The 288358-nt window shown below is 42.8% G+C and overlaps 1 protein-coding gene across 1 annotated transcript; it reads right to left on the bottom strand.

Moving 5' to 3' along the window:
* Positions 1 to 130951: 130951 nt before the first annotated feature.
* LOC124787978 (knirps-related protein-like) lies at positions 130952 to 241954 on the bottom strand. The gene is made up of 3 exons (XM_047254994.1): positions 241520 to 241954; positions 150251 to 150328; positions 130952 to 134130 (listed from the first exon to the last, which is right to left on the bottom strand). Exons 2-3 carry the CDS (start codon positions 150326 to 150328, stop codon positions 132832 to 132834), a joined length of 1377 nt encoding a protein of 458 aa, XP_047110950.1. The 5' UTR covers positions 241520 to 241954; the 3' UTR covers positions 130952 to 132831.
* Positions 241955 to 288358: the final 46404 nt, after the last annotated feature.

Consider the following 288358-nt stretch of genomic DNA (forward strand, 5'->3'; position numbering starts at 1 on the left):
AATAATCAACAAAAGCCAAATCATGGAAAAATGTTAGTCCTGCAATTGATGAAATCAGCGAGTTCGCTGACGAAGAAGACTCGTTATCATTAAATTTAGTTGCTGTTTTGAAAATTACTCAAAGGTGCGAAACTGTTGACAAAACAATGAGATGTTGAGTGAGAGTGCTGTTGCTCAGCGAGTGCAAGGGAAATTCGAGGAGATGAACGACAGTGACGAAAAAGACAACAGTCCTCTAATTCCAGAAACAGTAATCAGTCATGCATGAGCACCTCAATGGGCTTGCTGACAAATTGGTGTTGGTTCGTAATGTGATACGTAAAAGACAAGCTACCTCACTGAGACAGAAATCAATTCAAGACTATTTTGTTTCAAAGTATTGTACTGTAATGTGAAATTGGGTTGCACTTTATTCTCCGTAAGTACTGTATTCTTATAGATGATACGATGGATAAAATCATATTTATTATAAACATTAGTTAAATGATTTAATTACATTTATTTTAATTCTTGGTATTTGTTCTTAAGGGACATGTCCAAAAGAACAGACAGCAGGCATTCAATAACTAATTCGCCTAGAAGGGCAATAGATCCACCTTCTTCAGTGCGAATGCACAAACACCTCCGACCCCTTGCGGGAATCTCAGAGCAGCGAGCGTGGGGGAAATGGTCAGGGACTGCTGATAGATGGCGCTCGGTGGGAATTTGGTTCGCCCGTGAGGCGTACCGAGATAGTCGGTGCAGATGCACTATCACTGTGTCGCTTATGACGCGTTGATTAACGCATCTGCCTTGTATGCAGGAGCTGCCGGGTTCCAGTCCAGATCAAGTACGTATTTTCACTCGTCACCGCCGATTCTGCGTAATGTCCCGATGCAACTGGCATCAGTTATCCCTTCCCCTTCCGTTTTCTTTCCCTCTCCCCCCCCCCCTCCCCTCCACCTTTAGTTTACATATAATTATGGCACTTTAAATAATTTTTGTTTTTGAACAACTCTAATACGTTACCGTGTATTTTAATTGGGCGTTATCCGCGGAATTCGATTACCCGCAGCTTTCAAGTCCCCAATTACCGCGGATTATCGAGAGCACACTGTAGGAGCAATCCGCTAAATTACAAACCCATATCACTAACGTTGTCTTGCAGTAGGATTTTGGCACGTGTACAGTGTTCAATCACTATGAGTTATCTCGAAGAAAACGATTTATAGACAGATAGCTAACAGGGATTCATAAAATATCGTTATAGTGAAATACAACTAGCTCTTTATTCTCACCAATAATGAGTGCTACTGGCGGTGGATGTCAAATTGATTCCATATTTTTAGAAGGCTTTCCACACCGTTCCTCACAAGCGACTTCTGATCAAATTGCATGCCTATGGACTATCGTCTCAGTTGTGCGACTGGATACGTGAATTCCTGTCAGAAAAGTCACAGTTCGAGCAATTGACGGAGAGTCATCGTGTAAAACAGAAGTAATATCTGGCATTCCCCAAGGAAGTGTGATAGACCCTCTGCTGTTCCTCATCTACATAGCGATGTAGGACACCACCTGAGCAGCCCTCTTAGACTGTTTGCTGATGCTGCTCTCATTTAAGATCATGTAAAGTCATCAGATGACCAATGATAATTACAAAACGATTTAGACGAGAAATCTCTATGGGCGAAAACAGCCAAGTACCAAAAGTGATCCCCTAAATTTTACCCGATAAATCACACAAATCTAAAGGCTGCAAATTCATCTAAATACTTAGGTATTGAAATTACGAAAAAATTAAGTTGGAACGATTGCATAGATTTACCCACAGGTAAATCAACTTATTTGCAGAACACCGAGAAAATGCAACAGGTCTACTGACGAGACTGCCTACATTGCACTTTTACGACCTCTTCTGGAGTGTTGTTGAGCGGTGTGGGATCCACATCAGATGGGATTGACGGAGGACACTGAAAAAGTTCGAAGATGGCAGCTCTGTTTATTCTATCGTGAAATAGGGGAGAGAGCACCAACAATGTGATACGTGAATTGGGGTGGCAATCGTTAAAACAAAGGCGTTTTTCATTATGGTAGTGTCTCCTTATGAAATTTCAATCACAAACTTTCCCTTCAGAGTGTGAAAATATTTTGTTGGCGTTCACCTGCAAAGGGAGGAATGATCATCATTATAAAATAAGAGAAATCACAGCTCGCATAGAAAAATTTGAGTGTTCGTTTTCCCACGCGCTGTTCGATAGTGGATCGGTAGAGAAATGGCTTGAAGGTGGTTCGATGAACACTCTGTCAGGCACTTAATTGTGAATTGTAGAGTAATCATATATATGTAGAGGCGGATGGTGTGATAAATCTGCTAAAAAGGAAGAAAAATATTTGTTCTGTATTCATCCCATTTCTCGAAATAGTGTTCTTTCAGGGACATACACCCAGTACAGCGATCCTCCAGCTTTTTCAACTCATCACAAAAATATATTCTGTCAAACTCTGCAAAATACTTCGTTCACTGCAACTATCAGTTCCTCGTTTGATGAAAATATTTTTCTAACAAGCCAAAGTTTCAAGTTAAGAAACAGGAAGAATTCAGATGGTGCTAGGTCTGGTGAACATCGTGGATGGGGAACTAATTCAAAGGCCAATTCATGGCCTTTCACCACTGTTATCTCTGATGTGTGGGACATGCATTATCCTGCTGAAAGATCACTTTTTTGAATGCCGTCGTTGTCTTTTTTCAAGCAGCCAAGTTTCATATTATCCAACAATTAAGCGTAATAAACTCCAGTTATGGTTCTGCCTCTTTCCAAGTAGTCTGTAAGGACTGTTCCTCGGGGATTCTAAGAAACAATGTCCACACCTTACCACCTGAGAAAATAGTCTCTACCTTCTTTGATGCACTTTCACCAACATTTGTCGATTGTCTTGATTACTGGTTTGATTATGGCGTATAATGATGGATACATAAACATCAACAGACACAAATTAGTACAAAAAAGAGTTGCGAACTGCGATTAAACTTCGCTGGTCATTGTGTTGAAATGTTGTACCCACAAAACAATATTTTAAATTAAAATACTTAAGCAGTTTATACAAAGAAATACTCACTCCTGGTCGACTGTGAACACCTACCTCAGATACAGTTTCTCCATAGCCATTTCCTCGTGCACGATGTTATACAGTCGCCCAGTAGAGATGTCTACAGTCTTGGCAATCTCACAAATTTTTATTCGGCGACCTTGCATTTCCATATCATGGATTTTGTCCGTGGCGCCTGTCCGACCACGTTTAAATTCATTAATCCAAACGTAAATGGCCTACAATGATAGTTTATAGTCCGCGTGAAGTTCCTGTTCTGTTTGCATTTGTGTGGCAGTCCAACCCTTCATATGAAAATGTTTAATAACAACACGAAATACGATTTTCTTTATTTTCAATCGCAGTCGGCATCCTGACCATTTCAGACTATTGCCAACACTGGACTATACTTAGTACATTGTTGAAATTCCATATTCCATTCTTGGAACAGTCAAGCTTACCAATCATCTAGGCGCAACAAAAATGTAGCAGTCCTTCGTGGAAATTTTCCAGTTTGTCAAACCATCCTCGTACAACACTAGCGACCCACTCCGGCTTCTCTCGGGTAGCGCTAGGTATCTACGGCAGCACGACTCGTCGGGCGTAGCGATAATTTTGTTTACAGCCACTGCTTAGAGCGACGATTAAAATTCAGAGGGCATCTCTAGGTAACTGAATATTAACTTCAAATTCTAGTACAACTGAAACGACTGAAGCAGTACATGCCAGGAAAGACCTCAGAAAGCACAACTTAATCGATAGCCAACCGGTGTGTCCGAGCGGTTCTAGGCGCTTCAGTCTGGAACCGCGCGACCGCTATGGTCGCAGGTTCGAATCCTGTGATGTCCTTAGGCTAGTTAGGTTTAAGTAGTTCTAAGTTCTAGGGGACTGATGACCTAAGATGTTAAGACCCATAGTGCTCAGAGCCATTTGAACCATTTGAACTTAAATGACAACATCGCAATAGTTCAACCAATCTGCACAAAACATCTATTAATTATACTCACAAACCTTCTTCGTGCATACAGTAATTCCTCGAAAACTCTAACACATTTCCTATTCTGTTTGCATTTGTGTGGCAGTCCAGCCCTTCATATGAAAATGTTTAATAACAACAGGAAATACGATTGTCTTCATTTTCAACCGCAGTAGGCATCCTGACCAATTCAGACTATTGCCAACAATGGACTATATTTTGTACGTTGTTGAAATTCCTTATTCCATTCTTAGAACAGTCAAGTTTACCAATCATTTAGACGCAACGAAAATGTCACAGCCCTTCGTGGAAATTTACCAGCTTGTCAAACCATCTTCATACACAGTGAAAACTGTAACACAGCACTGCAATAATTTCTTTGCGTACTGAGAGAAAACGTGGAGGGGGATTTTAAGTTATCGTATGTAGTAATGTATAAGAGACAAGAGGGAAAAATAAGAATGAAAGACCAAGAACGAAGCTCTCGGAGTAGAAAGGGTATAATAAAGAGATGTAGTCTTTGACTCCTACTGTTCACTCTATACATCGAAGGACGGAAATAAACGAAAGCATCAACTAGAGGGATTAAAATTCGTGGTGAAATGATATCAGCCATAAGATTCGCTGATGGCACTGCCATCGTTAATGAAAGTGAGGAAGAACTGCAGAACCTGTTGATATTATGATACTTTGGAAGCAACATAACACAAATTGGACGAAGCAATCAGGAACTCAAAAAGAGATTAGTGCAGGGAAAGAAGCCGTTACTGGTTAAAACAAGTCACCCAGTATCAAACAATGGCTTTAATTTGGGGAAAAATTACTGAAAATTTATGTTTGAAGCACACAGTTGTATGCAAGTTCATCATCCACTGTATGAAAACCGCAAAAGGAAATAATATAAGCGTAGGAGATGTGCTGCTAAAGACGGACGTTGAAAATTAGGTGGAGCGATAAGATGAGAAACAAGGAAGTTCTCGGCCGAATATGAGATGAGGGCCATGTCTTAAACATTGACCAGAAGAAGGTATCGGATGACAGGATATATGTCAAGACATCAAGGAATAACTTCCACGGTACTCGAGGGAGCTGCAGAGAGAAAAAAAAATGCAAGGGAAGGTCGGGATTAGAATATACTCAACAAGTAATTGAGGACGTAGAGTGCAAGTACTACCGTTGAAATGAGGCTGACACCGGAGTGGAGTTCGTGGCAGGCCGAGGACTGATGATCTTCTCCACAAAATAAGAATCCAAATATACAGGCTGATTCAAAAGTCCGTTAACACTTGAAAATTCAATACTTCACGGAATAATGGAATTAGAGAGGTAAAAACTTGACACACATGCTTGTAATTACGTGAAACCAAAAGGAAGTGCACAAAATGAACAACAGATAGCGCTTCATATGACACAAAAGCAATAATTAGCATAACAGTTTATTTTTAGCAAAGACGATGTTCTTTGTAACATACGCTCAACATGTCGTCCATCATTCATCAACAGTATCTGCAGTCGAGGGACAATGTTGTGGTCAGCTCTGTACAGCATATGCACTGAGGTGACAAAAGTGGTCCTTCTTTGGCCCGGTTATAGTGCAGTAACTCGACGTTGCGTGAACTCCACAAGTCGTTAGAAGTCCCTTGCAGAAATATTGAGCGATGCTGTCTCTGTAACCGCCCATAATTGCAAAATATTGTGCACGAACTCACCTCTCGATTATGTCACATAAATGTTCGTTGGGATTCATGTCTGGCGATCTGGACGACGGACGATCGCGGTACACTTGCGACTGGAGATAACTCCACAATAGATATGACACGGATTGTGTTGTACGGACTTTGGAAGCGAAGTATGATGGACGTGGCGGTTCAAAATGCGACCATCGTTAAACCATGTTTCACACGTTTAGTAATAAGTGTTGAAATTCCATCCTGCATAAAAGTCGTACCTTCCAGTAGGTATTTAGCAACCAGGCTAGGGACGATCTGTCTCCCTTTTCAACACAGCTCATTTTATACACGATTTTCGTGCGGCGACACTGACATATTGCTGTCTAGCACCATCTGTTGGCCAGTTTTTGCACTCGTTTTTGGGTTCGATACAACCCCGTGTCATTTTAGCCATTTGTGTCAATTTTTGCCTGTCTATCTACATTATGCAGAGAATTAGTGCATTTTCAAATGATAACGGAGTTTTGGGTCACCCTATACTCCGCATATAAGGAAAGATTACGCAGAGAGTTTCCCATTCAGATATCACTTTTGAATGTTGGTTGTTTGTGACAAGATCGCCTTTTGCCCCGTCTGAGAGGGAGAAACGTCTGCCACCATTTGTTGGAATCTGACAGCTGAAGGATCGTGACCTGTCGAGACTCCTGTTTATTGTGCCGCAGTATTTCTAGTCACGTTGGTCGGGATCCCACTACTGCGAATGTGGATTAGATGGCTTCATTAGGGTCGTACGCAAAGTCTTGCAGGATCTTAAGGGTCCCACGCGACTAGCGCCAGAGAGAGCACACATGTTGCTCATTTGTGCTGTCGGTGCTGAACAGCGTGGTTGCCAGTGGAGTCCTTGAATAATGTCACAGTCGGTATCCCACCTCATCCTTGTCATTCCTAGCTAGTGTTCCATCTTTCATTGACGTCTTTTTTAAGGACCTGAACTTTGGTTTTCCTTCTAGCAATAGGTTTTCTGTTTGAGGATATCACTTATCAAAAGAAAATAACCCTGAGGCATTTACGGAATACCCGAACAAACCACGTTTCTATTATGTGGATTTTAGGAATGATATAACCGTCATAAATGATCATTTCATTAGAGGGTGCTCCTTCATTCACGGTCTTCGCAATGCAATATGAACTCCTAGCTGCAACTAACGTGGTGAAGCTCATGCACGTTTACCGTTAGTTATGTGTTGATGTTGAAATTCTTATTAGTTTGGGACCGTGAATTTGCGGCACAGAACTTTTGCGTATTTCGTTAGAGAAACCATAAGAACAATAGACTACGTGGAGAGGCTTGGAAAGGAAAGTTTAAGGAGAAGAAATAAAAACTATGAGATACGCCGATGATGTAAGTCTGCCAGGGACTTGGAAGACCATTTGAACAGAATGGATAGTGTCTTGAAAAGAGGTTGTAAGATGAGTGGTAACAAATGAATGGGATGTAATCGAATTAAATCAGGTGATGCTGACAGAGATAGGAAATAAGACTCTAAAATTGTGGAGTGTCACAAAGATTGTGATAACTTCACATGTGGCAAATTCTTTTTGCTGATGTACAAATTACATAAGTGCTGGATATATTTTGGAACATTCGAAAAATACAATCCTGCAACTTCGCAACAAAATCGTGCGGAGTTTTCGACGGCAACAACACACCAAAAATACTTTGCCACAGTGGAAGAATAAAATAGAAAACGGACGATAATGTAAAGTGTATCTTGAAAATCATGTGAACAGCCGTCTGATGATGAACTGCCAGTTCGAAACCGGTAACGGCGCTATTTAACTAAATAAACAGCAGTATTAATAGTGGCTGGTTGCTGTCTTCTTCTTTGTAAGAATTAACCTACACTAATTGTACACAGTCACGGTCTCACCATGTCAGTTTTAGACAAAATAGCAAACTTGTACTACTTTGTGGCTGTGGGCTTCGTGTCTATCTTGGCTACAATAATGCGTTATCTATGCTGTTCACAGTATCTTATACGCATTCCTATTTTTTTACTCATTATTAAACCTACTCCCGCATTACCCCTATTTTATTTTGAATTTCTAACCCTGTATTCACCTGACCAGAAGTCCTCTTCATCCTGTCACCGAACTTCACTAATTTACACTATAACTGACTTTAACCTATCCATTTCTCTTTTTCAATTTTATAACCCATCTGCCCTATTAAGCGATATGACATTCCACGCTCCGATCCGTAGTGCACCAGTTTTGTATCTCCTGCTAACTACGTCCACCTGAGTAGTACCCGCCTGGAGATCCGAATAGGGGACTATTTTACCTTCGGGATATTTCACCGAAAAGGATGCCATTATCATTTAACCATACAGTAGAGTTGCATGCCCTCGGGAAAAATTACGGCTGTAGTTTCCCAATGCTTTCAGCCGTTCGCAGTATCAGCACAGCAAGGCCGTTTTGGTTTTTGTTACAAGGCCAGATGAGTCAATCATCCAGATTGTTGCCCCTGCAGCTACTGAAAAGACTGCTGCCCTTCTTCAGGAACCACACATTCTTCTGGTCTCTCAACATGTATCCCTCCATTGTGGTTGCATCTACGGTACGGCTGTCTGTATCGCTGAGGCATGCTAGCCTCCCCATCAACGCCACGGCCCATGGTTCATGGATGGGGAGGGTGGGGGAAGGGGAAGTGGTACATATGCACACAATGACATTAAGAGGTCGTATCATTCGAACTAAGTAAAATATACAAATGGTTTTTTATCTGTACTAAAAATCCATCTATACCATAAATCTACGCAAAAACAAATCGTGTGTATAATTGGTACATACACACAAAATTTGCTTCTGAGGTGATTTATAGTATAGATCAAAACCATTCGTATATGTTATTTGGTTCAAATGATATTGCATCCTTATGTTGTAAAGTGATTTTTCAGACTATCCGTGTTTTTCTTAGGGTGCATTAGTTTTTGTCAATCCTAGCTTTCAATAATAGTCAATAAAACGTTGAAAGATAAACGGTGTAATGGAAGAAACAGTTCTCGTGTTTATCACGCAATTTGAGCCAAACAATATTGCGACTTTAGGAGATGGTGTGCAAGGGTAAAGTAATAAATTAACGCGCAATTTACGACGACACCAAGTTATAGTGAAAATTTTAGATTATAGTTTGTCTCGAGGAACGCCAAGTCTCTATGAAAAATTGTCAGTGTGAATACGAGCTCACAGCGTGGAACGTTCTTAACTTCCTACGAAAACCTGAGTTTCGTGATAAAAACACAAATGAAAAATTGATGCCTCAGAATGATACTGTAGTAGTTAATGACGCATACTTTGAAAACATATTGTGATCACTTACCCGATACAGCATACAAGCATCTATTTCTGAAATATTGCACTTTGTTCCAGATCGCTCAGTAACCAAAGTTACCGGATAAAATGAATAGTAGCGTGTTTCGTCACTTCACACTATAACAATTCTTGCCACCCAAATCAGCTTTCAGAATGATAAACAGCAAGAAATGTTTAAAAGAAGACGTTAACAGATGTTACTTCGCTGACTTAAAGCGTACATTGCTCCGCAGGACAGTATTCAAGAACAAGAGGAATAAATATTTTAGGCGCGTTCGAAAGGACTCCTACAACACATCGCACTCTTCCTTTTTGTCTTACCCGCAACAGAATCTACGTGTTCGTTCCACCTGACGTCTTTTTAGCACGTGACTCCCAAGTACTTAATCGGTATCTCAGTCGTTCTCTTATGCAGCGAAGGTGTTCTAAGCTGCAGCTACACTTGTTATGCTGTCGTTAATTCGTGCAGAGATTCCATATTGTTCTTACCATTTGTTGCCAGATCACATACGCAGTACTTCTCTTTGGCTGTGTGACGCTGATGCAGACAATATTAAAATATAGATACTGATACATCGTTTCAATTAATGTATTTATACTCAGCCGAGTCGGAACGAAAAATTTTTGGAAGGAATTTAAATTACATAAAAGCTGACTTACCACTTGATTTAATAAAACATGAGGGATTAAACTGAGCCAGTGGGACAATTACCTAACAAATTTTAAGGATTAACTGAAAATACATACAAACCACGTGATTCTCTTAGATCAACAAATAAGGATAAGCCTCAGTCAGCAGAACACAGAGCACATCCAAAATAACTGTTTCTTTGGGAAGTGTGGAAGGGTGAAAGTATGTGACTAACAGCTTAAGCACGTTCCTAACCAAATAATCAATCTGCCTCTAGGATCTTCATAAAAATCAATCTTATATATAATAAAAAAAATGAATGGGCATGCATTTATGCAAAGGAAAACGGCGTATTCTGTACTCTAGGAAACATGTACATACATATGTAGGATAATTTACTATAAATCAGGCTGAAACTCAATTAAAATTAGACAACACATATTAATTCCAAAATATGTAAGGTGGTCATTTCATTGCTGCAACTTATTTTTACTACTAAACAAGATTTCGTCTCGTAGTGGCACAGTCTTTGCCTCTGCGCAGTCTGATATACTCCTAGTTGAAGTGTGGTAGGTGGTGGACGTATTCAGTATTCAGTAGAGCTGTGTTGACTTGTGATTGTATCTGTTAGATGAAGAAAGATTGATTGTAAAGGACAGCAAAGACGAATAAGACATAGATGTGTTAGAAATCGAAGAGAATACATATTTTGAATGACATTATTTTTTAAGAGAAGAAATTTGAGGTAAAACTGCAGTACTGCACAGCTAGAAATGATTACGGTCAGCTAGTTAACTTGCTCAAAGCTGAGGAAAACACCACCCCACTTCCCTGAGTCATGCATTAACATATTAACTGATTAAGCTGTTTGATTTTGATAGAAATTCTCTGTTAACATTGTACGCTCTTTAAATCATTTTTCACTTTGTTAAGCATAGTATTGTTTAGACCTATGTTATGTATGAAGATCACGCAACGTATTACTCTGCTTTTTTTTTAAAATATATACTTCATTCTAACAGTAGGAATGGCTGCACTCTCCATCCTCCTCTTTGTCATTGTGTAATTACCACACTATGCAACAGTTCGAATATGTATTTAGAAATAGAAATACAGCTTAGCCGCTGCCTGTTTGACTTCTTAAGTAATAGAACCCAGTACGTTGTCCTCGATGGTGAGTGTTTATCGGAGGTGAGGGTATCATCTGGAGTGCCCCAGGGAAGTGTGGTAGGTCCGCTGTTGTTTTCTATCTACATAAATGATCTTTTGTATAGGGTGGATAGCAATGTGCGGCTGTTTGCTGATGATGCTGTGGTGTACGGGAAGGTGTCGTCATTGAGTGACTGTAGGAGGATACAAGATGACTTGGACAGGATTTGTGATTGGTGTAAAGAATGGCAGCTAACTCTAAATATAGATAAATGTAAATTAATGCAGATGAATAGGAAAAAGAATCCTGCAATGTTTGAATACTCCATTAGTAGTGTAGCACTTGACACAGTCACGTCGATTAAATATTTGGGTGTAACATTGCAGAGCGATATGACGTGGGGCAAGCATGTAATGGCAGTTGTGGGGAAGGCGGATAGTCGTCTTCCGTTCATTGGTAGAATTTTGGGAAGATGTGGTTCATCTGTAAAGGAGTCCGCTTATAAAACACTAATACGACCTATTCTTGAGTACTGCTCGAGCGTTTGGGATCTCTATCAGGTCGGATTGAGGGAGGACATAGAAGCAATTCAGAGGCAGGCTGCTAGATTTGTTACTGGTAGGTTTGATCATCACGCGAGTGTTACGGAAATGCTTCAGGAACTCGGGTGGGAGTCTCTAGAGGAAAGGAGGCGTTCTTTTCATGAATCGCTACTGAGGAAATTTAGAGAACCAGCATTTGAGGTTGGCCTGCAGTACAATTTTACTGCTGCCAACTTACATTTCGCGGAAAGACCACAAAGATAAGATAAGAGAGATTAGGGCTCGTACAGAGGCATATAGGTAGTCATCTTACCCTCGTTCTGTTTGGGAGTGGAACAGGGAGAGAAGATGCTGGTTGTGGTACGAAGTACCCTCCGCCACGCACCGTATGGTGGATTGGGGAGTATGTATGTAGATGTAGATGTAGATGTTTGCTGTTGTGCTTTCCAGAAATCTGCATAAATGTTGTCATTATGCGAGGTAACTGGAAATTTTGATTAGGGACAGATAATTGTTTTACTTCAGTCACGCACTTAATATAAAGAGAAGTTGCATTCAGATCAGTTACAGTTCAGTTCAAATTATATTCCGTTTAGTCAAAGGTTAGTATACGAGTTTAAGTTGAATAACAGTCTGTGAGGACATAGTTTTGGCAATCCGTAGACTTTTAATGAGTGGGAGATAAAGTTGGACTAAATTTCATGCAGAAACAAATATAGTGGGGAGGTCACAAATTTCAAAGAAAAAGCACGGAACATTTACATTAGAACATAATGGATTACTAGCCCCTGAAATACTAAGCAAGTGAGTACAGAAGTTAACAAAATACTTTGCCTCTTTGGACTCAAAAGCAAATGTAACTTGTAAAATATGGATAGTTTGACAGTCATGTACCATAAACGCACTTCCACGTTCACACTAGTACCACACAGAGAAAAGAAAAAAAATGAGAAGAGTTAAAACACACACCATAATCACATGTAATCGGAAAAAAGGTATGTCCCCACCGGCCCACTGGATCAGTAATGAACAAAAGCAAGGATTCATCCGAACGCCCAAAAAAGAATCACGTGATCGAATATGTTCACATGCAGAATAAACCGCGAAATTCTACATTTCCGGAAGTAAGAGAAAGAACAGACAAGAAATTGCAAACGTGAAAGAACACTGCAATACTGAAATAACGACAACCTCAACCATGGACACAAAGCAATGACACAAGAAAAAGGATCACGTAATGTTGCAAATGGACAGAAATGTAAATAAGAAATAATACACATCTGAATTGAATTTAATTTTCAGCCAACCGGTAACGAAAGGAACTGAAAGATGAGGAGATGAGGGCTCATTCATTTTTCAAGCATTTGGCCCAAGTTACACAAGGCAAGACCATGAGAAAACATGAAAATCTTGAAAAATTGATTATTCCGCAGAGATATTCATCCACACATCACTGCAAAGTAAGTAGGAAAGAAACCAGAGTCAGATAACTGAAGACTCTCTAAGCCATACACGAACGCGTGGAATAGAGAAGACAAAGGGACACGTACAAAACAGATAGAAATTGCAGAATAAAATGAAACTAATGAGAAAGGAAAAATTATAGCGCAAGTAATACAAACACACGCACATTCACAGTGAGAAAACCAGGGAATTAGGCGAACCAGCATAGTTCGCCCACAACGCTTCCACATTCCTAAGTTATGCCTGAAGAATGCAGTTAACTACAAAAATTGAATAACAACAAAAATCCTAGCCTTCGTTACATTGAATAAAACATACAACAGTATTACCAAGACTTAATACTGTAAAAGAGGTAGATTAATACTTCATTAATCTGGAATTCAGACAACTCAATACCATACTAAAGGAACTGTAGACGAGCTCTCAAGAGCAAACTAACTCATCAACATCCTAGTGACGAGTGCGAGTGCCTAGCACGGTAACAAAATCGGGCTCTACTCGAGTAGCGGAAGTGGCCAGAGAAACCCTTTCTGCACAGTGTCAATTTAAACAAAACAGCATTAGGTCTGAACAAGAGTTGGCAGCAGCAGGCGGAAACTACACCCACAGCCAAACAATGCGGCACACGAACACATTCACTCACTCTTGTCATTCAAAGAGGGGAGGGATGGCAAAGAAACAAAGGACTACAAATTAAAACATCCTAAACAATGGTGTGAAAGGTAGAGGAAACACAGACACTTAATGAACCTGCATAATATTGGTATAAGCCAGTTACAAAGAGACATAGTTGCAGAAAATGTGTAAATCTGTGGCCAATGAAGACATACAGTTGATCATTTCTTATTCCGGCATGATTTTCTAAATGCACCGGAAGTGTGAGGGGCTAATAATTTGGAAAAATAGTTTGACTTTAGTGAAACATTATGAAACGGCTCATATAGCGACTTCGTAATATCATATACAAAGATTTACGGTTCTGTCCTCTGAAATGATTCACTACAAATTGATTCCTTCTAGTAGGTGATTTCTTTACCAAAGTTCGTGGTGCTCTGACCGCCGTTATTAACAGCGTCGAAGGCAATGTAAATGATGACGCTTCTAGTCACATCTGTACTATTTCTGCCTCAATCAGAACAGAATTTTGGACAGAGGGAGGGATGTTAAGAAACAAAAGGAGGTAGATATGTATATATGTGTATAGATTGCGCAAGCCAGTAGGTAGAGGGTTCTCTCTTGCTAATAGAAGACACTCTTACTTATTCCGTTCGCACATGTTGCGAAAGATAATGGCCGGACTCCCTATCGTTACTAATCTCTCTTAAATCTTTCTCATAATACCTAGGTGACACATACGAATGAAGCAGTAAAATTGATGGACTTTATACCGAGAATAAAAGTTCCCTAGATCACCCACCGGGACGTCGCAAGAGGAATGTCGTCCCTCGTACAAAGAGAACTTGCACTGTCTGATAAACTGTTTACGTATATTGAAAATATTAGGAGTCTGATTATACTTTCTTGGGCAACACCCGATGTTAACTTCACCTCTGTTAAACACTCACGTGTCCAGAGAAATGTATGCATTCCTAACAGAATAAATTCTTTGAGCCAATCACAGCTTTTCGAAGACAATATAATCGTAGAAAACGTTTCTGAAAGTATTTGTATGGAGTGTAGCCATGTATGGGGGTGAAACGTGGAAGATAAATACACTCCTGGAAATAGAAAAAAGAACACATTGACACCGGTGTGTCAGACCCACCATACTTGCTCCGGACACTGCGAGAGGGCTGTACAAGCAATGATCACACGCACGGCACAGTGGACACACCAGGAACCGCGGTGTTGGCCGTCGAATGGCGCTAGCTGCGCAGCATTTGTGCACCGCCGCCGTCAGTGTCAGCCAGTTTGCCGTGGCATACGGAGCTCCATCGCAGTCTTTAACACTGGTAGCATGCCGCGACAGCGTGGACGTGAACCGTATGTGCAGTTGACGGACTTTGAGCGAGGGCGTATAGTGGGCATGCGGGAGGCCGGGTGGACGTACCGCCGAATTGCTCAACACGTGGGGCGTGAGGTCTCCACAGTACATCGATGTTGTCGCCAGTGGTCGGCGGAAGGTGCACGTGCCCGTCGACCTGGGACCGGACCGCAGCGACGCACGGATGCACGCCAAGACCGTAGGATCCTACGCAGTGCCGTAGGGGACCGCACCGCCACTTCCCAGCAAATTAGGGACACTGTTGCTCCTGGGGTATCGGCGAGGACCATTCGCAACCGTCTCCATGATGCTGGGCTACGGTCCCGCACACCGTTAGGCCGTCTTCCGCTCACGCCCCAACATCGTGCAGCCCGCCTCCAGTGGTGTCGCGACAGGCGTGAATGGAGGGACGAATGGAGACGTGTCGTCTTCAGCGATGAGAGTCGCTTCTGCCTTGGTGCCAATGATGGTCGTAAGCGTGTTTGGCGCCGTGCAGGTGAGCGCCACAATCAGGACTGCATACGACCGAGGCACACAGGGCCAACACCCGGCATCATGGTGTGGGGAGCGATCTCCTACACTGGCCGTACACCATTGGTGATCGTCGAGGGGACACTGAATAGTGCACGGTACATCCAAACCGTCATCGAACCCATCGTTCTACCATTCCTAGACCGGCAAGGGAACTTGCTGTTCCAACAGGACAATGCACGTCCGCATGTATCCCGTGTCACCCAACGTGCTCTAGAAGGTGTAAGTCAACTACCCTGGCCAGCAAGATCTCCGGATCTGTCCCCCATTGAGCATGTTTGGGACTGGATGAAGCGTCGTCTCACGCGGTCTGCACGTCCAGCACGAACGCTGGTCCAACTGAGGCGCCAGGTGGAAATGGCATGGCAAGCCGTTCCACAGGACTACATCTAGCATCTCTACGATCGTCTCCATGGGAGAATAGCAGCCTGCATTGCTGCGAAAGGTGGATATACACTGTACTAGTGCCGACATTGTGCATGCTCTGTTGCCTGTGTCTATGTGCCTGTCGTTCTGTCAGTGTGATCATGTGATGTATCTGACCCCAGGAATGTGTCAATAAAGTTTCCCCTTCCTGGGACAATGAATTCACGGTGTTCTTATTTCAATTTCCAGGAGTGTAGTTTAGACAAGAAGAGAATAGAAGCTTTCGAAATGTGGTGCTACAGAAGAATGCTGAAGATCAGATGGGTAGATCACGTAACTAATGAGGAAGTATTGAATAGGATTGGGGAGAAGAGAAGTTTGTGGCACAACTTGACTAGAAGAAGGGATCGGTTGGTAGGACATGTTCTGAGGCATCAAGGGGTCACCAATTTAGTATTGGAGGGCAGCGTGGAGGGTAAAAATCGTAGAGGGAGACCAAGAGATGAATACACTAAGCAGATTCAGAAGGATGTAGGCTGCAGTAGGTACTGGGAGGTGAAGAAGCTTGTACAGGATAGAGTAGCATGGAGAGCTGCATCAAACCAGTCTCAGGACTGAAGACCACAACGACAACATAATCGTAGAAAATAAATAAAAAACGAACAATCAGAAAGACGTAGGACTTGCTAAGAAAGCAGAGATCAGATAAAAGAAAAAGTCTGTCTACTGCTATTTCGTCTTTCTGTAGATCTTGGTTACAAACTCATGCCAAAAGATGTATATGATGAATTTCGTTTGTAATTAGTTTATCTACACCCTTTTTGATGCAAATTAATAGAACCGTAGAATAGGACGGAAGAGAAAGAGAAACTATGTTCGCTACACCTATAAACCTCTGTACTACGGAACATGTGTTCTTGTGAGTTTTAGCACTAATTTTTATTTATATCCCGGGTGAACCAGAGCAACCGATGTGACGATTCACCTAAGGGACATTTTAAGAGTGTCTAACAACGACTCGGAGACAAATGAGCGATTTGGATTGTCATCAATCTTTTCTCCCTCCCATCGTAATCAGCCTTTACTTCCCCATCGCTGTATTCGTGAGTGCAACAAGAAGGGAAATGACTGATGGTGGTACAACGTACCCTCTGCCAAGCACCGTACGGTGCCTTGCGGAGTACGTATGTACATGCAGATATTCCACAATAAGCTAGCATAAACTGCCTGTATTAGTTTGTAGATTCTATTACTGTTTACATAAACTGGAACATCTTCATGTGAGTAGTGTAGTGGATTCGAATTTTTCCTCGTGATATAGATTGTATTAAAATTCTTCACCTCTACCGCCGAAAGTTCGAGACCTCTCTCGGGCATGGGTATGTGTGTTGTTCTTAGCATATGTTCGTTTAAGTAGTGTGTAAGTCTAGGGACCGATGACCTCAGGAGTTTGGTCCCTTACGAATCCACACTCAATTAACCATTTTCAAAATTCTTCAGCTGAATCAGATACTAACTAAATAAGTAACCAAGCACGCAAGGAGGAATTCTTAAAATGAGTCTCCAGTTTGTGGGTGCTTGTTGTGGAATATCTGCATCTGCATACGTACTCCGCAAGTCACCGTACGGTGCGTGGCGGTGGGTACGTTGTACCAATATTAGTCATTTCCCTTCCTGTTCCACTCACAAATAGAGCGAGGGGGAAACCACTGTCTATACGCTTCTATGCGAGCCCTAATCTCTCTTATCTTATTTTCAGGCTCCTCACCTGAAATGTACATTGGCAGCAGTTGGTTCGTTCTGCAATCAGGTTCAAATGCCGGTTCACCAAATTTTATCAGTAGGATTCCTCGAAAAAACTTCGCCTTCCCTCCGGGGATTTCTATTTGAGTTCCGGAAACATTTCCGTAACACTTGAACCTACAGGTAACAAATCTAGCAGACCGACTCTGAATTGTTTCGATGTCATCCTTTAATTCGACCTGTTGGGGATCCCAAATACTCGAACAGTGCTCAAGAAAGGGTTACAATAGTAGTCTACATGCGGTCTCCTTTATAGATGAATCACACTTTCCTAAAACTCTCTTAAATAAAGCGAAGTCGACCATATGCCTTCCGTTCTAGCAATCAGACGTGCTCATTCCATTTCATATCGCTTTGCGACGTTACGCCGAGCTATTAAATGAGCCTCACTGCGTCTATTAGCACACTACTAATGCTGTAGCCGAACATTACGGGATTGGTCTTCCTACTCATCCACACTAACTTCCTTGACATACAATATCTTGACTTACATTGTCTAAGTCATCATGTATCATTTTCAATGCGATAGGGCCCGCAGTTTCGATGAAATGTTTGAAAGATTTCTTGATGGCTTCAGCTGCCATTCTCTTTATTTTATGTACGATTGTACAATTTCTGCCTTAGGCCATTTTCAAGTATTTCATGGATGATTTTTTAGTAGTAGATTATGTCATGTACGCCGTTGCTCCTAAGACATCATGTTATGCTCATAAAATAAATCAGAAATGTTCACGCTATTTTAAGAGCACATTACTTACGAGCAGTTGTTGCAAAGCTGTTATAATGTTGGTCAGATTTTCAACCTTCTGGAAGAATCTGAAGTTACTCAGCATGTGGTATTTATTTTCACTGCATGTATTTAAATCTTTTTCTTGTATGAGCCTATGTATCTTCTTTTTACGTCTTAGTTGAATGTTTGAATCCACATACCTTATAAATTTATCAATTTCTGATAAAATGTGATTTGTTTGTAGGGCTAATGGGACACTAGCAAGATCTAAATGATCTAAATATAGTTTAACATTTAAATTATTCTTACGTTTAAATTCATCAAGGATTTCAATGGTCATCCAATGGTATCCTCGTACAGTCACTCAACGACAGCAGCTCCCCGTGCACCAAAGCTTCATCAGCAAACAATCGCAGGTGCTGCCTACCCTATTCGTCAGATCATTTACGCATATACACAATAAGAGTGTTCCTATCACACTTTCCTGTGGCACTGCTGACGATACCCTCATCTCTGGCGAACACTCGTACTCGATGACGACGAACATGGTCTTATTACGTAAGGAGTCTTCAAGCCCCTCACATATCTGGGAAGTTATTCCGTATACTCGTACATTCGTTGACAACCTGCAGTGGGCGCCGTGTCAAACGCTTTTCGGAAATCTAGGAATAATGAGTCTGCCTGTTGCCATGCAATCATCGTTCGCCAGGTATCATGGGAGAAAAGGGCAAGTTTCGCACGACCAGTGCCTTCAAAAACTTTGCTGATTTGTGGGTAATGGCATTTCCAACTCAAGGAAATTTATTTTATTCTTAATATTAGACTGATTAACATCAGTCAAATCGAATGTTCGTTAACGCCAAGAAAAAAATCGACGTATGCCATCACAGAAGATACACTGGACTGTAAGAGCTACGTGTAGCCGACTAGTATCCTGCTGGAATATCCAGCCAGGTCAGATTCACAGATACCTCCCAGTACAACGCCGACAGTTCATTGTTGAGCGTAGCGGGATCCATCCGTGCGTGTCAGGAGAAATTACGAATGGGACCCGAGTCACGAGACTTGGCATCATGTCAGTTTGACCTTAATGAAAGCTCCCTGCGGTTCATTCAGCACTTAAGAGCTGAATAAGTATGCGACCGTCATAGTTCGACAAGATAAACAGTGATTCTTCGTAAAAGCAGGTTTGTTAGCATTTTCTCATGGCGTTGTCTACATTAGCGACTATACTACGGTTCTCGAAGCTCGAATAGTTCATAGCGTGCCAGGTTGATTTCGTTATTTTTACCACATCACACCTCTACTACAACCACTCTCTTTCACACATCGCGAGGTCTGATGTTCTGTACAACTAGAACAACCAATCTCTCCATTTCGGAATCCTTTTTGCGAAGGATTTCTTTTCACCTAGTGGCAGTTTTTCAGTTGACAAAAAAAGAAGGTGATATTTCGTCTAAGTTGGAACTCAATGAGGAGAGCTTACTTTGTTATTAGTTTTGGCCGCCGTGGAATAGTTGTCACTTTGTCACCATTTATAAAGGGACTTGGTCCCGTTTCCACACTACTTTCTCCATGCTGAGCGCCAGATTTTTATTTGCGGCGGCTTTTATCCCTATTAAGACCTGTTCAAACTCTCTTCGCCGGCCGAAGTGGCCGTGCGGTTAAGGCGCTGCAGCCTGGAACCGCAACACCGCTACGGTCGCAGGTTCGAATCCTGCCTCGGGCATGGATGTTTGTGATGTCCTTAGGTTAGTTAGGTTTAACTAGTTCTAAGTTCTAGGGGACTAATGACTTCAGCTGTTGAGTCCCATAGTGCTCAGAGCCATTTGAACCAAACTCTCTTCGTCTATCTCAGGTCGACTAAACATCCACTCTGATCACACCATCTTTACCAGAAAGCAACCTGTGTTCTACCAATAGTTACCACGATGTGTGATGTAGCGCTTTACGTTAGTCTGTCTAGTAGATGTTTCACTGTAATTTGTTTGCTAATGGAAGCCTAGCAAAATCTGCGATTGTAAAAGGTCGTATTGCTCGCATTTTGGCAGTTGAGCGCCAGCTTGTTCCTATTTATGACTGTGAACAATCCTGAAAGGCAGTCCTGTTCGTCTGAGAGCAATAGAGGTGTATCTTCACGTGTACTGCGTATAACAATGGATATTTCACTCTCTTCATTTGGAAGCTCCATTAGTTCTGTGAGACCGCTTATTGAACATTTTACCTCCGCCAGTGATAGCAAATTTCTGTTGGGAATGCACCTAACACACAGTCCCCCCTCGTGTGTGTGTGTGTGTGTGTGTGTGTGTGTGTGTGTGTGTGTGTGTGTTGTCATTAGCGTAAGTTAGTTTAAGTTAGATTAAGTAGGTGTAAGCCTAGGGGACCGATTACCTCAGCAGTTTGGTCCCATAGGAACTTACTAAAATTTCCAAAAAAATTGCACCTAACAGTTTCAGGGCGGATACTTTCCCATGAGAAGCCACGTCCTCCTTGAGTGCTCACAGTACTCGAATCCTTTAGAGTACTCACTGAAAGTGTCATTCAGAATTTGAGGCTGTCTGAGGCCATCGTGTGACATCATATAACAAATTAGTAATTTTATTGTTATCCATATATTTTAAATTCAGGATTTTTTGGGCCTGTACATGTCTACCATTCCGTAAATGTAATTGCCCAATTCCTTGGATTACTCCTGCAAATAACCACGGCGGAATATTTGTTTATGCAGAGCCTACGTCATTCAGTTTTCGCTTATGGGGAAGGTGCAATGGATGGAGATTCTATGCATTAAAAATAAGTGCATTTTAATGGAAAATAACGTCGTCAACTCAGGTGTGTTTGTGGGGTTCTCAGGTTGTCATGCATTTATTAGTGGTAGTTGTGTATCCCCAATGTTCTCTTCCTGAGAAGAACTTCTACTGGTAACTGGTGTGTTGGTACGTCCACAGCCTGTGCCCTCTTGCGTCTTACCCAGAAATACAGCACGCAAAAACCTGGTAGAAACACGTCACAACAGGTGGCCGATACGCTCGCCACTAATACTTTGTGCTCCTGTTCTTCCCGGAAACGACGTACCTGTTGCACATTTGTTCCATCGAAATTCCTCCTTGCTGGGACTCTATCAATGTGTTCAACGTCTGCAACAGCTCTGGACTGGGTGTGTCATTTATTAAACTTTGAACGTGTAATACCCTCAAATATCCTTCTGGCCAATACAACGTATTCCGGGACAATGTCATAACAGCGGAGTCTATAAGTGCAGCCGGAAGATGAAAATCCGTCCCGAATACTTCCCAAGTCGTGCCATTAATGATCATTCCGCTTTTACGAGGCTCGGGTTTTTTCAACTCCACCGGTCTGCCTCCTTCGTAGCAATTCAACCGTATAGTGAAAACGGAGTATAATCAGCGTGTACCCATCCTCGGAAGTACGTTTGAGCTGTCGGAAGGTCCTTCCCACGACTCGTCCTATTTACTTCCTCCAGAAACAAACTCGCTTCACATGTCCGCATATCAGTCCGTTCTTGGCCACCCGGATAAATCACAACCTACAATCGCACGCACAATCCACAGAGAAACAATATCAGAAGTAACGATACGAAAAACTAACAACTCCGCAAAAAAAAAAAAAAAAAAACAAATATCGCTAGGGCAATAAAAATACATATTTCCTGATATATTAAATATAAGAATGTCAACAAATGACAAATATACTGTACAACTTACTTACGTGACCTTAATCTATACAGCACATCACGCACCTCACGTTTCTCACCAACGGCAGGCTCCCGCTTTTTACCCTTTGTAACTTTCATCTCCAGTTTAGTTTCCGATAACTGTGGTATCCCCTCTACCATTCCTTGAAACGGTTTTACGTGACTGACATGTGTAACAGACGTTTTTGTGAGGAACTGTCTCTTCACGTTGGCCGATGAGATCATTTCCATGATCTGGTATGGCCTCTGGAATTTTGTTAAAAATTTCTTCGTTTTCTATTTTGACTTACAGGGACTAGTGACCATTACTCACTGCCCCATTCCGTATTGCGGTAATGTACCCATTCGTCTGTTCGGTTCTTCCTGGCGTAGTACGGCCTTCGTGTTTGCCTTTTGCACATTCCTCCAAACTTATCTAATGGTTCTGGCAAACTTCCTCACCAGCTCACTATCTGGTTGTAATAGATGAGTCTAAATGTAAAAGGGAGATGGCATTTTCCTTCCTTACACAACCTCAAACGGCGACAAAACTGTTGCAGTATGAGCCTTTGAGTTATAGGCACGCTGTAAATAAGGTAAATAGGAGTCCCAATCGTCGTCTCTGGAACCTACGTAATTGCTCAACATCTTAGCAACAGTCTTGTGCACATGTTTCGTTCTCCCATTGGTCTGCAGGTGAAGCGTACTCGTCCATAACATACACATACGCAACATGCGGCGTAGTTGTTTCATTAAATCTGAGACAAAATTCGTACCCTGGTCCGTAATTATGGTCTCAGGCACTCCAACTTTAATATCCAGTTGTGTACTAACATCTGTGCTACAGTAATAGCTTGCTGGTCCGGCGTCGGTACCATCGTCAGAAATCGATAAAAATTATCGACGGTTCTTCTTCTTCCGTGTCCGGATGCACCAATTATATCTTCCCTTCCCAGAAAATAGCAACGTAGATTGCTTTGTCATTGACTTTCAAAATATCATCTTTAGTGCATGTCATAGACATATCTGGGCAGATCAGTAGGTGGTCCAAGTCCTGTATTGCTCCGCATTCACACCTGTCGCCATCACTGTAACCCCATTTAAATAGGTTTGATTTGCACCCAGTTACTCCAGTGCGCAGCCGGTTTAATGACCTCCAAGTTGTAAAAGGTAGTTGAAATCCTGCAGATCCCTCCTCAAGTAGATCCATTGTGGAGTGTGGCACCATTTCTTCCCAAAGAGATAGCCGCCTTGCGGCGGGTTTGGTGACGAGCTCTTCAGTAGTTTCAATGAAACTCCTGCGGGATTTCAGCCGGACACGTTGTTTTCGGTGCATATGCAACGGGTGTCGAGGATCATTCTTTTGTTTTGATCTTTCGATCTCGGCGGCTACTTGTCTGCGGATAGTGGGTGGTGCTATGCCTATGATGGGGTAAATGATGTCTGTGGGAGTTGGTTTGAGGCATCCTGTGGCAATACGTACAGTTTCGTTTACGGCGACGTCAACTTGCTTAGTGTGAGCAGAGTTCCTCCAAACTGGCGCCGCATATTCCGCTGCTGAGATACTCAGCACCAGACCCGTGGTGCGCAAAACATGTGGTTGAGCTCCCCACGATGAACCTGTTAGCTTCCGCAGTATGTTGTTCCTGGCACAGACCTTTTTTTTAGTGTTGTGACAGTGCTGCTTAAAAGTAAGTGCTCTGTCCAATGTTACTCCCAGGTATTTTGGGCTGTTTGTATGTTTCAGCTCTTCCCCTTGCCACATGACTCGGAGTTTCCGTTTGGCTTGTTTGTTCCTAAGATGGAAGGCGGATACTTGAGATTTACTAGGGTTTGGTTTGAGATTATTGCCGTCGTAATAGGTAGCAAGTTCTGTTAAGGCTCCTGTGAGATTCTCCTTCACTTGTTCAAAGGTTTTATCCTGTGTGGCCACTGCTGCATCATCAGCATATATGAACATTCGTGTCTGGCGGCTGATGGGAAGATCATTGGTATAGATGTTAAATAATATTGGAGCCAAGACACTACCCTGTGCAAGTCCATTTTTCTGTGTCCTCCAACGGCTGTTTTTAGATTGTAAGGTTACATAGTAGCGTCTGTTTTGTAGCAGACATTGCGCGAACATAGAAAGGGTGTAGTCCTTAGTGACATTATACACTTTCTGGGTAAGCAACTTATGGTTAACTGTGTCATATGCAGCACTGAGATCCAGGAATGCGACCCCAGTTACTTCTCCTCTCTGATAGCCGTCTTCGATGTACTGTGTGAGATTAAGAATTTGGCCACAGCATGATTTTCCTGGTCGGAATCCAGCTTGTTCGTTAATGAGGGCTTTGTCCACATAATCAGCTATGCGTTTGAGGACCATTCGCTCCAGCACTTTAAATAAATGACAAAGCAGTGATACAGGCCGGAAATTTTTAGCTTCAGCTGGGTCTTTCCCTGGTTTTAGTAATGCAATAACCCGAGCTTTCCTCCACAGTTTAGGAATTTGCATTGTTGTAATACAGTTATTCATTAGCTCTAGGATCCATGCTTGTACTCCCGGTCCAAAATGTTTAATTTGCTCAGATCTCAGATCGTCGAGGCCAGCGGCCTTATTGTTTTTCAAATCATTGATGGCATCTTGTAGCTCCTGAATGAAGAACGGGCGAGCTAGGAAGCTAATCTCCTCGTTCAATTTTCTTTTAATTTTGCCATTCCTGATCTTCCTTTTAGTTTTTCCGTTCATGAGTAGTTGGTGAGCTATCTGATCGGGTGTAACTTCACTGTAATTTGGTTGTGGTTCTGTTGGGTCGTTGTTGAGACTTTTGACCAGTTTCCATGCCTTCCTACTGCTGTGCTTCATGTCCGTCTCTTGTAGGAGGTTGCACCACTTTTCCTTTCTCGCTTCGGAGATACCAGACATCAGTGCCTCACCTGCCTGGATCGTTTCCTCTGAGAAGGGGTCCTTATTGTATAGTTCTTCATACTTTTTCAGAGCTTCCTTGCTGCTACCATTTAGTCCAGCGATATACTGGGTGCGGCACCCTCTAGGTATGCGCCGTCGAGAGATTTTCTTGACGAGGTCTATGAAAGTTTCATATGATTGTATCTCTGGTTTAATTTTCAAGATCTCCTTATCAAGGTCCTCTGTAAAAAGTTCCCAATGAGCTTTTTTGAAATTGAAGCGTCTCTTAAAGGGCATTACATCTGATTTGATTACTGCAGTAATGCAGCAAGTTATTGCTCTGTGTTGCGATCTTGGAATTGGGTCCTCGATTTGCTTTACAGTTTGCAGGGATACCTTTTCGGAGACAAAGATGTTATCTGGATTAAATCCTCGTTTCCATCTTCCGCTGTTAAATGATGCAGGCAACTTTGGGTCATGTATCAATTTCAGTTTAGCCTGGTCTGCCCAGGTCTCCAGCATTTCGCCATCGTCATTTGTCTCTTTATAACCCCATGCGAGACCGTGACAGTTAAAATCTCCTAGTACAACTTTAATGTTTTTTGAATGGAAATTTCCAGGCTCCGTAAATTTAAACCTCGCACTGGGTGGTTTGTACACGGATGTTACAGTACATGAATGTAGCTCAATAGTTAAAATTTCTATATTTTTTTCGCAGGTCAGAGCACAGGAGCGTACGTCTAAGTTCGGTTTCACAAATATAGCACTTCCGTACCTTTCGTGTGGTCTCTCGAGAACTAATTTCATGCCCTGTATTTTTGGTCTATGGCTAGTTGGTGCTCTGTGTGTTTCTTGTAACACTAAAACGTCACAGTTATTTCGTTTGCACAAGTCAGATAATAAAATTTCTTTATTTACAGATAAGCCTTCAATATTGCAGGAAGTTGTCACTAGTGATGGTCTTGATAAAGGCCTTTTTTGAGTCTCTTCGGAGAGTTTTGTCATCTTTGGTTTTGGTGCTCCGGTGTTTGCAGGATTGGCCGACTAGGTCGTTTCCAGGGGACGCCCGATTGCTTGTTGTTCGAGTGGTGAACGCAATCTTCGTGGAGGCTCCTGCAGTGTCCCCCATTATCGGGGGATACAGGTACGTTCTCATTATCGACGGTCATGAGAACGTACCTGTATCCCGCAGGTATTTTATTAAATTTCTCTAGGACATTCAACCCTAACTTAGAAAATGGACTGGACGCCTCTGGTAACTTTTATAACAGCATTTTTTGATGCCCCCCTGTGCGCATGGCACACAGACCTTAACGTACTGCTTCACACACGCTTCCCTTTCCTCCAGCAAAACTGCTGTGCCACATGACTGTCCGTCGCACGTACCCACCATGACCTGACAACATATGGTCGTGAGCTTGCTGCAGAACTTCCTTCCGAAAACGTTCTGGAACCTCCGCCCGTGGTCCACATCTCGTCGTTCTACACAACAAACGCTCGTGCATAACGAAATGTGGCTGCGACTTAAATGCCTGGCACACCTTATCCCTTGCCTGTGCACATTGCCACGCTTCAGTTCCCTTCCCTGGCGTACTTAACATCGTCACACCGTGGCTTAACGAATCTGCCTTTGCGTGTGATCTCCCTGGCTTATAGATTATATCATACTCGAATTAACTAAACTAAAGTGCCCACCAGATTAATCTACTAAACGGATCTTTCAAACCAAGCAACCATTTCAGTGAGGCATGATCTGTCATCATCTTAAACTTCGTACCACACAGCTAACACCGAAAATGCGTAATACCATATAAGACAGCCAACATCTCTTTCTCCGCTGTTAGGTGGTTATGCTCCGCCTTGTTTAACTGCCTTGAAGTGTGAGCTACCGGATGTTCCTGGAGATCTGCCACCCGTCCCAAAACACAACCGACTGCCCCATTTGAAGCATCACACGAAAGGATATACTCTTTTTCGAAATCCACAAAAACCAATACTAAATGTGAAACTAATATTTCTTTCAATTTTTTAAAAATGCCTCCTAACATTCCTCCGACCTACGGAATTTCGTCCATTTCTTCAGTAGCTCGTTGAAGGGTCCGTCTACTTTCGCAAAGTGCTTCACGAATCATCTAATAATTACAGAGGCCATTGAACGACTGTATCTGCGTAGTTGTTTGTGGTATTGGATAATTTTGAACTGCGACTGTAGGACAAGGATCAGTCTGGATGCCATGCTCCCTAATCACATTCCCCAGATAGTTTACCTGAGTTTGCACAAAATGGCACTTGGCCATACTTAATGTCAAACGCGCCAATCGTAGTCTACTAAAGACATCCTCCACACGTCTCATACGCTCCGGTAAATTCTTTGAATAGACAATTATGTCATGGAGATAGACCATTTAATCCTCTCAGTACTCCACCTAACAATCGCCAGAAAGTTTCCGGTGCTTTCTTTAGTCCAAATGGCATGCGTTTGTAATGGAAATGTCCTGCTGGAACTGTAAACGCTGTTTTAGTCCTATCTTCAGGCGCTACCAGCAATTGATAGTATCCACTCCTGAGGTCCATAGTTGTAAATAACTTACACTGACCCAGATAATCCAAAGATTCTGTGATGTCTGGAATTGGATAAGCATCTAAACTGGTTCGCACATTCAGATATCTGTAGTCACAGCAAAATCTGTATTTTTGTGCCCCGTCCGCCGACTTCTTTGACACGACAATCTTTGTACTCCAGGGAAAATCATTCAGTTCTATGATCCCATCCTGTAGTTGTTGTTCAATAACTACTTCTACCAGTAGTTTCAGCTGTTTTGCTATGAAGTATGGATTCCTATAAATAGGTGTGGTATCCCCTAACGGTATTTGATGTTGCATCAGCGGGGTTGCCGGTAACCCTCCGTTAGCACAAAATACATCGCTAAACCTCAACAACAAGTTCTCCATAGCCATTTGATCACTGCCCTTCAAATGACCAGCTTTCCCTTGTAACACTTCGGTATCGACAGTTTGCTTGTGGCTTCTCTCTGGGCTCGACGTACAGAGGTCTTTCAAGACTTCCAGAGCGGCTATTATTGCACCCTCCGATCAGTCACCTCTCTTCCGCCAGAGTTATTCAAACTAACCAGAGACTCCTGCAAATGAAAGAATGCGAACTATCAAATGCTTCATTGCTTAAGAGCAGTTCAACCACATATAATGTTTCCCTTGCGAAATCGGTATCCACTGGAACACACACAATCTTTCCCGTTCCTGCTGGTATTTATCCTGCTAATCGATTTTCACTGAAAACGCACGCAGTTTGGTTGGCCTCATCCCATGAGAGGTGAACCTTGCGTCAATTTCTCAGTTGCAACTGTTTCCCCCAGTTCCACTGTGCGTTGCAAAAGATCAGTCTTAGCGTGATTTTTGCCGAGAAAGTGTAGCCCGAGAATCGCTGAATATCCTCGCCTACGCTTGGCAACACCTCCATGCGTTCGCTAAACTTAGATTTCTCGACCGAAAACTCCAGTAGTGCCGTACTCAAGAATGCCACCCTATTATTGCCAACCCCTCGTAACCTATACTGTGATGGCCCAGCCTTTTCCTTCACAAGAGGTCTAGACTTATAACGGATACATTTTACACCTGTGTCTACCAAGTCCACAGAACCACATTCCGTCTGTGCACTAACTTGTGCCCTGCTACGGTCTGCTGGGACTGCCTTTCGACGGTTGAAGCAACCCCGTTTGCGTTTAATGGCTGCTTCCGTTGCCTGCGTTTTCCACCCTTCCTAACCCTACACTCAATTGCCCAGTGGCTCATTGTGCCACATGCATAGCACTCTGGTTGCTTACACTGCTTCCTTACATTTCCCTCCCGACCACATCTACACTCCTGGAAATTGAAATAAGAACACCGTGAATTCATTGTCCCAGGAAGGGGAAACTTTATTGACACATTCCTGGGGTCAGATACATCACATGATCACACTGACAGAACCACAGGCACATAGACACAGGCGACAGAGTATGCACAATGTCGGCACTAGTACAGTGTATATCCGCCTTTCGCAGCAATGCAGGCTGCTATTCTCCCATGGAGACGATCGTAGAGATGCTGGATGTAGTCCTGTGGAACGGCTTGCCATGCCATTTCCACCTGGCGCCTCAGTTGAACCAGCGTTCGTGCTGGACGTGCAGACCGCGTGAGACGACGCTTCATCCAGTCCCAAACATGCTCAATGGGGGACAGATCCGGAGATCTTGCTGGCCAGGGTAGTTGACTTACACCTTCTAGAGCACGTTGGGTGGCACGGGATACATGCGGACGTGCATTGTCCTGTTGGAACAGCAAGTTCCCTTGCCGGTCTAGGAATGGTAGAACGATGGGTTCGATGACGGTTTGGATGTACCGTGCACTATTCAGTGTCCCCTCGACGATCACCAGTGGTGTACGGCCAGTGTAGGAGATCGCTCCCCACACCATGATGCCGGGTGTTGGCCCTGTGTGCCTCGGTCGTATGCAGTCCTGATTGTGGCGCTCACCTGCACGGCGCCAAACACGCATACGACCATCATTGGCACCAAGGCAGAAGCGACTCTCATCGCTGAAGACGACACGTCTCCATTCGTCCCTCCATTCACGCCTGTCGCGACACCACTGGAGGCGGGCTGCACAATGTTGGGGCGTGAGCGGAAGACGGCCTAACGGTGTGCGGGACCGTAGCCCAGCTTCATGGAGACGGTTGCGAATGGTCCTCGCCGATACCCCAGGAGCAACAGTGTCCCTAATTTGCTGGGAAGTGGCGGTGCGGTCCCCTACGGCAATGCGTAGGATCCTACGGTCTTGGCGTGCATCCGTGCGTCGCTGCGGTCCGGTCCCAGGTCGACGGGCATGTGCACCTTCCGCCGACCACTGGCGACAACATCGATGTACTGTGGAGACCTCACGCCCCACGTGTTGACCAATTCGGCGCTACGTCCACCCGGCCTCCCGCATGCCCACTACACGCCCTCGCTCAAAGTCCGTCAACTGCACATACGGTTCACGTCCACGCTGTCGCGGCATGCTACCAGTGTTAAAGACTGCGATGGAGCTCCGTATTCCACGGCAAACTGGCTGACACTGACGGCGGCGGTGCACAAATGCTGCGCAGCTAGCGCCATTCGACGGCCAACACCGCGGTTCCTGGTGTGTGCGCTGTGCCGTGCGTGTGATCATTGCTTGTACAGCCCTCTCGCAGTGTCCGGAGCAAGTATGGTGGGTCTGACACACCGGTGTCAATGTGTTCTTTTTTCCATTTCCAGGAGTGTATAACACTTGACTTCAGAAGCGAACACATGGTGGTCCACTCTCTGCTTTGTGGCAGTATCCACCTCTTCTGTAAGTGTTGCGATTCTAAGAGCCGACTCCAAGTTCTCTAGGTTCTCCATCCGCACCCTCCGTGACGTTTCAGCGGGTATACCACGAAAAAAACATCCACCACTCTATTTTCTGCCTCCTGTAGAAGTACCCTGCTAGCTTCTGCCTGCTGGATCTGTACATATGTATTTGTATTTGGCTTACGGATTCTATGTGAGAACGCTTCCACAAACTCGTTGCGGTGCAACGACAACGTACTTAATTTCTCCCGAAAAAATAGCGCACAGTTATGCTTTTGGTACCGCAGGCACAGTCAAGAGGCCCACTCCTGGAACGCATGTGCTTTATTCAATGTCTCGTGGTAGACAATGAATGCTTTGGTGACCCCGCCAAACGCATATTAGCAACATGCAGGGTTACTTAATCTGACCACCCATGTGCTTCCGCAGCGTACAATACCTTTCACGAGAATTTTCATGTTCTTCGTTGCCTTGCCCGAGAAGAGAATAATCACTTCGGCCACTGCCATGTCATACGGAACAGAAGGCACTCTCAATCCAGATTTACTCTCCATGATTCTGATTGCGAGTGATTGTGACTCTTTTTACGACCTTGTAACTCACTATTACGCTCGAAATTTCACTGTTGCATATTCTCAAACTTCTCTGTCACACATGTACTTGCTGAATTAAAGTAACAAATGCATCTGAGGTAGTAGCACATGTTTCCACCATTTTTAGTACTATATTTCCAACTTAATTCATGTGCAGCACAAAAACTCCCATTTAACCCTACAAAAAATGTAAACACAATTTAATTCCTCTGGTGAATCATCGCCCATTTACACTCAGTACAACTTCTAGACAGGTGACCAGTACGCTTACATACGGAACAAACAGCTGCTACACTTGTGGTACGCCGTCCGTGGTGGCCGAGCGGTTCTAGGCGCTTCAGTCCGGAACCGCGCGACTGCTACGGTTGCAGGTCCGAATCCTGCCTCGGGCATGTATGTGTGTGATGTCCTTAGGTTAGGTATGTTTAAGTAGTTCTAAGTTCTATGGAACTGATGGCCTCAGATGTTAAGTCCCATAGTGCTCAGAGCCATTTGAAGCTGTGGTACGCGGCAAGTCGTGCCCAAACAAATTGGCAAAATGAACCTCTCACTGGCACTAAATTATCACGTTCACCATTACCTCTGAACACACGTGTTCCTGTGGCTTGACAAAAGTAACTCTAAACATCGTGTTCCCTAACTCACACCACTATTTTGACAATGACAGCAAACATCAAAAATAATGTAAATAAAACTTAGACTCACCGTAACAGACTTTGCTGAGCTAGTACCACCCAACCTACTTTAAATGCTACTGCCTCACTCACCAAAACCGTCTCTCTTATCAAAACGTAGCGTTTTGACGTGGACGAACACTTTCCGACACGACGTATTGTGTTAGAAACCGAAACGACCACTTCATGACACCAAAGTACTACAGCCATCCGAACACAGTGGTTTCCGTGTGTGGGTGTGGGTGTGAGTTCCTAAGGGACCATACTACTGAGGTCATCGGTCCCGAGACTACTTACACTACCTTAAGCTAACTTATACTAACAACAACACACACACCCATGCCTGAGGGAGGACTCGAACCTCCGGCGGGAGGGGCCGCGCAGTCCGTGACATGGCACCTCCAACCGCGCGGCCCTTCCGCGCGGCAGTGGGTTGTAATATCTCAAAACGACCAAGAGTTATGGTTTGGGAGAGAGGGGTGAGTCACTTCAAAGCGGGCAGAGAAATACCGGCAAGTGTGTCATTGACTTTACTGCATCGAAGATACACAGCTAGCCTTTCGCAAATCCCAGCAAAGGCACCGCGCTGCGCGCGTGCTTGGGTCCACCAATACCAGTGCTGAAATCTGCTGCGTCTGCGTATGGTTGCCCAGCCTTGTAGTCGTAGCGCTCCAACTCGCGCCACCGCTAAGTGGCTGCCACGTGTGTTGACTGCGCCGGTAGCCCTCGAAATGGCTGACTGATCCCTCAGGCACAATTCTTGGACTCATGTAGAGCGCCGAAGGCAAACAGCCAACAGCCGTCGTTGAAATGTGCCTTAGCAGCTCCGGCCGTTCACTCAGGGCAGCTCGATCTACGACTGCAGACGTCAACATTAACAAAGACTGTATTACTGTAACTGTCTTCTCAAGAGCTATCGAATGCAGCTAATAATACTCGTATACATAAGAGTTGGCTGTGGTAGTTAGCGCTGTGTATTGATGGAGATTTCCTTTCTGGCTTCTCACTAAATGAAGTGAGGAGGAAAAAGTAATTTTCCATCACAAAAAAAAGAGAAAAAGTACTTGCTTCAATATCTTCTTTGACACCGGAGCTAAACACATGAACCAAACAAAAAAATACGTTCCCCTTGACGCTCTAAAATTTTACGAAACCATGTGTTGATATGTGTAAATGTTTACATCTTATGTGATTCAACCTGTAGATGCATTTTGGATACTACCATGTATGGTAGACACGAGGCCCCGATAGGAAGCTGCCATGACAACGCTCGCAGGTTGCATCTTGTTGAAGTACCCAGCAGCACAGAAGAATACAGCCAGTCTTAAAAAACGACCTAAATATACTTATCATATGTCTCTAATTGCCAAAAATATATCCAGAAACAAAATATTATCGCTATTCCAGGTTCTAGCAAATCTCTCCTGAACAGAAAACATTTTGCTGAAGTCGACTGTAGTAGAAAAACCCCATCCAGCCGAGAGACTCTTGTGATACAACAGTTATTGTCTGACAGAACATTGGATGACGAACAAAAAGATTTTACACAGACTTTTGTTACACTGGTCCAAAAACATTCTATTTCGATATTCCTTTTAATTGGTTGTATCATAACCTCTGGGAAGGTGGAGCTGATGTCAGCCATAGTTTCCAGTGAATCACTGCAAATAAACATATTTCTCAGTCTTGGATCAATCAGCTACATAACAAAGATCTGCCACCAGTAAGTTGGCTGACCAAGGATACAAATGCTCGTTAAATATAATTCCACACATTTAAAAATAAAACTTGGCAACAAACCTTAAGAGTTAGTGTTGGTAAACCAACATATTGGCTCTATCCCAGATTTTCCTGCTGTGAAAATGTGCAGACACCATGCTTCTGGCTATGCTCTATACTGTGAATGTCTAGCATGATAAAATTAGCAAATAGAACCCCTCTTTTCCATAAGCACCAAAATAACCCACAGTAATGGGAACCACACAGTAGCCATGTACACCCTACATGCGTATAATACCTCTATGTGTGAAACATTGTGTTGCATCCAGTACATAGCTCTCCTCCTGTGCTTCTAAGATACACAAAATGTCAGCACCCACCCAAAGTAATTTACAGGCCCATGGGTGCCTTTCTGAATTTTCCTAGAATTGTCCTCTATGTAGAATGAACCCTGTGTATGTATGGCTGCTATGTAATACCTACGTCATTTGTGAACAATCTCCTCTTCCTAGGTTTATCTAAAGTCATCAGTCTGTGTGTATGTGTGTGTGTGTGTGTGTGTGTGTGTGTGTGTGTGTGTGTGTGTGTCTGTGTGCATACACTCATGTATATGTGTTAGTGTACATAAGGGTTGCCTTTGATTGTTACCAATGTGCACTGATGGAGGGTTTTTTTCTGGGTTCTCATTAAATGCAACCAGGAGTGATGGTCTGAGGCGCCATTTCATTTCATTTCATAGCAGAACCCTTTTGGTTGTCATCCGTGGCAACCTTACAGCATAGTGATCGTTGACGATACTTTACATCCCGTATTTTTTTGCCTTCATTACATGCCATACTGGGATCACATTTTAGCGAGGTAATGCCTCCCCCCAACACGGCGTTGGTTTCTACTGTTTGTTTTCGTACTTGCCAAACCCAAACTTGGCCAGCATGGACGACTGATCTCTCCCAAACCGAGAACGTTTGGAGCATTATGGGCAGAGCACTCCAACCAGCACGGGATTTTGACGATCTAATGCACCAATTGGACAGAATTTGGGACGATATCCATCATAAGGACATTTAACTACTCTATAAATCAATCCCAAGCCGAATGACTACTTGCATAAGGGCCATACGTTTACCAATTACTGACTTGCTCAATTTGTGAAACTCTTTCTCTTGAATAAATCATCCAATTGTTGTGAATTGTAAGCATTTGTTTGTCTGTACATGTACATTACATTATCGATTTCTGTCCCATTTGGATAATTCCTTTGTGGTCCGTGGTTTTTTTTCTTGTGTTTATATTCTTACATAACAGACTGCATAAGGTTAGGTGACTCAGAGAGTGGAGTGGCCAACGTTGACCTCTACCCAGCCCTGTAATATGTAATGATAATTGCAGTCATCTGAAAGTTATATCACAGTACCCCACAATAGAGAACTGCATAAGCACGAACGTGGGAATCGACATCCTTTAAATTCATCGATATGCAGTTGATATTAACAAACTATTTTATGTATAATTGAAGTAAAAAACTTTACCGTGAAGGATAAACAACGAATCATTGCCAATGTTTAATCAAGGCTTAGAAATTACATTAAAACACATGTACTATCCCACTGCCTACACCTTTGGGTAATTAACTAAGGTCGGTATAGATGCCTAATGAAGACTGTAAACTATCATTTTCTGTGAAAGGAGTTTTTAACGTTGAATTATGGCCCTACAGACATCATATGGATGATGGAATAGTGACACTGTAATTTAATTCTGTGACCAGATGAGCTAAAGTTACCATATGTGGTATTAATTATTATAAATCCTCATACAAGAAGAGTGAAATAGTTGCACTGAAGTATAACACGAATACGTTCAGTAACATACTTATCACTGACAAATTATCACAAGAACAGGAAACAGTCAGAAGTAACTAAGTTTGGCGGAGATTCAAGGCAGGGAACTGATAGATTACTACATTATTAGCACACTGATCCGTTTCCCCGATCTGACGACACTGATTGCCAAAATTTGAGTTCGTAAAATTACGCATGTCAGAAGGGCGTCTGCTTCCTACTCATTAATACTCTAGCGTTTACTGGGAACACGTGCTGAAGCCAATTGTAGATATTACCATTTTTTCAACAGTGCCATTGTGTTGGCTTCCAGTGCTGCTGTCGGCAGCCACTGTGTCGGACAATACACGTGAATCTCGAAAAGCTACCAAACGCAAACTTTACATCATGCTCCAATTAGAGCTGTGTTGGCCGCCTAATGACTATTTCCCACACCGAATTCTTCGAGCAGAATTACGTGATTCTCTCACTTGCAGTGGGCGAAGATCCACGTTAGTTCCCCTGTCTTCCCTCGAAACATTTGCCCCATCTTCGAGACCCAGTCCTAGCCTCTTTGAGCAGTCATCCAATGACAAGTGTCAGTTCTCCTGGAGCGTCCTCCTACTTCTCAAAAATTTTCCAAAAGTACTACGTCAGCCCAGGCTGAGCAACGAAATTCCCGCATTTTCGCGTCCAGGGGCCTACAGCTAAAGAAAGTAATGTGTTTTTGATATGCCCTGTCGGCACCTCAAAGGAGTACATTAGCATATTGTTTCCTACAACCGTCCTAATATTCCTATTTGTTTTATACGTATGAGGGTCCAGCTACAGGTGTTTTTGGGATGAGAAATTTTCAGTCGCACACGTATAGAATCCTCACACGTTGCCTGTCGTGTTCTGCCGAGAGCATAGAGCCATAAATAGCTGTAGTTTTCAAGGAGACTGCATGGTGTCCACCGGTATATAGCTCTCCTATCATCAGACTGGTGCCGATTTCTTTGGGTTCTCCACTAAAGGCTCATTGGTGTGCATCTTCTGGGATCTTTGCTGTATTGTGCAATGTCCTCACTGCAGAAAGGCACTTTAGGAACGTGGGAGCGGCGGTCATCCCTTGCAGGATTTCAACAACTCTTGTGTGGCTGTCTGGAAGGCCGTGCCGTACCCGCCGTCCTCAGTGTGTTGACTCGCGATGGACGTCCTTTTATCCTAGCCAACGAACGCTGCCCTGCCTAACACTGACGTTACCTTTTACAACCTACGTTAAGTTAAAGATGCCCTTTGGCCCGCTTCGATCTGCTGTCTGTCTGTGAAATTGCCAGCCAGCCAAACATAATTCTCAAAAAATAAAACGCCTGCAAGTACTTCATGTATTGGCAGTCGCTGTTGGATAATCTTTAAAAGAATATGCTACACTGAAGAGCCAAAGAAATAGGTACACCTGCCTAATGCCGTGTAGGGGCCCCGAGAGCAAGCAGAAGTGCCGCGGCACGACGTGGCATGGACTCGACTAACGTCTGAAGTAGTGCTGGAGGGAACTGACACCATGAATCCTGCAGAGCTGTCCATAAATCCGTAAGAGTACGAGGGGATGGATATCTCTTCTGAACAGCACGTTGCAAGGCATCCCAGATATGCTCAATAATGTCCATGTATGGGGAGTTTGGTGGCTAGCGGAAGTGTTTAAACTCAGGAGAGTGTTCCTGGAGCCACTCTGTAGCAATTCTGGACGTGTGGCGTGTCGCATTGTCCTGTTGGAATTGACCAAGTCTGTTGGAATGCACAATGGACATAAATGGATGCAGGTGATCAGACAAGATGCTTACGTACGTGTCACCTGTCAGAGTAGTATCCACACGTATCAGGGGACCATATCACTCCAACTGCACACGCTCCACACTGTTACAGAGCCTCACCAGCTTGAACAGGCCCCTGCTGACAAGCAGGGCCCATGGATTCATGAGGTTTTCTCCATACCCTCACACGTACATCCTCTTGATACAATTTGAACGAGACTCGGCCGACCCGGCAACATGTTTTCAGTCATCAACAGTCAATGTCGATATTGACGGGTCTAGGCGAGGCATAAAGTTTTGTGTCGTGCCCTCATGAGGGGTACACGAGTGCAAGTAGGTCTTCGGCTCCGAAAGCCCATATCAATGATGTTTTGTTGAAAGGTTCGCACACTGTCTCTTGTTGATGGCCCAGCATTGAAATCTGCAGCAGTCTGTGAAAGGGGCACTTCCGTTACATTGAACGATTTTCGTCAGTCGTCATTGGTCACGTTCTTGCAGGATCTTTTTCCCGGCCGCTGCGATGTCGGAGATTTGATGTTTTACCGATTGCTGATATTCACGGTACGCTCGTAAAATGGTCGAACGTGAAAAATCCTCCCTTCATCGTTACCTCGGAGATGCCTGTCCCATCGCTCGTGCGCTGACCATAACACGAAGTTCAAACTCACTTGTTGTTGTTGTTGTGGTCTTCAGTCCTGAGACTGATTTGATGCAGCTCTCCATGCCACCCTATCCTGTGCAAGCTTCTTCATCTCCCAGTACTTACTGCAACCCACATCCTTCTGAATCTGCTTAGTGTATTCATCTCTTGGTCTCCCTCTACGATTTTTACCCTCCACGCTGCCCTCCAATGCTAAATTTGTGATCCCTTGATGCCTCAGAACATGTCCTATTAACCGGTCCCTTCTTTTTGTCAAGTTGGGCCACATACTCCTCTTCTCCCCAATTCTATTCAATACTTCATCATTAGTTATGTGATCTACCCATCTAATCTTCAGCATTCTTCTGTAGCACCACATTTCGAAAGCTTCTATTCTCTTCTTGTCCAAACTATTTGTCGTCCATGTTTCACTTCCATACATGGTTATACTCCATACAAATACTTTCAAAAACGGCTTCCTGACACTTAAATCTATACTTGATGTTAACAAATTTCTCTTCTTCAGAAACCCTTTCCTTGCCATTGCCAATCTACATTTTATATCTTCTCTACTTCGACCATCATCAGTTACTTTGCTCCCTAAATAGCAAAACTTCTTTACTACTTTAAGTGTCTCATTTCCTAATCTAATTCCCTCAGCATCACCCGACTTAATTCGACCACATTCCATTATCCTCGCTTTGCTTTTGTTGATGTTCATCTTATATCCTCCTTTCAAGACACTGTCCATTCCATTCAACTGCTCTTCCAAGTCCTTTGCTGTCTCTGATAGAATTACAATGTCATCGGCGAACCTTAAAGTTTTTATTTCTTCTCCATGGATTTTAATACTTACTCCGATTTTTTCTTTTGTTTCCTTTACTGCTTGCTCAATATACAGATTGAATAACATCTGGGAGAGGCTACAACCATGTCTCACTCCCTTCCCAACCACTGCTTCACTTTCATGTCCCTCGACTCTTATAACTGCCACCTTCTTTCTGTACAAATTGTAAATAGCCTTTCGCTCCCTGTATTTTACCCCTGCCACCTTCAGAATTTGAAAGAGAGTGTTCCAGTCAACATTATCAAAAGCTAAGTCTACAAATGCTTAATCTTTCTTCTAAGATAAGTCGTAGGGTCAGTATTGCCTCACGTGTTCCAACATTTCTACGGAATCCAAACTGATCTCCCCCGAAGTCGGCTTCTACCAGTTATTCCATTCGTCCGTAAAGAATTCGCGTTGGTATTTTGCAGCTGTGACTTATTAAACTGATAGTTCGGTAATTTTCACATCTGTCAACACCTGCTTTCTTTGGGATTGGAATTACTATATTCTTCTTGAAGTCTGAGAGTATTTCGCCTGTCTCATACATCTTGCTCACCAGATGGTAAGTTTTGTCAGGACTGGCTCTCCCAACATCGTCAGTAGTTCTAATGGAATGTTGTCTACTCCCGGGGCTTTGTTTCGACTCAGGTCTTTCAGTGCACTGCCAAACTCATCACGCAGTGTCTTATCTCCCATTTCATCTTCACCTATATCCTCTTCCATTTCCATAATATTGTCCTCAAGTACATCGCCCTTGTATAGACCCTCTATATACTCCTTCCACCTTTCTGCTTTCCCTTCTTTGCTTAGAACTGGGTTTCCATCTGAGCTCTTGATATTCATACAAGTGGTTCTCCTTTCTCCAAAGGTCTCTTTAATTTTCCTGTAGGCAGTATCTATCTTACCGCTAGTGAGATAAGCCTCTACATCCTTACATTTGTCCTCTAGCCATCCCTGCTTAGCCGTTTTGCACTTCCTGTCGATCTCATTTTTGAGACGTCTGTATTCCTTTTTGCCTGCTTCATTTACTGCATTTTTATATTTTCTCCTTTCATCAATTAAGTTCAATATTTCTTCTGTTACCCAAGGATTTCTACTAGCCCTCGTCTTTTTATCTACTTGATCCTCTGCTGCCTTCATTACTTCATCCCTCAAAGCTACCCATTCGTCTTCTACTGTACTTCTTTCCCTCATTCCTGTCAGTTGTTCCCTTATGCTCTCCCTGAAACTCTGTACAACCTCTAGTTTAGTCAGTTTATCCAGGTCCCATCTCCTTAAATTCCCAACTTTTTGCAGTTTCTTCAGTTTTAATGTACAGTTCATAACCAATAGATTGTGGTCAGAGTCCACATCTGCCCCTGGAAATGTCTTACAATTTAAAACCTGGTTCCTAAATCTCTGTCTTACATTATATAATCTATCTGATACCTTATAGTATCTCCAGGATTTTTCCATGTATACAACCTTCTTTCTTCTCTTAAATCTTGATAATATGCCATTGTAGCGACAGTAACATATATAACAACTGCGAGAGACGATTGAATTATATACTCGTTGCCGACCGCAGCGCCGATTCTGCCTGTTTACATATCCCTGTATTCTTTGGCTCTTCAGCGTACATATCAATAATGTGAAAGTCGACAAAACCGTCAGTTTCGCTGTCTTTCACACAGTAAGCAGAAAATAGAAGAATCTGGATACGAATGGGAATATAGGTTACTTGGATTGACTGGAAATGGGGGTGAACCTACAGATAGTGTTTACAATAAAATACAGAAATAATGTTAAGCTGCTCACCTCTACAGCTAGGAACCATCCTGACTACTGATGAAGATTGAAATTTTATCACGATGATCAGTGACAGCATTTCTTAAATTAGCAGGCAGGTTCCTGGGAGATGGCGTGATTTAACATCTTAGATGTTTCCTAGCTGCTGAGAGAGACTGGAATGTGATGCCGGCTGCTACACAGGCAATACGAGGGAGTGGTCAGTTTTACAAATTGGTGAAGTGGCTGTGTGTTGCTCCAGCCAGGTGCTGGTGCTAGCAGAGTGCGTTATTCCAACATGTAGTAGTATCAGAAGTGGTGCACCATGCAGTGTGTCACATGTTTGTATCTCGTGAATGTGGCAGTTATCGAAAGCAGTGTACCTTGTGGTGCGCCAAATTCAGCTGCGGCTTCCTGAAAACTTCTCAATCTCTGTGCCGACCGGGTTTCACGCTAACGCGTGGCAGCTTCCTCAGATTTGTCAGCTTAATATTATATGCTTATTACACACTAATGTCTTTTTTTATACCTACGTCGACTTCCAACCAGATAGCTCAAGGGCACAGCTAAGCAGTGGTGGCGAAATACTACACTACTGGCCATTAAAATTGCTACACCACGAAGATGACATGCTACAGACGCGAAATTTAACCGACAGGAAGAAGATGCTGTGATATGCAAATGATTAGCTTTTCAGAGCATTCACACAAGGTTGGCGCCGGTGGCGACACCTTCAACGTGCTGACATGAGGAAAGTTTCCAACCGATTTCTCATACACAAACAGCAGTTGACCGGCGTTGCCTGGTGAAACTTTGTTGTGATGCCTCGTGTAAGGAGGAGAAATGCGTACCATCACGTTTCCCACTTTGATAAAGGTCGGATTGTAGCCTATCGCGATTGCGGTTTATCGTATCCCGACATTGCTGCTCACGTTGGTCGAGATCCACTGAGTGTTAGCAGAATATGGAATCGGTGGGTTCAGAATGGTAATACGGAACGCCGTGCTGGATCCCAACGGCCTCGTATCACTAGCAGTCGAGATGACAGGCATCTTATCCGCATGGCTGCAACGGTTCGTGCAGCCATGTCTCGATCCCTGAGTCAACAGATGGGGACGTTTGCAAGACAACAACCATCTACACGAACATTTCGACGGAGTTTGCAGCAGCATGGACTATCAGCTCGGAGACCATGGCTGCGGTTACCCTTGACGCTGCATCACAGACAAGAGCGCCTGCGATGGTGTACTCAACGACGAACATGGGTGCACGAATGGCAAAACGTCACTTTTTCGGATGAATCCAGGTTCTGTTTACAGCATCATGATGGCCGCATCCGTGTTTGGCGACATCGCGGTGAACGCACATTGGAAACGTGTATTCGTCATCGCCATACTGGCGTATCACCCGGCGTGATGGTATGGGGTGCCATTGGTTACACATCTCGGTCACCTCTTGTTCGCATTGACGGCACTTTGAAACGTGGACGTTACACTTCAGATGTGTCACGACCCTGGCTCTACCCTTCATTCGATCCCTGTGAAACCCTACATTTCAGCAGGATAATGCACGACCGCATGTTGGAGGTCCTGTACGGGTCTTTCTGGATACAGAAAATGTTCGACTGCTGCCCTGGCCAACACGTTCTGCAGATCTGTCACCAATTGAAAACGTCTGGTCAATGGTGGCGGAGCAACTGGCTCGTCACAATACGCCAGCCACTACTCTTGATGAACTGTGGTATTGTGTTGAAGCTGCATGGGCAGCTGTACCTGTACACGCCGTCCAAGCTCTGTTTGACTCAATGCCCAGGCGTATCAAGGTCGTTATTACGGCCAGAGGTGGTGGTTCTGGGTACTGATTTCTCAGGATCTATGCACCCAAATTGGGTGAAAATGTAATCACATGTCAGTTCTAGTATAATATATTTGTCCAATGAATACCCGTTTATCATCTGGATTTCTTCTTGGTGTAGCAATTTTAATGGCCAGTAGTGTATATGTTTTCACACATTGGTTTTACACCGACTATGCACAAGCTGCGTCCAGACATGCAGGCAGTTGCACAGTCATCATCATTATACTAAGCAGTAACCTTCGGTTAATCTATACATATTATAAAAATGGATGCATGAATGTGTGTATGGAGGATACACATATACTCGCAAACCGCTGAACTGATTTCACCTAAACTTGGTGCATGTATCTCTTACTGTTAGACAACAATTGCTGTGTGGTTAAGAACCACGTACCTATCATACTTCAGGAGATATGACGCCATAAACACTGAGTTGAGTGAAAAAAATACCGCACCTTGCATGATGTTTTAATACATGTATTCTTTACTACTATGACATTCCCATAGTGAAACCGACCTTAGGAAGTCCCTGACACCAGGCAGAGCTTTCGAGAGCTTTCAACTGTTAAGTACGCTGTACGTTGTACGCAAAAACATTAGCTGTTGTACAGTTATCAAGAGACGTTGCCGTAGAAACCTTTAGAAATTCGCGTTGTAAACACCCAAAGCATCACTCAGCGTAGAGATACTGTCCGTGATCGTCTCACACCGAGTCACTGCAGAAGTACATGTAACGTTTCGTTTGTAATAGAAAATTGAGAAAATAAATACCCAGGCAACGCTGGGCTTGTCTGTTAGTTTTGGTATATAATGTTGGAACTAACAGATACCTTCAGCAATATGGTGGTATGCACTGCGTAGGAGCGTAGAACATCTGCTACAGAGGAAGACGAAATGTGAGTATACAGAATCATTTCAAGTGCAGTTGAACACTAGCATTACAATTACAGAATATAATTTTATACTTCAAGACAGGAATCCGTCTTTAAAGAAATTTTCCCTCTTGGCAGTGGGACCAGCCGTCATAAACCTGTCATAAGGCTTTCAGAGCTACCAGTAAACAAGAAGTTTCAGGTCATCAAAGCTAAAACAATAACCACATCATATGTCCTTGTAATACTTGTGGAACTGATGGCAAAGTGTTTCTGCCCTCACACTTTTCCAGGATGAATGAGAAGGAACTACTGTTCTGGAATAGGGGGCTATGTCACGGTTTTATAGCGGCAGAGTAAGCTGTATGGACACTGGGTTTTACCACCGAGTATTAAATCTTTTTGTATCGTGAAAAAATTTTAAATATATATTTATTGTTAACTTTTTTATTTCTCTCTGTATTCTAATTTTCCGCATTACCTCTGTCTCTCTTACTAATACTGTCATGATCACGTGATCTAACGTAACGCAGTGCTGAATCTTCAGAGTACACTATACACAGGTTGTCTCTTCTAAGAGTCGTCAGGCGCATTTTCTCTGGTGTTTCAGCCGATATTTGCAATTTCGTTTTTCAGTTTGTAGCTGGAGTCAGTACAAATGAATACAGTAGCAGTCATCACGTCTTATATGTGACGCTCAGTGTCGATGGAAAGCGTCAGATTGTTTTCCATCTCAAACAAAATCATTTTTAAAGTGACATTTTTAGGTGCTCATTCGATAGTGCGGTCCCAATTTAGTCTGCTGCGATGTTCGTTCTGTTCAATATGTGTTCACACGAACAGTGGAGGACGAAGAATAACCAATACTTCAATAGCGACGGCACCACTTCGGCCTACACTGACTGCTACCGCCATGCATCAGCGCTGCTTAGTTGCTCCTAAAGTAGTGGTTAGTCTTCGTATTTTAATATCTTTGTTAATGCATATCAGTAAGACAAATATCGCAGTAGACAAATTTGGGAGCCTCTATCGAACGAGCACCCAAAATTACGTTTTATAAATCATTTTGTGCGTAACGAGAAACAAACTGACCGTTACCACTGACACTAGGCGTCACATGAAATAAGTGATAAATAGTATTTGCTTCGGACGTCTGCAGCTACACATTGCAGAAACTAAACTGCAAATATCTGTTAAAACAACAGAGAGAATTCACCTGGCGATTGTTAGGTGACACACCCTGCCTGTATACAAGTTTTAGAGGCAACTATCTTCCTAATATAGTAGATCTCTGAGATATTTGAGAGGTACATCCGTGTTGAATGATATATTGTAGCTTGTACACAATGAAAAAAACACCTAAATTTGTCTCATGAATTACCATCATCGTGCAGTTCGATGCATGATGTGCAATACACTGGATCCGCTCACCTTAAATATAGAACATATGATGGGAGGCTAGCTTCCTTCGATGGCTGCTCGTTCATTATGAATAGCTATGTTAAAGCATGTTGTTCTACTAGCGGATGTGAATGATGTGATGTTTAACGATAGGTTTATGCAAGAGCCTGTATGAGAGCAACAGTGATGAGTAGATCTATTCGTTTGTTAGATATTAAAAATCATTAAGCAGTTATACAGTATGTGTGTTGTGTTATTGCACATACGTCTACAGCTACATGGTTACTCTGCAGTTCACACTCAAGTGCCTGGCAGAGGGTTCATCGAACCATTTTCATACTACTTCTCTACCATTCCACCCTCGAATAGCGCGTGGTAAAAAGGAACACCTAAATCTTTCCATTAGAGCTCTGATTTATTTTATTATGATGATCATTTCTCCCTACGTAGGTGGGTGTCAACAAAATATTTTCGCATTCGGAAGACAAAGTTAGTGATTGAAATTTCGTAAATAGATCTCGCCGCAAAGAAAACCGTCTTTGTTTCAGTGACTGCCACCCCAACTCGCGTATCATATCAGTGACACTCTCACCCCTATTGCGCGATAACACGAAAGGAGCTGCCCTTCTTTGCACTTTTTCGATGTCCTCCGTCGATCCTACCTAGTAAGAATCCTATACCGCGCAGCAATATTCCAGCAGAGGAAGGACAAGTGTAATGTAGGCTGCCTCTTTAGTGGATTTGTCGCATCTTGTAAGTGTTCTGCCAGCAAAGCACAGTCTTTGCTTCGCCTTCCCCACAATATTATCTATGTGGTCTTTCCAATTTAAGTTGCTCGTAATTGTAATTCCTAGGTATTTAGTCGAATTAACAGCCCTTAGATTTGTGCGATTTATCGTATACCCAAAATTTATCGGATTTCTTTTAGTACCCATGTGAATGACCTCGCACTTTTCTTTGTTTAGTGCTAATTGCCACTTTTCGCACCATACAGAAATTCGCTCTAGATCATTTTGTAATTGGAATTGATCGTCTGACGATTTTATTAGACGGTAAATTACAGCGTCATCTGCAAACAATATAAGGGGGCTGCTCAGATTATCACCTACATCATTTATATAAATCAAGAACAGCAGAGGGCCTATGACACTACCTTGCGGAACGCCAGATATCACTTCTGTTCTACTCGATGATTTACCGTCTATCACTACGAACTGTGACCTCTCTGAGAGGAAATCACGAGTCCAGTCACACAACTGAGACGATACTCCATATGCATGCAATTTGATTAATAGTCTTTTGTGAGGAACGGTATCAAAAGCCTTCTGGAAATCTAGGAATACGGAATCGATCTGAGATCTCTTGTCGACAACACTCATTACCACTCACTTTATTGAATATAATCCATGTTTAATTCAGTTAGTATTCTGTGGTGTATAATGATGCTAATACTACCATGTGTGTTAAGTTGCATATATCCCCAAGGACACATAATGATAATAAGTATTAGCAATAAACACATATTGCAACTTGTGAATAATATCAATTTATTACAATTGTGTCTCATGTACAAAATTCTCTGACACAGTGACAACACTGATCATACATGCTACAACTTTAAAAACATAGTCATTCTTCTTCTTCTTCATTTCCCATCAGCTCCATTCCCCATGAAACAGTATTATAAAAATAATTGTTTTTGTACACTTTGAATTCCGAATGTATTGTATCAAACATACTGTGGTAGGTGGATGATCTTTAACATAACTTTGATACAAGCATTTATATAACTACCTGACTCACATCATCATCATCCACTTTATGTTCCAATATATACTTTACAGTAAAGTCAAAAAGGGTTTTAGCGTGGAATAGCCACTGACTTGGTCTGTCCACTGCAATGCATATCGCATCCTGCAAACCACATGTGTTCACAACACTTTGACAGTTTATATATATGCTCTTCGACGGCTTGCGGTACGTTAATTTTAACATAGCATTACCAAACACAACGACAAACGATGCATTGAAAATTTTGTTACCAATGTCAGTAAGACAGGTATTTGGTATTCAACTGATTCTCAGTATATGTCAGAGCGCTGCGCAGCTACTCTTACTCTGATTGAATAAGTCTCACGTTCGCACCCTGATGTACAATCTCAGTATCTACTACAACTTCGAAGTCAGTGTCAGGAGCTATCCTGACACTCCAAACCACAGGGGGCCAAGTGATATGTATTGGTAAACAGCAACAGTGCTCTGAAAGCTAACAGGATGACTAGTGGGTTTATATACCTCTTCACCTGTTTCTGTCTATCATGCACAATAGCTCCTTGGGTGGGTGGGGGGGGGGGGCGAGAGAGGGGGGGGGGCAATGTCTGTCAGTCCAGGGTAGGGTTCCAGGTATAGAGCCTTTCACAGGAGAAACATAGAAGTGAGTGGATAGAGTTGGATGGTGGCAGTGCTGCGTAAATAGTGAAGTAGGCACGATTCACTACTTATCATTCATGTAAAGAAAGGATAAAATTTTTAAATCATAGTACATGCAGAGGTTGGAAGCAGTTATCTATAAAATAGTAGTGCCTGTAGACTGTAGCGTATTGCAGGGAGGTGAGGGATTAACACTGGATGTAGCATACATGAGGAAAGAAATGCAGTACTGTTCTACTACTACACTGCTGCTGCATATAGTGGTTACCGTAAAATACATGGAAACAGCCCCAAGGACACTCTTCATAGAGGACAGGAAGATAGATGACACACTATCCGAAATCCGAGTCCAAAGTCCTAAGTAGTGCATGAAAATAAGTGTGGTACCACGGCATGGAAAGATGTGGTTGTACTGTACTAAGCAGTATATACTTTAGCAATCAGCCTACCACAGCTACTGCTGCTGCGCCTTGGCGAACCTGCTGTATGAGCTATTGTGGATGGAATTACACACAATGAGAGTGTTGCTGCTGCAGACACCTACACAATTATATAGTTAGGTTCACAGCTTGTAAAAGTTGCTGTTATGGAGAGTTATTTTAATCATCCTGGATTGAGAAAAAAGAAAACCATTTAAACAGTGAAAAAAGGAAAAAAAACCTATTTCAGCATTACCTAATACTGTGTTGTTAGTAGAAACAACCTCATTTATTCACAGTGCACACACACACACACACACACACACACACACACACACACACACACACACACATACTCAAACACACACAAAGAAAACACACAGACTGATGACTTTAGATGTCTTAAAAACAGTTTTATGTCTACCGATTCTTATAAGAAACTCACTACATGACTGCCTAACAACGACGCATGTGAGACACAACTATAGTTCAGCAACTTTGTCTTCTAGAATGAAATTTTCACTCTACAGCGGAGTGTGCGCTGATATGAAACTTCCTGGCAGATTAAAACTGTGTGCCGGACCGAGACTCGAACTCGGAACCTTTGCCTTTCGCGGGCAAGTGCTCTACCAACTGAGCTACCCAAGCACGACTCACGCCCCGTCCTCTTCTGTGGGAATTATCTTCTGCTTAGAGCACATTTTTTTAAATCTTACAGCTTTACACTAGGATTAGGAGGAAATTATTAACAAAGATGATCTTGATATTATGGAGAACTCTCAGATATGTATCCAGGGTTCGTCTGACGTAGAGGATGCTCCTAGGAAAACTCACTGAGGCTCGCAAGGCACCCGTAAATTACTTTGGGTGGGCATGGGAACAATATTACCCGCTGACATGTAGTTAAGAAGTACAAGAGGTGAACTGTTTATTAGATGCATCACGATACTTCATACTTAGAGATATTGTACATATACAGGACACAGGTAATTAGAGAGTGGTTCCCATTAATGTGCGTTATTTTTGTGCTTATGGAGTGGAAGTGGTTAGCTGCTAAGTTAACCATGATAGACTCCGAGTGTGGAGCATAGCCACAAGCAAGGTATCAGCATATGTCTCACAGTGGGAAAACGTGGACAGAGCTAATACGTTGGTTAATTGGCAATCACTCTTTAGGTTCGTTGCTCAGAGTCTTTTAAACCTGTAGAATTATTATTATTATTACCACTATTTTCTTTTCGCACACGTTTAGTGCCCTCTGCAGCTATCTTTCCTTGGGGATAGAGCCTGTACATTTGTGCAGTTGACTTCTGGTATTTGTCAAATTGTATTCTATTGTACACAACTCAACTTTCACATTGACAAGAGCCTTATGTTAATAGCCCACTGAATTTGGTATTTGATCCGCACATCTGTAATACTATAGTGCTGCAGTCCTGAGACACGGCTTGTGATTATTTGTGCTCTTAAGATGGATATGTTACATGACAACAGCTGTTTAGCTTCATTCAGTGCACTTCATCAGCACGTAATGTAACAAGTGTGTACCCTTGTCACACAATATTTCGGCTCAGTTGTTACTTTGTTCTGTTCAAAATATTTTTACAACCAGTAATGGAAAATTTAGGATTCTTCGCACCCTCCGAACAAGACAATCTTAAAATTGACGAAACCTTAGTCAAGGATACCAATAAAAATTTATTAGCACCTGGTTGGCTGCTGTGTTACAGCCATGCTTAAGATTATTAGGAATTATTACATTTAACAGACACTTGTGTTTTTGACCATCCAGCTTACTGGGGTGGGACCCCTGCTGTGTAGCCGATTCACACAAGACTGAGCAAGATGTTTATATGCGGTGAGGTATTGGAAACTATGGCTGACATCTGATCCACCTTCACAGAGAGTTTTGTTACTATTAAAACGGATATCGAACTATTTTGAGAACACTGTATCTAATGACTACGTAAAATCATTTTGTTCATAATCAAACACTGTCAGACGTAGTACTTGCCACATCACAATTTGGTAGGAAGCGGTCAAGACGTGTGAGATGGAGTTTGCTGGCTGGACGGAATTTATCTACTATAGACGACTTAAACAGGATATTTATTGCATAGGAGGACTTTGCTAGAATGCATAACGGTAATGAAACTTTATTCCTGGATATATTCTTTGTAATTAGTAACATTTGATAAAAATATTTAGATCGTTTTTCTAAGGCTGTCTGCATTCTCATGTGCTGTTGGTGCTTCAACAAGATGCAACCTGCTAGCGTTATAATGGCACCTTCCTGTCGGTTGTCCGCACCTACCAAGCATGGTCATCTTCAGAATGCATCTGCGTCGTTTCTCGGGCAGAGGCATGGAGGGAAGAATCCATTCGTTAGCCAGAGCAGTACACAGATCGGTAATTCCCCACCTGAAATCGTTAGCATCTCATACGCGGCAGTCGGTAGCTTGTGAACACTATCGACCTATTGAGAGATGACTCTCAAATGCTGCAGTTTTCCTCGGTTGTGCACTGTAGGACATATATATACACATCAAAAAATGTTTTGCACCACCTCGGTTCCAAGAGCTCCGGAACCTGTACAGAAAATTGGGATAGAGATCAACATATACATCATTTCCGCCCTTTTTGTTGCTCATGTAAACCACACATTGCATGTTGTAGCACTATACAGCGAGACCTTCAGAGGTGGTGGTCAAGAGTGCTGTACACACCGGTACCTCTAATACCCAGTAGCACGTCCTCTTGCATTGATGCATGCCTATATTCGACGTGGCATACTATCCACAAGTTCAGCAAGGCACTGTTGGTCCAGATTGTCCCACTCCTCAACGGCGATTCGGCGTGGATCCCTCGGAGTGGTCGGTGGGTCACGCTGCCCATAAACAGCCCTTTTAAATCTATCCCAGGCATGTTAGATAGGGTTTATATCTGGAGAACATGCTGGCCACTCTAGTCGAGTGATGTCGTTATCCTGAAGGAAGTCATTCACAAGATGCGCACGTTGAGGGCGCGAATTGTCGTCCATGAAGACGAATGCCTCGCCAATATACTGCCGATATGGTTGCACTATCGGTCGGAGGATGGCATTCACGTATCGTACAGCCGTTACGGCGCCTTCCATGAGCACCAGCGGCGTACGTCGGACCCACATAATGCCACCCCAAAACAGCAGGGAACCTCCACCTTGCTGCACTCGCTGGACAGTGTGTCTAAGGCGTTCAACCTGACCAGTTTGCCTCCAAACACGTCTCCGACAATTGTATGGTTGAAGGCATATGCGACGATCACCGGTGACGAGAACGTGATGCCAATCCTGAGCGGTCCATTCGGCATGTTGTTGGGCCCACCCATCTGTACCGCACTCCATGGTGTCATGGTTGCAAAGATGGACCTCGCCATGGACGTCGGGAGTCAAGTTGCGCATCATGAAGCCTATTGTGCACAGTTTGATTCGTAACACAAAGCCCTGTGGCTGCATGAAAAGTATTATTCAACATGGTGGCGCTGCTTTCAAGGTTTCTTCGAGCCACAATCCGTAGGTAGCGGTCATCCACTGCAGTAGTAGCCCTTGGGCAGTCTGAGCGAGGCATGTCATCGACAGTTCCTGTCTCTCTGTATCTCCTTTATGCCCGAACAACATCGCGTCGTTTCACTACGAGACGTCTGGACACTTCCCTTGTTGAGAGCCCTTCTTGGCACAAAGTAACAATGCGGACGCGATCGAACCGCAGTATTGGCTGTCTAAGCCAGACAACACTACAACAACACGAGCCGAGTACCTCCTTCCTGGTGGAACGACTGGAACTGATTGGCTGTCGGACCCCATCCGTCTAACAGGCGTTGCTGATGCATGGTTGTTCACATCTTCTGGCGGGTTTAGTGACATCTCTGAATAGTCAAAGGTACTGTGTCTGTGTTACAATATCCACAGTCAACGTCTATATTCAAGAGTTCTGGGAACCGGGGTGAGGCAAAACTTTTTTGATGTGTGTATATGCGAGACAGCGACAGCCAGCATCTGCTTGGGTTGTGAGTGGAGGACACCTCCAGATAGCTACCAGTTAAGTCTGGCGAGGACTGTTACGTGTAGTTCCTCATCATCTTCCCTTTTCTAATTTGTTTTAAATAAAGTGCTTGTCTCTTGTTTTCCCATCCTATGCTGGTAGGGGTAATTGTTTTTACAGCATCAATTTTGTGATGAGTTGTGACTGGATTTTGCTCCATCATTTATTTATGAGTTTACGCCACACAGATAATGTAGAGATAATGTGTACCTGGTATGTACTTGTTGCAGTGTGTTTTTTGTTTAACATGGGGTAGTAGTGAATTTGTTGGCATCCTTTTCGCTCAAAATTCCTTGTAAATAGTAGTTAACCATGTTTACCGCCATTTGCCAGCAATGCACCTCCATACTCGACCAGAATTATAGAGGCTGGAAGGGAGCGTCCAGACCGATGACAGCCACTGTTTCTCAAATGTTAGAAACCGCGGGTTATGTAATATAAGCTGTTCACGTGATAATGATGTCACTTCCGGTTATGAGTGCTAAAATTAGAGTACATAATTACATAACTGATAAAAATCGCATTACTTTCTTGGAGAATATTACGCTGTCACATACAGTTCACCTAGAGGACAACTTTCTTCCGAAATTTTAGGAATATTTCACAATATTGTGTTTACTTATATATCTTAGAATGTAAGAGCGGGTATTTGGGTGCAAATCGGTCTAAAAATATAAACAGCGATTCGAGGTTGAGTGCTTATGCCACTGTTTTTAACAATACGACGTGGTTACCGGTTTCTTCGAAACTTATGCCGCCATCATCAGATCTTAGGTCCTAAGATCCGATGATGGCGGCTTTAGTTTTTCTGAAACTGGTAATCATGGAATACAAAGAATTCCTGCGATATTGGCTACCAGTTTATTGTTTTGCAAGTATCTAGATAGCTCCCACATGAGGACAATGTGCTCCATACAAAATGCGACGTGGTATCATCGTCACTGCAGACACCGAACCAAAGTTTCTGTAGAACCAAATTCAGAAACAATTTCTTGCTTTTTGATGACTGTGTTGGAGTTTTGCACGTTATTGGACAATTATTTCACAGTTTTCCATTGTTTTCCAGAATGTGCCGTGATGTCAGCAGTTCATTCACGCTGTAACGTCAAAATATCGATTGGATCAGTGAACATATCTCATATTAATGTGCACACTGTTTTGATCATATATAGTTTATGCAGTGTGCATATTGCTGATATGGAAGCAGGATGTCGAACAGTTTTTTTCTAATTTCACTGGTGGATAGTGTGGAGAATATTTACTTTAGGGAATTGACCTATCCTACCAATTTGTCATTTTTACGACCTGTCCTATCAGTATGCCATTTTTACGGCCTATCACGCCAGCTTGTCAGTTTTATGGCCTATCATATTCATTTCTAGCCATTTTTACGTCCTTTTCTATCGGTTTGTCATTTTATGACCTATCCTATCAATTTGCCAAATTTTCGGACTATCCTACCAATTTTATGGCTTGTTCTGTCAATTTGGCAATTTTACGGCCTATCCTACAGAATTCTGGATTTGCTTTCACACAATCGGCCGTAGTAATGATGATCGTCTCACTACAGAGTACAGACAGCAAATGATTCGGAAAATTTTGTATTCTGGGCATCCACAGCTGTAGAATTAAAGATGATGAATAAGACTATTCTAGCTGCATGATAAATCTTTATTTCCGATCCAGCTAGTCACATCTACATGGACACACATTTATTTCCTAATTTATTCCAAACAATAAGCAGCAGATGACCCAATATTCTGTGTCCAGTTGTGATAAAACTGGTTAACCGTCAAAAGATTGGTTGTCCAATTCAAAATAGATCAGAATGCAGGGAATATCATACCGATACAAGAAAACTAAGGCTTAAAATTGTTGTGACAACATGAGGTCTCCAGTGACCTCCTAGATGAAGCACTCTACCCACCTTCTGACCATTAAACAGTTTCATCGCAACTGGACAAAGAATGTTGAATCATCTATTGCGTATGGGGTTTGGAATGAATTATGAAATAAATGTGTATCCCTGAAGATATAGGTTTAATGCTGAGAACTAGTTGAATCAGAAATAAAGTTTTATCATACATCTGAAGCATCATGTCTATCAAGGCTTGAATGATTGATATTGGCTGAGAGCAAACTGTCCAAGAACAGCGGGGCCCCTCAGTTACTGGTACAACAGTGCATAATGACATCCATGTGCAATAGGCTGAGAGATAAGCTGGAGAGGGATGGTGAAGAAAAGAGGAGGGGAGGGGTATGACGTTGAAAGTAACAAGAACAATTGCCTCAGCTGTTACCTGACATTGATGGTGTAACCTGATACCGAAGGTCAAGGTCATCTACGACAAGTCTCTAATTGTACTTGGCATTTCTGACAGCACGTCATGACATGACACCAAAAGATTGTGAAGCTGCTCGCTCTCTTCACTCGACTTAAGGTGTCATAATTTCTCTCTTGTTTCTCTATTCAAACCAGACCGCTTATTGCTTGCATTGTAACTCACATATTGTGTTCCTAACTCATAATCCTTTAAATACAGTTTGAATGACTCATTCTCAGTACCTGCAACAGCCAGTCTCATAACAAAATACATTGTCACATTATAATGATCTATAAAATGCAGCCTTAGGGTAGCATCTACTGTAAGGGTGGATCAATCACAAAGTTCTCGCATGTAGCTCCTGATTGGCGCACGAACTCAATCCATGCCTGTCTGTTGACTGCTACGGCCTGAATCATTAATGCTGCTCTATCATTTGTCCTCTACAATGGCAATTCACATCATGCCTTCTCCTGCAGAAAATTGTAATAAACACTATTACTCGTCATGGACACATGACGGCCAGTGTTGAGGTTACAATGTTTATAGCATTATCCAGGTAAATTCCTCCAGTCAGTTCCTTACACTACTGGTCTCATTGGCACTCGGTCCATTATTTCCCAGATTGACTGCCCTCAGTTGTACAGCTTCTTGTGGAACATCATAACTCTCTTCTCTCTCAAATCTCCCAACATGACGCCAATCACAATAATGATTTTTTTGGAGATTAGTGACCTCTCCTGGGACTACAGTTCCACCTGTTTCGATTCCTGTTCTATCAGTAGTGGGGCATCCAGCCTCTCTATTCCTCATAACTGCGGTCCGAAGTCAATTTTTTTCTAACTTACCATACTAGCGCTCATGCTCCGTTGCCATGGTCGCAGCCCAGCACTTGTAAGCAACACTGGAATGTGTTTACATTCTTCATGCATCTCCTGAATATAACTACTCCGTAGTGCAGATGATGAAGCAGCTTGGTCAAAAATATCCTCACTAACTCTTCTGGATCATATGGCATGCCGAGATATTGGTTTCTTTTTATTATTTCCTTGGAATACTGTACTGGAGTACTGTAGTGTGACTCCCTCTACGCCTCCATCACCAGAATACTCACCTGGTCTTGAGTACTCTTAGACCAGAATTCTGATAAAAATGTGTTCCTGAAATCTTGGTACATCTTACAATCTCCTATAACTAAGCAGATTCGTGTGGGCACCATTCCAAGTGGCTACAGATGAAATTCATTTTTAACATAGGGCAAGACCCCCTAATGTTTCTTAAGCCATATATGTGGGTTAGTTGTCGGGTCAGAGAACAAGGTATACCTCTGAATCAAAACGAAATGACGATGGGTCTCGTTCTCCTCTAAATCGAACAACAGCTCCAATTCGTTCGGTCTAACGTGCCTGTGCGTCCTTTGAAGTTGACAATCTTTCATCTAAACCCATTAGTTTTGCTGACTATGTATGCAAACACTCACCTGCTCTGCTGATTCCAGCCTTCATACCATTGCTTCCGGTATTTCGATTGCAGTCTGCGATCTGCTGACGCTCATGCAATGCTTTTCCATTCCTTATAAGCATCTCAGTTTTATTCTGATTATATTGCAACAGCGACTGGATTTATGCTCTGTCACCTACTGCAACAGGACAAGTGTGATGGCAGTCCTCATCTGTGCAGAGAGAAAGTTGCTCCATAGCAATGGTTAGTGGCTTCAGCCTATCTGAAACTTTTACGACTTCCTCTTCTCGTTACTTTAATGCTTCATCATGTTGCAGAACTTGCTAAAACACATTCTGCAGGAATTCAGTCTCGCACGTCCTTCATAATCGAACTCGAGGTGCAGCTAACCACATTTTATTGCACTTGAACATGATTTTTAGAGAGAGTTTGCTTCCTTTCTCCTTTTTGGTACGTCGGATTCGAATGTTTTTCGAAGAAGTGGCCTAGTGAGGGTGTAGGTAAGTGCGATGAGGGGTAAAAAAAATAATTATGTAGCATACATGTGATAAGATATAAATATAGCGAAATGTGTAAAAATATGTAATGATAAAATGTTATACGTCAATATTGGCTACGAATTCGTGACCATTTACACTTTCCAAGAGCGCTGAAATAAAAGATAAGAATACGTAATTTTTTAAAAAATGCAGCGTCTGCTCATTAGTGTATGACTTATGATCTCTTCTATTCGTATTTGATGTATCTTAAAATCACTCTATGGCCACTACACGCGCGGGACTGTCAATGACAGATTTCATTGCAATCCTTTTAATTCTGTGGTAGTGCGAATTTTGATACTTTTCAAGTCCTTCTTGTATAAACTTTCACCGAATATTAATTCTGTATGTTGGCTAAATATTCACGACGTATTCCACATCACTTTCATGCATCGACAGTATTCCATGAATCGACTTGGCGGACTCTGTTCCATCACAACCACGTGCTTCGCCCTATAAACCCACATTCCGTGCCGACATTATGTATGTGCGATGTTAGTAAGTCATTAATACTCATTTTAGTTTCATTCTAAACATCGACGTCTGGTAATAATTGCTCAAAACATCGACATTAATCACTGGATACATAGAATACCTTAAAAAACAACATTCATACATTCTAATATAATATTAATCAATAATACGGAATTAATTAACATCATATATCCCAAAACCTTTTGTCCATAAACTGTAAAAATAATTTTGAGAAGAGTTTCCCGTTCACCTAAATTTGAGAACAGTTATTCAGAAGCAGTGACTGTGGGTAGTTGGTAACGATGACGTAATTTCATACTTCGAATGGATATTTTTAAAGATCTAAAAGACGAATTTTCAGTTAATGACTGAACTGCGGTGCAGTAGCGCGCCGTGGGAGGGGGGGGGGGGCGGGGGGGTTGGAGGAGTGGGATGATGCATGAAGATTAGTAAGACGCGATTTTTATCATAAAGAATACGATATTTGAGCGCTAGCATATAGTCTGCCCCATAATAGGTGTCCTATGTTAATGTTTTTTCAACAGTTATATTTTACATGTTCGGTCGCGGGAGTGGGGTTCGTTCCCGCTCTCGAAAAGGCGGATCGTGAGATCTCCGATTGCTTGTAGAGGTTCGCTTTCGTTCGTGGAGCATGCGCAAAACAAGTGCTCTCTTTTGCTTCATGACACAATTGTTGCGCTTCTTACCGGAAATAAGTGTTCTACCATCAGGACTGAAAGGACGTCAGAAAAGAGTAGCCTTTAGATACGACACACAGGTAAATTATATTTTTAAATTATACGATGATGTATAAAAAAGTTTATTTATCGATATATTTGATGTTGAATTGTGGGAATGCAGATTTCTTTTATTGCCAATACTGAAGCACCTTAACCAAGTTTTTTGTTCATAATTTATTAAGTTTTGCAATTAATAGACTATATTTTTTCATATTTGTTCACTGAAACGTTTGTTAAGAGACGATTTTTTTGTAATTTAATGGAGACCAGAAAAATAAATAATCTAAAGAAATAAGCATGAATACCACACCCAGTGTTCTTCGTAACAGTGATTTCCAAGTAGCTACAGGACTTATTCTGCACGTTATGTCCTGTTTTCCGTTCCTCTTCACACTTATCCATACGCACCGCCACCTACTGTTGCCTTGGTTTCCTTCTTGGTCTCAGTAATGCCACTACGTCGACTAAAAAGTTTCTGACAAGTTCCTATTAGGTGCGTTTATTTACTAGTTGTTTATATGCAATTTTAAAGTTATTTAATATTTTTCAGAATTTATCTCACCCAATGCAGGAAAAGACAGAAAACAGAGCAGGAACAGCTCGCTAAACTAGCAGGGAGTCTTGACTGATTTATTGTGTAAATTACTGATAACACCAGCTCTGTAAGAACACCAGCATTTATGTGTCATGTAATCAGGGTCCGTAAGCTGTTCACTCTCTATAGTCGCAGCAGAGACAAATGTGTCTGAAAATGCTTCAATATCTGCGCAGAAAATCATTCTCTCAGAACTGATTGATTTGGAAGTTTTCACTGATTTTGGTTGCTGGCCAGAAAATGTAAGCGAGACTTTGAAAAATTAATCTGTTAAGAGAGAGACGTGTGAACAACAGAATAAAAATGTATTTTTGCAACAGAGAATACTTGCTGATCATTTTCTGGGGTTTGGTTAGAAAATCTCGAGAGAGTTGTTTTAAGGGCTTAGTAGTTGTATTCTCGTGTGAAATGTGCTGTATATCACTTTACCCGCATGCTGAATAAATATGGGGACAAGTTCTTTTTCACAGCCACGTGGTTTTAAAACATGGAAAAGATAAGGCCCGAAGTATTAAATAATGTAAAAAGTGGTCAGCATGTTGAAGCATTTGAAAACTGGAAACAGCTTGAAATGGGACTATAGAACTATGATGCTGTTCAATTTGAAAAACATACATCATTTGAGAAATGGAAATTTGTATTAAAAAGAATTCTTGATTGTGTATTTTATTGTGCAAGACAATCCTTACTATTGTGTGGTCAATCAGATGTTTGTGGAAGTGTAACTGTGAAACTTCCTTGAAACGTTCAAGTTACTTGCCACTTATTATTCAGTTCCAAATCATCATCTTCATAAAGTTCAGCAAACAGATGGCTACGTTAAGTCCTATCTTTCTCCACGGATCCAAAGTGAATTCATCAAACTACTTGGTTATCATGTGAGAATAGAGACATTTAGAAAATTTCTAAGGCTAAGTATCTTTCCATTATGTTTAATAGTGAATCAAATATATAGCATACCGTCCAAATGACTTTATTATATTACATGGGAAATCAGCTAATGAAATTACAGCACGGTATTTGTGCTATGTAACAATCATTCACTTAATCTTTCTGTGGCTTGGCGTACATGCAGCTATAGTTACAAAAAATCGCTGACCTTTTTTGCACTGTGCAAAATGTGTACATATTTTCCTCAACTTCTACAGATAAATGGGATGTTCATAAAGAACATGCTCCAAGTAATGTGAAGCGATATTGTGACACAAGAGGGAATTCAAAGCACATGGAAAGCATAATAGAAGCATGAAGGATGGATCAGAAGAAACACCAGAAACCAATGTAGACAGTTTGTTGGTTTGCATTATGACTTATCCTTTTCTTGGGTTCCTTTATTTTTTGAGCCCAGTTCTTACTGAAGTAAATGATGCTCAGACATGCTTGCAACAAAGAGGACCTGGATCAATGTGCTCGTAAGCTAAAAGCACTGAGGAAAAGCTTGATTCTCTATTCACAAAGCAGCTGAGAGTGCCATGAAGATATGTACTATATTTGATACAAGAATAAAAAATGCTCCTATTATAGCACAAAAATGCAAATATGTCCAGGGCAGAATCAGGAATGTAAAAGAAGAGAACTAGCTTTTCGACATATCTGTCAGCTTCAAAGACATTTAAATCAAAACTTCTTGAATTATTCGCGGTTTTTTACTTGTTAGTATTGGTACCCATGTCATGTGCTGAATATAATGCACCGTGTCAAGTAAAGTAACATGATACACGATGTTATGTTCATATAACACGACACGTGCCATCATTTCATCCACAAACCGTTTTGTCATGTCGTACAATATGACACAATGCTTCGTTAAAGTTTAAGATGCATGCATCCCCTTCTGTGGTATTTCCTATTATAGATGCTCTCCCACTCTCGGATGATTCCTATTGTAGATGCTTCCCAGTCCCTAGGAGCAAATCAAATAGTGTCTAATTGTTCTTACACCCCTCACCATACATGTAACAGGGGATGGGTTTGGTGGGGAAATGGTCCCCTTAGAGAAAAAAATCAACTCCCCCCACCAAGAAAACAAAGAAACAGTTTATCGCCCTCCCCCCTCGCATGAACAAATCCACCCCCAGAAATTGTATCCCCCCAGAAAATCTTTTCTAGTTATTGCATGTATCCTCTTCAGCCATATGATGTTATATATTGGTTACTATACTGAAGAATCTTCTAGATTTTGGATACAGGATCAAGGGCTTTAGCCTATACATTGCAAGATGCAGGTGTGCCAAAATACTGCTGCTAAGATAGCTCACTGCGCTGGGCAAGTTGGATTAACTTGTAAAAAAAGCGTGAATATGTCACGATGTTTTGATTAAAATGTCTTTGTAACTGCCAGATATAACGAAAAAGCTAGTTTTATTCTGTTACAGCCCTAACTCTGCCTACATTTCCCTCTTTTCGTACTATGACAGGAGCGTTTTTCATTCTGGTTCCTAACATTTACTCTACCATAATTTTGACATCGGTTTCACCTTAGCTTGGCAATCGATATAGATTCTTGTTGACTTGGGTGACAACTGATGCAGTATAGGTTTTTTTATTGTCTTTCGTATGATGTTACTTAATTTGGGCGTCGTTAGTCTGGCTCCTCTATAATTACCCGTCTGATAAAGGTTAAACCTGTCTAGTGATCTCAGATCACATAAGCCTCACCATCACGTCAAGGCCGCATGTCCGCAGGAGGTTTTTGTTCAATTTTTTATTTTTTATTTTTTATTTTTATTTTTATTATTTTGTTTTATATTTTTTAATTTTTATGTTTTTTGATTTTGTTGGTTCACAGTTAAACGCGTTTGATTAAAAAATGCAGGAGACTGTTTACGCAAACGTATGAAAAACAAATATATATACTTAACAAAGTGCACAAAAAACAGCAAACATTACTACAACACTGCACGAAATATTAAATGCGGTGCGGACTTTGTGATAATAATGTATGTAAATAGTCTATGCTATGAAGATGAACTTACGACACGATCATATTACGTAGATAAACTTACTTAAAAGCTTACTATATGGGGCAACAAATAATAAACTATTGAAAAGCATTCGTCTTGTTACTATCCCCTATCTTAAAGTTCTTGTAATTGTTTATTTTAAGCATGCAATGATAAAAATTGAAATTAAGAAATCGGCGCTAGAGAATCTCAAATGGTTCGCATGGCTCTGAGCCCTATGGGACCTAACTTCTGAGGTCATCAGTCCCCTAGTACTTAGAACTACTTAAACCTAACTAACCTAAGGACATGACACACATCCATGCCCGAGGGAGGATTCGAACCTGCGACCGTAGCGGTTTTGAATAGATTTGGCCTCAAAATATTGCGAAAACTGTCCTAATTATGCATGACTGGCTAAAATAAGAATTCTGTCCTGTAAGAACATTGAAGAACTTCAGCTTGTTTTGTCCAAAAATAAATTTTCAACAAGAGAGCATACTAATGTTCGAAGGAAACGCAGCAAAACATCTTCTGTTGGTTAGGTATACACTGACCTTATTTCTGACAGTTATTTTATAGTAATTTTTGGGTTAATTTCATTGATAAAGCTTTAAATGTGCAATCAAACAGTATATCACTTTATACCGGGTATGCATAATTCTGGATTGGTAGAGTCGTGCTCAAAAGTATTCGAACGACCTGAATTGCATTTCGCCTGATTCGCATGCAACCGGCATAACGCAGCTGTCTAGCAGGTCCTCTAATCGCTCCTTGGTACAGTCGTTTGACTATTGAAAATGGTTCCAACAAGTCACTACTAGAAAACACTGCTCTGTATCGCAATAACCCAAGATGTAAAGTAATACCACGATACTACATATATCAGGGAACACCTTGTCACAGATAAGACTGTCCTTAAGGCTTGTAATCTCAAATTTATTACAATAAATGACATACCTGAAACTTCACCACTCTCATTATTGCGTCAGATAGGTAATGCACGTAGTAAGTTTCTTCGTATTCATGATTTACTCTTGGAAGTAACATACCGTACTTGTTATTTAACACAAAATGACATTAAAAATTTAAGTTATTCACGAGCAGCTAGTTGAGAATACGTATGAACTTCAAATGACACGACGAACCGCCTCGTTCTGGATATGGGTTCAAACCCAGGTCATGCAGACTAAGCAAAGATCTCGTGAATGACGGAAACTAACAGTCATTCCTGATTAGGCATACAGAGAGTGATATACCTCGATTTTAGACAGTATCAGTTAACAAATATCAACTTTAAATTACACAACCCAGACATTTTTAACGGACGCGAATTCCTACCCAGCATCTACTGTCGCTGTTAACGAACTACGAGAGATGTTAAATATTGCTTCTTCACAAGTAACTTACTGGAAATGCCGTTAGGTAAAGCTTTGTGTTGGACAGGGATTCGAACCCATAACCTAATCGGATTGATATCGAAGCACAATCAACTGTGACATATCGGATTTTCTCGGCAGTAGCTAGATGTTTTAACTGAAATGACGAGACGAAACATTAATTTTTTCCTTCCCAGGACTCCAACCTGGCACCTATCGCTGTAATATTCTAGAGAAAACGAACGTTAAATATGGGTTTGTTGCAACAGCAGCGACATGTAAGCATGTTTGAACTAGAAGTAATATGTCGAAGAGTTCAGTGCTGACTGGGAATAGAGCCCCACACATATCGTTGTTGACTACACACAAAGAGACGTCAGCTACCGAATTTTTCTCCACCAGCAGCTCGGAATAACATCACGCAAATAGGTCTGTGTCTCACTGGGAGTCAGAAACGTCAAATACCGTTAGTGTTGACAACGAATGAAAACACATTAAACATCAAAATTATTATCCACCAGCAGATAGGTGTTCTCATGCTAGAGCTTGATAATACATAATGAAAGCTTTAGTGCCGGACCAGGATTCGAACCCATTCAGGCGCAACATGTGGAGATGTTGAGGAACCTGAAGTTTTGAACAAAAAACAAATTTCAGCCGAGCTGTAATGTCATGAAGGGATCAAATTCCGCGTTAAGGGCGGTCTGAATTGCATTCCCAGTTCAGAACCAATTTTATCGACATACAGAAGCTCAAATAAAAGATGGAATAAGTGTCCTGTGACCCTACATAACGTTTGTTTCGTCATTAGAAATAAATAACTAGTATAAGAAAGGTTACTGGTGATAGAGTTTCTCCATGTCGCCACTCCAGACTTTATTGTGGTTCAAACTAACGTCTACTTGGTAGAGAAGGAATATCATCTTTAATGTGAATTTTCAGACCACAGTGGCATTATATCTTCTTCACTTGATGTAGCCAGAAGAGAATGGAATCAGTCTCTCCCTATCTAAAATCGTTGACAGAAGTGGGAATCGAACCCAGACGATAAGCATAACAACCTACCATCCGTCCAACAGACCACGAAATCCTCTTCTCTGCGACTCATTTTTCTATCGTAACTCCGTTGCGCCACACTGGATGAGAATTCTGACACACAGGCTTCCTGTAGTAATTTGGAGCATGTTCAGTAAATTCATTTACTTGGTTGACCGAATCACCATGAACTAGCTGCCTCGGCTACCCAGTGCATACATTCGACCCTATTTGGTAATCACCGAAATAAAATCACGTAAGTGCCACCTTCACAGAACAGCCAACGGTGTAGGATGCAGAAATTTAAATAGAAGTGTTTTTTTCCACTTGAGCTACTGTACTGCGCTTTCTGTTTGTTGCAAACGTGTGCAGTGCAAAAGAAAAGCTGCAACTCTTTGTCTCTCAGAAGTCTAGATCCGGCCATATGCATTATCTCACAGTGCAGTGGAATGCAGAAGTTCTGGAGGAATTGTTGAGTTCATGGTAAGTGTCGCGAGTTCGAGTACATTCACTTCTACATTTTTTAAAACGCAATTCAGCTGTCTGCTAAAGTTATCAATCTAATGGAGCTTTGAAGATAATTCCCTTCACTTCTTAACCCAAAATAGTCACATGTCAAAAAAGAGCTAGCTTCTGCGACATTTTGTTCTTTTCAGGTTTAATAGACAGCCAGGCAGCAGATGCATCTCGAAGCTTTTCTATTATGTATGGGGAGAGCGCATCGTGCCAAAATACGTCAGAGAAGTATTTTCTACCTTAGCTGTCGTGTGGTAGTGGCATTTTGTTCTTCTTCAAGCTTTAACTCAGAACAAGTTTTCTACATCATGTAAGAATTCTCATCCAGTGTGGCGCAACGGCGTTATGATAGAATTATGAGCCACAGAGAAGAGGATTTGGTGGTCTGTTGGACTCATGATAGGTTCATATACCTACGGTCTGGGTTCGAATCCAACTCCTGTCAACGATTTTAGATAGGGAGAGACAGATTCCTGTCTCTTCTGGCTACACCAAGTGAAGAAGATATAATGCCACTGTGGCCTGAAATTCACATTAAAAATGATATTCCTTCTCTACCAAGTAGACGTTAGTTTGAACCACAATAAAGTCTGGAGTGGCGACATGTAGAAACTCTATCACCAGTAACCTTTCTTATACTAGTTATTTATTTCTAGTGACGAAACAAACGTTATGCAGGGTCACAGGACACTTATTCCATCTTTTATTTGAGCTTCTGTATGTCGATAAAATTGGTTCTGAACTGGGAATGCAATTCAGACCGCCCTTAACGCGGAATTTGGCCCCTTCATGACAATACAGCTCGGCTGAAATTTGTTGTTTGTTCAAAACTTCAGATTCCTCAACATCTCCACATGTTGCGCCTGAATGGGTTCGAATCCTGGTCCGGCACTAAAGCTTTCATTATGTATTATCAAGCTCTAGCATGAGAACACCTATCTGCTGGTGGATAACAATTTTGATGTTTAATGTGTTTTCATTCGTTGTCAACACTAACGGTATTTGACGTTTCTGACTCCCAGTGAGACACAGACCTATTTGCGTGATGTTATTCCGAGCTGCTGGTGGAGAAAAATTCGGTAGCTGACGTCTCTTTGTGTGTAGTCAACAACGATATGTGTGGGGCTCTATTCCCAGTCAGCACTGAACTCTTCGACATATTACTTCTAGTTCAAACATGCTTACATGTCGCTGCTGTTGCAACAAACCCATATTTAACGTTCGTTTTCTCTAGAATATTACAGCGATAGGTGCCAGGTTGGAGTCCTGGGAAGGAAAAAATTAATGTTTCGTCTCGTCATTTCAGTTAAAACATCTAGCTACTGCCGAGAAAATCCGATATGTCACAGTTGATTGTGCTTCGATATCAATCCGATTAGGTTATGGGTTCGAATCCCTGTCCAACACAAAGCTTTACCTAACGGCATTTCCATTAAGTTACATGTGAAGAAGCAATATTTAACATCTCTCGTAGTTCGTTAACAGGGACAGTAGATGCTGGGTAGGAATTCGCGTCCGTTAAAAATGTCTGGGTTGTGTAATTTAAAGTTGATATTTGTTAACTGATACTGTCTAAAATCGAGGTATATCACTCTCTGTATGCCTAATCAGGAATGACTGTTAGTTTCCGTCATTCACGAGATCTTTGCTTAGTCTGCATGACCTGGGTTTGAACCCATATCCAGAACGAGGCGGTTCGTCGTGTCATTTGAAGTTCATACATGTTCTCAACTAGCTGCTTGTGAATAACTTAAATTTTTAATGTCATTTTGTGTTAAATAACAAGTACGGTATGTTACTTCCAAGAGTAAATCATGAATACGAAGAAACTTAGTACGTGCATTACCTATCTGACGCAATAATGAGAGTGGTGAAGTTTCAGGTATGTCATTTATTGTAATAAATTTGAGATTACAAGCCTTAAGGACAGTCTTATCTGTGACAAGGTGTTCCCTGATATATGTAGTATCGTGGTATTACTTTACATCTTGGGTTATTGCGATACAGAGCAGTGTTTTCTAGTAGTGACTTGTTGGAACCATTTTCAATAGTCAAACGACTGTACCAAGGAGCGATTAGAGGACCTGCTAGACAGCTGCGTTATGCAGGTTGCATGCGAATCAGGCGAAATGCAATTCAGGTCGTTCGGATACTTTTGAGCACGTCTGTACATGCATTATTTTGCACGTGCAAAGATTTTTCGGTGATTTTAAGCCACTAGTGAGTAAAATCTTCAAAGAATGGACGACGAAACGATATGAAAATGTAATAACCAGCTTTCTTTAAATTATATCCAAATCCAGAGTTTGAAATGCAACATATTTCGACGAAACACAGTTTCATTTGCAAAAGCCGGACTTTTTGCACGTAAAACCTGGACGATAATAGATTTTTGTAAACGCTGCTTATAAATGCCGTAAGAATGTACGAGTATTTTTTATCATCATCTTTATGACTTTAAATCGTTTCAGCATGTGCGATTCGCGTAAAACCGGGTTTTACGTGCATTTTATGTACAACTTCAGACCGCAATATGATGGCAACGAACGAAGGTTTTACAAAACAACAGCACGGTCATGAATTACATACATTTTTTTACCTTTTTACCAAATCTGAAGTATTTTGCAACAGTCTGACACATAGAAGTGGCGCACGTAAAAACAAAACAAAAAATCTTTTTTTTTCACTAAAACCCGAAAGAAGCTAGATTTTTGAAAGCACTGTTACCGTAACAATGAATTTCTTATTTACCTGATTGACTTTAGCCGTTTCCACGCATTCAGTCCATGTAAGAACGAATTTTACTTGCTATCCTTAGCTCGACTTTAAATCATTGTGTGTCGACAGTGGATAAAGAATAGTGGACAAAAAGTCGTTTTGACTTTATCCATATATCTGCCTTCCTGCTAAGTTTGAAGTATGGAAGTGGTGTGCTTCAAACACCTCCCAGGAAAACTCGTCTTTTTTATTTAAAATCCAGACTTGTCTTAGACCAAGCTTCGATACACCAGTCGACCAAATATGAACCATCAGTCTTGCTCCAGTCCATAGTTGCGTAAGAGTGACTGTTTTTGCACGTAAAAGCCGGATGATGTTGACTGTTTTTGAACGTAAAGGCTGAACGGTGCACTAACTGAGCTTTAATTTCAGCCCAATTAAAATCTGTTGCAAAGGAATTAATCGATTCGTACCATTTGTCTGCGCGGCATCTGCGGTTCATCGTTCAAAGCTTGTCTGATATACTGTACCATAGCAGCATTCAGAATGGCTATGCAAGTGGCCGCTGGTCCGGGCTAACCCTCCCACCCCCCTTCTTCCATCTTCAAATCGCGATTCTGTGCGCGGTCTTATCATGCCCTTTTCTTTTTCTGTTTTACAATGTACATCCTATAAATCAAATTTGGTTTTTCTGTGATTCTGTAGTTCGTCGGTCTGTTGCCCACCCTCGCTGACAGTCGATTCAGCAGCTGCGTTGATCGTTTTGTTTGCCTCTGAACATGCTAAAGCATCTTGAAAGTGTTAAGTACTTGAATATACGGCCGAGCAACATTGATAAGACTAATGTTAAAATGTTTAGCTGGCAATAATCTCTTTTTGATTTGTATTATGATGATAGTTTGGAGTGAAGTACGAATGTTTCTTTGTTCACCACCATCTCATGACCGCCAAATTTTTAAGGATACCCAGAACTTGAGATTTTGTTTGAAAGCCTGAATGGGAAACAGAAGGAACAAACAACGATGCTTTCTTATTACCTGTTGACAGCTCAGGTAATGTTTCAGGTATAAATTGATTTAACGTAGCATGCAACACTATGTTTGTTGTGCCTTTCGTAACAAGGTAAATATTAAAAAATTAGAAAATAATGTATCAACAAAACACACCCACCGCTCGTCGGCGAATACGACGTTCGTACACTGCCGTACTCCTCTTTAATGTTAACACAGATCACGTGAAAATACGAGAGTTTTGGAAGTGTTTAATATTCGTAACAATTACCTTTCAGAATAACAAACGAAAAGAGTAAAATTACTCGTGAACTGACGCAACACATCTGAAGAACCTTAGTTTTAAATGTGTTGGTTTCCTTAGTATCTTTGAAACTCGCCTTATATCAACTTTTTTTTCGGAAGAGCTTGAAGTGTTACTTCAAATAACTATTTACTTCTATGTCACAAACACACACCACAACGAACAAATGTTAGAGAGCAAGCATGAGTTACGATGCCGACAGCGGCAAAGATAATCCTTTTACACTATCAAGAGAATACTATTCACTTGTTGTAGTGCATCATCTGATTAATGTCGTCACATGGCGAAGATAATCCTTTTACACTTCAAAGAGAACACTATTCACTTGTTGTGGTGCATCGTCCGATTAATGTCGCCACATCAGCACCCACCCCACCACTTTTTTTTTCAACCATGCGCTCCCAGTATGTGAGGGAACTTGCACTTTACTTGACGGCTAGTCCTCATGCGAACAGTGGGTGCAGGCTTAGGTTGCTCCTTTCTGTTGGCTGAAGCGTCGGGTTCGTTGTCTGTTGTTGCCTGTACAGTGAAATTGTCGTCGGTTGTTAGTTTTCTCCCCAGCAGGTGATGTCCAGGGATAAGTAAGAACGCTACCCTGATGGTTTGAGCCTCTCGATGGAAACAGTTTCTTGTTTTTCGTCTTTATGGATTTTAACTGTGTGGCTTCCCTCTCTATCACTTTGTAAGGACAACCATATGGCGAAATAAGTGGGGAACGAACTTCATCATCCCAAAGTCACAACTTGATAATCCCGAAGCCACACGTGAGACGTTGTTTCTAAGTTTTCCTGCGCGAATACCTTCCGTTTGTCATGCCTTGTGTGGTTGGTTGGTTGCATGTTCCTCATTCGACTACTGAGCTGTTGTGAAAACTGAGTACAGTAAAAAAATGGTTCAAATGGCTCTGAGCACTATGGGACTTAACATCTGAGATCATCAGTCCCCTACAATTTAGAACTACTTAAACCTAGTTAACCTAAGAACATCACACACATACATGCCCGAGGCAGGATTCTAACCTGCGACCGTAGCGGTTGCCCGGTTCCAAACTGAAGCGCCTATAGCCGCTCGGCCACACCGGCCGGATGAGTACAGTACTATGGCTCCATTTGCTGTGTGGAGCCTGACAAGATTATATCTCCTGGATCCCACAATTGTTCGCCATAAACTAATTGTACTGGAGAGCATCGAATATCCTCCTTTACTGCTGTGCGTAAACCCAATAAGACGAGATAGAGTGCTTCTGCCCACTCTGTCGCGCTACACATAAGCGACGTCTTGAGTCTGCGATGGAGATGCCATTACTGGCGGGATGGCAGCTCATCGTGCGCAGATGGATGCAGCCACATAATAACATAAGCTCGCTGAATAGTTGGCTCTCGAATTACCTTCACTGATCTTTGGTAATGTCATGTGGTAGAACGAACATGGAGAACCACGTGTGTACCAGTTCTTTCGCCACTAAACTTGCCGATATATCTTTAATTATTGCGACTTCCGACCTCCTTAGAAAACGAACGATGATCGTTAAAAAGTACCGTTGTCTGGTAGACCTCTGCAACGGACCGACGATGTCCACAAGAAGATGCAAAAACGTGCCTGCACGTGTCGGGAAGTGAGCAGTCGATGCGAGCGTTATGTCTTCCAATTTCGTTTCGCTGACATGATGAACATGTGCGTGCACTCACCCGACAATCTCTTTGTATTCCGGACCATACCACTTTGGCTGCGACCATCTGAGCTGTAACTCGCCCGTCTGGCTCTGTTAGATTGTGCGGCGCTTCGAAAACTTACTGGCGACGTGATTCTGGAGTGTAGGACAGTTGTTCACTTATTGCCAAGTTACACCAAATTCCTTGTGATACCTTTGGAAATGGTACTTGTGTGAGTCGTAATCGCACGCATCTTTCTTGGAGAAGACTGCGTAGAAAAGGATCGACATGGTACTCTGTCGCTAACTCATCCCGATGATTAGATCGTAGACGGGTACAGCTGCTTGACAGACAATTTGCGACCGTTTTCTCGATTCCTGCTATATGCCACATGTCTGCAGCCAACTCAGTTATATAATCAATGTGTGTGTACTGATGTGGCGACTTATCTCCGCGCTTCATTGGAAAATAGCAACTAGTGGCTTGTGGTACGTGAAGACTGTAAAATGTCGACCTGCCAGGTACATTGCAAGCAGTTCACGATCGGCGGCTCTCCATTGTTGTTGTTGTTATTGTTGTTTTTGTTACGTCAAATTCTTAGAGAAGAATGCAACCGGCTGCCACTTCCCACCTGACTTTTGTTACAACGGTGTACCTATCTCTGTCTGGCTTGCACCAACATAACGAATCAAGAATGCCAGATTTAGGATGTTTTAGCAGCACTGCCGTTGAAAGGTGTTCCTTGAGGTCCCAGAACATAGTTTCGGCCTCAGAAGTCAACAGAATCTTTTGGTTGTCTGTAGTGTTCATTCCAGTGAGCAACGTTATGAGTGGCTCCTAGGCTACCGCTTTCCAGGCAGACGGCATCTACAATAATTTAGCATGGCCAAAAATCTGCAAAGGCCTTTGTACGCACTGGGAAGAGGCATTTGCTGTACCGCTTTGACCCTCTTACATAATGATGCTAATCCTACAGCTGAAAGTAAGTATCCCAGGAAACGAATTTCGCTCTTTCCCAAGACATACTTCGCTTCATTAATAATGATGCCATAATCTTGCAGCCAGCACAAAAGCTGCCGCTGATGATCTGCATGCTGACCTACGAAATCAGAGAATATTAAAATGTAATCTAAGTAACAAAACACAAATGGCAACTCTCATACCACTTTGTGCATGAACCTCTACCAAGTCTATGCAGTGTTTCTGAGACTGAATAGCATGAAATTCTATTCGAAAAGTCTGAAGTGCATGGTCACTGGCATTTTTTTAATATCCACCTGAACCATGGGAATTTGAGAATAGACTTTCGTACAATATGTCACAGTAAATATTGTTGTGCAACTAATGGTACTGTTGAAGCCCATCAAGGTAGGAATGGAGTACCGATCCAGGAATTGTCCGTGCGTTAATTGTTCTGTAATCGCCACATATCCTCCAGGATTCAGAATAATGTGAACTGGTGATGCCCATGCACTGTTACATCTAGTTACAATACCTATTTTTAGCAGCTGTTCGAACTCTGCCTGCACTGCGAGCAGACATCTTCATGTAGCAGGCAACGGGCACCTCGCACTGAATGGATTCCGACTCGGAAGACATTACAGATAACATTTCTCGTGTTTGAACTGACACCAACCGACAGTTGACTAAATCCGGGATGAGTCAATGACTCCACAGAAAATCTGCACCTGTGATAGACTCAGATACATCTGCAGTTGTAAAAGTCCACGACGGGCGAAAATTTTGGTTTAGTAGCAATTCCAACATTCTCTCGCCATACGTCAAAATTCTCGAATTGTTGGCTGCTGTCAATACGTGTTGTGTTGTTGCCTTCGTTGTGTCAGTAGACTCTTTTGAGAAAGACACTGATTTCTGACCCTGTGTTCACCGGAAATTTCTCATCCGAAGCATAATCTTGAACAAAAAAATCATTGGAAAATACTGCTTGAGATCAACGCTGCGTTTGTATTTACGCCTATTTTATACTGTTCCTGGCGCGTATGAGGTTGCTGACGAACGTTTGAGCCCTGTAACGCCCGTCTTTGGAGTCTGGATAACTGCAGGGTTGAGTGCATTGGTGAAGGAAGTTCCCATACGTTTGTGATGCCAGCACCATTCTGCCAGCTGTGACTATGTATCTGTTGCTGATGGGCAACTACTTGCGTATTAAGCTTGGCCACTTATGCTACCAGTTGCCACACAGTGTATCCTGTCGACGCGCGTTGCAAGTGTGAATCCGTGTTTGTTGCGGAGCTCGTAATATTCTCTTCTGTCCCTATGTCTGCCTCAGGCACCTCCTGTCGCCTAGCGTTGACTGTTGCACACGTAGAGGCCTGCCCTAAACTGTTTGCGACGATGTCTAACGTCTGAGGTAAGTCCTGTTACGGCGTATTTGTCTGAGCCGGTACGACGAAACGGATATTGGCCGGACGTTTTCGTGGTCATAGCATCCGTAAAGATTGTTCATGAAGAACATCCGGTCCCGCCAAAGTGCGAAGGATTTTGAGTGTCTGCGATAGGCTCTCGTCCCTCATACCATCTTCTGCAAAAAATTTGATTAGACGTAGCTCCGGTGATAAGGTACACCTCTAGATGAGTGCCCCCTGGTATCTCTATGTGAGTGCCTCCTTGAGCGTGTGGTAGTTCTGTTGTCCCAAAGCGTCCTCTTTCTATTCCAGATTCAAGAGTGCGACCACTATATGGATTTTATCAGTGTTTGCGAACACTTCGCGTAGCTGGAAGATACATTCAGCCTGCGTGAACCAAAGCTCGTGACGACGGAAACGATCCCGCTTCGAACATTTGGTTCCCCTCCTCGACATTAGTCTTCATTATTTCTGTTGGTGGCAAACTAACCGCCGAAAATCCTGGGTCCGGTGAAAAACTCTATTCCATCTTATTTCTCGCCGCCGATATTTGGATCGGTGAATCTCTTTCTTCCGACGTGACAGAGCGAGGTGGCACAGTGGTTAGTACGCTAAACTCACATTCTGGAGGATGACAGTTCAAATCTGCGTTTGACCATCCCGACTTAGGTTTTCTGTGAATTTCCTACATCACTTCAGGGCATAGCCGATTCCCTTACCCATCCTTCCCTACTTAGCCTATGTAGACGACTTCTGTGTACTCTCTAGGTCTGAAGAGGAGCTGGAGCAAATGACCAGAGCTCTAAAGGAGACTGCCAGCAAATTTGGGCTAAACATAAACGAAGCCTAGACAGAGTACCTCGTTATGACGCGTGGTCAAAGTCAGACTGCTGGTCATCTACAATCACTGCAGGTGGGAGACCAGTCCTACAACAGAGTGCATGAATTTAAATACTTAGGGGCACTTTTCACTCAGAACTCGTCATGTGAATCAGAGATCAATGCCAGAATACAAGCAGAAAACCGATCTTACCACGGCCTCGCACAACTGCTTTGGTCCAGATATCTCTCCAGACAGTTCAAGATTCGATTATACAGAACCCTGATCCAGCCTGTTGTTCCATATGACTGTGATACATGGAGATCCGGAAAGAGGACTTCCATAAGATCCTCGTTTTTGAGAGAAAAGTGTTTCGGAAGATCTTCGATCCGGTTCTGGATGCAGACACAGGGGAATGAAGGATCAGACACAACGAAGAGCTTGTGGAACTATACCAGCAGCCCAACATAGCAGGAACTGTCAAAGCCAAACGAATGCAGTGGGCCGGCCATGTGGCCTCGGGCCGGCCGGAGTGGCCGTGCTGTTCTAGGCGCTACAGTCTGGAACCGCGAGACCGCTACGGTCGCAGGTTCGAATCCTGCCTCGGGCATGGATGTGTGTGATGTCCTTAGGTTAGTTAGGTTTAATTAGTTCTAAGTTCTAGGGGACTGATGACCTGAGAAGTTAAGTTCCATAGTGCTCAGAGCCATCTGAACTATGTGGCCTCGAAAGCTCCTGGATTTCACACCTACAGCAAAGAGATCTCCAGGAAGACCCAAGAAGCGTTGGAGTGATGACCTCCATGAAGATGGATGTGGACGGATGGCGTATAGCAACAATAGACAGAATACAATGGAGGAGGAGATTTGTAGCAGCGTGCGGTCAACTGGGCCTGATGACGTAGAAGAAGAAGAAGAAGAAGATCCTTCCCTATTCCGAGCTTGTGCTCCGTCTCTAATGACCTCGTTGTCGACAGTACGTTAAACAATAATCTCCACCTCCTCGACCTCTTCCGATAATATGTGTGTCTCCGTTTCCTTCTTCTCGCGGCTACCACTTCGGGAACTCATAATACATGTATTTGTTGCGGAAGAATATGAAGGGTTGCTTCAAATAACTACCGGTACTTATTTCTATCTCACAAGCACACACTACAAAGAACAGATGTCAGAGAGTAAACATGAGTTACTGTGCCGACAGCAGCAAAGATTATCCTCTTCCACCCCAAAGAGAACACTATCCATTTGTGCATCGTCTGACTGATGTCGCCATACTGAAATTCCTTGTATTTATGTCGAACAAATGTGATTTTACTATCATAAAGAGAAATTGTATTTACATAACTCGAAGTATCACTTTTAGTAATTAAAAAACCGTTACAGACACTACGGATAGGCACTATCTGACACCATGAAAACATGAAATGAATGAACAATTCACACGATTAGTTGTAACAATAGCCATTGTTCTTGTCTTAGTTTATTCAAAATGTTACTTCCCCGCCCTACGTCCCATCTCCCTCGCACATGGCTACCATGTGACAAGTCGCAAATGTATTGCACTGCTGTCGTTATGATACAACAAGCAGTCTAGTTGTTTGTCAGCGTCGAAGGTCGACGATGACGATCAGTGAGTGTTTCAGGAGACCAAACAGCTAAGGTCATTAATCTCCTATTCACCCCCCCCCCCCCCCCCCCCCCCCAGGACAGAAGCAATGTAACCAGTCTGCCTGCGTAAAGGGTAACTCTGCGTGTAAGTGTGAAAGTGTGAGAAAGTCGTACAAAACGTTTGCTTAGCTTGTACCTGAGGCGGAACACCGAACCAGCCCGATATTCATCTAGCTCAGTGATTCCCAATCTTCCTGAGACCATAACCCCTGAGTGCAATTAGATTTCAGCTAGTACCCCGTCCCCCTAGCTATCATCAGCATTAACCTTGGTGCCATCAGATGCTAGTACCCACCCGCCCTTTCATCCTCTCGTCCCCTTCACCAACATGAGCGCCAAACTAAACACAATGGGAAAGAATTTTCCTTGAACTTTTTTATTTTTGTAATAATATAAGATGAGCGACAGCTGTTTTATTATACCATGAACTAATTAGTCAGTGAGACAACAGTTACTGCTAATTTCTAACAGCTTTTTTCGTAGAACGGTGAAGTAATTATACGCACATCACGAGTGTTACCTACCACTCCTTCTGAGAAAAGAAAGTCAACTATTCACGTTTAGGGTAGATACTCTTCACAAATTTTGCTTCCTCTGCATCACTCCCCTCCCTAGCGACACTCGATTCGCCCACACCCTGCACCTCCATTTGAAATCAACCAAATTAAAATATGTACACTATACTTACTGTTTGGGAGTCGATTGCTGGACCTGTTACTTCTAAAATGGCAGAAATTGGATGATTTCAGGCTGCCAAAACTTTGTATCTGACCACTGCCACTCGTAATAATAATACTGTGTAGGCTCTACAGCAGTGTCCTGGCGGTCAGCATGTTTGTTGTTGCGAAGTGAGTAGTAAAGCGATTAGTGATCTGTTGCGGGAACTTCCTACAACTCACACTCATGAGATATTTAAGCATACGTCATAATACATACGTCTGAGTGTCATTGTCAGAATGAGGAAGATACTAACTCATTTGTTTCACAAGCTGTAGCCCCCGCCATATTCTTTACTTGTTGATGCTAGTATTTGAAAAAAAGTAACTATTTGCAATTTATGTAATTAGTATTACCGTCCACATCACATTGTGTCACACGTTAATGCTAGTAATTAATTAATATTAAAATCTTGATAACAATAATAATAATAATAATAATAATAGTGATATTTTTTTAAAAAATTTGTTTCGTGGCCGAAATACAATTGAACACTTTTGTTTTTACCTCTCATAAAATATCTGTTTACCTCTCAGGGATAGTTACCCATTGGTGGGGAATCACTCACCTAGTGAGATGTGAGAAACTGCCTAAAAACCGCATTCAGCTAGGCCGGACGGCACACCTGCTAGGGATGGCGGCTATAGCTGAAACAATCTGTTTTCGGTTATTTTTTTATCGCCAGTTTAACCTGACACTCAAAACCACTGAAAATAACTGGTTTCTGATATAACCGACTTTCTACGTTTTATTCAATTTCGACTTTTTATTTCTATTATTTCCTGTAATAGACGTAGAAATTGAATAAAGATTGGAGAATTTTAGCTCTGTGTCAAAATCAAGATGTTAGATTAAATAGGAGCAAACTGTTAAATTAAGTAAGCAAATAAAAGAAAACAATCAATCCACTGTTCACTGATAATCTCGAAAAGCGGTAATTGTTGAATACCACAAAAATACCAGTATTCTCCAACTGCTTCTAATTTTTTGAAACTCTGCTCAAAAATCATGTTGTAACCGAGGATCAGACCACTATTTGTGTATTACGATTAGTCAATGCTAAAGGCTGAAAACTGAGGTTGAAGAACCGTATTTTTGTGCTAATTTGTCCATTTTCAAGGTCTATAAGAGGATAAAGCCACATTATATAGACACAGGAAGCAGATCAGGTACTTGCTATTTTTATCGTAACCTGTAAATAAACTGTTAAGTTTTAAGTTTCCTCGTTATAGATTCGATTGGATTAGATCTACTTTCATTCCAACTGAGCCCTAATGAGGAGGTCCTCCACGATGTTGAACATGTCAGAAAAACAATAATACATGTCAAATATTTACGACTAAAACAAATAAGCTAAGGTCTCTTCCACAGTTTTTTTTAATGAACGCTATATGAAAGGATCATTTTACAACACTCATTTACGAAGATCGCATTAATGCACTGAATTTAAAATTTAAAAACATGTTTTTTATTTATTAGGTAATAAATATATAATAGAACTACTACAATACTTATTTACAATGAACACATTACTGCACTGAAATGGTGCAGAAGTTTTTTTATCGTAAACTGTGAATGAACTGTTAAGTTTTAAATTTCCTCGTTATAGATTAGACTGGATTAGATTTACTTTCATTCCAATTGATCCCTAATGAGGAGGTCCTCCACGATGTTGAACATGTCAGAAAAACAATAATACATGTCAAATATTTACAACTAAAACAAATAAGCTAAGGTCTCTTCCACAGTTTTTTTTAATGAACGCTATATGAAAGGATCATTTTACAACACTCATTTACGAAGATCGCATTAATGCACTGAATTTAAAATTTAAAAACATGTTTTTTATTTATAAGGTAATAAATATATAATAGAACTACTACAATACTTATTTACAATGAACACATTACTGCACTGAAATGGTGCAGAAGTTTTTTTATCGTAAACTGTGAATGAACTGTTAAGTTTTAAATTTCCTCGTTATAGATTAGACTGGATTAGATTTACTTTCATTCCAATTGATCCGTAGTGAGGAGGTCCTCCAGGATGTAGAACATGTCAGAAAAACAATAATACATGACAACTATTTACAACTAAAACAAATAATCCATAGATATATATCACATCTGTACCATTTCAGTGCAGTAATGTGTTCATTAACTATTTCTACACCATTTACGAAATAACTCCAACATTGTTGGATTTATTGCATCAGTTGTAAGAACAATTAAATTTGAATTTACAGCTCGATATAGACTTCTTGTGAATATTTCTGGCTGCAATATTTAGAAGGAAAGGAAGGAAGAAAGGTTCTATCTTAACCTCGATGCAATAATTAGAGCGCACAAGCACCGATAAAAGAAGAAACGGATTCGAATACATTTTCTTCGGAATATACAATTGGAGAAATATTTTTGTTCTTATTTTACAACAAGGAAGTATTCTTTGTTGGACATCATCGATGTCATGAGATAGCTTCAGAGGCAAGAGAATGGCATAGTAATGTGTTGGAACAGAAGACTTATGTGAAAAAAATGAGATTTAAGGAAAGGAATAATGAAGTTTTGCAAATCGAAACGTGTGCGATGTACTTTCTAATATTGGAGATCTTTGCAAGGTGCCGACCTTTTCCGGTGTGATATCCATGTTAAATCGCTACAAAGGCAAGATACTGCCGTCTACGCGGATACACTAAATCAGATTCCTTTCGAATTTTCTTCTCCACCGTCCAGAGCCGGAGAAAATACGACGATGGACGGTTCCCTTCCGACCGTACACAATGGATTACGCGTGCACCTCACTTAACCGCAGATAGGACTGGCCGGAGCAGCTTTTGTTTTTCCGTGGAGGCAGATGTTTGCCACGAAATTCGTTCACAGACAGGTTATTCTTTATGCACGAGATCTCTCCTAACAACCTTAGCTGGAAATAATCGATCAAATTAGCACCAGATAAACAGGGCCGCTGCACAACAATGCATAGCTCTCGGCCTGGGTGCGAGATAAGGCGCAGGCGGCCCACAAGATATAATTTAATTCCATCAGTACTGGAGCGCGCGGGAGAGTCAGCCGATCTTTTGTTTCACGTGGATTGACTTGTGACCTCATTGTTCCGCCGCCGTACACACATGAAGTATAGAGGCGGCCCGGGCGCGCGCGCTGCGAGAGCAAAAAGGCGGTGCGCACGAAAGTCTAATTCATCGCAACCTCAAATTGGTGCTGTAAGCGGGCTCGGTAGGGGAGAGAGGGGCGGGGGTGGAGGGGCGGGGGTGGCCCCGGACGTGCCCCGCCGACAATGGCGTCGATGATTTATCGGCACGTGATAGCGCGCCGCGCACACGCACGCGAGAGGTGCGAACCGTGGCACAGCCGCCGATCCGGGAAATCCCCGGCCGACCGCGTCATCAACAGGGAGATTCGTCCCGCTCCAGCTGAGATTAGGATGCTCGCAGCTATTTCTAATCCAACACGCTGCTTTGCTCACGCCCCCTGTAGGTGTACCGCGCAAACTCACACTTTGTCGGGATTGTTTACATCATATCGCGCAGTTGTTTGTCCCTTAGCTGCCGCACGGCTAGCGACGGTTAGGGCATTGTCGACTAGGCATGTGCAATGATCACCGATATCTACAAAATATCGATGATTCATTATCGATGTCGAAGTCATTAAAACATCGTAACATTATGAAACTTCCTGGCAGATTAAAACTGTGTGCCCGACCGAGACTCGAACCCGGGACCTTTGCCTTTCGCGGGCAAGTGCTCTACCATCTGAGCTACCGAAGCACGACTCACGGCCGGTCCTCACAGCTTTACTTCTGCCAGTATCTCGTCTCCTACCTTCCAAACTTTACAGAAGCTCTCCTGCGAACCTTGCAAAACTAGCACTCCTGAAAGAAAGGATACTGCGGAGACATGGCTTAGCCACAGCCTGGGGAGTGGTTCCAGAATGATTTTCACTCTACAGCGGAGTGTGCGCTGATCGTAACTTTATGTTGAAGTGAAAATATCAGGCTTCGACCCACCCTGGTAGACACGCGTGTTATCGCGACCGCTTACGGAACATGGAGCTATTTCAGCCGCGGATCGAATCCGCCAGGCAGATCATCGACGAGGGGCTGTGTTATGAAAGAGAAAAACCAACCGATACCTGTCTTTTAGTTCTGAATAACGTTACTTTTCGATATTTGTTTGGCCTCAATTATATCGTTAATTTTATTTATTACCAATAACTGGGTAAAAAACGAAATCTCACTTAGCCATAGCAGCAGTGCTAAAACTTCTTTAAAAAGTAAACGTGGTTTAAAAACGAGCAATTGTTACTCACAAAATTAACAATACTTCCAAATATTGTATTGTAATAGGAAGTGGACAGGTAATCAGTGCTATTTTAATAACAATGCTGGCAGAAACCAGCAGCAAACAAGTGGCATAAGAACCGGTACAGCACTTCTGAGACCGTAATGTAGCTGTTACAGTGTGTTGTGGTCTATCAAATGGTAGGCGTGCACATGCATTGTGTAAGATGTTCAAAAAATGGTTCAAATGGTTCTGAGCACTATGGGACTTAACTTCTGAGGTCATCAGTCCCCTAGAACTTAAAACTACTTAAACCTAACTAACCTAAGGACATCACACACATCCATGCCCGAGGCAGGATTCGAACCTGCGACCGTAGCGGTCGTGCGGCTCCGGACTGAGCGCCTAGAACCGCTAGACCACCGCGGCCGGCGTGAGATGTTCAAATGTGCGTGAAATCTTATGGGACTTAACTGCTAAGGTCATCAGTCCCTAAGCTTACACACTACTTAACCTAAATTATCCTAAGGACAAATACACACACCCATGCCCGAGGGAGGACTCGAACCTCCGCCGGAACCAGTCCATGACTGCAGCGCCTTACACCGCTCGGCTAATCCCGGGCGGTAATTTGCAAGATTTGTCCCGTCTGGTCTACTAGCGATTTCTCACTGTCGTCGTCGGACATTAGTTGCATTGCAGAATGGCACCGTCCTTAGTCTGGCAGTATATTGCGACGTTCAGTATCATTGAAGTATAATGGTACGTTTGCTTTTAAAGATTAAACACGGGAGGAGTCACAACAAACTTGCGATATCATATACTACAGGCAGTTCAGAACTTGTAAGGGGTGTCCCACGAGTATATGCCTAACATATGATGACAAACAGGTAGAAGAATTTGACAGTGTTAAATTCTTGGGATTACAGCTTGACAATAAATTCACCTGGGAGCAGCACACCACAGAACTGCTGAAGCGTCTAAACAAATCTCTATTTGCAATTCGAATTCTGTCAGACATAAAGAATATAAAAATGAAAAAGCTGGCGTACTACCCTTACTTTCATTGCATAATGTCATACGGGATTATTTTTTGGAATAATTCATCAAGGCAAGCTAAAGTTTTCCGGGCACAAAAACGTGCAATAAGAGTTATATGTGGTGTGAACTCAAGAACATCCAGCAGAGGTCTGTTTAGGGAACTAGGGATACTAACTACAGCTACCCAATATATTTATTCCTTAATGAAATTTGTCATCAAAAATATATCACTTTTTCAAACCAACAGCTCAGTTCATGGAATCACTACTAGAAATAAGAATAATATTCACAAGGATTTAAAGAAGTCACTTACTCTTGTCCAAAAAGGTGTGCATTATTCAGGAACACACATTTTCAGTAACTTGTCAGCAGCCAAAAAAAGCTTAACAACCAATGACATTCCCTTTAAGAGAAGCCTAAAGAATAGCCGCGCGGGGTAGTCGTGCAGTTTAACACACTGTGCAACGGTTGGCGCGGCTCATCCCGGTCGGAGCTTCGAGTCCACCCTTGGGCATGGGTGTGTGTGTGTTGTCCTTAGTGTACGTTAGTTTAAGTAGTGTGTAAGCCTAGGGACCGACGACTTTAGCAGTTTGGTCCCATAGTACTTACTACAAATTTCCAATTTATATAGATACGAATTGTATTATTAAAGGTTATATATATATATATATATATATATATAGGGTGTCCCAGCTATCTTGTCCACCCAAAATATCTCTGGAACCCCATGCTGCCCGTAATCGCTATGTGATTGACATGCGTAATCACACTTCCATACTTATCAAGAGGTCCGAAACGAATAATACGGTTTGCTGCCATCCTGTAGCATGGGGTTCACGCCTGAGCCTCAGGACGTGCGCTAGCAGCGCATGTCGGGCGTTTCAAGCGTCAACTTCGCGTCTCAATATCTCGGGATGTAATGGGAATATTGCAATGCAATCAACGCCATTGTGTATGTGGTTTGTCATGGTATGGATTGCTGAAGAAAAAATATAGGAGGTCCATTTAAAAAAACAGAAGTTTGTGTAAAAAAACACATATACTTTCGTTTTTAGAATGTTTACAAATATGTACATTCATGGGCCCCAGCCCTACATTGATACCGGTGAAAGTCGTTTTCCAATAGCTGTTATTGTTCCAGAGATATTTTAGGTGGACGAGATAGCTGGGACACCCTGTGTGTATGTATATATATATTATGACAGTAAGCAACACCTACAGATGAGCCTATATGGTTCTTTTTATTATAATTCTGCAAAATTCGTAGCGACAGTCATGGATGTAAACATTCTCACGATATAAATACACTATGTGATCAAAAGTATCCGAACACCTGGCTCAAAATGACTTACAAGTTCGTGGCGCATTCCATCGATAACGCTGGAATTCAATATGGTGTTGGCCTTGATGACAGCTTGCATTCTCGCAGGCATACTTTCAAGCAGTTGTTGGAAGGTTTCTTGGGGAAAGGCAGCCCTTTTCTTTATGGAGTGCTGCACTGAGGAGAAGTATCGATGTCGGTCGGTGAGGCCTGACACGAAGTCGGCGTTCCAAAACCTCCCAAAGGTGTTCTATAGGATTCAGGTCAGGACTCTGTGCACACCAGTCCATTACATGGATGTTATTGGTTTGTAACCACTCCACCACAGGCAGGTGCTCGATCGTGTTGAAAGATACAATCGCCATCCCCGAACTGTTCTTCAACAGTGGGAAGCAATATTGTGCTTAAAACATCAGTGTCGGCTTGTGCTGTGATAGTGCCATGCAAAACAACAAGGGGTGCAAGCCCTCTCCATAAAAAACACGACCACACCGTACCACCACCGCCTCAGAATTTTACTGTTGGCAGTACACACGCTGGCAGATGACGTTCACCGAGCATTCGCCATACCCACACCCTGCCATCGGGTCGCCTCATCGTGTACCGTGATTCGTCACTACACACAACGTTTTACCACTGTTAAATCGTCCAGTGTTTACGCTCCAAGCGAGGCGTCGTTTGGCTTTTACCGGTGTGGTGTGTGAACAGCCACTCGACCATGAAATCCAAGTTTTCTCATTTCTTCCTAACTGTCATAGTACTTGCGGTGGACCCTGATGCAGTTTGGAATCCCTGTGTGGTTGTCTGGATAGATGTCTACCTATTACACGTTACGACCCTCTTCAACCGTCAGCAGTCTCGGTCAGTCAACAGACGAGGTCGGATTATATGCTTTTGTGCTGTACGTGTCCCTTCACGTTTCCACTTCACTCTCACATCGGAAACAGTGGACCTAGGGATGTTTAGGAGTGTGGAAATCTCGTGTACAGACGTATGAAACAAGTCACACGCAGTCACCTGATCACGTTCGATGTCCGTGAGTTCCGCGGAGCGCCCCATTCTGCCCTCTCACGATGTCTTAATGGTTACTGAGGTCGGTGATATGGATTACCTGGCAGTGGATGGCAGCACAATGCAACTAATATGAAAAACGAATGTTTTTGGGGGCGTCCGGATACTTTTGATCATATAGTGTAAGGAAACAGTCTAATTGTTTTTCTGATGGCTGTATTTCGTTCCCTGATAACGACACCAAACTCGATACATGGCAGCTGCGGTAACACTCGAGTGCTATAAACGTTTGTGAGATTAAAGCAACAGTCCTTTGTCAGACACGGATATACTGTTCTACTCGTCCCTCATGAATGACCACTATCTACTAACTGACCAACCACGAAGAGGAACTGTGCAGTCATTCCTCGTTTTCATATTGGTTCGATGCTTCTAATTCAATGACAAATCATTGTACATTCCATGGAATTCGTCTTCTAGTCGGAATCGAGCCACCGAGAGAAATCTTATAGAATCCCTAAGCAAATAAAGATACAGAACAATTTTCTATCACACAAATCGCTTACGTACTTAAAAATATAACGAGAAAACTGTAGCAAACATCATAACATATAAAAACATTGTAACTGACATTAATTAACATGTTGCATGTTTTAAAACTTTTTACGCCAGTTATATTTATATTAAGGAGATATTGCTGTGGCGGATGTAAATAGCCTTTTATTTCTTTATTTTCATATCTGAGAAGAACATTGTGAAGCGTTCTTCTATACAAATGCTAACACAGAATAATTATCTGTGCAACCTATAAATAACATCTCTCCTCTCTATATTTCCTGGAAGTACGAACATCTGCAGTGTAAAGCATACATTCTACATCGCATTATGAAGAGGACAATTAGAAAAAATAACTACACCACATCTCACTCGCACAGAGATGTCTACAAGCGTCCTCTATGAGCGCCGTATCTGTGGGGTTCTATTGTAAGGACTCTGTAGCAATGCGAGAGGTGTCAATGCTTAATTTGTGTCTGGCTCTTCTAACACATATTAAATTAGGTGAAGAGCATGAACAAATAGAATAAAGAAGTTTCAGATTTTCGGGCGGTGTTCTGTATGAAGAAAAGAGTTGCAGAGGCGCGAATGGTTTGGTTTTGCAGAGCAATACGTAGTGCTGCTGATTTCAACAGCACATTAGAATGCCACAGAAATTGTTGAGAAATTGATACATTATCTTGTAGCCAGAAACATGGGGCAGTTTTTGGAATTTAATCGGAAGTCGTGAATTGTTGGTGGATTTTCTCGTGAAACCAAGCGGAATAATTAGTTGACGGGATTCCTCAGTAACCTTCTCTGCATATTTTCGGGAAGCATCTTTGATATGTAGCTTCGGATGTCTGCAGTACGAAGCATGCAATTAACATCGGTGTATGAAGAGTACAATTAGGAACCTTTTGATCGGGTCACGGACTCCCGAAGAGTTGGTAACCGCTAGGTCAGTGAATTGGCGTAAGCGAAGCTGAAATTTTCTGATTTTATGCAACCGAATATTGGTAATGAGCATGACAATACTCATTGGTAGGCTGTTTGTTTACAGGAGAAGAAGAATCGTTAAGAACTCTTTCGCGAAGCCACAGACCTGTGTGAAACATCTTCGTAGCAGTAGAAATGACATGAATTCCAGTCTAAAAGGGAATGATGAATTACTCATTTGTGTAAGCCATAATATGAAACTATACAATCACAGATGCCCGTTTGCACACCATATGACAAACTGTGTACAATGTCTCATTCGAGAGTCGCAATTACACATTTTACTAGAAACTGAAAGCCTTCGTCAAAGTAAAAGGAATTGAAATACGGGAAAGACTGATGAAACAACTGGCCTGTCCTTCAAAATAGATATGTAAATCGAAGAGCAGGTAAAGAATTCGTGCAGTGATTAAAATGAATGAGTGCTAATAATTCTAGATTGTGACTGTAATACGCACAAAAAAATGGACTTACACTTGCACATACTGTAGGCTTTCATATCATTTGTCCGGGGCGTATTGTTACAGAATTAAATTCAAAATAGAATCAAATTTTCCAGAATTAAATTTTCACTCTGCAGCGGAGTCTGAGCTGAATGAAACTTCCTGGCGGATTGAAACTGTGTGTCGGAAACATACCCCAGGCTGTGGCAAAGCCATGTCTCTGCAAAATCCTTTCTCCCAGGAGAGCTAGTTCTGCAAGGTTTGCAGGAGAGCTTATGTGACGTTTGGAAGGTAGGAGACGAGGTACTGGCGGAATTAAAGCTGTGTGGAGGTGTCGTGAGTCATGCCTGGGTAGCTCAGTCGGTAGAGCACTTGCCCACGAATTGCACAGGCCTCGTGTTCGAGTCTCCGTACGGCACACAGTTTCAATCTGCCAGGAAGTTTCAAATTCAAAATAGTTCCCATCCCCCGGCGCGGACCAAGGTTTTTGGGAGGTTTCCGTTTTTTGTAGGGCAAATCCTGTACCAGGAAAAATTAGTAGCCTAGCAAATATTTCCAGTTGGGATTTTTTTTATTTTATTTACTTATTTATTTATTTTTGGCGTCAGTCTAATGACTGGTTTGATACAGCCTGCCGCCAACTCCTCGCCTACGCCATACACTTCACGTCAAAGTAAAACTTGCACCCTAGGTTCTTAATTTTTTCCTTCTGTGTATTTGGATCTCCTTCATTCTCTGCAGTTTTGACTCTCTGCAGCTCCCTCTAGTACCATGGAAGTTATCCCATAATGTCTCTACAAATGTTGAATCATCACGTATTTTCTTACGGTCAGAGTTTCACGTATATTTATTTATTTCCCGATTCTGTGAAGAATCTCCTCATATCTTATCAATCCAGAATAAGAATCTGAAATCTACACTATAGTTGCTGTGAAAATGCAACTATGAATAAAAATCACTTACCAGTCCATCTAATTTTCAACAGTCTTCTGCAACACCACATTTCAAACGTTTCGATTCTCTTCTGGTTTTACCGATTTCCATGATTCACTGTCATACAATGCTGTGCTCCAAATGTCCGTTCTACGAAATTTCTTCCTTAAATTAAGACCTATGTTTGATACTAGTAGACTTCTCTTGCCCAGGAATGTCCTTTTTTGCCTGTGCTAATCTGCTTTTTATGTTCTCCTTGCTCCGGCTATCATGGGTTATTTTGCTGCGTAAATACTACCAGAATTCCTTAACTTCGTCATCTTCGTGACTACCAGTTCTGATGGTAAGTATCTCGCTGTTCTCCTTTCTGCTACTTTTCACTACTTTCATCTTTCTTTGATTTACTCTCAGTCCATATTCTGTATAAATTAGCCACTTCATTTCATTCAACAAATGCTGTAAATCTTCTTCAATTTCACTCAGGATACCAATGCCGTCAGCAGATATTATCACTGATATCCTTTCAGCCTTAATTTTAGTCCCACTCTTGAACCTTTCTTTTTTTTCCCTCATTGCTTCTTCGATGTATGGACTAAATAGTACAATCTTCTGTTAGTTCGTCTCCTCCTTCCCCTTCTCTCTATCGATCACCTTCTTCGCCTCTCTGTTCGTCTTCTCCACCCCCTCCCTTTGTCCATTTTCTCCACCCTCACTCTCCGTCGATCGTCGATCTCCTTCTGCCCCTCTCTCTGTCGAACTCTTCCTCCACTCTCTCTGTCCAACTCCTCCTCTCCCCTCTCCTCTCCTTCTGCCCGCTCTCGCTGTTCGTCTCCTTTTCTCTCCTCTCTCTGTCCATCTTCTCCTCTTTCCTGTCTCAGACCATGTCCTCTTCTTCCCTCTCCCTGTCCATCTTCTCCTCTTCCCTTTCTCCATCCATTATCTCCTCCCCTCTCTTGTCCATCTTTCTTCTCCCTTCTGTCTGTCCATCTCCTCCTCTCCCCTTCCCCCACCACCCCATAATCCCTACTCCAATGAGGGGCTGGTAGCTCTTATCCCCATAGCATTTGATTCCAGATCGTAAGTAATATGTATACCAAATTTGATTTAAATCGTTCCAGGGGTTTAGGATGAGCATTTAACCCGTGGTTTTGCCCAAGTACGCAAATGTAAAAGATATTTCACACGTATTTAACATATTTTACACGCATGAATACACATATTTCACATGTATCTGTAGTGAATTTCGCCCTGAGGTTTCATTTTCATGCAGCTTAATGTTTATGCCGTTGTATCTCCTGAGTTATGTGTTGTACAATAATATAATTTTGCTCTGACTACTGTCTGAAAAATGTGTTGCGAATGCATTTAATTGTAAAGAAGTGTCAATTAAGACTTCGTGCTTCATGCCATAGTTTTACTGCATGAACAGCGAAAATGTGGTAAGCGGTAAACTCTTCTCCCTTCATCAGTTTGTGGGGTACGTCAGCGAGAAAAAGTTTCGTAAATATTTGGTATTATGTGTAGTTTGCTGAAAGTCACTAAATGCTCTCATTCTCAAATAATGTGTGAATAAAGTACGAGTATTAGCGCGTCGTTGGCTGTATCTGTTTTTGACCCCAACCTCTTAGATAGGTAGGTATATATAAGGTAACCTATATGTTATTTTAGTGTATAAGCATTCTGCATTACGAATTTCACCCAAATATGCCCAGCCATTTCAGCGAAAAGGAGTAACAAAGGTTCTCTCTCTCTCTCTCTCTCTCTCTCTCTCTCTCTCTCTCTCTCTCTCACACACACACACACACACACACACACACACACACACACACACACACACACATAAAATTACGCCGGTCAGACCACCGAAGTTAAGCACTGTCGGGGTGGGCTAGCACTTGGATGGCTGACCGTTTGGTCTGCCGAGCGCTGTTGGCAAGCGGGGTGCACTCAGCCCTTGTGAGGCAAACTGAGGAGCTACTCGATTGAGAAGTGGGGGCTCCGTCTCAGAACCTGACATACGGCCGGGAGAGGGGTGTGCTGACCACATATCCTTCCATATCCACAGCCATTGACGCCTATGGGCTGACGATGACACGGCAGCCGGTCGGTACCGTTGGGCCTTCATAGCCTGCTCAGGAGGAGTTTCTTATATAAGAACTGACAGAATGCAGAAAAGTCAAAACAACCTTCGGTGAAATTGAAAGCAAGGGTGGTGATATTAAGAGTGCAATGGAAATTCCACGGTTAAATGAAGAGGAGAAAGCAAATAGGTGGAAAGAGTACATTGAAGGCCTCTATAAGGGGGAATACTTGCCTGATGACGTGAACGAAGAAGAAAAAACAGGAATCAATATAGAGGGGATAGGGGATTCTCTACTATAATCAGGACTTAAATGAGCTTTGCAAGACTTAATATCTAATAAGGCGGAAGGGATAGGTAACATTCCATCGCCGGCCGGAGTGGCCGTACGGTTCTAGGCGCTACAGTCTGGAGCCGAGCGACTGCTACGGTCGCAGGTTCGAACCCTGCCTCGGGCATGGATGTGTGTGATGTTCTTAGGTTAGTTAGGTTAAATTAGTTCTACGATCTAGGCGACTGATGACCTCAGAAGTTAAATCGCATAGTACTCAGAGCCATTTGGACCAACATTCCATCATAATTTTTAAAATCATTGGGGGAAGTTGCAACAAAACGACTATCCACTTTGGATTAGAATGTGTGAGTGTATCGCTCCATTAGTAAACAGAGACAATGCACTACTACTCTGGTGGACAGCAGTTGCCTACAACTGAAGAGCGTAATACGGCCTCCACTAGTTTAAATAACCCTCATAGGAAACAATGGCATTAGGGAAAAATATTTGTTTTGATGTCCCCTACAACCTCCCAGAGTTTGTTGGTTTAAATACTTTTCACCCTGTATACCGTCTGACTTTCGGAAAAACATCATCCACACAACTACGAAGATTCCAAAAACCGACAAGTGCGAGAACCGTCGCACAATCAGCTTAACAACTCATGCATCCGAGTTGTTCACAAGAATAATATACAAAATAATCGAAAAGAAAATTGAACATTTGTTAGATGACGATCAGTTTGGCTTTAGGAAAGGTAAAGACACCAGAGAGGCAATTCTGACGCAGCAGTCTATAATGGAAACGAGACTGAAGAAAAATAAATACACTTTCATAGGATTTGTCGGTTTGGAAAAGCGTTTGACAGTGTCAAATGGTTCAAGATGTTCGAAATTATTTGAAAAATGGGGGTATTATACAAGAGTGTGTGGGGCGGCGGATAGAAAAATATGTCAATTTTATGTTGTTTATATAAATTGTTTGAATGTAGAAACACTTCATTTCCCGGCCGATTAACCATATGTGCGGCGGCGGGTGGAATTATTGTTGTTAAAAATTTTCCTATTATTTAGAATGTTATTTATGCTGTCTTTCGCCGTCCTCAACACTGGCTCTCTAACTACAATATTGGCAACCAGAAAGTGATTAGTAAAACGTGGAGCCTGTAATTAGAATTCCTAGTGCCCACTTCATCTGAGAATACACTTATAGTTACAGCTTATAGCTCTGAGGAATTGGGAGATTGTCCGAGATTTATAATCAAAAACGATTTTCTAAAATAGTTGAGTATATTCTGAAAATCACAGATTAAAAACGAAAGAATCCACACAACCTAACTAACAGAGCAGTTCAGAGTCTAATGCGCTGATGCAACTATAATTGTCCAAATTGAATATTTAAATGAATGCTCACCATAATTTGATGATTAGTTTCATCAAACGCCACGCAAAATAAAAGTAGAATGTTTGTCCCGCGACGGCACGTGAGAATACAATACGCAAACTGAAGATCGATAATTAAAGTCAACCCAGAATTAACACTTCACTCGCAAATGATTTCATGGTTACGCGTATCTCGAGTAACTTAATACGGCATCCGAGGCTGTTTGTAACAATGATACCGACGCGACGCGACTCCCGACACAGATGACGTGCTATTCAGCGTCTGGAGAGAACTGGGGCCTTGCTTCCTCGCGCAGCGTTCTTATATATAAAGCCGCGGTGCGGACGGCTAAGGGAACGCCTTATCAAATCGGCTCTCCCGACTAGCCGCTGGGCTAGTAATGCACCCATTAAGTTACCGAATAAATCATAGCTTCTTTTGCTGATGGCCGATGATGCTCTCAATTTAAATGTGCATTCAGCACACAGGTAAGTAATCATAATAAAATTTTGATGCGGCTAAGTTAAATATTTTGGGCGAGAGAATTAATTTAATTACACTGCACGCAGTAGACGAGCTCTGAACTGGCCCTTTGGAGATACGCTATCGCTATAGTTTTATAAGTATTCAAATTAAACTTCTCACATCCTTATGGTGATAGCGGATCTCCATTCTACTTAAATATAAACATCCTAGCCTTATTTATTAGCCTACTTAATCTGCTTCCTTACGTTTTAAGACAAAAACCAGAAAATATTGAATTTCAACTAAAATCTTAAATTGTGAAATCCAGAAGACTGTTTTTATTAAATAATTATGAAAAATGAATCTAATTATAAATTTTTATTTCTCTAGCTCTTTTCTGTTGCGCCAATGATTTTTACAGAAAAACATCCAAATTTCGAAACTGGCTAAAGTTATCGAACTGATATTCAACACACATTAATTTAGTATTACTCCTGACATGCTAGAAATGTTTTAGGTTATTTGCTTGATTTTTAAAGTATTGCGCAACATTTATGACGTCAGAGCTAGTTACAACGGACTGGCTGGCACACAATGGAAAGACTGCTGTGAATTTACTACGGCGTGAGTAGGCTGCTTCCCTACAAGTGGATGACTAAGAACAAAGTGGTCGAATCAAAAAGGGTGTAAGACACGGATGTAGTCTTTCGCTCCTACTGCTCAATCTATACATCGAAGAAGTGATAATGAAAGTAAGAGAAACGTTCAAGAGTGGAAAAAAATTCAAGGTGAAATGATACCAATGATAAGATTCTCTGATGACATTGCTACCCTCAGTGAAAGAGAAGAAGAATTACATGATCTGCTGAATGGAATTAACAGTCTAGTGGATATAGAATTTGGACTGAAAGTAAATCGAAAAAAAGATGAAAGTAATGAGAAATATCAGAAAAGAGAACAACGAGAAGCTTAACATCAGGACTGGTGATGATGAAGTAGATGAAGTTAAGGAATTCTGGTACTTATGAAGAAAAATAACGCGTGATGGACGGTACATGAAGGACACGAAAATCAGACTAGCACTGGCAAAAAGGCCATTCCTGTCCAAGAGAAGTCTTCTAATATCAAACATTGGCCTTAACGTGATGAAGAAATATTTGTGAATGTACGTTTGGAGCACAGCATTGTATGTTAGTGAACCACGGACGGTGACAAAACCGAAAAAGAAGATAACTGAAGCATTTGAGATCTGATGCTAGAAAAGACTGTTGAAAATTAGGTAGACTGATAAGGTACGGAATGAGTAGGTTCTCCAGAGAATCGACAAGGAAAGGAATATATGGAAAACACTGACAGGAAGGAGAGGCAGGATGGTAGGATATTTGTTAAAACACTGCGGAATAACTCCCATGGTACTAGATGGAGCTGTAGAGGGTCAAAGCTGCAGGAGAAGAAAGAGATTGGAAAACTGGAATTTTTGTGGTAAGGTCTTGTGGGACCAAACTGCAGAGGTCATCGTTCCCTAAGCCTACACACTACCTAATCTAACTTCAACTAACTTACGCTATGGACAACATACGCACCCATGCCCGAGGAAGGACGCGCACCTTCTACGGGGGGAGCCGCACGGACCGCGACAAGGCGCCCAGATCACGCGGCTACCCCGCGCGGCTTAAAGGGATTGGAATAGATCCAGCAAATAGTTGCAAGTGTTACGCTGAGATGAAGATGTTGGCACAGGAGAGAAATTCGTGGCGGGCCGCATCAAACCACTCAAAAGTGTGATGCCTAATATATATACACTACTGACCATTAAAATCGCTACACCAAGAAGAAATGCAGATGATAAACGGGTATTCATTGGACAAATGTATTATACTAGAACAGACATGTGATTACATTTTCACGCAATTTGGGTGCATAGATCCTGATAAATCAGTACCCAGAACAACCACCTCTGGCTGTAATAACGGCCTTGATACGCCTGGGTATTGAGGCAAACAGAGCTTGGATGGCGTGTACAGGTACAGCTGCCCATGCAGCTTCAACACGATACCACAGTTCATCAAGAGTAGTGACTGGCGTATTGTAACGAGCCAGTTGCTCGGCCACCATTGACCAGACGTTTTAAATTGGTGAGAGATCTGTAGAATGTGCTGGTCAGGGCAGCAGTCGAATATTTTCTGTATCCAGAAAGGCCCGTACAGGACCTGCAACACGCGGTCGTGCATTATCCTGCTGAAATGTAGTGTATCGCAGGGATCAAATGAAGGGTAGAGCCACGGGTCGTAACACATCTGAAATGGAACGTCCACTGTTCAAAGCACCGTCAATGCGAACAAGAGGTGACCGACACGTGTAACCATCACGCCGGGTGGTACGCCAGTATGGCGATGACGAATAAACGCTTCCAATGTGCGTTCACCGCATGTCTATAAACACGGATGCGACCATCATGATGCTGTAAACAGAAATTGGATTCATCCGAAAAAATGACATTTTGCCATTCGTGCACACAGGTTCGTCATCGAGTACACCATCGCAGGCGCTCCTGTCTGTGATGCAGCGTCAAAGGTAACCGCAGCCATGGTCTCCGAGCTTATAGTCCATGCTGCTGCACACGTCGTCGAGCTGTTCGTGCAGATGGTTGTTGTCTTGCAAACGTCCGTATCTGTTGACTCAGGGAGCGAGACGTGGTTGCACGATCCGTTACAGCCATGCGGATAAGATGCCTGTCATCTCGACTGCTAGTGATACGAGGCCGTTGGGATCCAGCACGGCGTTCCGCATTACCCTCCTGTACCCACTGATTCCATATTCTGCTAATAATCATTGGATCTCGACCAACGCAAACAGCGATGTCGCGAAACGATAAACCGCAATCGCGATAGGCTACAATCCGATCTTTATCAAAGTCGGAAACGTGATGGTACGCATTTCTCCTCCTTACACGAGGCATCACAACAACGTTTTACCAGGCAACGCCGGTCAACTGCTGTTTGTGTATGTGTAATCCGTTGGAAACTTTCCTCATGTCAGCACGTTGCAGGTGTCGCCACAGGCGCCAACCTCGAGTGAATGCTCTGAAAAGCTAATCATTTGCATATCACAGCATCTTCTTCCTGTCGGTTAAATTTCTCGTCTGTAGCACGTCATCTTCGTAGTGTAGCAATTTTAATGGCCAGTAGTGTATATAAGATTACTCATCTACCCCTACAGCTTACTCGTATTTTTCTCACAATTTCAAACGTCTTGCAGCATTTTGCATTATCGAACGCTTTCTCCAGGTCGACAAATCCTATATAGGTGTCTCGATTTTCATTTTTCTTCAGCGCATCTATCTATCAATGGGAACGGTTGTTCGAAACGCGCACTTTGCCACGGACTTAGGTCGGTAGGGACAGTATTATGCCCTTAGGAGACTTTCACCTGCCTAACCGAAGGTATCATGAGCTGTGGACTAACAAGGGGAGGCCGCCAATTGTGAAATTCAGATTCGATTCATACTGCGCATAATAAAAGCTCATGGCCAGAGGTGTAATGTGGCAAAGCACCAAGATGCACTTCTCAGCCGTTGTCGAGAAAATCGACAGTTAAAAGAAACCGTTGCCATGAAATACTCTCTACGATTAATAATTTTGTACAGCGTAGTGGTGAAGCGGTAAGCGCTCGGGTTCGTAATCCGAAGGTCGCCGGATCGAATCTCGCGCCATGCAAACTTTTTTTTTTAGTAATTTATATATATATATATATATATATATATATATATATATATATATAATTCCCGGCAATCAGTTGCAACAATTATGCCTATAATAAGTTGTTGAAAGTCGTTTGTCGTTGAAAAACTGGCGACTTCGAACATCATTATGTTTTCCGCAAACAAAGTTGTATTTCACAAATGTTATTAATTGTCTTCATAATGTTAACCACGTATAGTTAACGGAAGACGTAGAAACGATTTTCCGAAACGAATACGTATAACGTAAGTCAAACGTTCGAATTAGAATAGAAACCCCACGAACACAAATTTGCTGTGGCAGGTATGAAATATAAACTCCGTTACTCGCTCGTTACACTTGAAGGACAGATGTCGAATGGGCCGAAACGCGCCGCCGCATAACAGCGTAGTTACCTGCTAACTTCGAAAGAAGGTAGATGCGGTCCCTAGCGCAACTTATAACATCATCGAAAATCAGTGCGGACGTGAGCTTTGGTGCACCCTGTTAAACAAACGGAAAAATGGAGGCGGTACAATTGGAGAGCGATCCGCCTTCACCAACATGCATAAACAATTAATATATATATATATATATATATATATATATATATATTTGAATTACAAAAAACTGTTGTTGTTGTTGTGGTCTTCAGTCCTGTGACTGGTTTGATGCAGCTCTCCATGCTACTCTATCCTGTGCAAGCTTCTTCATCTCCCAGTACCTACTGCAACCTACATCCTTCTGAATCTGCTTAGTGTATTCATCTCTTGGTCTCCCTCTACGATTTTTACCCTCCATGCTGCCCTCCAATGCTAAATTTGTGAGCCCTTGATGCCTCAAAACATGTCCTACCAACCGATCCCTTCTTCTAGTCAAACTGTGCCACAGACTTCTCTTCTCCCCAATCCTATTCAATACCTCCTCATTAGTTACGTGATCTACCCACCTTATCTTCAGCATTCTTCTGTAGCACCACATTCCGAAACCTTCTATTCTCTTCTTGTCCAAACTAGTTATCGTCCATGTTTCACTTCCATACATGGCTACACTCCATACAAATACTTTCAGAAACGACTTCCTGACACTTAAATCTATACTCGATGTTAACAAATTTCTCTTCTTCAGAAACGATTTCCTTGCCATTGCCAGTCTACATTTTATATCCTCTCTACTTCGACCATCATCAGTTATTTTACTCCCTAAATAGCAAAACTCCTTTACTACTTTAAGTGTCTCATTTCCTAATCTAATTTCCTCAGCATCACCCGATTTAATTTGACTACATTCCATTATCCTCGTTTTGTTTTTGTTGATGTTCATCTTATATCCTCCTTTCAAGACACTGTCCATTCCGTTAACTGCTCTTCCAAGTCCTTTGCTGTCTCTGACAGAATTACAATGTCATCGGCGAACCTCAAAGTTTTTATTTCTTCTCCATGGATTTTAATACCTACTCCAAATTTTTCTTTTGTTTCCTTTACTGCTTGCTCAATATACAGATTGAATAACATCGGGGAGAGGCTACAACCCTGTCTCACTCCTTTCCCAACCACTGCTTCCCTTTCATGCCCCTCGACTCTTATAACTGCCATCTGATTTCTGTACAAATTGTAAATAGCCTTTCGCTCCCTGTATTTTATACCTGCCACCTTCAGAATTTGAAAGAGAGTATTCCAGTTAACATTGTCAAAAGCTTTCTCTAAGTCTACAAATGCTAGAAACGTAGGTTTGCCTTTTCTTAATCTTTCTTCTAAGATAAGTCGTAAGGTTAGTATTGCCTCACGTGTTCCAAAAACTAATAATAAAAAAAAAGTTTCATGGCGCGGGATTCGATCCGGCGATTTTCAGGTTACGAACCCGAGCGCTTACCGCTGCGCCAGCACGCTCTTGAAAATTATTAATCGTAGAGAGTATTTGACCGCAACAGTTTTTTTTACCGTCGATTTTCTCGACAACGGCTGAGAAGTGCATCTTGGTGCTTTGCCACATTACACCTCTGGCCATGAGCTTTTATTATGCGCAGTATGAATCGAATCTGAATTTCACAATTGGCGGCCTCCCCTTGTAAGTGATGATTTGCGACCACCTGCATCCCTTTACGCTTTGTGTCTACACCAGTGGTGAGTGACATCTTCCAGCTGGATAACTGTCCGTTTCACTAGACCAGAATCGAGATATGGTAGTTTGAGGAGCATGATAGCTCAGCCTGATGTTTTGGCTACCAAATTCGCTTGATTAGAACCCGGCGGAACACATCTGCGACGCAATCCGGCGCCACCTCCGTGCCCACAAACCATCTACTCGCAGTTTACGAGTATGTGTGACCTGTGTGTAGGCATCTGATGACACATAACTACAGGAATCGACAAATCGACAAATAACTTGTCGAACCCATGCCAGGCAGAAGGCTCCTGTATTTCGTTCCGAGCTGGAGGAATACGCTATTAAGCAGGTGGTTTCAATATTTCATCTCACCAGTGTCTATTCCGCCTAGTTAAGTAAATGTATGTGTAAGTCTCGTTTTAAAAGAAATGGGGAATTTCAAGTAATCGTGTACTGCAGTCGGAAGTGTATGTTATTTTACTTTACAACCAATTTTTAATATGCGTAAGTAGTTAACCGCTCAATCAATCTTTCCCTACTCATCGATATTTGCGACCTGAGAGCGGCGTATCCTTGAGTACTATGCCTTGTATTAACGCTTCCTGATGTAGCGTTTGTTTTCAGTTCCCATCTGAAGTGGGAATCGAAAATCTTTCGCGTTCTTGGTATGCAGATTGCAAGAAATCAAATCGGCCATAACAGTAGCGAGTATAACAAACGCGGCCATCGCTGTAGAACAGTTTGACACCATACTCGCCCGGAGTCATCGCATGTTCTCACTCAGCAAGTGAGAGACGCCATTCATATCTCCATTGCAGATGGAGGCCCTCTCTTTTCTAGCTGATGGAAGACAACGCAGTGGTATGCGAGTTACCAGCCCATCCCATAACGGCAGACGTCGAAAATTCAGAAAGACGGATTCACGCGTGTTTCAGAGATCTAAATGTCTCCCACGATTTTGTGATGAATAACATGGCGGTCATCCCGATCGGCCGTACCATTATTTGGACCTGTAACCCGTCATCGCCGTGAGAGACAATTTCCATCCAATGGTTCCCCTCACGCGTTACATGCACTGCACTGCACTGGCTGCTTTGAACTACTGTGCCAAACTCGTCTCCCTTTTAGACAAAATTATATACGTGTATTGCGCTTTTTGACATCGACGGGGAGAACCTACCTCTCTCACGTTTCCGCGTAGTTTCAAGGCGCTTCATTGTCCGAGTTCGTACTAAAATTGATCTTTCCTGTGTGACTTAATGCAGCCGGGAACACGTGTACGAAAAGTAATAATAATTTTGTGAATGAGAACATACACGGCACTGGTGTAATATTCTACAGTATTTGTTTCACAAACAGGTTTTCGGCTGTTACACCATTATCAGGTACAAAGATAAATATGTGGCGCATTGAAATTTTTGTAGGTGCGAAGTTTTCAAACTAGTGCATCTATAGAGTTCCTCAGTTTCCAAAGAGAAAATTGTTAACGTTATATTTAGGAATAAAAGAGAGGAATTATTTCAACAAAAATGTGATGTAAGATTATTTAACTAAGATGAAATATGTGAAACGTTAACTAATCAACTACACAACAAATTACAACAATTGTTCTTAGAAGAAAATAAATTGAATTATAAACTTTTGGCGAAATGTTTCAAGGGTGTAACTGAACAACATATTCTTGTCCTTTACAGGCTCTAAATTACAAACAGATAAGATATGTTAGTGAGATCGAGCACGCAAGTGAACCAGCTGTGATTGTATAAAGTAAATATTTAAAGGGACAAGAGAAATTATAGTTAATGAAACAAAGGTAAATATGGAGCATGTGAGTAAGCGGGGTATTTTCCAACATGGCCTAGATGGGATTATGATTAGTATCTGCTGTTAGAAGTGGAGAATAAGGAAACTGTGTATGGTCATTCACCACTAAGCTTGGGCAGATGGATATATACTTATTAATTTCCATTACTTCGAGGTAGTTCATCTTTGTTCCTTCATGAATGCGCTGTAATAACTTTATGTTGCATCTTGTAGCTATGACCTTCTTTAAGGAGGTGGTCTGCTAAAGGAGAGTCTCCTTTTCTAAGCTTCTAACTTCTATGGTGCTGCTTCAAGCGGGTGCATATTGCCCTGCCAAACTTCCTATACAGAATCTGCCACAATTACAAGTGATTTTGTATATTTCACTCTTTCCCAAATTTGAAGTGCTGTCTTTACCCACGGGGCAAAAAGTGTCCAACAGTGTTGTGCACTTAAAATTATGTTTTGATGTTCTTCGAGTTCAGCATTTTGCGTACATTTAGTGAGACTTTTCGTAAGTGTCCAACAGCGTTCTGCACATAAAGTGATGTTTTAAAGTTTTTCGGGTTCAGCTTTTTGCGTATATTTAGTGAGACTTTTCCTAAATATGGATCTGTGCACCATTTATTTCGTTCTTGAGGTGTGGGTCGAGAACACGGTAAAGAAGAGAGTCCACCTGTTGTTTATGCTCTTTGTACGTTATGGAGTCCATCGGGGCAGGAGGGTAGGCATTGTTTGATGTTATTGCTTTGACTGCATTTAACTGCATTTGGAGGTTGTTTCCACTCTGCATTTGGAAGTTGTCTTCACTCGTGGGGATTGATATTAAACGGTGTATCACTGAATGAAAGACTGCATGTTCTCAGCACCCAGTAATTTTAAACAAATCAACACCATTCGTGCCTTGCTATAATAGGCAACCTGAGATTTACGTCCCGAAACTGGTTATATACAGGTATCTCCGTGCGATTATGGGGCACCTGCAACATCTTCGTGCCTTCAGAATGTTCCATCGCAGCCGTTCGGCGCTTCAGCCGTTAATCGTTAATGGGTTCACCCTGGCTGCTTGTTACTACCGGCTGGAACGTATTCGTTCCTTCGGTAACAGCTAACGTGGATGGATTGCCGTGTGTAGAGCAGTTTGACTGTGCAAGCAGTCCCGACGTTCCACAGTTCACTGCTCTGAGAGTTTTGTGCGTTCGTAACTCCAGTCTTGTGCCCGCGTATTATGCAAATTGGATATTCTGCGGAAAAATAAAGTATTTTACATTCCATTTTGTGTGTAGTAGCGTGTGGTTCTCAATAATAGTGCCCTATATTTTTTATTCGGTGACCCATCCTCTCTTTCCAAGATCTATTCCGTAACGTAACACAGTGTACTTTTTGCGTAAATATGATGTTATTAAGAACGTTAGAGAAAAGTGCAGGTACTCGAAGTAACGTAACGTTTCCACTTACTGGAGTTAATGCTAAACGAATGGGATTAGTGAGATCCATGGGAAAACTAATAAAAGATATAGGAAAAAGGTGCGATACCCTCAGACTTCAAGAGAATAAATCCACACCTAAAAAAATAGTTGTTGACACGTATGAATACTACATGACTGTCAGTTTAATGGCTCACGTTGTAAAACGCTGACACAAAATATTTTAATATGATTGGAAAACTCCTTGAAGCTACCCTCAGGTGAAACCATTTTGCGTTACAGAGAATTGTAGGAATATGTGTGGGAATATTGACACTGCAAGTTGTCTTAGAAGACAGATTGAGAAAAGCTAAACCTAAGTTTTTAGCAGTTGTGCATTTAAAGAAAACTTTCTTCAATGACTTTCTTGAAAATACCGAACGTAGCAAGGATAAAGTACAGGGAGCGCTGGGCTGTCTACAACTTGTAAAAAAAATTAGACTGCTGTTACAGTAGTCGAAAGACATGGAAACGAAGCAGTACTGGAGACGGGACATGAGATAGGGTAACAGCCTATCCTCGATGTTATTCAATCTGTGCATTGAACAAGCAGTAAAAGAAACCAAGAAAAAATTTGCAACTGGAGTTAAAGTTGATGGAGAAGAAATAAAAGCTTTGTTGTTTTCCGATGACACTGCACGTCTGTCAGACATTTAAAAGACCAGGAAGATCATATCAGTGGAATGTATAATTTCTTGGCTGGAGGTTGTAAGAGGAACAACAAAAATGTAAAGCAAGAAGTATGGAATGTATTTGGATTAAATCACGCGATACTATGGAAATTTGATTAGAAAATGAAACAGTAAAAATGGCCGAAGTAAAGAAGTTATAAAAACGACAAGAAAAGAGTTTCTGAAAAATGCAAATCGAATGTTTCTTTATTGAATATGTTCGCGTGGAGTGTAGACTAGTGCAGTGACATGTGCTCGTAAACAGTTCAGCCAAGGAGGTAACAGGGGCTCTTGAAATGTGGTGTTGCAGAAGAAAGTGGAAGATGAGATGGATAGGTCGGTTTACTACCCAGGAGGCAATGCATCATACTGAAGAGAAAAGAAGTTTATGGCAAGATTCAAGGAAGGGGATGGTTGGTAGGATGCCAACCAGGATAGTGAGTCATCAAAGAATAATTAATTTGGTAATGGAGCCACGCATGAACAGAAAAGCTTGTGGAGGGGACCAAGACTTTACTATAGCAAGCACGTTCAGATGGATTTAGGCAGCAGTAATCATGAGCGGATGAGAAGGCTTGCACAGGATTACACTGAGGTGACAAAAATCATGGGATACCTCCTAACATCGTGTCGGCTCTTCTGTTGCCCAGCGTAGTGCAGCAGATCCACATGGCATGGACGCAACAAGTCGTTCGAAGTCCCCTGCAGAAATACTGAACCATGCTGCCTCTATAACCGTCCAATAATTGCGAAAGTGTTCCGGTGTAGGATTTTGTGCACGAACTGACATCTTGATTATGTTCCATGTACGTTCGACGGGATTTATGTCGGGTGATCTGCCGGCCGGAGTGGCCGAGAGTTTCTAGGCGCTTCAGTCTGGAACCGCGCGACCGCTACGCTCGCAGGTTCGAATCCTGCCTCGGATATGGATGTGTGTGATGTCCTTTGGTTAGTTAGGTTTAAGTAGTTCTAAGTTCTAGGGTACTGATAACCTCAGATGTTAAGTCCCATAGTGCTCAGAGCCATTTGAACCATTTGTCGGGCGATCTGGGTAGCCAAATCATTCGCTCGAATTGTCCAGAATGTTCTTAAAAACCAACCATGAACAATTGTGGCCCCGTGACAAGGTGCATTGTCATCCTTAAAAGTTCCTTCTTTGTCTCGTTGTAAATGGTCTCCAAGTAACCGGACGTCACTATTTCCAGCCAATGAACAGTTCAATTGGACCAGAGGACCCAGACTATTCCATGTAAACACAGTCCATATCGTTATGGAGTTACCATTAGCTTGTACAGTGTCAGGTTGTCTCCTGAGTCCATGTCCTCGTTGGGTATGCGCTATACTCGAACACTACCATCAGCTCTTACCAACTGAAATAATGACAAACCTGACCATATCACTGTTTCCAGTCGTCTAGGGTCCAACCGATATGGTCCTGACCCAGGAGAGGTGCTGCTGGCGATGTTTTACTGTTAGCAAAAGTACTGACTTTGGTCGTCTGTCGCTATAACCCATTAACGCCAAATTTCGCCGCTCTGTCCTAACGGATGCGTTTATCGTACGTCCCACATCGATTTCCGCGGTTATTTCACGCAGTGTTGCTTCTCTGTTATCAGGCCGCTGCATTGTCCCTGGTGATTCGTAATGCCTGATATTTGGTATTCTCGGCACACTCTTGACGCTGTAACTGTCGGAATATTAAACTCCCTAATGATTTCCGAAATGTAATGTCTCATGCGCCTAGCTCCAAGTACCATTCCGCGTTCAAGGTCCGTGATTCCCGTCACCCACGTTCAAAGTCCGTTAATTCACGTCATCACGTCGGAAAGCCTTTTATGTGAGTTACCTGAGCACAAATGACAGATCCGCGAATTAACTGCCCTTTCACACCTTGTGTACGCGATATTACTGGCGTCTGTAAATATGCATATCACTATCCCAAGACTTATCAGCCCGATATATTGGCGCAGACCCCAACAACCGGTGACTAAAGAGGTTGCCAAATAGATGTGAGTTCAGTTTGTCATCGTAGTTAACTTTATCATTAAATTTGATAGATGGTCAAAGATATTGTAACGGAATGCCTCACCACTTTCTGTGCCACACTAAGGCTGAGAGATGGACAGTGAAACTTATTTCTATGTGTAACATTACATTTACGAATAGTACCGTTGGTTTCGAACTGACAGGGAGACCAAACGCCAATCGGATTTTTGTAACTGTTTGTATTTATGGCATGTGAAATTCAGAACTCAAATAAGAATATGCCAAAGAATGTCAATGAAATTCTCAAAAATTCTCGAGCAAATCGACTCTGAAGTTTTCCAAGCACCATTAAATTGCTAAATTTAAGGTGATTTTTTGATGGATCATTTGGCTCTGTGGTTTAATAATCTCATGCCATGTGAGAAGCATCGATTCAAGTCCCAGCTGATACAAATTTTTAAACGATGATACATGTTCTATGAGCATTTCCGTGAAGTGTAAAAGACATAAAAATAATAAAAAAGAACAGTTGAGACTGGTAATCGCTGAATCGTGTCTGGCTCCAGTCACAACTTTTTTCTTATTGTCTTTTCGAATTCAGTCGAATTTTTACGTCACTTAGCTATAAGATTTATCAAATATGCGCTAATTAACCAATAGGCTATTGTCATTGTTATGAAAAATGTACATCTTCTTAATTCTAATTGCAGGGTGGTAATAATAAAACTTTCGCTAACTAAGACGGCTCCCATGACAAACGAGTGATCGTATGACAATGTTGTTGTTGTAGTTGTTGTGGTCTTCAGTCCTGAGACTGGTTTGATGCAGCTCTCCATGCTACTCTATCCTGTGCAAGCTTCTTCATCTCCCAGTACCTACTGCAACCTACATCCTTCTGAATCTGCTTAGTGTACTGATCTCTTCGTCTCCCTCTACGATTTTTACCCTCCACACCGCCCTCCAATGCTAAATTTGTGATCCCTTGATGCCTCAAATCATGTCCTATCAACCGATCCCTTCTTCTAGTCAAGTTGTGCCACAAACTTCTCTTCTCCCCAATCCTGTTCAATACCTCCTCATTAGTTACGTGATCTACCCACCTTATCTTCAGCATTCTTCTGTAGCACCACATTTCGAAAGCTTCTATTCTCTTCTTGTCCAAACTGGTTATCGTCCATGTTTCACTTCCATACATGGCTACACTCCATACAAATACTTTCAGAAACGACTTCCTGACACTTAAATCTATACTCGATGTTAACAAATTTCTCTTCTTCAGAAACGATTTCCTTGCCATTGCCAGTCTACATTTTATATCCTCTCTACTTCGACCATCATCAGTTATTTTACTCCCTAAATAGCAAAACTCCTTTACTGCTTTAAGTGTCTCATTTCCTAATCTAATCCCCTCAGCATCACCCGATTTAATTTGACTACATTCCATTATCCTCGCTTTGCTTTTGTTGGTGTTCATCTTATATCCTCCTTTCAAGACACTGTCCATTCCGTTCAACTGCTCTTCCAAGTCCTTTGCTGTTTCTGACAGAATTACAATGTCATCGGCGAACCTCAAAGTTTTCACATCTTCTCCATGAATTTTAATACCTACTCCGAATTTTTCTTTTGTTTCCTTTACTGCTTGCTCAATATACAGATTGAATAACATCGGGGAGAGGCTACAACCCTGTCTCACTCCCTTCCCAACTACTGCTTCCCTTTCATGCCCCTCGACTCTTATAACTGCCATCTGGTTTCTGTACAAATTGTAAATAGCCTTTCGCTCCCTGTATTTTACCGCTGCCACCTTCAGAATTTGAAAGAGAGTAATCCAGTTAACGTTGTCAAAAGCTTTCTCTAAGTCTACAAATGCTAGAAACGTAGGTTTGCCTTTTCTTAATCTTTCTTCTAAGATAAGTCGTAAGGTTAGTATTGCCTCACGTGTTCCAACATTTCTACGGAATCCAAACTGATCTTCCCCGAGGTCCGCTTCTACCAGTTTTTCCATTCGTCTGTAAAGAATTCGCGTTAGTATTTTGCAGCTGTGACTTATTAAACTGATAGTTCGGTAATTTTCACATCTGTCAACACCTGCTTTCTTTGGTATTGGAATTATTATATTCTTCTTGAAGTCTGTGGGTATTTCGCCTGTCTCATACATCTTGCTCACCAGATGGTAGAGTTTTGTCATGACTGGCTCTCCCAAGGCCATCAGTAGTTCTAATGGAATGTTGTCTACTCCCGGGGCCTTGTTTCGACTCAGGTCTTTCAGTGCTCTGTCAAACTCTTCACGCAGTATCTTATCTCCCATTTCATCTTCATCTACATCCTCTTCCATTTCCATAATACTGTCCTCAAGTACATCGCCCTTGTATAAACCCTCTATATACTCCTTCCACCTTTCTGCCTTCCCTTCTTTGCTTAGAACTGGGTTGCCATCTGAGCTCTTGATATTCATACAAGTGGTTCTCTTCTCTCCAAAGGTCTCTTTAATTTTCCTGTAGGCAGTATCTATCTTACCCCTAGTGAGACAAGCCTCTGCATCCTTACATTCGTCTTCTAGCCATCCCTGCTTAGCCATTTTGCACTTTCTGTCGATCTCATTTTTGAGACGTTTGTATTCCCTTTTACCTGCTTCATTTACTGCATTTTTATATTTTCTCCTTTCATCAATTAAATTCAATATTTCTTCTGTTACCCAAGGATTTCTATTAGCCCTCGTCTTTTTACCTACTTGATCCTCTGCCGCCTTCACTACTTCATCCCTCAGAGCTACCCATTCTTCTTCTACTGTATTTCTTTCCCCCATTCCTGTCAATTGTTCCCTTATGCTCTCCCTGACAATGCGGGAGACAAATAACGAAAAAAGTAGTGAAAGAATCACATCTCATTTTCCACATGAGAGGAAAACATTCGCTGTTTGTGTAAGGACATGCGGTAGACAAATAACGAAAAAAGTAGTGAAAGAATCACATCTCATTTTCCACATGAAAGGAAAACATTCGTTGTTTGTGTAAGGACATGCGGGAGACAAATAACGAAAAAAGTAGTGAAAGAATCACATCTCATTTTCCACATGAGAGGAAAACATTCGTTGTTTGTGTTCCATGTTTACGTACCATATCAATGTGACAACCATTTGCGTATACTACATCCTCGAACCACACTAGACGTTGCTCTGCTACTGGCAGGACCACCAGTGGACTACGGAATGTTCAGCTGTCGTCGCACAGCCCGAGCAGTGCCTGAAGATCACACATTACGTCGAGCTTTCCCAGCCATTTCAACAGTAACTACTTCAACAATCTGTGGCACAGTTGACCGTCGGCCTCTCCCAGGAACAATTTCGAAATCGTCAGTTAATTCAAACTTCCGAATCACGTTCTTCGACCCAAGTGTGGATAGACGACCCTCCATATTCCTTTAACGCGTCGATATTCGTGAAGACCATCAGCATTATTACTGTTGTTCTGGTAAAATAGCTTTACAAGTAAAGCCTTGCTCACCCTGTCCAAATCCATGCTGACCGTCCCGAACCATAATGCACACTGATGCTTGTTTCAACCCTACGCTGCCGTACCGATACTGGCGCCAAACGGCAAGTCATCACACTAATGCTGAAAGTTTAGTGTTAATACTGAAACACGTGGTTGTAAGTGTTAAGTTGGTATCTGACGATATCGAAATACGTAAACTTCGGTGCAGGGTAACACAACTATGTGAAAATTTAATTCCGACTGGAAATACTTAGGGCGCGCGCTATACGATGCGAAATCCACACTAGCTGATACATCAAACAATTCGCCTGCGAAAAAGCAGTCCGTTTTCAATGAAACTTACATATCCTATCTGACAGCAATACAAACGAGTCAAATTAAAATGTTGACTCTGAATATTGCTGATCTTTACATTTAGTCTTGAAAATGATTATTGCATCAGAGTTGTTATTGTAATTACGCAGCAAATGAATATAAAAATTAATGCATTTGACTGCCTGCTAAAACTGCTTGAAAATCCACAACTTAGCACTTTACTTAAATTTGATACTGGTATTAAATATCTGAAATGATATTAATATTAATTTCACAAATACATTCAGAAAATGTATTACCTTACAGTAGATTATGAGCTTCGATGATAATTAAATTTATTGGCCTACCTGTGTGCAAGAAACGCTCGTCTGCTCTGCAACCTGTTACTACTGGGACAATAATGAAACTGTCAAAAATCAAATTTCATTTGTCGTACTTGCATGTGCAATGAAAGACGGCATCTTACCAATTTTCATGAAATGCTTGTCAGTACACAACTTACGATGTGTATGCGAGAGCACAAACGGAATCATGAAAGTAAAAATGAAAATGAGGAACTGATCTTAACGGCTGATAAATCAGAATATAGAATCCAAGTTTAACTATGCTTTATTAAACTATAACACCAACACACTTTTTCATAAAGTTCTCACACCTAGACAAGTTAGCAAACTATTTATTAATAGCTCTCCTGTGTAAAATTGCCTTCTTTGACACGTGTTTCAATTATAAGACAAGACCAAATGTTGTTGTTTTTTATTTTTTTTATTTACTCGTCAAGTTCCGTAGGGCCAAATTGAGGAGCAAATCTCCAAGCTCACGGAACGTGTCAGTGCATGAAATTACAACATAAACGTAATAACAGATAAAAATAAATGTTCATGAACCTTACAAAGTCAGTCCATAAATTTAAGTAAACGCTATCAGCAATACAATAAAAGTCAGCTTAATTTTTCAAGGAACTCCTCGACAGAATAGGAGTGGCCCATGAGGTAACTCTTCAGTTTCGATTTGAAAGCCCGTGGATTACTGCTAAGATTTTTGAATTCGAGTGGCAGCTTATTGAAAATGGATGCAGAAGTATACTGTACACCGTTTTTGCACGAGAGGTAAGGAAGTCCGATGCAAATGCAGGTTTGATTTCTGCCGAGTATTAACCGAGTGAAAGCTGCTTATTCTTGGGAATGAACTAATATTGGCAACAAGAAACGACAATAACGAATATACGTATTGAGAGGCCAATGTCAAAATACCCAGACTCGTGAACAGAGGTTGACAAGACGTTCGTGAACTAACACCACTTATTGCCCGAACCGCCCGTTTCTGAGCCAAAAATATCCTTTTATAATGGGAAGAGTTACCCCAAAATATAATACCATACGACCAAAGCGAATGAAAATAAGCAAAGTAGACTAATTCTCTTGTCGGACGATCACTCACTTCTGATACCGTTCGAATAGTAAAAATGGCAGTATTAAGTCTTTGAACAAGATCCTGAACGTGAGTTTTCCATGACAGTTTACTACCTATCTGAACACCTAGAAATTTGAACTGTTCAGTTTCACTAATCATATTGCCCATTCTGTGAAATTAAAACGTCAGGTTTTGTTGAATTGTTTGTTAGAAACTGTAAAAACTGAGTCTTACTGGGATTTAGCGTTAGATTATTTTCTACATGCCATGAACTGAGGTCATGTACTGCACTATTTGAAACCGAGCCAATATTGCACGCAACATCCTTTACTACCAGGCTAGTGTCATCAGCAAACAGAAATATTTGCTGCCTGTTGCTAAAGTAAGAGGTGAACCAATTGTGAGCTACTCCCCGTATTCCGTAATGGTCCAACTTCTGGAGCAGTATTTTATGATCAACACAATCAAATGCCTAAGTTAAATCAAAAAATATGCCAAGAGTTCGAAACATTTTGTTTAGCCCATCCAGTACCTCACCGAGAAAAGAGAATATATCATTTTCAATTGTTAAACGACTTCTAAAGCCGAACTGTACATTTGATAGCAAATCGTGTGATATAAAATGATCAATTATCCTTACATACATAGCCTTTTCAATAACTTTTGCAAACACTGATGGCACAGAAATAGGTCTAAAATTATTTACATTATCCCTTTCTCCCTTTTTATAAAGCGGTTTTACTACTGAGTGCTTTAATCGCTCAGGAAACTGACCATTCCTAAAGGGAAAATTACAAATATGGCTAAATACAGGGCTAACATGTGCAGCAAAGTACTTTAATATTCTGCTAGACACTCCATCATAACCATGAGAGTCCTTAGTCTTCAGTGATTTAATTATTGACTCAATCTCCCTCTTGTCTGTATCACAGAGGAGTTTTTCAGACATCAATCTCGGAAAGACATTTGCCAAGATATTTACATGATTTCCTGTAGAAACTTATTTTTTACTTAATTCACCAGCAATGCTCAGAAAATGATTGTTATATACTGTACATATTTCTGATTTATCAGTAACAGAAATATTTTTACTGAGAACTGACTTTATATCGTCGACCTTGTGCTGCTGACCAGACACTTCCTTCACAACTGACCATATGATTTTAATTTTATCCGATGAATTAGCTGCCCTATTCGCATACCACATACTCTTTGCCTTCCTGATAACATTTTTAAGCACCTTACAATACTGTTTGTAATGGGCTGCTGTAGCTTGATTGTGGCTACTTCTAACATTTTGGTATAATTCCCGCTTTGTTCTACATGATATCCTTATCCCACTAGTCATCCACCTGGGCTGCCCGTTACTGCTAGTACCCCGTTTAGTATGTTCTAATGGAAAGCAACTCTCAAAGAGCATGAGAAATATGTTAAGGAAAGCATTGTATTTATCATCTATGTTATCGGCAGCATAAACATCCTGCCACTCTTGTTCCTTGACAAGGTTTACAAAACTCTCTATTGCTGTTGGATTAACTTTCCTAAATACTTTGTAATTAAATATGACATTGGTTTGAGTACAAAAGCCTTTTAGTATTAAAATTTGCGCATCATGGTCTGAAAGGCCATTCATACTTTTACTAGCAGAATGCCCATCTAGTAATGAAAAATGAATAAAAATATTGTCTATGGCTGTGCTACTGTTCCCCTGCACCCTAGTTGGAAAAAACACAGTTTGCATCAGATCATATGAATTTACGAGATCTACCAACATCCTTTTTCTTGCACCATCATATACAAAATTCATATTGAAGTCACCACATATAACTAGTTTCTGGTACTTCCTACAAAGTGAATCAAGAACCCGCTCTAGCTTGAGCAGAAATGCCCTGAAGTCGGAGTTAGGGGACCTATAAACAACAACAATTAGAAGTTTAGTTTCACTAAATTCAACTAATGCTGCACAGCATTCAAATATCTGCTCAGCGCAGTGTCGTGATATGTCTATGGACTCAAATGGAATACTGTTTTTTACGTACAGAGCCACTCCCCCACCCCGCAAGGAACTCCTTGAGAAACAGCCAGCTAATCTGTAGCCTGGTAAAGGAAGCCTCTGAATGGTCAAATTATTTAAGTGGTGCTCTGATATACCAATAATATGGTAGACAACATCTATAAGCAGTCCACTAACTTTATCTCTAATACCTCTTATATTTTGATGAAATATGCAAATTCCTTCTCTACTTGAAAACATTACATCCTCTGGAGGTGAGACCTTAGTTGGAGGGACTTCTTTTAAGCAGGTATACCTATCAGCTGACTTCAGTCTAAAAAAGGTGCAGCTCTAACACAAACTACTACAGGAATTTTTCCAAGTGTAACACCACCACCACCCACTACACTGTCACCTATAAGCTTAGCCAGTATCCCCTTCCCATACCTATTGATAGACCTACTGATAGACCCAACTGGCACCACTGAAATGTGTCCAATGCCCTTTGTCATCAGCACCCTCCCCAGCCCCACGTTAACGCGCCTAACAGCCACATCAAACATGACGCTGAAACAGTTGCACGAAATGCACATTAGTGCCACCAGTTTGATTTGCTATCTTAACCAAGTCACCACCTACATCATATTGTTGTGGTCTTCAGCCTAAAGACTGGTTTCATGCAACTTCCATGCTACTCTATCCTTTACAAGCTTCTTCACCTCCGAGTAACTACATCAACCTGCATCATTCTGAGTTTGCTTAGTGTATTCACCTCTTGATCTCCCTCTACGATTTTTACCCTCCACGGTTTCCTCCAGTACTGAATTGTTGATTTGTTGAAGCCTCAGAACATGTTCTACCAATCTATCCCTTCTTCTAGTCAAGCTGTGTCACAAATTCCTCTTCTTCTTGCTTACGTGACCTACCCATCTAATCTTCAGCATTCTTCTGTAGCACCACATTTCGCAAGCTTCTATTCTTTTCTTGTCCAGACTATTTATCGTCCATGTTTCACTTCCATACATGGCTGCACTCCTCACAAATACTTTCAGAAAAGACTAACTGACACTTAAATCTATATTGAATGTTAAAACATTTCAATTATTCAGAATCGCTTTCCTTGCCATCGTCAGCCTATGTTTTATATCGATCTGCTTCGACCATCATCAGTTATTTTGCTGCCCAAATAGCAAACCTCATCTACCACTTTAAGTGTCTCATTTTCTAATCTAATTCCCTCAGCATCACCTGATTTAATTCGACTACATTCCATTATCCTCGTTTTGCTTTTGTTGATGTTCATCTTATATCCTCCTTTCAAGACACTGTCTATTTCGTTCAACTGCTCTTCCAGGTCCTTTGCTGTCTCTGAGAGAATTACAGTGTAATCGGCAGACTTAATTGTTTTTATTTCTTGTCCATGAATTTTAATTCTTCATTCAAATTTTTCTTTAGCTTCCTTTACTGCTTGTTCAATGTACAGACTGAATAACATCGGGGGTAGGCTACAACCCTGTCTCACTCCCTTCTCAACCACTGCTTCCCTTTCGTGGCCCCAGATTCTTCTAACTGCCATCTGGTTTCTGTACAGATTGTAAATAGCACTTCGCTCCTTGTATTTTATCCATGCCACCTTTAGAATTTGAAACAGTATATTCCAGTCAACATTGTCAAAAGGTTTCTATAAGTCTACAAATGCTGGAAACGTAGGTTTACGTTTCCTTAACCTAGTTTCTAAGATAGTAGAAGGGTCAGTGTTACCTCACGTGTTCCAAAATTTCTACGGAATCCAAACTGATCTTCTCCGAGGTCGGCATCACCCAGTTTTTCCATTCGTCTTTAAAGAATTCGTGTTGGTATTTTGCAACAGTAACTTATCGAACTGATAGTTCGGTAACTTCCACACCTGTCACCACCTGCTTTCTAAGGAAATGGAATTATTATATTCTTCTTGAAGTCTGAGGGTATTTCGCTGTCTCATACATCTTGCTCACCAGGATAGTGTTTTGTCAGAGCTGTCTCTCCCTAGGCTATCAATAGTTCTAATGGACTGTTGTCTACTCTTGCGGCCTTGTTTCTACTTAGGTCTTTCAGTGCTCAGCAAATTCTTCATGCAGTATCATACCTCCCATTTCATCTACATGTACGTCCTCTTCCATTTCCATAATACTGCCCTCAAGTTTGTCGCCCTTGTATAGAGCCTCTGTATACTCCTTCCACCTTTCTGCTTTGCCTTCTTTGTTTAGGACTGGTTTCGAATCTGCGCTCTTGATATTCATACAAGTTGTTCTCTTTTCTCAAAAGGTCTCTTTAATTTTCCTGTAGGCAGTGTCTATCTTACCCCTAGTGATATATGCCTCTATGTCCTTGCATCTGTGCTCTAGTAATCCCTGCTTAGCCATTTTACACTTCCTGTCGATCTCATTTTTGAGACGTTTGTATTCCTTTTCGCCTGCTTCATTTACTGTATTTTTACATTTTCTCCTTAAATTCAATATCTCCTCTGTTACCGAAGGACTGCTGCTAGCCCTTGTCTTTTTACCTACTTGATCCTCTGCTGCCTTCACTATTTCCTCTCTCAAATCTACCCATTCTTCTTCTACTGTACTTCTCTCCCCCGTTCTTGTCAATCGTCAATCGTTCCTAATGCTCTCTCTGATACCCTCTACAACTTCTATTTCTTTCAGTTTATCAAGGAACGATATCCTTAAGTTCCTATCTTTTTGCAGTTTCTTCAGTTTTAATCTACATTTCATAATCAATAAATTGTGGTCGAAGTCCACATCTGCCTCTGGAAATGTCTTACAATTTAAAACCTGTTTTCTAAATCTCTGCCTAACCATTATATAATCAACCTGAAACTTCTGGTGTCCCCAGGTCTCTTCCACGGGTACAATAAAACGTTAAATTATAAAATTTCTACTGTAAACTTCAACTAAACAATAAAAAATTGAACAGTTGAAAATATAAAGGAAAATTTGATTAATTTGAAAGTTGGCTTTTGTCACTGTCCATTAATATCATCCGATTTGACGAGTATCTTTCTACTAAACTCCGTCCGAACAGGCCTTGTTAGGTCCAACGGTACCGACCGACCGCTGTGTCAGCCTCAGACCACAGGCGCCACTGGATGCAGAGATGGAAGGACATGTGGTCAGCACACCGCTGTCCCGGGCGTATGTCAGTTTACGAAACCAGAGACGCTGCCTCTCAATAAAGTAGCTCCTCAGTTTGCCTCACAAGGGCTGAGTGCCTCCCGCTTGCCAACAGTGCTCGGCAGACCGTATGGTCACGCATCCAACTGCTAGCCCAGCCCGACAGCGCTGAACTTCGGTGCTCTGTCGGGAACCGGTGTTACCACTGCGGCAAGGCTGCTGGCATGATTATCTTTCATCAAACATATTATTATAAAATCATTTTTAAATAACGTGGCCTACATTACACGGCAGATCAGGTTCCATCCTTTTCAAAGTGAATACATTCCCAGACTGTCTAACACACACTGTTACTCTCTTCAAAAAATAACCTCCCTGACCAACATCTGTGGTCTGAACAACAGACTTACAAAGGATATGGTTATATCAATACTACAGAGATTGAGTACATTTATCAAATTCGCAACTCCATTCACATTTGTGGGCAAAACTTCTTGAAAATCGTCTTGGCATATAAGAGTGTCCCCTTTCAGCACTAATAACAACGAAAATGCTGAATCGCACAGTCTGAACGTCATACCTACACACTGAGATGGTAAAAGTAATGAGATATCTTCTAATATCGTGTCGGACCTTATTTTTCCCGGCATAGTGCAGCACCTCGACGTGGGTTGGGCTCAACAAGTCGTTGGAAGCTCCTGCAGAAATATTGTACCATGCTGCTTCTACAGCCGTCCATAATGGTGAAAATGTTGCCGGTGCAGTATTTTGTGCACGAACTGACCTTGTTATGTCCCACAAATGTTCGATTGGATTCTGGATGGCCAAATAATTCAATCGAACTGTCCAGAATGTTCCCCAAAACAGCCGCGGACAACTGTGGCCCAGTCACATGGCGCATCATCCATAAAGGAATCCATCGTTGTTCGGTAACGTGAGGTCCATGAATGGACGCATATGGTCTCCCAGTAGCCCAACGTAACCATCTCCAGTCAATGATCGATTCAATTCCATACAAACACAATCCACAGCATTATGGAGCCATCACCAGCTTGCACAGTGCCCTGTTGACAACTTTGTGGGGTCTTAGAACCCTACCATCAGTTACTACTAATTGAAATCGGGGCTCATTGACCAGGCCACGGTTTTCCAGTCGGCTAGGATCCATCCGATATGGTCACGATACTAGGAGAGGCACCGTACGCGATGTCGTGCTGGTAGCAGAGGCACTCATATTGGTCGTCTGCTGAATTTCGTCACACTGACGGATACGTTTGTCTTAGGCCTCACAATGATTTCTGCAGTTATTTCGCGTAGTGTTGCGTGTATGTTAGCACTGACAGTTGTATGCAAACGGCGCTGTTCTCGGTCGTTAAGCGAAGGCCGTCGGCTACTGCGTTGTCCACGGTGAGACGTAATGCGTGAAATCTGGTATCCTCGGCACAGTCTTGCCCCTGTGGATCTCGGAATATTGAATACTTTAACGATTTCTGAAACGGAACGTGCCATGAATGTAGCTCCAACTACCATTCCGCTTTCAAAGCCTGTTAACTCTCGTCGAGTAGCCATGAACTGTACTGAAATTCAGCTCCTGACTCTTATAGACAAAAATCATTTAATGCCTGTAGTTTAGATGCTAATCTGGTTTAAACCGAACGAATGTGAATGCACTGGTCTTATTCCTTGAAAAGATTTATCTCTAACCTTAATGTGAATTTACCGACTGAAATAAACCCTGAAAGTGAGATCTTTCAAGCCTGACTTGAAATTATAAGCAACGGATATTCTCTGCACACCTGTCCCGCATCTCTTGGTCTCGTACAGCGATAAATTTACCTCGTGCGCTGAAAGAAAACACATTTGCATATCTCTGTGTGCAATGGGTGTAGCTCAGTCTGTTGCAAATAAGGAGAGACTGTGACCGTGGAAAATATAGACTGGAGGTTACGGAAAGTTATGCTCGGGGTGTGTAAAATCAGTAACAAGAATTTGAAATAGATCTATGTTGAGATGGAAATTGCAGAAACAATGGGGTTCCAACGACGGACACTGTAAGTCTACACACGGCCAAATACTAAAGGCACACAATGCTTGACCGTGTGTTACTGAAAATACAAGCCTCGCAAACTTACACATTAATTATAATTACAAAAGACACCGAAAAACGCATTTAGAAGGAGAATAAGGAGCTACAAAGAAAGGATACAAGAAGCAAGAACCTACACGTAGTCCAAAACATTCTCGTCAAGATTAAAGTGCGGCACCCATGAAAGCCAACTAATCGGGATTCCACGACCATAGTACACTCAGAATATGAGTTTAATTTTCACTGACAACTAACAAAAATGATTATGATCAAAGAAGATGCTGGACCTGTGAAAGGTACAGTTGATCAACGAAAAAGCCTTTTGGGTTTGCAAAAAGTTGCCTACGACAAGCCTATAACGATAATAATTGTGAAGTATGCCATAATTACCACTAATAGCTGCTGATAAATTTTCATTACTTAACAACCATTTTCGGTCCCCGGACAAACGTCATATTAGTCGAAAGAAAATCATTGAGGTCTGTTAATGAAAGCCATATATTTCCACAGCACATCAAATCACAGCACTTGTTTTCTTACAGTCGGTTTTAAAATAAAACCTGTACATTGTTGTTCAAATACATATACACCCCATGTCCGCCTGAATGTTTGTTAGAGAATCGTGTTATAATTTGAAGTAAATTATTCAAAAACTTTTCATGATTTTTGGAAACAGTGTTAAACACCATTTTGACTATATATATTAGTATAAAACAAACACCGTCCGCACAGGCCTTTAACGCCCAATGGAACCGACGGGCCGCCGTGTCAGATACTGAGGAGCGAGTAGTCAGCACACCACTCTCCTGTCCATTGTCAGTTTCCTGACCGGTGGCGCTACTTCTCAATAAAGCAACTCCTTACTTGGCGTCACAAGGGTTGAGTGACTGCAGTTGCGAACAGCACTCGGCAGACCCGGACGATGACCGATCCAGATGCTAGCCAAACCCGACAGATTTCGGTGATCTGACAGGAACCGGCACCACCACTGCGACAAGGCCATTGGCATATATTAGTACAGGCAGATAGATGTTTTCATGTATTACAAATATGTAGCCTATGTCTGTCTAACTGTTTATTAGAGTCCCATATAGCCATTCGAAGTAAACTGGTCAAGAATTTTTCGAGATTTTTGCAAATAACTTTCCCTCATTATACACTCCTGGAAATTGAAATAAGAACAATGTGAATTCATTGTCCCAGGAAGAAGAAACTTTATTGACACATTCCTGGGGTCAGATACATCACATGATCACACTGACAGAACCACAGGCACATAGACACAGGCAACAGAGCATGCACAATGTCGGCACTAGTACAGTGTATATCCACCTTTCGCAGCAATGCAGGCTGCTATTCTCCCATGGAGACGATCGTAGAGATGCTGGATGTAGTCCTGTGGAACGGCTTGCCATGCCATTTCCACCTGGCGCCTCAGTTGGACCAGCGTTCGTGCTGGACGTGCAGACCGCGTGAGACGACGCTTCATCCAGTCCCAAACATGCTCAATGGGGGACAGATCCGGAGATCTTGCTGGCCAGGGTAGTTGACTTACACCTTCTAGAGCACGTTGGGTGGCACGGGATACATGCGGACGTGCATTGTCCTGTTGGAACAGCAAGTTCCCTTGCCGGTCTAGGAATGGTAGAACGATGGGTTCGATGACGGTTTGGATGTACCGTGCACTATTCAGTGTCCCCTCGACGATCACCAGTGGTGTACGGCCAGTGTAGGAGATCGCTCCCCACACCATGATGCCGGGTGTTGGCCCTGTGTGCCTCGGTCGTACGCAGTCCTGATTGTGGCGCTCACCTGCACGGCGCCAAACACGCATACGACCATCATTGGCACCAAGGCAGAAGCGACTCTCATCGCTGAAGACGACACGTCTCCATTCGTCCCTCCATTCACGCCTGTCGCGACACCACTGGAGGCGGGCTGCACGATGTTGGGGCGTGAGCGGAAGACGACCTAACGGTGTGCGGGACCGTAGCCCAGCTTCATGGAGACGGTAGCGAATGGTCCTCGCCGATACCCCAGGAGCAACAGTGTCCCTAATTTGCTGGGAAGTGGCGGTGCGGTCCCCTACGGCACTGCGTAGGATCCTACGGTCTTGGCGTGCATCCGTGCGTCGCTGCGGTCCGGTCCCAGGTCGACGGGCACGTGCACCTTCCGCCGACCACTGGCGACAACATCGATGTACTGTGGAGACCTCACGCCCCACGTGTTGAGCAATTCGGCGGTACGTCCACCCGGCCTCCCGCATGCCCACTATACGCCCTCGCTCAAAGTCCGTCAACTGCACATACGGTTCACGTCCACGCTATCGCGGCATGCTACCAGTGTTAAATACTGCGATGGAGCTCCGTATGCCACGGCAAACTGGCTGACACTGACGGCGGCGGTGCACAAATGCTGCGCAGCTAGCGCCATTCGACGGCCAACACCGCGGTTCCTGGTGTGTCCGCTGTGCCGTGCGTGTGATCATTGCTTGTACAGCCCTCTCGCAGTGTCCGGAGCAAGTATGGTGGGTCTGACACACCGGTGTCAATGTGTTCTTTTTTCCATTTCCAGGAGTGTATATTAAATATATACCATAGAGTACACAAATTTTTAAAAAACTATAGCCTTTATCCACCCGAATATTTATTAGAGCATCATGTAAAATTTTTAGTTAATTCGTCAAGACCTTTTCGAGATTTTTAGTAACAGGTCTTGGCCTTATATAGTGGCACTGATCAATTCGTATAGTAAAAAGAGAGAGAGACAGAGAAAGAAAAGCAAGTCACTCGTCACTCTCCTTAAATGAGAGTTAGGTCGAAGGCCCTACGACACATGTATACGAATAATGAAGGTTTTCCTCATCAACTCAACTGCTTGCAATGTCCAATGTCCTAAGTGGGCCCTCTCGGCCTCACACTCACTAGGCAAGTGTGCGCTTACATAAAGGCTATACCTATGTTTCTGGTAGCGGTGGATGACGTGACATTCCCTGACCAACTTCATCGAAGAGACGTGCATTTAGTGCTTCAGGTATGTAGACAGTGTCAGGGTGTCTTTGTTTCAACAAATATTTCGTCTGCTGAAAGCTGTGATGCAAGTTCACATTATTCACAGTCACATTCTATAATTTTTATCCCCTCACAGTTCCTTCTATTATAAAACTGACCATTCCTTGATGTTTTAAGATGTGTCGTATCAGCAAGACTCTTCTGTTAGTCGTTTTGTGCTATAAATTTCTTGTTTCTTTCTGCTCAATTCTGCACTGTCATTACTCATTCGTTATTCAATCTACGCATCTAATCTCCAGTATTCTCCTACACCACCACATTTCAAAAGCTTCTATTCTCTTGTTGTGTGAGTTGCCTATCGCCCTTGTTTCACTTCCATACAACATTACACTCCACACGTTCACAAGATACTTCATAACACTGAATCTTATGTCAGAGCTTAAAAATTTCCTCTTTCTCACATACGCTTCTTTTGCTATTGCCGATCTGCTCTTGATATCTTCACTGCTTCGGCAAACGTCGGATAATTTGCATCTCAAATAGCAAAACTCATCTACTACTTTTAGTGTCAATCGAATTCGCTCAGAATTGCCAACTTTGTTTATAAAATATTTACACTAATGGTCATTACACCACGAAGACGACGTGCTACAGACGCGAAATTTAACCGTCAGGAAGAAGATGCTGTGATATGCAAATGATTAGCTTTTCAGAGCATTCACACAAGGTTGACGCCGGTGGCGACACCTACAACGTACTGACATGAGGAAAGTTTCCAACCGATTTCTCATACACAAACAGCAGTTGACCGGCGGTGCCTGGTGGAACGTTGTTGTGATGCCTCGTGTAAGGAGGAGGAATGCGTACCATCACGTTTTCGACTTTGATAAAGGTCGGATTGTAGCCTATCGCGATTGCTGTTTATCGTATCGCGACATTGCTGCTCGAGTTGCTCGAGATGCAATGACTGTTAGCAGAATATGGAATCGGTGGGTTCATGAGGGTAATACGGAACGCCGTGCTGGATCCCAACGGCCTCGTATCACTAGCAGTCGAGATGACAGGCATCTTATCCGCATGGCTGTAACGGATCGTGCAGCCACGTCTCCAACCCTGAGTCAACAGATGGGGACGTTTGCAAGACAACAGCACCTGCACGAACAGTTCGACGACGTTTGCACCAGCATGGACTATCAGCTCGGAGACCATGGCTGCGGTTACCCTTGACGCTGCATCACAGACAGGAGCACCTGTGATGGTGTACTCGATGACGATCCTGGGTGTACGAATGCCAAAACGTCATTTTTTCCGATGAATCCAGGTTCTGTTTACAGCATCATGATGGTCCCATCCGTGTTTGGCGACATCTCGGTGAACGCACATTGGAAGCGTGTATTCGTCATCACCATACTGGCGTATCACCCAGCGTGATGGTACGGGATGCCACTGGTTACACGTCTCGGTCACTTCTTGTTCGCATTGACGGCACTTTGAACAGTAGACGTTACATTTCAGATGTGTTACGACCCCTGACTCTACCCTTCATTCGATCCCTGCGAAAACCTACATTTCAGCACGATAATGCACGATCACATGTTGCAGGTCCTGTACAGGCCTTTCTGGATACAAAAAATGTTCGACTGCTGCCCTGGCCAGCACGTTCTCAGATCTCTCAGCAATTGAAAAAGTCTGGTCAATGGTGGCCGAGCAACTGATTCGTCACAATACGCCACTCTTGATGAACTGTTTTATCGTGTTGAAGCTGCATGGGCAGCTGTACCTGTACACACCATCCAAGCTCTGTTTGAACTAATGCCAAGGCGTATCAAGGCCGTTATTACGGCCAGAGATGGTTGTTCTGGGTACTGATTTCTCAGGATCTATGCACCCAAATTGGGTGAAAATGTAATCACGTCAGTTGTAGTATAATATATTTGTCCAATGAATACCCGTTTATCATCTGCATTTCTTCTTGGTGTAGCAATTTTAGTAGCCAGTTGTGTATTACTTTCTGGATTTGTGAGAGTTATTACTGGTGTACAGCTAAGTTTTTTAAATTTATTCAACAAAAAGCAAGTATTTTTCAAGTATGCTTTGACACACTTGGTTACCCATGTGGGTACGCTAGTTGATTTCTCCCCCAATTCTGACGCAGATTTGTTGCTCAAGTCGTGTTGTAGTTCACTGTGCGTGACAGCAGGTGGCTGGGGAAACGTATCGGCTCAAATAACAAAAGCTTTACTGCGCCGAGTTGTGGCGGCTATTAGCGCGGACGGTTTGGGTGATTTGCCGTCGGCCACCGCGAGTGTGGCCAGTTGGAAAGTCTGGCCAATTAGGAGACGCGTCAAAGGGCACGGCGGCAGGCGGCCGGTGAAAGGCACCCCCGCGAGTGGCGTAGCGCACCGCGGCCCGGGCCCCGCCGGTGACCCGGCCCGCGTCTGCCGTGTCGCATCGCTTTCACGCTCCCGTGCGCTCTGCCGCTCTGCGCTGCGCCGCGGGAAGCGTCTATCCGGGACACGCGGTCGTCGACTCATCCCGCTGTACGACGCCGACGCGCGCCAACATCACTCAGCAGGTTTTCAGACGCACCATACGTACCGAGTGCGACGTTGACATAAAAATACTGATTTTGTGAAATTGGGAGAAATATCGTGTGTTAGAGTTTTGGCGTTTGTTACTTCTTGCGTTTGTAAGATACTGCATGTTTTTAGGTTTAGGACATACACCGAAGCTCCAAAGGCACTGGTTTAGGCATGCGTATTCAAATAGAGACATAAGTAAAAAGGCAAAATACGGCGCTGCGGTCGGCAACGTCTATACAGGATACTCCATTGATTGTGACCGGGCCAAATATCTCACGAAATAAGCGTCAAACGAAAAAACTACAAAGAACAAAACTTGTCTAGCTTGAAGGGGGAAACCAGATGGCGCAATGGTTGGCCCGCTAGATGGCGCTGCCATAGGTCAAACGGATATCAACTGCGTTTTTGTAAATAGGAACCCCCATTTTTTATTACGTATTCGTGTAGTACGTAAAGAAATATGAATGTTTTAGTTGAACCACTTTTTTCGCTTTGTGATAGATGGCGCTGTAATAGTCACAAACATATGGCTCAAAGTTTTAGACAGGTAAGTTTTCAAAATTAAAATACAGAACGTAGGTACATCTGAACATTTTATTTCGGTTGTTCCAATGTGATACATGTACCTTTGTGAACTTATCAATTCTGAGAACGCATGCTGTTACAGCGTGATTACCTGTAAATACCATAAATGCAATTGGCAATATGTGTAACGACATTCCTGTCAACAGCGAGCAGTTCGCCTTCCCTAATGTTCGCACATGCATTGACAATGCGCTAACGCATGTTGTCAGGCGTTGTCGGTGGATCACGATAGCAAATATCCTTCAACTTTCTCCACAGAAAGAAATCCGGGGACGTCAGATCCGGTGAACGTGCTGGTCATGGTATGGTGCTTCGACGACCATCCATCTGTCTTGAAATATGCTATTCAATACCGCTTCAACCGCTCGTGAGTTATGTGGCGGACATCCATCATGCAGAAAAACATCTTGTAGTAAAATCGGTAGAACATTACGTAGGAAATCCGCATACATTGCACCATTTAGATTGCCATCGATAAAATGGGGGCCAGTTATCCTTCCTCCCATAATGCCGCACCATACATTAACTCGCCAAGGTCGCTGATTTTCCACTTGTCGCAGTCATCGTGGATTTTCCGTTGCCCAATACTGCGCATTATGCCGGTTTACGTTACCGCTGTTGGTGAAGGACGCTTCGTCGCTAAATAGAACGCGTGCAAAAAATCTTTCATCGTCCCGTAATTTCTCTTGTGCCCAGTGGCAGAACTGTACACGGCGTCGCCATGCAATTCTGGTGCATAGAAATATGGTACGGGTGCAATCGATGTTGATGTAGCATTCTCAACACCGACGTTTTTCAGATTCCCGATTCTCGCTCAATTTGTCTGCTACTGATGTGCGGATTAGCCGCGAGAGCAGCTAAAATACCTACTTGAGCATCATCATTTGTTGCAGGTCGTGACTGACGTTTCACATGTGGCTAAACACTTCCTGTTTCCTTAAATAATGTAACTATCCGTCGAACGGTCCGGACACTTGGACGATGTCGTCCAGGATACCGAGCAGCATACATAGCACACGCCTGTTGGGCATTTTGATCACAGTAGGCATACATCAACACGATATCGACCATTTTCGCAATTGTTAAACGGTCCATTTTAACATGCGTAGTGTATCACGAAGCAAATACCGTCCGCACTGGCTGTATGTTACGTGATACCACGTACTTATACGTTTGTGACTATTACAGCGCCATGTATCACGAAGCGGAAAAAGTGCTCCAACTAAAACATTCATATTTCTTTACGTACTACACGAAAATGTAGTGAAAAATGGGGGTTCCTATTTTAAAAAACGCAGTTGATATCCGTTTGACCTATGGCAGCGCCATCTAGCGGGCCAACCATTGCGCCATCTGGTTTCCCCCTTCAAGCTAGACAAGTTTCGTTCTTTGTAGTTTTTTCGTTTGATGCTTATTTCGTCAGATATTTAGCCCGGTCACTATCAGTGGACCACCCTGTACAAGACAAATGTCTGGCGCAGTTGTCAGATCGGTTACTGCTGCTACAATGGCAGGTTATCAAGATTTAAGTGAGTTTGAACGTGGTATTATAGTCGGCGCGCGAGCAATGGGACACAGCGTCTTCGAGGTAGCAATGAAGTGGGGATTTTCCAGTACGACAATTTCACGAGTGTACCGTGAATATCAGGAGTCCGGTAAAACATCAAATCTCCGACATTGCAGCGGCCGGAAAAAGATCCTGCAAGAACGGGACCAATGACGACTGAAGTGAATCGTTCAACGTGCAAGTGCAACCTTCCCGCAAATTCCTGCATACTTCAATGCTCGTCCATCAACAAGTATCAACGAAACATCATCGATGTGGTCTTTAGGAGCCGAAGACCCACTCGTGTACTCTTGATGACTGAGCGACACAAAGTTTTACGCCTCGCCTAGGCCCGTCAGGGGTATTGAGACAACCTCATGAACCCGTGGATCCTGCATATTAGCAGGGGACCGTTCAAGGTTGTGGAGGCTATGTAATGGTGTGGGGCGTGTGCAGTTGCAGTGATACGGGACCTCTGATGCGTCTAGATACGGCTCTGACGGGTGACACGTACATAAGCATCCTGTCTGATCACCTGCATCCATTCATGTACATTGTGCATTCCGATGGACTAGGGCAATTCCAGCAGGACAATGCGAAACCTCACACGTCCAGAATTGCTACAGCGTGGCTCCAGGAACACTCTTCTGAGTTTAAACACTTCCAGTGGCCACCAGACTCCCCAGAGACGAACATTATCGAGCTTGTCTGGGGTGCATTGCAGTGTGATTTCAGAAGAGAGATATCCACCCCCTACTATCTTTCGGATTTATGGACAGCCCTGCAGGATTCATGGTATCAGTTCCCTCCGGCACAACTCCAGACATTAGTTGAGTCCATGCCACGTCGTGTTGCGGCACTTCTGCGTGCTCGAGGGGGCGCTACACGATATTAGGCAGGTGTACCAGTTTCTTTGGCTCTTCAGTGTATTACCGAGAAAGGGAATGTACCTTGTTACTGTGTCCTCTTGGTTCAAAAAATGGCTCTGAGCACTATGGGACTTAACATCTGTCGTCATCAGTCCCCTAGAACTTAGAACTACTTAAACCTAACTAACCTAAGGACATCACTCACATCCATGCCCGAGACAGGATTCGAACCTGCGACCGTAGCAGTCGCGCGGTTCCGGACTGAGCGCCTAGAACCGCTCGGCCACCGCGGCCGGCGTGTCGTCTTGGCTCTTAACTGTTATTTTGTTTGTTTGCTTTCTTTGAATTTTCAGCTAATTTGTCTATTAAATACATCTGCATCTGCATATAAACACTCTACAAACCACTGCGAAGTGCATAGCACAGGGTACTTAGGGTGGTACGACAAGTTTCTGCCGGTCCTAGTAGCGCACGGAGCTCGGGGAAAGTGACTGTTTCCACGCTGTAATCGGTCTGCTTTTGTCCTCAAGGGAACGATGCAAAGGGTACGGAAAAATATGTCTAGATTTTTCGCTTAATATTTTTTCTTGAAATTTTGTAACTAGGTATCGCGGGATAGTTTGCGTCTATTTTCGACAGTCTGCCGTTTCTTGTTTTTCAACATTTCCGTGACGCTCTGCGAGAGTCAAACAAACCAGTGATGATGATTCGAGCTTTCATTCACTCATCATACGCTCAATATCCCCTCTCAGAATGGGTCCCACACACTTGAGCAGTATTCTAGGATGGGACGCACGAGTGATTTGCAAGTATCCTCCTTTGTAGATTGCATTGTCCCGTATCCTGCCAGTAAACGGAAGTCTGTCACCCGTCGTACCTACCACTGAGCCTATGCAGTCATTCCAATGCATAGCCCTACAATTTGACCATTTTATTTGTGCGAGTTGGGTGATTCCAGTGGTGAATCACAGATTTCTTTTTCGTTTCTTGAAGCGCGTAATTATACATTTCTGTACAATTAAAGCAAGTTGGCAACCTTTGTACCACTTTGAAACCTTATCTAAATCTGACTGTATATTTCTGCAGCAGTTTTCAGACACATATTCATTACAGATAGCTGCAGGACGTGTCAAAATCCTGAGGGTGCTGTTAATGTCGTTTCTCAGGTCGTTGATATACGAGGCGCTATCTAATAGTTCCCGGAATGTATGTATGGCTGGTGAACCGTAGCCAGTACGACGAAACGTCACCATACTTTTAGATTTAGTGGCTCAAGGGGTTTCATGCTATGTGGTTGTGTTGAGGTTTTATGAGCATTTACTCGTTCTCGTGTGTTGCCGGTCTTGCGAAATTGATGATGGCGAGTGTCTGAGAACAATGTGTGTGCACAAACTTTTGTTTCATAGTCGGATAGATCGCTACATAAACACGTGGCATGTTGAAGCAAGAGTTTGGGGGAGATGCTTCAGGTAACAGTCAAACCTTCGACTATTTAAACGTTTACAAGATGGCAGAGCATCATTTCACGATGATCCCCATTCATAACGGCCATAAACCAGCTTTACTCCTGAAAATGTCGCTGCTGTTGAGAATATGGTGTCGGAAGATCGCTGGCAGACCTTCCAAGACGTATGCACTGTTGTGGAATTGTGTTATGGGACGTGTCAGAGGATTTTTTCGGACGACAGTGACATACGAGCGATTGGTTCCTCCTTCATGACAGTGCGAGGTCACACACACTGCCCTGATCACCCTTGAATTTATGGCGAAAAACATAATCACAGTTGTTCCTCATCAGTGACCTCCACCCCAACCTAGCACCGACAGATTTTTTTTATTCCCCAGAATGAAATTTAGATTAAAAAGCCGAAGATCTCACCCAGCTGAGGAGATTCAAACAGAAATGCAACTGGTATTCCACAGGCTCACGAAAAATCCATTTCAAGGAGCTTACAGTTCTGGAAAAACCGCTTCAAGCGGTGTATTCACCCTTCAACCCCCCCCCCCCCCCTCCCTCCGCTCCCCGCAGAGGGGACTTCTTTGGAGGTGATGGTGATAAATAACTTCATCGCCGATGGCTTTCTAGACGTCATGTTTAAAAAAAGCAGCAAGTTGGTATTCACATGACCAATTTTTTCGGAATCCACACTGACTGAATTGGGGGCAGTGATTCTTTTCGATACGCCTTATTAAGTTTGAGCTCTTTATGGGGTTCTACAACAGATGCGCATCACTGAGATTGCAAGGTACTTTCTTGGATCACTTCTGTTGCCCTTCTCGTAGACGGGCCCCATTTTTTGTTCAACCGGTGGTTAAAATGAGAGGTAAGTCGGCTATAAATTGTTTACAGAATTAAGCACATGCAGACTTTGATTGAAAATAATAAAACTGTTTAGGATTGTAAGCGCTTGCTCCTGCAATTTTTAAAGCGCTGTAAATAATAGATCATTGACATAAAACTGTGTATCTTTTCGGACGTCAGAAGAAAGCACTCGGAGTGGTTCTGATTCAGTAAAGCGTTGACTAATGTATGCTATTTATTTTTGCGAACTAATGCAACAATATACAGTACACTGACGAGAGAGATCATTTACATTTTCATTGATAACAAAGCCTACTTGAAAGTAATTTGTTGGTAAGCCCTCCCACCAATCGATGTAGACCGAAAACTTCGGAGAACCTGAGTACTCCCAAAGTATAACACCTAGTTGTTTGAACTCATTTTGATGATAACTGTTGTTTTTGCAATCTTATTTTATGTTCCTTTCACTAAATGTGAGTTTAGTCACAGTATAACTTTACAACATATTTGCCTGTCACGCATCAACGCATTTAGCTGAATGTTTGAAGCATGCTGTTGTCCTTAATCCCGGCCGCGGTGGTCTAGCGGTTCTAGGCGCTCAGTCCGGAACCGCGAGATTGCTACGGTCGCAGGTTTGAATCCTGCCTCGGGCATGGATGTGTGTGATGTCCTTAGGTTAGTTGGGTTTAAGTAGTTCTAAGTTCTAGGGGTCTGATGACCACAGATGTTAAGTCCCATAGTGCTCAGAGCCATTTGAACCAAGTCCTTAATCAATTAAGAAACGGTATTATTCTTATTATTTCTTGCCAGACGTTACAGAGTCATGTTTCCCCCTTCCACCACTAAGCGTAACATAAATCAGGCTTTATCAACCGATTTTCACGAAATCTTTTTCTGCCTATAGATCTAAGCTCTATAAGTTTATGATAAGATCTGTTTTATTTTTTACAATCAGCAATAATAATTTATAATCAGTTTCGAGACGGTCTGCACGAGCTAGCGCCTACAACAATGCGTAACTATCACTTCTGTTTGCTTGTAACTCAAGCTACGGTAAAAGTACACTGACATCGAAAATTAAAACCAAATTTTGCTACGTTGCGTTTATTTTGCCACAAAACTGTATAATCAGGTGGTAGTAAAGTAGGGACAATACAAAGAATACAGGACTTAAACAACTGCAACTTGCATTGCGGTAGACAAAAATGTTCTTGCATTTTTGCAACTTAATGAATTTGCAAACACATTCCAACAACTGGTTAATGCGCTCAGTATAGCGTGTGACTACCTCTGGCTGCAATACAGGCCTGACATATTGTGGATGATACTGTCACTCTCATCTTGAGGCCATTCTCCCTGCAGTGCTACTCGCAAGTCTTTGAGAGTGGTTGGCAAATGCTGACGTGATGCAACCCGTATCCCCAGTGCACCCCAGACATGCTCTATGAGATTCAAATCGGAAGAGCGAGAAGGCCACGCCATGCGAACAGTATCTTCCGTTTCCAAGAAAATATTAACCATGTGTGCTCTATGAGGTTGAGCATTGTCGTTCAGCAATACGAAGTCTGGGTCCACAGCACCTCGCAACAAACGCACGCACATAAGATTCCAAGATCTCGTCACGATACCTGACAGCAGTTAAACCTTGCCGATTTAACGAGACAATTTCATGAAGAGGTGTTTGAGTGGTCAACATAATCCCTTCCCATACCATTAGGGATTATCCTCGATAACAGCCTCTTTCGACAATGGTTAGGTCCCGAAATCGTGTTCCACGTTCCCTCCAGGTGTAAATCCGTCGAGAATCACTGTTTAGACCAAATCGGGATCATCTGTGAAAAGAACATTGGCTCACTGTTCGATCATCCACGTGGCATGTTGACGGTTCCACTTTATACGTTCCCTTCTGTGAAGACGCGTCAGACGTACGCATAAAGCAAGTCTCCGAAAATAAAGACCACACTGCCGAAGCCTTCTGTACACCGTTTCCCTATCTACAACACGTCCAGTGGATGCTGAGAGGTCAGATACCAATTGCCGTGCAGTACTAAGGCGGTACCGTCGTGCCCTTACAGCCAAATAAGGGTTCTCTCTTTCTGATGATACACGTTGTCGTCCCCGCCCTGGTCTTCGGGTTCTTTCGATCTCTGTAAATTGTTGCCATATCCGAAAAACAACAGAACGATTCATATTAAGCCATCGGGGCTCATCAGTTTGCGACTGTCATGCTTCCATTCTTTCCATGGCTCCCCCACCGCAGAGAGCCTGGTAGGCGTCTTCTCTGTGCCATACTGCACCGTCTGTTACTGTGTACACAGTGATTAAGGATGTGAGGCTACCCGTAAAACACTATCCCGTTTGCTAGGTGCCCTGACTTCACCTCTGGGGTGGTTTTCCGTTGACCAGAATGCCATCTTACCTGCAGGATTTTGGACACCAATGTATTTGACTGAGATTATCTTACTTTTCCCGCTTATGGAAAACAAGAGCACGAGCACCCTGCTAACTCGCCCAGTTTTAATATAAGCAGTATTGATTGGGTAGCTGAGATGATAGTTCAAATTTAATGTCCATGACATCATCACTTAGTGCTTGTTGTTGTTGTTGTGGTCTTCAGTACTGAGACTGATTTGATGCAGCTCTCCATGCTACTCTATCCTGTGCAAGCTTCTTCATCTCCCAGTACCTACTGCAGCCTACGTCCTTCTGAATCTGCTTAGTGTAAACATTTCTCGGTCTCCCTCTACGATTTTTACCCTCTACGCTGCCCTCCAAAACTAAATTGGTGATTCCTCGATGTCTCCGAACATGTCCTCCCAACCGATCCCTTCTTCCAGTCAAGTTGTGCCACAAGCTCCTCTTCTCCCCAATTCTGTTCAATACCTCCTCATGTGATCTACCCATCTAATCTTCAGCATTCTTCTGTAGCACAACATTTCGAAAGCTTCTATTCTCTGCTTGTCTAAACTATTTATCGTCCACGTTTCACTTCCATACATGGCTACACTCCATACAAATACTTTCAGAAAAGACTTCCTGACATTTAAATCTATACTCGATGTTAACAAATTATTCTTCTTCAGAAACGCTTTCCTTGCCATTGCCAGTCTACATTTTATATCCTCTCTACTTCGACCATCATCAGTTATTTTGCTCTCCAAATAGCAAAACTCCTTTACTACTTTAAGTGTCTCATTTCCTAATCTAATTCCCTCAGCATCACCAGACTTAATTCGACTACATTCCATTATCCTCGTTTTACTTTTGTTGATGTTCATCTTACATCCTCCTTTTAAGACACTGTCCATTCCGTTCAACTGCTCTTCCAAGTCGTTTGCTGTTTCTGACAGAATTACAATGTCATCGGCGAACCTCAAAGTTTTTATTTCTTCTCCATGGATTTTAATTCCTACTCCAAACTTTTCTTTTGTTTCGTTTATTGCTTACTCAATATACAGATTGAATAACATCGGAGATAGGCTAGAACCCTGTCTCACTCCCTTCCCAACCACTGCTTCCCTTTCATGCCCCTCGACTCTTATAACTGCCATCTGCTTTCTGTACAAATTGTAAATAGCCTTTCGCTCCCTGCATTTTACCCCTGACTTCAGAATTTGGAAGAGTATTCCAATCAACATTGTCAAAAGCTTTCTCTAAGTCTACAAATGCTAGAAACGTAGGTTTGCCTTTTCTTAATCTTTCTTCTAATATAAGTCTTAGGGTCAGTATTGCCTCACGTGTTCCAACATTTCTACGGAATCCAAACTGATCTTTCCCGAGGTCGGTTTCTATCAGTTTTTCCATTCGTCTGTAAAGAATTCGCGTTAGTATTTTGCAGCTGTGACTTGTTAAACTGATAGTTCGGTAATTTTCACATCTGTCAACACCAGCTTTCTTTGGGATTCGAATTATTATGTTCTTCTGGAAGTCTGTGGGTATTTCGCCTGTCTCATACATCTTGCTCAGCAGATGGTTAGAGTTTTGTCATGACTGGCTCTCCCAAGGCTGTCAGTAGTTTTGATGGAATGTTGTCTACTCCGGGGGCCTTGTTTCGACTCAGGTCTTTCAGTGCTCTGTCAAACTCTTCACGCAGTATCATATCTCCCATTTCATCTTCATCTACAGGCTCTTCCATTTCCATAATATTGTCCTCAAGTACATCGCCCTTGTATAGACCCTCTGTATATTCCTCCCACCTTTCTAGTTTCCCTTCTTTTCTTAGAACTGGGTTTCCATCAAAGCTCTTGATATTCATGCAAGTGGTTCTCCTTTCTCCAAAGGTCTCTTTAATTTTCCTGTAGGCAGTATATATCTTACCCCTAGTGAGATAAGCCTCTACATCCTTACATTTGTCCTCTAGCCACCCCTTCTTAGCCATTCTGCACTTCCTGTCGATCTCATTTTTGAGACGTTTGTATTCCTTTTTGCCTGCTTCATTTACTGCATTTTTATATTTTCTCGTTTCATCAATGAAATTCTATATTTCTTCTGTTACCCAAGGGTTTCTACTAGCCCTCGTCTTTTTACCTACTTGATCCTCTGCTGCCTTCATTACTTCATCCCTCAGAGCTACCCATTCTTCTTCTACTGTATTTCTTTCCCCCATTCCTGTCAATTGTTCCCTTATGCTCTCCCTGAAACTCTGTACAACCTCCAGTTCTTTTTTGTTTATCCAGGTCCCATCTCCTTAAATTCCCAACTTTTTGCAGTTTCTTCAGTTTTAATCTGCAGTTCATAACCAATAGATTGTGGTCAGAGTCCACATCTGCCCCTGGAAATGTCTTACAATTTAAAACCTTGTTCCTAAATCTCTGTCTTACCATTATGTAATCTGTCTGATACCTTTTAGTCCAGGGTTCTTCCATGTATACAACCTTCTTTCATGATTCTTGAACCAAGTGCTTACTGTAGCGAAATAAAATTTTACTATACGTTACCTTATCATCATCATCATCTTCTTTTCTTTAGCGTTTAACCCGTGCAGACAGCCCCTGCTGTACTTAATTTTTGCCAATTTTATTTAAATTTGCGGTGCAGATGCCCTTACTGTCTGTGAACTGTGTAAACTTTGCTCCGTTTGTGGCTGTGTGTTAAATGTTTGTGTGACGTATGCTCGTAGGCGGAAAGTGAGATCCTCGCAGTTCAGTGCTACAGGTCATGCGCTGTCTTCGTGGTTTCAAAAATTTGGTGTGATGTATTATTAATCTTCTAGCGACACCCGCAGCAAAAATCTCCACTTAGATTCAGTGTCTGCATGAAAGGCATAAACTTGGTGGCTATGACCGAACGGATGTCTTGAAAAACTTTTTCTTTCGCAGTGGTAATTTGCCATTTAGCATGTTAATGTGGGGAACGTTAAGTGTACGATATTTACCAGCTGGTCTAGTTGCTACGTTTCATAAGAGTAGAGCATACTGTGGTCCTGTTCGTGATTAGGGCCAACTTCTTATTTTTTTCTCTTTTTTGCAGGTTCTTGGTGGACAGTTACGTTGTTACAGCCTATACTAGCATTTCTGCCGGGCAGATTTCACTTTTTTACCCTACGTTTGATCTCTGAGTAAAACTATACTTCATAGTAAATATGTTGTCTGAACTGAAATTATGGAGACAATATAAAACACTTTTGAGACAGCAATGTATTTTTTTCATTTGTAGACCAGAAATAGCACTGACGTCCTTTAATATGCTTTTTCATCACGGAGTCTAAGATCGATGGAAGCTAACGAACGAAGACATGCACAGTTTTTACAGAAGAATGTCTTTGGAACACAAGACACAGCAGCAGGTTCGTTGGCATACTGCATTCCGTAATGTGTGTTTAAGTCTGCTCCTATAAATTGAGAGAAGTAAGCACACGTAAACTTCCATTAGTTCTTTTAATGTTCTTAATGGCAGCATGTTTACGACACTACAGAGACTCTGATTTGAGTGAAGCATTGGAGTTAGAGGTAAAGATTCGCAAAGATCCGATCATTTACATATTCTTCCCTCACTTGTTGATGATGCTTATACAGTTGAAGATTTTCCAGTAGTAGAACAAGGCGAATGTGTTTTGAGTCTCTGTTATTTTTCATGAAATTTCAGGTATCTTTTGTTTTCTAAGTTTCATTTATCATTCTCCCAGACAAGCTGTGAATCATTTCTCTGCAGGCACTTACGTCGGGTCGAGTACAGTAATGCAGATGGACCTGCACAATAAACTTTCACACTTACCTTTGCAAATGAATCAGTGTTGCTACCTGAAATTGAAGTATCACACCTGCCTCTCATAGCCTATATGTGAATGTTTAAAATCTGCACATCGCAGTTTTTCCCTACCTTTTATTATACAAAATTTCACTATTTTACTTAGACATAAATTATAGTAGCCCATAGAAAGAACTCTGGGAGTATGTATTTTTGTGTTGTGGTTCTAACCCATAAAATAAAATACAGATGTTCAAATGAAAGAAAAGACTCTGTGAAACGTGGACTGGAGACAGAATCAGAGATTTTTATTTTCAATCTTTTGTTACCTCTTGGAAAACTGTCTAGGAATTACCTCAGAATATAAGCAGAAATTTAAAGTTGAAGTAAGAATCATGTGGACTGCAAATGTTCAATGTACAGTTTATTTGGTGACTGAATATCACAATTTTAATATAGATAAAAAGCGAAACAACAATAAACAATTTACTGCGTCAAAGTAGAACTTATTCTACAAACAATATTTACAATACAATAACATTATTTGTTGCTAAATATCATGAACAAGCAGGTATAATTGTCAGATAGTCTTTAGACTAAACTCAAACAATAACAGCAAAAATATTTACTCAGACTGGCCATAAGTCCCATAGTAACTTTCTTCACATAAGTAAATCTTTTCACCAGATTTGTGACACTAAAAAACTTTGACGATAACAAAACCCAGAAGTGTTTCACTTACGGCATTCCGCTATCATAGAAATCAACAACATGTTATCACAAAATTTCACCAACCTCAGACATACGACAATGAGATCATTCCTTCATTGATTTTATTTGAAATGTTGATCAGGTTCAGCTGTTTGGAGAAAAAAATAGTTTATAATGTTTCGATCTGTTAGATAAGTTATGAATTAGACCTTCCACTAGCAATGGTCAGAGACTAAAATGAAGCACTGAAAAATGAGACTGACTGGGTCAGTGTTTACTGTGGCATGGGAAATATAAGAGGGTTGGGTTATAAACAGAAATTCCAGTTGACATCTTAGTGAATTTCACTTATTAGTGCGGCGGAACCACCGTAAAACGAAAAAAAAGTAACATGCTTGTCTTGAGCTGTCTTCCCACAGGTAAAACAGTTCATTGGTGTCTTGCTTGAGGCGTACAATTCAGTTTTCAACTATTTATAACTTTTTGTAATTGACCGGCATGTAACAGCTGTGAGCAGAAGAACGCTTTTATGAGCAACATTTCTCGATGTACGATTCCGTAAATTTTAAAGATAAAGAAGGTTAAACGAACCATACGATAATTAGTTTGTGGGAAAGGCTACTGTATAATGACACTTGTTTTCTTCATTTTCTTCAATGGACAAATTGTATGAAAGTAAACATAGTTGAAAAATTAAGATTCATACGAGATTTGTGAAACCTTAATCACAACTAAGCATTTTCTTGTAACTAGCAATATTCTTATGCTCAAAATATCAATCAACTGTGACAGTCAACGCTTAATTCCAGGTTCTGTTCACTCTTTTGATGTTTCGATTTATAATCAGTGAGTGTAAAATAAAAGTCTAAACAGCGAAATAGGTTGTGAGATCGACATGTTACAACGTACTTATGTAATTCATCACTCAGTCCGTGTCTGCAGCTTCCAAGGGACAAAACATGCTATAATTTTCTACAGAGCTGCACTGTTTATTTCTGAGCTGCTTATCGCCACAACTATGTGTACAGATTTCCTATTCGTAAAGACGTACAAATACATTTGTGTACAGGATGTAGGGAGGTAAGTGTCGAAAAGAGGAATGATCTCATACCCTGGCTGTCTGCATCTCCTTTGGATTGAAACACGGTGTATAGAACACCTGAAGAGATGATCTGCGATTTACTTGATGTTCATTATCGATAGTGACAGTGACGCTTCCGTGGCTTTTTCAGCAAGGACAAGTCTAGGATGGGAACTTCCGTTTTCGTTACGAAGTGCGACATCAAAAGACGTCTTCGCGTCATCTGTTAGCTACAATGAGCAACAGTAGCTCTGTTCCAACTTGGAAGTGGCAACTACCGGTGAAGATGTACTGACGATACGTCTTCAAACATGAATTGAGAAATTAAAAATAATTGTCTTTGCAAGAGGTGGACGGAAAGATAGTTTGTGCCACTATTCCCTTGGCTTTAGATAACGTTTGCATATGAGGTCATACAGAAATACAGAATATTAGAGTGTGTGGATAACTCGGATCGTCTTTGGACAGGAAGCTACTTTGTTTTCAGTGACAAGCAGCTGTATACGAAAGGCATCTGAGACTGTGTACAGCCGTGGTACACAAACTCCTAAGGCAGGTTGTCTGGGGCTGTGCCGCGTCACGCTTTGGTCGTGAGATCGATGGGCGTGGCACGGTGCGCCAGCGAGGCGTGGCCCTCCGCGTCGTCGACGTCTGCGCCGCAGCCGTGCGACAGCCCCGAGTCGGAGCGGTGGCCGTCGGCGTCGCCGTCTCCCTCGGCGTCGCCTTCGTCGTCCTCGTCGGCGCCGTCTGCGCCACTTCCCTTGCTGCCGCTGAACCCTGCCGGCGACAGCGACCGCCGCTCTTCGGCCCGTATGCGGCAGCCCTTCATCGACAAGTCCATCGGGTTCTCCTGCTCCTGATCGGAAAGCAGCAGCGAAGGAGAGTGGTGCGACGACGAGCCGTCGTCTTCGTTGCCGTCGTCGTCGGCGTCGACGTCACTGCCCGTGGCGCCTCTCGGCGTAGACGGCGGGGAGACCCTCTGGGACTGCAGGATCGCGTCCAGGAAGAACCTCTTGCCAGCCGCGGCGTCGATGGTGTTGTTGTTGAGGGTGGAGGCGTGCGTCGTCGGCATTTTGGGCACTCCGGCGTGGTGGCCGTGCTGCTTGTGCGGGCCCGCCGGAGGGTAGACGTATCCGCCGTGCGTCGGGAAGAGGAACGGCGCGCCTGCCGCTCCCGCACCGGCGAACGCCGACGGCTGCAAGAAGGCGGCGGCTGCCGCGGCGGCAGCGTGCGGGAACACCGAAGGCGCCAGAGACGCCAACGTTGCGAACGGCAGCGGAACGAACATTCCGTCCTTGTGCGCTGCCGGGGACGCCGACTCCTTGAAGAGGCTCGCTGTCCGCGAAGCCAGCCGCTGGTCGCTCACTTCCACCGACGAGTCGGAGTTGTGTGACTCCGGGGAACTGATGGACGGCGACGTCGAATTCTTGTACTCGTCCAGACCCAGAAGCATGAGGTCTTCCTTGGCCCGCTGGTGGTGGTGGTGCGACATGGCTGCAGCCAGCTGGTGGTGTAATCGAGGGTCAAAATGAGGGTGGTTGCCGGGCTGGGCTTGATGGTGGCCGAGTATCCCCAACGCAGATGGATGCGGGGGCGACCTCTGCTGCCTCCCCACCTGCTGCTGGTGGAGGTGGTTCTGCTGCTGCTGCTGTTGCTGCTGCTGCTGCTGCTGCTGTTCTTGCAGTAGGCAGTGTATCTTGAACCAGTTGGAGCGCCGGCCGTAGCGGGAGCCGCTCTTGGACATGCCCACCAGCAGGCACTTGCGCAGGCGACACGCCTTGCAGGATGTGCGGTTCTTCTTGTTGATGACACACTCCCCGTTGTTCTTGCACTCGGAGATAGAGCCGAGGTTGTTGTATGACCGTCCAAAGAAGGACTGAAAAGGGAAATATCGAAATTAAAACTAAAGGAATAACTCAAAAGAAACAAATAGTAAATAGTGGTAAACTGAACTTGTTAAAACTGCAAACAGCAATTAACTCATGATTTATTCACAGTACTGGCTTGACTGCGTTAAACTAGCGTCTTCAGGTGATATACAACATCACATAGGTTAGCACAAGGAGACACCCCCAACATTCGTAACCCCATGAAAAGGGTAAGTAGTCAGCAAATGGCTCTGAGCACTATGGGACTCAACTTCTGAGGTCATCAGTCCCCTAGAACTTAGAACTACTTAAACCTAACTAACCTAAGGACATCACACACATCCATGCCCGAGGGAGGATTCGAACCTGCGACCGTAGCGGTTGCGCCGTTTGAAACTGAAGCACCTAGAACCGCTCGGCCACACCGGCCGGCTTATTCAAGTTCAGTTTAACATAAATGTCATCGTCTGTGGCTGACCATGCTGTAGAACTGTATGTAAAATAGTGAATAACGCATCTTACGAAATATCAATGGCATAAGCAATAATATATTAATAAGTGAAAATTATAATCAAGATTAACAGTAGCTAGTTACATAAAAGCCTGTTACTAAGTCTGTGAAAGATTACAGAATTTCGATAGACATAAAGAGTGCTCTCGAAGATTTAATAACGTTCACCATTGCTAGTGTAGCTGCCCCTAAGAAGCAACAGCAGCCAATACGGCCTTCAGTAAATGTGTCAAGCAGTTAAGAGTTCTGGAATAGGTACGAATTTCGTCGGTTGTGAACGTGTAAGCTTAGTTTCGAGCAGAATTCCAGAAGAAAGCATCTGTTTTCAATAATATAAAATTACATCACGTAGGCTGTTTGCATATAACTACGCGGCTGGGTTACGGTGTACTGTGGTGGCATTCTTTATTAGAATGAGCCTTGGGGGCATTTGGATAACTTCACATGTTTCAAATGCATTGGGAGCATTCCGAACCAAAGGCACTGCTGGCCGAAGGAGAGGGGGCAGTCGATCACGGCCAACACTAGCACATGACCACAGCACTGTGCAGTAGGCAAGAAGGGACCCAGGTCAAACGGCGGTTGCAGTTGCAACTAACTTTAACAGGAGTGCACGGCGCGCAGCCTCACACTTTAAGGTGGCACGGTGACTGCATCGTAGAGGCCTCTTTGTCTGGCGATCAGTACACGGTCTTCCGTTGACACCCGTTCATCGGCGGCACCGATTGCAGCGGTACCAAGAGCATAGGAACCGGACCAACGAGGAGTGAATTTGCGTGCTCTTCTCGGGTGAGAGCAGATTCAGTCTGAGAATTGATTCTGGACGTGCTCTCACAAGACGTGAGGTGTACCCGGGGACGTTGTCCAACTTGATCGTTTTGGTGGTCCAGGTGTTATGGTGTGAGAAGGCATAATCTTACATGGGGGTACTGACCACCAAATCTTTCAACACGACACACACACCAGCCAACGTTGTCAGCCAACGTTGTTGTGACACTGTGCTCCTTCCCCAAATGCGTCTTTTCAGGGTCACATTCGGTCCTTACTTCATTTAAATGGATGAGAATGCCCGACTGCATCAAAAAATGTGGATGGAGGAGCTCTTGGAACGAGACGATATTCGGCGAATGGACTGTCCTCTCCTCTCCCCGACTTAAATCTCATCAAGCACATGAAACATGTATTCGAAAGACGTCTAACCGCACGTTTACATGTTCCAATGACGATCGAGCAGTTGTGAAACATACCTGTGGAGGGGTGGAACACTCTACCTCAATAATAAATACAAGTGTTATTTATGTTCATCTCACTGCATATTTCTTTCAGTTACCTTCTGTACTGTACTGTACTATACTGTAGCAATTCTTTCCATGTATGGTCCAAGTTTCATCGAGCCATGTTCCTTGCGAAAGTTACTTTCGTTCTTAAGTTTAGTAACTAGTCTCAAAAACCACGTGTTCTGGCAAAGTGAATTAATGTAACACAGGCTGATGGAGAACATCTTGAATAGCGAAACACAACGGAACTGAATAGCGCTCAAGCAGCCATTTACGATATAAGTTGGAACTAATTGCAAAGTAACATTTACGTCATCCCGTCTGATCGGTTGCGTGTGAAGCAAACATAAAAAGGTAGAATCTCGCTGTACTTACTAGGTGAATTGTTGAAGATCATGTGTTAGAAAAAAGACGGACCGCGCGACTCCTATGGTCGCAGGTTCGAATCCTGCCTCGGGCATGGATGTGTGTGATGTCCTTAGGATAGTTAGGTTTAAGTAGTTCTAAGTTCTAGGGGACTGATGACCACAGATGTTAAGTCCCATAGTGCTCAGAGCCATTTGAACCATTTGATCGTCTTGAAAGATGCAGTCTCTATCCCCGAATTGCTCTTCAACAGTGGGAAGCAAGAAGGTGCTTGAGACATCAATGTAGGTCTGTACTGTGATAGTGCCACGCAAAACAACAAGGGGTGCATGCCCCCTCCATGAAAATCACGCCTTCTAATTTTACTGTTGGCACTACATACGCTGGCAGATGACGTTACCGGGCATTCGCCATACCCACACCCTGCCATCCGATCGCCACATTGTGTACCGTGATTCGTCATTCCACACAACTTTTTTACACTGTTCAATCGTCCAATGTTTACGCTCCTTACACCAAGCGAGGCGTTGTTTGGCATTTACCGGCGTGATGTGTGGCTTATGAGCAGCCGCTCGACCATGAAATCCAAGTTTTATCACCTCCCGCCTAACTGTCATAGTACTTGCAGTGGATCCTGATGCAGTCTGGGATTCCTGTGCGATGGTCTGGATATACTACACATTACGACCCTCTTCTACTGTCGGCGGTATCTGTCAGTCAACAGACCAGGTCGGCCTGTACGCTTTTGTGCTGTACGTGTCCCTTCACGTTTTCACTTCACTATCACATCGGAAACAGTGGACTTAGGGATGTTTAGGAGTGTAGAAATCTCGCGTACAGACGTATGACACAAGTCACACCAAATCACCTGGCCACGTTAGAAGTCTGTGAGTTCCTCGGAGCGCCCCATTCTGCTCTCTCACGATGTCTAATGACTACTGAGGTCGCTGATATGGACTACGTTGGCGGTAGGTGACTGCACAATGAACCTAATATAAAAAAAAAAACATTTTGTGGTTGTCCGGATACTTTTGATCACATAGTGTATATCTAACTTACCCCAGTAATCCTACTGGGTAAAGTAGACCTACAGCTTAACATGGTATCTGAATCACGTATTGTTCCTGATCTTGGAATTTGTTCACATTATTGAGAGGTGAAGACTAGGGTAAAGTCAAACACATTATCAAGGAGAGTTGTGGCGCGGGTAACTATCTTATTACATCTGATGTCAGGTTACACCTTGAATAAACTCGCATTATTATTTAAGATGTGTGGAGAGTTCCTCTGTGTGACGTTGTTCAATTCCCTTTGGTTTCCTGGGGTCAGGTGAGTGGAGTTTGACCTAGAATAAAAGTCGCCCAAGTTGGTACCCTAGCCCTGGATGTGTAACCTGACGCCTTATGTGATAGGATCTTGATAACATACTAGTGTACTCCGAAGAATTTCGAGCTCTGGCAGATATTCAGCCCATCGAGCTTTCGATGTTCAACATGCGCTCTAGGACTTGTTCACCAAGTCTGACTTTGTGGGGCTAAGATCACGTAACTGAACGAAGCAGTCGAATGGTGATGGGTGCTTGAGTGTCTGTCATACAAGGAAGATAGGGTGTAGCCCACTGTACATCGAAGTTAACATTTCGGAATACGAAAAGTCCACAGCGTAATTATGAATATGTGGAAGGAAGGACACCACTTGGTCATGAAGAATACTGAGATCTATCTTATGATCAAGGAGCTTGAATCAACGAGAGCAACTCATACTACAAAAACGCTCCTAACACCTTACACACTGCGAGGTAAAACCTTCGTACGACCGTCACTGCACTATACGCTTTGCACTGTTTGAAATTGGCCGGTGTTGCTAGAAGTTGGATCACTCTACTCACTTCCAGTCAGCTCCTGTCAGTGTTGTTTACCACACCGAAGAAGTTCAGTTTTGTATGTTAATGTGAACAAAGGCCTTTTGCGATATACCCACAACGGATGTCCATCGAAAGCTGTTCCGTTCACAGAGTTTGCGCGGAAACTGGTTTAGTCTTTGATACCAGTAACGTATAACGAATCAGAAAGCGATAGTCTCTGCTGATTAGAATCTTTACTACAACCAGTATTCGCATTCCATGTTACGTGACTTAAAGTGGTGCAACACTCCTTTTAGACACGCTGGAGAGTCCACTTTCATACACCAACAAAACGGGCAACTATATTCTCTGAGTGGTCATGGTCAGGACCAGACACGATGGCTCCTATCAGCCAGTCTGTCACGTCTCCACGTCGAACAGTCTTATTGCACTGAAAACATACAGGAGCGTGGCACTTACACACCACTTCACAGCCACAATTTAAGTCGACGGTGGTGGGTCACGTGGCTGGATGCTACCACTTATATAGCACCCACAGCGCTTCGAAGCGACCACTGTGCTCTTTTAAAGATGTTACAAATATTACGTCCGGTCAGCTCAGCTTACTAAAGATATTCCCGGAAGCTCCCATTTGAAGCCCTGTGGTAAGAGGAAGACCAGGTTGCGAAGAGACAAGGAGGGGACCCGTGCGTGCCGCTGCAACGGTAGAAAGCTACCGGTGGAGCAAGTAGCGCCTGCTTCGATGGGATGGGATGGGCTGGGCTGGGCTGGGTCTCACAGACCGGCCGCGTCTTTCGCAACGCCCGAGACAATACGGTAAGCCACGCGCCGGAAACGGCGCATCGCCGCTACGGCTTTTGTTCGGCGGCCCTTGCCCACTTTCGCGGGTCTGTAGCGATCTTAGCCCATAGTCGAGTTGTCCTCATTCTCAAAACTCCGCGGTAACTGTGCCCGTAAAGGGTCATCAGATTTCATATCTGCTTTGTGAAGAAAGTCGAAGGACTCTGTATAAAAGTATACTGTTTCATATTCATACACGCTGACCAGTCACCACCTGTCAATAGCCTGAATAACCGGACATTGCTGCAGTGCAGACATCTGCGAGACGCACAGGATGAGAGTCACTGTGGTGCTGGGAGGTACCGACAGGGATGTGGAGCCATGTGGACTCCTGTGCTGTGGCCAGCTGCGCTACGTTTCTCGGTTGAGGATCCATGGCGCGAACAGACCGATCGAGGTGGTCCCACAGACTAAATCTGGGCAGTTTGTTGACCAGGGGACACTGTAAACTCATCCTGTTTTCTTGAACAGAACCAATTGGGACCCCGAGTTAGGCGCCATCATTCGACGGTTGAATCGAATCGTCACTTCGTTATGATTTAACTCCATAATATACCGGGTGATCAAAAAGTCAGTACAAATTAGAAAATTTAATAAACCACGGAATAATGTAGATAGAGAGGTAAAAATTGACATACATGCTTGGAATTGCATGGGGTTTTATTAGAACCACCCCATATTGCTAGAGGCGTGAAAGATCTCTTGCACGCGTCATTTGGTGATGATCGTGTGCTCAGTCGCCACTTTCGTCATGCTTGGCCTCCCAGGTCCCCAGACCTCAGTCCGTGCGATTATTGGCTTTGGGGTTACCTGAAGTCGCAAGTGTATCGTGATCGACCGACATGTCTAGGGATGCTGAAACACAACATCCGACGCCAGTGCCTCACCGTAACTCCGGACATGCTTTACAGTGCTGTTCACAACATTATTCCTCGACTACAGCTATTGTTGAGGAATGATGGTGGACATATTGAGCATTTCCTGTAAAGAACATCATCTTTGCTTTGTCTTACTTTTTTATGCTAATTATTGCTATTCTAATCAGATGAAGCGCCATCTGTCGGACATTTTTTAAACTTTTGTATTTTTTTTGTTCTAATGAAACCCCATGTCATTCCAAGCATATATGTCAATTTGTATCTCTCTATCTACATTATTCCGTGATTTATTCAGTTTTCAAATTTATACTCACTTTTTGATCACCCGGTACTACGGAGACTTCTGAATTTTATCTCAGAACACTGGTGCATGCTCTCGTGGTGGGGAACTGTTTTCTGTTTGCTCTTCTCCTCTTCTCGGATAGATCCTACCTTAGGACTGATGCCACCCTGTTAACATGAATTTAGACACGAAGACGTGTTATTTGGCATAAAACCTGTTGTTTCTTATTACTTCTCAAATTCGTGTTTTCCGCTCTATGTACACTACCACACATCTTCTTAATTTATGAGTGAAATTATTCCTTAGCATCCTGAATTTCAGTATACCAAATTACTTAGATATAAATGTTTAGTTTTTAGTGCATCGGAGATTTTTCAGCAATTTCGTTTCTTAGGCATCGCTTCAACAACTGAGCCATCAGGTAAAATTCCATACTGGCGCACATTTGTTGAAACTTTTAAGGTGAGTAACTGAACTTTACGTCTTATGTTTCGGACGGCCGCTCAGAGACGGTTTCATCCTCATATAGCATGTATAATCGTGTGATACTACTGGAACTCGAACCACACAGCCACTCTCACTTGATGCCGTGAAGCATCGGTTCATTCGTGTTAAGATTCATTGCCGTGACGCATCACAATTGTCCTTAATAGGCCTGCTTTAACCCACTAAGGTAACTGGTTTCGTCAGATATAACTAGCAACTTCGCCACTTTCTGTAGACCGTGGAAAAATTGCTATTACGTAGTAAAGTGTACTTGACACTTGTATTGAATAAGAAATGTCGAGTGACTCCCAGTCTAGAGCAAGTACGAGGACGTGCTGGAAAATAATGCCTCCCATTTTTCTCTGAAAATTCTTAAAGCTTTTTGAAAAAATCAAACGCTATTAACATTCTACATCTTTATTCTTCATCTCTACAAATTTCCAGTCCTCTACCGCTAGAGGGCTCCCAATTCTAGCATGTAGCATGGCAGTGTGTGACGTGACTGTGTCGGTGCGTGAGGAGCAGCAGGCTGTAATCGAGCTTCTAATTCGAAGAGTTCGCCCACACATGGAGAATCCTGTCCTTCAGCACGACTGGAGCCAGACCAAATACGAGCGCTGCGACATCTGCAACCAACCGCCGCCTTGGGTTCCTTGGGTTCTACACCACATATTCCCTACTCGGCCCCATCTGATTTTATCTGTTTTCAAAACTTAAAGCACAGCTTCAAGGACTTCACTTCGATGATTATGAAGCGGTGCAAGCAGAAGTGAGGTTATTTCTCCGTCAAAAATATCAAACATTCTACAGTGACGGTATCAACAAAGCACTCTCTCGTTAGGAGAAATGTGCTCGTTGCCAGGGTGACTAAATATGTAGACATGAAGAATAAAAATGTGGAATGTTAATAAAGTTTGTTTTATTTAAAAAGTTTGAAGAGCTACCCACAAGGAAGTCGGAGGCATTACTTTTCAGCACGCTCTCTAGCTCGATTTGATGCCATTTCGGCAGCTTGTGTGTTAGTGTCGCTTCTTATTTATAAAAAAATCTTACCATTTAACAACATGAAACTGAGTGGGCCATGTTACATGTCTTGCATGACTTAATACGGTCATTGTTGACTGAACCCAGGACTTTAGTGTAAGGAACCTGAAGCTCACGGATCCAAGCCTTGTGATAAACTGGTATTCGAACTTGGCCAAGTTCCACTGAACAGATGTATTTTCTAGAAGTTCTGAACCGCGAAACTTTTTTCACCCAGAAGCTTTCCTTTTGAGACGATTTACAATTTGTGTTTATTGTGTATACTAAGAACGCGGTACTCGAAACAGAGATGGTGACATCGCAGCGGGATTCGAGTTATGGACAGGGTATCATGAAACAGACGCCGTGTACGACTTGCGTATAACGTTCGTGTGTTGACTAGCAGGCATATTTGATAGCCGTTCGTTAGCGGCTTTCACGCGATCTGATCGAACGACAGGCTATTCTGCTGTACTGACGGGCAGTCGCATTGCTTTCCGTTTTTATACGAGAATATTTGCAAGAAAATGTACCTCCTCTTTTGGTTTTATAGCGTAATTCGATAGTGGTTAACAGCCTTGATGGTGTATATTTCCATGTTCTGTTTACCCGTGTGGAAGGACACGTATGCTATGGCCAGCTGTAGGAATTAGAAGTACTACCACTACGCACAGGGAGCTCATAGGAGAACGAGAAGAAGAATACAAGAATAATAACTGACAGCCCTAATCTGATTGGGCTAAATAAGCAGTAAATAAATAAATAAAACATAATGTAGTTATATTAAGGACACAACTGGCACCAAAGAGGTGAATCGTACTGAAAAGTGTACTATACTATAACATTTATCAAAATCAATATCAGTAATCTGACATCCACAGCTGGGCAAAATCCCCCTACAGACTTCAGTTAGGGGTTTCCATGGTATCTCCATGTTTCCTTCCGCTATACACCAATATTATCGTCTAATAACATCAAATTAGACGCACTGTCCTATAGTTTTCGTATTATTTTCAAATTAGCGATGTGCTGTGGGGAACATTAGAGAAGAACAGGGTACAAATTTCCGTTCGCTATTCAGCTTTAAGTTTACTATCATTGCAGGCAGAGCTCACGATGATTCTTTCAACGAGGCGACAGCCGATTCTTCTTCCAGTCTTCTCTCATCTGAGACCATAGTATTCCAACATAATATACCTGTCACATGGCGTAGCCTACATCCGGGGCCCAGGAAACCGTTTCTTGCGCCTGACGTGCAGGCTGCCCTGGCAAGCAGGTTGATTTGGTACGCCGATAGTTTCCACACGATATGACTGATCGTTTCTTGCGCCTGACCTGTAGGCTGCCCTGCAAAGCAGGTTGATTTGGTAGGCCGATGCAGTTACCACACAATATGACTGACGTGCGAGGGAACCTATACGCAAGGGACTGGAAAACACATTTTTTTCACATCTCGGCTCTGTTGAAACTAGAAGATTATAGACCCCACATTGCTGATACTCTTGAGCCTTTTGTTTCTATGAAAAATTTAGCTGAAATCGATAGAGAGGTGGCATTATATGAGGAAGGGCAGCGACATGAAGAAAATTACAATTGAAAATTGGCTCACTAATACTGAAAGCTTGGAAAATGCCACACTATTGGAAAAGCAATGGAGGAAGTGACTGTAGCAAAATGGCTCTGAGCACTATGGGTCTTAACATCTATGGTCATCAGTCCCCTAGAACTTAGAACTACTAACCTAAGGACATCACACAACACCCAGTCATCACGAGGCAGAGAAAATTCCTGACCCCGCCGAGAACCGAACCCGGGAACCCGGGCGCGGGAAGCGAGAACGCTACCGCACGACCACGAGCTGCAGACTGACTGTAGCACCCTCCATCCCATGTCATAAGGTCACCTGCGGAGTGGAAATGTAGATATGGATCTAAATGCCTGCCTGTTGAAGGTGTGCGTCAGAGCCCAGAAGGGCCTCCTTCCACAGTGTGTATGTCTCCCAATGCCTCAGAACACAGGCCCAGCAAGCACTCCGCGCTGTAGCACCGAAACCTCACATCCAGAGTTATCGTTTCAGCTCACACACGATTTTGAAGCATAACAGGGACTCGCAAAGCAGACATGTGCGCCTCCGCGTACGACGTGGGGTGGGACGCAGTGTCGCGCCGGTGGTTGCTGACGCGTGGCGCGGCTCTCTCCGGCTGAATGGCGCGCCGTATTCTCGGGGATTTCTCCGGCCACGGGGTAAGGTCAGCCCCGCCAGAGAAACCAATCTGGCCGCCGAGCCGCGCGCAGCCTGTCGCAACTCGGGCGCTGAGTCACGCTCTTCCTTCCGGGTGCAACAAGGTGCCACCCGCAACTCCGATCCGCTGTGAGCGCCGCACTGCCCTCAGCTCGCGTAAGGCCCTCCCTTTCCGTAACTGAACAAGTTCGCTGAGCGTGTGACGGTCCGATGTATTCCCAGTGTGCGAGGGTAGTCAAAAAGCTAGTCTGGAAACATCCCGTAGGCTGTGGCTAAGCCATGTCACCGCAATATCCTTTCTTCCAGCACTGCTAGCTCTGCAAGGTATGCGGAAGAGCTTCTGTCAAGTTTGGAAGGTAGGAGACGAGGTACTGGCAGAATTGAAGCTGTGAGGACAGGTCGTGAGTCGTGCTTGGGTAGCTCAGATGGTAGAGTACTTGCCAGCAAAAGGCAAAGGTCTCGAGTTCGAGTGTCGGTCCGGCACACAGTTTTAATTTGCCAGGAAGTTTCATATCAGCGCACACTCCTCTGCAGAGTGAAAATCTCATATCTGAATATAGTCGTAAACAGCTTCCGACACTTTCTACTAGATAGTTTGTATACCAGTTCATTGGCAACCGTAACGGTCCTGTCACTTCCTTTGGGTACTCCGTACGTTATATTTACATCCGTCGATTTGTGCAGTTAAGAGGGATGTGTTGAGTGCTATCTGCATGTCTTGAATCCAGCCGCAAATCTGGTTCTATACTCGGTAAGCGCAGTGCGGGTTGGTGTCAAATGCCTTCATGAAGTCAAATATAAGTGCTCTAACTGTAAGGAGAGAGTTTGTTCGACTTGGTGAACTTCTGTATGCTGATGCACTTAGTGACTAGACATGTTTCCTTCCTTTTTTTCATATTACGTGTTCACGGGTATCGAAGTTTTTATTTATGTATACCACAGACATGACTAGCACACGGACAAGGAAGGAAACGCACGTTTTAATAGAGTTAACGTAGGAATTTTACGTGTGTCCATTTTCGAGAACGAACTGTATGGTTTGAGAGCCAAAATAAAGCCAAATGCCGCTGCAGAGCGCTGAGAATCCAAAATCACCTTAACCACCTCGTCCAGTGTGCCGACGGCTTAACCAAAACAAAGAGTCTCATAGGTAAAGTGAAGTATCGCGCAGTAAATGTCTGCTGTATTCGAACGGGAACAATGCTGCAAAATTCCACGTTTTGGTAGCTGTGTGCGGCAATAATGCCCAGTGTTGTCAAACAAACCTGGAAGACAAATAACATAGTGGCAGACCATATCTCTGTGAAGACCCGGGAATCGCAAGGAGAGATCTTGATGCTCGAAGATCGGCGTTTCAGAATGGCGGCTATAACGTAAAAAGTGAAAATCAGTCGCGGATCGGTTTTCAACATCTAACACGACTTTCTTTTAACGTGAAGTAGGTCGACATCAACTGGATTCCACTACTGCTCATCGCCCTCGCTCATCCTGTACGGAATGAACAAGATGGGGCAGTGGTCACGACAGTGGACTCGCATTCGGAAGGTCGACGGTTAAATTCCGCGTTCGGCCATTCAGATTTAGGCTTCCAGTGATTTCCCTAAATCGCTCCACTGCAAGGGCACCCTTGATTTGCTTCCCCATTCTCGAATCATTGCGAGTTTATGCTCCATCTCTGATGACTTCGATATCGGCGGGACATTATCATATTTTGCCTCATCGTTCCGTATTGTCTTGACAGGGCATTCACTGATCTCTTCCTCTTTCCTTGGATGAAGAAACAGTTGCGGGGCAGCCGTTTCCAGAGCAAAGGTGATGTGTTTTTCGAGGTGAAATGTTCCTTGGACAGAAAAAGCTCAGGTGTAGGTAGGCGACAATAAACTGCTTTCGCACTCGGCGGAGAAAGTTGGTGATTGGAATTTCACGAGAAGATGCTGCCGCAACGAAAAATGCCTTTGTTTTATTGATTCGAACCCCAATTCGTGCATCTTATCCGTGGCACTCTCCCCCTTCTTTCGCGATAGTTCAAAACTATCTGCCCTTCTCTGATTTTTTTTCGATCTCTTTCGTCAATCATAATTGATGTGGATACGATACAGTGCAGCAATACTCCAGAAGAGGACTGGCAAGAGTAGTGCAGGCAGTATTTTTAGTAGACATGTTACACTTTCTAAATGTTCTGCCAATAAATGGCAATCTGTGGCTAGCTTTCCCCACAACATAACCTATCTAACTGTTCCAGTTTATTTTATTCGTCATTGTAATCCCTAAGTATTTAGTTGAATTCCTGCTTTTAGATTTGTATGATTTATCGTGTAACCGAAGTTTAGTGGATTGCTTTTAGTATTCATGTAGATGACTTTACACTTTTTATTATTTAGTCAACTGCCAATTTTCGTACCGTATCTTGTCTAAGTCATTTTGCAACTGGTTTTTATCATCTGATGACTTAACAATACGATTAATAACAGTATCATCTACAAATAATCTAAGAGATTGTTTCCAGAAATCTTTTATATTGATCAGGAACAACAGAGGACCTATAACACTTTCTTGGGGAACGTCAGATATCATTTCTGTTTTACTGGATGGCTTCCCGTCAGCTATTATGAACTGCGACCTTTATGACCGGAAATCCAGTCGCACTACCGAGACGATATTCCGTAGCCACATAATTTGATTAGAAGCCGCTTATGAGGAACGGTGTCGAAAGCTTTCTGGAAATCTAAAACTTTGAAATCAGATTGACATTCCCGGCCGGTAACACTCATTACTTCGTGAGAACAAATGCTATTTGTGTTCCACAAGAACGATATTTTCTGAATCCGTGTTGACTACTCGGCAAAAGATGGTTTTCTTTTTTTTTGAGGTAGTACATAGTGTATATATAACATAGCACATGTTCAAGAATCCTTTCATGGGTATTGGTGTGACTTGATCTTTAGGTACTGATCTTCAAACCAGTGAGCGGTTGTATGTGATGATAATTCTTGTATGAGATAGCGAAGGAGATGGGTACTGGGAAGGCCAACATTCGGTGCGTAGCATGGATTACAGGTCACAGAACGTAAAACAGCACAAAAAAAGAAAGATCAGTCTTCTAACGATATACACAGGTAGCCACTCATTTTCGGTCACATGATTGAGAAATTATCGCAGACGTGCTATTATCCAATGCATACAGAATCCAGAGAGCTCTTATTGTAATTTTTTGGTTAGGTTTGAAAGAAAATGGCAACGAGAATGTGATCAGAGACTAGCTTAGTAGGTGAACGGGCTGAAATCGTGGCATCATTCAAAATGCAATCGCCTGAACTGGTTTAATAACTCTCGAATCCTTATGGTACCAATTTCGTTTTCCGCGTATGAAATCCTCGCAGTATATGAGAGCTGTATTTGTGTTAATCACTCGGATATTTTATAGAACGTTTCTTGTTTTCCTACCTTAAAAAATGCATCTTCTGTCAAATTAATCCAGAAAGTAGTAGCTTTGATTATAACGTTCTCACCAAAAATCAATAAAATCAAATAAAATTTTATGTCCAGAGAGTAATATGAAACAGATTCCTAACATTAACGATTCCATTGTCTCATGTACTATGTTAGTGCAGAACGCTGTTACGAGACAGTTTAAACGTTCCTTTCAAATGAAATATGTGTTTACGACTTTCAGACAGTACTATTTTTGTCAAATCGGGCGCTAGGGTAGGACTCAGCGGCTAATCTAATATTTCATGGTCTTCGGAACAATGGAACCTTATACGAAGCGACATAAATCACTAGAGAAATAGGGAAAACAAGAAATAAAGTAATATTTCTTCATACTGCCAAGACATCAATAATTATGCAGTCCTCTTCTAGCGTATGTGTCAATCTAGGGATAAGTGTCATTTTAACTATATATGATTTTTGAAACGACACCGATGGTGACCCACGAGCTGGACTATAATGTTATTTTTAATTAATTTATTTATTTAACCTGATTAGGGCCATCAGGTCCTCTCTTACATTGGACCAGTGTTTCACACATACAGCGTATTTCCAATCATACTTACCTAATAAATAACAATTTTAATATGACAAACAGTGATGTGAGTGTCTATAGTGATAATGTGAGTAAATAGCACTGACTATGAACTAATAAAGTTAATACTGGCAGTACTTGTAATACTGCAACGATTGTTACTAATGGTAATTACAGTAATAATTAAAATTGGTAATAATAATGGCAGTAATAACAGTAACGATGGTATCACATATAAAAAGAATTTATAGGTAGATTTTTTCTGAAGCAGTGAGTTCTGGGGAACAGAAACTTAAGGAGACTGCACCAGCTATGAAGGCTGGTAAATGAGAAAGATCTGGTGGAAAGAATGTTGTACAGAGGTAATGTGTGCGTAAAGGGACAATAGTAATCATTATTGCAGCTTTAGTAGTTGTGCCATTAACTGCCTTCTGAAGTTGGAAATATTATTCATTTCCCTAATTTAATGCGGGAGGTTATTCCAGAGTCGGGTTCCTGCTACTTCAAAAAAGTGGCTGAACGATGGAGTGAGACACAAAGGATTTTGCTCTGATGGAAACGGATGTTTCTGCCATGTTGTTGAGACAAGAGCGTTAAGGTCTAGAAGAGATGTCAGGAACAATGTATGTTGATAGACAATACAGAAGACAAAGGGTATGGAAATCTCTGCTCTTGTATGCACGCATTTAAGATAACCGTGCATATGAACGTGAAATATGGTCAAAGAGTCGAACATCACAGATATAACGAACACTGGCATTCATAACTAGTTCCAGGTGCGGTGAGCTTTGCTGAGAAAGACTTTACAGGATAACATTGCTGTAATCAGTAATTGGAAGTATAAGTTTTAGTACAAGTTGCTTTCTCAGGTCAAGAGGGAAGAGCTGTTTATGATTTTCTGGGTCATGGAGAGATGCTGATGCCCTCTTGCTTAGTCCGATTTACAATGGGTGGGAGACAGGAAAAACGCTCGTTATTTAGTGACTCAGAACGGAGACATCCGGGTGTCCTGATTTACTATCGAGAACAGGGCAGCTAATTCAGTCCAGAAAGAACCAAAGAATAAAGATATTGTTTAAAATCAGTACAGCTATTTACTTAGTACTAAAGAGTGCATTTTCCCCCTAGAGTCTTGCGTTTGCCGAGCTATTGACAGATCTGACAATACATAAGCTGATTACACTATCCAGAAATGAACACGCTGCAGAAACTTCTTTCTCATTTTTTCCTATCCCGAAGAAGTGTCCATAGTAAGAATTGAGAACTGCCAACAGCTGCGCTCATCTTTACCGTGAGATACCTACCACGATTATAGCGCGGAGGTAACATACAATAACCCCATTGTATTCTACAGAATGAGAACAAAAGATACAGAGGGTCGTAATGTTTGACCTTCAGTCACAAAATTACTAATGGGCGTCTTATCGTCGAAAGCATCTTCTCAACTTTACCGATGCAAACTGCTTATATATAAAGTGGCCAGGTGTTAGTAGCAACAGTGCACTTACGATTCCGCGCAAACTTAATTCCGTATATAGACAGTTCATGCATCCCGGGAATCGAGATCTCGACGATTTTTGCCTGTTATTGCACCCCCAAGGGGCTGAAGACCTTCATATGTGACAAATTTCAACTTGATGCATCTACCTATCCCCGAGAAAGAAGAGTCTTAACAGACAGAGGACAAATAGTCTACTAAAAAATGACATGAAAGTTTGATAACAAATGACAATTTTTTTCATGTGATATGATTACAAATTAACAATTTCCGCACATTTCTTTCGTTTGTGTTGCGAAACAGTGCTTCTCGCCAAACTTCATGATTCTAGGTTAACGCGAATTACCCTATAGGTTTTGATGAGTGAGTTAGCGAATATCAAAATATGTGACATAAATGGCCGTATCTTTCGATTGGACTGACTTAGCAGCTTACACTTATTGCGCAGTCAAAGATTCATAAACCTTCGTATGTGCCATAAATTTTAGCTTGACATGTCGATCCTTTCCTTAGAAAAAAGGGGCTTAACAGACGAACAACACAGTATCTTCAACGGGTTCTGTTCTTATTGAGGTACGTCACCCTAAAAAGGCATGAGCGAACGGACAAAGCATAAGGCTTAATGCCGAATTAGTTAATGGTAACTATAAAAATAAAATTAAATTATCTGAAATATGTGGAGAAGTAGAGATCAGATTTCAAATGTTGTGGTTACCCACAATTTATTTCAGCTGTAGTATTACAGGTAGAGTAAACGGCGGGACGCACAAGTTTTACTTTCTTCTTCTCCGTAATTATTTTTAATTTATGCGTGGCAGTATTGACGTGAAACTCACCTTGCAGCCCTCGCAGGTGAAGGCGCCGAAGTGGAAACCAGCCGCAGGCTCGCCGCACACCTTGCACTGCTGGTTCATCTGCAACAACACAGATGGCTCTGCGTTACACTCCGCGCAACAGCTGCCCTCTGCAGGCGGTCGGTGCTTGTAGGCACCAATCAAATGTCGGAAACACACACCTGCCCTCGTAGTTTTCGTTCCTTTTGCAAACGGCGCGTCTTTTATTTCGCACTTGCTGATGACTACAGAAAGCACCATTTCGAGGAAGCATGTCGCTAGAGTTACAACTCAAGACGCTGCAGATTGCGAGGCATCCTCAACTCTTCCTCGTAATTCGAGTTTTCCGTGACTGTAGTACAAACATATAGGACATGGGTTCACCTTGAATATAAAGCTCTTTTTTATTCCTGTCTGTCACCGATGTTTTTCCGCAATGACCTACGGCCCGTATCTTCTGCAAGCGTAAACATGTCAGTCTCGAGCAGAATATACGCTTCCAACGCAATGAGAAACAATACGGACTTGGCTGACAGAGGTGACAAGCACGAATGCGTAGCTCTAGAAAAAAAGCATAGTACTGGAAGTGGCTAACATTCTGAATAATAGCTGAATTCTTTTCCGTCGAAACAGTACATCAAGTTTTTCTCGTTTACGAATAGTACATTAATTGTACTTCCTACAATTCCGTTTCGCGCGTTTAAAGCAAAACTACATATTTTCTGTGAAAGACTTGGAAAGAAGAAAAAAAAAATTAACTTCCCGCTGACTGCGACGTCAGCAGAGACGCAGCACAAGCTCTGATTGGGAAACGAAAGTAAATCGACCGTGTTCTCTCTGAAGGAACCATCCTGGCACTTGTGTTGCGCGGTTTTAGGGGAGCTATGACTATCGGCATGGCTGGACGGGGATATGAACCTCTGTCCTCCCAAATGCGAATCCAGTGTCTTCATCACTGCGCCGTCCGACTCGATCATTTGACGATGGAGCAATATGATCGATGTGATGGGTGATTGTCTAATAATCTTATTTGTGCAATCACGAGAGATACATTAGAAGCAGATGTTCGTAAATAGAGAAGAGCATTCTAGATACCAGCGTTCGGATGAAACGTACAGGAATTTGGAAACAAACTTCTTATTTATCAAAGAACTCTAGCAACGACTGACTGGGATTCTATTAAAGCTTAGAGTGCCGAGCGCGACTGGAAATACTGCTTCTTCAGCAATCTGTATACTATACTACTTGGGTTTCGTTGTCAGGCTGCTCATGGGATATTATGCCTCTTCTTTGGCGGCATGGCAGTTTCGTTGCCATACTGTAGCCAAGGCGGTTGAGAAGACTGACAGAGCATTCGTAAAATCTATTTAGTGTCCCTTCTTCGTGCAGCTTTCAAACTTACTTATGTTGATTTCAAAAAGGTTTTTCTCAGTCGTTCTCATTTTCTGTGTGATATTTTTAAGATTCAGTGTCTAGTAAAATTATTAATACAGGAACTATACAATTTTCCTGACTACTTCATGTACTCCAGACTTACCGAATGAGGTTTATCTTAAATGGCAATTTTAGAATCGCCGCTCTCAGATTAAGTTCTGTAGATCCCCATGGTATGGTTAGTGATGCCGTAGGAGGAACGTTGGTGGAAGTTCAGTATAACGAGACAGACGAAAACGGATTTTCTATTGCTCTCACTTTAGACCACATCAGTATGAGCTTTCATGTTACTGAGTGAATTTTTACTTGCTTTTAGGGTGCCTAGAGAGCGTCGTGTAGATGGTTATTATAAGGTGCGATAAAACGTTTCCGTTTGAGGGCGCTGCTGCAGCATACAGAGGGGTTCAAAAATGGTTCAAATGGCTCTGAGCGCTATGGGACTTAACTTCTGAGGTCATCAGTCCTCTAGAACTTAGAACTACTTAAACCTAACTAACCTAAGGACATCACATACATCCATGTTCGAGGTAGGATTCGAACCTGCGACCGTAGCGGTCGCGCGGTTCCCGACTGTAGCGCCTAGAACCGCTCGGCCACAACGGCCGGCTACAGAGGGGTCCAAAAAAACGTATCTACTGTTTAAAAATCCATAACTGGCCAACTAATTGTCGGAGTTGTCTCATCTTTGGTAGTGTAATAGTTTGTACTTCCGGCAATCGCCACACAAGCGTTTTGTTTTTTCAGATGACAGTCGCCAGATAGTCAGTGTTTTGTTGTTAGTTGCACCTAGTTATTCGAGTAAACATGGCTGACGCAAGGCTTACATTCGATGAAAGGAAGTCAGTTTTGAGGTGGTATTTTAAGTACTAAAACATTAATGATGTTCAATGGCAATGGCGAAACGAGTATCAAACAGAGCCACCGACGCGTTTAACGATTCGTCGCATTCGAGACAAATTTGAAGCCGAAGGCTGTGTTAAGGATGTACACAAACAACGACCTGGACGACCTGTAACAGTAACAAGTCCAGCTAACTCCCGTCGTGTGTTACAACAATTCACTCGCTCACCACAGAAGTCTGCGAGACAGTGTGTCCGTGAAACTGGAGTGAGTCGCTCAAGTTTTTGGCGAATTTTGAAGACAACAAAGTGGAAGTGCTACATCCCACGATTGCTACACGCAATAAACGAGGACGGCACAGATCTTAGAATGGAGTACTGCGCGAATGGTTTACTAACATGGTGTGCAACGATGAAGAGTTTGCAGAGATGATTGTGTGGTCTGATGAGGCACAGTTCAAACTCAATGGTACAGTAAATCGCCACAAATGCATCTGCTGGGCTTCAGACATCCATTTTACCTGCCATCCGAGACTTGTATGGAGACGGAAGAGTTTACTTTCAACAAGATGGTGCCCCACCCCACTACCAAAATCGTGTTAGGACGTATCTCGACGAAAATCTACCAGGAAGATGGATAGGCCGTAGAGGTGCTATGGAGAATCCACCACGTTCCCTAGACCTAACTCCTCTGAAATTTTACATGTGGGGAACACTAAAGGAGTCGTTTATCGACAAAAGCCACGCACATTGGATGAACTTCGAGAATACATCGAACATTCATGTGCAAATATCCAACTGAACACGTTGCAGTCACTAGTTCGTGCTGCAGTTCGGCGGCATCGTTTGTGTGTGGTTGTTAACGATGACTATTTCTAACACCTACAGTGATATGCTTAAGTTGGACTTTAAGCTATACTTTCACCGAAAATGAGACAATTCCGTCAATTAGTTTGCAAGTTATGGATTTTTAAACAGTGGGTACATTTTTTGGACCTCCCTGTATATGCAACGTAACGCGACTCCGTTGGGTGTATACAAGCACCGACATGTAGGCAGAAGATTCGTGTGGGATTCGTGCCCTTCCAGTGTGCGTGCAGTAAATGCGGAAACGTGGACTATGACAACGTTATTACCAAATGCTTCCAAACACAGCCAACGTGCTGTTATTCTTTCGTGGCTGCCGAAGGACAAACGCCAGTAGAAATCCGTTTCAGAATAAAGAATGTGTATGTGGCAGTATGTCTGTCTAAAAACACTATTGTGGAATGGGTGCTGCTGCTTCGTGATAACGCGCGTCCCCATATCGCAAATGTCGTAATGCAGAAGTTACGCCGATTCAAGTGGGAGGCACTCGAGCACCCGTCCTATAACCTCGATCTCTCTCCGTGCGATTTTATCACGCTTTAAGTCTCTTAAAGAACGCCTTGAACGGTCGACGATTCCTGTCGGATGAGGATGTGCAGCAGGCAGGTGCGGACTTCTTCACACAGCAGGACACGGTGGTTTACCATGAGGGTATCTTCAGCCGGGTGCATCGGTTGGATGATTGTCTGTGTGTTCACGGCGATTTCGCCTGATTGGCATACCGATTCTAGACCGCATTGCCTACAAACGGGAACTTTTTGATCGCTCCTATATGAAGTCATGAATAAATACATATTCTGGCCAGCCGGTGTGGCCGAGCGGTTCTAGGCGCTTCAGTCTGGAACCACGCGACCGCTACGGTTGCAGGTTCGAATCCTGCCTCGGGCATGGATGTGTGTGATGTCCTTAGGTTAGTTACGTTTAAGTAGTTCTAACTTCTAGGGGACTGATGACCTCAGATGTTGAGTTCCATAGTGCTCAGAGCCATTTGAATCATTTTTTTGAAATACGCATTTTGATGTGTAGTGCGATACAGACACGAGTGGCTGCTTACACAACTACATAGGCTTGAAGATGATTCGGGGATATCTAAATCAGTCACACTGTAAAAATGTACAACTGTGATTTGAAAACGAACGGTGTACAAGAATTTTATAAACATAAAAACAATTTATGTTCTGTGACAAGATATACACAGAGCTTGTAGTATTCACGTAGCAAATTACATTCATTGCGTCTTTTATTTCAGTGGTGGTCCACACCTTGTTCCACTATTTCGACTGTGCTCAGCTTTGCGGGTTGTCACCTCATTAGGTGATTGGTTGCAAAAGTAAAAATTGTTAGGTCAAGTAATATGATATGGAACGAAAACGTGATGACAGATGCCAGGAAGCTGAATGGAATGCTAGGTTTGTTAGGTGGGCACTGGGATAGTGCAGTGCATATGTTAAGGAGAACACATTCGAGGCCCAACTAACACTAATTCAGTATGTAGGGTACATACCAAGCAAACTTGACAATAGTCAAAGAAGTTGTTCTAGGATGCATTACTACGATGGATATTCCTCATACAGGTGTAAAAGATGTACTCGGAGAAATAAAATAGTAATCGCTGGAAAATGAACAGATGTTGTTAGCAGGAAGCCTTGTTGGGTAAATGTTGAAATGTGTGTGAATTCCTAAGGGACCAAACTGCTGAGGTCATCGGTCCCTAGACTTACACACTACTTAAACGAACAACACACTTAAACTAACAACACACTAACAACACACTTAAACTAACAACACACACACACACACACACCCATGCCCGAGGGAGGATACGAACCTCCGCCGAGAGCAGCCGCGCAGTCCGTGACAGGGCGCCACCCGCGCGGCTTGTTGGGTAAATTTAGAGGACTGGTATTCGAAGTAGACAGTGCAACAATTCCACTGCCTCTGTCGTATCGGAAGCACTAGGACGTGGAAAGAGAGACTCGCGCGCATACCGAGACATTGTTCCTTGTGACCTTGTGAGCGAATGAAATAGAACCGCAAATGACTCGTACTGGTGGACAGTACCCCTGCCGCCTCCGCAGCCTTGTGGTTAGCGTTTCTCACTCGTATCCTAGCTGTCTCCATTCAATTTCCCTGTGATTCTCTCAGAGTTTTCTCTGCGAATGGCAGGGGACAAGGCGAGCAGTTGTTGTCTCCGGTCACGTTACTCTATTACTCGTATTTGCAACCGTGGAGCCGGTGAAATGAATAACTTGTGACATCAAGATTCTTATTGCCAAAGAAGCGTCCGGTAGAAATCACGCACTGCGGTGTTACTCGAAGAAGATAATTCCCATGCTGTATTTCTCTCTGAACTTGGAGGTTCAGTTTTCCATGTGATTCGATGATAACCCTGTGTCCGTGGGTGTTGCGTTCACCTCGGTCGTCACGTGAGTGCGTTCCTCTGTTCACGCAACGCACGAGACCAAAGAGAAAGTTTCTCAGCCTAACAGTGAAAGAAAGTATTTGTTGTTGTTAAAAAGATACTTAATTCTCAACGTATTAACTTTTCATGTGTATGAATACAGTCCGGTGTTTCTTCAGTGAGCAATTTCCATCAATGATGAGTGATTTTATCATGTACAGAAAATGGGTGTCTAAGGACCCCCTAACTTATTCACAGGACAAAGCAAATTCCTGCCAAAAGTTTCCTTAGTCGTGCGAATAACTGAAAGCGTGGGAGCGTCATATTTGCTGTACAGGAAGGAAATTTGAACAGTTAAAAAATTTTGTCGTAGTTCATTATCCGGGGAAATGTACAAGTATATTAATCTTTGTTCCCATGGCTATTTGGAGATATGGCTGAAGGTTCTACGTCAGAAGCCACACGTATTGTGTCTGTTGGCCAGTTTGAGAACGACATCTTAAATGGTTTTTAGCAACCTTGTTCTGGATGCCGTCACTGTTCCGCACAGTGGGCCAACGCGCTTCAAAACCTGGACAAAATAGAATTGGAAAAAGATTGGCGTTTCGACTTCAGTCGAGCGAAATCTTATGTAGATAGCACTAGTCCACAGTTGTCCAATGCTGAGGTGGCATTTCAGCAACAAGGGGAAATGATACGTGCCGTGACAGCTGCGGGTAAACAGTAGAGCGGACAGCGACACATTTTTTTAGATACTTTTCGTGTGGCCTGTTTAATATATGACAATTGTCCGTCCCAGGTGTCAAGATAAATATAAATTGTCCGAACTCCTGAAGGCATGTTTACGAAATTTTTAACAGGTGTAATCACGTGTTACTACTTAACACTACTACCAATATTATCCGAAATCTTTGGCTACAAAATTTCCTCTGCGTGGCTCCATTGTTATGTGTCTCTTCTGCTACCTTAGTAGTATAACCAACGAGTACAAATGCATCATCTGTGAGTGAATGTTTGCACGTTTATAGTGGACTGTCAATTTATTCCGTGCGGCAGTGCTACACAGTAAAAATGGGTCCCACATATTACAGTTATCTCATAAATCATTATTTGTACAAAAAAAATCATTAGGGTTTTCTGGAGAACTCTTGTGGAGCTATTCAGAACAGGCCCCCCATTTTTTTTAGGGCATTGAAATTTTCCCGAGTACTATACAGCAAATGTGTCAAGAACCCTGAAAAAATGTATGTTTCTAGAAAGTCGGGTGTCTTCGTGACCGAGTTCACAATAATCTGAAGTATCCCCAATACCGACATCAGCCCCCATAGTTTTGGTGCACGGAACTGTTGTAATCGAAGCTGCAGCGTTGCCGATTGGTCGGTCATCTGAAGATGTGTAAGAAGCTCGGGATGAGGAGATCTGGCGCCTCCCAGATTTTAAGCGCAAATATTCCCGTGAGGAAACGATGCATGACCCATCTTTGGATTCAACCCATCTTTGGATTCACTTATCTCGAGATCCCACAAAATGAGAATTAAAGATACGTATATAGACGCCACCTAAGGTAAAAGATCTGCTTTTCGAACCATATCCCAGTGGACAAACCGACAGTGACCCTTCCGATAGAGATGATGACGCAAGCGACGAATGTATGTACTGTTTCGATTGAAAAATGTGATATGTCGAATAAAACGTTTCAGTGTGGCAATTTCGACTTTTAACTCGTCATGAGCGACCCCGCAATACTTTATACCCGACATTTTAAGGCGTGTACGCAGTAGGCCAACGAGAGCGAGCTGGATTCAGACGAACGTTGGTCGCCAATGTATTGGCGTTAGGCTCCTCATCCACACGAAACGACGGGTTGGGTCCAAGGCATTGGGGCTTGTGAAATCACGCTGGCACTGATAACTTGCCGACGCTGCCTCCTTTTGTTATTGTCATAAAGTAGCATTTTAATTAGAATTTCACCGGCCGATATTATGAGGGAAGAAGAGGATTTAGCAGTTGTCACATGTGCAGCGTTTATTTTACTGCTTGCAGACCTGATCGTCAAAGAAGTGAGATGAAGAAACGACGGCCTCTCTTTTAGAAAGTTTGGACCAGTGTGGTGGGACAAAATTAATATCTATATTGAAGCTGAACTGGAATATGGGCTGTTTCATAACTTTTTTCCTAATGAATTTAGAATTGTTACTCAATTGTGGAGGCCCTAAAACTTCCTCTTTTCGGAGAACTGGAACAGCAGCAGAAAGTTAATAATCATTCCCAATTTTGTTTGCTTTTCTTTGTGGTTCAAGGCGAAAAGACGTCAGTAAAGACACCATTTCCTTTGTCGTATCGTGGATATCACTTTCTAGTAGCTACATTATTTCCCGCCAAGCGTCTGGTCTTTTCAATTTGTTTTTATAACCACAGTACCTAGGGGCCCATAGATATTCCCCTTCACGATAAAACTCTTTCTGCTTTAATGCTGTCCCCATATTCCACTCTATACCCCAGTGTAGCGACAGGAGGCATGGCCTGCAGAAGAAACAACGACTGCTGACATTAAGTTTATCAGGACCGCCACAGTCGGTATGTTTTGCTGACTGGTTTTGCTCTTTGATTTAAAAGGGAAATACTGTACTTTAAACTGTAAATTCCAGAGTTTCTGATTATGCTCTTGTTAAATTAAAGAGCGAAAGCGGTCAAGCAAACGTAATAAGTGCGACTTGTGCCTGTCCTGGAAGACTTAAATGCAGACCCATGCTACACACAACAAATCGCTACTGAACCAACGAACATTCGAGCTGACGTCCAACGCTTTGATGTTACCGCCAACAGGCCGGACCGCAACGAAGGTGAACTCCTTCGTTGGCTCCGATTTGCCGCCTGTACGCATCTTCACACACAAAGCAAATGTCGGCGATCGAAGTGGTTGGTTGAGGTTCGTTGGCCTATAGCGAACGCGCCTTTACTCGAATACGGTAAACTTAAACTATTTGATCCGCCATGTTCGATCCGCCATTTTGAATTTTATAATTCTGCCACTGGATTCGTAATCAGCGACCTCAATAATCTTAATAGTACACAGTTTTATAAATCTTCATGTTGATTTTTCTGTTATGTCCAGGTTTTGGCTCGTTGTTCGAAGGTGTGAAGAATGTTCACATGCTCTCGAGCACACACACAATAAGCAGAGAAACGTCGGTAGCCGCGTAGCCTGCTGACTGTGCCGGGTCACTATTAGAACCACCGCCGCCTCCACGCACGCTGTCGCGTGCCGCTCATCCGTAACTAGACCAGGGGTGTCCAACTCGTGGCAAGTGCTCTATCAACTGAGCTACCCAAGCACAACTCACGCCCCGTCCTCACAGCCTTACTTCTGCCAGTATCTCGTCTCCTACCTTCCAAACTTTACAGAAGTTCTCCTGCGAACCATGCAGAACTAGCACTCCTGAAAGAAAGAATATTGCGGAGACATGGCTTAGCCACAGCCTGGAGGATGTTTCCAGAATGAGATTTCCACTCTTCAGCGGAGTGTGCGCTGATATGAAACTTCCTGGCAGATTAAAACTGTGTGCCGGACCGAGACTCGAACTCGGGACCTTCACCTTTCGCGGGGATGTGCAATGCCAACTGAGTTCTGCAAGGTTCGCAGGAAAGCGTCTGTTAAGTTTGGAAGGTAGGAGACGAGATACTGGCAAACGTAAGGCTGTGAGGACGAGGCGTGAGTCGTGGTTCAAATGGTTCAGATGGCTCTGAGCACTATGGGACTCAATTGCTGTGCTCATCAGTCCCCTAGAACTTAGAACTACTTAAACCTAACTAACCTAAGGACATCACACACACCCATGCCCGAGGCAGGATTCAAACCTGCGACCGTAGCAGCAGCGCGGCTCCGGGCTGGAGCGCCTAGAACCGCACGGCCACCGCGGTCGGCGTGAGTCGTGCTTGGTTAGCTCAGTTGGTAGAGCACTTTCCCGCGAAAGGCAAAGGTCCCGAGTTCGAGTCTCGGTCCGGCACACAGTTTTAATCTGCCAGGAACTTTCACATCAGCGGACACTCCGCTGCAGAGTGGAAATCTCATTCTGGAAACGTCCCCCAGGTTGTGGCTAAGCCATGTCTCCGCAATATCCTTTTTTTCAGGACTGCTAGTTCTGCAAGATTCGCAGGACAGCTTCTGTAAAGTTTGGAAAAAAATGATTCAAATGGCTCTGAGCATTATGGGACTTAACTTCTGAGGTCATCAGTCCCCTAGAACTTAGAACTACTTAAACCTAACTAACCTAAGGACATCACACACATCCACGCCCGAGGCAGGATTCGATCCTGCGACCGCAGCGGTCGCGCGGTTGCAGACTCTAGCTCCTAGAACCGCTCGTCCACCCCGCCCGGCAAAGTTTGGAAGGTAGGAGACAAGATACTGGCAGAAGTAAGGCTGTGAGGACGGGGCGTGAGTCGTGCTTGTGCAGCTCAGCCGGCAAGGTAGCTCAACGTGTTCGGTCGGAGGTTTAGCTGTCCTCTGTAATAAAAAAAAAACTAAGATAATGGATCAACGACGAACTGAAATGGGTGTTTTGCGACGACCGCCCCGAGCAAATGCAACGAACTAATACGAACAAAATGAGATTAAAAAAGAAAAAAAAAAGTTGGTAGAGCACTTGCCCGCGAAAGGCAAAGGTCCGGAGTTCGAGTCTCGGTCCCGACATAGTTTTAATCTGCCAGGAAGTTTCATATCAGCGCACACTCCGCTGCAGAGTAGAAATCTCATTCTGGAAATTCCGTTTCTGTAAAGTTAAGATAAATTGAATACTTTCAGATCTGAAAATCCCGTCACACGATGCTTTTCTCTCACGTTCTTTCACTGTTGCCCAGGTGAAGTAAAAGTTTGGAAACCCCGAAAGTAGACTGTGCGACCCGGAGTTGGTGAACTTCTGCTGCTGCATCTGCGCTGTGAGAACACGCGAAAACGCCGCGCCGGCCGCCCACGAAGCCTCGGCCGCCTCGCCTCGGTCATTGTTGTTATATAGTCCGCCCTGGCTGCCAGAACAGAGGACAGCAATTTCGCGATTTCGTAACCGGGCACGGACGACGAGACAGCGGCGGCCGCCTTCTTCCCACGGTAATAGCGATGTGATTTACGTAACGCGGCGTCTGGTGCTCAGCATCAGCGCGCATCATAAGCCGGTGAAAGCATTTAAATGTATTTTCTTGCGCATCCCCCCCCCCCCCCCCCGCGCTGCCCCCTCCGCCGCCCTCGACAGTCACCATTACGACCGTGCCGGGTAATGTGGTTTATAATTCCAGGCAGTGCGGCGCGGGCGGCGCGGGCGGCGCGGGCGGCGCGCGGCCAGGGCTCTGCGGCGCGTCGGATTATTTGAACGGGCTCGCGAGGTACCAGTTTTTGTGCTCGCGCCCGTAACATATTCGCTCGGCCGCTCTCCTGGGTTAGTCACAGCTAATCTTCACTCGCCGGACGCCGCGCATAAAAACAATTGAGGCTCACGGCGCCTCGCCGCGTGTTTATCCGGCGGGTGAGATATGGCAGGCGGCGGCGGAATTTATTCTCCGCTCTTCTCTCTCTCTCTCCCTCTCTCTTTCTCTGTCTCCCCTCCCTCGCCTCTGCTCACCTCACGCTCCTTATGCATGTAAAAATTATTCACGGGCGGCAACGAGCGCTCTTTAAAAATTATTTTTTGGGGACTCGTCGGTCGTAATGTCCTCGCGTTTATACTGCGTTTCTGTTCTCTCCGCCGGCGCCGTCGTCTCGCCGCCTCATTACGTATGCCAGTGCTGGTATGCGCGCCCCGACTCGAGATTAATGAATTCGAGCGGTCAGCGCGTGTACGACAGGGGCTGCCGAGGAGCACTCTCGCAGAAATAAGCTGAACGTGTACCTAATTGCTATCACCATCCGTAACTTGTCCGAGCTTCCGGAATCTAAAAATTTGTTAAACGTATGTTAGTAGTCACTGCTGGAACTTACATTATAAGACGAGACTCCGTACTTACTAAAATACATATTTAAATTTCCCTTAACAGGCTTGTTACGGCTTAAATTCCAAAGCAAACAGTAGCCTGAATAATGGAATTGTACAAGCAACAGTTTTAATGACTACTGGTCTGCTCTTCGCTTTACTATAATGTGTAAACATAGCGGTGCACGCGAAGCTTAGAATTTCTTAATATGGGGCGAAAGAGCACTGCTGGGCTGACTCGTTTTCACGTCGCTGTGGGTTCTCGCTCTTGGAATCTAAGGAGGGTTCTGAAAAATTATGTGTGTGTGCATTTACAATATTTGTGGCCGAGAGAGCTGGAATCTTCTGTGCTTGCACATCAATCGCTGTGAATCTTATTTTATCCATAATGATTTCAGAACACGGCAGCCGCACCGTGAATATCACTCAAGGAAAAACTGCAATCTGCCACACTTTTTCAATTAATGATCTATTTCATCGTACCTAATTTCGGGCCTGGAGCCATCTTTAGACTGCAGCGAGGATTTCTCAAACAAATTTCACGCTAGTTGGTCTATCTTCCAAACTTTACAGTAGCTCTCCTGCGAACCTTGCAGAACTCAGTTGGCAGTGCGCTTGACCGCGAAAGGCAAAGGTCCCGAGTTCGAGTCTCGATCCGACATACAGTTTTAATCTGCCAGGAAGTTTCATATCAGCGCACACTCCGCTGCAGAGTGGAAATCTCATTCTGGAAACATCCCCCAGGCTGTGGCTAAGCCATGTCACTTATGAATGATGCGGAGTCCTATGCTGTAATGTATGAAGCAAAATTCCTCGATGTAAAAAAGTAACATTTGTGCGAGAAATCTGACGATGGGACCAGGCCCGAGTTACGGGAAAGAAATAATTCATTCCAAAAGTGTGACTGGTTGCAGTTTTTTCTTCTATAAAATCTTTCATTGTCCTGAGTTTGTCATGTCAAAGGTGTACATATTAGGGCAGATGGTTATAGAAGTGTACATATCATGTCAAATACAGATTGCTTGCTTTATATCTGACAATTTGTTTGAAACGTTTAGCACTATGAACATCTTTGCTTGGCTGAACACATAAGTGATACGCCTTCTTTGGCTACCCGAGGTCGTAGTATTACTGAGTAGAGCTTGGGCGAGCAAAGAAGTCGGAAGCAGTTGTCGACCAGAGAGGAAGAGAGAGTGTTGTGTCATTAAAGAGTGAGGCTCTCGAATGGCGGACGAATCGCACAGAGAATGGAGATGATCCCTGGCAGATAACTGAGGACAGAGGATGATTTAAGAGACATTTTGAGAGAAACGGCATGTTTGGAATAAAGGTAATTTACTTTCAATTTATTTTGCTAAAAGCGTTAGCCGAGTAGTTATTGTAACATGAAGATTTCATTGCATCTAGCAATACATATATGTTGGTATCCAGGCCGGCCGTTGTGACCGAGCGGTTCTAGGCGCTTCAGTCTGGAACTGCGCGACCGCTACGGTCGCAAGTTTGAATCCTGGCTTGGGCTTGGATGTGTGTGATGTCCTTAGATTAGTTAGGTTTAAGTAGTTCTAAGTTCTAGGGGACTAATGACCTCAGATGTTAAGTCCCATAGTACTCAGACCCATTTGTTGGTATCCAGGGCGAATTATCAGTAATATGTTCAGTATTATAATTAGCTTTCTCTCTATATATTTAGTTAAAGTACTTTTTTAAAAGGATTCAGTATAATTTCGACATATTTTCCTATTCATCTGTAAATATTTCATGAATCTATTAAGTAAGAGATGTAGGCCTATACACTGTGCTTGGCGAAATGGTGCTATCCAAAACTGTTGCCAAGGCAGCTTTGATGCCCCACGGGCCATAGATGACATGGATGAACGACGACTCCGAGGATGAGTACGGTCGAACAGAATTGTTGAGTAACTGAGCAACCATATGAATCACGGGGCTACGAACAGTGTCTCTTCAACGACCGTTCAGCCAACGTCGTTGCGTACGGGCCTCCTCTGCAGCAGGCACCTCGTTCGTTGTGCATCCATGCCGACTGCTGTTCAACGGCGAAGAAGGCGACTTTGCGCGTTAATTCCGTAACTAGAGGTCTACTGAGCGGCAACAGGTGGTGCTTCCAGTAAGAAATTTGGAGTTTTATGGGGTTGTTTGGTTAAGGAGACCAGACAGCGAGGTCATCGGTCTCGTCGGATTAGGGGAGGACGGGGAAGGAAGTCTGCCGTGCCCTTTCAAAGGAACCATCCCGGCATTTGCCTGGAGCGATTTAGGAAAATCACGGAAACCCTAAATCAGGATGGCGGGACGCGGGATTGAACCGTCGTCCTCCCGAATGCGAGTCCAGTGTCCGAGCCACTGCGGGAATTTTATGGTAAGTTCCTATGGGAGCAAATTGCTAAGGCCATCAGTCCCTAGACTTACACACTACTTAATGTAATTTAAACTAACTTACGCTAAGGACAACACTCACATCCATGCCCGAGGGAAGACTCGAATCTCCATCGGACAGATGTCCATTAACGTGTACGGTCTGAAAGCAAACACGCTACAACAATCGTCCAAAGTGTCCAGGGCGGAGGATGGAGCGTTACGGATCTGGTAGGCACAATGGATCAACACAAGTGTGCATCTATCCTTCGAGACTACGCGGTTAGTTTTTCCTTGTCACGATGGCATCTACTGGCAGGAAAGGGGAACGTGTCACACAGCTCCCAGTACACATATAGTCTGAAAGGCCCCAGGATGAGTTTACTTACTCCCCTGGCCACTAAACTCACCAGCCTGGAAGCCAGTCGAGAATGCGTGGGACCACCTCGATCGGGCTGTTCGAGCCATGAAACCTCAACAGATAAACCTAGCGCAGCTTGCCACGGCATTGGTGTGGCTCCACCGTCCGCGTCGGTACCTTCCGGAAGCTCTCTACCTGTATGCCTCACAGCGGTGCTGCAGAAGATGGTTATTCAGATTTTTGACAGGTGGTCACAATAGTGGGACTGTGCAGTGTAGCTATGGTGATGTACTGATGTGTAGCGTATTTCTACGTATAGGTTAAGTTAAAAAGTGACAGTTTGTCATTTGGCGAATACATTGGATTGGATGTCATGAAAATGAAATTAATTTTGCTGCAGCTCGTATTCTATATTTGTATTAGATGTCAAGGAACGGTTTATGTCTGCCATTTTGATGGTCAACTTGGATCAAAGCAGACGTGTAATATCAATGGGCTCAATATCTCCAGTGCTTATTTCACAATTTTAATGAAATTAATTTCTGAATTGACTGGGAACTAAACGGCGGCGCTCCAGAGACGTGGAAAGGTAGCGCGTTGCAGAAGCCGGTCTGTTTCCAAATGACAGCGTCGAAGTCGGTCTGTTTCCAAATGACGGCGTCGAAGGCCGGGAAACTGGAGCGTGAGGCGCCGGCGGAACGCCCGAGGCTGCCGTCGCAACCGGCGTTGCGCAAAGGGCGCAGGGCTGGCCCCAGCAGGCTGCCGCCTACCTGCTCATCACGACGTGTGCGCCACGGGGCGAGGGACCGTTCCTCGGTGGACCCCGCGGGACTGCAGTCTTAAGCCGTCGGCACACGGACCGTGCATCCGAACGTTGAGTGTTGAGCGTGCCGAGTTTCTGACGTCATTGCGTGGAATGGCACGTTCGGGAGTCTTTCCGAACGTGCAGAGCAATATCTAGCATGTCAGATACGCCGAGCGTGCGTCTGAGCGTTGACCAACCAGATGCCACAACGCCACCTACGTCACACGCACACCTTCTCCCTTCTGCACAGAACTGTAAGGCGCCATTTTGGCATTCGGTTCACGCCTACACGTATATATGTCGTTTCTGAGCACCAGCAAATTGAGAATCATTCGAAAACCTGTTGTTAACTGCGTGATTAGTTGCAATAAAATAATGAGAGACATCATATTCGTGGCAAAAGAATTATTGTAACTTGCGTATTATGAGAGTATATCATTTGAAGGTAGCGACACACTGAGGATCCACGAAAAACACAATGTTCTAGGTACAATTTGTTGTAATTAAATTTCAGTTAGTAGCATAGCTACGATTAAAGCTGTTAGCAAGTGGTAAGATCTTATAATAGGGGGCTGAAGGAATTGTTCTCACTGTCGCGTAGTGAGTAGCGCTGATTAATCAAGATCTGATGATTGTTCGCATCTCGCTAAATCTAAGTATTTTTTTTCATAATATTCGCGAATATAATAGATTCTGATGCTTTATTGTTAGTTTAATGTAAGTATATACTACAATTATTGATCTTATGTAAATATTAGTTCACCTTTTTTTGAAGAGTAACTTCGTTCGATTGGCTTAATCTACAGGACAGCTTGCGCTACTTGTATAAAGATATTTTGTTCCTTTTTCTTTTGAGTTTCGTGATTTACATGTTGTAAAGTTTCCGCTACTGGGTAGGAACAGTGATCAACTATGAATGACTTTAGGGTTTTACTAAAATGTGGGGAAGATAAAATAGTGTTTATCTTATGTGGAGAAATATTGCAAATTTGTGTCCCACTGTTTGTAATGGAACTTTTATGCACCTGTGTTCTCATTGATTGGAGATGGTACTTTCTTTTTTGTCTTAAAACATGTACATCGATATTGAAGTTTTAATTTGTGTATATTGCATATAGAACAACGTGACTAGCATATGAACAATGGAGGAAATGTGCGCTTTAATAGAGCTAACGTGGAAATTTTATGCAGCCTGTTGAGTAAACAGTGTGATTTACGAACTAGAAACATCCCACAACTGCCGCTGGAGTGCATTGCGATCGCGTATACCACGTTGGGGCCGACGTACCGTATGCACAAATCGCATCACCCATGAAAGTTCAGCAGCACTTTGAACTTGGCACACTCAACGTTAACGTTCGACAGCACGGTTCGTGTGCCGACGGCTTTGTTGTACAGCACAAGACGCGAACGCGGGCGTGGACGTGGTTTCCAACGCGGTTGGTGAGCGCGGTACGTTCTTAGCTAAGCGATCTGTGACCGAAGCGCTCTCCGCCGGCACCTGTGACGTACCACACACTCAGATTTTGTTTCCGAAATAGATGCCTTAACTTCATTAGCTAACGTCGAATAGGGACAGAGAAAACATTGTGAAGGCGTCAACGGATTTAAAGGCGCTTGGCTTGTTGAAAACAGAGCTTTGACAAAAATCCCATTTCTTACGAGACATTTTTTCTGGGACAAAGATTTTCGAACTTTTACGAGGATTTAAAATCTGACGAGGAATCAAAATCAGGCCTGAAAATTTCAGGAACAGACTCAGCAACATTATCGAAGTTTGTAGTTCTAACTTACTTGGCTCTGTCATCATAGGGGTTTTATCTCAAATTGATGAGTGTAGATGCACGCATTTATTGATCGAATAATACATCTGGAGAGATCCATAATTGTATTTATATCTTGGCGCTTGCAGACATGGCAGCACGCTTAATCACGGGCGTAGTATTTTCTTTCGTGTTATTACTGCCAATCGCATAAAAAAGAAACCGGTTTTTTTTATTTTTATTTTTATAAAGAGTTTTGGTTTGACGATACGTTGAAACGTCAGTTTTGTAGCATGCAAACTCTTTCGTTCTCCCCCCCCCCCCCCCTAGCGTGTATTCCGTCGAGTACGGGATCCCCCTTTTTCGAGATTATTTATGGTCGGATGCCCTTCCTGACCTCACACTCGTCAACGCAACATATGGGAGGGAAGTCGTGTGTACTGGCAAATTGTTAATGAGGTGGAGGAAGACAATAGCAAACCAGACTCGCAAGGACCGCGTAGAAAGAACAGTATGGTTTGGTCCCACATTGTTCGGACGCTTTGGTAATTGTACAGTAATTAAGACACTACTGGAAAGATTGCAATATTATTTATAAATTTTTCTACTTTCGTTCTCCTATAGTGAACTTTGGTGAAATTAGCCTAAGAACTAATTCGTACGAACAGTAATCTAGTTTGACAGAAACACATTATGTACTCAAAGTTCTTGCAAGAAGGACGACAGAGCTGTGCATTGGAAGGGCAGTGTTTACAGAGTAAACAAAAATTATACTGACAGATTTCCAGAGGTTGTTCAGGGACAGTATCGGAGTATTTTTGTAACAGGAAATTTGATATCATTACCGAGTAATACTGTAATCATCTTTTATTCTGTTTGTTGCTGTGTAAACACCTTCACAACACTGGTAAAAATATGTCATGTTCAATCATCAGAACCTGCAACAGAAAGCACAGAGTAAAGCAACGATTCACTGGCGTAAATGTACTGTGATGTGGCTGCCGTCGCTGAAGGAGTATTATTATCCTGCTGTTCCATTGCATTCAATGAACCCATACATGAGGTTCACATCGGCCGGCCAGTTCTTCATCACTACAGCGTTCACCTATCCACAGTGCTGTATATCAATGTTACCATAAAACCTGCACTAAGGGGATAACCAACGCGAGAAGTACTGAACGCAAACTTGAGATCGAAGAGTGGACTGGACATTTATACTGTCAATAACAAGATCTGCGACTGAACACAGCAAGTTTGTTTCCATCGACATTTGCATTGTTGTATAGATATTTTTAGATCAGTATGAAGATAATTGGGGGATAATAAATCATAAATAATGTAGTTCGTCTGTAAATAACAATGGAGACGGCGAGTCCCTTGTACAAAAATGTTGAGAAAATATCCCTCAACAACAGTTAAAATTTTATCGGAGTCTGGGTACATCATGTATCCTATAGTGCAAAATCTAGTATTCTAAAATAATTAATGGTAGGTGCAACCGGCATGCCACTAGCATCGCATATCACAAGTAGGGTAAATTTCATAGATGTCTGTGTCTCATTAGACAGACATATTAAGATGCGGCTGATGTTATTTAAAGATCAAAATTGCGCTGGATCAGGCAACGCAATACCCGCGTAGCTGCCGAGGGATATTTCCATGGATCTCGTGTCACACATTCAGCGCTCGCAACGTCTTTTGGGAAACACAGGAAATGCGAAATGCATACGCCATGAAACAAACCGAGGAGAGAGACTCTCCTGGTGCTGTACGAAACCGGCATCAGACAATGGCTGGCGTAATTAAGTCGGGTTTGCGCCACCGATCACCGCGGAGGGGAAGCCTTCTTTATTATTTTTGCTCTTGCTCGCCAATAGGGGGAATAAGCAGCAGCAGCAGCAGCGGCGGGGCTGGCGGAGTCTTCCTTCCTGCGTTGCGTAAATAGGCGGACTGGCTAGCGGCTGCGCAACTGCGGCGCTGTGGTCGGCCGTGCTCCGGCGCACACCCAGCCCGCGCTGGTGGCTGAGTGATAGGCACCCTGCCCGGGAACCTACGAGGAGGTTTGGGGAGGGGGGGGGGGGGTGCAGGGCGCAGCGTCACACTGTCAAATTCGACATAATCGCATCCGCCTAGGTAAAATTCACGGGAATGGTTGTCACATCCGAAGATGTCAGCACGTCACAACAGACTGGCCGTGAAATGATAATCGGTGCAGGACCCACGGGCCGTGTCATAACGAACATTACGCATGAATTCGGATTTCAACTATATGCAGTATCGTAGGTACACTGTTTGCATACGCACATAGGACGACCGCAAGTGTCTGACGAAGCGGAGTTCACGTGGCCACCGCTTACAGGGCGATCGACGGTCTATTGAGAGTCTGATCGTCGTCGATTTGAATGTGAGGCGTCAGAAACCCATTCCTACAAGAGTTGTACGGAGGAAAATACAGAGCATGGAATTCAGTGGCTGCCCTTAACTTTTGGCCATTTGGAGTATTTCCAGCATCCGAAGACCTGCATCTACGTCAATACTCCGCAAGCCATCTGATGGCGTGTGGCGGAGGGTACCTCTGATACATCTAACTGGCCCCAACCCTCTCCCTGTTTCATTTGCTAATGGCACGTGGGTAAAATGACTGTCGATAAGTCTCTGTATTTGCTCTAATTTCTCGAATTTTCTTGTTGTGGTCATTTCGCGGGACGTTTATGGGAGTAAATAGTATGCTGTCATTCGGGAGGACGACGGTTCAATCCCGCGTCCGGCCATCCTGACTTAGGTTTTCAAAGGGCACGGCCGACTTCCTTCCCCGTCCTTCCCTAATCCGATGAGACCGATGATTTCGCTGTCTGGTCTCCTTCCCCAAACAACCCAAACCCAAGTATGCTGTTCGACTCATCCGGAAAGTACGCTCTCGAAAATTTCAATAATAAACCTCTCGGTGATGCACAACGCCTCTCTTGTATCGTCTGCCACTGAAGTTTGTTGAGCATCTCTGTAACGCTCTCTCGCCCATTAAACGGTCTCGTGACGGAACACGGCGCTCTTCGTTGGATCTCCTCTTTCCCTTCTTCCTACCTCGTAAGGTTCACACAGTGATGAACAATACCCAAGGATCGGTCGAACAAGCAACTTGTAAACCACTTCTTTGGCGGATGACTGAAAAATAAAGGCTCCGCATTTTTTTATTCTGGTCTCAATACCAGTGTTACATGACGTGCTTATTATTCTATCGCCTTCCGCGCTTCACTGACACAAGCTGCAACCCTCTTCTGCTAGAGGGCTCCTAGTTATAGCGAGTAACATGGCGATGTGTCGGTAACTACGTCGGTGTACTGCGAGACTCCCACAAAGCTGAAAGCACGAATTCGAAGCGTTCGTCCTCACATGGAGCACCCTCTCATTCGGCATGACTGTACCACACCACACACGAGCGCTGCGATGTCTCCAACAATCCGACGGCCCTGGTTCACTGTCAACAATCATCCTCCATAGAGTCCGACTTGACCACGTCCGATTTTCATCTGTTCCCAAAACCTAAGGAACACCTTATAGGACCTCATTTAATAGTGATGAATCGGTGCAAGCAGAGACGAGGTTGTGGGTCGGTCAAAAAAGTCAAACATTCTACAGTGGTGGTATCAACAAATTGGTCTCTCACTGGGAGAAATGTGTTCGTCGATGCGTTCGTCGCCAGGGTGATTATGTTGAGAAATAATTATGCACGCACGATGAATAAAGATTTAGGATGTCAATACAGTTTTATTTAACAACGTTTCAGTTTTCACATAAAAAGTTCGGAGGCATCCTAAATCTTTATTCTCCGTGCGTACATAATTATTTCTCAACATAATTCTTCAGATGAATCTCGGTCTGGCATCTGCTTCTCCTACTGTTTATGTGCTCATTCCGCTTAAGGTCGTAATTTATATAATAGTACTTTATTACGTCCAATATCTCCTAAAAATACAGTACGGTCTAAGGCGCTGCAGTCATGGACTGTGCGGCTGCTACCGGTGGAGGTTCGAGTCTTCCCTCGAGCATGGGTGTGTGTGATTGTTTAGTTTAAGTTGGTTAAGTAGTGTGTAAGCTTAGGGACTGATGACCTTAACAGTTAAGTCCCATAAGATTTAAGACACTTGAAAAATACAATATTTACATTACCAGTTTCTGCACTTTATTGCCATCTGCAGCTTTGACTAATTCGTAAACAGTTTCGTCGTGGTTATAACAAACCTGTTATCGAATTAACCGCATCTGATGATGGCAAGTGCTGAAGCCGGTAACGCGAACGTATTTTTAAGCGATATTGGACATAATAAATCATCCCATGGACATTTTAAATGTCACATACCTCCGTTTGGCAAAATGTTAACTTTTCAATAGCTTTATTACTGTTCTACCGATCGGTTGAAAGGTTTAGCCTCACATCGTTTTCGTCTTTTCGTATACAGCAACAGACCTCTATAAATCAGAAAACGAAGCCTAACTATTCAACCTCACTAAAACTTTTGCTTGTACGTCTCCCTCTATTCGTATTTTACACATGACGAACGTTTCGTACAGTCGTGGGAGTAGCTATCACAGTTGAGTACTTAAATGTTTCATCCTGATGAAATCCAACTGCCGGTCGTAGGTCTATATAACAACATGAGGGCAAGATCATATACCCGGAAAAGATTTACTCAGAATTTCTAATTGTACATCAGCCTGTAGTACTTCAAAGCAGCGCTATACATATGCATAGAATCATTTTAATGAATTTGGGGTAGAAGTTGCAAGACTAATTAATAACTATAGCTAAAAACTTTAGGTAAATGATTCATGTCGACGTTTTGTGAAGACATTTAGTAATGTTTCTTCAGAGTCCGATTTAAAAACAATAATTTATTTTCCCAGTCCTTTAGATCATGAAATAGTAGCCATGAAGGTCGAATCTGGTCATGACTCTATATATGCAATCAAGAAATGAATAAATTGTTATGAAAGACTCCATTACTTATTGATCTTCCTATGTTCCAATCACTGTTGCGAACGCAACGACTTGTTACCAGGTCTGTAGGTAAGCAAAGTTTATTAGTTCTCAGGGGGTCACACTCTACAGTAAAGTTGTCTTCCATAAGTGCAAGAATAAACAATTTATGAGTCCATCAGCGTATCGTGGATATCAACAGATGGCCAATAATGACGTAAAATGGTCATAGTAAGGACTGATTAATGAATGCTGCAACACTAGCTTGCATAATGATTACTAGTTCAACGCCAAAATAATTTTTTCTCAAAATAAGTGTTTTTATAGCTGATCATAGTGAACGATAAATGTTGAATATTTCGAATATATAGTATCTGTGGGAACCGGAACTAGCAGCTGTAATGTAGAGACAGTGCCGACTTTGCTGCTCTCATTATAAATGCAAACATGCAATGTAGTTAACAGTGATCACTGTAGCGAAATGGAGGTTTATCAAGATTCGCTGGTTGTCCCATCTTAAATGTGGGTTCGATTTTATTAGTGCGTTCTTTGTCGTGGTAGTATTCTGTTTTGTTTCGTAGTGCGGACTACGAGGGCTACAGTGCTTTCAATCTATGCTTAAACACATTGAGGTCACACAAATCTCCGGCCATTTTTTCAGTCCTAGACATACAAGCACCGTGTCTTGTCCAGACCTAATAATTATGGACTGTATATATGCAACAGAATGTTAACACTGATGACAACAGCACGTATGCAGGACGCTCTTTTAATATTTTTTGATGCATTGTGTTCAAAATGGGCATACAATGCTAAAGAAAATAGCAGCCGACTCAATTACAAAATACTTTATACTAACACTGTGGTAATTAGCAGTTAATAATTTAAGAAAAATATCTATGTTCTTCTACCTTCAGGTGCCATAAGCTCTAAATATAGCCTCGCTTTTATTTCTGCCTCCTTTGGTTTTCAAACTTTTCCATTGATTTTACAGCCTTCGTTTTGTACTTAACTCTTCAACTTCAGTTTACTTTCTTCTTATTCATTTATTCCTCCAGAGCGTATGTTTTTCAATCTCTTGTCACCAAAAATGTATAGGGAATTTGCGTTTCTTCATTTATCATCATAATTTTCCTTTACCCTTTCCGTCACATAACTGCCATTTCTCTGGCTGAAGAAAAAATTTTTAATTTTCTGAAGTTCGCTATTTTTCTTCCCTGTTGTAGCTATCCGTCGTGTATCACTTGCTCGTGTCCCTGTGACTAGCCAGGTTTCGATTCTTACCAGTATAACAACTAGCACTTGACAGAGAAACAGTAAGGAATCTGCATTCGGTTTAAGCGTTTGACATGACTTACTGAGGAAGTCCAGAATGAGATTTTCACTCTGCAGCGGAGTGTGCGCTCATATGAAACTTCCTGGCATATTAAAACTGTGTGTCCGACCGAGACTCGAACTCGGGACCTTTGCCTTTCGTGGGTAGAGCACTTGCCCGCGAAAGGCAAAGGTCCCGAGTTCGAGTCTCGGTCGGGCACACAGTTTTAATCTGCCAGGAAGTTTCTTAATGAGGAAGTGTTTTTTAATAAGACTCGCATTGCACGTTCAGAATGTACCGCTGTTATTTTTTTTATAAAAGAAACACTAAAACCATAAAAAAATGAGAATTCGATTTAAGCGTGGCAAAATGCCAGCACAAGTTACTCACTGCCACAATACAAACACACATGAATCTACATTTGTTTTGCGCGCTGTAACACGTATCCTACAGTCTGCTCATGCTCCGTTGGTCAGTGGACCCTCTCCCTTCAGGCGGTGGGCATCAAAACTACGCTGCTAGGCGGTCAGTGCCAAAGACGCAGCACCTCTGAGGCGAGAGATAATGGAAGCCAGCCGAGTAAGCTGCACTGCGCCACGTTTTGCGGGATTATCGAATCACCATTCTTCAGGCGTGCCCTTGGCTTCACGCAGGATCCGCTCCGACGGCATCTCTGGATTAAGCCGTTTACTGTACTTATTGCTACATGCGGATTTCTCCGTAACAGTACAGCAACAAGCAATGGAAGTCTTACTCAGGTTGTATCTGAGTGAACGCAGTTAACGTTTTGGCATAAACGAAGCAACAGATAGTAACAAGTGAAACATAACATTATTAACGAAGTGATACCTTCCCTACGGTTTTTTAAGACGTACAAAGCTCCGAAAATAACCGAATGAATTGTAACTCAAAGAAATGTAATGGTAAACAATCACTGTTATTTATTTGCTTTGCTTTCAGTTGCGGAAAAAGTTTTATTTAAGTGAAAATCCATAGAGTGTTCACGTAAGTGTTATATCGCTTACTACCGAGCATCTAACGATGGCGTTATTTTCTGAGCCTACAGGGACGGTGTTTCCACTCCTTCATCTTTGTTGTCATAATTCGTCCTGATTTGTATTCTTCGCTTATGGTTTTAAGCTGATGGCATTGATGGAAACTACCATTTTGATGTTAAAATACAATGTTAAAAATTGAGTCTGCCTACGAACAGACTTCCACTCTGTTACGTGCCTTTTGCGTCGCTAGACGGTAAGATTAGAGGGACATACGATTAACATACCTATCTCAAGATCGTCAAACCGAAGATGCTGTTTCTCCTCCTCGGTTGTTCTCAGCGGCTACGCTTCACCCTCTCACCAGGCAATATTCCTGTTGATCCAACATGGATCTTTGTGTGACAATCATACGCTGAAGACGGAAGGAAGGAAGATAAGTGTTTAACATGCCGACGACGAGGAGGTCATTAGAAACGAAGCACTCGGATTAGGAAAGGGCAGGAAAGGAAATCGGCCGCCCTCTTTCGAAGGAATAGTCTCGGCATTTGTCTTGCGCGATTTAGGAAATTAAAGGAAAACCTAAATCTGGATGGCATCCTCCTCCCAAATGCGAGTCCGGTGTGCTAAGTACAGCACCATCTCGCACGATAATACAGGGCTGTACGCTCTTGCAATAGTTCGTAGCGTTTTTCCATGAATGTAATAAATACAACAGATACACAAAACAGAGATTTAGTCATCAGTAATGTGTTGTCCTTCACTATTTACAATAGTCTCCCAACGCCTGTGCAACTTTTAGATTCCGCGATTGTGCAAATTAGGTGGTTATGTGGCGAAGAAATCGTCGAGGCATTTTCGGACCGCATTTTCATCTGGAAAGGAAGATTCTTGAAAGTTGTTCGACAGAAAGAGGAAAAGGTGAAAATTTGACGGGTCAAGACAGGTGAATAAGATCGGTGTGGAATGACTTCCCAATGCAACTCCCGTATAGTGTGTTTCTTGTCACTCTAGCAGAATGCGGGCGGGCGTTATCGTGGAGTTGCATCACTTCACGCAGTCCTCCTGGTCGCTATTCATGGATTGCGCTTGCAAGACATCTCAGTTCCTGACAATAAATGTCAGACGCGCGGGATTAGCCGAGTGGTCTAGGGCGCTGCAGTCATGGGCTGTGCGGCTGGTCCCGGCGGAGGTTTGTGTCCTCCCTCGGGCATGGGTGTGTGTGTTTGTCCTTGGGATAATTTAGGTTAAGTAGTGTGTAAGCTTAGGGACTAATGACCTTAGCAGTTAAGTCCCATAAGATTTCACACACATTTTTTGAACAATAAATGCCAGCACTGATGCTTAAACCTCGGAGAAGCAATTTATAGTACGCCACGCCGTCGCTGTTCCACCAGATGCGCAATATTATATTTTCTGGATGCGCATGGGTCGTTGTACGGGAGTTGCTGTTTTGCTTGGGCTGAACCATTGCTTTCTTTACCCTACGTTAGCAAAAAGACACAAATTCTCGTCACCAGTAACGATACAGGTAGGAATTGTCGCTGCTGTTCACGATCCAATTGATAATGAGCAAGCAGATACCCACATATGGCCGACCGCTGGTTTTTGTGATTTTTGGCTGAGAGGGTGCGGTACCCATACACCCGATTTTTGAACCTCACCGATTGCATGTAATGTCGCACGATGGTGGAATGATCCCAATTCATCACATTTGCCAGTTCGCTAGTACAATGACGTGGATCATTATGGATTAATGCGTTTAATGATCTTCATCAAACACCCCAGATTTTCCTGAACGTGGAGAGACACAAATGTCAAAACGATCCTCCTCAAAACGAGCAAACCATTTTCTGTCGTCCAATGTTAATATCCCCATACACAGCGCAAATCTTTCTGGCTGCCTCCGCTGGTGCCACACCTCTATTGAACTCAGTCAGAAGAATACGTTGGAAACGTTCGGATTTCTCCACTTTGCTTTGTTTTAATGCTCACCTGAAATTACGTTATCTCTGATAGTGGATTTGTGCAAGTCGGCTTGGATTTACACCTTTTTATGGTTATACAGCAAGTCACCTGCAAAGTATTCGGAATAATTTGCTTAGAGAGTTATTAATTTTGGAAACAATTTTATGAGAGTAGTAGTGGCGTGCGATCTGTACTTACGTTTTCCATCCTGTCATGAAACAGTGGTGTGTTTTATTGCTGTTCGATTCTAATTATATACAGTTATTTGTCTCGCTTTTGCACTTCGTCCTCACCTGGTGTCATAAGTTTTCACACACAAAACGAAGTTTGGGAGGAAACTTAATGTCGCCATCGCCTGTGCTATTGTCGCCTCTGTCTTGTTTTCTTGTTATGTTTTTGTCCAGTAGGGTGCTAATTTTGGGAGAGAGAGAGAGAGAGAGACAGAGAGAGAGAGAGATAGTTGAGGGGAGGAGAAAGTTGAGAAGATGGTGTGTGGCGTGTATGGATAAACGAAGATGTTTGATGCACTATGTTTCCTTTGAGGTAGTGTTCAAATGGCTCTGAGCACTATGCGACTTAACTTCTGAGGTCATCAGTCGCCTAGAATTTAGAACTAATTAAACCTAACTAACCTAAGGACATCACACACATCCATACCCGAGGCAGGATTCGAACCTGCGACCGCAGCGGTCGCTCGGCTCCAGACTGTAGCGCCTAGAACCGCACGGCCATTCTGGCCAGCTGAGGTAGTGTCTTTGCATAATTAGTTAAGTGTTGCAAACGGTGATTTTCTGCATGGTTTCAGGTATTCGTTTAGAACTTTCTTTCCATGTATTACTGTTTTTTTTTATGTCTTACTTCTCCTCTATTGTATGCTCTTAGTACAGATTTTTTATTTCTCTGAGAACCGTGAGATCAATTTCTACATTAGTTGGCTGATGGATTTTCTCTGTGAGATAATATGCAAAGGTCGAGTGCGTATGTCAGTTCTTAAAGCTCCGAGGTATTTAGAATAGCTAGTTTTTAAGTACTTGCATGTTCACCAAAGGTCTATATGATCTATGAATATTAAAACAGAATTTTTAATCTGCAGTGGAGCCCGCGCTAATATGAAACTCCGTGTCAGATTAAAACTGTGTGCCGAACTGGGACTTGAAACCATGACCTTTACATTCAACGAGGATCTACTCTACCAGTTGAGCTACCCAAACACGACTCACGACCCGTCGTCAGCGGTTTACTTTCGCCAGTACCTTATCACCTACCTTCCCAACAAAACAAAAGTTCAAAAAATTATTAGCAGTTGCGGATTCTTTTGACGTCAGCTGGAAGAGGTATTGTAATATTAGTTATTGGTGACACGGGTTTCCCGCCTATCGCGGGCAGTCCCCTTAAACATCTGGGCTTCCCGTGCACGCTTCCCGGTTCGATTCAAATCTCCGTATGCCACACTGTCTACGTCCCTACTACTCGCAACGTTATTTAGATTCCCGCAGCAGGGTTAATGAGACAATCGTGTTCAATGTTAGTATTATTATCGTCGTTTAACAGAAATTCTCGTGAAACTTCCTGGCAGACTAAAACTGTGTGCCGGACCGAGACTCGAACTCGGGACCTTTGCCTTTCGCGGGCAAGTGCTCAGTTGGTAGAGCACTTGCCCGCGAAAGGCAAAGGCCCCGAGTTCGAGTCTCGGTCCGGCACACAGTTTTAATCTACCAGGAAGTTTCATATCAGCGCACAGTCTGCTGCAGTGAAAATCTCATTCTAGAAATTCTTGTGTATACCTTGCGGGACTAGCATTGCTGGAAGGAAGGATATTGCGGAGACATGGCTTAGCCACAGGCTGGGGGATGGTTTCTACAATTAATTTTCAGTCCGCACCGGAGACTGCGCGGATATGAAACTTCCTGGCTGTGTAAAACTGTGTGCTGGACTGGGACTCGAACCTGAGACTTTTTCCTTTTGAAGTTTGGAACGTAGGAGATGAGGTCTTGTTGGTTCAAATGGTTCAAATGGCACTGAGCACTATGGGACTTAACATCTATGGTCATCAGTCCCCTAGAACTTAGAACTACTTAAACTTAACTAACCTAAGGACGTCACACAACACCCAGTCATCACGAGGCAGGGGGTCTTGTTGGAAGTGAAGCTGTGAGTACGGGTTGTAAATCTTGCTTGGGTAGCTAGTCGCCACAACACTTGCCTGCAAAAAGCAAAGGTTCGAGGTTCGCGTCCCACCTTGGCACTCAGTTTTATCCTGCTAGGACGTTCTTATTAAAAACAGATAGGTAACATCGATCAGAAGACCTTTCGACATCCAGTTTTCTGTATAAGTACAAGCCGCGATATGAGTCAGAACTGACAGCGGAATAATCGAATCGTTCTCCCACGTCCGGCTGGTGGTTCACGATTTCGGAATCGGTGCAAAGTGGACCGCAACGCGCTGCCGTAATGCTCGCGCTTTCGAAAATTTTCCGGAGCGCCGTCGAGGTGACAGCCGAGTTCGTCCCGTTATGCGCGCGCCGCGAAAGCCAGCCACTCAGCCTCCATGGCGTCTCCCGCATGATTGAATCGACCGCAGGCAGCGCCGTATGGCAGGCGGCCGCCCGACCTCACGCCGCGAGGGGGCAAAAACCGGGAGGAAAGCCGGCGGGAAACAATACCGGCCGCTAACAGTTCTTTCTCCCCGCGGCCGGCCGCTAAATTGTGTGCCCAGCGAGGCTCGGTGCGCTCACCCAGTGTCAAAGCTCGCCTCGCTCTAAAGTGGCGGTGATGCGGTTGCGGCCTGCGGCACCATTCCAGTTCCTGCTCGCGGTGGTCCTCCCACGCGCACGCGCGCGGACACTGAGGGACTTTACGAAATTGCGCGGTGGCCGACGCGGTTGTAAGTGCGCGCGCTTCCCGGGTATTTCCCTTTAACGACTCACTGCGCCCGCGTTGTAACCGCAGCACTCGGCTTAACGCAATACAAGCACCGCATTAGGCGCGCAGGCGATGCTGCCATTAGCTGATACACTTGGACGGGCGCCGCTAACAACCGGCCAGCGCGGGAAAGGTTAATTTAAGGTCTCGCGAGTCCGGCCCGGCGCCGCGCTACGCCTCGGCCTTATCCTATTAATATATTCCACCACAAGAGCTCGTAAGTGCGTAATCTGATTCGCCGCCCGACGTACGTGCCCGTGCACTTGCAAGTTATCGAAATTAAAAGGATTCGTGCTCGAACCGTTTCCGTCACAAGTGGCCGTGCGGCGCTGTCTCACGCGTTAGTGGTGACCTCGACTCACGTAACAGAACACAAGAATCGCGTGTGTTTTATACTGTACCACAGTGTGATGACAGTGAGAATTTCGAAAGTTACTAGCAATTTTATAGGATTGGCGTTCAAGCAAGCTCTGATCACGTGGAAAGTTTATCGTGCGTCTCTCGTCCAGCGCAGAGTCCCAAGCGACTGGACAAAAAGCAGGTGACTCCTGCATACAACAAGTGCAAAATAGCTGACCAGTAAAAGTACAGACCGATATCCTTAACATCGGTTTGCTGCAAAATACATAAACCATCTGGCTGACAAGTTGAGCGGCAATCTGCGACTGTTTGCTGATGACGCCGAGGTGTAAGGGAAGCTGTCGTTGTTAACTGGCTGTAGGAGGATACAAGATGACTTAGACCAAATTTCTGTTGATATTATGAATGCCAGCTGGTAGAGGTCACTTAAATTGCAACACTGCAGACAATAATTGCTACACGTCAAACTAAAACACCACAAGCGTCACGCCATGAAAAAAAGACATATGGTCGTGTTTTTTTACTTGTGGTTCTGGCAAATGTGTTTGTGTGTGTGTGTGTGAATGCCTAAGGTACCAAATTGCTAAGTTCATCGGTCCCTGGTCTTACACACTACTTAAGTTAACTTATGCTAAGAACAACACATACACTCATGCCAGAGGGAGGACTCAAATCTCCAGCGGGAGGGGTTGCGCAGTCCATCACATGGCGCCTCAAACATCGCGGCCACTCCGCGCGTCTCGGCAAATGCTACAGCATGTGGTCGCTATCTGTTTTGTTAACGAAGTGATACTACTGGAATCATTTGTGTTGTAATTTTGAGTACAAGCAAATTTCGAACAGAAGAACGTCTTCTTAGCGTATGGTTGCATGAAAAGAAACGAATGGGTGTGACATATGATGAAATTAGGGAAAACTTTTCTAAAAAATCGTTTCAGGGAAGAAGTTCCAGAGGTGGCTAATCTTCTTAAACTGGAAAGAAAAGCTTTTGCAACTGGGTGTGTGACAGATGCACCACGCAGTGGAAGACCCAGGAAATACAAGGTGTTTCAAAAATGACCGGTATATTTGAAACGGCAATAAAAACTAAACGAGCAGCGATAGAAATACACCGTTTGTTGCAATATGCTTGGGACAACAGTTCATTTTCAGGCAGACAAACTTTCGAAATTACAGTAGTTACAATTTTCAACAACAGATGGCGCTTCGATCTGGGAAACTCTATAGTACGATATTTTCCACATATCCACCATGCGTAGCAATAATATGGCGTAGTCTCTGAATGAAATTACCCGAAACCTTTGACAACGTGTCTGGCGGAATGGCTTCACATGCAGATGAGATGTACTGCTTCAGCTGTTCAATTGTTTCTGGATTCTGGTGGTACACCTGGTCTTTCAAGTGTCCCCACAGAAAGAAGTCACAGGGGTTCATGTCTGGCGAATAGGGAGGCCAATCCACGCCGCCTCCTGTATGTTTCGGATATTCATTCAGGAAATTAAAGACGTCGGCCGTGCGATGTGGCCGGGCACCATCTTGCATAAACCACGAGGTGTTCGCAGTGTCGTCTAAGGCAGTTTGTACCGTCACAAATTCACGAAGAATGTCCAGATAGCGTGATGCAGTAATCGTTTCGGATCTGAAAAATGGGCCAATGATTCCTTTGGAAGAAATGGCGGCCCAGACCAGTACTTTTTGAGGATGCAGGGACGATGGGACTGCAACATGGGGCTTTTCGGTTCCCCATATGCGCCAGTTCTGTTTATTGACGAAGCCGTCCAGGTAAAAATATGCTTCGTCAGTAAACCAAATGCTGCCCACATGCATATCGCCGTCATCAATCCTGTGCACTATATCGTTAGCGAATGTCTCTCGTGCAGCAATGGTAGCGGCGCTGAGGGGTTGCCGCATTTGAATTTTGTTTGGATAGAGGTGTAAACTCTGGCGCACGAGACGATACGTGGACGTTGGCGTCATTTGGACCGCAGCTGCAACACGGCGAACGGAAACCCGAGGCCGCTGTTGGATCACCTGCTGCACTAGCTGCGCGTTGCCTTCTGTGGTTGCCGTACGCGGTCGCCCTACCTTTCCAGCACGTTCATCTGTCACGTTCCCAGTCCATTGAAATTTTTCAAACAGATCCTTTATTGTATCGCTTTTCGGTCCTTTGGTTACATTAAACCTCCGTTGAAAACTTCGTCTTGCTGCAACAACACTGTGTTCTAGGCGGTGGAATTCCAACACCAGAAAAATCCTCTGTTCTAAGGAATATACCATGTTGTCTACAGCACACTTGCACGTTGTGAACAGCACACGCTTACAGCAGAAAGACGACGTACAGAATGGCGCACCCACAGACTGCGTTGTCTTCTATATCTTTCACATCACTTCCAGCGCCATCTGTTGTTGAAAATTGTAACCACTGTAATTTCGAAAGTTTGTCCGCCTGAAAATGTACTGTTGTCCCAAGCATATTGCAACAAACGGTGTATTTCTATCGCTGCTCGTTTAGTTTTTATTGCCGTTTCAAATATACCGGTCATTTTTGAAACACCCTGTATAACGACGATAATGAAGTAACTGAACGCTTAAATAGATCAGTGCTTCAGAATGAGAGTTTCACTCTGCAGCGGATTGTGCGCCGATATGAAACTTCCTGGCAGACTAAAACTGTGTGCCGCACCGAGACTCGAACTCGGGACCTTTGCCTTTCGAGGGCAAGTGCAATTTTGGAAGGTAGGAGACGCAGTACTGGCAGAAGTAAAGCTCTGAGGACGAGGCGTGAGTCGTGCTTGGGTAGCTCAGATGGTAGAGCACTTTCCCGCGAAATGCAAAGGTCCCGAGTTCGAGTCTCGGTCCGGCAAACAGTTTTAATCTGCCAGGAAGTTTCACATCAGTTATTCGTTCAGCAGAAATAAAGACAGGGAAGCGGCCGACGGAGATGAACATTCCTATAAGCTCGATGCGTATTTGGAAGAAGAACGATTACCATTCACTTCGAGCCGGCAGCATCAATGGATTAAGTGATGGACAGCATGCAGAGAGAGTTTGAAATATGTAAGACGCATGTAAAAACGTTCGTTTCTTTGTTATTCCTTTCCCACGTGTACTTTTTTCTGTTAAGTACAGTTTCTACTAGAGCTAGTCAGTCAATTTTCCGTTACAAGAACACAAAGGGTACTTGCTGAGACGATTCTGCATACATTGCCTCAGTGCGGCACAGTCACAGTTCTGAAATGTTACTTTTATGTCATGCCCAGTGCACATCCGGTTTAGAGCTGCATACTGTGTTAGATTTAATTCAGTTGCCGAAGTGTTGGGGGTTGTAGCTCTGGAACCATTATCAACAGCGCAAATTATAGAATAACCCAATGGCCGTCTTACACGCCGCTGTACAAGATTACCAGAACTTTCCAAACAACGGCCTTCTAGAAAACGCGTTCTACCCGGTCATGATGGTTAGCCATCGAAACGCATAGTGGATAAAATAAATTTTCGTGACGGATGAAGAATTATTTGTTTTGTCATTTAAGTGACAGTCGCAGTCCTCAGACCGTATTGTGGTTAAAGTTCCTCGTTGCACAATGTATTCCGAGTGAGAAGGTTCTAAGATGTGCTTCACTCGTTATGTAAAACTAAACATTGGCATAAATGTGTAAGCTTAGGGACTGATGACCTTAGCAGTTAAGTCTCATAAGATTTCACACACATTTTAGCATTTATTTTTTATTTTTGACATACCTGTGTGGAAGGTGCAATTTACTCCCCATTAAAATGTTAACATTACAAGAATAATGAATGCACAATGGAACATGACATACAAGCAAAAACATTTTTAGATATCTGAAGATGACAGTCTTACCTGTCGAAACCGGTCAATACAAAACAGTTTCGAAAGCGATCATGACTATAAAAAATTTCTTTAATTAGTAATGAATGTAAAAGGTATTTGTACTATCGTACCACTTTCTCTTCTTTTATTACGAGTGTCGTTCAGTAAGTAATGCAGCACATTTTTCTCGAAATTTAGGTTGAAAAATGCGGAATTCATTGTGGAACATCGTGGAATATTCCCGTTTTAGTCCCTATAGTTTCGTGAAATTCCAATAGATGGCAACGCTATAAGTATCCTTCAAAATGGCGTCTGTAACTGAGGTGCATTCCAATGCATTTCAAATTTTTCAAATGGCTCTGAGCACTATGCGACTTAATTGCTGAGGTCATCAGTCGCCTAAAACTCAGAACTAATTAAACCTAACTAACCTAAGGACATCACACACATCCATGGCCGAGGCAGGACGCGAACCTGCGACCGTAGCGCAATGCATTTCTTTTGGTCGAAAACCAGAGCATTGCAGACATTCGCTGGTGCTTGCTGAATGTCTAAGGAGACCCGACGGTGAACGAAAGCTCGATAAGTCGTTGGACGAGGGGTCTGTCATCGTTGCAACAAAGCCGCCCAAACCTGCCCGACCTCTCGGCCGCCCGCATGCAGCTGTGACTCCTGCAATCTTGGGACGTACGGACACTCTCACTTCGAGGTGATCGACAGATGACAATCAGACACCTCGCTGCACAACTGGACGTCTCTGTTGTTAGTGCTGACACACTCTTCCACCAGTTGGGGTACTCAAATGTGAGTGCCTGCTGCATACCTCGCCACCTAACATAAGACCACAAAGAGCAACGAAAGACCATCTGTGCGGAATTGCTTGCGCTTTACGAGGCTCGTCGTGACAATTTTTTGTCGTTTATCACCACAAGCGACGAAACATGGATTCATTTCTTCGAACAGGAAACAAAGCAGAAATCCATGGAGTGGCACCACACCACCTCTCCTCCAAAGAAGAAGTTAAAAGCCACACACTCACCCGGCAAAGTCATGGCGGCCGTTTTCTGGGACTCTGAAGGGATTATTCTGTTCGATGTCCCTTTAAGGTGCAACGATCACCTGAAGTGTATTGTACTATCATTAGTAAACTGAAGAAACGATTTCAGCGTGTTAGTCAACACAATAAATGCAAACGCACTTCTCCTTCCAAATGACAAAGCAATGCCTCACTCAAGTCTGCGCATTCCAGTAGAGCTCACAATATTTCAGTGTTTTTTTTTCCATCCACCCTACAGCCTGGATCTGGTACCTTACGACTTTCACCTGTTTGGCTCAATACAGAATGCTTCCGCGGGAAGCAGTACGTGGGTGATGGCGAAGTTATTGATGCAGCAAGACGTTGGCCGCGACGTCAACCAGTAGAATGGTACCATGCGGACATACAGGCAGGGGCGTCGCATTGCACGGGGATTATGTTGAAAAACAGAGTTTTGTTGCGAGAAGAGTGGGGAATAATATGGTCTACATCTACACCTATACTCCGCAAGCTACCTAACGGTGTGAGGCGGAGGGCACCTTACGTGCCACTGTCATTACCTCCCTTTCCTGTTCCAATCGCGTATGGTTCGCGGGAAGAACGACTGCCGGAAAGCCTCCTTGCGCGCTCGAATCTGTCTAATTTTACATTCGTGATCTCCTCGGGAGGTATAAGTAGGGGGAAGCAATATATTCGATACCTCATCCAGAAACGCACCCTCTCGAAACCTGGACAGCAAGCTACACCGCGATGCAGAGCGCCTCTCTTGCAGAGTCTGCCTCTTGAGTTTGCTAAACATCTCCGTAACGCTGTCACGCTTACCAAATAACCCTGTGACCAAACGCGCCGCTCTTCTTTGGATCTTCTCTATCTCCTCTGTCAACCCGACCTGCTACGGATCCCACACTGATGAGTAATACTCAAGTATAGGTCGAACGAGTGTTTTGTAAGCCGCCTCCTTTGTTGAGAGACTACATTTTGTAAGGACTCTCCTAATGAATCTCAACCTGGCACCCGCCTTACCAACAGTTAATTTTATATGATCATTCCACTTCAAATCGTTCCGTACGCATACTGCCAGATATTTTACAGAAATGGTGTGTTGAAATTCTGAATAAAACAACCTGATTTCAGGAAAAAATGTGTAGCATTACTTACTGAACGCCTGTCGTAAATATCGATCTGAGGATGACCTGTAACCAAGATCAAAGCCAGTAATCCAAATAAAGAATGATAAAGATAAACTGTGACCCACACGAAATTTGTCTTTATTCAACATGGGCCAAAGCATTCCCAAATTACAGAGCCGACATCTTTTTAAAATCTTAAATGTAGAGTAGCCTGCAGGATGTTTAATGCCCATCCCGTTAACTTTCTCCCGGTGACTATATTTGCATGGAAGGAACATCTACACGTATGAGCAACATAGCGACTGCAAAACTGAGAACAATCGCCGGCAGTCATACGAGAGAGTTCGTTGGTTTCGCAAGAGGGGTAAAGAGGGCAGGGTTGGGGGGGGGGGGGGGAAGGCAAAACGATGTAGAGGACAAGTTGCGATACAGCTGTCTCATCGTAAGGGCCGAGCGAGCAGCGCTCTGGCCGCCCCCTCGACCCGGCGGCGCCTCTACCGCGACGTAATGAAGGCGCTAATTGTTGCGGAGGCTGCGCCGTTGTTTGCTGTAGGCGCGGGGCGGGCGGGCGCTCGCCACCTGCGCCCCTTGTGCAACGCACCACGCGAGCCCAAATGTCGCAGCCGCCGGGGCACGGAATGTCATCGGGGCCGGGCAGACGCATCGCTGTCTCCGTGAAAGGCGGGCCGTGAGATACCGGCTATTAGCGCCCGCCGTGACTCTCGGCTTTCACTCTCCTGCTCCCGCAGCGTGCACGCTGCCGTTTGCTTTGACACGCCTCGCTTCTCCTACAAATGTGAGCATCCGCCTGCATCAGAGCAGTCGGGTCGGCGGGGAGCACAGGAACGGCGTGCCACCAGACGGGGATCCGCCGGCTTTCGAATCTTCCAGGTCGCGCTCTGATTACTGTAACCTTCCTCCTCGCTGCAAGGGGAACTACGGCCGCTTCGCGTGGCGCGTGTTTGTCGCAATGGGACCCCACCGTATGTCGAGCAGCGGTGTTAGGACGCCCGCCTCCACCACAGAAATACACTACCCGATCAAAAGTGTCCGGACACCAATTGGTAGGCGTTAATACACTGACGGAAGAAAATCGCAACACCAACAAGGAGTTGTGGGACGTAGAAAAAAATTGGTACGCGTATTTCTATATCTGAAAGATGGTGTCTATTCCAACTTAGTGACAGCTATTTGCGCCAATATGGAGACGCAAATCCGGTTTGCTTTAAATACGCGCTGTAGCAATCATGGGCTTTAGTTACGTTTGAGATTGGACCCGCCAGGGTAGCCGAGAGGGCTAATGCGCTGCTTCCTGCACTCGGATAGGCGCGCCGGCCCCGCATCGAATCCTCCCGGCGGATTAACGACGAGGGTCGGTATGCCGGCCAGCCTGGATGTGGTTTTTAGGTGGTTTTCCACATCCCGCTAGGTGAATACCGGGCTCTTCCCCAAGTTACGCATCAGTCACACGACTCACAGACATTTGAAAGCGTTCGCACTATTTCATGACTTACACTAAACGCAGACAGCTGGGGTGCACTACTTCCGTCCCGGGGGGTTCGGGGTGGCGTCAGGAAGGGCATCCGGCCATCCTCTGCAATTAACACTGCCAAATCCTTAATAACAAAGCCGATCCCGCGTTGGAGCGGGACAAAGGCTCCGAGAAAGAAAAAAAAATTACCTTTGAGATTGGACTGGTGAGTTGATGATAACTGTTCTGATAAAAGCTGGTTCTGCTTCAGTGCCAGTGATGGCCCTGTGTTGGTTAGAAGAAGGCCAGTTGAGGGTTTGCAACCAACCCGTTTGCGTGCTAGACACTCTGGACCTGCACTTGGAATTATTGTCTGGGGTGCGATTTCGTATGAAAGAGGAGCACCCTCGTGCTTAACCCATGCACCCTGACTGCCAGATTGTACGTCAATCTGGAAATACGCACTGTTGTGCTGCCATTCATGAACAGAATTCCAGGGAGTGTTTTCCAACATACCACTGTTGTAACCCAACATGGCCTACAAAGCGTCGACACGTTGCCTTGGCCTCCTCGATCACGAGATCTGTCTCCAATGGAGCACTTATAGGACGTCATCGGACGACAACTCCAGCGCCGTCCACAACCAGCATTAGCCGCCCCTGTGTCGACTGGCCAAGTGCAACAGTCACGGAACTCCAGCCCACAAACTGACATCCGGCATCTGTATAACACAATATATGCATGTTTGTATCCTTGCATTCAACATTCTGGCGGCTACATCGGTTATTAATGTACCAGCATTCCACATTTGTAATGGCTACGATACTACAATGTTAACCACTTAAATATGTTATGTAGACAATTAAATCCCCAGAATTTCATTACTCTGCATTAATTATTTGTTTGGTGTTAGGATTTTCTTCCGTCAGTGTATGAGGTATGTCCACACTCCCCCTTTATGGCGGATTGAACTCTTCTGGGTTACTCTCTGTGAGGTGTCTGAATGTCTGTGGAGGAATGACAGCCCGGTCTTCCTAAAGAGCCGAAACCAGAAAAGGTAGTGGTGTTGGACACTGGGGTCTGGAGCTAAGTCTACGTTCTTACTCATCCGAAAGGCGTTCCACTGTGTTCAGGCCAGCTGTCAGGCTAGCCCATTTGAGGAGTGTTATTGTCCACGAAGCACAGCCCGCTTTATTACAGGGCGTACTGTTATGTTGATACAAACTACCATTGTCCCCGAACTGTTCCTCCATTGCAAGCAGTACGGAATTATGGAAATATGTTCGTATCATTCTGCATTTAGCGGAATAAGAGGTCCACGTCATAACCACGAAAAATACTCCCATACTGTAACAAACCTCCTCCGTACCTCTCCATTGGCCCTACAAATAATGACAGGTAACGTCTTGGAATTCACCAAATCCAAACCCTTCCATTGGAATCCCAACAGGGTAGCACGTTACATCTCATTCACCCGTTAAAATAAAATGACAGGCCGAAGCGGGGATAAATGAGATTGGTAGCTGCTGCCTTATTACAAAATTTTTTAGTGAAAGACTAAAACGAAGTGTTAAACAGAAACAGGACTATCACAGTGTAACAAACTACCATGATATGTGGTTCCATAGAAACATCAGTCATTGTGCTGCAGCTAAGACCTGTAAGAAGTGCTGGAACGAATTGCGAAAATTAAAAAATAAAAAATATTACTAAGATTGCATGCAGAGCTGAGAAGCTCTGGCACAAGTATCACAGCCGACGCTGGTAAATGACTTTGGCCAGATTTATTGATAAATGTGGAATTCCTCGCCGATCGCGACGTTATTAGTAACAGGAAAGAATGCAGTTAGAAAGGAAGATAAAACAAAGCATCAATTTTATATGAAGCCTTTGAATACATTTTAGAAGTGGTTTTCTTGGTTACGTGCGTTCAGAGAACTACTTCTCATATGCAGTAATGTAATTTTTCCAGACAAGACGTCGGTTATTCTGTAAGTCCCCGTCTATAACGCCGTTTTCTGGAGCATGAAATCAAACCGAGTCAAGGTACGGCTCTCTTTGTTAAGGAAACCTGCGGTTTACGGTTGAAAGGTCTGGAAGGCTTTCACACGCTTCTGGTCAGTATTGTTCTGAAATTATTTATTAAATGTCCGGGCAGCAAAGGATAGTATGAAATCAGGAAGAGTAGGTGAAAACACGTTGCAGACATCTGAAGTGGATATATGAATTATGCATTGATCGATGTATGTGGATGCGGCATCTGTTGAGGCATCGAGTACTTAGTACTCGGCAAGAGAGCTTTTAGAAGTTTTCTACGCTTGTTTGGTTGTTTTCTTTTTTAATCACAGCGGACACCTGAACAATCATTAAACACTAAATTAGAATATATTCTTAGTTGTGGCTGCAAGGAAAATTAGCAACATGTACTATAACTAATGTTAAATATGAATTGAAGAAAGTATGTAATATGAGCTTTCTGTTTATAATTCTCGTGTTATTTAATACAATCTCTATCTTGCACGTTTATTTTATTTACGACGTTAGCAATCAGTAGTTACATGATGACATGCTAAGAAACAGAAAATTACTTAATAAACAAATTAAAAATTGTTGAGGAACAAAATAAAGCCTTATGTCGTTTATAATTGTCTTCAAACATGTTTCCAAGCAATGTGTAGGAAACGAAGGTGTGACAATGTAGCTGAAAAGAAAAATTTATTTGAAGAACTGGTAGTTTTACAAATAGGTAGTAGGTGATCAGATGATCTACAACGAAGTAAAGTAAACACTATGCTATTGCTGAAATTTGACAGATGACAACAATTATAATATTATTGGCTTTTTAAGAGTGCATCTGTAAAGGTCACGCATAGGTATGAGGCACTGATAAATAGCGGTGGTCGTATTTTGGAGGATACAGGTAACAATGATTTCCCTTCTCTTTCGTGTTGTGGAGGACAGTCCCCAAATCTTTATTACATCCTCAGTATAGGCTATGTGAAAAACAGCTCTACCTATAATGACAGTAATTCGACATTTGAGAATACTGCTTTGTTCTATCAGAACATAATCCACAGAAAACAAAGAGTAAGCCATGGCTGCAATTTTAGGACAGACGACACTAACCAGAAAACTGAAAACTTCGGCAGAGTATATTATCTGGAAAGAAGATCACACATGAACATTAGTGGTTTTTAAAAGAAAGGAAAAAAATCCTAATGCTGTCTGGAGTGCAATTGCGAGGTAAGGCAAATATAACGTAAAACATACACGCGGATAGGAAACAGATAGGCATATGTATGAGGCTTTAATCGTAGCTTAAGATGTAGCTGGGCTAGAATGTCTAGGAAAGCTTTCAAAACTTTTACAACTAACGGAAAATAGCTTTTACAGCAGCATGTTTAAACAGTTCGATCTGTTATTGTGTTTGCTTTCCTTAGGAAGCGTTGAAGCAATACGAAGTACCCAGGTTTTCACTTGGCAAAACGACAGTAAAAATAGTAAAAAACACTGAACTTGCAACGAGGTCATGCTAGTGTTTAAAATGGCTATATGCCATGAAAAAACAGCAATTAATTCCAGGAGTTTTAATCACCGAGTCAACAGAGAATGGTCATAATTTTAGGTTGCGAGCTGAGTAACACGATAACGCGTAAAAGGCCAACGAAGATTCGAGAGGTCCCCGATGTCGTCTTATGCTTTAGCAGAGGCAACAACTCTTTTTCGTTTCACCCAGACCGCAAATCTGAATTTCTTCCGTGAGTATATGCGACCTGCTTCCATAAAGTCCCGACCTTTCGCCGCTCACTGAAATTAATTTGTGGAAATGTCATAGTTTACAGCCGCATAGGTAGAAAGTGGGAAACTACTCCAAAGCGAAACATTACAAGCCGCGGAACAGGTTCCCAGTAACTAATGGATATTATAGTAGTCACGTCGTGTCCGGACAATATGTCGGTGATTTACCGCCTGGGATTCCCTGTGCGACTCGTCGGCGCGGGGACAGATCAAAGTCTGGCAGTCTGCGTAAGCAACACGTGGCTCGAGAAATCCAGGTCCACCCTGGCATTTTTACATTCGTGTGGACGTTGCGTCTCTTCCCTGCTGTAAGCAGTCGCGCGGTTCCGGACTGAAGTGCCTAGAACTCCTCGGTCACCGCTGCCGGCCGAGACGATACTTAAACTCTATTACTACCGCTCGTATACCTCAAACAACAAAGGAAATATTTCACTTTACAATACAAAATAGTGTACAGATGGTCATTTGAATGAAAAGATGTTCAGGCGCAAATTATTCTCTTCAAAATTCATCGTTAAAGAGCGGTATCGTCTGACACTTTTCGATGGGAATGAGTTCGTTTTGCTGCAGATTGCATATTGAGTCTTCCACATTTGCCCTCCAGCGATATACGGTCAGTCTAATCACGGGCTATAATACTAGAGCGTACTAAAAAGTAATGCCTACAAAATTCTCATGTGAAAACTGTTAATGATTTTTAAATACAAAATCGCTGTTAATATTCTACATCTTTATTCTTCACGTCTACGTATTTGCAGCGCTCTGACGCTAAAGAGCTCCGAACTGCAGCGTGTAGCATGGCGGTGTGTAAAATACATATGTCGGTACGTGACAAACAGTCTGCTGTAATCGAGTTTTTTATTCGAACAGTTCGTCTAAACATGGAGCATCCTCTCCTTCAGCATAACAACGCCGGACCACACACGAACAGTACGCACATGCAACAGTCCGACGCCTTGGGTTCATTGTCACCTATCATCCTCCATACAGTCCCGACTTGGCCCCATTCAATTTTCATCGGTTTTCAAAACTTCCTAGGACTTAAATTTGATAATGATGTAGCGGTGCAAGCAAAAGTGAAGTTGTGACTCCGTCAACAAAGTGGAACATTGTGCAGTGACGGTATCAACAAACCGATCTCTTGTTGGGAGAAATGTGTTCCTCGCCAGAGTGACTGTGTTGAGAAGTAAATATGTGGACATGAAGAATAAACATGTAGAATGTTAACAATGTTTGTTTTGTTTAAAAAAGTTTAAGAGTTGTTAAACAAAAAATTCAAAGGAATTACTTCTTAGCACGCCCTTGTGTGTAATTTTCGTAGGCTATTGCAACATCTTTTGTATTTATTAACCCCATCGGCGTACAAGTTACAAAGAACGGACACAGATACACTGCATAATATTTTTCAAGATTAAAAACAAACGAACTGCCTTTTCGTTCTACAAATTCCGACAAAAGTTTTCTTCATCATGTAGTGTTTTCAGGTAAATGCAGGAAATGCTGGTCCCTCCACATTGTTCCCGATGCATTGAGGATAAGTTAAAAATAAATAAATGAATAAAATAAACAAAGTGAGTTCTACAACGAGTCGAATCTCAAACGTTATAGGGAACGAAAAGCAGATAATAAGGTGACAGCTACAATGATAACAGGAATACTCCAGCGCATGTCGAGTAAATCATCGACTTCACTCTTTGACATACATGCCAACAACATGAGAGGCTAACATATTGTGACAGTGACGACATTGATTAGCAACGAATTAATGCAGTTACGATCATACCGTTCCGACCAAAGTTGCGGGAGACTTTCCTTCTCAGTGAAGTAATTGTCGGATCTGAAAGGCCTGTGTGTGTTCTGAACTTTTTTTCGTACCATTCTCCAAACCCAAATACATTTACAATACTAATTAGATATATAACGTATTTTAGAAGTGACATGTGGTATAAATCATTTTTGAAAAAAAAAAAAAGAAAAAGAAACTGATGTATGCCAGACTATGACATACTGTCGAAACTAGTTTTTAGCAGGTTTGTGGTGTTTGTACTTAAAATTGTCTTTTCTAGTTTTGCTTCATACGTTTGGTTTGATACTGACCTTCATCTCTTGCAATCTTAAATAGTTCTGTTCTTCTCCGCATGTCTGCTACAAGCAATTCGTTTAGCATATGCTATTTTTGTCCACTTGGCACCTGGCGGAGGTCAGTGGTCAGTGAAGTTTGCCTGAGAGGGAGTGCACGAGTAATATGCAGCCGGTTCCATCCTTGTGAAGCTACAAATTTTCATCGCTGTCGGAGGAGAGCTGGATACACACGCGAAAGTTCCTAATAGGTAAGCACCTTCAGTTGGACCTTGGACTGCACGGCAGTGCGTGATTCCTACATCTGCTTCCAACGCTGCTTTCCATAATAAAAGACTAAGTTTGCATTTTGCTGCCTCAACGATTACCTTCACAGTAGCCTCTAACAGCACCACTGAGTCAGGTGGCGGGGTGGAGTACGGCGATTCAAATCCCTGTCCAGACATCCAAATTTAGGTTTTCGTGATCTTCCTCAGTTACTTAAGGCGAATGCAGGCATGACTCATTTGATGTGTCACGTACGATTTCTCCACCGATCCTTCCCCAATCCGAGCTTGCGCTGTCTGAATGACATTGTCGTGGACCCTATGTAATCTCCCTTCTTCCTCCTTCCACTAGCGCCAGCCTGACTGATTCTAGATGCCACAACAAATACACAGTTCCCTTGAACCTAACCGTTTCCTACGATATTCTTTCGTCACCTGTTCTTCCCTTCAGACAAGCTTCTGTCTACATATCAGCACCGACTTAGGAAGCATCGTTCGTGCGAAACGCAATATGCTCTTTTCTCGGACGATATCTCACGAACCACGGATGGGGAACCACAAGCAGATTCAGCATACCTAGATTTCTGGAAGGTGTTTGACCCGGTGTTTAGCTGCAGACTGTTAACAAAGGTCAGAGTGTGCGGAATAGGTTCCCAGATTTGCGAGTGTTCGAAGATTTGTTAACTCAGACCAGTATCGCGTTCTGGACGGCTAGTGCTCATCAGGCACGAGGATATAGTCAGAACCTCACCCAGGAAGTGTGGCAGGACCGATCATGCTCTCACTGATCGAGATGGCGCAGTAGACTCGTATTCGGGAGGGCGGCGGTTCATATACCCGCCTGAACATCCAGGTTAAGACTTTCTGTGATTTCCCTCGTTCGCTCCAGGCAAATAGCGAGAAGGTTCCTTTGAAAAGGCACGGCCGGTTTCATTATCCATCCTTTCGTAATCCGAGCTTGTTTTTAATGACTGCGCTGTCGGTGGGACGTATTCTTCCTTCCATTTTTTCGCTGTTGTTTTCTATACACATGAATGGTCGGACGGATAGGGTGATTGGCAGTCTGCGACAGTCAGCTGATGACTGTACAGCGCTGGAAAGTGTCGTCGGTGAGTGACTGTGGGAGGATACGGGATAACTCAGAATTTCTACAGTATTTCGTGTGATGACTGACACCTTGCTCCAAATACAGAAAAATGTAAGATGGGTAGCAAAAAAGATTCATTTGGTAAGTGCGGAAGCGTCACGGAGATACTCCGCAACTCCAGTGGCAAACACTGCACGAGAGGCGTTCTGCATCACGGTATGGTCAACCGTTAAAATTCCGAGACTGTACGTTCCTAGAAGTGTCACCCAATATATTCATTCTTCCTGCGTGTATCTTGCGAAAAGACCATGAACATAAAATTGTAGAGGTTCGAGCCCACACAGAGGGTTACCAGCAACAGTTCTACCCGTCAACCAATCACAACCGAAGCAGAAGAAGGGTTGGGGGGGGGGGGGGTGAGTGACAGTAGACTACAAAGTATAATTCGCCACAAACCGAAAGGTGGCTTGCGGAATATAGAAGTAGATGTAGAGAGGGAATGACTAATAGTGGAACGAGGTATCCTCCACCATGCAGCGTATGGTGGCTTGCGGGGCATGTAGGTTAGATATAAATGTAGCAACTCTTCGTTTTCTGCTTTGTCCGCCCACATAACTTTGAACTCCTTTCTGTAGCACTTTTTGCGGTTTCCTATGTCTATTTCAATGGAACAGGTGCGGCTTTTATCCTAAACGCTCAACTTATGAATGAAATTCTGTTGTTTGTATCATTCAGCTTGGGTGAAACATTGCTTTCAAAGGGCATGACTAAAGATCCCCTATTAAACATTATTTTTCTGGCTAAAAATACGATACTGTTGTCATGCATGTATATCTGACTAAGTAATGTTAACATTCCGTCGCTGCACGGAGTCCATCGGAAAAACTAAAAGTTGGAATTCCAAGGAACGAACAAGTGCCCTAGATTGTTACCGTCAATTTCAATTTTGAATTCGTTTTAAAATATTACGTAACATTTTATAACGTACAATAAAATAATAAATTGACGTAGATGGTTAAAATTTTCTCGAGCTTCCAGCCGCGTCAGGTGATTAAGTACTGTCGGCCACTTTCAAGTGGTGAGTGTAATGCGGTTGCTGCTGCCGTCCTTGGATAACCGCCTGCGACGTCATTGGTGCCCACTGCTACAGTACCATACATGGTAAGTTTTCGTTGCATACTTACCACGCCCGTTTCAACCTTCCGGTGGCTGGGTCCTAAGCTGTGCTTAGACACATATCTCAGTCGCTTCTTTTAAAGCGCTATCCCAGAAGCCATTCGTCCTTTTAATAATTTTCGAGAGCATTTTATGCTACCGTAGGCGTAAACACCTTATCACACAATGGTCGAGCAGCATTCGGTCGGAAGCTCGTGGGTGTTCAACCACTTGGCGTGGATGGAAGCTCATGAGAATGTTAGAAGTATATACAGGGTGTTAGGGGTACGGATATTGTGATCATTGGTACCTTAATATGTTCCCACTCCAGTGTGTTAATTATTTTTTCTCTGCGTCATATAATTTACTGTCTGATGTTTTATGCATGGTTGTAACTGTACCGTTAAGTGGAGTACATCTGTCAGTATAGACCAATCGTTTTGTACCCATGTGTCCACACTTCAACACCAGTCCTCATGACCAGGGGAAAATAAGTATTAATAGGTTGCTCTTGCCACAGCTACTTGGAGGTACGAAGCAATCTAAAAACATACTAGACCTAAAGGCTATAATTATTAGTCTTCAAAAGAAGTAAATACTGTTGTAATGTTGTTCAGTACACGGTCCTCGATCAGCAATAAAAAACTTCTGCACTTCTACCTCTTACCCTGTATATCGCCGTAAACCTTGGATCCTTACATGAACTAGACGGCGTTTGACTTTTTATATATTTATTTGATACCTAAAGGGAAATTTAATAAAATGGTTGATATAGCTGTGTAGTTACACACTGCATTGGGAAAAGTCATTCTTCTTCTCATCCTTATCCCACGGTTCGCATTTGACTGGGCTACAGTATTTGGGAACAAGCATCAAGTACGCGCTGCTGCGGACGCCATGTTGCTGGAGAGGCAGAGTAGAGCAGAGTAGAACGGCCCAGCCTCCAGACTCCAGCTTCCAGCCACGTGGGCGGTTCCCGCAAATATTTGCGCCGCCACTTTGCGTTCGGCGCGTGGGCACTGGGCGAGCAAACAGCGCGCACCCCTGCCTAATGTATTTCCCTGCCCAGTAACGGGCCTTTCCGTTCCGCGCATTTCTTCCTCGTTACACGCTTACTTGCGGTGGGTGTGCCCGTGTGGATTTTTGTGTGAATTCTGTGCCTGTCCTGGGAATTGAGACATCGTGCGCGTCGAGCGTGATCGGTGTTATCGTATAACGTGCCGCAAGATAAAGGGACTAGAATATGCACGAATGGTTCCGTTCCGTATCTAGAAATTGTTCTGCTATTCGGTACACGAGGCATTTGCGGGAATTCTAGATACCTGGTTCGATTCTCACTTGCTAAAGTAGTTTTCTCAGCATTTTCTTTTCGATAACTGGGAAGAAATGTGAATTTCTGAATTTTAAAAAATCTTTTATCGATTGTCCGCCTGCTTAGCTGAGTGGTAACGTGCTTGCCTCCCATGCACTGGGCCCGGGTTTGATTCCTGGCCGTGGCGGAGATTTTCTCCGCTCGGGGACTGGTTGTTGTGTTGTCCTCATCATCATTTCATCCTCATCACCGGCCGCAAGTCGCCCAAAGTGGCGCCGACTGAAATAAGACTTCCGCTTGGCGGCCGAACCCGACTGGGATATTCATTTATTTTTCATCAATTCATTGGCCTTCGGGACATGCACATACAGCCATCTCGATGCAACATCCAGTCCCCGACCGGAGAAAGTCCCCGACCCCTTCGGTTAGTAAGTCGTAGTGCAACTCTCGAGGTGGACAAATAAGGTTATTTCAGCGTTCTGTGAAGGGACCTTTTGATGTTCAATTGTCCAGCAGAGGGAAACGCTGAGACTGATGACGCAAATAAGGCTATTCGAGAGATGTTGACTATGAGCTACCATTGCGCTTCAAGTTTCCCTTCCGTGCTCACCACCGTAAGTACTATGAAGTGGCAGTGTGACAGTAGCGCAGGAAGAAAATCTTATTTCCTATCTGACTTTTTTTTTTTTATTTCTCGGTGTCGCTTCCTGTTTATAGCACACACAGCATATGAAGCGATCCAAAAATTTCCATTTGACAGCGTTGCTGCAGCGTATATGCAACCCAGCGCGACTGCGATGCGTGTACACAAGTACTGACAGATAGGCGAGGGGTAAGAGCCGTGGCGGCTGGCGCTGGTTATGCTCCACTTGCAGGCATTTGAACCCCGCTTCCCTTGAACATGTTCCCATGCCTCGGGCATGGATGTGTGTGATGTCCTTAGGTTGGTTAGGTTTAAGTAGTTCTAAGTTCTAAGGGACTGATGACCTTAGAAGTTAAGTCCCATAGTGCTCAGAGCCATTTGAACCATTTGAACCACGCCATCTCGCTCTTGCGATAGTCGCAGTGGATGTTTCGGCTGCAATTTTCACCAGATTTGACTTGGATTGAACGCCATCACCAAAGGAAATTTGTACGTCGATAATGTTTTGAGTCCGATGAATAGGTTATGGCAACGATGGTTATTTTCTAGGTATCCCAGAACTTACCTACTGTGAAAATCTGCATAAAGCATCTACTGTATGTTGCTAAACGGCTAATATGGTTCATGGTGCACGCTTTCATTTGCTGGTTGCCTGTCTGAGGGCTTACAGGGGCAATGAATTTGATTTTCTGTATTCGTATAATTATTGACAGATTTACAAATTTAAAATGGTATCATCATCTTCTCATTAAGAGGTGTAATCTTTTGTTAAAGTTTTACCACAGTAAGATATGAATTACAGTTAGAACCTGTTTGAATGTCTTGAGCAGCTTAACTCACGGCGCGCAGATTATTCGGACTATATTCAACCAGTAAGTGAGGACGAGAGCACTTAGCACCTTACAGCAAACTGTACTCACAATTTCAGACCTGTTCGAAACATTTTCTCGCTGACGCTCCCCACAAAACGACGAAAAGAAAAAAGTTTATGGTTTATACATTTTCGTTACTACATTTTCACTCTGCATGCGGTTAACCTTCAGCATCAGGCACGGCGTTTTAATTTATTACTTCTTTACCACCAACACTACTCGAAACACATTATGCAGACAGTATCTACATGAACCACTGAATATACCTGCAAAATTACATCCCTGTACGAAGCATAGTAGGAAGATACGACGTTTTATGTATGGAATTTTGATTATTTACTGCCACGAACTTAAATGAAGACTATGCAAAAAAAATGAGTGTACTTTGTACCTATGAAAAGCGCAGTATGCCTCTGTCAGGCCGAGAGGTTTTCACCTTGTCATCGCAACAATAGTACTGTGCGACAGCCGACACAGAAAGCCAAACGCTTTCGTTCCATATAACGCTGAACCACTTTTACGTAAGATTTCTCTCTCGAGGTATTTTCCCATAACCGAGATATATTCTCGCAGCCACGTTGTTGCGTAACAGCAAGTCAGCGGAACGGCAGGGAGCCACGCGGGGAAAACAGCTGAGCGCGTATTTCCGGACACGCGGCCGCAGCGGTACGTGCTCGGACGGAGGGGGGCAGGGGGCGAAGGTGTGTGGTGGGGAGGGGGTGCATGCTCTGCTGCCTTCTGCTCCCCTCCGTGTGATATCAGACCCCGGCAGTCCCAAAAATACGAAGAGCCGAATGAGATATCCTAATTACTGCACAAGAAGCCGCAAGCTCTTCAAGTCGACCATAATGGGTACTACGAACCGCTAAAGAAAGAGGAGACTGCAGACAGTGAACGAACAAATAAGTGTCATGTGAAAATATGAATGTGTCAAGTAAGCGGATTCAGAGGGCGATCTCTCAACAGTTTAGAGACCAAGTCCGGGCATAGGTCGGGTCATAACTTTGTTATAAAAAGACCGCGCACGAGTATAGGTCGGCCCACGATTTTCTTGAAATATGAGCCACCTATCGTTCGAAAACTGGACAGATTTCATATCGGAACAATTTATGGACGTCACACGACGTGCTCCTTGCCTGGTGCTGCCTTCTGTTGTAAGTTTCTAGAATTATTTATAAAAAAGCATTAGTGAAGGTAAGTGAATGGAAGTGAAATCAGGACTTTTAAATCTTCTTCATTTCTTCAAATATGTCCCACTTCAGCCTGTCAGGCTCACTGGACATGCACCCTTATGCATCAGAAAAACCCAATTGTTACTTTGAAGAGCCGAGTACAATCTCCAGGCTGTTGTTTGATGTGCAGTGTCTTAATACGATTCTTTTTCCAAACTGTTAATGCTAATCAGTATGTTCAGGAACTGTTTTATGCGTATGTGGACCAACTTATAGAAGAGGAATGACTGTATAGATATTTTCGGCAAGACGGAGCGTCAACACACACCGCTTTGACAATTTTGCCAGAGTGCAAGAGGTGTTCGGTGAGAAGAGGATAATCAGCAGACGCAGCACAATCTGCTGACCACATGGATCACCCAATCTTTCTCCCTGTGACTTTTAGCCATGGGACAACTTGAAGAGTCAGCTCTTTTCAAACGACTCTCATCCACTGGAAGAGCTGCAGCCGGCCGGAGTGGCCGTGCGGTTCTAGGCGCTACAGTCTGGAACCGAGCGACCGCTACGGTCCCAGGTTCGAATCCTGCCTCGGGCATGGATGTGTGTGATGTCCTTAGGTTAGTTAGCGACTGATGACCTCAGAAGGTAAGACGCATAGTGCTCAGAGCTGTTTTTTTGAAGAGCTGCAGCAAAACACCGAAAACATTATTGCTGCTGCCCCTGTGGCAGAATTGCTACACATGCCTCACAGTCTGATAAATCGAGTACAGCACTTCATCTAGGTCAACGGTGACCATTTCCAGCCGCGCTGTCTCAGGCGTCTTGTCACGGTCTGCGCGGCTCCCCCCGTTGGAGGTTCGAGTCCTCCCTCGGGCATGGGTGTGTGTGTTGTCCTTAGCGTAAGTTAGTTTAAGTTAGACTAAGTAGTGCGTAAGCTTAGGGACCGATGACCTCAGCAGTTTGGTCCCGTAAGACCTTACCACAAATTTCCAATTTGACCATTTCCAGCACCTTTCGTGATGCCCATTAACACAGATCAACCCCACCTCACCTTATCGTAAATGTTTCAAGGGCCGTTTTTGTTTTGCACAACCTTTGCGTTGTTGTATCCCGTTGACTTAACCCGTTCCGTGTCTACGGCAGTGTGCGACCGTTCCCCACTGGCTTGCAGCTAAGACGATAAACAAGTGTTTGGAACAGGATGAAGTGAAACCAACGATTTTATCAGCAGCTGTCACCTGAGCGCAAGTTGTGGCAGGAAACGGCATTATCTCGTTAATCGACATACTCTGAACGGTCGATGTGACTGCGCTTGGCTGTGATATACGCTGGTCATCTCGTCAACTGAGCGGGTTCGTGAAGAACGAATGCCGACATGCAACAGCGCTACACGGGGCATTTATGGTACCACGAGTTTCTCTAAAAGAAGCACCCACGTTAATATTCAATAACATTATTCGTAGTCTCGCGTAAACAACCTGTTGCGACGACTCTCCACGAGTTTGAACTTTAGCCTCTGGACGAACGCGAGTATTTGTCACAAGCACTGGGCACCGCACTCACGATGAAGAGACTGGAATATGCTAATACGCAATAATCACGATTATGCGAAATACACACAGGCTTACGTGTGGAGTCCCATACAAGTAAATGCACTTCTGAAGCTATATGAAAGTGGAAGGAGTGTACCGCTATTCCTTAACAACATCTTACTGTGGAGTTGGAGAAGATGTACCTTGTACGCTCTATGCGACATTTATGTGATTTAAGTGAAATATGGACATTAAACCGGTGTGGAATTCGGTCGTGCTTTGCGTTACAGCGGTTGCGGGCAGTAATAGGAGGAGTATTTTGTGACACTTGCTCGATTTGTTGTAATAAGATTTCCTCCTCAATCGTAGAGCTACCGCGCGTTTTCGTCCACTCATAATTCTTCCGATACCAGCCTGACTGAAGTGCGTCACAGGTGAATAGTGACCATCGAAGATTCATGTTGTACGACCTACTCCAAACTTTTGAACATTAGGGTGGTGTATAAAGCCTTCTATATCTCTAGAGATACCTTAGAATTCAGAAGCACGGTAGTGCTAACTGACGGTTTCTTTTTAATGCGACCACCGACGATAAATGTCAAACTCTGGTGCACCACAATTATGTTCCTCGGCGTTCTGTAGAGTGGCAATTACACTGTGCCGAATTTTTCAGCAGCGGGTTAGTGATACTGATATTCTTTTTAGATTTCGATTATGTGTCTGAAACTTGTGATGCCACATCGAGTGAAAAAGTCGTGTTGTGGGATTAACCTTGAAGTCTTTCGCGATTGACTTGTTGTATAAACCGGTCGGTCTGTTTTTCGCGTCAGTGCGCGATAAAATCCGATCTTCCGACAATATCCACGTCAAGAAGGCAGCTGACTGTTGAAAAAGTAATGCAATCACACTTTCGTAACTGATGTATTGAGCACCACTACTTATTTTTTTAATGAAACTGCCGCCATTTGAGTAAGTTCTTATTATTCACCTATTTCTCGCTATTCCGATTTGGGCTTTATATCCATTATCAGGTGCCAAGGTGAAAAACAGTAATTAAATATCCGACATGTCTGATAGTTAATGGCTTTTTCACCTTTGCATTGGGTGATGCCTATAAAGACAGAATCGAGATAGTGTGAAATAAACGAATAATAAAATAACTTAGAGTAAAATAGCGGCAACTTCATTACAAAAAATACATTGTGACTTTGGTCGCCATCGAAAGAGAAATCATTAACTACTATTTCAGTTACATTTGTGTGATTTCGTCATTCCTTCGCATTTAATTACTTCCCTGACGAATGTAATGGTCGATAATATCGAAAGCTCAAATTTTCGTAGGGCATTAATGCGATAGGTACACCGAGCGGTTTATATAATATTTTTTGGTATTGCTAACTTCAACGGACAGTTATTTTTGTAAAAACTAAATCCCACGATTGAGTTGACGAGCTAAAATAAATTAATCAAACTAAATTTAAAAACTGTGGTAAACATAAGAATTCTATCGAAGGAAGGAAATTCGAGGCTAGTAAGACAGTCGTGTCTCTTTGTACTCTTTGGAACTAATTTGTTAAGAATGACGAAGCTGACATTGTGACACCAACCGTTAGAGGATTTTCACCACAGTGGACAAGGGCGTTAGCCCAACCGTTCATACAGAGTCCAGTTGCTAGAAGCATTTACCATTCTCGGCCCCACTTGGAACGGATGACCTCATCGGCAGCTGACCGCACTCTGCTGTCTTGACGACCGGTTATGCCGCGGGCCACAACAGAAGGACTTGAACTACGTGGTTATCCAACATGTCAACACGGAGTAATGATGGCATTGCGGTTTTTTCGGCCGCTCATTGTAACATATTACAACTACAAGCCATCAGTACAATTGTATAAAATGTACTCGGTGCACGTTTCGAGTTAAACCTCAGTGAAAATCGGAGCATTCGATTCTTTTGGCAGTAGTTTCGTGTGTCAAACCATTCGAACCATTTCCCACAACTGTACCGAACATCGTGGCATATAAAGTACAGAAATTTAGAAAAATCTTGTGTTGCTGAAGACAGCCTAAGTAAAAGCACAAAATATTGTATGAACAGATTGGGATTCCAGCACTCACTTATGACTGTAAGCATCAGTTATAAAAGAGGCTGGGGGAATTAGAATGTGGGTAAACAATTTTAACAGAGGTACGGAATTCGGACTCAGATGCATGTGAGAGTACCTTTTTGCGTATCTTTCTTTCTCAATTCTTCAGGAGCAGGGTGAGTCACTTCAGAACTTCGTCTTTTCTTTTTAAGCCAAATATCTCAGCAAGCTGGGAGTGGGGCAGAGTAGATCCCAACTGCCAAAATTTGCGATAAAATTTTCAGTCAATCAGTCGCCTAAAAGCCCAGGGGAAACAGCCCGAAATCCTCGATCAGATTGGGAGATTGAGACAATTTGAATTTATTTCTTGCATTGTTTCCGTAGAACTTCATTTTTTTCTGTCAGACAAATATCTCAACAGACTGGGAGTGGGGCAGAGTATATCCCAACTGTCAAAATTTGCGAGAAAATTTTCAGTCGAGCATTCGCCTTAAGGCCCAAGGGATGCCTTCCGAAATCTTCTATTAGACTGGAAGACTGGTACTATTTTAATTTTCTTATCTCAGGTAACATACACAGGAGTACCATATACGTCGTGATGGAAACAAAGACTCTACGAGTGACGTTTTGTCGTTGGCGCCAATGTAATCTCTGGTAGGGTGGCACTACTACATCAGACAAATCTCTTTGATTCATTTACTTCTTCGACAGTTAATTGCTTTCCCGGTTCTGACAATGGTGGATACTGTCGGAATCTCAGATTTTCATCGAGAATTAAAGCAACAGACGCAACAGGAACCTTTAATACAACAAACCCGTGTCCAAAGACTTTGTGGTTATGTCGATACAACTCACTATTAATTTATTAGTTTTGCACACGATGAAGCGCTGCACCGCTACGGTTGGTGATTTTAGTGATAGAAAAACATCTGGTAAAATCCATAACGTGACTATGGTATATACACTATCCATCTAGGGTGGGGGAATGAGGTTCTCCTTAAGGCGTTCTCTCACGCGACGTGAAAACGCGCTTGGACGAGGAGCTGGTGACGTCACAGCGTGGAATTCCACGTTCAGCTACACTGTGGAGCGTAAAATAAAGAATCTGGCATGCCAAATTTTTGCCTCGTGGAGAGGAACGTGGCCAATGAGATGTGACATAGTTCTACGTCACAAGTGGAACTTACGAGCCGCCATATTGTATTGACTTAAATTACGTTTTTTTTTTTTAGGTTTTATCTATCGCAGAGTACGTGGTATGTATATCAGCTGTTTCAAAGCATTAGAAAATTGTGGATCTCTCGAAAACATGTCATTATAGCTACGATTTGTTATAATAAAATGAGAGGAAACTACATATCAGCAGGTAAACGCTCCCTATATTTGTCGTTCTTACTGTTATAATTTGTTTTCTATGAGAGTATACTATTTCATTGCTACGGCACAGTGATGATCTATTACAAGCGTATTATATTGATACGATTTGTCGTCTTCGCTTAGGCTACAGCCGTGTGACATACGGCTTCTTTCTCTGCCATCTGTGGGTTTTGTGACGTGCAAAATACGGTACACCAGACTTAGCAGATTTTTGAGAAAATATTAACAACAAAAATTTAACTTCTTTATCAGGTGAGGGAGCATCATCTCACACTTCGTTATCATGTAAGTAAAAGTTCCGCGAGCAATGGTCGTTACGTAGTCGGTTCAGGTGTAATACGAATTGTATACGTCTGTAGTCGAAACGTGGAGGATACATTTCGTGTGACAGGTGACACGTAACGTGTACCATGATGCCTTGTACCAGTAGTTCCTACTGTTTATGCTCTTCTCGCCCGTATTTCCACACAATAGCGCCTGCGAACTGAATACCGATCGTTTTGATGTCTTCGAGTCGTAGCATGCTGTTTTGTGCTTATTTATTTCAGTAAACAGAAAGTGTCCATTACGTTATAGAAACTTTTTTTGATAATCCTTTGAGACGATATGAATGCTCAGTGTCCCTCTCTTCTTTCAGCCCTCAGTCCTTTTCTCCCTCCAGAAAAAAAAACTACCACAGAACTGGGGTTCAGCGGGAGAGACGAAAGCGAATCTGCATATTTTTCGTCACGTCTAAATTTCTTTCATTCTTTAAAAAAATGAAGTGATTTACAGTTAACCAAAAGGCTGATCTACCAGTAAAACACAGAGAACAAAAGAAATACGAATTCGTTACTGTTAGTTATTCTGACAAAAATATTTGTAGTCGACATGAATCTTTCTACTTGAACACGGAATGTTAGTGGATATTACTAATGTAGTCGCACATGAATGTCCCTCGAGGATGACGCTGTTGGGTGTAGAGATGTCGGAAAGCTAGAAAATTGTAACAAAATGCAGGAAGACCTGAACAGAATCGATGCTTGGAGTTGGGATTGGTAGTTAACTTTAGTTATAAACTAAAGTAACGTATTGATCATAAAAAGGCGGCAAGATCGTTTATGTTTGATTAGATGATTGTCAACCACTGGACACTGACCCCTCCATTAGATGTCTGAGAGTATGTGCGCGGAGAAATTTAAAGGGAACGACCGCATGTTAATAGGGGAGCGAGATGCCACACTGAGGTTCAGTGGCAGAAACCTGTGAAGTGTTGTCCATTCGCGCAAGAGGCAGCCTACAAACCTCTTAGTCCGACCCACGTCTTAGAGCAGCTCCTCTGTCTGGGATCTTTACCAGGTACGATCAGCAGAGGTACTGGAGAAACGTGTGTCGTCAACAGTTCGTTTAGTAATCGCGAAAGCGTCACGAAAATGCTGAGCCAGTTCCAGAACCTTTGAGGATAATGGTATTGTTTATTGATGAAAATCCGACAGCATACGTTCTAGAAGAGTCAAAATATATCGCGGCGGTCTTTTTGCTCATCACTTGCGATTGTAATAGGTGAGGGGGAAGTATCCACCACACAACGTGAGAGGATATGCGCGGTGTAAATGTAGATTCAGATACTGTGCGCTACACAATATACGTTAACTCTTTAATGAAAATGAACAGAAGGACAACATATCGAATAGCGAGCCACAGCTAACACGTCATCGAGTGGATGATTCCTGAAAGCGACTTCTACCCATTTTGGACGCAGCATTTCGAGTTTGTCTGCTACTGATGTAAGGTAGGCTTGAGCACTGTGAAAGCACTTGGAAGAACAGCAGAGACATACCGAGTAAACTCAAAGCATCAGGCTCACAGTCTGCCTACATAGTTGGAATTTGGTAGACAGAATTCCCTTCATAACTTTCTTGCTTTCCCTTGGTTTCACGAACTTGCACGTGTATTGACGGAGTAACTATCAACTTTACTGAACTTTCTCATACAATATATCCCATTAATAAACTACGGCTTAAACAAAACAAAGAATTATGAATTGTTGGTAGAACAAATGAACTGCGAGAAGCTTGTCTACGACCCCTGTATCAAAATAGATGACACTTCTGCTATTGGCTTCATTCGTAAACTAAACGTTATTTCATGTGAAACTAAACCTATTTAACATGGACAACTCTGCTATTATTACAAAATGTGTGTGACGGAAGCACATAAACCGGTCACAAGTTTTACTGTGGGTGCTTAGCCAGAATTTCCCTCTGTTTCGGAGTTTTTAAATTCAAATTGCTGTTCTTATACGTATTAAAGAATCGCTTTGCTGACTATTAATGTAGAAATCCGCATTTAGATTACCAGGATATAATTTGCGTGTAGATTTCACTTGGGCGTCGTTTCAGTATGTAATGTTTGAATAATCTGCAATTCAGGACATCATTAGTGACCATATTTTTTTTATTTTTATTTATTGATCTGCTTATTTTGCCAGAATTAGACTCATCTGGCCCTCTCTGACACCTGTTTCGGCATTGTACATATTTTGCATGTTTCCACAATGACATATAATTAAGTTATAAAAAGACTTACTGTGAAATATACCGGGCGGGGTTATACTCTCTAATAAAAGTCATGGTACAGTCGCTAGTACTTCAGTTAGGCCTCTAAGTACGTGTCAGCAAACCTGGCATTTTTTCCGGACATTTATACAACTGGCGGGATTGGTGTTGTGGTGTTTTTCTTAAGTTTTATTCCTTCAGGTACGTATATGTGTAGCTTACTAATTTGGCCCCATTCTTCCATTCCGATCCTCCATTTTCTTTGTAACTAGGTGTTAGATTAGGTAGAGATAAGTGTCTCTTTTTAGGTCCCGTACCTCAGTCGGTAAAAACGGGACCCTTACGGGATCACATTGTTGTCCATTTATCTGTCTCTCTGTTAAGAGCCCTTTTTCTCAGGAACGGTAGAGGTATCGAGTTGAAATGTATGTCAAATACTAAGCTCTACGGTGTAAAAAATTTAAGCATCGAAGCGAATACAATCAACCATCTATGTCACATTCATCAAAACGTACAGACGAGCTGTTTATAATCATAATTGAGTTTGTACGTAACACTCAGGGCGCGTGTCCTACTCACACTTGCCTCTTTTTTTTTTTGCAATTAAAACTGCGTAATACAATAGTGACTGTATGGGTATTGTCTTCAATCTTGTAGTTTAATATTTAAAAAAACACACGTTTATGATCCGGTTTGGATTACTCGCTGATCATGTATGTGCAGGAAATATATGAATCAATAAATAAGATTCATTGGTAGCTATTGTACAATTCATCTCAATTTCTTTTCATTTTAATTACCATATTTTTCAAGTTTCATTATATCTGTAGCAATTAAAAGAGAAATAACGAACACCAAATTTTCTTGTCGTCTTAGAACTATATCTCTAGAACTGGGATTTCTCTCCTACCGCTCTGCGCAATAAACACACATTGTTTAATTCGAGTACGTGCCGATGGTTACAGGGTTTCTCTGGTAGTTGTGGCTTGATCAGTTCATAATTCTAACCAAACACCCTCTTCCAGTACATGTGAAATTTCCAGGAGTCTTGATTAGAAAAGTGAAAAGCGTGTAGACTGCTTGCAAAATAATAGGCGAGAATAATAAAGTAGGCGACAAATAATAATTATTCCGTGCTAAAAATTTAGCAGCTGGTGTCAACTTCTCTTCCATTGGCATGGAAGCAAGAATACGCAGAACAGTTTTACTTAAGACGCGACATTGACACGTTGCGTGGCAACGGTGGTGTGTAGTGTCTTTGAATGTGAGAAACGTGTCCAATTCGGCGCTTGAACTCATGATGTATATCTCTCCTTCCTGTCGTTATCACGTCATAACGTGTCCACTGTTTTCACAGATTTAACAAATTTATTTTGTTTTATGCCTGAGAGTACTTTTTCTACGCCACAGTCACCAGTCATCGCAAGGGAGGGAAGTCGTGTGCGCCGTCTGATAATGTTTGTGTAACATGTATTCTAAGGCGGACATTGGGGAGCTTCGCAGAATTTGTCTAAATGAACGCTGATAACCACCTAAAAGATGGACTCTGGTGTTGGCCGGTGTACTAGACCAAAGGCCATTGGTCCACCGTGCAGATTCGCTTTGGGGCTGGTTCTTCTCTCTGTTTTGGGAGCTAACGAGCTGCACGTTACGCTATACGAGCAGGTCAGTCTTCCAGAGCCTATTGTAACAACATTGTATTGAATTAACGACCGATCGATCATATAATGAGTCAGATTAATCTCGTATCAAAATATTTACAGGTACGCAAATTTTTAGATTTATACACAGGATGTTTCAGAATTACACAGACAAACTTCGAGGAGATGTAGAAGGTGTGTTAAGGAACAAGATGAGGATATGTACCTGTTTCCGGAAACGCGATCCAACGACGCTACAGAATATCAAAGTTACATACGCCGGCGGCTGTATATGTATGTGTATAAACGGTGATTCCGTGATGACGTTACACACTTTCAGGGGTGATGGAGAACCGTAAGTGTATCAATTTGAGGGAAGCGACCATGGCCCGGAAACGAACTAGTCGAAAGTTATAAGAAAAAACGTTCTGGCACCCCTGGCAATGGAATACATTTGCCGGTACTGTTGTTGCTAAGACTGTAGGGTAGGCAACTTTCAGAGCTGGTAGTGTGGACCACAATAATAAAAAAAAAAATCCAGTAAACATGGTGTCTAAAATAAATATCTGAGGAGCCATGAGCAGTGGTTCATCTTCGCTACTGTGAACCACATCTCCTCTATTGCGCAAGTGCCCATAGCTCTCAAGGTATACATTTTGGAGCCCGTGTTTACTGGCCACTTTTTCTTGTTTTAGTCCGTAATACCACGTCTGAAATTTTCCTATCCTACAGTCTTAGCAACAACAATACCGGTACATGTATTCCAGTGTCAGTGGTATCAGAGTGATATTCGCTTATAATTTTCGACTCGTTCTTTTCCGGACCAGAGTCCCTTACCTCAAATTGATACATTTATCCTTCTCCATCATCCCTGAAAGTTTGTACCATCATCACAGAATCACCTTATATATAAACTTATCTATAGGCGCCGGTGCCTATTTCTGTGACGCTCTTTGGATTCAGTGGATGACGTTTCCGGGCACGGGTTCCTATTCTCGTTTTGTTCCCGATGACACCTTCTACATCTCCGCGAAGTTTTTAGGTGTGATTTTGAAGCACCCTGTATAGGTGGGTTATCAGATGGAGTTATGGATACCGGTTACGTTTAGTTTTTATGATGCAGGAACGCAGCAGAAAAAAGAACCCGTGCTAACCACTGGGCGAAAGAAATACTCTAGCGACCAAATGGCTTGACACTCACTGATGGTATATGTGTATTCAAGTAACACATACAGAACTCGGAACGTTTCGGAAACTGTTTTCAGTGTTTGGTGTGACGAGTACGTGTTAGTTGCGAAGGAGGCAGAGCAAATACTGCGCCGAACACATTTCCGCGTTCGCTTCGCGATGTCCGCCGTCGGAACCAGAAATTCGTTTAGCGACCCGTTGGCAGCGGCGAGCGCCTTATCTATTGACTGGCTGTAAACAAACGCCGCGGGGGGAAATGAGGTTAAAAATGCAATTAAAGTTGTTGGCGCGTCAACAAAAGGCTTCTGCCGTGTGAGTTATGGCGTGTTTAATATTCGCGTGCCCTTATCGACGGACTGATTTATAGAGGGGAGCGTATTTTAATGCTTCGGACGGCGTCGTAAAATCGACAGCACTAAAGTGCGGGTCCAGGCCGCGGAGCCTCGGCCGGCGAGAAGGGGGGAGCAGTTTTTCAGCCGTCTTCTAAAAGTCGAATTATTGTCAGAACGTCTGTTTCGACATTTCGACGTCGTATATTACCGCGTTTCGTAAGGGCTCAAAGGGGAAACAGCCGGGAGAGGATTTTCGCTACGTCGACGTTACCCATTCCACACACACACAGACACACACACACACACACACACACACACACACCTCGCAACCCAATTTTCGCAGAATATCGACCGCTGTGCGAGGCTCTATTCCAGTAATATACGACACGGCGGTTCACTCACACCCCATCTCCCCTCATTGTTCTCCCTGTTTTTTTTTTTGCGACTGTCTTAAGCCTCCTCTCTCTCTTTCTCTCTCTCTTTCTCTTTCTTATAGGCATATGCCTTGTCCTGCCACTTACGCGTTACGAGATTGTATCGTATGCTTTACGCTTTCTTCGCCATCAAATTGATTCGGAGTACCATGGCGGGGCGAGGAAACGCTTCGATCTTCACGAGTCGGCACCCCTCCTCCGTCCCCTCGCGCCGCTCCTCGCTGCCCCTCCCCCCTCACTCCCCCCCTCCCCCTCTCATCTCTGCTGCTCCGCCGCCCCCGCAAATGCCGGCGCCTTGCTCTCTGAGATGAGATCTGTCTTGCTGCTCTATTGTGCAGATAATCGGTTGGCGCTCCCCGAACGATTACGAGATACGCGTGCAACAGTTCCCGGTACGATAATGGGTTGAAACCCGGCCGCGCGGCGCGCGCCTGCGCCTCGCCGCCGTGAAGTGAACTGTAACTGCTGCCTTTTGTTTCTTTAAATATGTACCGCTGTCCGGACCGCCGGACCGCCCGGCCGCCGGCCGTGGGAATGGGTCGCGGAAGTGAGGTGAGGTGTGCGGAGCGCGCGCGCCACTGACCCGAGGCCGGCTCTGCGCCGGGCGGCCCCCGCGTGCGCCGACACGGCGCTGCTTCGATCCTCGGCGGCCGTTAAGTGACCGCCACACCGGGAGCACCTCTCGCTCCCGAGGCGTACGTTCCAGACTCGCCGAGACACGGAGCTTCACACCCGAAGCACTGAACAGTCGATACTACACCGAAGCGGCGAAGAAAGTGGTATAGGCGAAGCGTTCAACGAAACATCAACGATATGGGCTTTCGAAACCGAAGGCCCACTCGTCTACCCTTGATGACTGCACGCCTCGCCTGGACATTGGACTGTTGACGACTGGAAACATGTTGCTTGGTCGGACGAGTCTCGTTTCAAATCGCATCGAGCGGATGGACGTGTACTAGTATGGAGACAACCTCAATAGTCCACAGACCCTGCATGTCAGCCTGGTGAAGGCTCTGTAATGGTGTGCGGCGTGTGCTGTTGGAGTGATATGGGACCCCTGATATGTCTTGATACGACTCTCACAGGTGACAAGTACGTAAACATCCTGTCTGGTCACCTGCATCCATTCATGTCCATTGTGCATTCCGACTGACTTGCAAATTTCCAGCAGAACAATACGACATCTCACACGCTCAGAATTGCTACCAATCCAGAAAGCCTATAGATAATGTATAAACTGCTGGCAATAGGAACAGAAATTCGCATAAAACCCTTAAAACCCACTTAAGTGTGTGTGTGTGTGTGGGGGGTGGGGGGGTGGGGGGGGGGATAATTCTCCTGTTGTAATGGACATTGCATTGGCGTTAAGGAAAGAGCCACCAGAATGCTCGATAGAAATAATTTCTTGAAACGATACTACTGGAGTATACACATTATTTTAACAGCAATGAAACACTGCACAGCCGGCCTGTGTGGCCGAGAGGTTCTAGGCGCTTCAGTCTGGAACCGAGCGACCGCTACGGTCGCAGGTTCGAATCCTACCTCGGACATGGATGTGTGTGATGTCCTTAGGTTAGCTAGGTTTAAGTAGTTCTAAGATCTAGGGGACTGATGACCTCAGATGTTAAGTCCCATATTGCTCAGAGCCATTTGAACCACACACTGCACAGCAGAACTACGACGTAGGAAGTGAAATGGCGTAGGAGAAAATGAAAAGATATAGCAAAAATTGCATGAAGCAGAAGAGTTTGCATAAAGCCTTAGAATGAAACTAACGATTACGTGTGATATGCTGGTAATAAATATGTGTCATAAATGAAGCAGCGTCTCGTCGACAGCAGTGGCAGTTTAGAGATTGGATCAGACAAGGATGGGCAGAAATACTGCCTCGGTCTTCTGCAAGAAATCATTTCGTAACCAGACCCGTTAGGATTCGAACGCAACTCGTTTCAAATAATAACCCAGAATTTAACAACTGCTTCACTGTTTATGATATATGACTATCGCATAGTTACCACCTGTGCACAGGCGGGGTGACAACTCGAGCTAGCGACCAAACGGTGTAAATTGCCCTGAAGATGACCCCATCGCGGGTTGAAACCGGTTGCCGACAAAATAAATAACGCAATTGTGACTGTCATTTTGATTGATCAACTCTAAGGACACATAACGTTTTTTAGTTTTACATGTGATTGTACGACCATAAGTAGAATAAACAGGTGTTAAGATAAATAATTATGTTCAATAATTACGATGATTCCATATTCCCTTTTTTTCTAAACATTAAGCAATGAACGCGAGAAAAGTGTTGGACTTAATTATATACTATTTTTCTGGAACGTAACAGCCATCTGCAAGGTCGCTTGTTTCCTTTTTCTAAAGACCCAACTTGTTCACCAGTTTGTAAAAACAATGCATTTCAGAATTCCCTCTGAAAATGCAGTATGTAGTCACCTTCCGCTGGTCAGAATTTGCTTTGTGTTGCTTGTGGTATTCGTTCTGACAGATGACGCCATCATAAACACTCGACTGACTTGGCTGTTGGGAGACGACTCAGTGTCACGTCCGTGAATGATCACTTGCTCGTGCCATTCTGCGTGCAGAGACGCAAGGGATGAATTCCACCCCACGACGACACTAATAATTTGTCCCTATTATTATAATTACTCAATGTTTTATGTTGATGGTTTGTCAGGTTGCACAAGTTGGACATTCTCTCTGCTTTTTGTTAGATGGCGGCGTTGCATTATTTCATTCCTGTAGTGCTTTAAACAACTGTTGGAGCCAGTATGTGAGGCAACAGAAAGTACAGTAAACTAGCTTTATTTTTTCGGGAGATTAATGGTCAGCACGCATAACACAAAAATTGACTAACAGGTGAAAATACTCCAGCAACACACTATAGCTGCCGATTGTGTTGCAGTTGTCATTATGGATAGCACTTACGCAAGCACAGTTTTCTATTAAGTCAAACAGAAATGCTTAAGTGCTACAGAGTTTCTCAAAAGAGATTCAGAAAGAGCGATTGGAAAAAAGTACGGATACTGCATAAACGTCAATATTCCCCTCCCAACTAAAATCGAATTCCGTACTTTTTGATAATCAAGCTGGAAAAGGCTGCAGAAAATAAACACACGAACGAAAACCTACAACTGCAGATGATGTAGAAATTAAGGATTAGAAGCAGTGTAAATAAGTGCACGGCATTGTCAGACGGGAGTCCCCCATTCGGGGAAGTTCGGCCGCTGAGGGGATGAAATGATGATGAGGACAACACAACACCCAGTCCTTGAACGGGGAAAATCTCCTGCCCCAGCCGGAAATCGAACCCAGGCCCCTTGGCGTGGCATTCCGCCCCGCTGACCACTCAGCTAGCGGGGGCGGAAAGGAGCAGTAATAATTAATGTTAAACTACGTCCAGTACTTTCTGTTTCCTTGCAGCCAACTATTTATTCAACGCTTCATTCCCGACCTCGTGATGTGTTACGACGTCATTAACCACAAATAGGTAACGTCATCTGTTTTCTTGCAGGAAATGTCCACTGCAAACATTTCCTTATTAACAGGGTGTTTGAATTGTTGCTTTTTTTTAAATATGAACACATCAGCAATGCTGCATGGTGAAGCACTTCATCAGGAATTTCCGTGGAGTAGGTAAGTTAACCTGAAACCGAAACTTAATTGTATCACTAAAAGTGCTTTGGAAATATGATACTCAGTAGCTCTTGCTGGCACTTTATGTAAACGCAGAACATTTTCTACGTGAGGGCGGAAATTACTTGATGAAAACACCCGTCTTCTGAAGAGACTGTCTTTGCACAACATTCCAAACGCACATCACCCTGTTGGATGGTCAGTTTTTGTTAATATGACTGCAACACTGTCCGAGAAGGTAATGTGTAATTGCAGAACGAGTAACACAATTATTTAAAAATATTCATGCGAAGCATATGGCGGTAACGAAGCTGAAAATTAAGACTGCATCCGAACTGAAAGGAAGCTGTATGTGTCTGCGTAAGTAAGACGACAAGTAGCAAGTGAAAAGCACCGCATGCTGTTAATAACTCACCATTTTTTCATCGAAAAAGTTTCTGTAGTATAAATATTTTTATATATTAATATATTAATGCTCATGTATGAAATATTATATTTAACATAATGTAAATTTTCCTTGTTTAATAGAGTTTAGAAGAATACAATCGGTGGAACATTTTTGTGGTTGTGGATTGTTCATTTTATCTCACGTATTGGACACCAAATATTACACTTATGTTCGGGGCGCAACTAACGAACACTATTAAGAGATTCGCATAGGAGGGGAAATGTTTCAGAAGAAAAATACATTTAACTTAGTGAGGGACATACGACATAGAAACTGTATTTAGGAGCTTCAAGTATTTAGCATGCGATCAGTTAGATTTGGAAGAATTGTTCTAAGAGTTCATCAGCAATATAGAACATGGCATGGAGACCGCACTGGCCTCTTGGAATATAAGGTACTTTATAAAAAGAGATCAAGGTTTTTGTTTAGATTCTGCGGCGAATCATGCTCTCTCCGTTGTCGAAACCGAGGGACAGAGTTAATGCTACCTTACCCTTGGTTATTAATTTTCACTGTCAGTAACTTCTGACGTAGGACAGCTTTTGTTGTGTGGTGGCGCGAGTGTTTAGTGTGTGTGTGTGTGTGTGTGTGTGTGTGTGTGTGTGTGTTTGTGTGTCTGTGTGTTTATCTTTTCGGAACTACACCGCAAACCGAGGTTACATATAGCCTTGCACAGTGTTTACTTGCTGCAGTTTTTTCTTGGTGTCAGGGTGTGCCTGTCGAAATATCAGCTGTGGTCGACAACATCACTCGACAGCAGTCCCCGTAAGTTATTCGAAGAAGAATTTGTTCTTCATCCGAAAAAATGGAAGCTATCTGTTCAGTCAGATAAAATCGATTTCGTCTTTCTTGCTGCAGGATTACTGCATTTGCTCAAATTTCGTTCTGGCCTGATATTGGTGGACGTACATTTCATCCACAACAACGCATCAGCGTACAATGTTATTAGGATTTTTTTTTCAGATGAGTCCAAATGGCTGAGAAAGTAGTTTTCGCGAGTGCTTCCGCCCAACGTTCCACAAACACGACATGCGCCTTGCGCAAAACTTACTCGTAGTTAATTCTTCGAATGCTTCAGCTACTTCTTTCAAATTTATCGCCTATTGAAAAATACCGTACTTTGCACTCTCTAGACGTTTAGCTTAGTGGTTGCAGTTTCCGTATGTCTAACACGAACCAGATTTAAGAGAAGTGGCTTACTATGCAGCTCAACCGTCCATGTCTTAAATATTGAAAATAAAGAAACAGACTCCTTACAATTCTCCACCAACATCGCAAAAGTTTTCGTTAGGGATAAATTGCCCAAAACAATGAATTTTATAACAGTACCATATTCTATTTTATATATTTCAACAAAAAAATGTTCAGTGTGTATATTTTAGGAACAGGCTTTACAATAACAGCTATAAGTCACAAATTCGTTGTTTACTAGCTTAAATTATTTTAATACAGCAACTTGTTTCGAGGTGTAACTTCCTCAGTGGGGAAAAGTGGCAGTACACCTAACTATCAATGTGGTAGTTTTCTATCTCGGGAACCGTGGTGCTGATTACAATAAACATAGAGGCGTAATTTTTCACGATTTTGGAAACAGAAGACAACAAAAACAGAGACAGCCACAGATATGCAAGAAGCAGAACGCTGCTTGATTCCAGAGCAACGCACAACACACGAGTGCATTAAGATACTTCAATAAAAATCTTCTCTTTTTACAAGCTGCGTCACTTTGAACAAGACACTCGAGCTTCCGATAAATGTCACCGCCATCATCATCAGGAGTTAAAATCATTGAGTGCCAAGGGTGACCCTGTGTTTTGGTTATATAGATGCAATGGCAGCGTCTGGAACCTTCCAGGGACGGTCGGAGAGACGCATTCACGGTAGGCAAGTTGGACAGCTCCTAGCTGGAACTATATAAGCAGAACGCCGAGCCAGCACCGGCAGTCGGTGACTTTAAGTCCTGATGACGATGGTGGCGACACCTGTCGAAAGCTCGAGTGTTTTATTCGAAGTGAAGCGGCTTATAAACCAAGAAGATTTATTGAAGTGTGCCACCGCAAAAGACTCCTAGGACACATTATGATACAGGATGTCAAACCAGACACCATTCAGCCAACTAGTTTCCAAACTTATTTTATTTGGCTACCAGTTTCGGGGATTTACTATGCTATCTTCAGGCCCCTGACCTACGTGTCGGAAGATTCCACCTCGTTTCTGGTCAAAACAGAGGCCAGAAATACTGGTATTAGTAGATTTCTGCTTCCTATAGCAATCTCTTCAACCATCATCCAGTGTTGCTGCCCCTGTTTTGACCAGAACCGAGGTGCAATCTTCCCACACGTCGATCAGGGGCCTGAAGATGGCGTAGTAAATCGCCGAAACTGGTAGCCATATAAAATAAGTTTGGGAACTAGACGGCTTAAAGGTGTCTGCTTTGACATCCTGTGTCGAACAACCCGAGTCCCACAACCATCTCTGGAAAGATGGACTTACAGAGACATTGTGATGCTGTTAAATGTTTTTGTATTGCCATATTTTGTGCGGTGATGAGATCGTACCTCGAAACTTGTCATATTCGAATAATTTGAAGCAAGTGGACACCAAAAGTCAGTGAATGTCATTGGTATTAGCGTCACATCCATACTAGAGCGACAGCTTTTCATCTCGCTCTGGTACGCGGCCGAGCGCGCTCGTGGTGTAACCTGCACCGATCGGCGGCTCAGGTGATCGGCTCCAGCAGCGTGCGGCTGGTGGTCCACTGCGTTACGTCAGGGCGGCCGGCCGGCGCCCCTCGCCTGTGACAAGGGAGACCGCACTGCATTCGTCAGGCTTTTCTTTTGCGGCCTGGCCGCCCGCCCTGAGTGCCCCGGGTAATTGTCTGGAAAGTGCCTCCCGCGGAAACAGGATCGACGCTGTGATCTCTGACTCCCGTTACAGACAGCTCACGCCGCTGTGGGCCTTCCGTGACGCTGCCGCCGCCGCTGCTGCTGCTCCTGCTCGCCAAGTTGTTCACGGAAACGCTCAGCAGCCGACACGCATCAGTGGCACTCGGTTGTCGTATATTATCAATCCTGTGCTGTCCTAAGTGAGGGCAAAAAATGTGTTCCGGGACAGAAAGAAGGCCGGCATTGGTCGTAGTATCGTCTGTCTTTTCTATTGCAGAGCTAGGTGTCAGCTAACAGCGCAGCTACCGTCAGTGCCTTATAGGGAGTCATGTAGACTCAACGTATTGTAACAGCACACATTCAAATATAATTCAGGGGTGTACAATCATGCATGGTTGACCAATGTTGGTACATGGGTGAGTTATATTGGAATACGTGCTGTTACAATTATATATAGTAATCTTCTCTGTATATAAAAGGCAATGTCCTGACTCACTGACTCATCATTGCCCAGCCTAAGCCGCTAAGGATAAAATCTTGAAATCTGGGCAAAGGTAGGTGTCGTTTAAGAAGGGATTTCTCGTAATTCTGACGCTAAGGTGGCAAAATATCAGTTGAAGTGTTTCTTTGAAAAATGTCGCTATTAAGCCAATCTTGAAGCTATTTGGTTTCTCGGTTTCAGCATTTTTGGAAATTTACGATTAGGGATAAAGAACTACTTAAGTATTTTTAAAGCTTATCTATGACCATTGGTATTTGACTTCTTGGATAAAGATGAAAGAATATACGTTTCATTGTTTTTGGAAAGTGCATCACGTAGGGGGTAAAATAGGGGATGAGACTTTTTATGAAAACATTTTATTATAAAATATGTTTCAAAGCTAAATCTATAAAATTTACATTTGGTTTCTCAGTTAGAAATAAAAAAAAATGTGTTTAACTGTTTTTGGTAATTCAACCCCTATGGGTGTGAAACGATGGCTGAAAGTTTTTGTGGAAATATTTCATTGTGCAAGCAATTTTGAAGCTAAATGTACGAGAATTTGCATGTGGCTTCCCTGTTAGAAATAAAACATACACAACTCACTGTTTTTGGAAACTCAACTACGAAGCGGATGCAATAGGGTTAGACTGATTCACTGACTCGTCATCGCTCAGCCCAAACTGCTAAGGATAGGAACTTTAAGTTTCGACACGGTGTGCGTCTTATGCTTCAGCATCGTTTAAGATGGAATTGTCCAAAATTTCACTCCTAAGGGGGTTAAATAAGGGATGAAAGGCTTTTTAAAGCATGTCGCTATCAAGGGAATTTGGACGTTAGAACTACGAAAAGTGTAATTGGTTTCTCAGTCAGAATAAAAAAAAATTACATGTTTCAGTATTTTCGGAAATTCAACCATTAAGGCGGTAAAATACTGCGTGAAAGTTTTTTTGAAAATGCGTAACTACTGAAGAACTACTAAAGGATTTTTAAGGCTGCATCTTTGGTAAATCTTATTTGACTTCTCCGTTAGAAATACAAAACTACGTGCTTTAGTGTTTCTCAAAATTCAACCTCTAAGGGAGTGCAATAGAGGATGAGCATTTAAAGAAAGTATTTCATTACGTTAAAAGAATTTTTAAAGCTTAATTTGTGAAAATGGTATTTCACTTCTCGGTCAGATATAAAGAAATATTCGATAGGAAATGAAACTTGCTACGGCAATATCTCCACAAGAAGACAAAAGGGATGATTAACAAAAACTTTGGACCCGAAAAGACCATGCTTAAATGGCCTTAACTAGTGAAAACTTAAAAGGTGTTGCAATTTGTGATCAACATAAAAATTCGATTAAATAAAATAATAAAAAAATTCTCTGTATGCCATACAGTCCGTGCGAGCGAAGCAGCGGACGCTAAGATAGTTACATATATAACATGTAGACTAGCAATGGCAAAAAAAGAAAAACATTTCTGAAGAGGAGTAATTTGTTAACATCGAATATAGGTTTGAGTATTAGAAAGTCTTTTCTGAAAGTATCTGAATAGAATGTAGCCATATAGGTAAGTAAAAGAAGGACGATAAACAGTTTAGACATGAAGAGAATAAAAGCTTTTGAAATGCGACGCTGCAGAAGAATGCTAAAGATGAAATGGATAAATCACGTAACTAATGAGGAAGTACTGATCAGAAACGGGGAGAAAAGAAATTTGTGGCACAATCTGATTACAAGGAGGGATCGGTTGATAGGACACATTGTGAGATATCAAGGGATCATCAATTTAGTACCGGAGGGAAGTGTTGGAGGTAAAAATCATAGAGGGAGACCAAGAGACGAATACAGTGAGCAGATTCAGAAAGGTGTAAGTTGCAGTAGTCATTCCGAGACGATGAGGCCTGCACAGATTAGAGTAGCATGGAGAGTTGCATCAAACCAGTCTTCGGACTGAAGACAGTAACAACAACATAATTACGTCTACATGACTACTTCTGACGCACTAATCATAGCTGCACTGTTAGCTGAAATCTAGATCTGCAATAACAAAGACAGATGATATGAAGACCGATCCTAACCTTCTCTCTGTCTTGGATCACATCACGGTAGTGGTGCACAATGACTCACGTGGAATCGAACATGAAGAAAATGTGTGCTTCTCTAGGAAAGAACAGAGCTGTGGCAGGATTCAGTCGCTAGGGCGTAGCGTCGTTACCCCGCAAAAACGGAGCTCGCCAATGCGACTCCCGTCTGGGACCAAGCGTGGTTTTTAAAATTTGCTATATTGGGTTTTTTGTTTTATCTGCTTTTAATGATTTACATTCTATAGGTAGAGCCGGCTCGTGTAGTAATGACAAATGCAGAGCCAGGGAGTTTTCAGCCAAATACCAGGCTGATTGGGGCGGACGGAGTCACAAATGGGAGTATTTGGGAAGGGTTTTTCATTCCCACCATAAGTCTTACAACCAAGGAAAATGTCTCCACAACCTTGACTGGAACTATTTCTAATTTCATTATGGACCTATATCCCAGATAAAAATCTGATTGCCTACCCTACATGTAAGGGATATACGTGGATTTTAAATACCGTAAAGTCGAGCTGCTCGATATGTGCAGTGTATTTTTGTGGCTATCAAATGCGTCCTGTGCTTTTGTAAACCATACATATTATAAAAATGGCCGTATGTATGCGCATGTTTTCTACATCTCCTAAACCACTGGACCAATTTCAACCAAACTTGCCACACATATCCCTTAATGTCAGGGTAAGAAGCACCTACCTATCATAGTTCAGGAGATGTGACGTTATAAAGACTGAGATGCGTGAAAAACTGCCGCTTCACGCTTGAAGTTTAAATTTATTACTTCTTTGCTACTAACTTTATTCACAACATATTTCGCAGACAGTATACACATACGCCGCTGAATGTACCTGCACAAATATGTCGTTTTACGACACATATTTCAAGAGATATGACGTAATAAAAATGGAGATGCGCAATATGCATTAATTTTAATACATTTATTCTTTACTACTAAGCCACTCCTACAGTCAAGTCAACTTAAGTAAGTCCCTGACATCGGGCAGCACTTTTGGCAGCTTTCAACAGTAAAGCGCAAACGGCTGTAGGTGAAAACAAAGGCCGTTTGTAGGGCTGTGAATCGGCGTTGCCATAGAGGATTTTACGAAAGCGGGTTGTAGGCACTTGTAGTAGATGAGCCCAGCGTGCAGAATCTGTCCGGGATGCTATAATTATACATTGGTACATTATGCCTATTTCTTTGTACGACTGTTTCATAATTTCAAAGATGTTTTCACCAATACATGTAAATGACTTTTGTTCGATATTAAAATACAAACGCAGTTAATTTTTTTTCGTTTTAATAGAAAATTGGCAAAATGAATACCCGGGCAACGCTGGGTCTCTCAGCTAGTGTAATATGAGAGAAACCACTACATACGCCTGCTTGAGAAAATATAATATTTACTTTCGGAATTTGGGGTTTGACCACAGTAAGAACTGGAGTCTGGTTATAGAAAGGGAGACTAAATTCTTTGGGATTTGGTATTACAGTTGTATCCAGTAGATCAAATGGCCTGATAAGGTCACGAATGACAAAGATCTTAAAAGAGTGGGACAAGAGTTTAAGGGACTCTATAGTAAAAAGAAGCTCCAATCATTCGTCCCCTTTTGAGACTCGAGGCGCTCTTACAAACAATACTAGAGGGAAACGCCAACGGAAAAAGAACTGGAGAAAGAGCACAACTGAAATACTTCAAATTATGAAAGATGTCGAGAATGGAATTTTTACTGCGAGGCGGAGTGCGCGCTGATTTGAGACTGGGCAGCTCAGTCAATACAGTATTTGTCCGCGTGAGGCAAAGATCATGGGCTCGAATTTCGGCCCGGAGCACTGTTTTAACCTGCCATAAAGTTATAAACTGTGTTGGACTGTAGCTCCCACATAGAAATGAAGAAGGAGGCAACAAAGACGTGAAGACTGGTGATAAGACAGCTGCCAACCAGTATTCAGATTGAGGACTAAAGGTGGAGGGACTTGTTAAAAATGATTGAGTTTTCAAAGCAAGGGAGGAAGGCAGATAGAGGTTTAAGATACTGTCGACGAAATAGTTACAGATGGAGTACTTGTTTTGCAAGGAAACCATATCCGCGTCCAGTGAGCCAGCCACTCTGCCAACTCGCTCGGTAAATTTTCGAAATAGATGATGTGATAGCCGCATGGTGTCGAGCCTATTGCAAATAGCAAAGAATAGGAAGACAAACAGACCACTCAGATAGCACCTTCTCTAATCCTGTCTTAATCTTCCTAGATTTCCTCGATCTGCTAAGAGGACCCCTTCAACCTTTTTATTTGTTTCCTTTGTTTGTTTACACTAAATTCAAGGTTGATTTGGCTTATTATTATACCAATATCGAGGCATGTAGAGAATAACAACTAGTTCATTTGGACAAAGGTTTAGCTTAGGTGTAGTAGCTGCCACATAATTTACAAAATGTGGTGCACTCAGCTGGTTTTAATGTCAGAACAGTAAGCCGAATTTTCGGATGATGAACGGAGTCAGTTTTTCTTTCTCGGAACTCTGCCAAAGCTTCGAGTAGATGGCAAGTTCCATGTAAAGAAAAATTCGTGATCGCAGTGCTATTTAGATACCACTGGGCCATATCAACATCACTGAGGCAGTTCGTTAACGGATCGGAGGAAGATGAGGCAATACAACCATCACTAGGATCATGGAAATTTATACAAGGGAGGTGAATTAAAGGTTATCTTCCAGACGGCATCGAGATCATTGTCGACATAATTCAATTGGAGAGGAACGGGACAAATGAGACTGCCAGAGCCAATGAAGGTACAATTTCTACACACTTCTGAAGTGAATACAAAATCTGGGTAGCTGGATTGTGATCTGACTGAAATTTGGGAATCTGTATCCACATTAACAGGCACCTATGCGCGAGCTAGGTGAGGGGAGGAGGGGGGGGGGCGTAACGCAGTATGACTGAATATTAAAGTTGACTTTCTCAAACTACGGAAACGTGTTTTAAGCAGCAACCATTGAGTTATGGTGATAAGTTACAGGTCCGCACACGCGGGTATTGAAATCGATTACCGGAGAAGACGTTTCGTGCGGTTTATCATTGCACTACCTCGCGCATTCTTTTCTTGTAAAAGCATGCTTCGTTGCCCACTAGTATTTGACATAAGCAGTGTGCTGTACATGGTATCTTGTTGTATAAATTACACTACAAACAGAATAAAACAGAAAACTTCTGGAAGGCACAAAATGTTGGCGTTCGCCTTAATGAAAGTAGACAGATACGATTAAGTAGCTAAGAAGCCTTTGCCGGCCAGTTTATTAGTGACTTTAAACGGGAAAAACCAACAGAATTTTTTTATGAATAAGATAACAGACAGCTATTGTAGATAGTACTGTTACTGTGGGTAATATTACAATCTACGGCCTCGTCGTTATTGAATAAATGGAATGTATCGATACCAAGTCGTATAAGAACAGTGAAGAAATCGGCAGACAATTTCTCGAAGTCATCACACAAGCAGATGACGAATGAACACAGCGGAAAATTTAGATCAAGGTAGCTTGGAGGGAGCTTGAACTAAAATAGCTTGGAGTAACCATACGGTATCTTAATCTCTGAGCCACCTCGGTCAGTTAAAATAGGCATATGAATAAAAAATGAAAATGATCACAAGCACCAGAAATAACACGCACAAATGCGAAGAAAACACTGTTAAAGCCTTCTTTAACTGTCTGGTTGACTGAAACACAAGCGTAACTCGAATCCAATAAATTCAGTTTGAGGCTGTCCTGCAAAGAGTCGTGATTTTAACATCATTACTGATGTCTTCATCTAGTGCTTATTAATAAAATACTTAGTGGTGTGTAGCTTTGCGCTAGATATAAGGGAAAGTCAGACGTTGCGAAAGTGTGCATTCGAAATGAGATCTGCTGAAGACTATTCCAGAGCGAGCCAACTTGCGCACAGCTTGTAATGTGCATTCGCCTCACTCACAGAAACGACGCCACGGCTTCGGTGAACTGCTCGTCTTGCCCTTACCTTTTCTGGCTGTTAGTGCACATCAATACTGTCCTAGATCTCCTTTAATGTTCATGTTACATGTCACAGCAGTTCTTAATCATGTGCATAATTTATTTTATTTCTTATGAAATTATTTTTTTTTCTCTGTCTTGCTCCGACTTGTTTAGAATTGTGTTTTGATTGTTTCGTGGAACAGGGTGTGTCTTGCAAGCTAATCGATAAGATTGCTTTTGAACACATGCGGTTTGGTTTATTCACAAAAGGATCTTCAATAGTTATTCATACAGTGATCGTTGGGGATATTCTCAAAAATCAGGGAAATGCGGATAGTAGATAAAAACTAAGCAACTAGATTCCGAGGGACAACCTGCTGAACAGTCCATACACTGTAGTAGCCCTTTGTGTTAATCTCGATACTACAGAATCCTAGACTCCATGCATGAGATGTGGCCAGTTATATGCTCATAGTTTAATTAGACTCAAAAATATTTTCTTTGTTTTATATGTTAATGTAACGGAAGAGAGGCATTTGGCAATACATCATTACATATCACATACTTAGTACTACGCCCCCACTATTTATGAGTTCGTATACGGATTTTAGACCAATAACACTCTCTATTTGGAAATAGCTCACAAGAAAAGGAAAAAAAAAAGAATAGCGTCCTAAAGTATCCTACTAGCATTAGAGACCAACAGGGTTCGTAAATTAATTACGTAGAAATTCCTGCTAACGGCTTCTTTTAAATTATCTCTACAATCGAATCGAAAACGAAGTCTAATTGCACTTTCCTGGAAGATTTTTGATTTCTAATTGAACTGCTGTCCTTCCATGAATCATTTACTTCATCAAACGGAGTTCATGCAGCGCCGTAATATTTAATGAAATTAACAGTAAAATAACCAGTTTCTCTGAAATGGTGGCATCAAGGGTTATCTCCAGAGCGGGTCATAAACGGTCGTTATTATGTTGTTTGAAGATGAGGACTTGTATTCGGCGCAGTACCCTTATGTATGTACATGTTGTTTATTTTAAATCTGACATGCTGATAACCAGTGATTTCATGATCTTCACATGCATATTCGTGATGTGACAAGATACATAGCACAGATGGAGGAGATTATGCGGATTAGTAGATCATAAGATCCGAAATGGTAACGTAATCTCACCGAAACTAGTTACCGAAATTAGTGGTTTATTAGCGATCTTGACTTTCTGAAGTTTTGCTCCTTAGTCAACTACATTGCAGATCACCTCCATTCTGGCACAACGTTAGGAATATATACCAATGGAACTAACTTATAAAGAAAAACATTACTATTTGATCTAGCTCTGCACACATACTTTCGCATTAACGCAATACATGTAGCGTAACAAATACCTTCCCTTGTAAATACATATTTTCATTAAGAAGAGGTTCTAGTTTCTTTCTTGCAATGTCATTTTAAAATAAAAGTGTATGTGGCTGTAGTTGATTTATATTTTTAAAGTAATGTTAATTTCATACTTATCTCTTTACTTTTTGTATGGGTGCCATACAGCATAGAATCTGCCGCTTCTTCCTTGTCATCACTGAGTTTCAAGTGTAGAAAATGAAATACTTTTGATTTGAAACTGTTTATTAAGTGTATGTTTTGCCTATGACATACTTTTGCAAATAGATACACGCAGTCGATATAACGTTATGAACGAAATGGACTCGAAAGTATGAATACAACCTCTAAAATATTAGCGCAGCGCTGACGTGTTCAAACACGTCACGCTTCTTTCCCTCTCGGGCTCGCGTACCGTGACGCGCTATTTGGATCGGAACAAGTGTAACTAGAGCGAAATCGGCTGACGACTCCTGTAAGTAAGTAACCAGCGTTCGCTTCTGATGAATTGTAATACCACAACGAAACAAGGACCCTGATTTTGATGAGAGTAAAAGTCTATTGGAGGAAACCTTTCTTGCTATAAAACTATTATAGATCTTTTCGTTACCTCATAATTAACGGTTCACAGATCATAAATGTTCCAGGAATGATACATTAACGTTTCACAATTACAGATGTTACAAAAAAAGTACCTTTCTCCGTATGGGGGTGTCAAATACGTAACACAGCTCTTGGAGGGAGGAAGAAGATATGAATGACCAACCTCGTGATAGAGTAACGACTCACACTTTGTACTGGACAGATCATCTTCAAGGTGGCGTTGCGTGAATATTATGGCAAGTTTTTATCACGAGTTCAGTATGCGAACGACGTACCACTTCTGACCACCTACTTCATTTGTAGCGTAGCAACTAACGTACAAAACAGCCTCTTCTGGTGTAACGTTCTTGATGGAAAATTATCTGAGTATTATTTCTTATCTTTTCGATTTTTTTCCTCTTTTGTGACAGAGAGAATTTTCAAAGGTTAATGGCGCATGAGAGAGCCTTGCACCACGGGTTTCCGTTAGTAGTATTTATGGACGAAGAGATTTAAAGGAACCGTTTACCTGCTCGTAGTGTCAGAGCCACTTCCTGTGTGAGATACGCATCCACACTGCATTATCTTCCTCCCCCAACGATATATACAGCTCCCACTCAGAGGTCGGGGCCACCACGGATGTTTTGACTTCCACCATATTCACCCGTACGTAATTTATTGGGCGGCATTCCACGGGATAAGAAAGTATTGAGTCTCTATTAGGTCCTCGGCGTCAGTAACTCAGCCGTGAATGGAAGTGGACGGTGGTCGGCTTGCATTTCACGAATGCAGCAATCCCGCTCCGGCGTTACTTCTGACTTCCAACGGCTCGGATATTATAACGACGATAAATGCGAGAATAAATTTTAGACACTGAATACAATAAAGAGGACAACAATGGGGACATTTATTGCTGCTGATACAGTAATAACAACCTCTATTGTTATTGTAATGTTCACTTACCAATAAATAACTTGAGCATGTAACTACAGATTTACAAGTTGACCTCAGAGCCCATTGTGATGCCGCGCAACGCTCTTATTCCGAACCCCCGTTCCCCCCTTTTCCCTGCTCTTCGTCTCGGAACGAGAGACCGAGTTGACACTGTGTGACAATGGAGTACTTGTCAAAGATAATAACTGGTGTTTGTCCAAAAGCGAGAGCGCAGGTCGAGCAGAGTGTTTAATGAAAGGTGCGAACTGACGGCGCCGGTGCGGCTGTCACTGCGGCAGACGGCAGATCGACAGCTGAAGGCGAAGAGGAAGGGTAAGCAACGAATCCAGATAAGAAAGAAATACTTTTCGGTTAACTGCAGTTTACTCGCCACAGAAAAGACGGTTTTAATAGTGGTTTTAATTCCAAAATAATGCTGCCTAATGTGCAATAGGACTTTATTCACATTGCCTCTCACCGTGGAAGTTTTCACACTTTTAAGAAATCCAGACATTCGCAAATTGTCACCAAGTAGAAATACGTACAGGTGTTTCAAAAGGAGGAGGAAATACGTCATACGGAGATAGTACTGATCATTCTAAAGTGAAAATACGACACAAACATACGCTCTGTTCTCAACGGATTTCGAGTACCAGCTTTTTGTAACGTATGGTCTACTTCGCACACTGAATTTCTCAACTAATTACTGTTTGTGGTGTTGATTATGAGTTAGGAGGCCAAATAGTACAAACAGAAATTACAGTTATTTGGAAGTACCTTAAACAACACAGTAAACATAATCACAAGTTAACAACAGAGCGGTCGCAAACACTAGTTCATCTACATCTAGATCTACATCTACATTTATACTCCGCAAGCCACCCAACTGTGTGTGGCGGAGGGCACATTACGTGCCACTGTCATTACTTTCCTTTCCTGTTCCAGTAGCGTATGGTTCGCGGGAAGAACGACTGCCGGGAAACTTCCGTGCGCGCTCGAATCTCTCTAATTTTACATTCGTGATCTCCTCGGGAGGTATAAGTAGGGGGAAGCAATATATTCGATACCTCATCCAAAAACGCACCCTCTCGAAACCTGGACAGCAAGCTACACCGCGATGCAGAGCGCATCTCTTGCAGAGTCTGCCACTTGAGTTTGCTAAACATCTCCGTAACGCTATCACGCTTACCAATAAACGGTCAGTGAAATTTTTGAACTTTACTAGTGTTTATTTCGTCGTACGAGAATCTGCTGTTTTCAACATTTTTATTTTTTCGTTTTACCTCGGTGCAGGATGCCCTTCGTTGTGTCAGAGTCGTCATTTAACTTAAGGGATGAAAGTCGTGTGCTACATCTGTCTGTGATTCGTGTAAACTTTGTTGTGTACGTTATCGTAAATGAACTGTTTATGCATCGTAGGCGGAGGCGTCCAGCGCATGGCTAAACGAGTGTGAAAAACAGTCTCATTACACCCAATGTCCGGTGTGCCAGACCATCTGTCGTTAATGCGCTGTATGGATTCGCTGCAGGTCTGTCTCACCTCCCGACCACTAAAACTAGGGCTTAGAAGCAGGTAAAAGAATTTTTTGTACGGTAATGGCTTGTATAGTAAATTGACAATAAAGCATAACAGTTATTGAGCTATTAATTTACTGTGACGTGGATCGTCCCTATTCCTAACGGTTTAACATTGCTGTACTTCTGTCTCGTGTAAATGACTCTAGAAATTCTAGATACCAGCAGGGCGACATAATTTTGCAGACGTCTCAAATTTTTTAAAGTTATTCCATGAAATCTCACTACTGAGAGTAGAGAATATGTTTAAACGATGTTTTCTCATCAGAATGGTCCACTGTGTCATCTCTTCAGATATATTCTTCTGAAAAAAATCATGTCTGAATGCAGAGGAAGATCTGTAATAGCAGGTAGGTCAGATATGTTCTTCTGAAGAAAATCATGCCTGAATGCAAAGGAAGATCTGTAATAGTAGGTAGGTCAGAATTTAACGCCCTATTCACGTCGAGATAATTGAAGACGGAACTCCAGTTCAGTTGAGCCAAGACGAGGGAGGGTTTCAGCCATAGCAATAGTAATTTCGCCATCATGTGAAGCGAAAAAAGCTTCGGAATATGCGCACCTGGATGGCTAGACAGGGATTTTGAGTTCAGCGCCTTAACCGCTGCATCTATCGTTTGGTAATCTCTCTCCTTTTCGTTCCAATTACAGGGCAGTACAGCTCAGGCAATTGCGGAATCATTAGAATCGGATTACACGCAAATATTAAGACAACATAAGAATAGGGTTAAAGTTGATGACCCTGTAGGAAGGGAAATTTGTTAATCCTTAGATCTCAACAACCACCGAAAGGTGTTTTGAATTACAAATACGGAGGCAGCAACAGAAGTTAATGCTGATAACAATTCGCGCATGGTTTCAACAACAGATAAAAATACCGCTTGTGGTTCCTGGATAGTTTCATTAGAATGTGGAAGAGTTTCTTAATAAAGCAAGTGTGTCATCGGTATTCCTTGCATGTCAACAATGCCTAAACGGGTTCGTCCTATGTGCAGGACGCAGTGTTTCAAGTGCAAATATTTATCTGGTGTACACATTTACGAAGGACAATGGGTCTTAACAGAAAATTAGAAACGAAGACTGGCACGAATGCGTGTAAGGGTGCAATGGTAAGACTCCTAAAGCTGCAAATTTCTTCCTGTTACGTGAGGAAAGAGAAATTCTATTATTTTTCGTCCATTAGTCGTTCATAAATAAATGAATGTAGATTAGTAAGGTTGTTTTATATTTTATGCGTGATGTATGCTGTTCATGGGAGTGTTGTTACAAGCATAAGTCCGTAGAAGGAAGGAAGAGGAACGGGAAGAAAAAACATTTAAGGTATCCATAAAAAAGACGCACATTAGCGTTAACGGTTTCCGTCACGTGTAAATCACTCGAGGAATTCGTGATACTTGTCGGACGGCATACTTGTCTGTGTGGTTACAAAATCCTTAAAGTTATTCCGTGAACTCTCATTATTTATTATTATGTCACCTTTCAAGCGGCACACAGCCGCCCATCAGAAAGAAAAAGAAGAGAAGAGGTTAGCACGTATAATAGAGACATTTTTGGGCAATGCGTCCTACGCACGGCGCCGCATCGGGACGGCCCCTACGTCTTGGCAATACGTGTGGCAGAGATATGCCTGGACCGCGGGAAATGCCTAGCTTTCTTCCCTCGCTCCTACACTGGACATCCTCTGATTAATGTTTAGACTCAGGCAAAAATTTCTTGTTACGACACCCACAAGTACGTGGCCTGTGGCAGCGAACAAATGTACTGATCCCCAGCGAGTGCGATCGCAATTTGAAATTCAAGCTCCACAGAGATGTGCGTCGCCATACCTCATACGGTCTTGGCATTCTACGCAGTCGCAAACTAAAATGTTTTTAGTGTGGTTCTCTCTAAAGCATTACACACATTTTTGTATACGGTAAAGATTTGATTCCTTAGTTGTTTTTTCTGCTATCAATCACTTTTATGTGTTTTATGTTTGCTTTAACATATTGAAAAGTGTTTCGTGCACGTTCTGCTAATTTTCAGGAGTCTGTAAATACAGAAAATTCTTGCTTAAAAATGAAACGTCTTAAACTTAATTAACTTAGGACTTTTTATTTATTGTTCGCTGCTGGTGCGGCTATTGGGGTACTTTGGGTATTTGGAGGGAGGAGGGAGGCAGTAGTTGGCCAGAAACAGATGTCACAATGGCATCACTGGACATCAGTTTCTGGCCAACCATTGCCCCCGCCCCCTCCGTCCATATACTCTAACAGCCACACATCCCTAGAGAACAATTAACAAAAAGTTTAATTTAGTTTTAAACATTTTATTTTTAAGTAATACTTTTGTGTACGTGTAAACGCCTGAAGATGAGCATAAAATGCACGAAACGCGTTTGAATATACTAAATTAAACATAAAACAAATAAAAGCGACTGGTAGCAGAAAATACAAATAAGTAATTATTCCAAACAATCACAGTTCCTAAACGCAGTCAGTATGGCCACAAGTAATTATGGTAAAGGTTAATTTTTAGAACTGTTATTATTTTACTCGGACTAGTACGTTTTCTTAGGGACATTATGCACTACTTTCGCAGGTGAGGCTGTGTAACTAAAACTATACCATGATCTCTCGTTTTCTCGGCGCGATTGAGTAATAGAGTGTTCTGCCAAGTTGTTGTTTCCGTTTTACGAATAATATTTCGAGGACCAACCCAGCTGTCTTCTTCAGGTGCTACGAGTTTTGCTGTTGTAGTACTCGCTGCCTGGACCCCAACAGCTGCGCTGCTCGTCAAATATTGTGCTAAAACGGAAATAACAACTCGGCAGAACACGCGGAAGCACGCTGTCAGTAAAATATACTGTTATTTCGGTACAAATGGTTCGATCATTTTTCTTTGAGTTTTTCCAATTATTCTCAAGCAAAGCATTGTAATTCGTAGAATACGTATTTCAAAAGTCTAAGAGCAATACAAATGGAAACTATAAAAAAAATGTCGATGTTTCGAATCACACGTTAGTTGAGCGTCTTCTTATTTTTGCTGCCACAGGTGGGTGGAAGCATAGATTTCTCGTGGAGTTGTACATAACCGAGTTTCAGATTCACACTTAATCGACCCTCCATGTTACATTTTACGCATATAAGGGAAAATCTACATCTCATCATTAGTATACAGTAATACTAATTTGTCGACATTCTCCGGACCTTGGCATATATCATCAGCAAAAAATTCATTATCAAATTTTGCTCACCGCGACAACCACACGATAATTTTATCATAATTTTCAACGGGAAGATAAGTGTACTAGAATAGCTCTAAATATTCACGACGTTGTGAGTCTGTTGCTAAGGGCCAGGCCACATACGTGTATCCTTTAATTGTAAAAGACTGTAGATTAAGCGGTTTTTGCAAATAACTGAACAATTAAATTCTCAAACGCAAACGATCTCCTATTTGTGATAAACAACGCATTTCGTTTGACTACAAGATATGACTTACTGTTTATCATCTGACATTCAGTGTAACTGAAAAATATAATATGTTATCTACACTAAATGTACCATGGAAAAAATTCTTTGAAGAATGCTGTCATGGGCTGTTGAAGAATTCCATTTGCATTACGCTTGAGCAAAACAAATTATGTACCCATTTCGAATTAGCGAAATGGTGAGAACTGTAGATGCCAAGAAATCTTCATGATCATCAAACTGAATTTTCCCGTCTGCGTGATAATTTTATCCATTTTTATACGCTCAAAATGTTCCTTCTCGAATCGGGGAATTACTGAATTACTGAATGAGCAATAATGGTTGCCAGTGTGCACGTCAAATGTTGACTTTGGAAGCTTGGTCATGCCGCCCAACAACTCAGCACGTTAGGGATGACGTGTCGTTATTTCCGATAAAATTTGTTCAAATTTCAGTTAATCGGGGGGGGGGGGGGGTGGGGGGGGGGATTTTCTGTTAGCGGATTATTTCTTCATTGATGTGTAACGGGTAGCGTTGCATGAGACTCGGCGCGATGCGCTGCCCAGTCAAGAGACGCTCACGCGAAGCTAGTTCCTCCCTCGGCCGACAGCTGTCGCGGGTGGTTCTGTTAGCTTTGTATGGCTCTAGAAGAATAAAATTGCGACGAGTTTGCATTCTTCGCGTGGGTCGCGCCCCCTGTGTGTTCAACATTGTCGGCTTCACAGGAACGAGTTATGCTAAATAAACGTGCTCGTTAATTTATACTTTATAGTAAAATCGCCAAGCGCATTGTAGAAAGGTCGTATCTAATTAAAAAGTAAATATCGTTCAACAGAATACTATTGCACCTAGTCGAAACTGGATATTCTAGAACGAATTGACTATATTCTTGCCATACAACTTTCTCAGTTGAATTATGACACGCGATTATTTGAAATTTTCGAAACAGTACTCAGGAAAACCACTTTATTTTTTAATTTTTTTTTTAAATGGAAGCGTCTAGCATCCAAGAACCAATATTACCCCTCAATGGGGCCCCATGTAGTCGAACTGTGTAGACTTACTCCACCATCAAAAATATTATTGGCATGGCTAATACCTCAGGACAATTTTAAACAGTGTCTAGAGAGTTTCATTTTTCTTTGGAGTCTATGAAGTGTTTGTAGACAATCTGAAGGGATGAAAGACAGCACAATGCAAACAAAATATTACATCAGTTCTCTGCGTTTTTCATATCATAGAAACTACAGACTTGCTTACACGTTCAGAGTGTCACTGCAAGTCGTATGTATAATCCAAGAATTGTTCAACTACACTAACATCGAATAGCTGTTTTTGATGTGAGCTTGCGGAAAATACGGATGAAATGAGTGTAGCTGTTCAGTGGAAGTAAGAGCGCACTCTGACTCGTATTCGAGAGGACGTCGGTTCAAATCCGCCTGCGGCCATCCTGATTTACGTTTTCTGTAATTCCCCTAAATCGCTTAAGGCAAATGTCGGGATGGTTGCTTTGAAAGGACACGGTCGATTTCTTTCTCCATCCATCCTTAATTCGAGTTTTGCCCTATCTCGAATGCCCTCGATGCTAATGGGACGTTAAATACTATTTTTCCGTCCCTCTTTCCTCTTCAAAAGGATTACATTACCCATTTATGTTTTAATTTAGCAAAACCGAAAGTATGGTTTTGCTTCAAATGAACTGCTAGTGAATTACGTCTACGATCTAAAAAGTCCTATTGAATTTTTGCAGCTATTGTGCTGTGATGATCAACACTAATACCAAACCTAACGTACTTTTAAACGGTTTTTCTCTCCTGGTTTGTAGTTACTGATAATTATAGTTATTGGAAACATTTTTCTTTATTTGTCAAGAATTATGCGTCTAATTTTCAGTAGGCTATCGATTCTCTCCATTCTGTCCCCACATGCTCTTCTCACAAGTCTTCAGCACCGCCAACGCCACATAGTCCAATCTTGGCTTTACCCTACGATTTTTTTAATGGAAGCATCTCCGAAGATAAATGGCAAATAGCACCCAAGAATAATCTTGAAAATAGACTCACATATCTCATGAACAGCTTTCAGGTAGTCTTGGCGAATATCTTTCCTCGACTAGTCTATAAAATACCGCATTTTAAATTTTTACAGTTTTTTTCCTATGATCGTTTCACTTATACACAATTCTGGGCTTTAAATGGCGTTTCTGACACTCTTCGTTGCTTTTATGTCAATGCTGACCTGCAGTTTCTCTGTTTTTCAGGAAGCTATATTCGATGCCTATATTCTTTCTCTTACATTTTATTCCTTTCCAGACTTCTAAATTTTGTATCTCCTATGCCTTACGAGATGACTTGTTTGCACCAGAAAGAAATGTGCAAGACGCCACCCAGTAAAATTGTAGTCTTAAGAACTGTGAATGGCCGCTTCTCTTCGTCATCCTTCTTAACTTCCTGGGCTGCTCATCGGATCTCTTCACGCTTCTAATTTTAGTGCAGCCCAAAATTTTGATGGTTATTTTTTTCAGATCTACTAATCGAAATTCTAGAAGATCTTGGTGTAGTTTCCAATGATATTTTCTTCAACTCCTAGTTCATGAATGTTATTTAATGAATTCCTTTGTCTCTAACAACTTTTTTGCATTAATTTCAATTGTGGCTAGTTGAAATTCCTTTGTAGAGCAGGCAGAGTCTCTGTTGGGAATATTTGCGAAGGGATTTCCAGCTGCAGAATTTGTTATACAACCAGAGGAATTCTTCCGGAATCATTGGTCAGAGGGGAAGGATTAGAGTTATTTTCATTTGTTTGTGGGATGATCTATGCCAGAAGACAATATGAAGATGTTGTGTGTACATATACCATTAATTCTTAAGATAGTGTAAGAGCATCGATGACTTTCTATACATGTATTTAAATTTTTTGATATCTTTCAACCTCCACCCAGTCGGGTGGATCGAGCTGTTCGAGGCTGTACCAATTATAGACTCAAATCTCTCGAGCTAAATATCAGAAGAGCTGATAGTGGGGCAAAAATAATTCGAAATAGAAACATTTGGGAGAGTATTTGTGGTTCCGATAGTATTTATGGTTCCGATATTTACGTTGCAACCAGTAGAAACTTTTCGAAAATCTCGGGCGACAGCGTGGCGTTGGAACTAATTGTATTGTTGGGACAACACGTCCCAGCGAAACATAAGAAGATCTAGTCCATGTTTGTGTATCTCCTGGTGGGTGTAAAAGATTGGAGTCGACGACTTGATCGTTGAGTGAAGTTTCAAACGATTAGCTTTATCCATATAATTGTTTTCTGTAATCATATTAAACTGCGAACTAGTTAGATACCCATGCAACTCAATTTTAACGTAGTTTACGAAAACAGTGTGACAGCGTTACTATACAGTAATTTATTTGGCCAATTAGATGCGATAAGAAAACAGTTCCCCCTTTTCTTACTATGTGCATCGACATTTCAGTATTCAGAAAGTTGCAAGGTGTCGTATGTTCCCTATATCAATTATTAAACGTGGATGGCCTCTCTCATTTTTCTCAGAAGCATTCAGCCGAACATAATTTTCACTGAACTTCTAATCAGCCGTGGAGTCTTGCTGTTAAACTTGTGTCGTTTCCTTGTGTGCACTATTCAGTGTTACTGCGTCACATACTGGCGTTTTTATTCGTAGTTCTTCTACGATCATCAGAAATTGTGACTCTTCGGTTAAACCCCGAACGAAGGAAGTGTTTATGAGGAAATAATTTATTTTTCCTCAAAGTTATTTCCTCCTCCTCATGCAGTGCGGTTAAAATCGAGTGGATCTGTCGTTTTCTGTTTTTATGTCGACTAAAGGTTATGATAAAAGATTGAAGCTTTTCACAGTATATCGCACTGAAGCTGCTGCTTAAACAGTCCAGATATTATATGAGACGTATCAATCGCCTGAAATATATAAAGTAAAATCTTCAAAAACGTTTGGGATAAACAATCACCATGCCCATCGAAACGTTAATTTCTTTCAGTTGTAAAACGACGAGCTGTTGTTTGCGTGTACTCTGATTCCACAATCTCACTGGCTGCTATTCTTGGCGGTTCATACCCGTCAATGTACTGCGAGAAGCCCTAATTTTTATATCTCTTCAAGTAAAAACTTTATCCATTGGGCCACCATTACGTCAATTTAAATTTAGAAGTTTTTTTTCCATAATCGCAGTATCCTTTAAAAAATGGCAGCCGATATTTCACTGTTTGCTGCCTCGTCGTTCACACTTGTAATTAATAAATACGAATTTCTTGGAGGGAGGCCACGTAGGTAGGGAAGCAGTAGCGTCATGCTACGACGCAGAGTCACAGCGAAAGGTAATGTGCAGGAAATGAATAATTTTCTCAGTTGATGTAGACCTTCCACTTTCAAAGGTGGTTACGTCGTTCTTTCTCCACCGTGGGCAGAATGACCTGGGCGTAGCGCGTAAGTTATAACTCCAGTTTGTGCTATGAGCACAAAAGATGATTCCTTTTCTAGAATTCAGCATTATAATTTTAAAAGTAACGTAAACCGTTGGAAATGTCGCTGTTGTAATTATAATTTTTTGTGATACTACAGTGAGAAAAATATTTCTTTACGTTAAAAGAAGCGTATGATTTTAACCAAAGTAATTAATGCACTATTCGCTATGCGACTGAAATTTTTGCCACATGTTTATGTATGCCAGTGAGTTAAATGTGAGTTAGTACCAGGTTTTAGAGGCCGTTAAACGTGTTTTAGCGCAGTTAATTAGCAACACAATGCCTTTAGAATGAGGATTGACTCAGTTTTCGATTACTAGGCTTACGAACTACGTACAGTACGGTACCAGATACGTGCAATTCACGTTCCGTTAGCTTTGAAAAAGTATTTAAAAGATAATTCTATCATAGAGGCGTAGTTGTTGGAGCGATTTGTCGTTGCTGTTGGCATTAGTTCAGCGTAAACGAGAATTACAATTTCGGTTCTTACAATATGCCTCCACTTTTCATCTCATTTGTAAACTACGAAGACAACAAGATAAAAAGAAAGCACAATGTCACTGTTCGTTGATGTAATATATTTTTAGACGATTTTTGTTAAAAAAGAACAGCTAAGTTATGTTTAAGTCAAGTTTTCTGTTGAGATCAGATTCCGTATTATGGAACTGCAGCGCAGATTTCCATGCGTGTGCCATCAGAATGCTGTTGTAGCTTCTTACTATTTTCTCTGTCGTACGTTGTATGATAATGTACCACATGGAGATACCAATCTCTGTCTGGCCACATTTTAATGTCTTCGCTATTTTTATGTTTTCCTTCGAAGAAATCAGTTTCACTTCCCACTGTGTAACCTCTCTGAGGACTTGATGTCCAACGTATTAGGCAAATGAGGGGAAATTTGTCTGCTTATTTATAAAAACAAAATAATTTCATAACTACAGTGGAAACGAACGTAAGACGATAGCAATATCCGTTACATACTGTCAATATGTTTCTGAGGAATAGACTATTGTCATCTAGCGATTCAGAAATACAAAACAGTGAAACATTTCCCAATTATAATTTGTGTAATGCTTTCAAATGAGTGTTAATAATGCGTTAAGTAATTGAAAGGCTTGAGGAAATTACGGCAGGAAGCAATGTATCGTAGCGACTTTGCTTATATGTGCCGTAGTTGCTATGTATGCCGAAATGAGACAACAGGAAACAGCACGAAACTGCATACATTAAAAGTCATTTAATACTGAATACGACTACTGCTAGAAGATCTACAAAAATGTCCCGGAAATGGATTCCGTACGTTAGACGGCTACGCACAGACGAGCAGTGTTATTTAGTTGTGCTATGTTGAGGATGTCTCATTGAAACTGGAATTCTTTCACTTAGAATAAAACGTAACACGCTCATTTTGCATTCGCATGACAGCTTTCGTCACTGGAAATAATTACATGAACTATGCAATAAACAGAATAAAATTCTCATCAGCAAACACATCATGATAATACTGAAGCGGAGGAAGTTATGCACAACATATCTTTTATTCTATTTTTAATACTGGAACATGCGTTATAAAATATTCATTAAATAGTAATACAGAACAAAAACAGGGGGAAAGCCGACTGTAAACTTTTTTAGGTTACGTAACTGCAATAATGTTTTTATCAGTTCTGTAGCTGTTGTTACCTTCCTGAGAGGTCGAGAGCGTCTGTCACTCTGAAGGAAAGCTGTGCTCAAACAATTGTCAGTTTCACTTGTCCTGTTAAGAGAGTCGGTCATCATAGGTAGATTCCAGTAACAATGGCCTTACATACAGAGGATAAATATCAACAGTAAGTTCGTGGCAGTAATTAGTAATGAGTGGAATACAAAAAAAAGAATATTTCTTGTACATGATATTATACAAAAAAATTTTGTTTCTATTCGACAAACTAGACCTCCTGATGAGGTAAGTCGTACCTGCGCCACCCCAAGCCACGCATGGTGTCAACAACCATTATGAGTGCAGTATTTACGTATTTTTGGTTTTGCTATCAGAAGGTTTGACAGCACTGATAAGTTAACAAAAACACCGTGTAATTAATGTAATAAGCCACCAAGTGTAGCTGACGAGCTGACAAGTGATATGCGCCTGAAGGTGTTTGAAACGCATTGTGAATAATGTTAAGTTTAGTCGCTAGAAAGAGAAGAATTTTACTGATTTAGTTGTTTATTTAATCTCTGTGGGACAAGTTAGCAAATACGGTTCCGGCGGCAATTAGACGCATCATGTTTTGTTTATGAGGTGCGAAAACTCAAGATTTACTTAAAAAAGACAGGGAGTGTTGTGGAACGAGGGAGTTGACTTGAAGGCTCCTAGACAGAGAAGCGCGTTTAAAGGCGACCCGACCCGCCGAGCAGCGGCGGCGCCAGCGGCCGAATTCCGAGCACGCTCCTCGCGGACTCTGCTTCCGAGGAGGCGCGCCGCCTCGGCCCTGACTCACGGTGCTGCGAATTCTTGCCAGCAGGACGGCCTGCGGTTTCGGAAGCGTGACTGACGTGCCGCATCGCTCGCAATTCGCGAGACAGCAGTCGGCAAACGTCTGAGTAACGCGGAATTAGGGCAAAGTTGGCTAAGTCGCACATGGTCGTAAATTACAGACAATTTTTAAAAGAAACGATAAATGTCTCCCGGTTGTGTGACCACGCCATAATGTAAAAGGTCTGTCGTTTCGGCCACTACTTCAAATGGTTTACAGAAAGTTGTCGGCATCACACTGACGTGATCCAAGAGTTCTTTCCGAAATTTCACAACGGACGCGGAGGTCTACGCTCCTAAAATTGACAAAAAAATTAATCTATAGTTTTTAAAGTTTGTTATTTAGATATGTAGGTCTTTCACGACTTATTACGCCGGGAAAGCCTACGTAGTTACATGTAGGTCTGTAATTAAATATCCCATCGGCCGACGTCGAAACAGCTGCAACGTATTTAGATAGTTTACTCCGGGTCTGGCAGACACGGCTACTGTTGCAGCATCAAAAATTAGAGCATCAAATTGTTGTAATAATGCCTGATAAATGAAAAACTTGTGTCTGAGTGCAATGGAGGTCTATATAAATTTGAATCAAAACTCGTTCCAAGAAAATTCTAGTCGTATCGTTTTCAACAGTGCCGATGCAATCCCATCTCGCTTACAACACTGTAGAAATTGTAGGACGCTTACTTCTAATTGAAATATTAATGGAGTGCATGATACTGAGATGTTTAAAGCCAAAAACTAATAGAGTCACAACAATAAATGGCCCTTATGGAATTTGGATGACTGTACGAATTTAGAGCGGGATAGTTCTGTAGCCCAAGGATAAGAGCCGAACCACAGTACAGAAATGAAGATTTTTGAGAGGAATGACACGCTGTAGCGGGCTTGACCACTTCCGTGATGATGAAAAAAACAATGTGCTCGAAAATCTTTATCACAAATGAAAAAAAAATACGGAATGGGCGATAAAGAGTTTATATTCGTTTTAATATTTATTTATGTTACAGACACGTTTCGCCTTTTGTATTAAAGTCATCTTCAGCGGATATTTTTGTAAATTGTACACTCTTGTTTTTACTTATGCTAATTGTTGTCTTCGGTCCGAAGACTGGTTGGATGCGACTCCCCATGCTGCTCTGTCCCGTGCAAACGTCTTCGTCCCCGAATACGTACATACATACTGCAACCTACATTCCTCAGAATCCGATTACTGTATTTATCTCTTGGTCTCCCTCCACGCTTTTTACCCTCAACACTTCTCTATAGTACTAAACGATTAATCCTTTGATGTTTCAGAATGTGTCCTATCAACTGATCCCTTCTTCTAGTCAGGTTGTGCCACAAATTTCTTTTTGCCCCCAATTCCGTTCAGTATCTCCTGAGTAGTGACGTGAGCTACCCATCACATCTTCACAATTCTTCCATAACACCACATTTCAAAAGCTTCTATTCTCTTCTTGTCTCAACTATTTATCGTCCCTGTTTCGCTTCCAAACGTCGCTACACTCCATGCAAATACTTTCAGAAAAAATTACCTGACACTTAAATCTACATTCGATGTTAACAGATTTCTCTTCTTCAGTAATGCTTTTCTTGACATTGCCAGTCTACATTTTATATCCTCTCTACTTCGGCCATCATCAGTTATTTTGCTACCCAAATAACAAACCTCATCTACTAGTTTCTCTGTCTCGTTTCCTAATGTGATTCCCTCAGCATCAGTTGATTTAATTCCACTAGCTTCCATTTTTCATGCTGTACCACAGATTTCTTTTTGTCCCCAATTCCGTTCAGTATCTCCCCAGAAGTTACGTGAACTACCCATCACATCTTCACAATTCTTCTATAACACCACATTTCAAAAGTTTCTATTCTCTTCTTGTCTAAACTATTTATCGTCCGTGTTTCACTTCCATACGTCGCTACACCCCATCAAATATTTTCAGGAAAAATACCTGACACTTAAATCTACATTCGATATTAACAAATTTTTCTTCTTCAGTAACGCTTTTCTTGACGTTGTCAGTCTACATTTTATACCCTCTCTACTTCGGTCATCATCAGTTATTTTGCTGCCCAAATAACAAACCTCACCTACTAGTTTCTGTCTGATCTCCTAGTGTGATTCCATCAGCATCAGTTGATTTAATTCCACTAGATTCCATTTTTTATGCTTATAGATTCGGAATATTTCACACCATAATATTTTTATATAGTAAGTATTCACTTTATGAGTATCCCCTGACGATGGCTTCATTGAAAAGAAAGGCGAAACAAGTCTGGAACGTAAATATTATTTTACAACGAGAGAAGTGCGTTTCGTGTTATGAAACAAATATTTAGGGAATTGCTGCGGAGAACGTCCACACCGACAAACTTGTAACAGAATATTGACTGAAAGGACGACCACGGAGGAAGATAGGTAAGATATTAATGCGAGCATGCCACGACAGTACAATACACGTGGAGCTTTGCTTACCTTGTGGTGCTCTCCCGACGGATCGCCCGGGCGTAACACGCGAATCGCCGCCGTCTTGGAGGCCGTAAGTACCTCCGTCAGTTTCAATATCCCACGGACATCAGTCGACCACTGCACTGTGGACTTTCGAGAGTACGCGTGACCCAGTCTTCGCACACGGAACCGTCGACGTATCCTTTATTTGTTTTATTCCCTTCTCGTCCCTAGCTAAACTCGCGCAGAGCACAACAGGTGCCACTAGGTACGTCACACGGGAGGCGGTGGCGCAGAGAGGGAGAGAGAGACAGACTGCCGACGGCCAGGGAGCTCTGGTGCGTGCCTCGCTGGCTGTATCGCGACGTGGGCGTCGGTCGGCAGGTGGCGCGCGCGTGTCGACTCGGCGGGGTTTTGGCGAGGCGCAGCGCGGCGGGTCCCTGCTGGAGCGGGAATGATGCGGCGCAGGCCGCGAGCGGGGCACCCTCTCCAGCTCCAGGCCGCGGGCGCACACCGCGCCGCAGCGCGCCGACTGTGGAGGGGCGGCGCGACGGGCCATTGGCGCGCGGCCCCGCCGGCAGCCGCTATATTAAGAAAGAAGAAGACACCGCGCGAGCGGGGGGCGCGGGGAGGCGGCGGCGGTGGTGGCGGCGGCGGCGGCGGCGGCGGGGGAGGAACAGGAGGAGGAGGAGGTGCTGCTCGCAGAGGAGACACTACTGGCGAGCAGTAAAATGATTACACAAGTCTGCCCTGTCTTAGCACTCGGGGGCATCCCGCTCGGTCACTCTGCGTGACTTCGCGGAGAGCTCGCCGCTGCGCGCCGCAGAAATCTTCTCCCTTGTAGCATGCGGAAGACGAACACGTGGAAGAAGAAGTGTGCGCTCGGGATAACCTGACTAGAGAGAGAGAGGGAGAGAGAGAGAAGGGTCAGAAGGGAGAGAGAAAGATACAGTGATGACAATGAGGCAAGGACGCTTGTGTTTGTCGAGGCGCACAAAAAAAGGAATACCGGCGAGGACCTTCCGCCTTCCTGGCTTCTTGTTTTGGGTAACAGCTGACCAAATACCGGTTCTTTCCCGACTGCTCGGGGCTACCTCCATCGCGGGTGGCTTCGGTTGGAAACTGCGTCACTGTTATATCGGTCCGTGCCCTCCCCACCGCGGTTATGGCCGCTTAAACCGATTCCATTTCGTTGTAACGTGCCTTAAATTATTTCATTTAATTATTGGAGTAGGCAGGCGTAAACGTCACGGAGGCCCCATAATAAGCGGGAGCAGTTGTTTATTTCGACATGGCTTCAGCGTGTGAGCACGTTGTTGAGGGAAAGGGAGTAGCTGGGAAACGTAAGGTTTACGAGGGAGGATGAAATATTGCTGAGGAATTAGCCATTACTTTTATTACGAGCTCAAAGTACAAACGAAACTTTCGTTAATTGATGTATGCTTTATGATATCGGTTAACTAATAAATTAGTTTTATCTATCTGTTTCTGAAATTACGTTAATGTGTTTGTAATATTAGAACGTTATTGATATAGAAGCGTCTGTGAAATCAGTAGACATAATGTCAGAAGGTATATTGCAAATCATAGTTGAACTCAGAAAGCTGTGTCGGGGAGATTTCGATGCAAGGTCAGAACTGTAACATGGAACAACACTGAAACAAATTTTGCTGCTGTACTTACAGTATATACTATATATAAGTTTTAAAGTGACGTCGGAAGCATAACTGAAACACCTTGCATAGTATCAATCTCTCTGAGTAATATAATAAACAAAACTTTCTGTGGAATAATACACCTCTACGGAGACTTCAGTAGCTGGATAAGAGACGAACACTTTACAGCGATGCCAGTAAGTCCTTTGACAATAACCACGAATTTCTTTGAGGACGTCATATAGACCTGAAAGAATTTTATTTCTCACTTCAGTGTCGAAAGCGGCCATTCAAAATGAGATTCGGAACTTGCACGACAAAGCTCTTTTCTTGCAGTATATTGTGTTGGTTGGTTGGTTGGTTTGGGGATGGAGACCAGACAGCGTGGTCATCGGTCTCATCGGATTAGGGAAGGATTGGGAAGTAAGTCGGCCGTGCCCTTTCAGAGGAACCATCCCGGCATGTGCCTGGAGTGATTTAGGGAAATCACGGAAAACCTAAATCAGGATGGCCGGACGTGGGATTGAACCGTCGTCCTCCCGAATGCGAGTCCAGTGTCTAACCACTGCGCCACCCCGCTCGGTGTATATTGTGTGTTCTGTAGCATAAAATAGTTGTTTCTTCAATTTTGTAACTTTTCTCTGTGGACAGTATTATCAGTAAAATCTAATCAGAGTGTTCGGGTTTTGCCCGATGAAGTAGGGCTATAGGGGAGGTAGGAGGCCCATTAAAAAGAAAAAAAAGGGCCCGTGAGCACTGCACGCTTCCGAGAATCAACGACTGTGGCACATCTCGTTACTACTTCGGTCAACAGATGGCGTGTGTGCCGTTATACCGCCGCTGGCCGCTCGCTGCTGCGCGGTGACGCGCCTTGCTCAGCACTACACGAGCTAATGTAATGAAATGATAATTTCCTTTCGATGTATGCTGACAGTATCGAATCGGAAAAAAATTAAGCAAACGGTGAAATCATCTTCCGATTGAAGGAGTTGTATGCGTCTCCAAGAGGTTGCAACACCGGCAATACAGCGACGAGATAAGTATTTCAGGACGATATGTGTCCTTTTCCTGAAACATCGGGATTTTAAAGATGTTATAACGTAGGTTTTGCAGTTCTTCTGATGTGACGAGACATAATGTGAGGAATATGTTACTTCACTTATAGTTATATATAGTCTGCCACAAACGTTTATGTCAAAACTATGCAGATTCTAGCGGATCCAAATTTTGAATACAAGGATTTTATGATCGGTTCAAATGGCTCTGAGAACTACGGGACTTAACATCTATGGTCATTAGTCCCCTAGAACTTAGAACTACTTAAACCTAACTAACCTAAGGACATCACACAACACCCAGTCATCACGAGGCAGAGAAAATCCCTGACCCCGCCGGGAATCGAACCCGGGAACCCGGGTTTATGATCGGAAATAAATATTTAGCTTTCCTATTGTCATTAAAAGATACATCTTACAACTGAAGGCCATAACAATTGTTCTAAGCGACATCTTCCAGATGAATTATAATCTCTTTGATCCTATTCCTTGTACCAGTTATTTGCACGTGAACAGTCACTCTCCACACTGCATTTATCGGCGCGTGCATTTGACGGATGCTTATTGTTGGCTGTTAAGTCACACGATCCAACATCATATCCTGAAATATTGCTGTGCGAAAAATTCTTTGCAGAGAACTTCAGTCAGGTCTGTACGGCAACTTTTATGTTGTAAGTTTTTATTAACGGCGATAATTTTTATTTCCGTTGTGGATGACACCTGTTACGACACTTTCCTCTGTACGTAAGTCTGGTTTTCGCGCACTGATTCCTCCTGCACGTCAGCATATTCCTGTAACGAGTAATGCTCCATCTCCGACAATCATTCATGAACTGCGAACAGTGTCAAACTCAACCATGGACACATCAAAGATGACTGAGAACTATTTTTAAAATTAGTGCCATCGACGTCGATGCGAGAGACAGTTTTACGTTGTGAAACATATGCAATTCAGAAATACGTCACTCACACACAGCGCCCTGCCAAGGCATCGCACAGCTTCCGACCACTGGTTCCTGTTATCAAAATACACAATTCAGGATACTCTCTGACATGTGACTGACTTTGCTTCTAAAGGTTGCTGACTGACTGTAGAATACACTTGAGACGAAATGTTTAGTTACATTATTCCTTAGAATACAAAGCACAGTCATGGCTGTCTAAGCACGGGTTGGAGATCAACAGCGCTGTTGCAAATCCACGCATCCATCTATATCAAACAGTTGCTCAGTTACCGTTAAATTTAACAAACATTATGGATTACTTAATTCAGAATTTTTTCATAACAACTTAGACATGCTAAAAGAACGGAAGATTATTGGCATTAGTGAAGTCTGCACTCTTCTGTAGCTACTGAAATAAAAGAACCGATATGTGTACCAAATAAGAACTAAAAGGTTAAAAACAATATGATAAAGAATTAGTGTTTCATCTTAGATAGTGAAAAAATTTCTCAAAATTGATGATAGAGACGTTCAGGCCATGGACGCTTTTTTAAGGAGTAAAATGGTTCTTATATAGAAAAAAAGAAACTATCTTTGTACAGTAAAGACAGTGGAGGAAGCAGCGTACTACAAGTGCGACAGAATGCTGATAAATTGAAGGTGTTGCAGGTATGCTAGTAAACCAATGGCCCAAGTGCTCACTGTACGTTGTTTTTATTGTCGTCTAAGAGACGCCGTTCACAAATTTCAAGTAAATTTTGTGAATTTTGGCAAATTTTTAAAATACTTCGTTCTAATATCTGTTAAATAAGTAACTTTATTGCTTGACCTGTACCAATCTACAGCGCAACAAGAAGCAGTTTCGAACAGAAAATCGAAGTTACAGTTTCAAAACAAAGATGGCTAAACGATTTCGTATTTTTTCTGCTGATAAGTGTTTTAGCAGAACTTCGGTGAACATGGGTGAAAAAATGAAGCCTTGCCGCAGCTTTGGATCTTGGGTACTGCTGCGAGCGAGAATTGTTTGCGCCAAGGTAAGAGATGCATTTTTTGGCTAGTTCTTTCCTATCTATCGGAATGTCACGGAACAAATAACATTAGCGATGTAGAAACTCACTGTGGCATCCTATACTTAAGAACATGAAACTAGGAAGTGATGAATTTGTTGCAATGTTTTGATCATTATTGAGGGATGATCAGATATTCTGAAGCCAGCGGTGAGGAAGCAGCAACACAAGCCTCTCATACCATATTTGCTTTGGTATCAGGGGAAGAGTAATGAGACTAAGTTGTACTAGAAGTTATTCTCAAGTGTCTGAGTAAGTAACGATGTTTAGCTATTCATGCAGTTGTACCTCTGGATGCACACTCAACCCATGGTGTAAACGATAACTGTTTACAACGTACCACAGTGGTGTAAGGAATATCGAGACGAACAGTTTGATACCGGGCACTTGGGACCTATTAAGCCGGGAAACAACCTCAAAGTCGCCTTCAAAAGCCACCTGAGCTATAGCGCATGCGCGCCGCAAGGTATTAAAAATACCCTCTCACACTGTTACGCTACCGGTTTAGTCGCTCTGGCTTTTTCTATTACGTCAATATTATTAATTTAAAGTCCCCGTGAGGGTAATGAAAGAAATAAGGCTTTTGTAAAAATTATGCAGAAAATAAGATCGTTCAAAAGCAGAGACCTAAGCTCAACCCTCACAAGCACCGAAGTCTCGTAGTAAGAAGACCAGTGAAATACAAAGATTTAATTGTTAATTTTAGGCATTTAAAATTAACGAAACATTTAGATAAGACAAAATTTGCATAATACCAATTTTACGACTTGTTAGTGCAAAAACCGGGTGTATTGAATATTCTAAATCTTCATTTGACCGAGGACAAAAAATGAGTAGGTGTTGTTTCCCGGCTTGATAGACCGCAAGTTTTCTGTAACAAATTGGTCATCTCGATTTCCCTACACCACTGTGGTACCCTGTAAATAGTTATCGTTTACACTCTTTATAGTCGTAGTTCAAATCCTGGCACGCAGACGGATCGTAAAGTTGATGGACAGCACAAAAATGGTTACGGGAAATGTAATTATCATTCCAATTTAGCGGACAAACACGGATTGTTGTTGGTAGCTATTTTAGAACAGAGCAGCTTGACGAAGTTTTAGGAGAAGCCTAGCATCCGAACTGTGTTTTTCTATTTTCACCATCTTCTTGTATGTCTTCTTGTAAATGACCTGAAGAGACTTTTTTTATGACTACCATTCCAACAGAATATTACGAAAAGGGTTGTGAAAGTTTTGTCATGTGAAGACCTATTCCTGGCGACAAGCTGAAAACACAGCATTGGTTTACCAATCCGAAAGAATCAGATCTCACAAATGAAAACACTAGTTTGTCTAGTGACTGGAAATGGAACATTTATTATCAAGCCCTCTGAAAATTAAAAGAGTGGAGACGAATTAAAACAGTACGTCCTGAAATGTTCAATATCGGTTTTTCAAGAAAATTTCATTTACTCACCAGTTATTTAAGCGATGAAAAAATAATAGGGATAACAATGGAGCTTATTGTAATTCGAATAAGTAATTTTTTGGGTCTTTTCATTCATTGCATTATCGACATGGATTTGCAATTAGCATCGAGCATTTCGTTCTTGGTCGTCCACTCTTATTCCCTCTTGGGTCTTGTACATATTGTATATTAGCCATCTCTCCCTATACCTTATCCCCGTTTTGCTCAGAATTTCGAACATCTTACACCATTTTACATTATCAAACGCTTTTTCCAGGGTTACAAATCCTATGACGGTGTTTTGATTTTTCTTTAGTCTTTCTTCCATTATCAACCGCAACGTCAGAATTGCCTATCTGGTGCCTTTTCCCTTTCTAAAGCCAAATTTACCGTTGTCTAACACATCCTCAATTTTCTTTTCCATTTCTTTATACACACACATCAAAAAAAGTTTTGCATCACCTCGGTTCCGAGAGTTCCGGAACATGTAAAGAAAATTGGGATAGAGATCAATATAAACATCATTTCCGCCCTTTTTATTGCTCATGAAAACTACACATTGCATGTTGTACCGCCATATAGCGAGACCTTCAGAGATGGTGGTCCAGATGGCTGTACACTCCGGTACCTCTAATACCCAGTAGCACGTCCTCTTGCATAGATTCATGTCTGTATTCGTCGTAGCATACTATCCACAAGTTCATCAAGGCACTGTAGGTTCAGATTGTCCCACTCCTCAACGGCGATTCGGCGTAGATCCCTCAGTGTTGTTGGTAGGTCACGTTGTTCATAAACAGCACTTTTCAATATACTCCAGGCATGTTCGATAGGGTTCATGTCTGGGGACATGCTGGCCACTCTAGTCGAGCGACGTCGTTGTCCTGAAGGAAGTCATTCACAAGATGTGCACGATGGTGGCTCGAATTGTCGTACATGAAGACGAATGCCTCGCTAGTATGCTGCCGATATGGTTGCACTATCGGTAGGAGGATGGCATTCACGTATCGTACATCCCTTATGGCGCCTTCCATGACCACCAGTGGCGTACGTCGGTACAACATAATGCCACCACAAAACAGCAGGAAACCTCCACTTTGCTTCATTCGCTGGACAGTGTGTCTAAGGCGTTCAGCCTGACCGGGTTGCCTAGAAACACGTCTCCGACGATTGTGTGGTTGAGGCATATGCGACACTCATCGGTGAAGAGAACGTGATGCCAATCCTGAGCAGTCCATTCGGCATGTTGTTGGGCTCATCTGTACCGCGCTGCATGGTGTCTTGGTTGCAAAGATGGACCTCGTCATGGACGTCGGGAGTGAAGTTGCGCATCATGCAGCCTATTGCGCACAGTTTGAGTCGTAACACGACGTCCTGTGGCTGGACGAAATGCATTATTCAACATGGAGGCGTTGCTGTCAGGGTTCCTCCGAGCTATATTCCGTAGGTAGCGGTCATCCACTGCAGTAGTAGGCCTTGGGAGGCCTAAGCGAGGCATGTCATCGACGGTTCCTGTCTCTCTGTATCTCCTCCATGTCCAAGAGGCCTGGACACTTTTCTTGTTGAGAGCCCTTCCTGGCACAACGTAACAATGCGGACGAGATGGAACCGCAGTATTGATAGTCTAGGCATGGTTGAACTATAGACGACAGGAGCTGTGTACCTCCTTCTCGGTGGAATGACTGGAACTAATCGGCTGTCTGAACCCCTCCGTCTAATAGGCGCTGCTCATGCATGGTTGTTTACATCTTTGGGCGAGTTTAGTGACATCTCTGAACAGTCAAAGGGACTTTCCAGAATGAGATTTTCACTCTGCAACGGAGTGTGCGCTGATATGAAACTTCCTGGCGGATTAATACTGTGTGCCGGACCGAGACTCGAACTCGGGACCTTTGCCTTTTGCGGGCAAGTGCTCTACCATCTTAGCTACCCAAGCACGACTCACGCCCCGGGGAGTGTAGCTCCAGCAGCCACTCGGCAACCAAAGTCTGTTAATTCCCATCGAGCGGCCATAATCACGTCGGAAATCGTTTCCCATGGATCACCTGAGTACAAATGACAGTTCTTCCAATGCACTGCCCTTTTATACATTGCCTACGCGATTCTTGCACCATCTGTATACGTACATATCGCTGTCCCAAGACTTTTGACACACCTTATTGTATGTCGTCAGTATCATCTGGTGTACCACCGTCTCTTTCAAAATCAGTGACGAAACTTGCTTTCGGAACGTCTCTCGTGGTAACGGAATACGAGATTTTATTTCTGTTACTAAAATACGCTGTCAGGTGCCTTCTTGTGTTAACTCTGCTTGAGGTAAGGGAAAAAATTGAAACATACGTCTCGAAAGCGGCGGACGCTATTCTGTGATTTCCGACTTGCCTGCTATCTGGAGACTGCTTCGTACAGATCTCCGCCCCACAACGCAGTTTCGCCGTCGACCAAGGCGAGGAGAACGAAATGAAAGAGCTGGCTGGAGTGGAAGAGTTTTGCAGAGAGTCGTCACCCTCGGAGAGAAATGAAAGGCGGCCCGGCGGCCGAGAGCGCGCACAGTGGATGCCAGGCTGCGGGCCGGCGGCGAGATGACGCTGCGCCGTTTGCCGTTTCGGTTCCCACCAGGCCTGCTAATACTCCCCCACCGCCGCCGCCGCGCCGGCCCGTGACCCAGTGCGTGGCGTGGCAGGCGCGAGGTCGCCCGCCGCTGCCCCTGTCACAGGCAACCCTTCACCACTGGCTACGGCCCCCGCAATTTGTGGCTCACCCAGCGCTGCCGACGATTCGCTCATTATCGTGGTCACCTCATCCCATTACTTGTCTTCTTCATTTCTGTTCCTCTCACGTTTCCGTCTCCCCCTCTCTATGCCCGTTCTCAGTCGAGCGAAATTCCCTCTAAGGCCACACAGTTTTTTTTAAGTACACTGCTTGCCAGAGGAACTGAACACCAGAAATGATAGCAAATATCAAAACTTCACTTCTGCATCTACATCCATTCTCTGCAAGCCATATTACGGTGTGTGACTGTGGGTACTCTGCCAATCTTTTCCCGTTCCGTTTTCGATCGGTTTGCGGGAAGAACGATTGCCGGCCGGGGTAGCCAGCGGTTCTAGGCGCTACAGTCTGGAACAGCGCGACCGCTATGGTCGCAGGTTCGAATCCTGCCTCGGGCATGGATGTGTGTGATGTCCTTAGGTTAGTTAGGTTTAAGTAGTTCTAAGTTCTAGGGGACTGATGACCTCAGAAGTTAAGTCCCATAGTGCTCAGAGCCGTTTGAACCAATTTTTTTGAAGAACGATTGTCGATAACCCACGGGTTAGCTGGAATATCTCTAATTTTACCTTCATTGTCTTTTCGCGAGACATACGTAAGAGGAAGCATTATATTTGTTACTTCTTTTAGAAATGTACGCTCTCTCAATTTTATCAGTGTACATCACTGCGATTTAGAATGCTTCTCTTGTAGCGTCTGCCACTAAACTTGACTATCACCGTGACGCTTTTGCTCTTATTAAATGAACCTGTGAAGAAATGTGCTGCTCTTGTTTGGATCTTTCGTATTTTCTCTGCCACTCCAATCTGTTACCTATCGCAGGCTGACGAACAATATTCGAGTATTGACCGAACAGAGTTGGTAAGCCACCGTCTTTGTGGGTGGACTACACTTCCTGAGGATTCCTCCAGCGAATCTCACTTTGGTATCGGCTTTATCTTTGATTAGTTTTATGTAGTCATTCTATTTCACATCGCCACGTACGCTTACTCTTAAATATGGATGTGACTGCTAACCACTTATTGTTCTGTAATCATGTAATCAGACAATCTTCTCTGCATACTGTAGCGTCATCCACAAAAAGCTTCATGTAACTGCCGATATCATCCACTAAGTCATTTATGTAGGATGGTCAAAAGAGTCTGAAAAGCTTCTAAGGGCCTTGCAGGGTAGGTTGTGCTGAGAAATAACTGATAAGAAAAAGATTCGATACGATGCGCCGTTTCCGAGTTAATTAGCATTGAAGTCAGCCAATCAGGCCGTTGAGAGAACAAATTCAAGGGTATCGCTAGAGATGTCGTCGGAAAACTTGTTCTTCGTTTGGTTTCCCAAAACCAAACAAAAGGGCGATACAAAAATTGGTCATGGGACGGCAGTAAGTATCTAACCCGAGGCGAAGACTGAGAAGTGTTGTGCTCTATCATCTACGGTATAAGAACAACTGACACTAATTGTATATGGCGGGACGCTTGAATTTGCGTGTGCAACGGCCTGATTGGCTACCATCAAGCTAAATGAACAGTTAAATCTTCCAGTGCGAGCTCTGATTTCTCTTATTTTGTTATGATGATTATTTCTTCCAACGTTGGTGAGCGCCAACAAAATATTTTCTCACTCAATTTTAATAACTAAAATTTCATGAGAAGGTCCTGCAGGAACGTTAAACGTTATTGCTTTAACAATTGCCACCCCAACTCGCGTATCGTATCCTTGGCACTCTCCCCTATTACGAGATAATACAAACGCGATGACCTTCTTTGAACTTTTTCGATATCCTCCGTCAATCCTATCTCATAAGGATTCTATGATTCTATACCGCACAGTAGTGCTCTAGCAGGGGATGGGACAAGTGTAGCATAGGGAGTCTCTTTAGATAGACCTGTTACATTTTAGGTTTTCTGTCAATAAATCACAGGCTATGCTATGCCTTCCCCACAACTTTATCTATGTAAGCGTTCCATTTTAAGCTATTCGTAATTATAAACCCTAAGTATTTATTTATTTACAGCCTTTCAATTTGTGTGATTTATCATCTAACAGAAATTTAGCGGATTCCTTTCAGTACTGATGCGGATGATTTCATACTTTTCATTACTTACGATGAGTTTCAAGTATTCGCAACATACGGATATCTTGTCTGAACCATTTTGCAATTGTATTTGAACATCTGATGAATGTACTAGACGGTAATCGACAGCATCGTCTGCAAACAGTCTGCTCAGATTGTCTACTAAATCATTTATAGAGATTAGGAACAGCAGAGACCTATAAAGCTTCCTTGGGTAACGCCAGATATCACTTCTGTTTTACTCTATGACTTTCCGTCGATTACTACGAAATGTGATCTTTCTGACAGGAGATAACTTATCCAGTCAGACAACCGAGACGACATCCCGTAGGCAAACAATTTGATTATAAGTCGCTGTTGAGGAACTATGTCGAAAGCTTTCTGAAAGTCTAAAAAACTGGAATGTTTGACATTCCCGGCCGATAGCTCTCATTACTTCGTGAGAATAATGAGCTAATTGTGTTTCACAAAAATGATATTTTCTGAATCCGTGTTGACTTTTTGTCAATAAATCGTTTGTTTCGAAATAATTGGTGAATTTGGAGAACCGTATACTTTCTAAAGTCCTACTGCAAATCGACGTTAATGATATAGGTCTCTAATTAATCGGATTACTCCTATTTCCTTTCTTTGGTATTGGGTGACCTGTGAAACTGTCTAGTCGTTAGGTACGCTTCTTTCGATGAGGAGCCATTGTATGCGATTGCTACGTAAAGAACTATTGTATCAGCATACTGTGAAAGGAACCTGACTGGTATATAATCTGGACCATGGGTCTTGTTGTTATTAAGTGATTTAAGTTGCTTCGCTTCATCGAGGATATTTACCTAAAGTTACTCAAAAAGGTGACCTTCCCAGCTATTCGAGTAGTCAATGGACTACAGAAGATATATGAAAAAACAGCTAGGAGACGCTTTTTGTGAGTATAACCGAGGTGCCAGACTCGGACATCATTTGCCATGTGCCAGGACATATCAAGGGAAATTGCTCCCATCGAGCCCTGTGGGGATGCGGTGTAGGATGCTGGCACAGCAACTCTCTGAGGGTGCAGGGCCACCGGTATATTATTAGGAGAACAATGTCGATGACACTGTGGTCATCTCACGTTCAAGGAAAGAAAAAAAATTCGCGTGAGAAAGTCTTCCAGTAGAATAGTTCAAATGGCTCTGAGCACTATGGGACTTAACATCGGAGGTCATCAGTCCCCTAGAACTTAGAACTACTTAAACCTAACTAACCTAAAGACATCACACACATCCAAGCCCGAGGCAGGATTCGAACCTGCGACGGTAGCGGTCGCACGCCTAGAGCCGCTCGGCCACACCGGCTGACCCAGTGGAATGTTTAATGGAACACAGTGCAGAGTAAATCATTATAGGAATACTGTGTGTAATTACTTTTTGATTTTCTTGAGTAGTTAAGTATGGATTCCGAGCGTCTCAGAGCACTAGTGGCTCCAGCGTAACAGATCATAACATCAATATATAAAGTGGCGAGTCTACTTAAAATGTCATAACAAAATCCTGATATTTGGTCTTAAGAAGTTAGGTGATATGTTCTTCCGATAGAGTATTCTGGCTGTAATAGGTGTGCCCAACATTGTACAATAATATTCTGAAAGCATTGTTTTAATATTTGTCACAATTGCAATTTGTATTACACAACCTGCCGTGGGTATGAGCAATAAGTAAATAATTACATCTCATTCGCCAAGTGTAAAACAGGCTACAGTTACGATTTAAAAGATTTTACTTATTTTTCATATAAGTAAATAGTTGCTACATATTGTACTCGTATAAACGGTTTTTCGCATGTGTCGTCCCTATACAATTGTCACCATTTATTCCAGTATGAAAAGTCATGATTGTTAAATAATTAATAGATGTTCTGCAATTGTAACACAGACTTTCATTATTAATTTCAACCAGTGACAAGAATAGAGGATGTGTTGCAAGAATAGAGGTTGTTGTTACTTGTGAAATGAAATTTTTAAGGAAAGATTGTATAAGGATTACGTTGCGTTACGTTTTCTAAAGATGTTATCTATGGCCGTAGCCTACGCCTTCACATGCTAAGAATAGCATTGCTCTGAAATCCCTTACAGAAGCGGCGAATTTTTCTCGGTCACCTCAGGGCGCATTGCACTGCGGCGGGAATTGGGGGGGGGGGGCGGGTTGGGAGGGTGAGGGGGGGGAGGAGTTGCTGGAGGGGGGACAGAAGGGGGTTGCATTTTTAGTACCGGAATTACGTCCTCCCATGAGGTCTCAGGATCAGACGGTCTCCGGCAAGGCGCCGGCTTGGCGACTGCCCACACAAAGCCCGTTCTCGTGTTTTCCCTCTATCACAAGTTCACTGATCAGCTTGCGAAAGGACTCCGCCGCCAGTGTCTATAGCGGTTCCTTGCTCCCTAGCGCGCGCCTGACCCAGACGGCACAGTGTCCACCGCTACACATTCTGATACGGCATGCACGAAATCCCAACAGAAAAGAAAAGGCTCAGAGAATCAGTACTGCCCCTGCAGTCACTGTCGTATCACTCGTTACGATTCTAATTGTAACTGTCCCGTTGCTGTTGTCGCCTTCAGTCCAAAGACTGGTCTGATGCAGCATTCCACGTTACCTTATCCTGTGCAAGCTTCCTCATCTCCGAATAACTACTGCAACCCACATCCTTCTCAGTCTGCTTACTGTATTCATCTCTCGTCCTCCCTTTACTTGGTTTTTATCCACCCCCCCCCCACCCACCCCCCCGTACGCTTCCCTCCAGTACTAAGTTCTTGATCCCTTGATGCCTCAGAATGAGACTTACCAATCAGTTCCTTCTTTTAGTCGTGTTGTACCACAAATTTCTCTTCTACCCAATTCTATTCAGTACCTCCTCATTAGTAACATGATCCACCCATATAATCTTGAGTATTTTTCTGTAGCACCACATTTCAAAAGCTTCTGTTCTCTTCTTGTTTAAACTGTTTATCGTCCATGTTCCACTTCCATACATGGCTACACTCCATACAAATACTTTCAGAAACGACTTCCTGACACTTAAATCTGTACTCGATGTTAACAAATGTCTCTTCTTTAAAAACGATTTTCTTGTCATTGCTAGTCTACATTTTATATCCTCCCTACTTCGACCATCATAAGTTATTTTGCTTCCCAAATAGCAAAAGTCATCTACTACTTTAAGTGTCCCGTTCCCTAATCTAACTCCCTCAGCATAATCTGATATGATTCGAATATATTTCATTATCTTCGTTTTGTTTTTGTTAATGTTCGTCTTATATCATCTTTTCAAGACACTGTCCACTTCGCTCAGCTGCTCTTTCAAGTCCTTGGCTGTCTGTGACATAATTACAATGTCATCAGCAAACATCAAAATTTTTATTTCTTCTCCCTGGACTTCAATTCCTGCTCCAAATATTTCTTTTGTTTCCTTTACTGCTTGCTCAATACGCAGATTGAATGACAGCAGGGACAGGCTACAACCCTGTCTCACTCGCTTCCCAACCGCTGCTTCTCTTTCGTGCGCCTCGACTCTTATAATTGCCATCTGGTTTCTGTACAAATTCTAAATAGTCCTTCGCTCCCTGTATTTTATCCATGTCACCTTTAGAATTTGAAAGAGAGAGTATTCCAGTCAGCATTGTCAAAAGGTTTTTATAAGTCCACAAATGCTAGAAATGTAGGTCTGCCTTTCCTTAATCTATCATCTATGAGAAGGCGTAGGGTCAGTATTGCCTCATGTGTTCGTCAGTTTCTTCTGAATCCGAACTGATCTTCCCTGAGGCCGGCTTCTATCAGTTTCTCCATTCGTCTCTAAAGAATTCGTCTTAGGATTTTGTAACCGTGACTTATTAAATTGATAGTTTGGTAATTTTCACATCGATCAATATCTGTTTCCTTTGGAATTGAAATTATTAAATTCTTCGTGAAGTTTGAGGGCATTTCACCTGTCTCATACATCTTGCTCATCAGATGGAAGAGTTTTGTCATGGCTGGTTCTCCCAAAGCTACTAGTAGCTCTAACGGAATGTTGTCCATTCCCGGGGCCTTGTTTCGACTTGGGTCTTTCAGTGCTTTGTTAAATTCTTCACGCAGTATCATATCTCCCTTTTCATCTTCATTTACGTCCTCTTCCATTTCCATAATACTGGCCTCAAGTATATCTCCCTTGCATAGACCTCTATATATTTCTCCCATCTTCCTGCTTTCACTTCTCTGCTTGGGACTGGTTTTCCATCTGAGATCTTGCTATTCATACAAGAGGTTCTCTTTTCTCCAAAGGTCTCTTTAATTATCCCGTAGGCAGCATCTATCATGCTCCTAGTGATATATGCCTCTACATCCTTAAATTTGTCCTCTAGCCATCCCTGCTTAGCCATTTTGCACTTCCTATCGATCTCATTTTATAAACGTTTACATTTCCTTTCGCCTGCTTCATTTACTGAATTTTTATATTTTCTCCTTTCATCGATTAAATTCAATATTTTTTGTGATATGCAAGAATTGCTACTGGTCCTCTTCTTTTTAGCTGCTTGATCCTCTGCTGCCTTCACCATTTCATCCCTCAAAGCTACCCATTCTTCTTCAACTGTACTCGTTTTCCCTGTCCTTGTCAATCGTTCCATAACGCTCCCTCTGAAACTCTCTACAAACTCTCGTTCTTTCGTTTATCCAGGTTCCATCTCCTTGAAGTCCTGCCTTGTTGCAGTTTCTTCAGTTTTAATTTGCAGATCAGAACCAATGAATTGTGGTCAGAGTTCACATCTGTCCCTGGAAATGTCTTAAAATTTAAAACTTGCTTCACAAATATCTGTCTTACCATTATATAATCAATCTGAAATCTTCCGGTGCCTCCAGGTTTCTTCCAAGTATATAACCCTCTCTCATGATTCTTAACCCAAGTATTAGTTATGTTTGAATTACGCTCTGTGCTAAATTGCTATCCCGTTATAAATGCAGTACTGTACTCCATTTCCCCTTACGTAGATGAAATGTGGTTAGCAGGAAACTATCACGCATCTAACTTTTAATGATGTTTAACTCTATGCATAGTTAAATTTTATTGCCACATTCAGTTAAGTTCAGTGACTTTAAAACTGCAAATTTGGCCTGGGTTATTACTTGTCCCATAAGTAAATAGGCCTGTGGAACACGATGTCATGAACAATGAGAGTTTTATTCATGAAAACTAAATACACTGGCTGATGTGGTGTCGAGTTAAAAAGACCCTCATAATCTCATTAATTCTCTAATATTTACAACCTGTGCTTATTACTACACAAAAAGTCACAACTAGTCCTACACGGCACTGTCACATCTCCATCTGCTAAAAGAAAACAAACTTTTCACCTTTTCAGGCGTTTGCCTTCTACTCTGCATTAAAATCTTCCACTCTCACGCTACAAAATATTCTTCAAATTATAATCTAACACTGAGTCACCGATTTAGAATCAAAACATCCTTCTTTTACTGTCTTCCAGCGTATTAAAATAACATATAGAATATTACGCGTGACTGTGTTCCATTGGCTGGTTCAGACTGCATATACTCGATGAAACTTACATAGACCTTTTACTACGGGCAAAGGAGCGGCACTTCGACTGCGAATTGTGTAAATGAAGCAATACTAAACCGACACTAATCACCTCCGAATTACAAAGCTACCCCAGTTTCTACAAGCATCCAAAGACTTCTCGCGCTAAGAACTACGGTTAGAAAAATGATTTAGTAAGTGCTCACTGTCTTTGACGTATGTGCTGGGTCATTTTCAAAGATCTTGCGTTGTAGCTTCTTTTATGCGGTTCACATGATCCTGTACAGTTCTTTACACGAAGCTGTAGGATGCAGGGGAAGTTGACTGCACAGCTCGTTCTTTCAGAGAGCTTGAGAATGTTGATGAACGTAAATACAGTGTTGTAGATGGTAATGTGATGGTAAATCATTTTGTTGGAAACAAATTTCCTTATTCTCATTCAGTTGGCCAGATATGTAGGTAGCACTGGCAGAATGACCTTGCCTCTACTTTACCTTCAAGAAAGAATGGATCAGTTAGACCTGTAATACTGGATAGTCACGAGACATTAATCCTTGGTAAACTGAAGTTCATCATTTACAATAAAAAATTTGGAGTGTCGTTTACGGTTACACACACAACCGGGTAATTTTCTGTTTCATTGGACTCAAAATGTGACCCATTTGACCAGACAATTTTCCCCACGAATCTTTATTCCAAACTATAATTCGCAAACAGCCTCTCGGAATTTCCACGTTATGTACCAGACTATAGACAGTCCGATCAAAAGTATTCGGACGCCCCTATGTAATACGCAAATGGCGACTAGATGTCACGAAGACAGTGCAAAAGGAAGGCAGGTAGTACCGTGTAGACAGCAGAGAATCAGTAACGGCACAGTGGGCTGGTCAGGCAGTGACTCCGTACATGGACTAGTCGTCGGATATCACCTAAGCAACAAATCCTACAGGGACATTTCAACACTTCTAAAGCTGCCTAACTCGACTGTTTGTGATGTGACTGTGAAGTGGAAACGTAAAGTAACAATCACAGCTAAACCAAAAGACCAGGCAGACTTCATGTCAGGAATAGTCGAGCATTGCGGAGATCGGTCGTAAAAATTCGCATGAGGTCCAAATGTTACCATCACTCCGTTGGCACAATATGTTTAGGGAGTGAAAAGAATGCCGTCCAGTGGTCGAGGAGCTCCTCGTAAGCCAGATATTTCTGTAGTCAATGTTAAGCGACGCTTTAAGTGTTGTTCAGAGCGACGTCATTGGACAATAGGTGACAGGAAACGAGTGATTTGGAGTCACGAAGCACGCTACGTCTTTTGCAACAGGATGAAAGCATATGTGCCTGGGAAACGTTAACGGCCATCACGTGTAGTGCCATCAGTTAAGTACGGAGGAGATGGTGTCATGGTATGGGGTTGTTTCTCGTGGTTGTAGTGTAGTTCTTGTATTGCGCTTACAGTAGAAGGAGTTGGCCACTAGTAAGTCTTTCAGGCTCCTTTGAAACTGATCTTTATTTGCAACTAAATTTTTTATGTTTGCTGGCAAATTATTGAAGATGAGTGTTCCTGAGTAGTGGACCCCTTTTAGAACTAAAGTAAGTGCTTTTAAGTCCTTGTGCAGATTATTTTTGTTCCTGGTATTGTATGTATGAACTGAGCTGTTTGTTGGGAAAAGAGATATATTATTTACGACAGCTGGAGAACAGTACGTAAACGATGACTATTCGACTTGACAATATATATTGTCATAGAGTAGCATCTGTGATGCAATGTTTTGTGGACAGTACGATTCCTAAAATGGACTGATCTGTCCAGTGTCCCAAATGAACCCAATGGAACAACTTTAGTGGGATTTGGTAAGTAAGAGCAGTAAGAGACAGCATCCTGATTGTGTTCTTCACCAGAAAAAGTGTCTTCAACCAAAACTTTTATTACGAAAGCTTTGAAGAGTTATTTCCTGACATTTGTGTTTCTAGTGGGAAGTGTTATGCTGCACCGTTGAGGGCGTGCAGAGATCTGTAGTGCCTCCGACAACTAAAGAGCTGTGGACGCACGGCAGTGTGCCACTCCATGTAAGAACGTCCGCTATCTTGAGTAGTAACATGCAACTACGAGTAACTGCACTACATTGCGACGACCACTGCTTTTCACTACCGTCTTACTATAAATTGTGCTATATGTTACTTACTTGATTGAAATACTTTCGTAATATTTAACTCTTTTCGTTACTTCACGTACATTGTTTTTTCTCGTTTATTGCTTACTGTCTTAATCGAAAACATAAACTGGACTATGATAAACACGACAATATAATTTTCTAGAAGTTCATTCTTTTTCTTTTGTATGACTAATTGTAGAGCCCTTACAATGTGTGCAGTTTTAGAATGGTTTTTGTAACACATTTTTATTGTTAAATTTTTTTGAACATATTGTTAAATTATGGCCTGTTTCAGACTGTCAAAAGACCTTTTCTACATGGTTACATATTTTTAAAATGTCTTGATTTCTTGTAGACTGTCCGCAGCTCGTGGTCGTGCGGTAGCGTTCTCGCTTTCCGCGCCCGGATTCCCGGATTCGATTCCCGGCGAGGTCAGGGATATTCTCTGCCTCGTGATGACTGGGTGTTGTGTGATGTCCTTAGGTTAGTTAGGTTTAAGTAGTTCTAAGTTCTAGGGGACTGATGACCATAGATGTTAAATCCCATAGTGCTCAGAGCCATTTTTTTTCTTGTAGACTATTGAGAATAATTTAAAGCTGCACTTTCAAATGAAAATCTTTTTAATTACTTTGTACGCTTATTTGTACGATATACATGGCAGTTTTGATCGTTTTACTTTGACATGTTTTAATTTTAATCAAATGAAATTGTATGGTTCCAGAGTTCTTTTCAAGTGTCAACATCTATGATGTATATCTTAGTACTGAACCGACGAATGAAAATTTGCATATATACGTCATGTTATAACTTGTAGCAGTGCAGTAGAATGAGAGGTATAATGTGTTTTTTATATAACTTCCGAAATTTCTTTTTAATCTCTTAATGTAGTAACTAGTAATGTACTTTATTTTACTTCTATAGAATCTGAAGATGGCTATTCTATAGCCGAAACCAACAATTGTGTTCAAAAAGCTGTGCAATCAAGACAATTAAATAGAAAAATTATTTGCGTCATACGCTCAGTTACGATGGTTGCTGTATCCACTTCATCGGCTCCTTAGTGTACATGCACCTCACTACCCTATATCAGAGTCAAGTAGCTGTCGGCTCATCATAATTTATACAGAAGCTCTCAGCTACCCAGTATTTTCTTTGCGCCTGTGTATTAAACAAAAACATTCGCAAACCGCTTCTACACTGATCAGCCAGAACATTATGACCACCTACCTAACAGCCCGTATGTTCGCCTTTGGCACAGATAACAGCGCCGACGCGTCGCGGCATGGAAAAAACGAGGCCTTGGTGGTTCGCCGGAGCGAGATGGCACCACATCGACACACGCAAGTCACTTAATTCCCGTATATCCCGGGGAAGGGTCGATGAGCTCTGACGCCGTGTTCAATAACACCCCAGAGGGCATCTATCATTTTCAGATCTGGCGGATTTGGGGGCCAGCACATCAACTGGAGCTCGGCACTGTGTTCCTCGATCCATTCCATCACACTCCTGGCCTTGTGACATGGCGCATTGTCTTGATAAAAAATGCACCAAACTCTGGTGCTACTTCTGCCACAGTTCGCCGCCTGTCCTGTTTTACCAGTCAGCCCAGCCTACGACGTCCGACATATCTAATGAGGGGTGGCCGCCTAACCCCCACATCGTCTGGCATGGTTTTGCCTTGGTTTCGCGACACTGACCACAGGATCCTCGAATAACTGACGAGTCCTGCAGTTTTCGAAATGTTCGTGCCGAGCCTCCGGACTACCGCTGTCTGCCCTCGGAAAATGTTCAAATGTGTGTGAAATCTTGTGGGACTTAACTGCTAAGGTCATCAGTCCCTAAGCTTACACATAACTTAACCTAAATTATCCTAAGGACAAACACACACACCCATGCCCGAGGGAGGACTCGAACCTCCGCCCGGACCAGCCGCGCAGTACATGACTGCAGCGCCTTAGATCGCTATCTGCCCTCGGTCAAACTCTAATAGAGTACGCGCCTTCCCCATTCTACGTACGGACAGCACGCTCAGTGATACCACATGCACGGTGCGAGTGTCTGACTAGCAGTCATTCCTCGCCAGGTGAAGCTGCTATCGTCTGGACGGGCTCATATCGACAGTAGGTCGGTGGTCAGAATGTTATGGCTGATCAGCGTATTTTGTTGCTGTCCTTCTTTGGAATAAGCTACACTCTGGACACATTCCCCTGTTGTGTTTATGAAAAAGTTGAAGCACTTCCGTCTGTAAGAATTATAACTTACCCTAAAGCTTAAAACATATGGCTAGTATACTCTCTGCTAAAAATTAAAGGGAAAACGTCAATCTTCTTCCAGTTATGCTTCATTTTTCTTTTCGTTTCTCAACCACGGCAGTTACTTTCTCTCTTTCTTCATTACTTGTGTTTTATCATCTTCGTTGATCTCACTCTTCCCGCCTTTCCTCCCTTTCTCCCCCCTCCTCCCCCGTCCAAAATAGCTGCCAGTGATCTGAGTTTAAGTCTACCTAATTGTAATCTGTCTTTGCTGCTCTACTTCCCATGAACTAACTCTGTAGGTACTACTGTTTCCCACTTGCTGTCTTGTAGCTAATTTTAAGCGTTGTATGCCACATTAAATTTGTTTTTTTTATAACTTTTGTGTTGTCCCGTGAACATAATGTGAAATATATTGAATGCCTGGTTAAATGGGAGGCAGGGCCTGATGACACTGATCTTACCACTATAAATAAATAAATAAAAGTAAGCAGATAAATAAAATTGGTGTAAAACTATGTTTAACGAAAGATTAGTGCAAAGTTACATGTATTTCGTATGTTTCGCCCGTCGGTCATTTAGTGGTTGTAAATATGAAGTGGTGACGAAACGTCCCAGACAAAAGCCGGACTCAGCTCGGATCTTTTCTATAGCCCCAGGTCTTGAGTAATTAGTGGCCCGTCAACGCAGCAGTCTGGAAGACCTTCCATGAGACCACTAAACTTTTCCACCAATCGACTGCTTCTACCACAAATGAAAATATTGTGTCGACAAGGAAATGGGTTTGAGTCCCGAGGCTATGACGCGCTGACGACGCTGGTACTCACGTAGTTTCACAATAGGCCTGTGTCGTGGTATCGAGATACGAGCACACTGTTTCCTGTAAACACCTTCGTCTCCTGATATCAAGTAATTCGTTCGGTTCCGAGGTTCCCATTAACAGCAACATGATAAAGTTCGCTGTTTTCGACCGTATAGTCGTTAAAACTCTGTATCCAAGTGATGAAATCGTCACATATTGTAGACATTTTCCATGACAACGAAGCAGCAATAACCGTGCGTAGAGCAACGGAAAATTCGACTACTAGTTACAAGGTACAACAAGAAAAGCATCGGAACCGTGATGTGCTCGATTGATTTCTGTTGTTTTACTTTAGATATTATTGAGGAATGCATGTTTTCGTAACATTTGACGTGCTTGGATACATGAATAGCAAGTTATTCCGTCTGAATTGTGAATCTTTCGGGGCAATCGCCGAGGATTAGTTGTTTATTGAGCGCAGGTACCATTACAGCATTCAGATTGCAGTTTGTATTATATAAATATTTATATGAGATTTTTTTTTTGGACAAGATATGTATTAAAATGAAAATCTTTTCCCATGCTTCTGTTTATTATATGTGGGAAACATGGCATGCTTTATTGTCTCAAAATCAATACTTGCTAGTTATTTTTTCTGCTGCATACAAGAGAAAATTGTTACAAACAAGTCTAGGTTGATGTGCACCGTCATTTTATTCTACTTCTATCAAAATTATTACTTCAAATAATATTTAGACAAACTTCACAGAATGAGTTAAATGCACGAAAGAGTGAATTTAAGTTAGCCCCAAATTTTATGGTGTGTCGTAGACTTGTTTGGAACAACGGATTGATCCTTCTGAAACCTCATAAAGACGATGAAACAGACAACTGCATATAGAAGTCCGTATAGGATGTAAAAAAAAGTATGTTTGTAGGTACGTTCAACATCTCTTGCTAAATTCAACATCTCTTGCTAAACTACTGGATCGATTTCATCCAGAAATGGTACACGTACTACTTGCTATCTGAAAAGTGAGAAAGTAAGCACTACCTACCTCTCAAAGGGATGATTGTGAGGGTCAAAAACGTAACAAATATCCAGACTATATTCATCCAGAATTTGAGAACGTGAGCATTTAGAAAAAAAAAAAAAATGGCTCTGAGCACTATGGGACTTAACATCTGAGGTCATCAGTCCCCTACAACTTAGAACTAGTTAAACCTAACTAACCTAAGGACATCACACACATCCATGCCCCAGGCAGGATTCGAACCTGCGACCATAGTGGTCGGGCGGTTCCGAACTAAAGTGCCTAGAACCGCTCGGCCATAACGGCCGACGAGCATTTAGAGATTTGCAAGAAACTGTACACATAATTTCTAACTTTTACGAAACTTTGTCTGGTTGACACCCCCAATAAATGATGAAAGGAAAAAACTTATCGCTTACTACATTTCGCTGTTCATACAGTAAAACTGCCGCATCAGGCTTGATGTTTGAATTTATTAATTTTCTACTGCTGAATCTATTTCTGAAAGATTTTACTGACAGTATCCACATACACCACTGAGTGTACCCTGCGCAGTTATATCATTGTATAACAGTTCAGGAGATATGACGTCATAAACACTGAGCTGCGGGTAAAATTATGTTTTATTAAAACGAAGTGCTAATTACGCGGCCTGTACTCACTCAGTATTTGGTAATGAGAGCACTTAACTACTTCCAATAACCTTTAAACATAGTTTCAAGACTTTTCTCAACTTTCTCTCGCTTACGTGATTAACGTCAAATATCACATTAACTCAGTTATCAAATAATCACGAGTGTGAAGCTGTTTTTATACACGGAAGTTCGATTCTTTAAACAATCGTGGGTTTATTGGTTACTTACTATCTGAAAAGAAGCGCTATTAGAACCACCCACAACCCATAGGGATGGGAGGAATTTCTACCAAATTTTCTAGATACTTTACTTACTTTTTGTATAAAAACAGTGTGAGTGGGGGGTGTGAATGAGAAGTGGTGACGTAAAAATGTTCGAAAACGACCTGATACTATTTATTTCCTGTATTTAATTGACTTGGAAATTTCGAAAAATATGTGCTGTTCACTGTGTCAACCGGGTCGCGAGAATTAGCACTGCAACGACCCAATAATTTTGTCAATTTTTTTTTCGGAACCTAAATTCAAGCTACGTAACTGAACACCAAAGATAAATTTAATCACCTCTCTGAAGTTGTACGGTGTAAAACAGCAGAGAAATGGACATATACGTGTGCAATATATGTAACATAGGGCTACGATGTGTAAGTCCCGATCGATTTCAATGAAATTTGGTTCACTTACTGCTTAATATCTGCAAAGGAATTCTGTGGGTGTAAAAACCAGCAACCTCTCATTGGGGTGGCGTGGGGGTGATAACTAAGGGAGAAGGAGGGGGAGGTGGGCAAGAGGGGGGATGGGGAGATGGACAAACAGAGGAGGAGATGGACAGAGAGAGGGGGGGAGGGGGAGGAGGAGGAGTTTGATAGATAAGGGGGAGGAGATGAACGACAGAGGGGTGGAGGGGAAGGACAGAGAGGAGGAGATGGGCAGAAAGAGGGGAAGACGACGTGGAAAGAGACAGGGACACGTGTGTGTGTGTGTGTGTGTGTGTGTGTGTGTGTGTGTGTGTAAAGCTGTTATGTGTTTCTAGGCTCCACGCCCCAATCCGATATAGTGGAGTGATTGCCTTTCTCTTATTTTAAATAAAGAGACAGGCAGGATAGACAGAGAGAGAGAGAGAGGTAGAGGACGAGATTGGTGGAGAGAGGGGGGAGGAAGAGATGGAGTGGGGAGGTGAATATAGAGAGAGTACAGCAGATGGACAGAAAGAGCTTTCAATAGATGGACGTAGGGAGGTGGAGGAAGAGATGGACAGAGAGAGGGAGGAGGAGGAGATGGGCAGAGAAATGAGGGAGGAAAAGATGCTGACTCCCTGAAAGTATTTTATAAACACTTCGGAAACCGTGAAAAGCTATTCGACAAGAAAAAATACACGTGAGACAGTATTTCTCTGCATATTCAATGCTCTTAACTTTCAGTTATAATCTGATCACACGTTTATGCACGACATTTTTCCATGTTATATGGTACAAACACGTTTATACATACACAAATTTGAACGAATATACAAAAAAATCAATACTAAGAACAAAACACAAAGCAAATCCGCAGTGTATTCATCTCTTGATGTCGTATAATTTTAACATTTTCTGACGAAAGATTTCTGTATCAAAATGCTCCGTGTGTTATGCTTATATACGTTATGGGTTGATAGTCTGTAGCCTAACGACGCAATAACTGTTATTGTGGTCACCTGAAACTATACTCATATTAGCAGTAAGCATGGTTACAATCGCGCTAGAAATAAGCAGACAACGCCAATGGATACTATACATCGTGACTCATATATTTTCGCAACAAAGCTTTCTCCAAAGTCGTAGAATCATATGTTGACAGAAAACAATCATTTTCGTATCGAACACGTCACATCGAAAATTACTAAGTACACTTTGATTCACCATATGCATATGGTTTTGGAGCTAAACCAGTGACTGTTCTGCTCTCTGTATTGTGGGAGCGTATTCTCGTGCAAAGCTCCAAAATATTTGTCAAGGGAACTGAAAAAGCCACAATACAGACGAATGAAAACTTATTCGGCCGCATTGTCAACATCACCAACTAATGCCTTTCTTGTAGAAGGAAAAGAATATCACTTTACTTTCAACGACAGATACCATATAGGAAAATGTTATTACGCAAACACAAGAACAACCAGTAACGCGGCAGCCAGGAAGATCTGGCAGTCATATAAGCTACGCCAGCACAAAAGGAGAAATCATACAGAAGTCCGAACAATACTACCATTAATGCTACAAGAAAACGGTGTGGTACAGTAACACCATCTCTAAGAGATTTGGAAAGACTGTCTCTTACACACCCTCGGCGACAAACAATGCAAAGGGCAATCATTTTATTACGTCGAGATCTACACAGATAGTTCTAAGATGCTTAAAGGAATAACATATCCTTCTTACTAACTAAGGCTGTAGAAAGATACATTTTACTGGAGGTAGCAACGAATTCTTCAGCTAAATGGTTTCAAATGGCTCTGAGGGCTATGGGGCTTAATTTCTGAGGTCATCAGTCCCCTAGAACTTAGAACTACTTAAACCTAACTAACCTAAGGACATCACACACATCCATGCCGGGGCAGGATTCGAAACCTGCGACCGTAGCTCTCGCGCGGTTCCAGACTGTTGCGCCTAGAACCGCTCGGCCACTCCAGCCGGCTCTTCAGCTAAAGTATTAGAAATTTGCGAACTGGGCTTCTTTCGGCATAATGAGTAGTTCCCAAAGTATACTCAAAAAATTATCTGCAGACGACATAAGCTAATCGGAAATAGACCATCCATGATATACATTGCCGTAACATAATAGCAGCACCTTGAAAGACGATGTCGATTTTGATCAGATGGCCGGCTGCTGTGGCCGAGCGGTTCTAGTCGCTTTAGTCGGTAACCGTGCGACCGATACGGTCGCTAGTTCGAATCCTGCCTCGGGCATGGATGTGTGTGATGTCCTTAGGTTAGTTAGGTTCAAGTAGTTCTACGTTCTAGGGAACTGGTGACCTCAGATGTTAAGTCCCAAAGTGCTGTGAGCCATTTGAACCATTTGATCAGATGACATAATATACCACTTGGTTCGTGGCAGATGTATTGATAATGGTTTCAAGGTCATCCTCCAGCAGATGGTGCAGTAAATAGCTATCAAAATGCTATTTGCGTCCAATCTTTAAAAATGAATAAGGGAATGTCTATGGTTATGCTGCTCAGTGCGGTGTGGACGTATGGAACAAAAATGCACCGTGCGACGAAGATGCACTCTAGCTTCGTACAGACAATTTAATGACTTTGAAAGGGGTCAAATTGTGGCCTTTCAAGCTGCAGGATGGTCGTTTCAGAGAATTTTCACACAACTTAGGCGTGCCACATCAGATGTGCAGCGATGTTGGCAACAGTGGCCACTTGAGCATTCTCATACTCGTAGGCAAGGTTCTGGATATCCACAAATCACAGTCTCCTGCTGATACCTTCGTATTGTAAGGTCAACAGCGGCAAATTTTACAATTTCTATAGCACATATAAGAGGGATCTGTGATCCAACAAGTATCAATACTTGCCACTAGCAGTGAGACTACAGCCCACACATCTCTAGCTCGTCTTCCACTCACATCGTAGCATCGACGTCCATGGTTCGACTGGTACCGTCAGAAGATCGGCTGTAGGATGGAATAGCGCGCCATGGTCTTCGAGGTTGAAAGCAGACTCTGACTGCACGGAAGTGACAGTCGAAGGTGTATACTACGAACACTTGGGGATCGCTGTCTTGAACAGCACATTCATCCAAGGCACACTGGTCCTAAGATAGACTGAACTGTCTGGAGTGCGATAAGCTGCAACTCTCGTTTACGTTTGGCCCAAGTGAAAAGAACGCTGGCCAGCGCTCGATACGTGCAATATGTTCTTCGACCAGTTGTTCTGTCTTTCTTGCAGCAAGAGGGTGATAGGCTGTTTCAACACTGCCCATAAGAACCGTGCCCTGGAAGACTTCCAGCAGCTTCCCTGACCAGCACGGTCTTCGATTTCGTCTCCAGTCGAACACGTATGGGACATAATGGGACGACAAGTGGCTTATGTGACGAGTCCACCCACAGCTCTTACAGAACAATGCGAACGGATCGAGTAGGTGTGGAATAACGAATCCGAACACACTCTTCGTCACCTTTACTATCGGCTGCATGCCAGAGTCAGTGCATGCTCCCTGGAGGAGAGAGTGCGTGCTAATGTCCACCTGCTTAGCTGAGTGGTAACGTGTTTGCCGACGATGCAGCGGGCCTGCATTCGATTCCCAGTCGGTTTGAAGATTTTCTCTGCTCATGGACTGGGTGTTGTGTTGTCCTCATCATCACTCATCATCAACGATACGCAAGTCGCCCAATGTGGCCTCACTTGAAATAAAACTTGCAAACCGGCGACCGAATTTCCATAAATGGGACCTCCCCGCCGTCAGTGCCACACGATCATTTCATTTATTTGTGTGTGTGCTAATATGGCTGTTTCAGAATGCGTCCATACCTGGTCCCTCGGAACCGCTTGATGTATTGATTTGTATGTGTAGTCATTCCACATTTCATGTTCCAAAGCGCCGCACATAAAAACGACATTTTTCCGGGACTTGTGTCTAGTGTTCTATTGATACTACAAGGATAGCGTCAAGCTTTTTGGTGAGCCCTTGGCTTAAAGGGCGTTTGTACAGCCAACAGAAGGATCTTCTTACTGTAAGTATTGTAACTCTAGTACAGGATCAATGTTTCCAGTTTAGACAAAACAGAACAAATCGGTTGGTTCTTTTTGCATTGCCGGCCGGTGTGGCCGTGCTGTTCTACGCGCTTCAGTGTGGAACCGCGTGGCCGCTACGGTCGCAGGTTCGATTCCTGCCTCGGGCATGGATGTGTGTGATGTCCTTAGGTTAGTTAGGTTTAAGTAGTTCTAAGTTCTAGGGGACTGATGACCTCAGATGATAAGTCCCATAGTGCTCAGAGCCATTTGAACCAAATGATCTTTTTGCATTATTCTGTATATGGTCTATGGTACGCCTTAAGGGACTAACGGAGGCACCATTTAGTTCATAGGCGGCTCCTGAGAAAACCGGCTAACTGTGGTTTTTGGGTACCAAACCCGAGCCACGACACCGCTACGAACAGCAAATGGCTGTAATTCTTACAATATATTTCTAAGTTCCTGATCTCGAACAACCTTGAAAATTTTCTTGATATCTTTATCCTTTTGCGAGTAACAGAAGTTCAAAGTTACCTTTGTTGTAAACATAAAATACGCACGTAATATCCGGTGTGAGGTGAAAACTTAGTTTCTTAAGTGACGCAGCACGGAGGAATATGCTGTAAAGTGCCTGCATTATCATTAGAAGGGCTCTTAGATCCCATGTTGTAGCACTGAAGCACATACAAAATTTTTGTGCATGTAAAATCCTGTGAGGTGTAAAATTAGTTTTGCGTTGTTTCAATTTCACGTAAGCAAATAATCAAAATTTTACTGACTCATAAAGTTCTTTTCATATGAATGACATGCCTTACTGTAGCAGGGAAAAGAAGGGAACTAGTGGAAATACACACCTATCAGACCACAGAATTACCTAATACGCTCCTTTTTTAAAATACTGACTGAAACGTGGGGTACCAAATTCTCAACCTCCCTTAGCACCTTTCAGAATTTTCCCATAAATTGCGGCGTGCGAATATATTCTCACTTTTTGTGCTGTGGGAGAAGGAGATAGTTGCAGTGGGAAAGAAGCGGTAGGCAACGGATGTGGTATAGACAGAGCGAATGATACAGTGGCATAATGGGAGAAAGAGAAGTACGCAGTGGCAGGGGGACATAATTGACAGTGACAGAATAGTGCTAGGAAAAGAGAGAAGGAGACAGTGCCGGTGGGAGAGGAATAAAGAGAAGAAGAAGGTGGAAGTGGATGAGAGCCCGTAGTAATTATAATAGTCTATGACAATGACAACGAGGAAGAGAGTGATTTTGACAGAGAGAAGAGACAGCAGCAGTGGGAAGGAGTGAATGCTATAGATATAGTAAGCTGGTCGCGCTTCTATTCGGTCAAGTAGGTCATCATTAGGCATCACGAGACTGAGTGCTACCCGTTCCAGTCTTCCCATCAAGGGAAAATCGCTGGCGGTACCGGGAATCGAACCCGGGCCATCCGCATGGAAATCAGCCGTGCCGAACACTCATTTACGGAGGCGGGCGTATACCTCCGCGCAAGTCCTAATTTATCTTATTTAGTCTTCGCGGTCCTTACGAGAAGCTTACGTTAGCGGCAGAAGAATGGTTCTGCAGTGAACTGCAAACTCCAGTTCTCTGAAGTTTCTCATTAGTGTTTCGCGAAAAGACCATCATTTTCCCTGTTCATGAACCATCTCGGTAACACTCAGTGTTGATCGAATCTACCGGCAACAAATGGAGCAGTACTCCTCTTTGTTGCTTCGATGTCATCCTTTAATTCGACCTGGTGGGTCTCCCAAACGTTTGAGCAGTCGTGTGTCAAGCATCACACCACTAAAATTACATGATTGTTTTTCCTAGTCATCTGCTTAATTTACACGTTTCTGCATTTAGAGCAAGCTGCTATTAATCGCACAAAACAGAAATTCAGTCTAAGAGATCATGTATCCTTCTACAACTACTCCGTAGACACTCGCAGAATGCTGCTCACCCTATCCATCAGATCATTAATGTATACAGGTAATAAAAACGGTATTGTTACATTCTCTGGGGCACTCTGACGATACCCCTGTCTCTGGTGAACACTCACCGTCTAGGATAACTTGAAATCTTCGAGTCACTCACTTATCTGGGAACCTATTCGTTACGCTCGGACCTTCGTTAACTGTCTGCAGTGGGACACTGTGTCGATCGCTTTCGGAAATCTGGGAACCAGTCGGTTATCCTCCATCCACGGCTCTCAGGATATGATGTAGCGAAAGAGCAAGTCGAGTTTCGCACGAGCGATGCTTTCGAAATCAGTGCCGATTTATGAACAGAAGCTTTTCTGCCTCAAGGAAATTTATTTATATATATGCTCAAGAACCGATGGATGTTACGGATACTGGTCTGTAATTTTGCGAGTGTATTCTTTTTACCCTTCTTATGCATTGTATATCGTGATTTACGAAGTAAGCGCATGTAACTGAAAGTACATGGTACTAGAAGCAAAATAGTCTAGTAAACATAGGTTGTAAAATGCATGTCTGAATAGCTAAGGGAACTTCTTCATCTTCGATAAAGTGGAACAAAGCTCTTCTTCTGCAAGCTCCTTGCTTTCTGTATTTTGAGGAGTAGTAATATGGATCAAAACAAGGAAAAAATCTCCAGCAAACATGGCCTTTAAAGTGCATAACTCAAGAGGTATGAGCACTTGATCACCTTCGCTGCAGTGAAACACGTTTCTTCTGTTAAACAAGTGCGCATAGCTCTTAAGGTATGCACTATAGAGCCTATTTTTACTACACAGCTTTTCTTGTTTGGATCCATACTCTCATCTCTCAAATTATGCAAAACAAAGAGCTTGCAGTAGAACAGATTGATTCCACAGTATCGAAGATGAAGTGCTCCTTGCTCTTCGGCAATACATTTCAGAGCCCATGTTTATCAGACTTTTTTGCTCGTAATATCGTGTACTTCCAGCTGTATGCGATTACGCCATTTGTTATGATACACACTGTATACACGGGTCAGCTTCTCTTTTCCCCCAGCTGCTTGGGACTTCGCGCTGGGCCAGAGTTCCGCGGTAAATGCCAGCTAAGTGAAGGGTCATTGCTGTAGAATACTCTTTGTAAAACGGAATTGGTATTCTATGCGGACTTGGTGACTTATCTGTTGTGAACACTTCCAGCTGCTTTTTCACGCGAGGGTTGCCTATTACTATGTACTCCATACGGGAGTCTGTGCGTCGGTCAAACGACGGTATGCCTGTACGGTCCTCCTTTGTGAATGAGCCCATGTTTATCAGTCTTTTTTGCTCCTAATATCGTGAACTTCCAATCTCAGCTTTTCCTTTGCTGTCCTCTGTTGCCACACCAGACTGGTCGACTAGTGACTGGACAGAAGCTTTCGATCAGCTTAGCGATATTTCGTCAGCATTCGACAAGATCTGTCGCTAAGGCATGAAGGCAGGAGTCGTACGATTCGCCCACCGATCTTTTTATACAAGCATGATTTTTTACAGATTTTCGTACGTCGACATTTCCACGTTTTTTTCTTTGAACCGAAAATGCAACAATGTGAGAACGCATTTTACGAATTTTGATACTAAACGACGATGGGTCTTTTCCGTCCGTAGCTCACGTACTCGGCACATACTTTGTAAGTGGGCTGCTTCTGCGTTTGCAGCGCTGTGTAGCGCTTTGCATTAGATCTCTGACTGCGCTTTCTTTCTAAGAGTCTCTGTGGCTGGTCGGACTCGTTGTTGGAGGTTAATCGCCGGTACTGTTGGGCAGTTGGAAGTTAGTCGCCAGCAGTGATGGAAGAACTGTTAGGCAGTTGGAGGAGAACAGCCAGCAGTGATGGATGTTAGATGTGAGAAGTTAATTTTGATGCAGGGTAGAGGTCTGAAGTGTTTGCCTTGGCTAACGATCTGTACATGTTTGAGTTTGAGATTGAATGTTAGTCATGATTATATTTCTTTGTACTAGATGTCAATGACGATTTATTCGTGTTTGAACCTGATGTCACATTATTAAGGTAAAAAATACATTATTTGGTTTGCAACAAAATCTTTCCTTTGCTAACCACATGCCTATTAGTGGTTAGTGCTTTTAGTAGTTAGAATCTTATTTAGCTGGCAGTATTGACGTTCGCTGTGTTGCAGTAATTCGCGTAATGAAGATTTTTGTGAGGTAAGTGCTTAATGAAATGTACAGGTTAATGTAAAGATTTCTTTTTAGTCAGGGCCATTCTTTGGAATTAATTATCTGAAGTCAGGTTGCAATTTTTTTGAGCAGTCAGATTGTGTTGCGCTAGAATATTGTGGGTCAGTGTTGACATGATAAGAAAAAGTAAAGAGAAAGTAGGCTCAGTACGTTCAGCTTTACTCAGCTGTTTCAGAATCAAATAATGTAGAAGTTTCCTCTTCTCAGTCACTCTGCAATTTAAATAAAGAAGTGTCAACTTCAACACAGCGCGATTTACGATCAGTTTTAACTTCGCCTGTAATTGCTCTACGTCCATCATACTGGTATTAAACGATGTCCATTAAGTGCCTAAGTAGGATGCTAATAACTGCTTATCTGCTCTTTCCAGCATGAATACTCTCCGAGATTTCTTGATCGATTTATTCACTTCACTAACCATCGTCGCTTTGACGGCATCATGATCATTAATCGCTGTCTCTATACTGACAATGTCTATGAAGTCAGGCCTGTTAGTAGCTACAAAGTCTAACATATTTACATTGCGTGTGGCTTTTCGAACTAGCTACCTGAGATAGTTTTCGGAAAACGTGTCCAGATATACTTCACAAGATTTTCTGTCTGTACCACCGACAATGAGAGCTCTGTTTTTTTCCAGTATGTACTCTGAATCCAACTAATAAGGTAAGAAATATCAAGACTGACATAATCAATCTAGTGTGGATTAAGGGACATAAGGGTATCACAGACAATGAAATAAATACTGTAATTGCTAAAGAGAGCATTGCAAAAGACAAATTCAGAGGAACTGGACTTCCATGTGGGAAGCTTATTTCAAAAATGCGCAAGTAGGCACAGGAAGATTGAAAAATGGAATGAACTATATAAGAAAGTAGAAAGGGAGATCACGTCGACATCTACTAAGAAAAGCGTGTTTGACAGAGCCAAAATGACCTAACAGCACCGATAGTCGCTAGCACGAGTCAACTTAGAACACGTATGACAGCCTGGTATTCTATACGATATCAAAGTTTTAGAGTTCCGCGTGTGTGGTCATAACAGTGAAGAAGTAACGCATATGTTTATTGAACGAAAATCCGAACTCATCTTTTTTAATATTATATTCGCAGTAATATGTTACGAAGGAAGAATATGTTACGAAAAAATTGTGCTTAAACTTAGACCGAGCCAGACCATGTGGCCGAGAGGTTCTAGGCGCTTCAGTCCGGAACCACGCGGCTGCTACGGTCGCAGGTTCGAATCCTGCCTCAGGCGTTGATGTGTGTGATGTCCTTAGATTAGTTAGGTTTAAGTAGTTCTAAGTCTAGGGGACTGATGACCCCAGATGTTAAGTCCCATAGTGCTTAGAGCCATTTGAACCATTTTTGAACTTATGCCGAAGTGAAATTGAGTGATATTTACACTGCAATCGGGATGAAATTGCGCTGTGCTAATATACGCAACCCTGTTTGTTTTTGGTAGACTGACCGGTTTTTATGTAAAATATTTCCATCTATTTATCGAAATGCGTTATACGCATGGATTCCTCATTTCATAATCTACTGACGGATCTCCAAACGTACATCGTTCTGTTTAAAAATGTTCCTACCCTAGTATCTTTTCCGATAAAATGATAGGAGATTAAACGTAGAGCAAAACATTCGACCTGTCACGTACTATCACTTTTCGAAACCTTTAACCGCTTACGAAATTTTTTGCGTGTTTATGTTACATGCAGCACACTGTAATTTCCGCATTACCACGTATCGTCGTAAAGTTACGAGAATATAAGTGAAACTCAACACTTTTACACTAATAATTTATTGCCTACATCGTCAATTTAGCTTTTACTGCCGGTGAGAATGATATTCCCCTTCACTGCAACGGCTTCTTTTACTTGGACTCCGTTAAACTGCACTCACAACAGCATGTACTCGCGTCAGTACAGGATTATTGGTTGTTAGTTTGCTGTCGTGTATCTTAGAGTAAGGAAGTCTGTACAGTATCTGCTGTCCAACAGCGGCATTTATACATGTGCTTGTTGCATTCATTCGCGGAAGAAAGCAGCCATCGAAATAAGGAATTACTTACTATTTTTTAGGGTTGTGGTTGTTTGTGTTTCTTTCTGAAATGAATACTACGCTTAATTCACTTACACATCTTTCGTGTTAATCTAATTACACAAGGTCTCCCAAACAATATCTTCATGAGGTTAATTTTATCAGTTAGATAGCTGATTCAAGGGAATTCATAACAACATTTATAAAGTTCATCCATTAATATCAATAAAAGCATCATGGCATTCTACAAATTACTGTGATGGTGAGATGTACTATCACGTTATTTTCCTGAACATGTGGAAGATGTGATTTAAGCAATACATTCAGTTATCAGTGTGACTCGAATGTCCCTGCAGATTACTTTTCTTAATCGCTGATTTAGTATACAATGTTCATTTTTTGTCGGAATCTTTTATAGAAGAATTAATAAAACGTCATTTAATCGAGATGGTATGATGATGAGAGTCGAGTAAAATTCATTCGTTAACTGCAGTGTTCTGGGTTCTTTAAAGGTTTAGTCAATAGAAAGAGAGATTAATTTTAGAGTCCACAACATTTTGCATATTCTATACCGTTTTCACAGCACGTGTATCTCAGAACGCGGGATGCGACACTGAAAATGGCTACGAACAAGTTCACTGCACCGAGAATTTTTTTTTGTCGCGTCCGAATTCCAATCGATTGAAAAAATAGCCCACAAATGTGACACTCACGTGTGCTGGTGCCCGAACTTATTCTGCACGAATTCCTGTACATTACACTTCTTTCTTTTTGTACTTATCCCGCATTGTAAAATCCCTTTTCGCTTCGACTACTGCCTCCGTTTTTTATCTCTTTCACCAATACTTTTTTCTAGACTTACTTTCTCTAGTGGGTGTTAAAAGTATCCATCCATAAAGCAGTCTCCAGGACATATAAGGGTCTTAACTGCTTCTAATTTCATTGAACTCGTTACTGTCGTTGTTACTGTTCGGTTAACACTGTTATATGAAAAGTTAATACTGCTATAACCCAGCTACACATTCTATTCTACAGAGGCCTGCAGGCAAACAAACTTCTGTCATTTCTCTACACTTCGTCAACTCGTTTGACAGAGTTCGCAAACACAGAACACAAATACTACACAAAATGAACACATATAAGTTATTCATACAATTAGGTAAATGATGTGCTAATACTTGAGAGTAAGTGTTGATGTGATAATAAACGTTCCTGGGAATGTAGGTAGGGAGTGCTCCAAAGTATCAGTGAAGCGAGGAAGCAGTCTACGTCCAATAACTTTGTAAAAACTGTTGTTTACATTTCAGTTTTGTAGTATATGCAGAGTAATAAAATAGTAAAACTAGTATTTTCCATGTGAAATTGCTATATGAACGTGCTTTGTTATTTAAAAAAATTTGCAAAATTCTTGTATTTGAAGTGGTTATTTATAGCACACATGTAACTTTAATCTGATGAGTTACTGCGCGATAATTATAAAAGAGATAAATCGAAAGCTGAATTGAACCCTTGTGACACAACTTAAATACTTGGGTATTTTGTGTTGACAGATTCCACTTAACATCTGATGGTAAGATTGCATAGATGTGTTTTTAGCTGCTCGCTGCCTGGGATGACTACTGTGATATCTTTTGTGTAAACGCTTCGTTGTCTCGTTGATCGCTGGACTGGAGCAAACGAGACGATGCTAAGTTCCATAAATCATGCTGCGAAAAGTCACACCGTCAAAACGCACTAAAAAAGGAAAAAAGGAACAAATTTCCACTGCCCCAGGGTAAAACGTGACAAGCAATCGATCACTGATCGTAGAATTCATCACTCAGTATTAAACTTGGGTAACTTACTAAAATACTCTTTATTATACAGGTCGCCCAATTATTGATACTTCTCAGCGTCAAACAGTATTCGACGCTCGGCCCGTAGATACAATTCCAATCATGACTGCATGTAACCATGCAGTACAGCGTACTACTACAGCGACAGTAGTTCGTTGTACATGTTACGGCAGCATATCACAGCTCAGGGTCTCTTTTCGAATGTGAATTACACTCATATATCTGGTTCTGTATAATCCGGGATGATTTTTGGCATAGCTGTTCAAAGTATGTAGTGTCGTCTTCTACGATGAATCTTCCCCGATCTCTTCTCCCTTCGAAATCTTCTTTATTCTGCTTATTCCTTCTCTTACGTTCTTCTCCTCTTTTGTCTTATTATTGGTTATTACAAGCCACACAATAAACATATCGGAAATACAAATGTCACTTTATCTCTCAGTAACACTGTCCTCGTCTTATATCTTCAACAACCCATATTGATCAAAGTCCTTCCTTCTTCTCTTACCAATAAACAGTTGTCTTCTCAGTAAAACTGGTGACCTTTTTCCATAATATAATTTCTTCCTAATCCTTGGTTGAACTTCCCTACACCGCTCTTCAACTGTCTCTCTCTTTCTCTCTCTGCGTTATTAACATTTATCACTGATATTAACTCACCTATCGAACCGAGGTGTAAAATCGCAATGAAATTACATATGTAAGTAAAATACTCAGATATACAGTACACAAAATCATCACAACACAAAAATACATAATTTAAAGAAACACAATACAGAAATATTGAAAATTTAAAAAGAAGCAATATAGGGAGGGGCACACACAAAGCCTGCGTCAAACGGGCTCTTCAAAAAGACTTGCTTATTATATTCAATTGGACCTGTAGTATCACCAATACAATGTCACAGAATGCGCCATAATGCAGAAAAATTTTGAAGAAAAGTATCACAATAATGAAATCTTAAAAAGTGAATTTCCAGAATGGGAACCACAGTGAAAACACTCTCTCTTATAATAATGACAATGCAGATGATAGTAAATTTACTGCATAAAGAGTCACGTAATTTTATGAATCTAAATGACCGAAAAAAGCGAAAGATGTCGGCTATGGTCAATTAGTCAAAATATATCGTATTTCGTCTCTTTTCTTAAACGTAGGTTTTAAAGTTTGGAAAAATTAAATAGGTTTATCCAATAGGTCTGAATAAAAATTTTGAAAATGTCATTTCACAGATGAGGCGCTTTGATAATTGCCTTTTTCTAAGCGAGGGCATAAATCCATTTTGAAGTATTCATCTGAATACTTGTTGCACATCTTTTCATCAACCATACTGAAAATATGTGCTTTCAAAATTAACTGGTTGTGTCACTGGCTAACCATCACACATTTTCACCGTGCTCCACCAAATACAGAAACACAGTCATCGGTTTCAATACTAACGCTTTGCTGCATCTAAAGAGGTGACCTGTGACAAGGTGATTCGAGGAATTTCACTTTCTGAATTTTGCCTGAGTTTAGCTCTTTACTTCGTGAGTGCCTTCTGAATCCAAAACAGGACTCCTGCTCACATTTCAGCAGCTTGTGAAAATTGAAGCATTAATTGCTACAAAAAATTCAAGTTTATATTTTAAATTGTTTTGGTCACATTATTAAGCTAAATGATACCAGGAATATTATTTCAATCAGTGGTATTTGTTTTAGCTGTCACATCATATCATGACAATAATTTCGGAAGTAAATTCACGTACATTTGTGCTTGTTATTAGCTAAAGGAAAATCATCAATTCAAACACAGGACCCACGCTTCCGCAGCCCCAGCTTCATCTTTTCAGCACAACGTCCCCATGTCATCCTTCTTCATCCTACTGCCCCCTTCTGGCGGCAAGCCACTGTATTACCGTGTAACTTCCTTCTGTTACAGATTCTTCTTCTTATAACCTCGCAACACCATGAATTGTCATACATCCTTTCCAGTTGTGATCTTGTACGGTTTTCGGTCGCAATGAATCCTTTCCGCTAAGTGGTTAACACTTTTTATGACGTAATGTATCGGTTATGCGTATGATCAAATACAAGAAGTCAAAACGATGTTCTGGTCCGTAACTAGAATCTAATTACATGTCTTTCGTGAATACTGTTTTAAGAGTTGCACTTTCTGGGCAACAGGTTATCAGACACAGAACGTTGGTTCGTTATTTATAGTGACCAGCGATGTATAGGTTACTTTGTTGACTTACCGACTGTAGCGTCGCAGCGACGGTATTGGACGTACACCATGTGATCAAAAGCATCCGGACACCCACCAAAACAAACGTTTTTCATATTAGGTGCATTGTTCTGCCACCTACTGCCAGGTACTCCATATCAGCGACCTCAGTAGTCATTAGACACCGTGAGAGAGCTGAATGGGGTGCTCTGCGAAACCAACGGACTTCGAACGAGGTCAGGTGATTGGGTGTCACATGTGTCATACGTCTGTACACGAGATTTACACACTCCTAAACATCTATAGGTCCACTGTTTCCGATGTGAAGTGGAAACGTGAAGGGACACGAACAGCACAAAAGCATACAGGCCGACCTCGTCTGTTGACTGACAAAGACCGCCGACAGTTCAAGACGGTCGCAATGTGTAATAGACAGACATATATCCAGACCACCACACAGGAATTCCAAACTGCATCAGGATCCACTGCAATTACTATAACAGTTAGGCAGGAGGTTATAAAACTTGGATTTCATCGTCGAGTGGTTACTCATAAGCCACGCATCACGCCAGTAAATGCCAAACGACGCCTCGCTTGGTGTAAGGAGCGTAAACATTGGACGATTTAACAGTGGAAAAATGTTGTGTGGAGCGTCGAATTACGGTTCACAATGTGGCGATCCGATGGCAGGGTGTCGGTATGGTGAATGCCCGGTGAATGTCATCTGCCAGCGTGTGTAGTGCCAACAGTAAAATTCGTAGACGGTGGTGTTACGGTGTGGTCGTGTTTTTCATGGATGGGGCTTGCACCCTTTGTTGTTTTGCGTGGCATTATAACAGAACAGGTCTACATTGATGTTTTAAGCACCTTGTTGCTTCCCACTGTTGAAGAGCAATTCGGGGATGGCGATTGCATCTTTCAACACGATAGAGCACCTGTTCATAATGCACGGCCTATGGAGGAGTGGTTACACGACAATAACTTTCCTGTACTGAACTGGTGTCCTCAGAGTCCTGACGTGAATGCTACAGACGACCTTTGGGATGTTTTGGAACGCCAACTTCGTGCCAGGCCTCACCGAGCGACATCGATACCTCTCCTCAGTGCAGCAGTCCGTGAAGAATGGGCTGCCATTGCCCAAGAAACCGACCAGCACCTGATTGAACGTGTACTTGCGAGGGTGGAAACTGTCATCAAGGCTAAGGGTGGGCTAACACCATACTGAATTTCAGCGTTACCGATGGAGGGCGCTACGAACTTGTAAGTCATTTCCAATCAGGTGTCGGGATACTTTTGATCACAGAGTGTATGTGAGTTCAAAACTTGGTGAAATGTTGTTCATCAGTCAAGTGTTACATTATTATAAACAAATACACTGATCAGCCAGAATATTATGGCCACCGACCTAGTATCGATATAAGCCTGTCCAGGCGATAGCAGCACCACCTGGCTACGAATGACGGATTGTCAGACACATACAGGTGCATTTAGTGTCAGTGAGCGTGCTGTCCGTGTGTAGAATGGGAAAGGTGTGCTATCTATCTCAGTTTGACCGAGGACAGGGTGATGGCCCGGATGGTCGGCACGAGCATTTCGGGCACTGCACGGTTATCGAGTTTTCGAGGAGTGTTGTGGTGAGTGTCTTCAACACTTGGCGAAGACAATACGAAGCCACGTCCAGAGGTCGTGAGATTGGGCGGCCTCCCCTCGTTACATATATCGGACGTCGTAGGGTGGGCAGACGGTTAAATAGGTCAGGAGGCGAACTGTGGCGGAAATAACATCGGACTTTAATGTTGGGCAGAGTCTGAACACACAGAGCAGCGTTATTAAGCGTGTGGCCATAACGTTTCGACTCATCAGTGTACCTCTGTTTGGCCGGACGGGGATGAGGAACTTGCTCGTCGCTACCGCGCCTTGCTGGGCTCGACCATTGGGAAGTGTCGGACATATCCCTCGCCATCTGGATCGGCTCACTGGACGTGACGTGTGGTCTGTCCCTGTGGTGTTGGCCAACAGTGGTGCAGCGACGTGACACGGATAGTGCCGGCTGGCAACAGGTGCCTGCGTTCAATAGATCAGCCGCTCGCGCGTCGCCTTATCGGAATATGCGCGCGGAATTAATGTCGGCCGGCGCACGGTCATCGGCGTTTTCACTTTCCCAGAGTCCCGCGCCGGCGAGCCGATTTGCATACAGAGTCTGTCCCAGCACGGCCCCCCTCTGCGCCCGTAAACCACGGGGCGGTAGCGCGCTCTCCCTGCACTCGTACCGAGCTCAGCTGCGTCGCCAGTCACGCTTAACGTCGTAGACGCCGCCACCAGAGCCGCCACCGACCACCCCTGGCTGTCCTGAATTAGTGCTCCCCGGCGTTGCTTGGACTGCGTTACATACCTACCACTGTAGTACTGCACGTGGACGTGCCAGGTTCAGTTTGTCGCACTTCGATCCCCTGCCACCTCTGTGTACTCTCCTACTGCACGCGTGCCCCCAGGCTCTGTTCTCTCCTCCTGTTCTTTCTATTCTCTACACTGCCGATATGCCCACACCACCTCCACGGGTCCATCTCCTTCAGTACGCCTATCCAGTTAATCAGTACGATAAAATATTTGGGACCAACGTTCGGCTGGCAGTTACTATGGGAACCACAACTGCTAAATACCAAATATAAAATGCACAATAGACTAAAACTACAAACTGGGAGAACTTTAAGGTTACACTCCTCCACCATCACCCACAGCTACGAAACATGGATCTGGGACATTCTCTACTACGCAAGTGTTGCATGTATATCCGCTCGGTCCGTCTACAGACCGATTAAAATTACTTGACAGTTGACGCCTGTCACTTGACGCTACAGTGTCGTTACATCCGCTGTCGGCCTCCGCTCGGTTATAGGAAACTCTCAAACACGGCGGGTCACTTCGCAAATGCTGTTAAAGTGTAGCATTGTTGGAAGAGGCCTCCGGGAGATATGACTCAAATGGTAGATTCTCTCTAGACAACTGATTTTAAGTGACCAGTGAATGAACTGCGGCAGACGACAGGGTTTGTGGACCTGAATTTAAACTCGTGTCCTAACCTAACCACAACCTCGTGATGTGCAATGTATCCTAGAAAACGGCGATCGACAATCTGCAGCGGAACTAAAATCACATTCACGTTGTTCACAGCTTTTGAGCGTAGCCGCTACGAGTAAAATCAAGACAGAATAATTTCATGATATGTTTGTTTGCTTAGCCGTCTACTGCAGCCAAATTTCGGTTAACGGTAAAAAAAGGAACTCTAATTGGTTTCCAGAAACTATCCTCATGTTGGCCACATGGGATGCTGCGTTTATAACCGATGAGCAGTCCCTGTTGGCACCTGGTTGCAGATTATAAGCGGCACAAGCGGATTCCACACGAAGACAAAATGAGAGGAGAAAAATAAGAGTCAATAAAAAAGTCAATACGATATTAAAAACGTCGTGGCAAAGTATTACAAATAAAAATATACATTTAAACCAAAAATTGAACAGAAATGATAACCAGTCATCCGATTAGATTTAGAAAAATAACAAGATATCGCCGCATTTGACGAGATTCGTGAGCCGTGTCGGCTAGTTTTCCGAGCTGTTATATGAGTTAAGACTCACCGGCCATCTGACCATCTTCTTCTGTGCGGATGCACAAACAGTGCCCGAACTCTTAACGGGAATCGGCAAAAAGCCGCGAGTAATAATGGTTAGGAGCACTATGAATATAGTGCGGGACAGTAAGTTGCGAATGTGGGTCTCACGGGCATACTAGAGCTGAGTCCCTGCAGTCATCTTACCCTCTATTTCCTCGGTGGCTCAGATAGATAGAGCGTCTGCCATGTAAGCAGGAGATCCCGGTGTCGACTCCCGGTCGGGGCACACATTTTCAACTGTCCCTGTTGGCTTATATCAACGACTGTATCCAGCTAAGGGTATTCATTTCATTGTAATGTTATATGTTTGCTTATGGGCGCATTTCATTTTCCTGTTACGCCACCGGTTGACGCTTCAGGCTTCTTGTGGTTGGCTCTTTGGTTATAGGGAGGTTGTTGACAGACGGAGGAGCAGTGAGAGAGAGAAGGGCAGGCTATTTGTACAGGGACGTGTTGGTGTGGAGTGTTGGGCTCTACGCCGTTGCGCCCGATTAACTATCTAGATTCGTGAGTGACTGTCTGCTGATGTGCGCACTGTGATGGCGTTGATTTTCTCTGGTAACCGCCCTCCCTACCTTATTTTTGGGTCAGGTACTTCTGTTTATGGATTTTGGCATATGGTTCAAATGGTTCAAATGGCTCTGAGCAATATGGGACTCAACTGCTGAGGTCTTTAGTCCCCTAGAACTTAGAACTAGTTAAACCTAACTAACCTAAGGACATCACAAACATACATGCCCGAGGTAGGATTCGAACCTGCGACCGTAGCGGTCTTGCGGTTCCAGGCTGCAGCGCCTTTAACCGCACGGCCACTTCGGCCGGCTTTGGCACATGTGATCCTGTGTTGAACTAGCTCCCGTTAAGTTGCTTTTCCAACTGTTCGCCATCACTCCGTACTCAAGCTATTAAATTCACCCCCCTTCTCTGTGTGAAGGGTATTAAACTGTGATTTCCTTTTTATTGCAATTTGTTCAGCGTTTCGGTGATCTTTGTTTATATTGCTTGGGTATGAAATTAATTTGCTGTAATATGTTGTATGATATCACACATATTAGCGACCACTGACGTCGAATATCGAGCCTGACCATTAAGGCGGCAAGTTGTCAGTTGCTCGACTTGTGCACGAATTGTAACATCGGGTATGGTTGTGGTAAGCAAAGGCCAGCGACTCGATGAGTGTTGTCTTTTTTTCCTGTATTCACGTTGGAAGGTCTTGGTGAGATCCAGCACTTCTCTTAAAAGAAGGAATTGGTTTTTTACTGTTGCACTTTATCACTACTGTGATTTCATGCTTAGGTATTAGCACTCAAGCATTTCTTGCTACTTCTTAAGTTTACTTAAGTAAATTTGCTTTGGGGTTTTTTGTTAACAGTTTGTTGCTTAATCAAATTAATTGTCACGTTTGATCAGTACTGTTAAACGATTAACAAGTTATCACCTTTGTTTTAATCACGCAGTCACTGTAACACTTCATGTTTGGTCGGTGACTGGGGCGGGGTTTTGATTTGGTATTTCTGTGTCGGGCCTTGGGAATTTACTTATTTATGATGCTCAGTCTTACATGAGCTATATGGCTGTTTCTTTGCCCTCGGCTTCTCGAGTTGTTCGTAGCGTTGGAGCCGTTGGCTCCGGTGTGTTATCCACTACCCGCCGATCCACCGGGCGTGGCTAGTCCACTTCGGCTGAGAACTTGTGTGCGGCGTGCTGCCCCGCCTCCTGTCTTGCCGTAGCCACTGAGGCGGCGCGGCCTCCTCGCTTTCTAATATGTATGGCATTCGGACTTTTAGTTTAAAACGAAGTGTCCGCTACCATCAGCCATCCTAGCCAAGACTTTCCTACGCCAGCCCGGCCTTATTACAGCTGCCTTAAAAATTGCTTTGATTTGAAGAACTTTCAATCCGGTAATTGTGGATTGATTGCTGAACCCGTAAATTCTCAAATCGTTTTTACCTTTCTTTTCCAAAATTTCGAAATATTTTTCTCGTAATCCTCAACCTTTAAATTTTAAAATACTGTTACCTTTCCTGTTTGAAAAACTGCTTGCGGAAAAGAGACTCTCCAACTTGGTGAAATATTGAACATGTGTATCTTAAAAATTTTGTTACTGATCCCGTCTGAGGTCGTGCTAATGCCTAACGGGCTTCAGTTTGTCAAATGTTGAACTTGTAAAATTTTGAATATTGTTACCTCCGTGTTTGAAAAGTTCCTAACGTGAAAGACCTCCTCCTGTCTTGTGAAATGCTCAACATGTAAAAAAAAAAAAAAAAAAAAAAAAAAATTGTAAATAAGGACCAGCTTCCTTGTTTTAAGTTTAATATCTAATGAGCGGTTCTCAAATTGTTACGGTAATGCTCTTTTTGTTATTGTAGAAAAGTCATATTTGCCTGGATGGAATTTTACGAGTGCCTAAAGGGCTCACGAGTTGTATTTTTACCAATGTTGAACTTGGTATTCTAAAGAGGTATTACTTTTCCTGTGAAAAAGAAAAAATGCAACTGCTAAAAGAGGTATTTAAACCACCTTGTGTAACTTGTGTTAACTTGCCTTAAACTTCTGTTCTGTCAAGGCTACTTTATTTCAAGTTTGTTACCTCTGATTTGTCGCCCTGAAATCAACATTAAAACAGTTACTATTGATTTGTATGTTACTAATGTTTTAAGCATATCTTGTTAAGTAAGGGATTATCAACTATTGTAGCCGGCCGGGGTGGCTGAGCGGTTGTAGGCGCTACAGTCTGGAACCGCGTGACCGCTACGGTCGCAGGTTCGAATCCTGCCTCGGGCATGGATATGTGTGATGTCCTTAGGTTAGTTAGGTTTAAGTAGTTCTAAGTTCTAGGGGACTGATGACCTCAGAAGTTAAGTCCCATAGTGCTGAGAGCCATTTGAACCATTTTTGAACCAACTATTGAGAAGCAACAAATGGCTTTCTGTAAACTCAGCCTGCATCTTCCACCGGCCCATTAAGTTGTCATATCCTTGGCCGTCCACTGAGATCTCAATTCGAATCTTTTTACCTCCAACACGTGAGGTTTTTATCCTAACCACTGCGAAAGGCCATTTCGTTGCAAACTACTGCTGTGTTTATAACCCTGGTGACCCAGTCACAACGACTAACTGACTGCCTTCAAAAATTCACACAGTGTCTTGTGAAGCTAATCTAATGTAAGCTGATCTCTATGGTTATAATAACTGTACAAATGACTCTGAATCGCGTCTTGTGCTGAAGGATACAGTATTAGTGCTAGTGCTTTGTATTTCGTTAGAGTCGTGCGTGTGTTATCACCAGCCGGCCGGTGTGGCCATGCGGTTCTAGGCGTTTCAGTCTGGAACCGCGTGACCGCTACGGTCGCAGGTTCGAATCCTGCCTCGGGCATGGATGTGTGTGATGTCCTTAGTTAGGTTGAAGTAGTTCTAAGTTCTAGGGGCTGATGACCACAGATGTTAAGTCCCATAGTGCTCAGAGCCATTTGTTATCACCAGACGGATGTACAGTTTTGCAGTCAGGGTGTGTGGGATGGCCACGAGAGTGCTCCTGCTTTCATACGAACTGCAACACAGACCATAACTCCAGGTATAGGTCCAGTGTGTCTAGCACGCAGACAGGTCGGCTGCAGGTCGTCAACTGGCCTCCTCCTATCCAGCACACGACCGTCACCACGAGCCAGAACCAGTTTTCATCAGAAAACACAACAGGTCTCCACCCTGCTCTCCAATGAGCTCTCGCTTGACCCCAAGGAAGAAGCAAATGACGGTGGAGTTAGTGGAATACACGCTAGAGGGCGTCTGGATCGGAGCTGTCTTTCAAGCAACCAATTTGTAACAGTTCGTAATCTCACTATGGTGACAACTGCTGCTCAGATTGCTATTGCACATGCAGTCCGATGCGCCGGAGCCATACGCCGAACAGATGGTCTTCCTCTCCGTGGTGCCACGTGGACGTCCGGCACCGTATATTCCCGTGACCACTGCTGCCAGCAGTCATTAACCGTGGCCACATTCCTGCCAGGTTTTTCTGCAGTATCGCAGAAGGGACATCCAGCTACTGAAGAATTATGAAGTTCCTGGACAAGAAAGATTCCCTCTATAAAAATCAACATGGATTCCGCAAACTTTGATCCTGTGAAACTGAGCTCGCTCTGTTCCTCCATGAGATCCACAGTGCCGTAGACAATGGCGCTCAGGTAGATGTTGTGGTCCTTGACTTCAGGAAGACATTTGCCACCGTCTCGCACTGCAGTTTAGTGAAAAATATACGAGCTTATCGAGTATCGGAGCAGATTTGCGTCTGAATTCAAGACTTTCTTGCAGACAGAACTCAACATGTCGCTTTTAGCGGAACAAAATCGACAGATGTAATTCCCGGTGTACCCCAAGGGCGTGTGAGAGGACCATTACTGTTTACAATATATATAAAATCATAAAGAAGAAAGCGTCGGATGCTCTCTAAGGCTCTTCGCAGACGATGCGGTTCTCTTTAAGAAAGTAGCAACGCCAGAAGGTAATAACGATTTACAAAATGACCCTGCAGAGGACTGGTGAATGGTGCAGGTTCTGGCATTTGACAATGAACGTAAATAAATGTAACATACTGCGCATACATGGGAAAATAAAACCCCTACTGTGCAACTACGCTGTTGTTAAACCGCTGGAAACAGTATGTGCGTCAAATATCTAGGAAGAATATCCGGAGTGACTTAAAGTGGAACGAGAATATAAAACAAATAGTAGGAAAAGCAATGCCAGACTCAGATTCATAGGAGGAATTTCAAGGAAATGTGACTCATCCACGAACGAAGTGGCTTCTAAGAC

This window comes from Schistocerca piceifrons, chromosome 3 (assembly GCF_021461385.2).
Source record: "Schistocerca piceifrons isolate TAMUIC-IGC-003096 chromosome 3, iqSchPice1.1, whole genome shotgun sequence".
NCBI classification, from domain to species: domain Eukaryota; kingdom Metazoa; phylum Arthropoda; class Insecta; order Orthoptera; family Acrididae; genus Schistocerca; species Schistocerca piceifrons.

Coding starts and splice junctions, on each gene's coding strand:
- LOC124787978 (XM_047254994.1), bottom strand. CDS start 150,328: ATGAACCAGCAGTGCAAGGTGTGCGGCGAGCCTGCGGCTGGTTTCCAC. Junction 134,131..150,250: donor TCACCTGCGAGGGCTGCAAG/GTGAGTTTCACG, acceptor TTCCCTTTTCAG/TCCTTCTTTGGACGGTCATA.